The 218,178-nt window shown below is 43.1% G+C and overlaps 3 protein-coding genes and 20 non-coding genes across 24 annotated transcripts; 11 read left to right on the forward strand and 12 right to left on the reverse strand.

Moving 5' to 3' along the window:
• Positions 1-1,095: 1,095 nt before the first annotated feature.
• On the reverse strand, positions 1,096-212,545 carry LOC127582894 (ADP-ribosylation factor-like protein 5B). Of its 2 annotated transcripts, XR_007958182.1 has the most exons (7): positions 212,147-212,510; positions 197,164-197,224; positions 194,918-195,065; positions 191,341-191,424; positions 189,530-189,681; positions 182,502-188,156; positions 1,096-1,105 (listed from the first exon to the last, which is right to left on the reverse strand). XR_007958182.1 is itself a non-coding variant. In XM_052038534.1 (6 exons), the coding sequence occupies exons 1-6, from the start codon at positions 212,190-212,192 to the stop codon at positions 188,108-188,110; spliced, it is 540 nt and encodes a 179-aa protein (XP_051894494.1). In that variant the 5' UTR covers positions 212,193-212,545; the 3' UTR covers positions 182,375-188,107. The 2 variants fall into 2 exon arrangements, 1 of the variants encoding a protein (XP_051894494.1); XM_052038534.1 differs by lacking the exon at positions 1,096-1,105 and having other exon boundaries at positions 182,375-188,156; positions 212,147-212,545.
• trnac-gca (transfer RNA cysteine (anticodon GCA)) lies at positions 49,242-49,313 on the reverse strand. Its single transcript has one exon. It is a non-coding gene; the product is annotated as a tRNA-Cys (tRNA).
• Positions 74,229-74,300, reverse strand: trnac-gca (transfer RNA cysteine (anticodon GCA)). The gene has a single exon. It is a non-coding gene; the product is annotated as a tRNA-Cys (tRNA).
• On the forward strand, positions 77,931-87,051 carry swi5 (SWI5 homologous recombination repair protein). Its single transcript, XM_052038536.1, has 5 exons — positions 77,931-78,120; positions 79,089-79,137; positions 79,652-79,767; positions 82,963-83,057; positions 86,083-87,051. The coding sequence occupies exons 1-5, from the start codon at positions 77,975-77,977 to the stop codon at positions 86,145-86,147; spliced, it is 471 nt and encodes a 156-aa protein (XP_051894496.1). The 5' UTR covers positions 77,931-77,974; the 3' UTR covers positions 86,148-87,051.
• On the forward strand, positions 87,852-87,923 carry trnac-gca (transfer RNA cysteine (anticodon GCA)). The gene has a single exon. It is a non-coding gene; the product is annotated as a tRNA-Cys (tRNA).
• trnac-gca (transfer RNA cysteine (anticodon GCA)) lies at positions 90,369-90,440 on the forward strand. The gene has a single exon. It is a non-coding gene; the product is annotated as a tRNA-Cys (tRNA).
• On the forward strand, positions 92,785-92,856 carry trnac-gca (transfer RNA cysteine (anticodon GCA)). The gene has a single exon. It is a non-coding gene; the product is annotated as a tRNA-Cys (tRNA).
• On the forward strand, positions 96,365-96,436 carry trnac-gca (transfer RNA cysteine (anticodon GCA)). The gene has a single exon. It is a non-coding gene; the product is annotated as a tRNA-Cys (tRNA).
• trnac-gca (transfer RNA cysteine (anticodon GCA)) lies at positions 98,794-98,865 on the forward strand. The gene has a single exon. It is a non-coding gene; the product is annotated as a tRNA-Cys (tRNA).
• Positions 102,750-102,821, forward strand: trnac-gca (transfer RNA cysteine (anticodon GCA)). Its single transcript has one exon. It is a non-coding gene; the product is annotated as a tRNA-Cys (tRNA).
• On the forward strand, positions 105,754-180,719 carry LOC127582806 (dickkopf-related protein 3-like). The gene is made up of 5 exons (XM_052038372.1): positions 105,754-105,793; positions 173,833-174,002; positions 175,620-175,794; positions 177,803-177,998; positions 180,642-180,719. The coding sequence occupies exons 1-5, from the start codon at positions 105,754-105,756 to the stop codon at positions 180,703-180,705; spliced, it is 645 nt and encodes a 214-aa protein (XP_051894332.1). The 3' UTR covers positions 180,706-180,719.
• trnac-gca (transfer RNA cysteine (anticodon GCA)) lies at positions 109,331-109,402 on the reverse strand. The gene has a single exon. It is a non-coding gene; the product is annotated as a tRNA-Cys (tRNA).
• On the reverse strand, positions 110,549-110,620 carry trnac-gca (transfer RNA cysteine (anticodon GCA)). Its single transcript has one exon. It is a non-coding gene; the product is annotated as a tRNA-Cys (tRNA).
• trnac-gca (transfer RNA cysteine (anticodon GCA)) lies at positions 112,339-112,410 on the forward strand. The gene has a single exon. It is a non-coding gene; the product is annotated as a tRNA-Cys (tRNA).
• Positions 115,325-115,396, reverse strand: trnac-gca (transfer RNA cysteine (anticodon GCA)). The gene has a single exon. It is a non-coding gene; the product is annotated as a tRNA-Cys (tRNA).
• Positions 125,186-125,257, reverse strand: trnac-gca (transfer RNA cysteine (anticodon GCA)). The gene has a single exon. It is a non-coding gene; the product is annotated as a tRNA-Cys (tRNA).
• Positions 126,942-127,013, reverse strand: trnac-gca (transfer RNA cysteine (anticodon GCA)). Its single transcript has one exon. It is a non-coding gene; the product is annotated as a tRNA-Cys (tRNA).
• trnac-gca (transfer RNA cysteine (anticodon GCA)) lies at positions 128,733-128,804 on the reverse strand. The gene has a single exon. It is a non-coding gene; the product is annotated as a tRNA-Cys (tRNA).
• On the reverse strand, positions 134,150-134,221 carry trnac-gca (transfer RNA cysteine (anticodon GCA)). Its single transcript has one exon. It is a non-coding gene; the product is annotated as a tRNA-Cys (tRNA).
• trnac-gca (transfer RNA cysteine (anticodon GCA)) lies at positions 136,720-136,791 on the reverse strand. Its single transcript has one exon. It is a non-coding gene; the product is annotated as a tRNA-Cys (tRNA).
• On the reverse strand, positions 138,111-138,182 carry trnac-gca (transfer RNA cysteine (anticodon GCA)). Its single transcript has one exon. It is a non-coding gene; the product is annotated as a tRNA-Cys (tRNA).
• On the forward strand, positions 147,433-147,504 carry trnac-gca (transfer RNA cysteine (anticodon GCA)). The gene has a single exon. It is a non-coding gene; the product is annotated as a tRNA-Cys (tRNA).
• Positions 161,410-161,481, forward strand: trnac-gca (transfer RNA cysteine (anticodon GCA)). Its single transcript has one exon. It is a non-coding gene; the product is annotated as a tRNA-Cys (tRNA).
• Positions 212,546-218,178: the final 5,633 nt, after the last annotated feature.

Consider the following 218,178-nt stretch of genomic DNA (forward strand, 5'->3'; position numbering starts at 1 on the left):
AATGAGGTGACCAGAACCAAACACAATACTCCAAGTGTGGTCTAACCAGAGTTCTATAGAGCTGCAACATTACCTTGCAGCTCTTGAACTCAATACCCCGACTAATGAAGGCCAACACACCATACACCTTCTTAACATGCTAGCCATTACCTATACTAATCCCATTTCCCACCTCGTGGTCATTAGTTTTCTATACCACGGCATTTCAAGTGCTCATCTAAATACCTTTTAAATGTTGAGAGAGTACTTGCCTCCAACAACCACTCAGACAGTGGATTCCAAGTTTCAAACACCTACTGTATCAAAATTTTCTTCCTGAAATCCTCTCCGAACCACCTACCCCTTACCTTAGACTGTGACCTCCAGTCATAGACACCACAGCTAAGCAGAAGTATTTGTCATTTCCTGCCCCATCTATGCCCTGTGCTGTAAAGTACGTTTCTATGAAGTAACCCGAGTTAAAATGAGGAATCTGAGGAGAAGAGGGTGGGGCTGGGAGGGTGGACATGAGGCGGTGGACACACATTCAACAGTGGACTTGAAAAGGAGTTGGGTGAATTCTTGAACCAGGAAATATTTCAGGGATATGGGAAAAAGAGTGCAGCAGAGGGACAAACCAGATTGCTCTTCAAAAGAACCTGCAGAGTCTTAGTGGGTTTAATAGCCTCTGTGCTGTAATATTCCATGATTCACTGATTGTACTGCAGAGAGCTATCAAGGGAAGGTACATTGTTCACCACTACATTCTGCTGTATCAATCATGATCATTCACAGAGCCAAGGATAAAAGCAGCCTACACTCTTGCGGATATTAAGCTCCAAATTTCACATTATTAACTGATTTAAATTTCACAGCTGCCTTGGTGGGATTTGAACTCTGGTCTCTGGTTGTAAATCCAGGCCTCTGGATAACCAGTCTAATAATTTCCATCAAAAGGCGATGAAAGAAATGGAATATCTGCACTGTAACACAAACTACAGGAACAACGCCTCATATTCCATCTGGATAGACTACAGCCTAATAGTATGACCACTGAATTTTCCAAATTCAGGTAACCCTCGCCTCTCCCAACCCCCAGCCCCTGTCCACTCTCTCCTTCCGATCTCTTTTCAGTCCCTCTGTTATTGTACCCTTTCCCAAAACCTCCTCCAGCTCCCGTCACCGATTTCCATCTCCCTCCCCCTCCCGGTTCTCCCTTGGCTCTCCCTACACATTTCACCCACTGGCTCTCCCTTCCATTTCCATCTGGTCCTGGTTTCGTCTGCCATTCACCTCGCCTCCAATGGTTCCCTTATCACCTCCTTTACAATCAATTGCAGCACTTCCAGCCTTTGTGTTCATGCTTATCACCCTCTAGCACCTGTCAAAGATAACGTACATCAGCCAGCTAACCTCCCAGATCATCACTGGGATGTGGAAGGAAACCAGAGCACCTGAGGGAAACCCATGTGGACAGAACTCCAGACAGCGCCCAACTCAGGACTGAAACTGTGCTGCTGGAGCTGTCAGTTGGCAGCTCTATCCCTTTTGCCACCTTTGCCCTTCACCATCTTTAAGCTGTCTACGTACTTTTCAAGGACCATGTACTGATTACAACTTAGTAAACAGCTAACCAGACACCCAACTTCGTAGCTGATGCTCTTTGCAAATTCTATCATGATAGAGCAAGAGACTTATAACGACACAAGGAAGGGAACTTTTCATTGATTTGAGAACGCTGAACCGTTGCTGTGAGCTGTACAGAAAATTATGGTTTGAGTTTCAACAAAAGGATAAAGTCTTCACTGCTTTGTGGAAATCAGGAAGATTTGCAAAAACTGAACTGCTAGGATTATTCTCATTCTCTTAACAGCATTTCCAATCTTATTTTAGGTTCATTTCCACTAGTCTTGTACACAAATATCAGCTTATTGTACACAAACATTGCTGTCTTCCAACACTGTGCATTGAATGAACCTGTTCGGTCGCTCTCGCCATTTTATTAATGGAAAATAAAATCTGTCTTTTTATTGCTTAAATTTGTTCCCTAAAAACAGACTGGTCCATTACCTGACCAGGTAGCACTAAATTCCAAAAAGATTTTTAAAATATTTTTTTAAGGATCCACAAACGAAATGTCCTGATTCAACAACTACAAAATGAAATATCTATGCCCTGAATTTTTTATACTATAAGTTTGTCAAAGTCATGGATTCTCTTAGGAGATTTAATTCTATGTAATATGTCCCAGTTGCCTTATCATTATAGAATAGGATTCTCAACCAGAAAATCATGGATCCAAATGGTACTACTGAGAATTGTTTCCAAGTCAAAACACGTCATGTAGCAGAGATGGGTTTTATTAATTTATGTGGAGATGACTGGGAAAAAGTTAATGAAATATCCTTGTGTCTATCTCTGCATTGACTGGCTTATGATTCTCAGACAAATAAATGTGCTTGCTGACTTGTTTCAGCTCCCAAATAAGTAACCGCTGTTTTAAAATTCTCTTTGACTTCAAGTCTTTCCACTGCTTTCTCCTCATTGTCTCGTAGATTCTTACAAACCTAAAACTCTCCAAGATATCTGACAATGTAAAAAAATGTAGATGCTGGAAATCTGAAATAAAAACAGAACATACTGGAAACACTCGGCAGGTCAGGCAGCATCTGTGGTGAGAAAAACAGTTAACGCTTCAGGTCCTGGTGGAAGTCTTTCCCAGTTCTGATGAAGAGTCAAGGACCTGAAACATTGACTGTTTCTCTCTCCACAGGTGCTGCCTTACTTTTGGCGTGTTCCCAGCATTTTATATCCACGATATCTGAAATATCCCTGATTTTCTTTCCATGGCACGATCTACCTTGTTGTGACCTTGCACCTTATTGCACTGCACTTTCTCTGTAGCTGTGACACTTCTCTCTATACTGTTATTGTTTCTACCTGTACTACCTCAATGCACTCTGTACTAACCCAATGTAACTGCACTGTATAATGAACTGACCTGTACAATCGGTATGCAAGACAAGTTTTTCACTGTACCTCGGTACAAGTGACAATAATAAATCAATACCAATACCAAGTAGTCTCTCCAGCTCAGGAATTCCCTCCCTAAACATCTCTGCCTCTTTCCCTCCCCATACCAAACTTTCCTTGTGTTTGGTGTAATTGTTCTACACCGACTGCTATCAAGTCTATGTTGTATGAGAATTTATGTGGCTTCATGCTTCATTTATAGTATCACACTCCTTCATTTAGCATAGTAAAGTGAACTAAGACACATCACAAGACTGACAATGTGACCAGTTAAGACCGAGGTGAGGAGGTTTGTAAATCTTTGCAATTCCCTACCCCTGAAAGCTATGGAAGCTGGGCGTGGAATACATCGATTGGCTTTGGAACATTATGGGCATCAGAGGAAATGGGAATTAGGCAGCAAGGTGAACGTGAGGTCAGAAGCAGCCCACCATCCAGAAGGCTCCAGGGGCTGTATGGCCCAATCCTGCTCCTGTTTCTTATTCCTTCCAGATGCTTTTTAAAATCTCTGTCTCTGACTAACAGCTTTTGTCATTTTTTACAAACCCACTGATTCCCACAGTTACCTTGACTACACCTCTTCCCACCCTGTCAATTGTAAAGATGTTGTCCCCTACTCTCAGTTTCTCTGCCTCTGCCGCATCTGTTCCCATGATGAGGCTTTCCATTCCAGGACATGTCCTCTTTTTTCAGTAAACAGGGTTTCCCTTCCACCACCAACAATGCAGCCCTCACCCATATCCTGATGAAGGGTCCCCGCCTGAAACGTCAACTGTCTAATTCCCTCCAGTAGATGCTGCCTGACCTGCTGAGTTCCTCCAGAACTTTTTGTGCATTGCACCTTGTGTCTCATCCATATCTCCTCCATTTCCCATATGTCTGCCCTCACCCCATCTCACCCCCTGACATAACAGAGACAGGGTTCCCCTCGTCCTCACCTACCACCCCACGAGCCTCCGCATCCAACACATCATTCTCCGCAACTTCCACCACCTCCAACGGGATCCCACCACCAGGCACATCTTCCCCTCACCCCTTCTCTGTGCTTTCCGCAGGGACCGCTCTCTCCGTGACTCCCTTGTCTACTTGTCCCTCCCCACAGATGAACCTCTGGCACGTATCCCTGCAACCATGCAAAGTGTTCTACCTGCCCCTACACCTCTTCCCTCACCACCAATCAGGGCCCCAGACAGTCCTTCCAGGTGAGGCACCTCTTCACCTGTGAATCCAAGGGTGTCACTTATTGCATCTGGTGCAGCCTCCTCTACATCGGTGAGACCCGACACAGATTGGGTGACCGCTTCATCGAGCACCTTCATTCCGCCCGCCACATCAGCCAGGACCTCCCGGTGGCCACCCACTTGAATTCCACATCCTACTCCCATACTGACATGTCTGTCCACGGCCTCCTCTACTGCCACGTTGAGGCCAGACGCAGGTTGGAGGAGCAACACCTCATATTCTGCCTTCGTAGTCTCCAACCTGATGGCCTCAACATTGATTTCTCTAACTTTCAGTAACCCCTCCCGTCTGTTCCCCCCCTTCCTGCCCCTTTCCCTCATTCCTGAGGTCCCTTCACCCCTTCTTTTTCTCCTTCTCGCCCTCATGACTTGCCCACTACCTCCCTCCTATTCCCCACCTCCTTCCCTTTATTCCATGGTCTGCTGTCCACTCCTACCCGATTCCTTCTTCTTCAGCCCTTTACCTCTTCCACCTGACATCTCTCAGCTTCTTACATCTCTCCCTTTCATCCCTCCTCCTCCCACCTAACTTCTCCCTCTCACCTGCACTCACCTATCACCTGCCAGCCTGTGCTCCTCCCCTTCCCCCTGACCTTCTTATTCTGGCTTCTGCACTCTTCCCTTCCAGTCCAGATGAAGGGTCTCGACCTAAAACATCAACTGTTTATTTCCCTCCGTGGATGCTGCCTGACCTGCTGAGTTCCTCCAGCATTTTGTGTGTGTTGTTCCGGATTCCCGCATCTGCGGAATCTCTTGTGTGTCTGGCTTTTGTCTCCTTATTGAATTTGGTGTTAAATTTTGCTTCCCTACATTTAAATTAGGAATCATAGCCCCATTTCCAACTCATTGGCTGACAGAACTGGCAATAAATCATCTTGCTTAAGATAAGCACAGAAACAGGCCCTTCGGCCCACCACATCCATACCAACCTTTGTGCCCGTCTACACTAATCCCATTTGCCCGCATTAGGACCATATCCTTGAATGCCTTGCCTATGTAAGTGTCTGTTGAAATGTCCCTTAAACATAGTAATTGTATCTGATTCAACGATCTCCTCTGGCAGCACATTCCAGATATCAACCACTCTCTGTGTAAAAAATTTACCCCTCAGATCCCCTTTAGAAGCCCTACCTCTCACCTTAAACCCATGCCCTGTTGTTTTTGATAGCCCTGCCATGGGAGAAGGATTCTGACTCTACCCTATCTACGCCTCTCATAATTTTAAACAATTCGATCAAATCGTCCCTCAACCTCCTTCGCTCCAATAAAAACAAGCCCAGCCTATTCAATCTCTCCCCATAACTAAAGTCCTCCAATCCAGGCAACATCTTGGTGAATCTCCAGCGCAATCACATCCTTCCTATAGTGACCAAAACTGCAGCAAGTACAGCCCAACCGTTTGTTTATAAGGTTGCAACATAATGTCCCAACTTTTATATTCTATGCTCCATGATTTTTATTACACACGAAATCAGTTTTCTGCAGGTTAGATTGTGGGAGTAATCATCTCCAGATCAATTAGCTGGGAAATTAGCTTAGCAACATTCATTCCCGACTCCCCTCAATGTTTGCCCAGTGTCAGTGAATGACATCATCATGTACAGAGTGGTCATTTCTGCTGTTACTAAACTGAGATAAGATATCTTTATTAGTCACATGTACATTGAAACACACAGTGAAATGCATTTGTTGCGTAGAGTTTTCTGGGGGCAGCCCGCAAGTGTCACCACGCTTCCAGCGCCAACATAGCATGCCCACAACTTCCTAACCCATACGTCTTTGGAATGTGGGAGGAAACCGGAGCACCCAGAGTAAATCCACACAGTCACGGGGAGAACATACAAACTCCTTACAGACAGTGGCTGAATTGAACCCAGGTCACTGGCGCTGTAATAGCATTATGCTAACTGCTACACTACCATGCCTGCCCGAACTAAATTGCTGCATTGTGGTGTGCTTCAACCTTTGTTTATTCGGCATTAAAAAAAATCATGTTGCAGCAGTACAAAACTTGGGTTAGGCCACACTTGGAGTATTGTGTGCAGTTTTGGAAGGATTTGGAGGCTTTGGAGAGGGAGTCAAAAAGGGTCACCATCATGGTGCCTGGCTAAGAGATGATGATGATATATCTTTATTGGTCACATGTACATCAAAACACAGTGAAGTGCATCTTTTGTGTAGAGTGTTCTGGGGGCAGCCCACAAGTGTCGCCACGCTTCCGGTGCCAACATAGCATGCCCACAACTTCCTAACCCGTACATCTTTGGAAAATATTAACTATTAGGAGAGGTTGGACATACTTGGATTGTTTTCTCTGAAGCATCACGGGAAGACCTAATAGAAGTATATGGAATTATGAGAGGCATGGATAGGGAGATAGTTAGAGTCTACATCCCAGGGTGGAAATGTCAAGTACTAGAGGGTGTAGATTTAGGATGAGAGGGGGAATGTTTAAACGAGATTTGCAAGGCTGGTGTCTTGAACGCACTCTCAGGGGAGGTGGTGGAAGCAGATACAACAGAAATGGATAAAAGAGACATTTAGACAGGCACGTGAACAGGCAGGGGATGGAGGGATATGGACCATGTGCAGGTAGATAGGATTGGTTTAAATTGGCATCGTGGTCAGCACATACATGGTGGGCCGAATGGCCTGTTCCTGTGCTGTACTGTTCTACGGAATCAAATCAATGCAGCAGATTGGAAAATGGATGTGAATTAAAAGGCCCCAATGTGACATTTATCCTTAACTCTTAGCCCACGTCAAACTTGTTTCTAATTGCTCAATATATACACAGAGCCATTACTCATCCCCTTGATGACTGTGGGCAGCATCTCTATATCATGCACTTTAACGCAAGTTGCTATTAAGTTATCTGTAAGTTTATTTAATGATATTGGAAGTGAAGAACGAAGCAGAGAAATAATAGCACATTTTTTAACAGAGTTAACTTCCAAAGAAACCCATACTGGACAAGCCTCTTGATTGATTCGCGGGAAGTGTAGACAGAGTCCATGGAGGGGAGGCTGGTTTCCATGATAGACTGACAGAGGAGTCGGGAACCAGAGGGCATAGATTTAAGATGTTGGAGAAGGATTAGGAGACAGTTGAGTAAAAATTATTTCACTGAAGGAGTGGTGGAGTTTGGAAGTCACTGCCTGAAAGGGTGTTGGAGTCAGAAACTCTCACCGCATTTTATAATGACGCATTTGAATGAACACTTGAAGGGATGTGATCTGCAGGGCTGTAGACCAGGAGCTGGGAAGGAAATTAACCTGAAATTGTTGTTTGGCCAGCAGGAACTCAGTGAGACAAATAACTTTCTTCTCCTACAATTGTATCTAGCAATTTCAGGTAAGTATATCTTGTAATGAAAATGATAATAACATTCAGTTTGAGCTTCAGTGAAATTGCCTTGTAGCCATTTGGTTGGGAGTTATGTAAAAAGAATCAAGAAAAAAACTTGCATTTATAACATTATGACCTCAGGATGTTTCAAAACCCTTTGCAGCCAATTAATTATTTCCCGAGCATAGCCACCAGCATACTGTAAGGAGATGTGCTCATCATACTTTAAAAAGGATATAGAAATATGGAGATCATGCAGAAAAGATGTAAAAGGATGGTACCAGGACTGAGAGATTACAGCTCTTGGGAAACATCGAGCAGGTGATGCCTCTTGTCCTGGTCACGACAGGCAGTGGTCACTAAAATTATAAGTGTGTTGGATGGAAGAGAAGGGGAAAGATCATTGGGCAGGCAAGATATTCATGCACACAAATTCGAATAAAATCACTGCTGTGCTACTGAACAGGGTGAACCCAGGAGTAGTTTTGTGCACAGTTCTGGCTGTCTGGGAAATTCATCTCCTTGGTTTTCCAGAGTATTTTCATTCCCCTTATTGCTTTTTCTCTGCCCTAAAGATCCTTCAAATGACATTGACAGTAGTGAAACACAGAGATATTGTCCTCAATGAAATTTCAATCCCAACAACACTGTTGTGTGAACCTCCCAGCTGAAAGTCTTGCTCATGTGACTTTCACAGTGTTAGGGTGACCCACAATTTCAAAAAAATGTTTAGAGCATTTTCTGGGCCAGTCATTTAGGAACTCTTCCAGGTCTCAAGGGGAACATTAATCCAGGGAGCTGGACCATGCTTTTATGTGGGTTCACCACAGCAATATTGTATGACATACAAGGCCCAAGGAGCTCTGTGCAATAGATGGGACCTACACCTGGCTTGTGGGGCTAACCCAAGGAAAGAGATGTCAAATGGGCCGGGGAAGTGATGGAAGGTGGTTTATGTATTCGTATTGGTTTATTATTGTCACATGTACCGAGGTACAGTGAAAAACTGGTCTTGCATACTGATCGTACAGATCAATTCATTACACAGTGCAGTTACACTGAGTTAGTACAGAGTGCATTGATGTAGTACAGGTAAAAAAACAGTACAGAGTAAAGTGTCACAGCTGCAGAGAATGTGTAGTGCAGGTGTGAAAGTCAATAACCCTTGCATTCCCAGTAATCTAATTCCCAGTAGACCCCCAAGCTTGCTCTGCCATTCAATAAGGCATGGCTGATCTACCTTAACCTGAACACGGTCTTCCTGGTCATCAATCCATACCTCTTGACTCCCTTATTGTTCAAATATCTGTCAATCTCACCCTTGAATATGTTCAATGTCTCCGCCTCAACAGCTCTCTGGGGCAGAGGATCCCAAAATTCATCATCTTCTGAGAGAAGAAATTCCTCCTCATCTCCATCTTGAATGGGCAGGCACTTATTCTGAAACAACACTCCCAGAGTTCTAGGTAACCTCATGAGGGAACAGATCCCTTCAGCATCCACCTAGTCAGTCTCCCTCAGAACCTCTCGCTCTTGTAAACTCCAATGAGCATTGGCCCAACCTGCCCAACTTTTCTTCATATGTCAACCCCTTCATTTCAGGAATCAACTCATTCAACCTTTCCTGCATGCCTCCAATGAGGGCACATTTTTCCTTAAATATGGAGAAGAGAATTCAGGGGAGGAGATCAGTGCTGATGGAAATGAGCTGTAGCTAATCCTCTTGAGAGGAACCTTAGAATACAAAGGCCAAGGGCCAGATGAATAACACAGAAGCAGGTCAAAACTGTCTTATTAAGACTTGCATCTACGCAAGAGCACAGCTGAAATATACACAAGTGGCATTAAAACATGTGTTTCATGCAACTTGAGACTGCTGCACATGTCCAACATTCTCTGGGCGTATGCTCATCATACCCATAGTCAATTGAGTATAAGCTATGTGACCCACACTCAAAGGGCTCAATTGTGCTTAGCAATCAAATTTTCTTTTACATAGCGCCCTTAATTTTGTGTTCCAGAAAACATCTATGGAGGGTCAGGAAGCATCTATGGAGGGAAACAGACAGTTGACGTTTAGGGTCAAGACCCTTCATCTGGACTGAAAGATAGAGGGGAGATAGCCGGTATAAAAAGGTGGAGGGAAGAGGTGGATCAAGCTAATAGGCAGGCATGGTAGTGTAGCGGTTAGCGTAATGCTATTACAGCGCCAGCGACCCCGGTTCAATTCCCGCTGCTGCCTGTAAGGAGTTTGTACGTTCTCCCCGGGTCTGCGTGGGTTTCCTCCAGGCGCTCCAATTTCCTCCCACATTCCAAAGACGTACGGGTTAGGAAGTTGTGGACGTGCTATGTTGGCAGCGGAAGCGTGGCGACACTTGCGGGCTGCCCCCAGAACACTCTACGCAAAAGATGCACTTCACTGTGTGTTTCGATGTAAATGTCACTAATAAAGAAATCTTGTCTTATTTTGAGGTTAAGAGGCTGAGAGGTGATAGGTGGAGGCAACAAAGGGCTGCAGGATGATGGAATCTGATGGGAGAGGAAGGTGGAACATGGAACCAGATAAGGGAGGTGGGGGGGATCTGTCGTGAGTAACCCAGAACAGATAAAAGGCAACATTCATTTCCTCAGTGTTGCTAGAATGTAGAAATTGTTACTATGGGAAATGGTTGAAGCAAGTTTCAAAATGAGACCAAAGGGTGAGGGAAATAGAAAACTATGTCGAAAGGCTGAGATAAGGTAGCTGGAAGGGAAAGTTTAAAAACCAACAAAAGCTCACTGGGTTAAATAGACTGTTTCTGTGAAGTTTATTGAATAGTTCTTTAAAAACTACACCTAATTTAATGTTGGAGTGCCTAAATAGGTCTTACTGCCTGGAATCAATAAGATTCTATTTCCCAGAACGAACACTCCTCAGAAAGACGAATTTCTGCAGAATATTTATGATTTTACTAAAAACACTAATCAATGCAACTTTTTTCCACTTGTTTTTGATGTTGCCACACCTTATGACAAGGGGATTAACTAACAGCTGAGCACGACAATAACAAGTGGTTTCTGTTCATGCTACTAGGAAGGAATTAAAAACTGGATTACTTTCTTAGAATCTAAATGACCACTCAAAACCACTCAGTTTTTTTAGAAATGGTTTATGAGATTATCCAAACCAGTTAAATCCCTGTGGCTACAGTCCCAGCTCTTCATATGTGTACTTTCTCTTGACATTTACTGAGATTTGCAACTGTTGTCATACATCACGGAACATAACATCTACCCAACAGAGAAAAATCAAAGGCCATTTTTAAGCCACATCAATTCATTAACTATACCAACAATACATCAAAACATCAGCACGTAAAACACTGTGGCTCTGGGTTTTGGTGTCAGGCAATGGTGCAGTCATGCCCTTCAAAATCTGTTCATCATTGCAGGATAGATTGAGCTTCACCGACATGGAATGAAGCCAAGAGCTTTCAGCTTGTGCTTTCTTAACCCTCATTGTTAAAATACAGCATAACGGTTGGCAAAACTGGCCCACTCAATAATCCTTCTCTCATCCCCACATCTCCAACCTCTCTCCAAGGAGACCTTGATGTCTTTTCGACTTCACTCATTATAACTCAATGTCTCATCTTATCGTCTCTGATTCAAAATCGGTTCCTCAGGATTCCAACTCCCCTAATTCCTTGAATATTCTCTTTCTATTAGAACCCATACTGTCTGAATACTCTAAATTGACATTGTTTTACCATTACATTGTGATTTATAGGGTCACCTTTAACTGGAGATGGGTTTGGAGAGATGCAAGGTGCAAGACAGGAAGAAACACCACCCTATCTCACCTCCCCCATCGCCCTTTCTCCTAAACACATCTCCCTCCCAATTCTACCTTTCACCTCACAACTTCGATGGAAAATCAGTACCTGGAAAAATATAGGAAAAAATTCTCATTCGGAAGACCCTCTTCCAATTATTGTGTGCACATGGCATGTCACCAAAGCAGTAATAAAATGAAGCAGCTTCTTGTCAAGGGGCATGGCTGGGTCATGCTCGGAGGAGGGGTATCCTTTGCCCAAATTGAGATTATTTTATAAATTAAAAATTTCCACAGCCCGATTTTTCGTTTCATGATATGTAGGAATACAACAGATATGTTATTTATATATAGTGAATCTTTTAAGAAATAGTTTGATAGGAAATTTTGTTTTTTCAAAAAGAATTAACAAAATCACTTGATGTTAACAATCAGGTACAGTAAACAACTAGAAGGATAAAGATGGCTTGCAAGAATGTTTGAATGCAGAAGGGCTTGAGTAGAAGACTAGAAATGTCATGTTCCAATGACATAGGACAGTGGTGTGACCCCCACCTGGAATATTGTGTGTAGGTCTGGTCTCCCTACCTGAGGAAGAATCGAGGGAGTGGGGCAAAGCTTCACCAGATTGATTCCTGGTTCATTGTATGAAAAGAGGTTTAGCAGACTAACCCTACACTCTCTAGAGTCTAAAAGAATGGGATTATTGCAGTGAAACATACGGTATTCCTTCAGAGCTTGACAGGGTAGATGTGAAATTAATATTTCCTCTGGCTAGAGTCATGGGTCACAGTCCATAAATAGGGTGGTGTTTCTTCCTGTCTTGCACCTTGCATCTCTCCAAACCCATAAATAAACCATCAGCCACTCAGGACAGAGATGAGAAGAAACTTCTTCACCCAGCTGGTAGTGAATGTTTGGGATTCTCTACCCATCATGAGGTTCAGTCACTGAGTATACGCAAGACAGAGATGAAGGATTTTTAGATACTAAGGGGACGTGGGGTTAGTGTAAGAAAGTTGGTGTAAAGGATCAGTCATCGTCTTATTGAAACGGCAGAGGAGGCTCAAAGGGCTGAATGGCCTACTCCTGCTTCAATTTCTTACGTTCTTAATTGCACTTCCCACCCAATCCTACTATTGCTCTTCCCTCTGTTCCACAATTGCTCTCCTTCCCAATCTACCTCTCCACTCCTAATATCCCATCCCATTCCACTGCACAAATCGTACTTCCATCCCTCCACCCCCAACTGGTTCGGTTCAAGTCCTGACCTTTCAACTTCCGGCCCTTGTTAGAATAAATTGAGGAATTTTCCAGCCTCAGTGGGAATTCAGGCTCATGACGAACTGGAACGACAGGCGAGATGAGGCCTGAAGCAGATCAGCCATGATCATATTAAATGGTGGGGCAGGCTTGAGGAGCCGAGTAGCTTATTCCTGCTCCTATTTTCTTGTGTTCTTTTGAAATCTCCTTCAAGACCAAAGGGCAGAAGCAAAGACAAAAACCACTGGAACTGGATCCTGGCCTGAATTGTACAAGACCGCACTTGGAGTATTGTGTATAGTTTTGGCCGCCCTGTTATAGGAGAGACACCATTAAAATGGAAAGAGTGCAGAGAACGTTTATAAAATAAGAACTTTATTAGTCACACGTACATCAAAACACGCAGTGAAATGCACCTTTGCATAGAGTGTTCTGGGGGGCAGCCTGCAAGTGTCGCCACGCTTCTGGCACCAATGTAGCATGCCCACGACTTCCTAACCCGTACGTCTTTGGAATGTGGGAGGAAACCAGAGCATCCAGAGGAAACCCATGCAGACAAGGGGAGAACGTACAAACTCCTTACAGACAGTGGCCGGAATTGAACCTAGGTCGCTGGCGCTGTAATAGCGTCACGCTAACTGGAGGGTGTTGCTAGGACTTAAGGGCCTGAGTTACAGGGAGAGGTTGGGCAGGGTAGGACTTTATTCCTTGGAACGCAAGAGATTGAGGGGCCACCTTATAAAAATGTATAAAATCATGAGGGTCATTGGGTGAATGTACACAGTCTTTTTGCTAGGGAAGGGGAACTAATAACTAGAGGGGATCGGTTTAAGATGAGAGGTGAAAGATTTAAAAGGGACCCAAGGGGCAACTTTTTCACACAGAGGGTGGTGCGTATATGGAATGAGCTGCCAGAGGAAGTGGGTGAGGCAGGTACAATAACATTTAAAAGACATTTGGATAAGTACATGGATAGGAGGGGTTTAGAGGAATATGGGCCAAAAACAGGCAAATGGGACTAGCTTCGTGGGCACCATGGTGAGTGTGAATAGCAGATATTAGTTAAAATGAGAACCAGTCTTCAGGAAATAAATTCTGTTCACAATTTAACTTTAACTGATACTTTAAGGTTATTGAAACCAGTCATTGGGTGCGGGACATTCTGATTCTGTCCCACCGAAACTACGCAGGGGAAGACAATAGATGAATGTTCATGTTAATTAGTGGTCACTGGAAACTTCATCTTCAGGATGAGATCAGGGAAGGCAGTAAGTGGCCATCTCCTGTATTAACTCATTGTTAAAGGCATATCCCTGCCACTTAACGTACAGTTCAGGACAAGTTTGTTTTGTCACTTAATATTCTGGCTAGTTGTATATTCAGGGAGCCATCCCTCAACACTGTAACAAAAGGGTATATTTTGGGTGCTCAGAAGCTTTCAGAACAGACGCCAGTACTGAATATTCAAAGCAGTTCTGCTAGTTGGGATGTGCTACCATTGTAAATATGTAATTCTGCAAAGTTACCTGCCTACATTCAAAATGTTAAAGTAGGTGATTATAGCCATTGAAACTGTAGTTAATCGTTTACTGTTATCTTTGTCTTTAAACACTATAAAAACATTGTGTCAGGAGAGTAAGGTTCTTTTAGACTCTCTGTCCAGAAAATCTGCTGTGTAAAGGTTTGCACTGTTTTATTGTTGTATATAGTTTGTTTTTTTACGATGAATAAAGTCTATTTTGGATTAAAAAAATAAAGACTTCTATATCTCCCAGTTGCAGATTCTGTGCAGCTCAGTTGAGTCGGTCACAACAGTCAGCATGGCTGGGTTGGGCCGAAGGGCCTGTTTCCATGCTGCATTACTCTATCCTCTAAGATTAGGTTTGGGGAGGGTGGATGTTGTTAGCTACAACACTAGCCAGGCCAATGAACTTCATTGAAGTCTAGTGGATCAATCCTAGTCCACTTGGTCTACAAAAACCCCTAAATGTACCTTGGTCTTCATGTATTTTTCACCATAATTCAGCCCACAAAGGCCTCCAAAGGTTTTACTTCCATTGTGGTGCTGATGATGTGAGGGCATGTACCACCAGACCTAAGGACAGCTTCTACCCCACTGTGATAAGACTATTGAACGGCTCCCTTATACAATGAGATGGACTATGACCTCGCAATCTACCTTGTTGTGACCTTGCACCTTATTGCACTGCACTTTCTCTGTAGCTGTGACACCTTACTCTGTACTGTTACTGTTTTTACCTGTACTACATCAATGCACTCTGTACTAACCCGATGTAACTGCACTGTGTAATGAATTGACCCGTATGATCAGTATGCAAGACAAGTTTTTCACTGTACCTCGGTACAAGTGACAATAATAAACCAATACCAATACCAATACATTTCCCTGTGAAGTAGGCCCCTTCTGCGCCAGCTTTTAACAGAGGTAAAATGGATGCAGGGCCCACTATACCATCTGGAGGGCAACCTGTGAGCCTCCACCATACATTCTCTCCCTACACCAATCTCAACAGGTCAAGAAGTTTAATTCTTTTCCTTTGATTAAAACTTTCTTCTGTACCACAGTTTTATACTCACAATGAAAATTTACTACCATTCATCCCTGTTTGTCAAATCCTTTCCAATCAGGATGTTTAAAAAGGAATATTATGAATAAGAAATGCAGCCTTATTGCAGAAAGTGAATATTCAGGAATTTAAGGGCCCCACAATACTGAGGTGTGGATATGCCCCTGGGCTGGAATCTCACTGTGTCAGAAAAGGCCCATTAAGGCAGTACTAAGTGGTAGGTCCAAACCTCTCAACAACTTTTTGTGAAGTCCCACAATAACAATATTTAAAAGACATTTGCACAGGTTCGTGGGTAGGAAAGGTTTAGAGGGATATGGGCCAAATGCAGTCAAACGGGACAAGCAAAGATGGGCATCTTGGTTGGCATGGACGAGTTGGGCCAAGGGGCCTGTTTCCGTGCCGTATTACTCTATGACTCTATAACAGTGGAATTCAGTCGTGCATGTCATCAATGGAACAGGTTGCACATTGCTGAGGGTGATGAAAAGCTGCTATCTCTACCAGTGTAGTTAGTCAACTGCAGGTTACTGGAGGACCAGGCTTGGGCATTGAGGGATTCCAATCATTGGGAGGGGCTTTGCTGCAGCACTGGGATCATCAGGATTTTGGAGCATTGGTGTCTGAGGGAGAGGGGCAAACACACGATCAGCCCTCGAGGTTGACCAGAAGGAGGTGCTCCATTGGGCCAGGGTCTGGGGCTGGTACAACATTGTTGGTTCAGCTTCAAATAGAACTTTGGCCTTGAAGTCAGGGGAGAGAACACAGCTTAAAGGAGGACCCACCTGGAAGTCAATCCCCTCAGCAGACTCTGTAACAGGCAGGCATAGTAGTGTAGCGGTTAGCGTAACGCTTTACAGTGCCAGCGACCCGGGTTCAATTCCGGCTGCTGTCTGTAAGGGGTTTGTATGTTCTCCCTGTGTCTGTGTGGGTTTCCTCCGGGTGCTCCGGTTTCCTTCCACATTCTAAAGACGTACGGGTTAGGAAGTTGTGCGCATGCTATGTTGGCGCCAGAAGCGTGGCGACACTTGCGGGCTTCCCCCAGAACACTCTACGCAAAAGATGCATTTCACTGTGTGTTTTGATGTACATGTGACTAATAAAGATATCTTATTAAATAAAACAGTGCACCAGGTGAGGTCAGGGTTCCTTTAACCGATCCCAAAGCTGGCCTCAACTCCCCAAAGGATGGATTCAGATCAAATCTACAACCATGTATGAGGTGCACATCAAAGGCCTGGTGACAATGTTTTAGGTAAATCCACTTGCTTTGCATACAAAATGTTTGCGTTGCACAAGAGTGTTTCCAACTGTATTCTCGACACTGACAATACCTCAGTTCTTCAAAATGAGCCTTTTCAGTTCTCAGTCCAACTTAAAATGGTCTGGTGTGCTTGCTTTATTGGAGATCCTGTGTGAGTGGGTTGGGTTTAAATATCTCATCTCATCCATTTTCTTTAAGCTTTAGTGGTGCATTTTCATGCTGTGGTCTCTAAGACATGAGAGGTGCTGGGGGTGGGTGCAAATCGCTACTTGATGAGTGAAGTGCAGCAAGACTTACTTCAGCATTCTCAAAGTAACAAAGCAAGCTTCAATTTGGACGGGGCTAATCTAATCTCTCTTTCTATCACAGGATAAAAGGAAAGATGTTAGAAAGAGAGGAATTGAATCTGAGGGAAAAGCACCTTATACAAAATAGAATAAAATAAACGCTAATGAAAGAACAGACACAATCTGTGAGGCTGAAAGAGATTTCCTGATGTGACTGAGTAATGCCCTTTGACGGTCAAGCCTTCTTTACCAAAGTATCTGCAATGTTTAAATGGAGCCTCTGACTTCAATTTACAGTTCCTGACAAATAATAAATAAGTCTACATCCCAGGCCCTTTCTGCAGATTCCATTAAACAAAGATATAAAGGACATTCAACCGCACACTGCCAAATACCTATGTTGCTTACATGGCTGTATAATGTTTGCAGTACCACAGTTCTGTTTTCAGGTTTACAAGCTGACATCAGCAGCCAATGACCAGGGATTTCTGCTTAACCCTCCCCTTAGTAGAACTGTGGAGTGATACAGCAGGCCCTTCAGCCCATTGTCTCTGTGTCAGCTCACTGGTTCAGCTATTCAGTTAATCGCTGTAGCTCTATATATTTTCCCTCATGCATGTTTATTCAATTGCCTTGGTTGCTGCTGAGTTTGCTTCCATTGCCTTTTCAGGCAGCACGTTCCAGACCACACTTGTTGCATGGTTATTTTTTCAATGTCTCCCCTCTTCTATTTTGGTCCCTGATCCTCAAACCCTCTACCTTCCGATTAACAAGTCCTCTACTGTAGCAATCAGTTCTTTCTTAGAACATAGCACAGGAACAGCACAGAAAGAGGCCCTTCGACCCACTATGTTGTGCCAAACTAATTAAGCTAATGATGTCTAATCACACTAATCCCTTCTGCCTGCACAGGGTCCATATCCCTCCATTCTCTGCATATTCATGTGCCCATCTAAGAGCCTCTTAAGTGCCTCCACCACCCCTGGCAGCGCATTATAGGTACCCACCACTATCCGTGTTAAAAACACTTGCCCCACACATCACCTTTGAACTTTCCCCCTCTCACCTTAAATGCATGTCCTCTAATATTGGACATTTAGACCCTGGGAGGAAGATAGCGGCTGTCTACTCTAGAGCAACACAAAAGGCGCTGGAGGAAATCAGCAGGTCAGGCAGCATCTATGGTGGGAAATGGACAATCAATGCTTCGGGTCGACTCCCTTCACCTGGACAGATTTGGCCCCAGCTGTCTACTCTACCCATGCCTCTCATCATTTCATGAACAAATTCTTGCATCCTCTATAAATATCATCCATGATTTTGAACTCCACTGTTAAAGCTCCTCCTAACGTCTGCTTTCAGGAGAACAACCTTTGCTTCTCCAAACTTGCCTAATAACTCACTTGCAGCCATACCTAATAAATCTTCTCAAGGTGATGGGAAGAATTTTAATTCCGTCTCTTTGCTTCATTCTGCCACCTTATAATGCTGCCTTGCAGCTCTTGAGCAGAGACTAAGTCCTCGTGAAGCCACTGACTGTCCCCAGTGATGTACTGGCAGGAAGACCAGGGCTTTCCTTAAAGCTGATTCAGCTTCCCAGTACAGTATGTTGTGGTTAAGTGCGAGTGTCAGTCAGTTTGTGCTGTTGGTTTGTACGTGGACACTTGGCTGTGTAGCAGTTAGCATAACACTATTACAGCACCAGTGACCAAGGTTCAATTCCCGCTGCTGTCTGTAAGGAATTTGTACGTTCTCTCCGGGTGCTCCGGTTTCCTCCCATATTCCAAAAATGTACAAGTTAGGAGATGTGGGCATGCTATGTTGGCGCCGGAAGAGTGGCAACATTTGCGGGCTGCTCCCAGCACATTCTCAGTAATGCAAAAAGATGCATTTCACTGTGTGTTTCGATGTACATGTGACTATTAAATAAATATCTTATCTTATATAGACAAACGGATAGAGACAAATCGAGGACAGTGGCTCAGTTTGCATTAGTCATTTTATGTTCTTTCAGAGTTCAATGCATGTAGTGTAGTGGTTAGCGTAACACTATTACAGTGCCAGCAACCCGGGTTCAATTTCTGGCTGCTGTCTGTAAGGAGTTTGTACGTCCTCCCTGTGTCTGCGTGGGTTTCCTCCAGGTGCTCCGTTTTCCTCCCACATTCCAAAGACGTACGGATTAGGAAGTTGTGGGCGTGCTATGTTGGCGCCAGAAGCATGGCGACACTTATGGGCTGCCCTCAGAACACTCTACGCAAAAAGATGCAATTCACTGTGTGTTTCGATGTACATGTGAGTAATAAAGATATCCTAAAACTTCAGATCATAACCACAGCCCCCATTTTCTTAAATGCAGGATGCAATTATAGGATGTGAAATCATGCACCACCAGGCTCAAGGACAGCTTCTACCCTGTTGTAAGCATCTTGAACAGACCTCTTGTACATTAAAGATGAAGTCCTGACCTCACAATCTACCTCATCATGATCCTTGCACCTTATTGTCTACCTGAACTGCACTTTCTCTGTAACTGTAACACTAAATTCTGCATTTTGTTATTGTTTTCCCCTTGTACTACCTCCATGTATATATGTTTTGAAATGATCTGTATGGATGGCTTGCAAAACTAAGTTTTTCACTGTATCTTGGTACACATGACAATAATAAACCATTACCAATTCCAAGGATTGTTACAGTATGGAAAGAGGCAATTCAGCCCATTAAAATTGTGTTAACTCTTTGTATTACAATCCAGTCAGTCCTACCACCGACACTGCCCCTCCCATCCCACCTCACCATCCTTTCCCAAAAGCTCTGAAAATTACTTTTACATCCAAATATTTATTCAGTTCCCTTTTGAAAACTGCAGTTGAATCTGTATCAGTCTGAAATGCAAGCAGAACATTCCAAATCACAGTTCCTTGCTGCAGGAAAAATCTGTTCTTCACATCACCCCTTCATCCCTGGCCAATCTCTTTGACCCTGCCTCCCCTGTCGTTAACCCCTCTGCAAATGGGAACAGCTTGCCTCCATCAACTCTCCTCTCAACCTTCTCTCTTCCCAACCTTCTCTCCTCCAAGGAGTACAATAAGGAGTACAACCTTCTATCCTCCAAGGAGTACAACACCTTCTGTTTTAAGTTGCATATTACCTCTCCTCCAAATATGCAACTCAATAGATTGGTGATCAAATATCATTGGATGTATTAAATTATTGAAACTGCAGAGAGTTGTGGACACAGCCCAGCACATCACGGAAGCCAGTCTCCCTTCCATGGACTCTGTCTATACCTCTCGATGTCTTGGTGAAGCAGCCAGCATAATCAAAGACCCCACCCACCCGGGTCATTCTCTCTTCTCTCATCTCCCATCAGGCAGAAGATACAGGAGCCTGAGGGCACGTACCACCAAGCTCAAGGACAACTTCTATCCTGCTGTGATAAGACTATTGAACGGTTTCCTTACACGATGAGATGGACTCTTGACCTCACAATCTACCTTGTAATGACCTTGCACCTTATTGTCTACCTGTAATGCACTTCCTTGTAGCTGTGACACTTTACTCTGTATTCTGTCATTATTTTTACCCTATGCTACCTCAATGCACTGTGTAATGAATTGACCTGTACGATTGGTATGCAAGACAAGTTTTTCACTGTACCTTGGTACAATTGACAATAATAAACCAATACCAGTACCAATTATTGACAAAAGAGCTGCGGACAGAATGAGGAAGTGATCTGGAAAGCAAAGGGTGATTGAACTAGGATCCAAAGACATTTTCTAAAGCCAAGTACAGTAAAACTCCGATAGTCTGCTATCATTTGATAATTCCAATGGTTTGGAACCTGCTCAATGGGTTATGTTTTCTATGCTCCCTTTAAACTCAACGGGGCCCTATCTCCTACATTCCCTTCAAACTCAGCAGGGCCCTATTTCCCCCGCTTCCTTTAAACTCACTGGGGTTCCATCTCCCCTTAAACTCACAAAGTTTATTGGAAAATTTATTTTTAGTGTGTAACATCTAAAAAAATTGAATTAAAATGCATTGGGGGTAGTAATAGGAAGAGCATCCAATAGTCCAGAAAGTCTGGTACCACAAAAGTCCTGTGGGTGCCAGGTAATCAGAGTTTTTCTGCACTTGAAAAAAAAACAAATGGGGAAAAGGGCAGGCAGGGGGACTAAATTTCGAATGCTTAAAAATCAAGCAAAGACATATCATGCTGAATAGTTTGTTTCTGTCTTTAATGTTCTGAGATAGGGACAAATGCATGGTTTGTGTAAATGGAATTGCCTTTCCCGATTGATCTAATCAATACGCTTGTAGTTTTGTTGGTGCATGAAATAAATTTCTGTCAGGCCAAATAATGTTAATTCCTGGTTAAGCTACTGGCCAGAGGAACAACAGGCTGTCAAAACATATGTATTTGATAAATACTCCAACAACCTCAGAGTGTTTGATAGACTGTGAGATGGATGTTAAGTATCATATTTGGCTTGCAAGTAGCACTCCATGTCAAGCGGAATGTAAACTGACAGATACAGCTCAAAAAATGTGTTCTGGGATATTGTGTTTCACTTTGCTCTGAATCTGATATGCTTCATAAATCTCACAGTGCAGGATCCTTGCCACACTGAGCTTGTTCACTTGACAACAGAGCCCAAAAGTTTAGTTTCAGCTGCTGACCGCACATCAAGACACTTGCACAGGCAAATCAAGAACTGTGTGTCCTGTACTGCCAAGTATTGACTTCTTTGCAGGATGTGGCCTGAAATCAGGTACATTTCCTGGTCAGTTTGGAGGTTGGCAGAGGACCTGACAAATTCACAGTCAACCACATCTTTTCCGACTCTCATAAAATATCCTCAGTCATTAACCATAGTTAATCTGGATTCAACGGTAACATTGCAGTAGGGCTCTCTGGCTGTCTAAATTGGCAAATCTCCTGCATAGGATGGCAGAGAGAAGGAAAAATGCCAAGCGAAAAGTTAGGTTGTTATATTGAGTTGTAATATAGGGTGTAAATTTACCCTTAATCACAGATGCCAAATTGAAATGCAGTTACATCTGCACATGGTACACCATGTCCGAAATTTGGTTCTATTTACTTTCATGGAACAAGCTGGGTAATCGCAAGAGTATTTGATGAAATACTATTGTGCCCATTTTGTTCCCATCCCTGACACCTAGGCTCTTAACTAGAAAAGAGAAAGACTTTCCATAGAACCTCTCATGCTTTACAGTTAATAAACTACTTCTGAAGTATATTTATCATTGTAAAACAGAAACTGCTGCAGCTGATTTGTCCACAGCAAGTTTCCATACATAGTCATAGACTCATACAGCATGAAACAGGCCCTTCAGCCCACTTGAGTCCATGCCAACCATCAAGCACCCATTTACACTATTCCTATACTAATCCCATTTTATTCTCCCCACATTCCCATCAACTGCTGCAGATTCTACCTCTCATCTACACACTAGGGGCAATTTACAGTGGCCAATTAACCTATCGACCTGCACGTCTTTTGGATGTGGGAGGAAACTGGAGCACCCCGAGGAAACCGACCTGATCACAGCGAGAATGTGCAAGCTCCACACAGAAAGCGCTGAAGGTCAGAACTGAACCTGGATCATTGGAACTCTGAGACTGCAGCTCTGTGCCACCTGTACAGAGCAACGTGTTACTGTATAACCAGACAAAAGCCTATAAATTCTGTCCGATTACAGGTGTGCTGTAGAGCTGTTGTGCAAGCACCTCTGATTGTGTCAGTCATGGGCTTCCATGCTGTGTCATAGAATCAGAACAGTACAGCACAATACAGGCCCTTTGGCCCACAATGTTGTGCCGACCTTTAAACCTCACCTAAGACTATCTAACCCCCTTCCTCCCACATATCCCTCTATTTTAAACTCCTCCATATGCTTATCTAGTAATCTCTTGAACTTAACCGATGTACCTGCCTCCACCACCACCCCATGCAGCGCATTCCATGCCCCAACCACTTTCTGGGTAAAAAACCTCCCTCTGATATCTCACTTGAACTTCCCACCCATTACTTTAAAACCATGCCCTCTTGTATTGAGCATTGGTGCCCTGGGAAAGAGGCGCTGGCTGTCCACTCTATCTATTCATCTTAATATTTTGTACACCTCTATCATGTCTCCTCTCATCCTCCTTCTCTCCAAAGAGTAAAGTCCTAGCTCCCTTAGTCTCTCCTCATAATGCATACTCTCTAAACCAGGCAGCACATACATTCCTTTGCACTCCACAAAACGAGGGAGTGGTGAGAACGTGGAACTCGTTACTGGCAATAACCAGCGAGGCATTTAAGGAGAATCTGCATAAACACATTAAGGAGAAAGGAATAGGAGTTAGTATAAAATCGAAATGCCAGAGGAACTGAGTGGGTCAGACAGCATCTGTGGAGGGAAACGGACAGTCGGCGTTTCAGGTCAAAACCCTTCATCTGGGCCGAATGATAGAGGTGAGGTAGCCAGTACAGAGAGGTGGAAGGAAGGGGTGGAGCAAGAGTGGGCAGGTGACAGGTGAATCCAGGTGAGGGAGGGGTGACAGAAGCTGGGAGGTGATAGGTGGAGGTGACAAAGGGCTGAAGATGATGGAATCTGATAGGAGAGGAAGGTGGAGCCTGGGACCAGATAAGGGAGGTGGGGAGGGCAGATGGGAACAGTGGGGAGGGGAACCAGTGGAAGGAACGTGTGGGTGACGGGCAGTTGGAGTGTGTGCAGGAGGGGATTGAAACAGGGTGAGTGCAGGGGGAAATGGGTAGATCAGGAGGAGAGAGAAAAGGGATAGGAGGGAGCAGTTTACCTGAAACTGGACTCATTGTCGTTCCAGTTTCCAGCATCTGCAGTCTCTTGTGTCTCTGAAGATTGATTGTAAGTTGACATGAGCAAGGATGGGAGGGGCCTCATTTGAGTAAAGACATTTTGAATTGAATGGCTTCCTTCTGTAGTGTAAATTCAATGTGACATTCTGACCAGTTGACTCAATTACTTGTTTCAATGAGTTCTGCAATCTAAACACTCATGAATACAGAAGTTTCTTTTGAATTTCCGGTTGGATTTATTACAGACCATTTATTGCCTTGAGTTTTGTTCTCTGCTCGTAGCTGGAAACATTTTCTGTCTAATCTGTCAAACTCCTTTATTATCAAAGACAACAGTTATGTCACCCTTCAGAGTTGCATTTACTAGAGAAAACAAATACAGCCTGTGCAATCCTCCCTTATAGTTATAACCTCTCTGTTCTGGTTTCATTCTGGTGAATCTTCCTGGCAATCTTCTATCCTGATGTGATAAGACTATTGAACAGTTCCCTTATACAATGAGATGGACTCTTGACCTCACAAACTACCTTGTTATGACCTTGCACCTTACTGTCTACCTGCAATGCACTTCTCTGTAGCTGTGACACTTTACTCTGTATTCTGTTATTATTTTTACCCTGTACTATGTAATGAATTGATCTGTACGATCGGTATGCAAGACAAGTTTTTCACTGTAACTCGGTACAAGTGACAATAATAAACCAATACCAATACCAACCTCCCCAGTGCCGACAGGTCTTCGTTTTAAACCAGAGACTAATCTGTGCTCCAAGAGCGGAGGATGAAAGTTTCTACATATGTTTGCCATAACTTCTCTGCCTTTCAGTTTAATCTGTCTAGAAAGAGACCTCGTGCTTGGTTTTGCTCTTTTCTTAATGACCATATTAAACCGCAGAGTTTTGTTTAATGATTTGTGAATGTTAATCCCTGGGTCTTTTTGTTGTTCTGGTTTATTCAGGCATTATCCGAGCAATTAGCTGATACACGGGTCTATTGGCAGCAGAGATCCATAGTCAACAGAGGAAAAAATAGCCAGTTTCCCAGTAAATTACCCTGTTGAAAGCCACCTGGTGTGAGTGTGTTACGGATCAGATTTATCACGATACTCTTTCTTGCTTGAATATTATTTGGGAAGTCACTGAAACCTTAAATGAAAATCAAAAAACTGTAAGATGCCGGAACTTTGAAACAAAAACAGAGAATGCTTGAAACACTCAGCATTGCTGGAGGGGGAAACAGAGTTAGTAAAGATAAAAGATACCAAACATACTGGAGCAACAAACAAACCGCTGGAGGAACTCAGCAGGTCAGGCAGCATCCATGGAGGGAAATAAACAGTCGACATTTCGGGCCGAGACCCTTCAACAGGACTCTGCCCAAAATGTCAACTGTTTATTTCCCTCATGGATGCTGCCTGACCTGCTGAATTCCTCCAGCACATTTTGTGTATTGCTCCAGATTCCAGCATCTTGTGTCTCAGTTGATATTTCAGGTCAAGACCCATCATCTGGACTGAAAGATAGAGGGGAGATAGCCAGTATAAAGAGGAGAGGGGAAGGGGTGAATCACTTCCAGCATAAATATGGAATCTGGAACAAATAAACAGAACGCTTGAAGAACTCAATGAGTCAAGCAGCATCTGTGGAGGCAAAATTTAATGGAAACAGGTTTAACGCTTCAAGCCAAAGACTCTTCCTCACACCTGAAACATTAACACTGAGGCCTTAAAGTCATCTCTGCCTCACTGACTTCTGGATTGAGGAATGTCGATATCCATCAGGATATGGGGTTAGTGCAGGGAAGTGAGAGGCCACATTAAGTGGCATTGGTGCTTTGTGTATAGAATGTATTCACTTGATGACTCTACGAATGTACTGACATGACAACACTATGACTATATAGACTAGATTATATAGATTGGAAGGTTAAAACGGTTCTGTATGTTATCAAACATTCCAACAAACTGAGTTGGACACTGCCCAGGCAGCATGAACATCAAGTTCTCAAACTTTCCCCATTTTTCTTTTCCCTCTCCTGCTGATCCATCCGGCCCCCATCACCCTATCTCTTTCCCCTGCCCCACCCTCTCCATCCGCCCAACACACACACACACACTGGTTCCCCTCCTCAGCTCCCTCCCATTATTCCACGCTCCACCGTCCTCTCCTATCAGATTCTATCCTATTCAGCACTTTGTTGCTTCCAGCTATCACGTCGCAGCTTCTGACATCATTCCCACTCTCCCCTCCCCCATCTGCCTATCACCCCCCCCCCTTACCTGGATCCACGTATCACCTGCCAGCTCTTGCTCCAACGCTTCCCCCCACCTCTTTACACTGGCTCTCTCCCCACTTCCTTCGTCCAACTGAAGGGTCTCGACTCGAAACGTCCTGTCCACTTCCGTCCATAGGTACCGCCGGACCCACTGAGTTCCTCCAGCACTTTGTGCGTTGTTGGTTGCATCATGGTCTGGTACGGCAATTCGAATGCACAGGAACTTAAAAGACTGTAGAGAGTAGTGGACTCAGCCCGATACATTCCAGGCACATCCCTCCACATCACTGGTAGTATCTACATGAGGTGCTGCCTCAAGAAAGCAACATCTATCATCAGAGATCCCCACCATCTGGGCCATGCCATCTTCTAGCAGCTACCATTGGGCAGGAGGTACAGAAGCCTGAAGTCTCACACCTACTTTCAAGAACAGCTACTTCCCTTCAATCATTCGGTTCTCTTAAAATATATTTGGTTAGATCCATGGATAGGAAGGGTTTAGAGGGGATATGGGCCAAATGCAGCCAAATGGGACTAGGTCAGGTAGGCAACTTGGTCAGCATGGATAAGTTGGGGTAAAGAGCCTTTATCCACGCTGTATAATTCTATAACCCTGTGAATGTGGAAGAATTGAAAACATGTTTCATTTCCTTAAGAAATCAACACTCAGGCAACACAGCACATTGTTTGGCATCTTATCCACTAACCTAAACATTCATTTACATCACTAATGATCCACACGTGCAGTATGTACTGTCTACAAAATGCACTGTGGTGACTCACCAAGGCTTGTTCAACATCACCTCCCAAACCCCATCTCAACCATCTAGAAGATGCACAAGAGAGCCAACATCTCCCAAGTTCCCATCCAAGCAGTGCACCATCCTGATTTGGAAACATGTTGCATTTCCCTAACCATTTCTCCAGAACTTCTGGACAGAATGCTTTCTATGGTGCATCAAAAAAAATTGGTGAGGGTCAAAGGGGACATGCCAAATTTCTTTAGCCTCCTGAGGAAGTAGAGGCGCTGGTGAGCTTTCTTGGTCGTGGCGTCTATGTGGTTGGACTAGGACAGTCTATTGGTGATGTTCACTACTAGGAACTTATAGCTCTCAACCCTCTCAACCAAGGACAACTTCTATCCCGCTGTAATAAGACTATTGAATGGCCCCCTAGTATGATAAGATGGACTCTTGACCTCACAATCTACATTGTTATTGGTCTTGCACCTTATTATCTGCCTGCACTGCACTTTCTCTGTAACTGTAACACTTCATTCTGTATTCCGTTATTGTTTTCCCTTGTACTACCTCAAGGCATCGATGTGATGAAATGATCTGTATGGATGGCATGCGAAACAAAGTTTTTCACTGTACCTTGGTTCACATGACAAGGACAAACCAATTCAATTCAATTAAATAAAAATGAACTCAGTGATAATATCATGTTCACAGAGAGATAAATATAAAAGAACTGTGGCTGTGTCTACAGCTTGATAGAAATTTACTTGTACCTTGCAGGGTTGGTGGTTCTCCAGAACTGCCCTGAACTTTAAAGATTTAAAGGTTAAATGTTCAAGGTTAAAGCCTGCTTCAAAGATAGAGAAGAATCACAGAAAGGCAAGGAAAATTGTAGCATATACAGTAAAGCTCAGATAATCTGGCAGTTTGTGACTTTGGTGGTGCTGGACTGGCAGATTTTCTGGATTGTTGCATGACACTCTGATGTGTACCACAACATACCTTAAATTCATTTTTTTTTGCATGTGAGACTGTATTAAGGTAACTTTTCCGGTGAACCTGCTAAGTTTGAAGGGTGTGCAGGAACCAGGACCTTAGTGGGTTTCAGGGGAGGGTGGGAAACATCACTTGTGAGCCAAATGCCAAATCATCGGGATTTCCAAATAAGTGGATGGTGGATTATGGAATCACAGCAGAGTAGGATTATATGTGGATTATAGTTGTTTTACCATAATTTCAACCACATAGCTTGTGTCATTCGAGTGAGATGTAATTGAAGAGCGCAATTAGTCTCGAAACACCAAGACCACTTCCTTGCACCCATCACACATGCCAACATGTGGAAGCCACTGGATGCAGAGCAGAGATATTATTTGGAGTGGATACGCAAGAGACTGCAGTGCTAGAATCTGGAGCAACAAACAATGTGCTGGGAGAACTCAGCAGGTCGAGCAACATCTGTGGGAGGAAAGGAATTGTCGATGTTTTGGTTTGAGACTCTGTGCATTGAAAGCTGTGTACAAGCTGGAGAAACCACGTGTGCTTCACTGGAAGATGGAGTCTTAGCAGGAGATGGATTTCCTACTTGATTACAAAGAGGTAGGCCTAACCCAACGTAGCAAGGAAACCGTTTCTGAAATCAACCGTGGAATCTTCTCACATGGACCAGATATTCCCAATGTCCCAGGTAAGGCCTTCTGCTGCATCTAAGGGAGCTGATGATTCAGAATCCTCAGCCGGATGTCCACCTCCAAAGCCACAATACCTCATTGAAGATGAGTGGTGCTTTGTTCCACATCTTGTTTGCTCTCTGATTGTGGCCTGCTACTTAAGGCAGCAGTCCCCATTGAGAGCTAACTCATTAATAAAACAGGAGGTCACAGTTGAAGCACAGCTCATGAAGTCCCCAGATACTCCTTATGCACCATGTGAGTGAGAAGATGGCTCCTCCATGACCTGCACACTTCTCCAGTGTATTTTAATGCCACTATTATTGAAAACTTCTGCTTAATTGAGATATTGGGGTTGGGGGTGGGCAGGACCTCTTTGATTGGATGGGAGATTACATGATGAAAGCTCCAGAAATACATCTAACCAGTCTTGCTAGCTCTGAGATAAATCTTGATAAATATCAGCTGAATCATGCTGTATCCAAACCTTTCAATAAAGATCTATTTAGATTCCTTATTCCAAAAGTGCACAGATCATTCCACGTTCACTGCTGCCAAGCTTAGATTACAAAGTTTAGATTCACAGACTGCGGTTGTCATGGATAAATTGCCGATTCTTCTTATTTCAGTAAACTGCAATGCCTATTAAAAAGATCATTAGTCTGAAAATCAGAGCAGTGACAATGACTGTTGCACTGGCTTCCTCTCCCTAATGATGTTGTCTGATGGACCCGTAGGGCATTCGAGACCTTTTAGTTCTGTAGAACATTATAAAAACCAATAATCCTTATCAGTCTTTTCCACAGGTTTTGCCAAACGGTACAATGAGAGAAATAAAATTAGCTGCTGATGTGTTGAGTGCGGGAGTATGTATATGTGCCTATTGTGTGTGTGTGTCAGTTTGTGTGTTCAGCGAGAGTGCGTATTTGTGGGGAGAATGTTATTGTGTGTGGGACAGGGGAGAGTGTGTTTGTGTACACATAGGGAAAAGGTGTGTGTGTGTGTGTGTGTGTGTGTGTGTGTGTGTGTGTGTGTGTGTGTGTGTGTGTATGTGTGTGTAGAACATAGAACATAGAATGTTGTGCCGACATTTTATCCTGCTCTAAGATCTAGCTAACCCTTCCCTCCCACATAGCCCCCCATTTCTCTATCATTCAAGTGTCTAAGAGTCTCTTAAATGTCCTTAATGTATCTGCCCCACAACCTCTGCAGGCAGAGCGTTCCACACACCCACCACTCTCTGCGTAAAAACCTACTCCTTATACCTTCCTCCAGTCACCTTAAAATTATGTCCCCTCATGTTAGCCAGTATGTATATGCATATGTATGTGGAGAGAATGTGAGTGCATGTTGTGTGTGTCTGCATACATGCGCATCCACAGCCAAATTGGATGTGAATTTAACTTTTTCACTTCTGATTTACATTAACGTGGAGACACACCTCTCCAAAGCAGTCACATTTAAATACCCACCCACGTCACTCATTGAGCATATTGTAAATGGGAATGATGTTTATTCAATCTGCATTTTATTTCAAGGTTTGCACTAAATCTCTGATAGTACAAGCCTGCAGTACTGATGCTTGGTGCTGAAATCCTTAACCACATTTCCTCGCGCTTTTAGGATATCTTTATTACTCACATGTACATTGAAACACACAGTGAAATGCACCTTTTGCATAGAATGTTCTAGGGGCAGCCCGCAAGTGTCGCCACGCTTCTGGCGCCAACATAGCATGCCCACAACTTCCTAACCCGTACGTCTTGGAATGTGGGAGGAAACTGGAGCACCCGGAGAAAACCCACACAGACACAAGGAGAACATACAAACTCCTTACAGACAGTGGCCGGAATTGAACCCAGGTCACTGGTGCTGTAATAGCGTCATGCTAACCGCTACACTACCGTGCCTGCCTCGGTATGAGATGGGTCTGGCAGGTAAAGTAAGGTTAAGGAAAATCCCAAGAGGTTCTATCGCTACATAATGAGTAAAAGGGTGGCCAGGGAGTGAGCAGGTCCCTGTAGGGATCAGCAGGGCCGCCTGTGTCTTGAGCTGCAGTAGATGGGTGGGATTTTTAACAAATATTTCTCCTCAGTGTTTACTGAGGAGAAAATCATGGTTGCTCAAGAGATAAGGCCTCTACTGTTCCACTGCTCCTTCAAGTCAGTAGTGACAGAAAGTCACATTGCACTGGGCCTGTCAAAAGACACATACATTTTCTATGGGATCCTTAACATCGCGAGGCTTCTTCCTTGGCGAGAGGATATAGAACCAGGGGCATGAGGTCATGATGTATGAATATAAGAAATACAAACAGCAGTAGTTCATTCAGCCCTCAATAAGATCGTGGCTGATCTTTTAACTCAACTGCACATTTCTGCCCCAGCCCTATGGCTCTTGATCCCCTTAACATCTGATAATCAATGATCTCTGTCTTGAATCCACTCAGCAACAGAGCCTCCACAACACTCTACCCTCTGGGTGAAAGAAATGTTTTCTCACCTCTTGAGCTGAATGACAGTCCCCTAATTTCAAGACTGTGCCCCTGGATCTGGACACCCAAGGAAACAAAGACATTATCCCTGCATCTCTTCCGACATGCTCATCAAGAATTTTGTACATTTCAATAAGGTCACCTCTTATTCTTCAAAACTCAAATTGGCCCAGTTTACTTAATCTCTAGCACAACACACACAAAGTTCTGGAGGTCAGGCAGCATCCATGGAGGGAAATAAACAGTCGACGTTTTGGGCTGAGACCCTTCATCAGGACTGGAAAGGAAGATGGTAGGAGCCAGAATAAGAAGGTGGGGGAGGGGGGAGGAGTGCATGCAGGCAGGTGACAGGTGAGTTCAGGTGAGGGGGGAAGGTAGGAGGGTGGGGGTGGGGGAGCAAGGAGAAGTAAGAAGCTGAGAGGTGATAGGTAGAAGAGGAAAAGAGCTGAAGAAGAAGAAATCTGGTAGGAGAGGGCAGTGGACCATGGAATAGAAGGAGGTGAGGAATAGATGGGCAGGTCATGAGATCGGGGGCAGGGATGGGCAGGTCATCTCTCCTCGTCCAATAAATCTCTCCTCGTCCAACAAATCCATCATTTCAGAATCACTCTGATGAACTTTTGCCAGGATATCCTTCCTTAGGTAGAGAGGCCTGACCTGTAAACAATATTCCGAATCCATTCTAACTAGTGCCTTATATAACGGGAGCAAGACATCTTTCATTCGGCATGTTGACTCTGCCAAATCCCATTATTTTCCAATTGCCCTTAGCAATATTCCAGCATTTACGCTACTGCCGATGTCAGGCTAACTGACCTATATTTCTCTGTATTCTTACTCTCTACATCGTTAAATAATGGGGTATGTCTGCTACCTTCTAATCAGTGGAATTGGAATTGGTTTATTATTGTCACGTGTACAGAAATACAGTGAAAAGCTTTCGTTTGCTTGCCATCCTGACAGATCATTCCATATATAGGTACATTGAGGTAGTAAAAAGGAAAACAGAATGCAGAATATAGAGTTACAGTTACAGAGGGACATGCCGAATTTCCTTAGCCTCCTGAGGAAGTGGAGGCATTGGTGTGTTTGAGAAACAAAGGACTGCAGATGCTAGAATCTAGATGAAAAACACGACGACGCTGGAGGAACTCAGCAGGCCAGGCAGCATCCATGGAGAAAAGCAGTCCTGACCCGAAACATTGACCGCCTGCTTTTCTCCACGGATGCTGCCTGGCCTGCTGAGTTCCTCTAGCATCATCGTGTTTTTCATTGTTGTGACTTCTTGGCCATAGCATTTACATGGCTGGACCAGAGCAAATTGATGGTGATATTCCAGAATATTCCAATGGGCGCTATTCCAGAATCTATGGAGTTTGGGAAGAGAACATCCAGTCCGTCCATGAACTCCAGATCCACCTCCTCCAAAGCTCTTGGTTGCATATCATAGGATCCTGGGGATTTATCACCTCTCAGTCCCAATGCTCATTTCTTTTACTGATGTTAATCTCTTCCATCCTCTGTCTCACACTGAACCCACGGTTCTCCATTGCGTCCAGGAGGCTTTCTGCGTCTTGTGAAGACAGACGCAAAATATGTGTTTAATTTCTCTGCCATTTCCTTATTCCCCAATATAATTTCTCCTGGGTCAGCTGGTACTCACGTTACACAAGAACATAAGAAAATGAGAGCAGGTGTAGGCCACTCGGCCCCTCAAACCTGCCCCTTCATTCTAGATGATCATGGCTGATCTGACCAAGGCCTCATTTCCGTCCTGTGCCAGTTCCTGATCTTTCAAAAATGTATCTATTTCAAATATTCCCAGTGATCCTGCCTCCACAATCCCCTGAGATAGTGGATTCTAGAGATTCACCAAACCCTGCAAGAAGTTCCCATATACTCCAGTTTTAAATGACCACCCCTTAATCTTGTAACTTCAGTTAATCTTTTCCTTTGTACATATCTATTAGAACTTTTATAGTCTGTTATTATGTTTCACGCTAGACTGAATTCACATTCTATTTTCCTTTCCTTAATTATGCCTTGGTCCTCCTTTGCTGAGTTCTGAAATGTTCCCTATCCTCGGGTTACTGTTTTTTATTTGACAACATTATGAGCCTTTTCCTCTGATTGATCACTCTCGTTAACTTTTTGTGTTAGTTCTGGCTGAACCTCTTTTCCCACTTGCTTGTGTGTCTTATGAAGAGATATAGTTGTAAACTATGTATTAATTCTGTAAATGAAAGCCATTGCTTCTTCACCTTCACACCTTTTAATGTTGTTTCTCAATCTACCATTACTGCCTCATGCCTCATGCCTTCATAATTTGCTTTATTCACTTTTAAGACCCAGGTGTTGGATTGAAATAAATCATTTTAAATTTCTGTATAAAATTCTATTCTGTTATCTAATTCTATTCTATTAGATTAATATTAATTATGTTCTATTATCTAAATCTCTATTCCCTACAAGTTCCTTAACTACACTGGATCATGTTAACCCTTTCTCATTACACAATACTATATTTAGAAAAGCCAGGTTCCTTAACACACTAATCTAGAAAACCACCTCTGACACACTGCACTAATTCCTTCTCCCTACCATTGTTGCTAACTTGGTTTGCCCCAGTCTACATGTAGTTTAAAGTTAGTATTGGTATTGGTATTGGTTTATTATTGTCACTTGTACCAAGGTACAAACCGAACATACTGGTCAATTCATTACACAGTGCAGTTACATTGAGTTAGTACAAAGTGCATTGATGTAGTACAGGTAAAAACAGTAACAGTACAGAGTAAAGTGTCACAGCTACAGAAAAAGTGCAGTGCAATAAGGTGCAAGGTCACAACAAGGTAGATCGTGAGGTCAGAGTCCATCTCATTTTATAAAGGAACCGTTCAATAGTCTTATCACAGTGGGGTAGAAGCGTTTGTTCTAGGCACCTCTAATTTCCTCATTTCCTCATTTATACTAAAAACCTCACATTGCAATCACTGTTTGGGCACCTATATTCAAGTCCCACCAATATTTTCAACCTCCATGCTGTTTCTTTGCTCAACCCAAACTAATTCTACTTCTTGGTTTTATGACCTATGTCCCTTTCTCTTCACTGACTTTATCCCATTATTTATTAATCGGAGCTACCCCACCTCCTTTTCCACTTTCCCTGTCTCCTCTAAAAGTTAGCTTTCCTGGAATATTTACTCTCGTTGTTTGTCACTTTGCAAACACATCTCTGTAAATACTATTAGATTGTTCTCATTTATTTCTGTTTGTGCCATTAATTCATTTATCTTGTTACGAATGCTGTGTATTTAGATAAAGAGCTTTCAATTTTGCCTTTTTACCATTTTCCCCTGTCTGACTCTTATTCTCGTATATAAGTGTGCACTGACCCTTCTTTTAAATTTATTTTTTTTTAATTCTACTTTTTTTACAGCGTGCTAACAGGCCCTTCCGGCCCAACGAGTCCGCGCCGTCCGTTTTAAACCCATGTTAACCTACCCATACATCTTTGGAACGTGGGAGGAAACCAGAGCACCCGGAGGAAACCCACGCAGACACGGGAGAACGTACAAACTCCTTACAGACAGTGACAGGAATCGAACCCCGATCGCTGGCGCTGTAATAGCATCATGATAACCGCTACACTACCGACAGTCTGGTTATTATTTTCCATTTTACTATCCCCCACTACTGTTTTGTCTTTAACTTTCTAAACATACCCTCACCAGAATCAGCCCCCAACCCCCTACTATTTAATTCAAAGCCTTATCCTGATTCATTGCCACGTTCTAAACTGGGCATTTGGATGCAAAATTGTAAGCTGATGCTCCAACTGTGCACCGAGAGGGCCACGTCCTTCAAACTTGACTCCACCTGCTCTCTCCTTGGCACAAATTTGAAAGAAGAGCGGAAGAATTCTTCCCATTTCCTGCTCGCCTTGAACAGCTTCTCTGGTCATTACCTGATCATTGTACCTCGGTACAAGTGACAATAATAAACCAATACCATTATTACATTGCTGCTTATAGGAGTTTGCAGAATAAACACTGGCTGCTATTTTTCTCAAATTACAGCATTGATTATATATTGCATGCACTTCATTTGGATATCATAATACTATGCATTATATAACGGCAAGTCTGTCCTTCCTTCCTTCAAATAATTCCCATACTAGCAAAAGCAGCAAGGACTCAATGGGCTGAATGGTCTCCTTCTCTACTGTAACAATCCAAGGAAACTTATCCATCTACTTTGTAAATTATGTGACAGAATTTCCACATTTTAATTACACACTGGGTAAAAAAATTTCTCCTGAATTCCTCATTGAATTAATTAATGACAATCTCAATCTTATGGCTTTTGGTATTGAACTGAAGAATTATTCACTCAGCTAAGTGCCTGCTTTGTATACATGTAAAGGAAGGCTTGCTTAGAACAGTAACACAGCCTGGGAATCAGTATATTTCTTGATACAAGCAACTGAACAAGAAAATGTAATGTCTTTGGCTTGGAAAACAAATAAAATCACAAGAAGATTTTGCAAATGTAGTCCCAGAGCATGAAGGAACAAGATATCCCGTGTTTGTTGAAGAGTAACCTGTACCAGAAAGGCTGCTTTAATCTTGAGCATGTTTGGCTCCAGGCCAGTCATCTCTTCTAAGTTAATCACTTAATGAATGGAACAAATCCTTCCAGCTTCCAGCGTTATCTTGACAAGCATATCAGAGAATAAGTGAAGACTTCACAGGTGAACTTGTACAACAAATGGAAAGGTTTCTTTGCAGTGTTATTTAAGGACAACGCTTTGACACGGCTTAAAGCGTTTCTGATCTGAGAACGAGGACAAATTGACCTGAACTAGCTCCTACATGAAGCCTATCTGACAACTCTTATAGGGGTTACTTTAAGCTGCAGCCAACATGATGGGCCAGAGCAACAGGAAACAGTACAACTGCTGATCCCATATTTAAGCAGTGCAGGGTGGTGCAGTGTCGCACTGGTAGAGCTACTACCTCATAGCTCCAGTGGCCCAGGTTCAATCCTGACCTCTGGTGCTGTCTGTGTGGAGTTTTCATGTTCTCCCTGTGATCCCCGATGTTCTAGTTTCCTCCCACATCCCAAAGATGGTTGGTAGGTTAATTGCCCAGTGTAAATTGCCCCCAGTGTAGTGGTGACTGATAGAATCAAATGGGAGCTTAAGGGGAATGAGGGAAAAATGGGACTCATGTAGAATGAGCATGAATGGGTGTGATGTTTGGCATGGACTCGATGGGCTGATTTCCATGCTGTAACTCCATGACTCTAATTGCCTGCCCCACTCCCAATCTCTGTCAGCACTGTCTCAGCCCCTGGGTCCCAGTTCCTTGATGACCCCCTTTTAAAATATTTTTTAAATTTTTTTTACAGCGTGGTAACAGGCCCTTGCAGCCCAACGAGTCTGCGCCGCCCATTTTAAACCCATATTAACCTACCTGTACGTCTTTGGAATGTGGGAGGAAACCGGAGCACCCGGAGGAAACCCACGCAGACACGGGAGAACGTACAAGCTCCTTACAGACAGTGACAGGAATCGAACCCCGATCGCTGGCGCTGTAATAGCGTCGCGCTAACCGCTACGCTACCGTGCAACCCAATATTAATTTAATTAAATTAATACAAGTTTAATTACTACTTGCCTTCTGAGGTTAAATTCACCATTGTGGCTGGGAGCTCGTTAAGGACAGGATGGGTCAGGAATGGAACGAGAAGAAACTGTGGATAAATCTTTGCTCCTCCATTTGCCAAGTTGGAAGGCAAGGTGCTGTTCCTCAAGCTTGCATGGCATTCCATCAGCTGGAACACAGTATGGGAAACAGACCCAGTGAGTTTATTGGGAGTGCAGGAAACAGACCCAGTGAGCCAGTTGCTGAACCATCAAATTATCTGCATAATCATATAACAGATTATCAAAGATCTACTATAAACCATCTCATTCTCAGACTCTAAACATTTTCAATTGATCTCCAACTCCAAATGTTCTCTGGAAAGGGAAGGTCCCAGTACACTCTGTGTGAAGAAGTACTTCCTGTTATCACCTCTGAGAGCCTGCCCTCTAATTTTAAGGTGAGGCTTTCTTTGTGTTGCACTGTCCATAGCAGATGGTCCAATCACAAAAGCAACCCTCCATCATCATCCTCTGTCTCCTATGGTCAAGTCAATTTGTCAACTTGCCTTGGATCCCATGGACTCTAACCTTTTGGACTAGCCTACCATGTGGGAGCTTGTCAAAGGGCTTGCTGAAACCCATGTAGATTACATCAACCGCACTGCCGTCAGCAATAGATTTAGTTACTTCTTCAAAAATCTCAATCAAAGTAGCTCGCAAGCTGTAGCAGATTTACCAGGATGTTGCCTGGGATGGAATGTCTCAGGAGAGACTGGATAGGCTGGGTTTGTTTTCCTTGGAGGGAAGAGGCTGAGGGGATCTGATATGGTACACAAAATTATGAGGGGCATAGGTGTGGTGGATAGTACAAAACATTTCCCCAAATTAGACTTCGAAATACACTTCAACATGCAGTGGAAACCGATCTTTTTTTCTCAGTAACAGTAGAATGGATTTTAGTTCCTCACAGGATGGTTGTCATTACCTTGTCTGTTAATGCTGAACACTGAATTAATCTAAAGGAGCATTGGTTTGGAACCTAAGCTAGTGAGTTGCAGCTAAATGCTTTTCTTCAACGCATGTTGAAATATAACAACATTCAGAAGAAAACCAATGTCCTTGCCTTCTCTGATAGGCAGCGTCTGGGAGTTTCAGGAGTAAGATTGCACAAGGTCTGAGTGGAACAGAGTTCAGATGTCAATCCAACTGTGACTCTTCCTGTGAATGCTATTTTACCATTTCCAACCTAATCACAAAAGAAACACAGATGAGGAAGGTCAGTGGCACTGTAAACTTGCTTCACTCACTCCCCCAGCTAACTGTCAGCTGACTTCCAGTTTGTGTCTACAATAACTATCCAGGAGCTCACTGCCGACACTGACCCATTCTGGTAATTAATGGTATTCATTATCAGCAGTTACATTTCCTGTCATGGTCCTCCTCAACCCTTCTATAAAGGAGGACTTGTATTTTGTTATCACCTCAGTGCAGTTTTTGGTCTCAGTATTCAGTTGTACCTCTACTCAGTACTTCTCCATTCTGCAAACCAATATCTGAGTTACAGAGAGAAGTCCAGTTTTACTAACCATATCGAACATGCATTGACATTTGAACTTTGTTGACAAAAGTCTTTCTCTCCTCAGAACAGTCCATTAGGGATTTCTTTGACCAAATATTTTCGGAATCAGAATCAGGTTTATTATTACTGACATACTGTATGTCATGAAATTTGTTGTTTTGTGGCAGCAGTACAGTGCAAGACGTAAAAATTACCATAAGTTACAGAAATAAATAGTGCAAAAGAGGAATAACGAGGTAGTGTTCATGGACCGTTCAGAAATCTGATGGCTGAGGGGAAGAAGCTGTTCCTGAAACATTGAGTGTGGGTCTTCAGGCTCCTGTACCTCCTCTCCAATGGTAGTAACGTGAAGGAGGTATGTCCTGGATGGTGAGGGTCCTTAATGATGGATGCTGCCTTCTTGAGTCACCACTTCTTGAAGATGTCTTCGATGGCGGGGAGGGTTGTGACTGTGATGGAGCTGGCTGAGTCTACAAGCCTCTGCAGCCTCTTTTGATCCTGCGCATTGGAGCCTCCATACCAGGCGGTGATGCAACCAGTCAGAATGCTCTCCATTGCACGTCTGTAGAAATTTGCAAGAAATTTTGAGCGCTGGTGATTTCATTTTCTAAACTGGTTTCTCCAGATAACATGGAAATGTGGAAAGGAGGTGAAGTTATAATGCAAAGAACAAACTGCTGGAGGAACTCAGCAGGTCAGGCAGCATCTTTGGAGGAAAACGGACAGTCGACGTTTCAGGTCGAGACCCTTCATCTGGACTGAAAGCTAGGAGGGAGATAGCCAGCACAAAAAGGTGAAGGGAAGGGACAGAGCAAGAGCTAGCAAGCTGTAGGTGGATCCAGGTGAGGGGGAGTGATAGGCAGATGGAGGAGGGAAGTGTGGGAATAGTAACAGAAGCTGGGAGGTGATAGGTGGAGGTGACAAAGGGTTGTAGATGATGGAATCTGAAAGGAGAGGAAGGTGGAATTATAATGTTTGTAGAGTGAAGGAGAGATTCAACATCGAGTGTGAAATATTTACTCAGTTTTTATTCTCTTACAGGGCAGCACCTAAGGGTTCTTCCATTGAAGACTGGCCAGTTCTTAAAGATACAATAAATCCTTTGTACTTGTCACTCTGTTGAACTATCTTTCCCTTCTGAAATATTTGTTATAAAATGTATTCACTTTTGACATAACAATGCTTTGTGTGACTGGCACCTTTGTTTTAATATCTGCTCATAAAGGCACACTCATGCTCTCCAGAAGACTGGAATTGTGGCATCTTTTTAACCTAATTTTGATTTCATCAATCTCAATCCTACTTCTAACAAGTTGGGGACACAAACTACATTGAATTTGAAACAACTGGAAGGACATTGGGAATTACACTGTGAGGGATTCCTCTTATCTATTGGATAAGCAACAGAAACCTTGTTTACTTGGGCATCCAGTGATCTTCTGTTGTTGTTACACCAGGACGGAGAAGGAACACATCTGCCTGCATTGCAAATTTCATTTATAGTGGTCCACTCTTGTGAAAATGTGGTGCAGTATGTTGAAAGATTGAGGCTGAGCTAAGTCGATGAGGTAGTGTTGATGGACCGTGGCCTGGTCCGCCCCTACGGTGAATCTCATTGGTGGGGCTGTAGTCCCCTTTGCAACTCATGTGGCAGCTTACAGAATGGCAAATCACTTAATGAATGGACTCCAGTAATGGAGGCAGTGCTGAAGACTCAGAGCCAGAAAGAAGTCCCCTGAAGCCATAACATGAAGTAAACACAAGAAAAGAACAATGAGCCCGACTCCTATCATTGAGATGACTCTTCATAAACATCCAGTGTTTCTTAGTGATCTCCAGGCTGAGAAACGATAAGCAAAAGGGTGAGCAGTTTTATTCATTGGGCTGTTGCTCTCAAGGTGACGCTGCTCAAGAACAATGGGACTAGCAAAGATGTTGGCCAAAGGAACAGACCTCAAAAGGGAAGCAGAGATAAGGCCTGCAAGTCAAAGAGGAAGCTGTGGAGAGCAGAGGCACTGAGAATATGAGTGTACGTTGAAGTACAGAGAGCAAGGAAAGAGTATGCATGTTTCACCGGAAGTGTTTCACCCATGGTGATAAGACTATTGAACGGTTCCCTTATACAATGAGATGGACTCTTGACCTCACAATCTACCTTGTTTGACCTTGCACCTTATTGTCAGCCTGCAATGCACTTCCCTGTAGCTGTGACACTTTACTCTGTATTCTGTTATTGTTTTTTCCCTGTACTGCCTCAATGCACTCTGTACTAACTCAATATATCTGCACTGTGTAATGAATTGACCTGTATGAACGGTATGCAAGACAAGTTTTTCACTGTACCTCAGTACAAATGACAATAATAAACCAATACCAAATTGCCCAAGAGATAAAGAATAGAAGATATAAAGCAGTATGTAACTGATGTGGATGAGAGGATCAGTTCCCAAGGTAATGTGAGATCCAGGCATGAGAAGCTTTCCAAATAATAAGGGACCTACAATGTATCTGGAGTGTTTTTGTAAATATGATGTATATATAATATTCTTGAAATGTAACCAAATTTAATGATTACATTTTTAGATGTAACTTATGAATGTAAAATTGTTGACTTACTGATGTGAGTTCTTGACCCCAAGGGATTGCCTAGAAGAAGATATAAATCTCTAGTGTAAAATGATTTATCTGGGTATGCAGCTTTGTTTACTTTTTATTGTTTCAAGGGGAAGTAGTGTGGTGTCTATCAGGAAACCGCTAATGAAAGTGATAATTAAGGTTAATGAATTGCTGCACCTTAAGAGACCACGTTATATGGCATATTTTGTGATGTTGCATGTATCATGCTTGGAGTTCAGCTGAAGATGAACTGCAACAATAAAAAGTTGTGTTCACCTGATGCTCCGTGTCTAAGTGAGTTCACAAGTAAAAGATATTCTGCTCTGCAGCAGCTCAGAACTCACAGTACACAACAGAAAACAGCCGATCTTCTGTCAAATCCTCATCCACCCCAATTCGGGTAATGTTTTCCTACTTTACAGAAATTGACTTTAATAAAAATGGGGAGAGATGTGAAGGGGATTCCAACTCATTACAGTCCATCACCGAAGGTTAACACCTCCCTGTGTGTGAGCACGTGAATGTTGAGCATGTACCCGAGTACATGTGAGAATTGTCTGTGAAAGTGTGCAAAAATTGCATGTGGGTGTTTGAATATAAAAAGTGCATGCCTACAGAACAACAAACTGACAAGTGCAAGGGTGAATGTGCCTGTAGGTGTACAAATGAGTATTTGCTTTGGTAAGTGTGCGGCATTTTTGTTTTTTTTGCGGTATATTTACAATTCTTTCTTGAGTACTCTCTACATCAATTATTTGGTAACTCATACAGAGATGAAATTGATTCTTTCGTAACTCAGTTGTACAGTGAACTGACAGTACCTGCAGCTGATGAATAATTTCAATCGCATTATATCATCCCACTTGCAATGGTGGGTGAGATGGATTTAGACTGATGACCACTTGTACTGCAGTTATATCTTCCACAAATCACCAACAGCCTGTGCATGTCAATGCTTGAATCAGTAGGGAGTTGCCAGCTCATGGATTTAAAGGATAATGGCAGATAAAGTCAGTTTTACAAGCGTGAAACCTTTCCATAATTTAATTCTGCAGACACCAGCAGCTGTTACGCTTCCAGTTGGCTCATTTCAAAGCATTTTCTACAGTTCACACCCTGACAAGTTCTTGAAGACTTGTTTCACAGGGAGAAAACGTTCAGTGATATTGTGCTTGTCAGCTTGAGAGGCGCTAGAGCGGGGGACTGGGCCACTTTGGCTTAGGTTCTTGGCACAAATTCTTGCCTCAGGCATGTGGATGGAGGGAAACATTTTGCAACTCAAAGAATGGTAGAATTGTTTTGACATGGAAGCCGGGTTATTCAGCTCATCAATCCAAGCTGGTTTCTTGTTGAGCAACCTCATGGGTCCCATTCCCCTGCTCTTTCCCCACAGCCCTGCACATTATTCCCTCTAACCTATTCCCTCTCAAAGGCTCTGATGGATTCTGATATCATATCATAGAGTCAGACCACAGAAGCAGGCCCTTCCACTCACCCTGCTGACCTTCAAGCTCCCATTTGCACCAATCCTACACTAATTCCATTTTTATTCTCCCTACATTCCCATTAACTCTGCCCAGATCCCACCACTCAGCTGAAGACTACAATTTACACGGACCAATTAACTTACCAACCTGCTCGCCTGGGGGAAACCACATGGTCACAAGGAGAACGTGCAAATTCCACGCAGACAGCGCCAGAGATCAGGACCGAACCCAGGTGGCTGAGGCTGTGAGGTCGTGGATCTACCAGCTGCACCACTGTTTCTGCCCTGATGTCCACCATCCTAACACGTAATGATGATGATGATACATCTTTATTGGTCACATGCACATCGAAACACACAGTGAAATGCATCTTTTGCGTAGAGTGTTCTGGGGGCAGCCCGCAAGTGTCGCCACACTTCCGGCGCCAAAATAGCATGCCCACAACTTCCTAACCCGTACGTCTTTGGAATGTGGGAGGAAACCAGAGCACCCTGAGGAAACCCACGCAGATGCAGGGACAACATACAAACTCCTTACAGACAGCGGCGGGAATTGAACCCGGGTCGCTGGCACTGTAATAGCATTATGCTAACCGCTACACTACCGTGCCTACCTACTGAATTCCAGATCATAACTACTCTGTTGTCCTCTTGTGTCTTTTACCCCAAATTTTAAACTTGTGCCCCTAGTCTATATTCTCCCTTTTAATAGGAACAGCTTCCATCTAGTTACCCCCCTAATCCTGTCATGATCTTGTATCAAATCTCCCTCGACCTTCTTTATTCCAAGTAGAACAGCCCCAGCTCCTCTAGACTAATGTTCCAGGTGAACACCCTCATCCCAGGAACCACTCTGGTACAGCACTCTTTCTAGGACATTCACAACTTTCTTAAAGTGGACAGAATTGGATGAAAACTCTAATTGTGGTCTAACCAGTGCTTTCTAGTCTTATGTTGAGTGAGCTGGAGCTTTTCTGTCTGGAGAGAAGGAGGATGAGAGGTGACTTGATAGAGGTGTACAAGATGATGAGAGGCACAGATCAAGTGGACAGTCAGGGACTTTTTCCCAGTGCAACAATGACTAACGTGAGAGGACATAATTTTAAGGTGATTGGAGGAAGATATAAGGGGGATGTCAGAGGTAAGTTTTTTACACAGAGAGTGGTGGGTGTGTGGAACGCACTGCCGGCAGAGGTTGTGGGGCCAGTTATATTAGGGACATATAAGAAACTCTTAGATAGACACATGAATGATAGAAAAATAGGGGGCTATGTGGGAGAGAAGGGTTAGATAGATCTTAGAGCAGGATAAAATGTCGGCACAACATTGTGGGCCGAAGGGCCTGTATTGTGCTGTAGTGTTCTATGTTCTGTGTTCTAGTGCTCATAGAGCCATAGAGTCATAAGGACAGAAACAGGCCCTTCAGCCCAATTCATCCATGCTGACCAATGTGCCTATCTAAGCTAGTCCCATTTGCCTGCACTTGGCCCATGTCCCTCTTTCCTATCCATGCACTTGTTTAAATGTCCTTTAAACATTGGAACTGTACCCCCCTCTACCACTTCCTCTGGCAGCTAATTCCATATACGCATCACCCTCTGTATGGAAAAACTTGCCCTTCGGGTCCCCAATAAATTTTTTCCCTCTCACCTTAACTTGTGCCCTCTAGTTTTAGACTCACCTACCCTGGGGAAAAGACTGTGACCGTCTACTTTATCCATGCCCCTCATGATTTTATAAACCTCTATAATGTCACCCCTCAGCCTTTTATGCTCCAGGAAAAACCGCCACAAACTATCCAGTCTCTCCTTGTAATAATTTCTTCATTTATGAATTCCAGGACTTGGGGCTCCCTCTGAGAAATCATGCCCAGCAAGAGCCCATATTAGAAGCTCCAGTGTGAACAGAATGTTTCAAGCTTTCTGTCTTGCTGCTTGTGGGTGCAGTGAGGTGAAGGGAATGGAGTGAGATTGCCCAGCTAGGAATGTAAAGTCAGAAAATTGTCCACATATATAGAAAAACTGGCAAATCTATAGAAAATTTCTCAAACCTCAAGATATCCCAAAGCACTCTATAGCCAATGAAACACCTTTGAAGTGTAGTCATTGTTGTAAGAACAGAAATATAACAGTTATATTGTGCACAGCAAGGTTCCACAAACAATGGATGTGATGTTGTTTGAAGCATAAATTGGTCAGGACATCTGAAATAATTCTTCTACCCTTCCTTAAAGATGGTAGCATGATGACTTTCCTATTTACCTCTTGTGGAAGAACAACCACAACTTAATATCACTTTGGAAAGTCAACAGTGCAGCATTTTGTTCAAACTCCACCAGAGTGTCAGCCAGGGTTTTGGTGCTTTCATTTCTATTTTGGGACCGATACCAACAACCTTCTGACTCAGAGGCAGGAGTGTTACCCACTGAGCCACAGTACTGATGTATCACCCTCTTACCTGTGCCACCCATCCATCTCAGAAGATTATTAGGGCAGGCACGGTAGTGTAGCAGTTAGCATGACGCTATTACAGCACCAGTGACCCGGGTTCAATTCCCGCTGCTCTCTGTAAGGAGTTTGTTTGTTCTCCCCATGTCTGCATGGGTTTCCTCCGGGTGCTCCGGTTTCCTCCCACATTCCAAAGAAGTACGGGTTAGGAAGTTGTGTGCATGCTTTATTGGCGCCGGAAGCGTGGCGACACTTGCGGGCTGCCCCCAGAACACTGTGCACAAAGATGCATTTCACTGTGTGTTTCGATGTACATGTGACAAATAAAGATATCTTATTATCTCTTCCCACACCCGTGTGACAGTTTCTGTGCCCCTAATGAGCTATTTTGTGAGCTTACACAATTAGTAAATTTTGTGATGAATCGAATCAGATGAGAATAAAAATTAAGAATCAGATAGACCCTCCAAACTCTTTCCACATGAGCCCCAGAATTCAAATAAAGGCCAGCTATTTCACTTCCAATGCAGTTTAAGATGTTTTGGAGGGATAGTAAAAGGCCGGTCTCCATGATGTTCTAAAATGACTCAATGCTTTTTAATTTGTGGTGGGGGTGAGGTGTTTTTAAGTTAACCTTGCTTGGAAAGGATCCTGGGAAAATATAGTACAGCTGAACCTGCTATAAATCAACCCAGCAACCCAAGGAAGCTCCGATTCTACAAGCATTTGTTCAACAAGCCAGTTTCATATTCATAGGGTTATAGAGCCCAGACCACCCCTTTGGCCCACCATATCTGTGCTGACAACTAAGTATCCTTTTAAACTAATCCCATTTACCCGCACTTGGGCCACAGCCCGCTATGCCTTGGTGATTCAAGTACTTGTCCAGATGCTTCCTATATGATGTGGGAGCAGCTGCCTCCACCACCTTGTCAGGCAGTGGGTATTGGGTTGCAACCACGATCGAGGTGAAAGAAAATCTTCCCCAGATCCACTCTAAACCTCTTACACCAAGCTCAAGGACAGCTTCTATCCGGGTGTTATAAGGCCCTTGAACAGACCTCTTGAATGTTAAAAATTAACTCATCTTTCCAATCTCCCTCATCATGGCCCTTGCACCTTACTGTCTGCCTGCACTTCACTTTCTCTGTAACTGTAACACTATACTCTGCATTCTGTTATTGCTTTTCCCTTCTACTACCTCACACAACTTATGTTTGAAATGATCTGAATGGATGGCTTGTAAAAATGAAATTTTTCCACTGTATCTCAGTACACGTGACATTCTCTCTTCTCTCCTCTCCCATCGGGTAGAAGATACAGGAGCCAGAGGGCACGTACCACCAGGCTCAAGGACAGGTTCTATCCCACGGTGATAAGACTGTTGAAACGTTCCCTTATACAATGAGATGAACTCTGAACTCACAATCTACCTTGTTGTGACCTTGCACCTTATTGTCTACCTGCACTGCACTTCCTCCGTAGCTGTAACACTGTACCCTGTATTCTGTTATTGTTTTTAACCTGTACTACCTCAATGCACTCTGTACTAACTCAATGTAACTGCACTGTGTAATGAATTGACCTGTACGATCGGTATGCAAGACAAGTTTTTCACTGTACCTCGATACAAGTGACAATAATAAACCAATACCAATAATGAACCAAAACCACTTTAATCTATGCACTCTAGTCTTAGACACCGCTGCCATGGGGAAAGAAATGTTACTATCTATCTTATTTATGCCTGCCATAATTTTGTAGACCTCTATTAGGTTCTCCCCTCAGCCTCCTCTCTCCAAGGAAAACTAACTCAATATCCAGTCTCTCCTCATAACTGAAACTGTATCCAGGCAATATCCTGGTGATTCTCTCCTCTGCACCCTCTCCAGTGCAATCACATCCTTCCTATAGTTCAGCCAACAGAACTGCGCACAATATTCCAGCTGTAGCCCGACTAATGTTTTAAAAAGATGCACCAAGACCTCCCTATACTTGTAAGTTCTGGCTAATGAAGGCAAGCATCTCATTTGCCTTCTTTACCACACTCTCTACTTGTGTCACCAGCTGATGAAATCTTCTCCTGCTTAATATCCAAAGACTCACAGAGCTGCAGTACATTCAGCTGGAGTTGAAACAGCTTTTAAAAGGACCACTGGTAGTCACTAAAGAGCACATTGTGACAGAAGCAAGGGAATGGACAATGAGCACAATGTCACAGAGTTGGTACGAGGGTAGCACTGCCCGCTCCTGCTCAGCCTTTGAAACTCCAACTGCTGGGAGTGCACCATTTGACACAGTAAACAATCCTCCAAACCAGTCCAGATGAAGGGTCTTGACTCAAACGCCGACTGTTTGTTTCCCTCCACAGATGGTGCCTGACCCATTGAGTTCCTCCAGCAACTCATTTTTTAATCCTCCAGTGCCATAGCATTGAGGGATGTTACCAGTAAAGTTTGGGTCGACTCTCACTGATGTCTGAAACTAAAGTGGAGGCTTTCTGCTAACTGAAAGGTAATGGTGATTATCCACTTCACCGTAGCACTTAATTCATGGGAATCTGAACATCACTGTGAAACTAAAGCTCTTTTGTTCTCAAGTCTTCCGTCGTTACTACAAGGCCCAGTCACAGTGCTTGTTTAGCCAAGTGTTTTTGTTGACTTCAGGTGAGATACAATTAAATAGGAGCAGGAGGAGGCCATTCAGCCCCTCAAGCCTGCCCACCATCGTGGCTTACCTGCCCCAGGCCTCATCTCTTCATTGCCAGTTCTTCATAGCCCTCAATTCCCTGATCTTCCAAAAATATATCTGCCTCCTCTTTAAATACCCCCCAATGATCCACCCTCCACAGCCCTCTGGGGCAGAGAATTTCAGAGATTTCACCTTCTGCAAGAAGTTCCTATGCACCTGTATTGTGGAGGGTCGTGGCTGTCACGTGACAGCACCGCCCACTACCTGGTCGGAAGTCAAACCACTGCCAATCAAGGTTTGGCCCCGTCCCACCCATCAGCGCACACCTGACCATTGGCTCCTGTAAGTACCTTTGTACTTGGCACTGAGCCATTGGCCCCCTATAAATTACCTAGGCTGGACCCCCCAGCCCTCCAGCCCTATAAAGGGTGCCACGTGTGCTCGGCTCCCCCTCTTTGCCATCTTTGAGGGACCACCCTGCTTTACTCCAGGCCGAGTACCATGGAACGACACTGGAGAAATCGTTGGTGAGGTGTGCACTGTTAAAGGGTTGGGAGCATTTTAGTTAGTGTCCCTAGTAGCATAGACCTGTGCCTGCACTGAGTCAAGGGGCGGCGGGTATCGTATTGTTTTTCCCTGATTGTATGTACCTAGTTCATTGTATATGTGTGTGTCTATTTTATCCCCGGTGCCATTTTCCCACGCTCGCTATAAACCGTGCGCGTGTGTGTGTTATTCCCGTTACCATCTTCCCATGCTCGTCTTTTGTAAATAAATCATTTACTGCCAGACTGTGTTCAGAGTCCTTGCTTTTGACACCCATCGAATCTGTTTTCTCACTCACAACAGCACCTCAGATTTAAATGACTGCTCCCACATCTTGTATGTCCCCCATTCAATATCTCTCACTAGTGCAAACATCCCAACATCTACCCTGTCATGCCCCCTCAGGATCTTGTATTTCAATAAGATCACCCATCATTCTTCTAATCTCCATAGAACGTTGATCTAATTTCTTTAACTGCTCGTGGTAGTGTAGCGGTTAGCGTAATGCTTTACAGCACCAGCGACCGGGGTTCAATTCCGGCCGCTGTCTGTAAGGATTTTGTACGTTCTCCCAGTGTCTGCATGGGTTTCCTCCGGGTGCTCTGGTTTCCTCCCACATTCCAAAAGACGTACGGGTTAGGAAGTTGTGGGCATGTTATGTTGGTGCCAGAAGCGTGGTAACACTTGCGGGTTGCCCCCAGAACACTTTACGCAAAAGATGCATTTCACTGTGTGTTTCAATGTACATGTGACTGATAAAGATATCTTGTCTTTTCTTACAGGACAACCCTTTCATCCCAGGAATTAGCCAAGTGAGTCTCTCTTGGACTGCCTCCAATGTCAGTGTATCCTTTGTTAAGTAAGGGAAATAAAACGGTGCACAGTACTCCAGCAATAGTCTTTGTGACACGGCCATGTGAAACGTCCTGATCCAGCTAATGTCATTACATTATATGCAGCCATGGTGGGGAACTTGAATTAGGTCACAGGCCAGCAATGATCTTATGAATGGCAGTACCAGCTGGAGAGATTGAAGAGCCTGCTTCTGCTCCTATGTGTTAAAAAACAAAGAAGGAAGACAAGAGTTTTATTTCATGAATTATATAGTCTCTGCGGGTGGTCTGTCTCCATAATGATGTGTGGGTAAGCAACACATGAGCCCAGTTGTCTTGGGAAGGTACTTAGAGAGCAGTGCTGAGGATTGCCTGCCTAGCAGATTGGATTAAATTACACGAAACATAAAGATCTCACTGAGCACATTGAAATGCTCGCTTAGCCATACTCTCTAACACTGTGGGCTTGAAAGCTTTTTTTTAAAACCAAATGTCATAAACTGGGAAAGAGAAATAATTGGAATCATGCATGTAAAAGCACAGAAAGAGGGGACACCTGGATTTGAACCAGGGACATCTTGATCTGCAGTCAAATGCTCTACCGCTGAGCTATACCCCCACACTTATGAGGAAAATCATTGCAGATTCAATAAAACTTGGATAATCTGGCACTTTCAAGACTGTGATGATACTAGACTGACAGATTTTCTAGACCATTGGATGTTGGTATTGGTATTGGTTTATTATTGTCACGTACTGAGGTTCACTGAAAAACGTGTCTTGCATACTGTTTTATACAGATCAATTCATTACACAGTGCATTGCAGTAATACAGAGTGCATTGAGGTAGTACAGGGTAAAAACAATAACAATACAGAATAAAGTGTCACAGCTACAGGGAAGTGTATTGCAGGTAGACAATAAGGTGCAAGGTCAAATAATAGATTGAGGTCAAGAGTCCATCTCATTGTATAAGGGAACCATTCAATAGTCTTATCACAGTGGGGTAGAAGCTGTCCTTAAGTCTGGTGGTATGTGCCCTCAGGCTCCTGTATCTTCTGCCTGATGGGAGAGGAGAGAACAGAGAAAGTACCTCTCCCTGCAAGTGGATCCTCGACTTCCTTATCAGGAGACCACAGTCAGTGCAGATCAGTGGTAACATCTCCTCTTTTGCACTATTTACTTATTTTTGTAACTTATAGTAATTTTTATGTCTTTACATTTTGCACTGTACTGCTGTCACAAAACAACACATTTCACGACCTATGCCAGTGATAATAAACCTGATTCTGATTCTGTGCAGTTACAGAGCAGTAGTGAAATAGAGAATTAAAATAGCAAAAGCAAAATGCTGAACAAAGTTGAAAAAAAATGCTCAGAAAACAGAGCAGGTCAGACAGCATCTTCTGGCGTGATCCTGAACTTCTGCATGGTTGTCATTTTAATTAAGGTGGAGACAAAAGAGACCGCAGATGCTAGAAATCTGGAGCAACGCACAATGCTGGAGGAACTCCGCAGGTCAGGCTGCATCCATGGAGGGAAATGAACAGTCAACGTTTCAGGTCGAGACCCTTCATCTGGACTGGAAAGGAAGAGGGGAGATTTACTCTGTACTGACACTTTACTCTGCACTCTGTTATTGTTTTTACCCTGTACTACCTCAGTACACTCTGTACTAACTCAATGTATGTGCACTGTGTAATGAATTGATCTGTACGTACGGTATGCAAGACGAGTTTTTCATTGTACCTCGGTACAAGTGACAATAGTAAACCAATACCAGAACTAAAAAAACATGGAGGGGGGTGGGGGAAACGCGGTGGAGCAAGAGCTGGCAGCTGATTGGTGGATCCAGGTGAGGGGAAGTAATAGGTAGGTGAGGGAGGGGGGAGAGTGGGAATGGCGGCAGAAGCTGGGAGGTGACAGGTAGAAGTGACAAAGGGCCAAAGAAGATGGAATCTGATGGGAGAGGACCAGGGAATAAAGTCATTTTAATTTGTCATTTTAATTAGTAATGGACAACAGAAACTTTATTGGTAACCTCCCTCCATCCACATGGTAGTGGATGCTGGGGTTAACTAATCTGATGATAGGTTATTGATCCAAAACATTAACTGTTTCTCTCCCCACAGATGCTGTCTGACCTGCTGAGTATTTGTCGCATTTTCTGTTTGGTTTCACATTTCCAGCCTCTGCAGTATTTTGCTTTTGCCATTTTAATTGGATGTTCCATTCCTACTCTGCTCCCTGTAACTTTGGCCTCCTCGGCTTTTCCAATAAAACACAATGGAGCTTTCACTAGCAGCACCTCATCTTTCACACACAGCCTTCTGGACTCACCCACGAGCTCAAATAATTTCAGATCTAAACCACTGCTTCCGTTTTTATGAACAGCAGCTGTTGGTGAAAGGCCTTGCCATTTCTATTTACACTTCCCCTGTGCCTATCATTTCTTGTCTCATTATCATTCCACATGTCTCATCACCATCACTCGGTTGTTCATTCTCTGCTTTTCACAGATCTTCCCTCCGTCCTGTCCTCTCCTCCCCATTTTCTCTACATCATCAATTTAAATCTGTTGCCAATTGCCATGAAAGTTGCTCATCCTGAAATGTTAACCATATCCCTCTCTAAGTATTCCAGTATTTTCTGTTTTTATTGCAATAATTAATGATTTATAATGAACATAATTTGCTTTATAATCTCCCTAATCCTGTTTTATTGCATTCACTTATCGTAATCAGCACAGCGAACACACTGCATGCTTTATCTTTTCAGTGATCTGCTCCATATTCCACACATTTTATGCTTTTCAGTTTCCCTATTTTTGCAACTTACCTATTTTATTTTGATCCAATTCTGATGAAAGATTATTAGCCAGAAACGTTAACTCTGTTTCTCTTCTCAACAGATGCTGCCTGACCTGAGTATTTGCAGCAAATTATATTTTTCCTTCATTGTACTTTGATATTCAGTGTAGTGTGCGGAAAGGCAGTGGTGTCAACTCCAGTTCTGTCAGTCTTCATGATGTGGCAGATAAATTAGCAATGGCATTGGTAATGTGGTTCCAACTGTGCTTTACTTGTTAGTAGTTAAAGATTGTTATAGCATGTACAAATGAAATAATGTAACTCATCGTAAACCAAAGCCAATAGTTCTTTAATTCTGGCACATTTATGATTTCTATTTTCCCACAGTTGATATCCTAGAGGGGTTACAGCTTGGAATGAGGCAATTTGGACCATCGAATCCAATGCTGGCTCTACTCAGCAGCTACCCAATTAGTTCCAACCCCTGACCTTCACCAGAAGTAGCTCCTAAGCTCTGGAATTTCTTCCCTAAATCCTTCTATCGTTACATGTCTTCTTCCTTTCTAATATATTCATAGAATCACAGAATGGTTACGGCAGGGAAGGAGGCCAGTCTGCCCATCAAGTATGTACCAGCTCTTTATAAAGGCAAACCAACCAGTCTCATTCCCCTGCTGTTTCCCTAGAGCCCTGTACAAGTCCTTCTTTTCTGTTATTTATGTCGTTCCCTTTTGAAAACTCCAACTGAGTCTGCACATTCCTAGCCTTAGTCACCTGCTATGTTAAAACTTCTTTCCTCATATCACTTTTAGCTCTTTTGCCACTCACCTTCGTTCTGTGTTCTCTAATTCTTCACCTTTCCACCAATGGGGACATTTTCTTTGTATATGTTCTGTCTGCATTCTTCATGGTTCTAAGTACCCAACAGACCTCCTCATAACTTTTGTGTTCCAAGACAGCAGGACAGATACATGGACTGGAAAGGTTTAGAACGTTATGGGCCAAACGCTGGCAAATGGGACTAGCTTGGATGGGGCATCTTGGTCGGCACTCTGTACTAACTCCTCAATGCACTCTGTACTAACTCAATTTAACTGCATTGTGTTATGAATTGATCTGTACGATCGGTATGCAAGACAAGTTTTTCACTGTACCTCGGTACAAGTGACAATAATAAACCAATACCAATACCATGGACATTTTGGGCCGAAGGGCCTGTTTCCATGCTGTCTTATTCTATGAAATCTATGAACAACCATTGTTTCTCCAGTTCATCCATGTAACTAAAATCCCCTCTCCCTGGAATCATTTTGGTAAATCTCTTCTGCTCTCTTTCCAAAGTGCTTACATCTTTCCTGAAGTGTGGTGCCTAGTCTGGACAAAATTCTCCAGGAGTAGCCAAACCAGTGCTTAATAAGGATTTACCACAAACCTTATTGCTCTTGTATTCAATGTCTCTATTTATAAAACCCAATATCCTAAAGGGCTTTTTAATTTCTTTCTCAACCTGCCCTGCCACTTTCAATAAACTGCATATACACTGATTTATTTATATATTGTAGATGGTGGGGAGAACTGTATCTCTGCCAGTTCCATCATGGGTACAGCTCTCCCCACCATCGAGGACATCGACAAGAGGTGACGTCTCAGGAAGGCGACTCCATCATCAGGGATCCACACCATCCAGGCCATGCCCTCTTCTCCATGCTACCATCAGGCTGGAGGCACAGGAGCCTGAAGACCCACACCTCAAGGTTCAACAACTGCTTCTTCCCTAATGCCATCAGGTTCTTGAACCCACCTGAAAAACCCTAACATACCTTGGACAATATTTCTTTTACTCTCTGTCAACTTGCACCAGTGTCATTATGTTTATTTTGTTATTTTTGTCCACGCGCAAGTTATGTTTATGTTAATTTGAATTTATGTTAACTTATGGTTGTCATGTTTGCGATGCACTGTGCTGCAAAAAGCTCATCTTCATGGTATTTATACCCAGTGAATGTATGCCTATGACAACAAACTTGAACTTATATCTCTGCCACTGAGCCCCATTTAGAATTGTTCCCTTTGGTTTCAATACCTCTTCTCATTCTTCCTAACAAAATGCAAAACTTCCTACGTCTCAGTATTAAATTCCATCTGCCACCAGCTTGCCCATATCCCCTTGAGATCTATTACTCTTCTCCTCACAGTCTACTACATGTCCGGCTTTACATCTACCTCTATGGTAAGGCTTGCGCTGAAGTGTTCTTATGTGACAGTGTTTATTAACACTCTTGTGAAGAAGCTTGAACTGTTTTATAAATATGTATAAATGCACAGTGTTATATATAAGATATCTTTATTAGTCACACGTACATTGAAACACACAGTGAAATGTATCTTTGTGTCGAATGTTCTGGGGACAGCCCGCAAGTGTCGCCACGCTTCCGACACCAACATAGCATGCCCACAATTTCCTAACCTGTACATCTTTGGAATGTGGGAGGATACCAGAGCACCCAGAGGAAACCCACACAGTCACGGGGAGAATGTACAAACTCCTTACAGACAGCGGTCGGAATTGAACCCGGGTCGCTGGCGCTGTAATGTTGTTGTTGGGAGTGACCAATTCAGGCAAACCTGCTGTGTATGCAGAGGCATGCCCAAGATGTAGGGGCAGGGGAGGAGGGAGATGGTAAGCAAGGGCACACAATAATTAACAAAAAGAAACATATATAAAAAGTGAATAAAACATGAAATTATGGACAAATATATGAACAGTGTGGCTACAACAACAGGCCAGAGACTGGGTGTCCTGTACCTAGTGATTAACTCCCTGACACCCCAGAGCCTTTCCCCCATCCACAAGGGACTAGCCAGGAATACTGTCCACTTGCCCGGATGAATGCAGCGCCAACAATTCTCAAGAAGTTCAAAACTAATGGAGGACCAAGCTGACCAGTTGACTGGCTCCTCATCTACCACCCTAAACATTCATTCCTTCCAACAATGGTGCACAGTGGCCACAGTATGTAGCATCTACAAAATGCACTGTCAATACTCACCTAGGTTGCTCTAGCAGCACCTCCGAAACCCGTAACCCCTGTCATTTTGGAAAACAAGGGCAGCAGGTGCATGCGAACACCACCACTGTAGAATCTCCTCCAATTTGCACACTAGTCTGATTTGGAAACATATCGCCATTATTTCATAGCTGCAGGGTCGAAATCCTGGACCTCCCTCCCCAGTACTGTGGGAGCACCATCAGCAGAAAGACCACAGAAGTTCAAGAAGGCAGCTCACCACCACCTTCTCAAGGGCAATTAGGGATGGGCACACATACCACTGCAAAAGCCGACAAATTTGAAGTTCTGCCCATCTCCAAGGATTCAACTCAAAGAAACTGTAGCAAAAAAAGACAGATTCTTTTACCACCTAATGAAGAATTCTTGAAGTGCCATTGTGACATAATAGCAAAATAACCGTTATGTGCACAGCACCGTCAGTATAGTGACACTACACCAAGCTGCTTCAAATGACTGCCGCCAAAACAAAACACGTCACAGAGGAGACGTTAGAACAGTTGACCAGAAACGTGGGGTCACAGGGGTAGACTTTAAGAGCGAGCAAGAGAGGCTCAGGGAGGAAATTCCAAGTTAAAGGTCGAGAGATCTGAAGGCAAGGCCTCCAGTTGTGGTGTGATTGAAGTCAGAATTTTCCTCAGAAATGCTTCCATTTCCTTTCTATTTGTTCATTGATTTGGATCTGGGCGTCACTGGCAAGGTCAGCCTTTATTTGCCTTCCTTATTGCCTTTGAGGAGGTGGTGCGGAGTTATCTTCTTGAACAGCTGTTGTGCATCCAGTGAAGGTGCTCCTGCAGTGCTGTTGGGAGGGAGTTCCAGGATTTACACCCAGGAATGGTGTGCACCTTCTAGGCACTGGTGCTGGTGTTCCCATGTGCCTGCTGACCTTGTCCTTTTCGGTGGTGGAGATCACAAGTTTGGGAAATGGTGTTGGAGCAGCTGAAGCAAATAACTTCAATGCATCTTGTAGATGGTACACATTGCAGCAAACGGTGGTGGATGGAGCAAGTGCTTACAATATCTTCGGCAGAAGTGTGGTCAGAAATCCTATTAAGGAAGGCTTCTGTGAATGACAAAAATATGGCTTAGAAAAGCTTTGATAAAATTCTAGAGACACAAGAGACTGCAGATGCTGGAATCTGGAGCAACACACAAAATGCTGGAGGAACTCAGCAGGTCAGGCAGCATCTGTTGGGGGGGGGGGGGAATGGACAGTCGACGTTTCGGGTCGAGACCCTTCATCAGGACTGGAAAGAAAGAAGTGAGATAGCCGGCATAAAAAGGTGAAGGAGTGGAGCAAGAGCTGGGAGCTGATAGGTGGGTCCAGGTGAGGGGTTGATAGGCAGGTGAGGTAAGGAGGAGAGTGGGAATGATGTCAGAAGCTGGGCGATGATAGGTGGAAGTGACAAAGGGCTGAAGATGTTGGAATCTGATAGGAGAGGATTATGCTCCACCATCCTCTCTTTCTTCCAGTCCAAATGAAGGGCCTTGACCCGAAACGTTGACTGTCCACTTCCCTCCATAGATGCTGCCCATTGAGTTCCTCCAGTATTTTGAGAAAATCCTAGGCTCTTTTATTAACCATACTGTCAGCTGTGGCTTAACAGTTGCTTCCGCAGTAGACAGCCATGGATTCAGGACCCACTGTAAAGACTGTAGCATAGGTTTCAGGCCAGCACTCTGCTGTAGTATTGAGAAAAATGACGACCGTGCAAATGAACCAAGAGCCTGTCTCTCTGCTAGTTGTAAAAGATCCCCACCGAGCTCATCTGACTTATCAGGGAAATGGCTCTCCCTGCTGCTTTGGCTAACATTTACCTCGCAATCCAAACCACTAGAGCTAGTTATCCGTTCATTGCTGTTTGTGGGAACTTGCTGTGTGCCAGCTGGCTAGTGTGTTTTCTAACCTACAACAGTGACAACACTGTAAAATATTTCATTGACTATAAAATGCTTTGTAATATCTTGAAGTATGAAAGGCACTTACATAATTTCTCTTACAGCTGTTATTCAACAGGAGTATTTAACATTTGTCTTTATTTTCCCAAAGATATAAAAGGGCTGATGTGAAATAATTAAGAATTACAGACCTGACAGCAAGTTTCAAGAACTAGCTTCATTACAGCTCTAATTTAGAGATTTAAGAGGCATAATTTTTTATTCTGGAATTTGTCTCCACGAGCTAGATTGGCACATTAGTGCAATGCTGGCAGAGAACTGTTTTGTCAAAGATGTTGTACTTTGCAGGAGTAATTAAGCCTCGTCTTCCTCATAGATGCCATGAATGGTTCTGAGCAAGGCAGCAAGGTTTTGTAGCCAACCCTCTCCCTCAAACAACATTACTGAAAATAGCTTAATTGATTATGTCATGTTTGCTGTTTCTGTGACCTTGCTGTGAGTGAGTTGGCTGTCAATATGCCTATACAACATTGAAAAGCTCTTCATTTAATGAGGGTACATTTGTGTTGTTCTGAATATTTGCTTAGGCTCTATACAAGTTTCTCTCACACAATATCATGACTTAGAAATATACAGTACTCCTTCATTGTTGCTGGGACCAAATCCTGCAAATCCTCATAGAACAACCCTTGAGAATACCTTGTAAATACTCAGCAGGTTAGGCAGCAACTGTGGATACAGCAACAATGTTTTAGGTCAATGATAGTTCATCAGGGTCTAGAACAGTCCCAGATGGCAGTTCACCACTTTCTCAAGGGCACTTGAGATAAGATAAGATATCTTTATTAGTCATGTGTACATTGAAACACACAGTGAAATGCATCTTTTGCATAGAGTGTTCTGGGGGCAGCCCGCAAGTGTCGCCACGCTTCCAACGCCAACATAGCATGTCCACAACTCCTAACCTTTACATCTTTGGAATGTGGGAGGAAACCGGAGGATCCGGAGGAAACCCATGCAGACATGGAGAGAATGTACAAACTCCTTACAGACAGCGGCCGGAATTGAACCCAGGTCGCTGGTGCTGTAATAGCATTACTCTAACCACTACACTACCGTGCCTGCCCGATTAATGCTGCCCAATTAATGGGCAATTAATGCTAGCTTTCCTGAACAAGTGATACATCTCGTCTCTGTCCTGAGATTCCCACCATCACAGGAGCCAGTCTTCAATCAATTCACTTTACACCGTGTGATATCGAGAAGTGGCTGAAAGCGGTGGATCCAGTAAAGTCTACAGGGCCAGACGACTTCCCAGTTTATAGTGAAGACTTGCACTCCAAAACCAGCTGCATCTCTGCACGGTAGTTAGGGCAGGCACGGTAGTGTAGCAGTTAGCGTAACACTTTACAGCGCCAGCGACCCAGTTTCAATTCTGGCTGCTGTCTGTAAGGAGTTTGTACATTCTCCCTGTGTCTGCGTGGGTTTCCTCCGGGTGCTCCGGTTTTCTTCCACATTCCAAAGATGTACCGGGTTAGGAAGTTGTGAGCATGATAAGTTGGCACCAGAAGCGTGGCGACACTTGCGGGCTGACCCCGGAACACTTTATGCAAAAAAGGTGCATTTCACTGTGTGTTTCAATGTACATGTGACTAATAAAGAAATCTTAAATCTTAAAAACCTTATAGTGACAACACTGACATCTATCTAACAATGTGGAAAGTTGCCCAGGTGTGTTCTGTTTATAGACATATCCAATCTGGTAATTACCGTCTAATCAGTCTACTCTCAATCATCAGCAAGATGAGGCAAACTGTTGTTGGATCTGGAGATGAAGGTTCTTTGGAAGTCAAGAATGAGGCACAAATCTTATGGTTGCAGCCGTTTTATTAGGTTTTCATCATAGCACAGGTCAGACAGGGTCAGCCTGACACCAGCCATAGCACAGGTCAGACAGGGTCAGCCTGCACCAGCCAGCAAGGCAGAGAAGTAACAAAGGAACTGTAATGAGGAGTAACTGGACTGTAACTGGAACATGCTTCCCTTTTATACAGCAAAACCGGTCAGACCGGTCCCAGATAAGAAACCTGGAGCAGTGACTGTCACACTTCAGCTTTGCAGACAAAGAAACTACAGAAATATAGAACCAAATATACTACAAGTTACTGAAAGTTTACAGACAAACAGGTGATTATACAAACCTATAAGCAAGTGTAAAGAAAGCTAAAACTACAAGGAAAAACAACAATCTGGACCCTCATCCAACACTGTCATCAATAGTGCAATCAAGTGACACACCAACAAATTTCTTACTGATGCCCAGTTTGGGTTTTACTGGGACCACTCGGCTCCAGAGCTCATCAAAGCCTTGGTCCAAGCATTGAATTCCAGATGTGAGGTAAGAGTGGCCACCCTTGATATCTTGACCAAGTGTGGGATACAGGGGGTCCTCATGAATTGAAGTCAATGGTCATCAAAGGGTAAACACCCCAGTGCCTGGAGTTATACCTGGCCCAAAGGAAGGTGATTGTGGTTGTTGGAAGTCAATCATCTCAGCCTCAGGAGATCACTGCAGGGGTTGCTCAGGGCAGTGTCCCAGGCCTGACCAGCTTCAGCTGCTTCATCAATGATCTTCCTTCCATCACAAGGTCAGAAATGGGGATGTTCACTGAGGATTCACAACTCCTCAGCAAATGAAGCAGCCCATGTCTACAGGAAGCAACACTGAGTCAGCAGTCAGGCCTGGGCTGATAAGTGGCAAGTAATGTTTGCTCCACAAAAGGTGTTTAGCAATGACCACCTCATTGATCATCTATGCTTGGCAGTCAATGGTATTACCATTGATAAGCCCCATTCAGTTGACCAGAAATTCAATTGGACCAGTCACATACGTACCATGGCTACAGGATCAGGTCAGAGGCAGATATCCAATGGCATGTGACTCACCTCCTGACATCCCAAGGCCTTTCCGCTATTTACAAGTACAAATCGAGTGCATAATGGAATACCCTCCACTGGACTGATTGAGAGCTCAATGCCATCCAGGAAAAAAACAGCCCAGTTGATTGTCACCCCACCAGCCAACCTAATCATTCATACCCTCCACCAGTGGCACAAAGTGTGCACCATCTACAAAGTGCACTGCAGTTACTCAGCCAGGCTATTCCAATAGCATCTCATAAACCCACAACCTTTACCACCAAGAAGTCTGTGATAAGCAGATGTATGGGACCACCATCACTTGTAGATTCCCCTCCAAGTCACACACACCACCCTGACTTGGAGATATGTTATCAGTCCTTCATCACTGCTGGATCCAGATCCTGGAATCCTCTACCCAACGGCACTGTGGGAGCATGTTCACCAGAGGACCACAGTGATTTAAGAAGGTGGCTCACCACCACTTTTTCAAGGGCAGTAAGGAATGGGCAATAAGTGCTGGCCTTGCCAATGATGTCCAGTTCTCAAAAATAAATTCCTTTTATGTTACATGTTAATAAATGTTTCTTCTTTTTCTTTTTACTGTCCAGCACAGGGATCTCGGGTGTCTCAATCTCAAGTTGAGAGAATTGGTAAAAGAACCAGAGAGGAAATGAAGATAAATTTTGATAAATTGAATAGGATATATGGTTGAAAAGGGGAAAAAATGCAAGGCTATGAAGCAAGTTTCCATTCATTTATTTTATTCATACATGGTATCTAGGCATTACTTTGAATTTATTTTTGAGAACTGGACATCATTGGCAAGGCCAGCACTTATCGCCCATTCCTTATCAACCATCACAAGGTTCCCAGCACAATGTTATACTAGGTGGTTCTGAGTTTGTCTTTGTTTTCATACAGCCAACGGATCAGTTATTGCAGGAAGCTGCGATTGCACATGGGTTCGGGGAGGGTGCTTTATCCGAGCCTGACGAAGAATTAAAGAAATAAACAGGGCCTGAAGGTTCTGGTTTATAAACCCAGCTTCAGAACTCATACTTAAAGGAAAAGAACTGAAAATCAGACAAGCTATTGGAAAATTGATGAGAGAAGCCACAGTTGGAATACTCTGCAGAGTTCTGGTCACCATGTTAAATAGATGTAGAGTCACACGTAAAGGTTTATAAGAATAGCATTAGAGCAGAGGCCTGTGATCAGTGGTGTGACCAGGGATCAATCTGGGTCCCCTGTTGTTTGTCACCTATATTAACAATTTGGACGAGAATGTAGGTGGCACGATTAATAAGTTTAGAGATGACAACAAAGTTTGTGGTGTGGTGTAGAGTGAAGAAAGTTGTCTAAGTTTACAATAGGATCTAGATCAACTGGGAAAGAGAGCAAAGGAATGACAGATGGAATTTAACATGGACAAGTGATGCATTTTGGGAAGTTAAAGCAGTGCAGGACATGCACAGTGAATGACATGGTCCTGGGGAGTGTTGTAGAGCAGAGAAACTTAGGGATACAAGAACATCGTTCCCTGAAAGTGGCCTGCAGACAAGGTGGTGAAGAAGGCGTTTGGTGCGTTTGCCTTCAGTGGACGGTGCATTGAGTACAAGAGTTGGGATGTCATGTTACAGCTGTACGGGATGTTGGTGAGACAGTATGTGGAATATTGTGTGCAGTTCTGGTCACCGTACTATAGAAAGGATGTGACTAAGCTAGAGAGAATGCAGAAAAGATTCACAAGGATGTTGTCAGGACTAGAGGGCTTGAGTTATAAGGAGAGACTGGATAAGCTGGGACTGTTTTCCCTGGAGTGAAAGAGGCTGAGGGGTGACATTATCAAAGTTTATAAAGTCATGAGGGGGCATAAATAAGATGGACGGTCACAGTCTTTCTCCCACGGTAGGGGAGTCTATAACGAGAGGGCACAGGTTCAAGATAAGAGAGGAAAGATTTAATGGGGACCTGAGAGGTAAGTTTTTCACACAGAGGGTGATGGGTATATGGAACGAGCTGCCAGAGGAAGTGGTAAAGGCAAGTACAACTTTTTAACAACAGTCAGACAGATTCATGGATAGGAAAGGTTTGGAAGGATATGGACCAAATGCAGGAAAATGGGACTAGCTCCGGAAGGTACCTTGGTCAGCATGGACAAGTTGGGCTGAAGGGCCTGTTTCTGTGCTGTATAACTTTATGTTTCTGTGACTTACACCCCATCAGGGAGATCTGAATGCGGTGGAGAGAACTTAGGGGTCACCTGAACAAGATGAAAGAATTTTACAGGTGGGCACAGAGAAAATTGATTATAAATATAGTTATAAATACAAATAATTATAAACAATTTTCTCTGTGATTTCTCTAAAATTATGATTTTCTAACAGTGAATTCAAGGAGAGATTCCTTACTAGGAGAGTGCTTAAGATTAGCATGAATGTATTTATAAAGAAACTCATTAAATAGATGAAGGAGAATTGCAGATAAAATTGGATGAAGAGGGGTCAGTGGGGGCTCATGTGGAAAACAAACACATGCCTGGTCCAGTTGGATCAATGGCCTGTTTCCCTGCTACACGTTGTTTCTAAATTTGTGGAAATTTAGAATTTGAAATAAAAATGGAAAAAAACTGTGGAGAGAGAATTAGAGTTAACATTTCAGATCAAAGACTTTTCAGCAGAGGGGATCTGATCAGGGCAGGATGCTGGGGGTAACTGCCTTCATCTTCTGCAGGAAAGGGTCTTGGGATCTCCCACATACACCTGAGACACTTCTAAAAGAGAGCAGCACCTCCGTCAGTGGAACATTTGCTCAGTTTTGCCTCCCCAGTGGCTCAATATTCCCTCAGTAATGCATCAGCCAAGAATTTTGACAATTTAGTTTCTGGACTTTAACCCATCACGTCCTGACTCAGGAGGCAAGAACTCCACTAACTAAGTTACAGCTGAGACAAGTGAGCTCATATTTTGAAAAGGCTGCAGGAACTGATGGTGGGGTCAAGCTAGAGAATACCTTACAACATTGCCTATTCGTGGCAGACCCTGTGAGCAAGAAGTTACCAGGGACGTACAAGTTTTGAAGCTCCAGTGTTAGATACACGTGCACAACATTTAAAAGAGACGGGTACATGGATAGGAAAGATTTAGAGGGATGTGGGCCATAAACAGACCAATGGGAATGGCTTAGGTGGGGATCTAGGTTGGCATGGTTAAGTTGGGCTGAAGGGCCTGCTTCCGTGCTGTATGACTATGATTCTCTGTCTGTTAATTATTTTAATGTTGGTAAAGGTTTTTGTTTTGGTTGGAAATATGAGAAAGTATAGAGATATGAAAAGTTCATGTAATGTTTTCCAAATCTGTAAGGAAAAGTCCAATTTGTTAAATCTCTGCAAAATAATTAGTAACCTCACACCATTCAAGATGACATTGAGTTCTGGAAGCTCAAAACAATCATTCTGTAAATAGTGGCAAGAACAAACTAACTGCTAATTTTGTTATTACTGTTTTAGCTCTTCGTAGTTTTTTCCCCTATAAATTTTAACATAGAGGATTTCATTTCTGCACAAATCCTTTAGTTTAAACTACAGAAACTGGGTAGAATTGGCACAATCAGCTTTTAAAATCACCTAAGTGGGTATGTCCGATATTCATTTTGCCAGGGTGTCCCACGACCTTTTACCTTGATACAATATATTCCAATTACAGCCTGCCCAAAAACTGGCCAAACTTCCTGGTTACCACTGAGTGGCAGCCTGTGTTCACTGGTGCTCTCAAATTATGCTCATGTTCGGAGGGAAAACATAACCAGTGGAGACACAAGAGACTGCAGATGCTGAAATCTGGAGCAACAATCTACTGGAGGAACTCAGCGGGTTGAGCAGCATCCGTGGGGGTGGAAGGATCTGTCCTGATGCAGGGTGTAAACTCAAAACATCGACCATTCCATTTCCTCCACAGATGCTACATAACCAGTAGACCTGTTTGAAATCTTCAAACAAGAAATTCTTTTGACAGTTCTGGGTTGAGAGATGACTATTTTACTGAATGTTTGAAGCTATGTCACCCAGCTACAGAGAAAGCACATTTATCAGAGAGTTCCACAGTGTATTATGTGTGGCTTATGGCACCTGAGTCAACCAAGGCCCTTGCAATCTGCACAGAGATATCTGACAATGTATTCTAATATCCATCCCCTATTCTACTGCTAAGCTCCATTCCCTATTTGCATCAATTACTTCAAAGGCAAAGAAATTGAGCTGAGAAATGTGAAGTCAGGAAAGGTCATGGCATCAGAGATGAAGGCAATTGTTTTCAATTGTGCTGTTAGAAATCCTGTCACTTCTCCTACAGAGAGGCCAACTTTAAAGGAGCCTTCCTCCTCTCTTCATTTTGACTAGTTTGTCTCCATGTCTGGTTCAATTTCACTGCCATCTCTTTCTCTAATGATTCATTTTTACCAACACATCTCTTTGTGCAGGGCTATCTCCAGTTCCTCCTACTTACATGAATTCCAAGCTCTCGTTTTAACCTTTCCGTTTTGCATCTAACCACTATGACTGATGTATCTGTGATACCCACCTGTTCTGTCAAAGATTCATCTATAGATGCACAGATAGGTTGATAATCACAATATAACAAGTCGGTGTGAGTGAAATACTTCAAGCGTTGCCCAGGAGATTCTGCAGATGTTGGAATCTGGAGCAACACACACGAAATACTGGAGGAACTCAGCAGGTCAGGCAGCATCTATGGAGGGAAATGAACAGTCAACATTTCGGGTCAAGACCCTTCATCAATGAAATTCCTTGCTCACAAGAAGCTCACAGAGTAAACAGCATACATGGCAATAATAAATACAACAACAAGCACAAAACAACAGAATGGTGTGGAGATTGTAGTGCAATCTGAACTAATGCAAACAGAAATGCTAAAGTGACAATAACAGAATAACCGAGAGAGGTGGAACTAAGAGTCTGAGAACGTGGTAGGACCGCCGGGAAGGGGATGTGAAAGGGGTGATTGGTTCAGGAGTCTGATAGCAGTGGGAAGAAGCTGTTCTCAAGTCTGGATGTCTGGTTCCTGCAGATTGAAGGGCAACAAATATGATTCCACTATTTAAGAAATGGAGGAAGAGAAAATGGGGGAACGACTGACCTGTTAGCCTGAAGTCAGTAGGAGGGAAAATGCCAGAACCTATAATGATGTAATAACAAACGCTTAGAAAAGAGTTCCGATGAAGAGTCATTGATCTTAAATGTTGATTCTGTTTTTCTCCTCATTGATGCTGCCCGACTTCCTGACTTTCCCCAGTATTTCTTTTTGTTTTTACTTGGAAAGAATAATAGGATTAGCTGAGTCATTATGGAGTTATGAAAAGGAATAATGTTTGAGGATGTGACTAATAGAATAGACGAGGGGAAATCTGTGAATGCAGTGTACTTAGATTTTCATTAGGGTTTCATTAAGATCCCACAATGGAACATGGAATTGGGAAATAAGGGGTGGGCTGTTTGGAATGAAACGAGGAGAAAATTCTTCACTCAGAGACTGTTGAATCTTTGGATTCATCCCATTCCCTGGTATGAACTGAGAATTGATTTAAGAAGGCATCATCCATCATCGAAGATCCCCACCATCTGGGCCATGCCATCTTCTCACAGCTACCATCGGGCAGGAGGTACAGAAGCCTGAAGTCCCACACCACCAGGTTCAAGAACAGTTACTTCCCTTCAACTATTCAGTTCTTGAACACTTCTCTTTAACCAACGGAGTGCCAGACTGCATCAGCCTGTCACTCACCACTTAGAGGTCACACATCTGACCATCAAGAGCATCCATTACCAACCGTCCACTTTTGGTTTGGAACCGTGTGTGCTAAGGTAGTTGGCTACTGAACAAAAGTGATTTATTCAGCACACTGATCCAACACAAACCTGAGCTAGCAGAAGGTGCTAATATAAACGCAAGTTCACTTCTTTTAAAAACAGAGATTTTTCAAATTAAATGCACTATAGTGATGTATGATATCATAAACATTTTTCATTTGGTATTTCCTTCTTCTATATAAATAGGAACATCAGAAACAAGAGTAGGAGTAGGCTAAATGGTCCTTGTTCCTGCTCTGCCACTCAAGATCATATCTGATCTTTTATCTAAGTACCACTTTCTTGCACTAACCCGATATCCATTGGTTTCCTTAATATCCCAAAATCTATCGACCTCTGTCTCAGCGATTAAGCCTCCATAACTCTCTTGAGCAAAGAATTCCCAAAATCCTCTCCACCTGGGTGAAGCTTTGTCTTACCACTGATGTAAATGGCCAACCCCCTATTTTAAGGCTTTGGTTCTAGACACCCTACCCAAGAGAAACATGAACCCTGCATCTGCCCTGTCAAGCCTCATAAGAATTTTGTCTATTTCAATAAGACGACCTCTCATTTTCCTAAAGTCAAGAGTACATCAGCCGAGTTTTCTTAACCTCTCCTCGTGGGTCAAAGCCAATCTCCCAAAAATCGATCCCGTGTACCTTTGCTGCACTCCCTCTAGTGCAAGTATATGCTTCCTTAGATAGTGATCCCAGATCTGAACCCTGTACTGGACAATCCAGTTAAACCGTGGGGACCTAATAATCCAGAAAACGTGAGTTCAGAAACTATCCTGACAGTGTGCGAATCAAGTGAAAATAGCTGATTCAATTAAACTCAGCTGTTTCACAAATGTAATAACAACAGAAAATTCTGGAAATATTCAGCAGCTCATGCAGTGGCTGTGGGGAGAGAAACTGTTTCAGGGTTGATGACTTTCCATTAGAACTGAGGAAAGTAAGATCAGGTAGAAGTTACAGGAGCCTGAGGGCACGTACCACCAGGCTTAAGGACAGCTTCTACCCCACTGTGATAAGACTATTGAATGGTTCCCTTATACGATGAGATTGACTCTGACCTCACGATCTACCTTGCTGTGACCTTGCACCTTATTGCACTGCACTTTCTCTGTACCTGTGACACTTTACTCTGTACTGTTATTGTTTTTACCTGTACTACCTCAATGCACTCTGTACTAACTCAACGTAATTGCACTGTGTAATGAATTGACCTGTGCGAACAGTATGCAAGACAAGTTTTTCACTGTACCTCGGTACAAGTGACAATAATAAACCAATACCAATAGAAAATGAAAAGGAGTGGAGAGAAGTTGGGGAATAGATGCGAGAGGACTCGTTTCCAGTTTTTATCACTTGTATTTTAGCATTTGCAGTTTTATGCTTTTCGATTACAGTTCCACAGATGTCCTTTTTGGGGGGAGGAAGACTATTTTTTCTTTGTTTCCATCTGGTCAAGTCGAGTTTATTGTCATATGTACGGGTACAATGAAAAACGTACTTGCAGCAGCATTACAGGCACATAGCATTAGAGGCACAGCATTCAGAAGAAAAACATAAATTATACAAGAAAGAATACAATTAGAACCAAAAAAATAAACAAAGTTCACTGAAGTGCGAAGTGGTCATCATGTTACTACACTGAGGTAGTGATTAGGGTTGTGCAGGTTGGTTCAAGAACCAAAATGGTTGAAGGGAAGTAGCTGCCACTCGAACCCAGATTGGAGGCATTCAGGAGTTTCCTTTCTGAAGCAGAATACCATGCAGACTGTGCATGGCAGAAGTAGAAAAGGGAGAAGAAATCGTCTGTAATGACTGCCAATAAGTTCATGTGGTCAGTAGCCTGGGACAGCTCTTAGGCTGTTTTTTGGTCATTTCTCTGGAGGACACAACATCAAGGAGAAATAACTGCTTCTTCCCCACCAAAGGCCATGGACTTTTTCCCCTCAATATGCTCTAACTGGTTTCTCTGATCTTCATTAATTTGTAAATTGCAGTTGCTTGTGTTAGTTTGTCTTTGAATAGCATCAGAGTGTTACCATGTTAATCTCCAGATAATGAAGCATAACGTAAAACTTTACAGCCTGTAATAACTACAATGATTTAGAATTTTGAAGCATATCTTCAGGAACTTTACATGGAACATAGAACAGCACAGCACAGAACAGGCCCTTCAGCCCACAATGTTGTGCCAACATATCTATTCCCTCCTGCCTACAGAATGCTCATATCCCTCTATTTTCCTCTCATTCATGTGCCCATCCAAGCCCCTCTTAAAAGCCCCCAATGAATTTGCCTCCACCACCCTATCAGGCAACACATTCCAGGCATCCACCACTCTGAGTAAAAAATGTACCCCTCACGTCTCTTCTGAACCTACCCCCTCTCACCTTAAATGCATGCCCTCTGGTATTGGATCGCTCAGTAATGGGAAAAAGATATTGCTTGTGCACCCTATCTATGCCCCTCATAATTTTATACAACCTTAGTGATGGTTTTGCACACGTTGAGTGGAGTTGGCTTATTTCCTTTCACTAAACAGCCAAGTTTGTCCTAAGAAACAAAGCTGATTTGTACAGTATTACATCTTGCTTAGATCGAGTTAGTAGTTCAATATTGTTCTTTGGAGCATCGTAAGGTGAAGGAATACCTGACATTCCTTTAACCAGCAACGGCCAATAAATGTATCTGGCATAGCCAGAGAATAATTTGCAGGATAACAAACAAGTAACAGCACGGTAGTGTAGTGGTTAGTGTAACGCTATTACAGCGCTAGTGACCTGGGTTCAATTCCGGCTGCTGTCTGTAAGGAGTTTGTACGTTCTCCCCGTGTCTGCGTGGGTTTCCTCTGGGTGCTCCGGTTTCCTCCCACATTCCAAAGACATACGGGTTAGGAAGTTGTGGGCATGCTGTGTTGGCACCGGAAATGTGGCGACACTTGCGGGCTGCCCCCAGAACACTCTACGCAAAAGATGCATTTCACTGTGTGTTTCGATGTACATGTGACTAATAAAGAAATCTTATCTTATCTTAAAGTGGACGACCAGCATCTGCTTATTGAACTCCTCTCATTTTATTTAGCTTTGCCTTGATTTTATAACATTTTCCATCCTGGAACAAACAATATTGAGGTGAGAATGGATACGGGGAGAGTGGGTGTAAATATCATTCACTTTCATGTATTTTTCTCTCCCACATTTGGTTAATGGAATGACCACCTGGCTCAAGGACAGCTTCTATCCCACTGTTATGAGACCATTGAATGGTTCCCTAGTACGATAAGCTGGACTCTAGACCTCACAATCTACCTCATTGTGACCTTGCACTTTATTGTCTGCCTGCACTGCACTTTCTCTGTAGCTATTACACTTTATTCTACATTGTTTTACCTTGTATTACCTCAATGCACTGTGTAATGAATTGATCTGTATGAATGGTTTGCAAGACAAGTTTTTCACTGTACCTTGGTACACGTAACAATAATAAACCAATTTATCGACCAGCAGCAATGTGTTTGAAACCATGACAACCCACTGGACTGAATTTTGTACAAATGGTAAGCTGTTTTCATTTACGAGATTGAGAATGCTGCATTTACTTGATGGTGCTCTCAGGAAGTGAAAGACCAACCCAGGTTATAGGCCAAGATTGAGGCCTTCTTCGGTCTCACTGGAGGTCAGAAGGCTGGCAGTTCAGCAGCTGAGGAACTCCTCCGATCCACCCATCTTCTGCTCAGAAATGATAATGAGTATGGGCAGCTACACAGGTCAATGACTGATCTGTGATCTAACTACAAATACCCACCACTTCCCTAAATGCTTTACTATCTGTGGTTAACAGACTGTCCAACCTCAGATTTAAAATTAACAACAGATTCAGCAAGAATCTGTTAGAACATAAAACAGTACAGCACAGGAATAGGCCCTTCAGCCCACCATATTGTGCCAAATTCATTAAACTAATGACGCCTAATTAAACTAATCCCTTCTGCCTGCACATGGTCCATATCCCTCCATTCTCTGCAAAGACGCGTTGTGGAAGGGAGTTTTGAACTTGGAAACATCTTTTCATGTAGAGGAGTTTCCGAACTTCCAACCTAATGTTCCGTCTCTAATGTACAAGCCCCAGACCCAACTGGTCATTGCCTGGAAATACTTCCAAATACTTTACCAGCTCATTTTAACACCTTGATAACTTTGAGCAAATCACATACAAACACAGCACACGTACTGTACCTCTCAAGCCTGCTCCACCATTCAATAAGATCACGGCTGATCCGATTGTAACCTCAGTGCTGTATTCTAATCTGCTCACGGTATCCTTTCACTCCCTTGCTCATCAAGAATCCATCCACCTCTGCCTCAAAAATATTCAAATACCCAGCTCCTCACCACCCTCTGAGGAAGAGAGATCCAAAGACTCACAACCCTCCAAGAGAAAAAAAAAGTCATCTCTGCCTTAAATGGCTGACTCCTTATTTTTAAGTATTGTCCCCCAGTTTTAGATCCCCCATACAAGGAAACATTCCCCTCCACACCCACCACTATTGCAACCATGATTTGTGTATATTAATTAAATTTTTAGAGTCCAGACATCAGTAGAGTAACGATGCCTCATTCCCTCCTACATGCTTCTCTCCTTCCCAAGGTGTAGTACCCAGAACCAGACCCAGTGCCATTAATTCTGAGCCAAACCCAATCAACGATGTGGTATAACTTGGGAAACAAAGGAACAAGCTGGCAAGACCAAACACAGATTAGGTGACCGTTTCGCAGAACAGCTGCGCTCCATCCGCAACCGCAATCTGCATCTCCCCGTTGCCAGTCACTTCAACTCCCCCTCCCACACTATCACAGATATGTCAGTCCTCAGCCTCCTCCACTGCCAGGAGAATTCCAAGCGCAAAGTGGAGGGACAGCTCCTCACTTTCCATCTTGGAACCTTGCAGCCTAATGGCGCGAACATTGAATTCTCCCACTTTAGGTAATCCCCACATCCCTCCTGCCCCCCCCCCCCCCAAACCACCCCAACCATGCCTCTTCTTTTCTTCCCTATGTCTCTTTTTCCTACCCCCTCTTTTTTTTCTCCTTACCTTTCACCCATCCTCTGGTGGATCTGCTCTCCCCTCCTCCCCTGCACCTATCACTATCTCTTACCTGCATCTACCTATCGACACCTTGTGCCCTCCCCACCTCCCCTCTTTTGTCCACCTATCACTGCTCTGCTTTTCCCTCCTATGTATTGGGCTTCCCCTTTTCCTAACTTCAGTCCTGAAGAAGGGTCCTGACCCGAAACACTGACCGCCTGCTTTTCTCCTGGCCTGCTGAGTTCCTCCAGCGTCATAGTGTTATAACTTAGTGGAAAAGCATCTGTGTCCATCTCAAGTGGTGTCTGGTACAAATCCACATGCCAGCTTTGCAATGAAGCCATTAATTTATTGTTCCTGTTGCTTATATTGTTTGGTGTCTACAGTTCAATCACACTTTTTATTTTCAAGCTGCAAATAAAGGTGTGGATTAGATGTGATACTGTTCCCAAGTACACCAGCTCCCCCTGCAGTATTAGAGAAACAAAGGACTGCAGATGCTGGAATATCTAGATAAAAAACATGATGATGCTGGAGGAGCTCAGCAGGCCAGGCAGCATCCGTGGAGAAAAGCAGGCGGTCAACGTTTTGGGTCAGGATCCTTCTTCAGGACTGAAGATAGGAAAAGGGGAAGCCCAATATATAGGAGGGAAAAGTGATAGGTGGACAAAAGAGGGGAGGTGGGATGGGCAAAAGGTGGTGATAGTATTAGACTTATCTATGCTATTTAATTATATTGGTGCAATATTTCATATACTTGTACAAAAATCATTGATGGCATGACGTTAAAAAAGCGAACATGAAGATTGTCTTTGATTACGTTGTGTATACTTGAAGAGCAGAGGACACAACTCTACAAGTCTGTTACAGTGGAAGCATTTCTGGTTAAAATTCAAAAGACTTTTCTCCGATTCTCTTCATCAAATTATTTTAAAAATGGGTTCCTGAAGCTTGCTGACAAGATGTTCTATAGTTCTTCGAAAAACGACAAAAAAAGATGCTGGAAGTCTGAAATAAAAGCTGAAAATGCTGGAAACACTCGGCAGGTCAGGCAGCATCTGTGGAGTGATGCAGGGTTTCTTCCCAAAATGTCTACAACTCCTTTCCCTCCACAGATGCTGCTCGACCCACTGAGTTCCTCCAGCAGATTGTTTGTTGCTCTGGATTCCAGCATCTGCAGTCTCTTGTGGCTCCTCTACTTGTTCATCCCTTGTCATATGTCCTTCCACTAAGAAAAACGGAATCTGGCTATGCAATTACCATTTGAAAATTATTGGGCCAGGCTGTGTTGACTGCTGCCCAGAATCAGCATTCCCAGTCTCTGCAAGTCTGCACTACCCTGGACCAGATGTATTGAAGAACTTATAACACAAATTATACCAAACAAGAAACAAATAAAAATGGCAGGGTAAACTCTTAATCAGCACCATCACTTGACTATTTAGCAAATCAGAATTACCTCTCTGGACCACATTTGAATTTCAGTCTGAATTACCCCAGATGCTACTGTAATCTATCAGTGTGATTTATACAAATCCATTGCATATGGGATTGATATGGTAATTGAGAATACAACAAAAGCTGTAGGGGAGCAACATACTTAAGTAAAAGCACCCTGTTAAATCTATACATTGAATTGAGGGTACACAGCAGCAGCGCGTCTGAACCAAAGCCAATAAGGAGCTTTTGAGTGGGGAGTGCAGAACAAATTTGCAAGAATGGTGCCTGGACTCCAAGGTATAAAGTGCAGAGGAGAGCACACAAACATGAGTTGTACTCCCTAGAAGATTAATGTGATTCACTCAAAGTTTCCACTTCTAGTGCCATAAAGATATCTTGCCACACAGTCAAATGCTCCAGAAGTAAACAACACCATCACCCTTAGGCCAACTTTAAAGGCAATTGCACAAAGGTAGTTGAGGATAGCACAAAATTCATGCACTGCCCCGTGTCTGCGTGGGTTTCCTCCGGGTGCTCCGGTTTCCTCCCACATTCCAAAGACGTATGGGTTAGGAAGTTGTGGGCATGCTATGTTGGTGCCGGAAGCGTGGCGACACTTGCGGGCTGCCCCCAGAACACTCTACGCAACAGATGCATTTCACTTTGTGTTTCGATGTACATGTGACTAATAAAGATATCTTATAAATATCAACCAGAGATGGCCCCGTATTCACGGTGAAGTGCTCCAATCCCTTTAGATCCCTGCAAGCTAGATCAAACTTTGTTTTTGCCATACTGTGCTGTCAATATAATAAATAAATATCCAGCAAACAAAAGTTACAGGGGATGAAGTGTGCTTAACAACCTGTCAAATCAAATGTTCAAGTTGCACCTTACATAGCTGAACTGCAGCCAATAACCTGCAGCATCAATAAGGACAATGTGTTGCCAGCCTCACCGGAGTGTGACCTGAAACTTAAACGCGTGTACCTAGACTTGAACAAGGGGTAGGATAAGCAGACAAATGCTGCACTACTGATATGATACGTGATATGATATCTTTATTAGTCACATGTACATCGAAACACACAGTGAAATGCATCTGTTGCATGGAGTGTTCTGGGGGCAGCCTGCAAGTGTCGCCACGTTTCTGGCGCCAACATAGCATACCCACAACTTCCTAACCCGTACGTCTTTGGAATATGGGAGGAAACTGGAGGAAACCCACGCAGACACAATCTCTAACGCTTAGAGCGTACCTGTGATATAATAAAGCATACAGAAGGCAAAGGATGTAAGAAGAGGGTGATTACTCTTACACTGCTGTTTAGACCTCAGCTTGAGTTCTGTGTACAGTTCTGGCCATCACATTACAGGAAACAAGCCATTGTATTGGAGAATGGATAAATGAAGATGTTGCCAGAACTGGAAAATCTTAGCTACAAGGAAAGACTGGATAAACCAGGGTTTTATTCTTTGGAACAGAGGAGGTTTTAAGATTGGTGGCACTTGTCCAGTGGGTTGAAGTGTCTACTCTCGTGTGTTCACATTGCTGAAGCAACAGGTGGACTGGGTTCACTGCTGCTCAGTAGACCATGAGGTTAGTGAAATGTCAAAGTCAAGTTTATTGTCATCTGCACAAATACATGTCTGCACAGGTGCATTGAAAAGCTTACTTGCAGCAGCATCACAGGCACACAGCATCAGATACACAACATTCATAAGAAACACATAAATTAAACATAAATTACACAAAATTATACAAGAAAGAACACAATTAGAACAAAAAAACAGTCCATTGTAGTGCAGTGTTCAAAGTGGTCATAATGTTGCTATACTGAGGTAGCGATTAGGGTTCTGCAGGTTGGTTCAAGAACCGAATTGTTTAAGGGAAGTAGCTGTTCTAGAACCTGCTGGTACAAGACTTCAGGCTTCTGTGCCTCCTGCCCGATGGTAGCTGAGAGAAGATGGCATGGCCCAGATGGTGGGGATCTTTGACAGTGAGGTTCGAAAACTTTTCCTCAGGATCATTTGAAGTTGGTGATGGATTTCATCATCTCTGAGAGATAAACGGAGCTTGTAGGAGGTCAGGCAATGTATTGGAGCAGAGGAGATGCGGCAGAGGGTTAGTTGAATGAGGAGCATGATGTATAAAATCCATACATTAGCTTGCATAACGGAAGCAACTCATGGATTCGAAGAATATATTACTGCCAGCGCACAATCAGGTGTTCTACAATGACTCACTGTCCAAACAAATGAGTAGAAAGAGGAAGTGAAGCATTAATTAAGCACTCAATTTTTCACAGCCATTTGCTTTATAGTTTGTACTTAGCTAAATCTTTCATTCTCTTCAAATAAAACCATAAATCTGCCCAACTACTTTCTACGTCATTGCTGTGGTCACTTTGGGGAAATATAAATTTTGAAGGGGGCACCCGGATTTGAACCAGGGACCTCTTGATCTGCAGTCAAATGCTCTACCACTGAGCTATACCCCCAGGTGGAAAAATTTGCAATTGAAATCCTGATCAATAGTAGTTTGTTCTTCCAAGTTATCAATTCATACAAAAGTAGGTAATTGCAAAACTTTGATACAGTAAATTCTGACAACTTGTGCAGAAAGGAATAGATTTGCTTATAGCTAGCTCTCTCTAGTGGGACAAACTTGCACTGCATATCATGAACACTATGCATGGGTAACCAATACCCCTGGTGTTTAATTCCTGACTTGATTTGACAATTTACAATCAGCAAGATCCTGGTTCTGATGCAGAGTCCCAACCCGAAATGTAGATCATTTCCTGACCTCCATCGATGCTGCTTGACCCACTGAGTTCCTCCAGTAGTTTGTCCTTTGCTCCAGATTCCAGCATCTACAATCTCTGGTGTCAACAATGTAATAATGATCAGGTAACAAGTCAGATTGTTAGACGTGCTGACCGGCACGTTGTCTTAATAATTGGCATTTCAGTTCTCTTCACGTTGGAGCATGATCTTCTGACTACTTATCTGTCCTTCACCTGCTGGCTGGTCCCTCACTTTGTTCTTGAACCAACCAGCCCAACCCTAATCACTACCGTTTAGCAACACTACGACCACTTTAATCACTTTGCAATAAAATGGACTTTGTTTTTATTTGTTCTAATTGTGTTCTTTCTTGTAAAAATTGTGCATAATTTATGTTTAATTTATGTTTTTCTTGTGAATGCTGCTTATCTGATGCTATGTGCCTGTGATGCTGCTGCAAGTAAGTTTTTCATTGCACCTGTGCACACAGGTACTTGTGCATGCGACAATAAATTCGATTTTGACTTACTAGTCCCTCAACCATTCACTCACTGCTTTCCCTGCCAGCTGCCCCCTCTCCTGCTCACTGGTGCCTAACGCATACATAATGTCATAGAGATAGAAACAGGCCCTTCAGCCCACCACGTCCATGCTAACTAATGCACCCGCCTATACTAATCCCATTTCCCTGCATTGGGTCCATAGCCTTTTATGCCTTGGTTCTTCTACCACTTACCCTCTCAATCACACCACTTGCCACCTCTTGACCGCCATCCTCCCATTCACTGCATCCCAGCCCCTTGCCCTGCTTGTAGATCCCTCACCTATTCACCAATTCCTCTCCCACTCGCCGGTCACCCTCCCACTCAGTCACTCTGCTCATCAGGCCACAAGGAGTGAGGGATCTCCCAGCTTTGCATCGGTGGAGTCCTCTGCTGACAAAAATCCAGGCTCTGCTGAACTTTTGTGGTGCAGTTGGATTCCAGAGTGCCAGAAGGCTAAGTTTTAGTAAAACTCCAGGAGGAACCACCGTCACTGACTCAACAGGGACTCGGGTGGGGTTGTGGGGAACTACATTTTATACATCAGAGCCATTGATAGATACAGCATGGAAACAGGCCCTTCAGCCCCCATCCATGCCAACCATCAACCACCCATTTACACTAATCCCACATTACTCTTTTTTTATTCTCCCCACATTCTTGTCAACTGCCCCCAGATTCCACAAATCACCCACACACTGGGGGCAATTTACAGTGGCCAACTAATCCACCAACCCACATACCTTTGGGATGTAGGAGGAAACCAGAGCACTCAGTGGATATCCACGCAGTCACAGGGAGAACATGCAAACTCCACACAGACAACACGCAAGGATTCCGATAGTGTAGTGGTTAACGTAACGCTATTACAGCGCTAGCAACCCGGGTTCAACTCCCACCGCTGTCTGTAAGGAGTTTGTACGTTCTCCCCGTGTCTGCGTGGGTTTCCTCCGGGTGCTCCGGTTTCCTCCCACATTCCAAAGACGTACGGGTTAGGAAGCTGTGGGCATGCTATGTTGGTGCTGGAAGCGTGGCGACACTTGCGGGCTGTCCCCAGAACACTACGTGAAAGACGTATTTCACTGTGTCTTTCGATGTACATGTGACTAATAAAGATATCTTATCTATTATCTTATCTATGGCACTCAACTAGCCACACCACTTTTACGTAGAACAGTACAGTAAAAGGCCCCTCGACACACGATATTGTGCTGAGTTAATTGTTAATGACACTGAATCCCTTCTGCCTGCAAAAGAATAATCAACTTTCTTGATGAATTTTCTTGACCACATCCTAATAGGTTAATACTTTTGGCAGAACCAGGAGAATCTAACGTTCATCTGGGGGGTTGTGTTCATCAGGGGGATCTGTGTTTGCCAGAAGACAAAAGCAGGTAAAACGAGCATTATCCTCCACTTCCCACCCATCCCTCAAGTGCCTTACCTGTCTAATGTGGGATGGAGATGCTCCAAATGAGGAACCACATCCAGGAGGAGGAGATAACATGTCAACAAAGATCAGTCTTCCAGTTTCCACCTCGAACCCCATCTCTGTTTCTCTCTCCATAGAAGCTGCCTGACCTACTGAACGTTTCCAGCGTTTTTCTGTTTTTACTGCTTCGGTCAGAATAAGTGCAATGGTAGAACTCAGCGAAGTAATTTACATTCCTTATCAATAAAGGAAATGCACAAAAATGTGTTGCCTGCCAAGTTGAGAAAACAAGTTTTTGGGAGAGGTGCCTTTAATGAGGTCTTCATCAGCTGGGCACATGATCTCCCAATGAGACCAGCACAGCCTGGGGTTTGCAAGGGGGGAGATTGTTGAACTTCAGGAGGTCACCAGGCTCAAGAACACTTTGGACTTAATGAGATACAGTGAACTCGTCACAGCTGGGGTTAGAAGTCAATGAGTGACCAGTTGGACATTACAGTCCAGCGTGTTTGCATTTTAAAGTATTAGTCAGGACACCAGGGAGATATCCCCTGCCTTCTTTGAGATAATGCCAAGGGATGTTTTGCATCTAGATGAAATGGCAGTGGGGATCTTGATTTAACATCTCGTCCAAAAGACGGTGCCTCCTCTCACGCTGCAGTTCAGTGTAGCCCTGGAGTATTGGCTTCAGCTTCAGTCTAGGTTTTTATAGGCATGTTGGAAAAAAACATGATTTTCCCAAAAGACTAATGATGAAAGGTCATCGGCTTGAATTACTAACTCTATTGCTTCCTCTCTGTGGGATGGTGGAGTATTTTACAGGTTCAGTAACTGGGTTCACAATCAAGTACCCTGGAGCACTGATCTGCAGATGGGAATTTGAATGCCATTATGTCAGCTGGGGAATTTATATTTTTAAAAAATCTGTATGCTTTTAAAAAGTTAATCTCAATAACCATGAAATTATAAAGTCACAAAATCCCTCTTGGTTTATGGAAAATGTGATGGCCATACCTACACGTGACTCGGACCAAGTAATTCTCAGGTGAAGGGCATTAGAGAAAAAGAAACAATGCTGCCAGATCTGCTGAGTTTGTCCTACACTTTCAGCTTAATTTCACATTCCAAGAATCTGCTGGATTTTGCATCAAGAATCTTGCACCCAATTTTTTTCAAGTTCCAAGGCAAAAAAACCACCAAACGAGCCGCAACTGACAGTAAAGTCAATGTGGGGTGGGACATCTCACCGCCTGCAGAACATTTATTGCCGAAAAGTGATGCACAGATGCATTAAACGCCAGATTTTAAACCCAAGTCCATAGCTCAACAAATGTAGCAAATCCCCCACGGTGCGTCTGATTGGCTGCTGTCTGTCACATGTACGGAAGTTGCTGCAGGCGGGAGAAGCGCCATGGCCGAGGAGCCCAGGTCGGGGCCGCCGTTGGCGGCGGTGGATGTGGTTTCTCCCTCCTCCGGGGGTCCGGCGCCGGCATTGCCCCGTATTCCCACTCTCACTCCCACAGTCGGCGGGGTGGCTGTAGGCCGCTCCCTCAGGAGGTCGGTCACACTCCGGGCTTGTAAACGTGGGAGGGGAGTGTAATACAAAGAGGGGACAACTCGGTGGCAAAATAAAGGGACGCTTATTGGGGAATGCAATGGGCGTTCTCGCAGATATTTTAAAACATCCTGGATAATTCCTTTCGAGGAACTGTTATTGACAAATGGAAGTTGCATTGAAGGTCTTTGCGAAAAAGTTACGTCTGGGTAAGAAACATAATTGGCGGCAGAATAAAGAAGTGGCTTCTCATCTCACTCCTTTACCCAGAGAATATGCCACTCGTGTGACAAGTTGAGAACGACACTCCGTTTCAAAATGTTCCTCTTGTCCACTCTGCTTCTCCTGCCAGTCATCTTAAGTCTCTATGTTTCAGGCCCGGGACACCTCATTAGAACTGGGAAAGGGGTTAAAAAAAATGTAATTTTGAGCTACAGACAAGTTAAAGCAGGAACTTTGTCACTGCGATCATCATCATTGAATGGGGTTTCAAGTAGAGAGCAGAAATCTTCAGGCATTTTTAAATAAGAAAAGATATCTTTATTAGTCACGTACATCAAAACACACAGTGAAATGCATCTTTGCATGGGGGCAGCCCGCAAGTGTAGCCACACTTCCGGCGCCAACATAGCATGCCCACAACTTCCTAACCCATTTGTCTTTGGAATGTGGGAGGAAACCAGAGCACCAGAGGAAACCCACGCAGACTCGGGGAGGACGTACAAACTCCTTACATAGACAGTGGCCAGAATTGAACCTGGGTCACTGGCACTGTAATAGCATTACGCTAACTGCTACACTACCATACCTACCCACACTACTGTGAGGAAGAGTTGGGTGTTTTCTTGTGGTAGGGAAATGTGAAATCTTTCTGGGTGGATGAGCCAAGATGTTTAAAAAGAAAACTTAATGGACCAAGTCTAAGTATTTTAGTAGAGGTCATCTCTAATGTTTTTCTTCTTATTCACAGGACACCTGTTGGGCCATCCAAAAAGTTACATGCAAGCTTTAAATCACCAGTGAGTATCCAAACACCTTCTCAAGAGGGTCTGCAGACAGTTTTGCAAAGATGGGTCAAAGAAATCAAAACAAAAATGGAAAGCACTGGAAATACTCAGAAGCTAAGGCCACATCTGTGGGAGTCAACATTTCAGACTGACGAAGGGTCTCCACCCTGAAACGTTAACTGTTTCTCTTCCCACAGATGCTGCCTGACCTGCTGAATATTTCCAGCATTTTTTTTGTTTTAGGTTTGATCTGCAGGTTTTTTATTTTCATTAGGAAATCAAGTTCTTGTCTATTTGCTCGTACAATCATTTTTGAAAATGAGAAACTACTTTCCTTTTACTCTTTTAACTGTGAGATACTGTACTTTAGACTGAATCTACTGTTTATTAACACTCTTTAAGATAAAAGCAGAAAATGCTGGAAACACTCATCAGGTCAGGCAGCATCTGTAGAGAAAGAAATAGTTCATGTTTCGGGTCCAAGCCCCTTCATCACTGCTCTCACTGACTTCTCTCCCACCTACAGTCACTGTCAACCCACCGGAGCACGGAGCTCAGTGCCGCCGATCTTCAGATTGAACTCGGAGATCTGAAGAAGAAATCTGAAGATCTCGACCGCCAGATTGCTGAACTGATCTCAGAGTAAGTTTGTTGTTTGCCTTGATTGTGCAAAATTTTGACAAGCAGTCAATCAAAATCTAAATAAATGCAGAAACCTGCTAATTATGAGTAAAACAAAGTACTGGAAACACTCAGTGGGTCAGGCAGCATCTTTGGAGAGAGAAACAGGGTTAACGTTTCAGCTGGATGACCTTTCATCATGTCCCCGAACTGGGTGACATTCTAGACCATTACAGAAAGCAGTTAAGAGTCCACAACTGGCTCAGCCAAGACTTTCATTAAGAAAGATCAAATGCAAAGTTGATTTTGGTATTGGTTTATTATTGTCACTTGCATACCATTCGTACAGATCAATTCATTACACAGTGCATTGAGGTAGTACAGGGTAAAAACAAGGTAGATTGTGAGGTCAAGAGTCCATCTCATCGTATAAGGTAACTGTTCAATTGTCACCATGGGATAGAAGCTGTCCTTGAGCCTGGTGGTACGTGCCCTCAGGCTCCTGTATCTTCTGCCTGATGGGAGAGAAAAGAGAATGACCCAGGTGGGTGGGGTCTTTAATTATGCTGGCTGCTTCACCAAGGCAGCGAGAGGTATAGACCGAGTCCATGGAGGGGAGGCTGGTATCCATGATGTGCTGATCTGTGTCCACAGCTCTCTGCAGTTTCTTCCAGTCTTGGGCAGAGCAGTTGCCACGCCAAGCCGTGATGCATCTAGATAGGATGCTTTTTATGGTGCATCGATAAAAGTTGGTGAGTATCAAAGGGGACATGCCAAATTTTCTTTAGCCTCCTGAGGAAGTAGAGGCACTGGTGAGAGGCAGATTTCTCACTCCACAGATGCTGCCTGCTCGCTGATTATTTCCAGCATTTTCTGTTTTATCATAGACTTGTAGCATCTGCAGAGTTTTGCTTTAGAAATTTTGAAAGTGGGTTATTAGCAATCATAGTTCCCTTTCTACTGTGCTTTCTGTCAAATTACTTTAGAATTTTGTTGAGTCCTCTTTCTAAAAAAAGTTTATTCTCTAAGTCAGGGATCTGAATACTATATCTTTATCCTCTGACGCATGTAATATTTTATACAGGGAATGAATGCTTTGCTTGCTGAGCATTCCAGAGGAAGGTTTGGGACCCTCGTACTCATTCCCATCCTGGCAGCTGAGGTAGTTAAATCCTAATAGATAAATGAATTTCAATTTTAGAAAAAATAGTCCTAGTAATGAAGAACAGAGAGTTGTGTAAAGCAAAACAATCTAAACTACAGGAAGGAGATGGAGAGCCTAGTGGCATGATGTCCAGACAACAGCCTTTCCCTCAGTGTCAGCAAAACAAAAGAACTGATCATTAACATCAGGCAGTGGGGCGGAGTACACGCCTCTGTATGTATCAGTGGTGCTGAGGTGGAGATGATTGAGAGTTCCTAGGTGTAAATATCAGAAAACAATTGTCCACGTGGATGCTATGGCCAAGAAAACACACCAATGCCTCTACCTCCTTAGAAGGCTAAAGAAGTCCAGCATGTCCTTGATGACTGTTGCCAATTCTTACAGATGCACCATAGAAAGTATCTGTCAGAATGCATCACAGCTTGGTATAGCAACTGCTCTGCCCAAGGCCAAAGAAACTGCAGAGAGTTGTGAACACAGCCCAGTCCATCACGCAAACCAACCTCCCCTCCATTGACTCCGTCTACACTTCCCGCTGCCTTGGGAAAACAGCCAGCATATGCAAAGACCCCACCCATCCCGGTCATCCTCTCTCCTCCCCCCTCCCATCGGGCAGAAGATACAAAAGCTTGAGCACACGTACCACCAGGCTCAAGGACAGCTTCTACCCTGCTGCTATAAGACTCTTGAATGGACCTCTTATATGTTAAAGGTGAACTCTTGATCTGTCAGTCTACCTCGTAATAGCCCTTGCAATTTATTTGTCTGCCTGCAGTGCACTTTCTCTGTAACTGTAACACTACATTCTGCATTCTGCTTTTCCTTCTGTACTACCTTGATGTACTTAAGTTTGGAATGGTCTGTCTGGGTGGCATACAAGCCAAAGCTTTTCAGTAAGTGCAGAATGCCACCCCTCATTACCTCTGTCCATCACTGTTCTGGATGGGATGGACACACACAGCCTTAAATCTGTTGTTTTCATTGCTATTTCAGCATCCATTGATACAGGATTTCCGATCAGCTGAACCTTCCCCTTTACCAAAGAAAAAGCCCTATGCATACATCTTCGGCTGTATAAAGAACCAACTTCTAAATTACCAGTTTAACAATCTCCCTCGCCAGCTCTGGCTGAAATATGACCCATATCCATAGAAATATGATTGACTCTAACTTGCCCTCTGGAATGGCAAAGCAATCCATTCAAGAGATGGACAGTGATTTTTTTTTCAATTTAATATTCATTCAAGGGATGTGGGCTTCGCAGGCCGAGTTGGCATTTAATTGCCCGTCCCCAGTTGCCCTTGAGAAGGTGGTGGTGAGCTGCCTTCTTGAACCATTTGCAGTCCTTATGGTGTGGGTGTACCCACGATGCTGGTAGGGAGGGAGTTCGAGGATTCTGTCCTAGCGATGGTGAAGGAACGGCGATATATGTTCTAGTCAGGATGGTGCGTGACTGGGAGGGCAACTTCCAGGGGGTGGTGTCCCCGTGCTTATGCTGCCCTTGTCCTTCTAGCTGGTAGAGGTGGTGGGTTTGGAAGGTGCTGTCTAAGGAATTGCGGTGAGTTGCTGCAGTGCATCATGTAGATGGTGCAAACCGGTGCTACCGTGCGTTGGTGGTGGAGTGCGTGAATGGTTGTGGACGGGGTGCCCATTTAGCGGGCTGCTATGTCCTGTATGGTGTCGAGCTTCTTGAGTGTTGTTAAAGCTGCCCTCATCCAGGCGAGTGGAGAATGTTCCGTCACACTCCTGACTTGAGCCTTGTAGATGGTGGACAGGCTTTGGACAAGTGAGTTACTCACTGCAGGATTCCTAGCCTCTGACCTGCCCTTGTAGCCACGTTGTGTATCTGGCTATTCCAGCTAGCCGTCTGGAGAGATCGATTTGCATGTGAGCAAATTTTAAAACATTATCTTGGTTCACCAGTGTTCAAAATGTTTACCCACCCTCCCTCCCCCCCCCCCCCCCAACAAAAAAGGTTATGATGTGAAGGTGCCTCTGCATTGTTTGCTAAAAGATGTGACTATATCACCAGTATATTTCTTTGGTTGTAGAGGGTATACTCTCGAAGAGCTCGACCAGCACATTGACCAGCTCCACGAGTACAATGACATCAAGGATGTGGGCCAGATTCTGCTGGGAAAACTGGGTAAGAACTCGTTATGGTCTGTTGAAAATGAAGGAGCAGACGATACAGCATCCAAAACACGAGGAGTAGTGGATCTTAACCCACACCCCCACCCCCCCAAATAACCAGCTCCTCTGTAATAGGATCATGATCTTGGCCTTGATTCATCTTTCTTGCCCAATTGATTTATAGAATCGTAGAACTGAATGACACAGAAAAGGGCCCTTTCTGCCCATCTCGTTCATGCCAACCCTGATGCCTATCTACAGTAGTCCCACTTGCCTGCGGTAAACGCCTTTTAAATGTTGTAATTGTATCGATGTATCTGCCTCTAATACCTCCCCTGGCAGCTCGTTCCAGATAACCACCACCCTGTGTGGAAAAACTTAGCTATCCTTTAAGTTTCTCCCCTCTCACCTTAAACCTGTGCCCTCTAGTTCTAGGTTCCCCTGCGATGGGAAAGGGACTCTATCTATCCTGAATTAACCTCTCATAATTTTATAAACTTTTGTAAGGTTGCCCCTCAACCTCCTACGTTACAGGGAGAATAAACCCAGCCTGTCTGATCTCTCCTTGTAACTTCAGCCCTTCATTCCCGGCAACATCCTGGTGAATCACTTCTTCACTCTGTTGCTACCAGACCTGTACACAATACTCCCAAGTGCAGTCTGACTGATGTTTTGTACAGCAGCAATGTAATTAGAATTGGCTTATTATTGTCACTTACTGAGGTACAGTGAAAAACTTGTCCTGCATGCCGTTCATACAGACCAATTCATTACACTGTGCACTGAGGTAGTGCAAGGTAAAACAATAACAGAATGCAGAATAAAGCGTAACAGCTACAGAGAGAGTGCAATGCAGGCAGACAATAAGGTGCAAGGTTATAATGAGTTCGAAGTGATTCACCAGGATGTCCCAACTCTTATATTCAGCCTATGAAGGCAAATATATCAAATGTCTTCTCCACTACCCATGTCACCACTTTCAACGTACTATGGACTTGCACCTCAAGCTCTGTCCATACATCAATGCTTCTGAGATCCCTGCCATGTACTCCATATGTCCTACCAGAATTTGACTTCCCAAGTTACCTTACCTCACACCTGTCTGGATTAAATTCCATCCTGCTGATCTCTACCCACTGTATCCTTGGACAATTTTCTTCGCCATCTGTGACTCCACCGATTTTCGCGTTGTCTTCAAACTTACTGATTAGACCACCTACATTCTCATGTAAGTTATTTTGCTACCAACAACAGCATCAGTCCCTGCGGTATACCACTTGTTACAGATTTCCAGTCAGAAAAACAATCATCCACCACAACCCTCTGCCTCCTATTGTCAAGCCAGTTTTGGATGCAGTTTTCCAACGTGCCTCAGATCCGTTTATACTCCCACAATGTCTAATTATCCCTACCTTCAATATGCAGTGCAGCTTCCATAGTAGAGAACTGTAAAAGTCCACTAACATCTCCCAGAAGGATTTCCTCCTCATTTCCCATCTTAAATACACACTCTCTTGTTCTGGAGCTGTCCCCTTGTAGTAGATTCCCCCGTAGGAAGAAAGACCATCCACCCTGTAAAGCCCGCTCTGAATCATTCTTGTTTTGATAAGAATTTTACTGTATGTAATTCTGGTCACTCCATTATAGGAAGGATGTGGAAGCTTTGGAAAGTGTTCAGAAGAGGTTTAACTGGATTAGAGGGTATGAGGTCTGAGGAGAAGTTGGACAAACTCGTGTTGTTTTCTCTGGAGTATCAGAGGCGGACGGAGACCTGATGGAAGTTTACAAAGTTATGAGAGGCATAGATAGGGTAGACAGTCAGAATCTTTATCCCAGGGTAGAAATGTCAAATACTGGAGGACGTGCATTTAAGGTGAGAGGGGGAATATTTAAAGGAGATGTGGAGGGCACGTGTTTTTTACTGGAGAGTGATGGGTACCTAGAACATGCTGCCAGGGATGGTGGGGACTGCAGATATGATAGAGATGTTTAAGAAGCTTTCAGATAGACACATGGATATGAAGGGAATGGAGGGATATGGATCGTGTACAAGCAGAAGAGATTTAGTTTAATTTAGCATTGTGTTCGGCACAGACGTTGTGGCTGAAGGGCCTGTTCTGTGTTGTACTGTTCTGTTTTCTAAGCTCCCCTCTCATTCTTCAGAACATCAATAAAGATCTTTCTTGTTCTCTACCTCCCAAAGTCCATTGGAGCCAATACAGTCAGTAGACCTGTGACAGAGTAGAAGCCATGAGAGGTTAAATAGCAAAAGAGATAATGCCACATGCATGCTTGGTAACCCTTTGGCGAAATGGCTCGAGATAATTATCTAGGTTAAATGCATTGCATTAGTCATGTCTTATTGGTTTCTACGTGAACTGGAGTTAGTGACACCAGAATTAAGATGGGTTTGTTCTCTGAATTTACCTCATGAGCCCCAGTATATAGAATAGCAAACTGTTTTCAAAAAGAAGTGTTCCGTTTAGAACTTAAGAACATAAGAAATAGGAGCAGGAGTAGGCCATCTGGCCCGTTGAGCCTGTTCTGCCATTCAATAAGATCATGGCTGATCTGGCTGTGGACTCAGGTCCACCTTCCTGCCTTTTCCCCATAACCCTTAATTCCCCTACGATACAAACATCAATCTAACTGTCTCTTAAATATATTTAATGAGGTAGCCTCTACTGCTTCCCTGGGCAGAGAATTCCACAGATTCACTACTCTCTGGGAAAAGCAGTTCCTCCTCACCTCCGTCCTAAGTCTATTCCCCCAACTCTTGAGGTTATGTCCCCTAGTTCTAGTCTCACCTACCAGTGGAAACAACTTTCCTGCCTCTATCTTATCTATCCCTTTAATGATTGTATATGTTTCTATAAGATCCCCTCTCAAGTTTCTGCGAGATAACCTTCTCAAAGCACCTCAGAGTAATTGTTTGCATGGTGTAGCTTCACATAAATCACAACTGCTGGGGTTGTTACTGCTGCTGACATCTCTGCCTTACTGAGCCAGCTCACTGTAATGATTTTCCTTTGTTACAGCATTGGTCAGAGGAGTCACCATCAAGGATCTGTACAGTGAATTTGGACTGGAGTTGGACGACTAGACTGTAGCAAGACGCAGCTCCACGCAGTGTGGAGGTGGAGGGGAGGTGCCCTTCTCCTGCTGTTTTGGTCACTGTGTTGCTCCTATCAATAATGGGGAGCAGGGAGAAGAACAGTTAATCAAATCCCAGAGGCCCCTACAATATTGGTGGGACGGGGGCAGGTTTGGAGCTTGGTGTAATGATCCAAATCACAGTGGAATTTGAATAAAATCAGTCCAGTGGCAGACCAGCAATCATAGATTTTGTGGAGCAGTTGCCAAGGCAGCCACAAATACTTGGTGTATAGTGTACATTAAGTAATACTTATACTTAGTGTTCACCTCTGAACCCTCAGCCCCTTGTTTACAGGGAGTGATCCCTGTCGTGTTACCAGGAGAACTCCCCATTGTTCAGCACCTGTACACAGTCCGTCCATTCTGAGCAGGATGGATCAGAGGGTGTGGCGCAATTACTTTATTTAGAAATGACTTCCAGTTGGAGACATCGGTTGATTTATAGTCCTTTGTTCCAGGCACAGGTTTTAGCGTCAGTTTAGAAATGGAATTAACCATTAAATTTCTGTGTTCCGCGTCCTGTCACAGGGGCATCACCCTGAGTTCAGCCCGCTCTGGCTAGATTTCCTCACATGTCATGGCTTTTGCGAAGGTTTGGGTGGGGTGATGGGAGGACGGAACTCTAACAGACTTCTTGTAGACCCGAATTGGTGGATGTTGTGGTGTTGTCCTGTAAACTCTGGCCAGAGTACAGAGCTCAGCAAAGGGCAGGAATTAAACCTGCACTTGATGCTCAAAGTTGACAGGACATCGAGTGAGCAAGTTGTGCCAATTTATGAGCCAGTTCTTCCATATGTTATTGAATGTAGAGGAGCAAAATTGATCAATTAAAAAAATGTTCATTTTTCCTTGTATTTTGCCTCATTTATCACATTAGATTTGATTCTTAATTTTATTTCTCACTTCCATTTTATTGACAGGTCTGCTGACAAGCTGCATTCTGTCAAAAACGAGTAGATTTTCAGAAAAACAACTTGTCCCAGAAACACCAATTTTACAAACCAACTCTTGACAGATGGAAACACCTGATCACTGACTGTCACTCTGTTTACCAGCAGTGTGAATTAAAACAAATCAAAGATTTGAGGATGGGGTGGTGGTGATCTGGGAAAGAAGCAGGGTGTTGCTTTCTGCTTAAGAGGTTCAAGTATCGAGTCAGGGCATTGACTTGAGAACATTTTTTTTGCAGAGGGAGGACAGCGGAACTTCCTGAAACTTGACCTGTTAGAAAGCTCCCCACTTAAACTCATTCCTCTGGTCTACTGATGGCACAAGATGGTTTGCAGCTTCATTTCGGGCAAGAGTAAAACCTTTCTTTCCTGTCCCAATAGTATCTGGGAGCATAGCTCAGTGTAAGTGTTTGTGGATCAGGGGGTCCCGATCTGAAACTTGGACGTCCACACACTGACCTTTCAATTATTAGAAAGAATGAAGATTAAACACACCTCCTCCTCTGCATGTCTGTAATAATCAAGATCAACATCAGCAACATTCTGGTAGCATTGTTGAAAGATCAGACTTTTTAAAAAGCAATTCCCAGTAAATTCTTGGAAATATTCCAACTTTTATAAATGATCTCTCTAAATCTATCATAGTGTTCATTCCTCTGGTAGATTTTATTCTGAAGTACGAGCAAGTTGAAGTGTGTGTTGGGGGTATAGCTCAGTGGTAGAGCATTTGACTGCAGATCAAGAGGTCCCCAGTTCAAATCTGGGTGCCCCCTTTCTGACCATCATGTTATTCCACACGAGGAAAGTTCAATTTCCTCATCTTCCATAATTATGGAAATCCTACAAAGGAAATATTGCAGATATCAGATAGATTCAGGCAGCTTCTGTCAACGGGCAAACATAATTATTGAGGAGCAGCTGGAGGCCAGTTGGAGTATGGTTGTGTCATAAACAATGTGGTTTTTATAATTGTGGCCTCAGCATAACATTCCTGCCCTCTCCCCATACTCCTTGACTCCATGCAGTTTAAATGTTCCTCAAGCTCCACATTGGATATATTGAATTATTCATTTCTGCAGCTGGCTGGGACAGAGAATTCAGAACATTCACGATTACCTGAGAAGAAATTCTTCCTTATCTCCATCTGAAATGGACAACCATATTTTGAAACTATGATCCCTTGTTCTGGATACCACCACTAGGGGGAAACATCTCAATATCCTCCTTGTTAGTGACCTTCAAAATTTCTCTATGTTTCAATAAGAACATTTCTCATTCTTCTATACTCCCGTGAGCATGGGTCCAACCTGCTCCACCTTGTTTCGTACGTCACCTCTTCCATCCCAGCAGTCAACCTTGTGAATCTTCTCTGCACAGGCTCCAATGTGAACACATCCTCTGTTACGCATGGAGACCAAGAATGTGCACAGCACTCGAGGTGCAGGCTCACCTGTGCCCTGTAAAGCTACATCAAAGCTTTCTAACTGTTATACTCCGTACCCTGTACAATAAAGGCCAACATTCCATTAGCCTTCCAGACATGCTGGTGTTCCTCAACATTCTTTCATCAGAAGCAGTCAGTAATACTTATTTTTCAGTTGAGACACACGAGACTGCAGACGCTGCAATCTGGAGCAACATACAATCTGCTGGAGGAAGTTTGAGGGCCGAGCAGCATTTCTGAGGCAGCGGGAAGTGGGGTGCGAAGCAATTGTTGAAGTTCCAGGTGGAAACCTTGCATCTGATTTGGCCCATGATATAAATTGTATACTGTAGCTTAGTGGCAGAGCATTTGACTGCAGATCAAATGATCCCCAGTTGAAATCTGGATACCCCTTTGCTGACCCTTATGTTATCTCAAGGATTAAAATTTACATTTCAGGCAACAATTTTGCATTAGATTTCTTCAACTACATCGTGTTATTTTTTTGGGAGAATTTTGCATTACATTTCTTGCAACAATTTCGTGTTTTGTTTTGCAACAATTTCCTGTTATATTTTGTGTAAGAATTTTGCATTACATTTTGTGAAACAGAGGTGACCTGGTGGAAAAGAGAAAAATTAATTAACAAGATTTGTTAATTAACAGGACTAAAACTGCACACAATATTCCAAACGTAGCCTGTCCAGTGTTTTATACAAATTGTGACATGACTTCCCAACTTTTATATTCAATGCCCCAACCAGTGAAGGCAAGCATGTGGTACTCATTCTTCACCACCCGTTTCACCTGTCTTGTCACTTCCAAGGAGCTTTGGACCGTGTCACGTTAATTAAGAGAGTCATGATGATGTTCAGGCAGAATTTATGGAAGTGATACATGGAAACAGGCAAACTGCAGACAACGACCAGAGGGCCAGTCGGAAATAAAATGCAGGTTTCCCAATTCAGTAATGATCTCCTGTGAACACATTGAACTTTAGCTCGGTCACCGGATGCTGTGTGTCGATGTACAGGCAATTCGTACTGGTGTAGTGTTATTCTCTCTTTCAAAGTGTGCATAAAAGGCATTGAGCTCGTCAGGGAGTGAACCATCACTGCCGTTTATGCTGTTAAGTTTCGTCTTATAGGATGTAACGGAGTGTATACCGTAGCAGCTGTCATGCATTAAAATAAATCAAGGATTTCGGAAGGGGATGGTGGCAATCAGAGAACAGAAAAAGATGTCGGCTCTTGCTTCCTGCTGAAGAGGATAAAATATTATGTCAGTGAATTGACTTGACATTTTTTGCAGTTGTAGCATGAAATATCAATACTTCCCACCAGAGGGAGAACAGCGGAACTTCCCTGAAACTTCACCTGTTAAAAATCCCCCACTTAAACTCATTCCTCTGGTCTACTGATGGCACAAGATGGTTTGCAGCTTCATTTCGGACAAGAGTAAAACCTTTCTCTCCTTCCCTAATGGTATCTGGGAGCATAGCTCAGTGTAAGTGTTTGACTGTGGATCAACGGGTCCCGATCTGAAACTTGGACGTCCACACACTGACCTTTCGATTATTAGAAAGAATGAAGATTAAACACACCTCGTCCTCTGCATGTCTGTAATAATCAGGATCAACATCAGCAACATTCTGGTAGCATTGTTGAAAGATCAGACTTTCCAGTAAATTTTTGGAAATATTCCAACTTTTATAAATGATCTCTCCAAATCTATCATAGTGTTCATTCCTCTGGTAGATTTCATTGCGAAGTACGAGCAAGTTGAAGTGTGTGTTGGGGGTATAGCTCAGTGGTAGAGCATTTGACTGCAGATCAAGAGGTCCCCAGTTCAAATCTGGGTGCCCCCTTTCTGACCATCATGTTATTCCACACGAGGAAGATTCAATTTCCTCATCTTCCATAATTATGGAAATCCTAAAAAGGAAATATTGCAGATATCAGATAGATTCAGGCAGCTTCTGTCAATGGGAAAACATAATTATTGAGAGCAGGTCGAGGCGAGTTGGAGTATGGTTCTGTCGTAAACAATGTGGCGTTTATAATTGTGGCCTCAGCATAACATTCCTGCCCTCTCCCATTACTCCTTGACTCCATGCAGTTTATATGTTCCTCAAGCTCCACATTGGATATGTTCAATTATGCAACCCTGCAGCTTGCTGGGACAGAGAATTCCTAAGATTCACGATTACCTGAGTGAAGAAATTCTTCCTTATCTCCACCTGAAATGGATAACCATATTTTGAAACTATGATCCCTTGTTCTGGATACCCCCACTAGGGAGAAACATCTCAATATCCTCCTTGTCGGTCACCTTCAGAACTTCTATGTTTCAATAAGATCATTTCTCATTCTTCTATACTCCCGTGAGCATGGGTCCAACCTGCTACCCCTCGTTTCGTATGTCACCCCTTCCATCCCAGCAGACAACCTTGTGAACCTTATCTGCACTGGCTCCAATGTGAACACATCCTCTGTTACGCATAGAGACCAAGAATGTGCACAGCACTCGAGGTGCAGGCTCACCTGCGCCCTGTAAAGCTACATCAAGTTTTCTAACTGTTATACTCCGTACCCTGTCAAATAAAGGCCAACATTCCATTAGCCTTCCGGACATGCTGGTGTTCCTCAATATTCTTTCATCAGAAGCAGTCAGTCATAGTTATTTTTCAGTTGAGACACACGAGACTGCAGACGCTGCAATCTGGAGAAACGTACAATCTGCTGGAGGAAGTTGGAGGGCCGAGCAGCATTTCTGCGGCAGCGGGAAGAGGGGTGCGAAGCAATTGTTGAAGTTCCAGGTGGAAACCCTGCATCTGATTTGGTCCATGATATTAATGTTATACAGTAGCTTAGTGGCAGAGCATTTGACTGCAGATCAAATGGTCCCCAGTTGAAATCTGGATACCCCCTTGCTGACCCTTATGTTATCTAAGGATTAAAATTTACGTATCTTGCAACAATTTCACATTACATTTCAGGCAACAATTTTGCGTTAGATTTCTTGCAACTACATCGTGTTATTTTTTTGCTGGAATTTTGTATTACATTTCTTGCAACAATTTTGTGTTTTGTTTTGCAAACAATTTCATGTTACATTTCTTGCACAATATTGTGTGAATTTTTTTGCAACTATTTTGCATTAAGATTATTGCAACAATTTCATCTTATATTTTGTGTAACAGTGACCTGGTGTAAAGGAGAAAAATTAATTAACAGGTTTTGTTAATTAACCATGACCAGAACTGCACACAATATTCCAAATGTGGCCTCCCCAATGGTTTATCCAATTTGCAACATGACTTCCCAGCTTTTATACTCATTGCCCCAAATGATGAGGCAAACATGTGGTCCCCCTTGATATAATCTTCTGCGAACACATTGAATTTTAGCTCGGTCACCGGATGCTGTCTGTCGGTGTTACAGGCCAATTCGTTCAGGTGTAGCGTTATTCTCCCTTTCAAAGTGTGCATAAAAGGCATTGAGCTCATCGGGGAGTGAACCATCACTGCCGTTTATGCTGTTAGGTTTCACCTTATAGGATGTAATGGAGTGTATAATGTAACAGCTGTCATGCATTAAGACAAATCAAGGATTTCGGAAGGGGATGGTTGTAATCAGAGAACAGAAGAAGATGTCGGCTCTTGCTTCCTGCTGAAGAGGATAAAATATTATGTCAGTGAATTGACGACATTTTTTTTGCAGTTGTAGCATGAAATATCAATACTTCCCACCAGAGGGAGGACAGCGGAACTTCCCTGAAACTTCACCGGTTAGAAAGTTTCCCCACTTCAACTCATTCCTCTGGTCTACTGATGGTTTTCAGCTTCATTTCAGACAAGAGTAAAACTTTTCTCTCCTGTCCCAATGGTATCTTGGAGCATAGCTTAGTGTAAGTGTTTGACTGTGGATCAAGGGGTCCTGATCTGAAGCCTGGACCTCCACACACTGACCTTTCGATTATTAGAAAGAATGAAAATTAAACACACCTCGTCTCTGCATGTCTGGTAATAATCAGGATCAGCATCAGCAACATTCTAGTGGCATTGTTGAACGATTAGACTTTTTAAAAAGCAATTCCCTGTAAATTTTTGAAATATTCCAACTTTTTTAAATGATCTGTCTAAAATCCTTCATAGTGTTCATTCCTCTGGTAGATTTCATTGCGAAGTACGAGCAAGTTGAAGTGTGTGTTGGGGTATAGCTCAGTGGTAGAGCATTTGACTGCAGATCAAGAGGTCCCCAGTTCAAATCTGGGTGCCCCCTTTCTGACCATCATGTAATTCCACACAAGGAAGATTCAATTTCCTCATCTTCCATAATTATGGAAATCCTACAAAGGAAATATTGCAGATATCAGATAGATTCAGGCAGCTTCTGTTAATGGAAAAACATAATTATTGAGAGCAGGTCGAGGCGAGTTGGAGTACGGTTCTGTCGTAAACAATGTGGCTTTTATAATTGTGGCCTCAGCATAACATTCCTGCCCTCTCCCATTACTCGTTGACTCCATGCAGTTTATATGTTCCTCAAGCTCCACATTGGATATATTGAATCATTCAGCTTTGCAGCTGGCTGGGACAGAGAATTCCTAAGATTCACGATTACCTGAGAGAAGAAATTCTTCCTTATCTCCATCTGAAATGGACAACCATATTTTGAAACTATGATCCCTTGTTCTGGATACCACCACTAGGGAGAAATATCTCAATATCCTGCTTGTCGGTCACCTTCAGAACTTCTCTATGTTTCAATAAGATCATTTCTCATTCTTCTATACTCCCGTGAGCATGGGTCCAACCTGCTCCACCTTGTTTCATACGTCACCTCTTCCATCCCAGCAGACAACCTTGTGAACCTTATCTGCACTGGCTCCAATGTGAACACATCCTCTGTTACACATGGAGACCAAGAATGTGCACAGCACTCGAGATGCAGTCTCACCTGCGCCCTGTAAAGCTACATCAAAGTTTTCTAACTGTTATACTCCGTACCCTGTTCAATAAAGGCCAACATTCCATTAGCCTTCCGGACATGCTGGTGTTCCTCAAAATTCTTTCATCAGAAGCAGTCAGTAATAGTTATTTTTCAGTTGAGACACACGAGACTGCAGACGCTGCAATCTGGAGAAACGTACAATCTGCTGGAGGAAGTTGGAGGGCCGAGCAGCATTTCTGCGGCAGCGGGAAGTGGGGTGGGAAGCAATTGTTGAAGTTCCACGTGGAAACCCTGCATCTGATTTGATCCATGATATTAATGGTACACAGTAGCTTAGTGGCAGAGCATTTGACTGCAGATCAAATGGTCCCCAGTTGAAATCTGGATACCCCCTTGCTGACCCTTATGTTATCTCAAGGATTAAAATTTACATTGATTGCAACAATTTCAGATTACATTTCTGGCAACAATTTTGCGTTAAATTCCTTGCAACTACATCGTGTTTTTTTTTGCTAGAATTTTGCATTACATTTCTTAACAACAATTTCGTGTTTAGTTCTGCAACAATTTCATGTTACATTTCTTGCCACAATATTGTGTTAATTTCTTTGCAACAATTTCATGTTATATTTTGTGTAACTGGTGACCTGGTGTAAAAGAGAAAAATTAATTAACAGGGTTTGTTAATTAACTGGACCAGAAGTGCACACAATATTCCAAATGTGACCTACCCAATGCTTTATACAATTTACAACATGACTTCCCAGCTTTTATACTCATTGCCCCAACTGATAAAGGCAAACAAGTGGTTATCCTCCTTTTCCTCTCTTTCCACTTGTCTCGCCGCTTTGAAGGAGCTTGGGAAAGTGTCGCATTAATTAAGAGATGCACGATGATGTTCAGACAGAAATTAAGGAAGTGAGAGAGAGAAAGAGGTAAACTACAGAAATGAACAGAGGACCGGAATGAAATAAAACAGAATTTGCCCAATTCAGTAAAATCTCAAAATATTTTTAATGAACTTAGATGATACATTGAATTTAGCTCTGATAGAAATTTATTTTGTAATCTGAAAGAGAGTACATTCTTGTATTGTCTGCAATATAAGGCAATATCTGCCTATCAGCTGAGCGTGGAATAAAAGTATTTTGGATCCCCTGTATTCTGGGGGCAGGCGGAGGTGATTGGATTTCTTCACTCGATCCTGCTGATGAATTTATTAAGCAGCTTCCGATCTGTTGACGACTTTCTGGAGTTTATGTCCTGATTAATAATAAGAATATTAACCTGTCCGTGTGACGCTGTAATATTGATGTCAGTTATACTGGGTGAATCTATTTTGCTTTCTGCCTGTCTTCTGACAATGTGAGAGAACACGTTCCAGATCCAGTTCAGCAGAGTGCGGAGGTAACGTACATCATTCTGTTCGCTGTAGCTCAAGTTCCTGTTCCAAACACCAAGCAGGCACAACTGATATACAACGCTGCTGGTCGCTGAGGTTAGTAGTTCTTGCAAACAATTTTGTGTTAGTTTATTGCAAACAATTCCATATTACTTTTTTGCAAATGTATTGGGTTACTTTTTTTGAAAAAATGTCACTACATTCCTTGCAATAGTTTTGCATTACGTTTTTGTAACAATTTCATGTACACTTCTTGCAAACAATTTCAATGTTTTTTTGCAACAGCTTCATGTCACATTTCTTGCAAAAATTTTGTAGTAGCTTTTTTGCAACAATTTTGCATGACATTCCTTACAACAATTTCCTGTTGTATTTTGTGTAAGAATTCTGCATTACGTTTGGTGTAACAGGTGACCTGGTGTAAAAGAGAAAAAATTAATTAACATGACTTGTTAATTAACAAGACTGGAACTGCACACAATATTCCAAACGTAGCCTGTCCAGTGTTTTATACAAATTGTGACATGACTTCCCAACTTTTATATTCAATGCCCCAACCAGTGAAGGCAAGCATTTGGTCACCCTTGATAATAATCTTCTGCGAACACTTTGAATTTTAGCTCGGTCACCGGATGCTGTGTGTCAGTGTATAGGCAATTCGTAATGCTGTAGTGTTGTTCTCCCTTTCAAAGTGTGCATAAAAGGCATTGAACTCGTTGGGGAGGGGAACCATCACTGCCGTTTATGCTGTTTAGGATTCACCTTATAGGATGTAACAGAGTGTATACCGTAACAGCTGTCATGCATTAAAACAAATCAAGGATTTCGGAAGGGGATGGTGGTAATCAGAGAACAGAAAAAGATGTCGGCTGTTGTTTCCTGCTGAAGCGGATAAAATATTATGTCAGTGAATTGACTTGACATTTCTTTTATATTGTAGCATGAAATATCAACACTTCCCACCAGAGGGAGAACAGCGGAACTTCCCTGAGACTTCACCTGTTGGAAAGCTCCCCCACTTAAACTCATTCCTCTGGTCTACTGATGGCACAAGATGGTTTGCAGCTTCATTTCGGGTAAGAGTAAAACCGTTCTCTCCCATCCCAATGGTATCTGGGAGCATAGCTTAGTGTAAGTGTTTGACTGTGGATCAAGGGGTCCCGATCTGAAACTTGGACGTCCATACACCGACCTTTCGATTATTAGAAAGAACGAAGATTAAACACACCTCCTCCTCTGCATGTCTGTAATAATCAGGATCAACATCAGCAACATTCTGGTAGCATTGTTGAAAGATCAGATTTTTTAAACAGCAATTCCCTGTAAATTCTTGGAAATATTCCAACTTTTATAAATGATCTCTCTAAATCCATCATAGTGTTCATTCCTCTGGTAGATTTTATTCCAAAGTACGAGCAAGTTGAAGTGTGTGCTGGGGGTATAGCTCAATGGTAGAGCATTTGACTGCAGATCAAGAGGTCCCCAGTTCAAATCTGGGTGCCCCCTTTCTGACCATCATGTTATTCCACAGGAGGAAAGTTCAATTTCCTCATCTTCCATAATTATGGAAATCCGAAAAAGGAATATTGCAGATATCAGCTAGATTCAGGCAGCTTCTGTGAATGGACAAACATAATTAATGAGGAGCAGCTGGAGGCCAGTTGGAGTATGGTTCTGTCGTAAACAATGTGGCTTTTATAATTGTGGCCTCAGCATAACATTACTACCCTCTCCCCATACTCCTTGACTCCATGCGGTTTCAATATTCCTCAGGCTCCACATTAGACATATTGAATTATTCCTCTGCAGCTGGCTGGGACAGAGAATTCTGAAGATTCATAATTACCTGAGAGAAGAAATTCTTCCTTATCTCCATCTGAAATGGAAAACCATATTTTGAAAATATGATCCCTTGTTCTGGATATCCCCACAAGGGGGAAACATCTCAATATCCTCCTTGTCGGTCACCTTCAGAACTTCTCTATGTTTCAATAAGATCATTTCTCATTCTTCTATACTCCCGTGAGCATGGGTCCAACTTGCTCCACCTTGTTTCGTACGTCACCTCTTCCATCCAACAGTCAAACCTTGTGAACCTTCTCTGCACAGGCTCCAATGTGAACACATCCTCTGTTACATATGGAGACGAAGAATGTGCACAGCACTCGAGATGCAGGCTCACCTGCGCCCTGTAAAGCTACATCAAAGCTTTCTAACTATTATACTCCATACCCTGTATAACGAAGGCCAACATTCCATTAGCCTTCCAGACATGCTGGTGTTCCTCAATATTCTTTCACCAGAAGCAGTCAGTAATAGTTATTTTTCAGTTGAGACACACGAGACTGCAATCGCTGCAATCTGGAACAACTTACAATCTGCTGGAGGAAGTTGGAGGGCCGAGCAGCATTTCTGCGGTAGCGGGAAGTGGGGTGGGAAGCAATTGTTGAAGTTCCAGGTGGAAACCCTGCATCTGATTTGGTCCATGACATTAATGGTATGCAGTAGCATAGTGGCAGAGCACTTGACTGCAGATCAAATGGTCCCCAGTTGAAATCTGGATACCCCCTTGCTGACCCTTATGTTACCTCGAGGATTAAAATTTACATGTCTAGCAACAATTTCACATTACATTTCTGGCAACAACTTTGCATTAAATTTCTTGCAACTACGTCCTGTTATCTTTTTGCGAGAATTTTACATTACATTTCTTACAACAATTTTGTGTTGTGTTTTGCAACAATTTCATGTTACTTCTCTTGCCACAATATTGTGTGAATTTTTTGCAACAATTTTGCATTAAAATTATTGCAACAATTTCATCTTATATTTTGTGTAATAGGTGACCTGGTGTAAAAGAGAAAACTTAATTAACAGGTTTTGTTAATTAACAGGACCAGAACTGCGCACAGTATTCCAAATGTGGCCTCCCCAATGTTTTATCCAATTTGCAACATGACTTCCCAGCTTTTATACTCATTGCCCCAAATGATGAAGGCAAAGCTGTGGTCCCCCTTGATAATAATCTTCTGAGAACACATTGAATTTTAGCTCGGTCACCGGACGCTGTGTGTCAGTGTACAGGCAATTCGTTCGGGTGTAGCGTTATTCTCCCTTTCAAAGTGTGCATAAAAGGCATTGAGCTCATCAGGGAGTGAACCATCACTGCCGTTTATGCTGTTAGGTTTCACCTTATAGGATGTAATGGAGTGTATAACGTAACAGCTGTCATGCATTCAGACAAATCAAGGATTTCGGAAGAGGATGGTGGTAATCAGAGAACAGAAAAAGATGTCAACTGTTGCTTCTTGCTGAAGAGGATAAAGTATTATGTCAGTGAATTGACTTGACATTTCTTTTATGTTGTAGCATGAAATATCAATACTTCCCACCAGAGGGAGGACAGCGGAATTTCCCTGAAACTTCACCTGTTAGAAAACTCCCCCACTTAAATTCATTCCTCTGGTCTACTGATGGCACAAGATGGTTTGCAGCTTCATTTCGGACAAGAGTAAACTTTTCTCTCCTGTCCCAATGGTAACCTGGGAGCATAGCTCAGTGTAAGTGTTTGACCTTGGATCAAAGAGGCCCGATCTGAAACGTGGACCTCCACACACCGACCTTTGGATTATTAGAAAGAATGAAGATTAATCACACCTCGTCCTCTGCAGGTCTCTAATGATCAGGATCAACATCAGCAACATTCTGGTAGCATTGTTGAAAGATCAGACTTTTTAAAAAGCAATTCTCTGTAAATTCTTGGAAATATTCCAACTTTTTTAAATGATCTGTCTAAATCCTTCATAGCGTTCATTCCTCTGGTAGAATTTATTCTGAAGTACGAGCAAGTTGAAGTGTGTGTTGGGGGTATAGCTCAGTGGTAGAGCATTTGACTGCAGATCAAGAGGTCCCCAGTTCAAATCTGGGTGCCCCCTTTCTGACCATCATGTTATTCCACACGAGGAAGATTCAATTTCCTCATCTTCCATCATTATGGAAATCCTAAAAAGGAAATATTGCAGATATCAGATAGATTCAGGCAGCTTCTGTCAACGGGCAAACCTAATTATTGAGGAGCAGGTGGAGCCAATTGGAGTACGGTTCTGTCGTAAACAATGTGGTTTTTATAATTGTGGCCTCAGCATAACATTCCTGCCCTCTCCCCATACTCCTTGACTCCATGTAGCTTAAATGTGCCTCAATCCCCACATTGGACATATTGAATGATGTATCTCTGCAGATCACTGGGATAGAGAAGTCCTAAGATTCACGATTGCCTGAGAGAAGAAACTCTTCCTTATCTCCATCTGAAATGGATAACCTTATTTTGAAACTATGATCCATTGTTCTGTATACCCCCACTAGGGAGAAACATCTCAATATCCTTCTTGTCGGTCACCTTCAAAACTTCTCTATGTTTCAATAAGATCATTTCTCATTCTTCTATACTCCCGAGAGCATTGGTCCAACCTGCTCCACCTTGTTTTGTACGTTACCCCTTCCATCCCAGCAGACAATCCTGTGAACCTTCTCTGCACAGGCTCCAATGTGAACATATACTCTGTTACGCATGGAGACGAGCGGTGTGCACAGCACTCGAGGTGCAGGCTCACCTGCGCCCTGTAAAGCTACATCAAATCTTTCTAACCTGTTATACTCCTACTCTGTCCAAGAAGGCCAACACTCAATTAGCCTTCCAGACATGCTGGTGTTCCTCAACATTCTTTCATCAGAAGCAGTCAGTAATAGTTATTTTTCAGTTGAGACACACGAGACTGCAGACGCTGCAATCTGGAGCAACGTACAATCTGCTGGAGGAAGTTGGAGGGCCGAGCAGCATTTCTGCGGCAGCGGGAAGTGGGGTGGGAAGCAATTGTTGAAGTTCCAGGTGGAAACCCTGCATCTGATTGGGTCCATGATATTAATGGTATACAGTAGCTTAGTGGCAGAGCATTTGACTGCAGATCAAATGGTCCCCAGTTGAAATCTGGATACCCCCTTGCTGACCCTTATGTTACCTCAAGGATTAAAATTTACATTTCTTGCAACAATTTCAGATTACATTTCAGGCAACAATTTTGCGTTAGATTTCTTGCAACTACATCGTGTTATTTTTTGCTAGAATTTTGCATTACATTTCTTGCAACAATTTTGTGTTCTGGTTTGCAACAATTTCATGTTACATGTCTTGCCACAATATTGTGTTAATTTTTTGCAACAATTTTGCATTAAAATTATTGGAACAATTTCATGTTATATTTTGTGTAACAGGTGATCTGGTGTAAAAGAGAAAAATTAATTAACCGGGTTCGTTAATTAACAGGACCAGAACTGCACACAACATTCCAAATGTGGCCTACCCAATCTTTTATACAATTTACAACATGACTTCCCAGCTTTTATACTCATTGCCCCAACTGATGAAGGCAAACATGTGGTTATCCTCCTTTTCCGCTCTTTCCACCTGTCTCGTCGCTTTGAAGGAGCTTGGGAAAGTGTGGCATTAATTAAGAGATTCACGATGATGTTCAGACAGAAATTAAGGAAGTGAGAGAGAGAAAGAGGTAAACTACAGAAATGAACAGAGGACCGGAATGAAATAAAACAGAATTTGCCGAATTCAGTAAAATCTCAAAATATTTTTGATGAACTTAGGCAAATACATTGAATTTTAGCTCTGAGAGAAATTTATTTTGTAATCTGAAACTGAGTACGTTCTTGTATTGTCTGCAATATAAGACAATATCTGCCTATCTGCTGGAGCGTGGAGTGGAAGCAGAGGCGACCTGGAATAAAAGTATTTTGGATCCCCTGCTTTTTGGGGGTCGGTGGTGATTGGATTTCTTCACTCGATCCTGCTGATGAATTTCTTAAGCAGCTTCCAAAGCTGTTGACTTGACTTTCTGGAGTTTATGTCCTGATTAATAATAATAATACTAACCCGTCCATGTGACGTTGTAACGTTGATGTTAGTTATACTGGGCCAATCTATTTTCTTTCTGCCTATCTTCTGACAATGTGAGAGAACACGTCCCAGATTCAGTTCAGCAGAGTGCGGAGGTAACGTAACATCATTCTGTTCGCTGTAGCTCAAGTTCCTGTTCCAAACACTAAGCAGCACAACTGATATAGAACGCTGCTGGTCGCTGAGTTTAATAGTTCATTTTTTCAGATTATATTTTGTGTAACAATTTAGAGTTACATTTCGGGCAACAATTTTGTGTTTCAAATTCACGTTAGAATTTTTACAACAATTTCATGTTACTTTCTTTGGAAAAGTTTCGCGTTACTTTTATGCAACAATCTCAAATTACATCTCTTGCAACAATTTTGTGTTAGTTTTTTGCAACGATTTCATATTACATTTTTTGCGATTATATTGGTTTGCATTTTTTGAAACAATGTCACTACATTCCTTGCAATAGTTTTAAATTACTTTTTTGCAACAATTTCACGTTACACTTCTTGCAACAATTTCATGTTTTTTTGCAACAGCTTCATGTCACATTTCTTGCACAAATTTTGTATTAGTTTTTTGCAACAATTTTGCATTTCATTCCTTGCAACAATTTCTTGTTGTATTTTGTGTAAGAATTTTCATTACATTTTGTGTAACAGAGGTGACCTGGTGTATAAGAGAAAAATTAATTAACATGATTTGTCAATGAACAGGACTGGAACTGCACACAATATTCCAAATGTAGCCTGTCCAATGTTTTATACAAATTGTGACATGACATCCCAACTTTTATATTCAATGCCCCAACCAGTGAAGGCAACCATGTGGTACTCATTCTTCACCACCCGTTTCACCTTTCTTGCCACTTCCAAGGAGCTTTGGACCGTGTCACGTTAATTAAGAGAGTCATGATGATGTTCGGGGAGAATTTAGGGAAGTAATAGATCTAAAGAGGCAAACTACAGACAATGACCAGAGGGCCAGACTGAAATAAAATGCAGGCTTCCCAATTCAGTAATAATCTTCTGTGAACACATTGAATTGTAGTTCGGTCACTGGATGCTGTGTGTTGGTGTACAGGCAATTCGTACTGGTGTAGCGTTATTCTCCCTTTCAAAGTGTGCATAAAAGGCATTGAGCTCGTCGGGGAGTGAACCATCACTGCCATTTATGCTGTTTGGTTTCGCCTTATAGGATGTAACGGAGTGTATAGCGTAACAGCTGTCATGCATTAAAACAAATCAAGGATTTCGGAAGAGGATGGTGGTAATCAGAGAACAGAAAAAGATGTCGGCTGTTGCTTCCTGCTGAAGAGGATAAAATATTATGTCAGTGAATTGACTTGACATTTCTTTTATGTTGTAGCATGAAATATCAATACTTCCCACCAGAGGGAGGTAAGCGGTACTTCCCTGAGACTTCACCTGTTAGAAAGCTCCCCCACTTAAACTCATTCCTCTGGTCTACTGGTGGCACAAGATGGTTTGCAGCTTCATTTCGGACAAGAGTAAAACTTTTCTCTCCTGTCCAAATGGTATCTGGGAGCATAGCTCAGTGTAAATGTTTGATTGTGGATCAAGGGATCCCGATCTGAAATTTGGACGTCCACACTCCGACCTTTCGATTTGTTAGAAAGAATGAAGATTAAACACACCTCGTCCTCTGCATGTCTGTAGTAATCTGGATCAACATCAGCAACATTCTGGTAGCATTGTTGAAAGATCAGATTTTTTTAAAAGCAATTCCCAGTAAATTCTTGGAAATATTCCAACTTTTATAAATGATCTCTCTAAATCCTTCATAGTGTTCATTCCTCTGGTAGATTTTATTCCAAATTATGAGCCAGTTGAACTGTGTGTTGGGGGTATAGCTCAGTGGCAGAGCATTTGACTGCAGATCAAGAGGTCCCCAGTTCAAATCTGGGTGCCCCCTTTCTGACCATCATGTTATTCCACACGAGGAAAATTCAATTTCCTCATCTTCCATAATTATGGAAATCCTACAAAGGAAATATTGCAGATATCAGATAGATTCAGGCAGCTTCTGTCAACGGGCAAACATAATTATTGAGGAGCAGCTGGAGGCCAGTTGGAGTATGGTTCTGTCGTAAACAATGTGGCTTTTATAATTGTGGCCTCAGCATAACATTCCTGCCCTCTCCCCATACTCCTTGACTCCATGAAGTTTAAATGTTCCTCGGGCTCCACATTGGACATATTGAATTATTCATCTCTGCAGCTCGCTGGGACAGAGAATTCAAAAGATTCACAACTGCCTGAGAGAAGCAATTTCTTTTCTCAATTGGAAATGAGGAACCATAATTTGAAACTATGATCCCGTGTTCTGTATAGCTCCACTAGGAGGAAGCAAATCTCTATCCCCCTTGGAACAATTTGAACAATTTCACGTTTCATTTCTTGCAGCAACTTTGCATTACCTTTTTTGCAACAATTTCATGTTCCATTACTTGCAATAGTTCGTGTGTTGCATTTTTTGCAAATATTTCACTTTTTTTACAACAATTTCACATTACATTTCTTGCAACAATTTCACTTCACTTTTTTTGTTACAATTTCATGTTATAATTCGGGCAACAATTTTGTGTTACTTTTTTGCAACAATTTCATGTTACATTTCAGGCAACAATTTTGCATTACTATTTTTGCAACAATTTTGTGTTACATTTCTTGCAACAGTTTAGTGTTACTTTTTTTTACAATTTCACATTACGTTTTGGGCAACAATTTCACGTTACATTTTTTGGAACAATTTTACATTGTTCTGTCTCAACTTAAAAATAAATTTCTCCTTGATCTAAATTTCTATGTGTTTCTGGAAGTCATTTACTCCTTCAGAAGTATATTTTAATTATTACAGCAGCACACAAACTGTCCCAGCAGGGAAGGATATTTTAATGGAAGAGAAAAGGGAGGGGTGGCAAATCCCAATGGCCAGTGCTGATACAAACAGATTGATAGATTTCTTTCTCAAATCTGTTTTATTGATGCAATCATGAAGAAGGCACGCCTGTGGCTCTACTTCATTAGGAGTTTGAGGAGATTTGGTATGTCACCAAAGACTCAGAAATATCTATAGATTTACGGTGGAGAGCATTCTAACTGGTTGCATCACCACCTGGTATGGAGGCTCCAATGTGCAGGATCAAAAGAGGCTGCAGAGGGTTGTAGACTCAGCCAGCTCCATCACAGCCACAACCCTCCCCACAAACAACAAATTTCACGATGAAAGTCAGTGCTAATAAACCCAATTCTGATTCTGATTCTGACACCAGGTTGCCTCTGATTCCACACCACTCTCCAGTCATTGGACCGCTACTGGTGGAAGCTGAACCACCAGAATGTTTCAAGGATGAGTCAAAATGATTGGAATGTATTCCGTCTTCTTTTAAAAATAAAGTTTTCCCTGATTTAAAGTTCAAGGTGTTCCTGGGAGTCGATTACTCATTCACACATGTATTGAAATTATTACTGAATTGGGCAAACTGTTTTATTTCAGACAGGCTCTCTGTTAATTACAACACACACATACTTCTCTCTATCACTTCCCTATCACTTCTTAATGGACTCTCTTAAAGAACATGACCAAGACTCTCTAAATGGGTGTTCTCTCTCTCTCTCTCTCTTTCTCTGTCTGTCCGTCTCTCTCTCACTTTCTCTCTCTATCTCTCTCTCTCACTGTCTCTCACTCTAACTCTCTCTCACTCTATCTCTCTCACTCTCCATCTCTCTCTCTCTTTCTCTCACTCTTTCTCTCATTCTCTCTCTCCCTCTCTCACTCTCTCTCTCTCTCTCTCTCTCTCTCTCTCTCTCTCTCTCTCTCTCTCTGTCTCGGCATCTGATGTCCTTTGCTTCCTGCAGACAGCAAACTACATTTCTGACACAAAAGCAGCCATGATCTGACAGAGTGGTGCACCAGGCTCCAGGGTGCAACAACCTCTCTTCATCCTGCGTCTTATGGTTTTACAGTCTTTTTTTCTGACCTTTGGTGAACTTTCTCTAAGACAATGTCCTCATTTACAGTTTCCTACAATGCCTGATCCATAACTGTTACTTAAGGTTACATTCGTCTGTGTTCCTATTGGTGGTTCTGTCACATTTAATATCAGCTCATCCTCCACTCTGAGGGACTGCGTCGGTAGGAGAGGTACAGTGCACAGTGGCTGCACTGTGTACCACCGCAAAATGCACTGCTGGTACTCATCCAGGCTACTCCAACCCCCAAAACCGCCATCTCTACCACCAAGAATGAGAATCTGTGTTGCATTGGGGAAGGGAATGTTAGAACATAGCATATTATAGCCCACAATGTTGTGCGGACATTTTATTCTGCTCTAAGATCTCTCTAACCCTTCCCTCCCACATAGCCCCCCATTTCTCTATCATTCATGTGGCTATGAGTCTTTTAAATGTCCCTAATGTGTCTGACCCCACAATCCCTGCAGACAGTGCGTTCCACACACCCACCACTCTCTGTGTAAAAAACTTACCCCTGACATCCCCCTTATACCTTCCTCCAATCACCTTAAAATTATACCCCCTCGTGTTAGCCATTGTTGCCCTGGGAAAAAGTCTCTGACTGTCCACTCGATCTATGCCTCTTATCATCTTGTACACCTCTATCAAGTCACCTCTCATCCTCCTTCTCTCCAAAGAGGAAAGCCCGAGCTCACTCAACCTATCCTCATAAGACATGCTCTCCAATCCAGGCAGCATCCTGGTAAATCTCCTCTGCACCCTCTCTAAAGCTTCCACATCCTTCCTATAATGAGGCGACCAGAACTGAACACAATACTCCAAGTGTGGTCTGACCAGAGTTCTTTACGTTCCTCAGGTTGCTGATCTACATGGTGGACATTGGCAGCGTGGATTACCGCAGAATGCCAGGTAACCCCAGGTTAAGCAAAACTGCAGAAACGCCGTTGCCCGGCGTTTGGTACAGACCAGAAGATCCACCGCACTTTCCACATCTTGTATGTTCCTCAGCTTCTCCATATGAAACTTTGGGATAAGTATTGTACTACTGCTGAAAATATTCCTGATCATATTATTGTCAGACTTGCAGCTCATTCCCATCTGAATTAGGTTAGATTGATGTCATATACACCAGAGTGCAATGAAATTCCTTGTGTGCAATGAAGGACATAAATGCCATATGCTGGGGTATTTTTTCCTGATAATCATGATCCCGATGGAAAAAAAACATCAAGCTGAAATATGAACCATCTCTCCAGACGCTGTCTGACCTGTTGAGCATTTCCAACATCTATTATCATCCATTTTTGGATTTCAAAGGCAGAGGTATTGAATTTTAATCCTTTGAGATAACATTACGGTTAGCAAGGGGGATCCAGATTTGAACTGGGAACCATTTGATCTGCAGCCATATGCTCTACCACTGAGCCATACCCCCAACAGTTGCTACTATTTCAAAATAAAGTTCAGAAACTGTTCAGAAACTTCAATTTCAAAATAAACTTCAAAATTAAACATTCTGTAGGATAGAACAGGATAAGCAATTATAAATGTTGGCTTGTAAAAGTTGGAGAGTTTTCAATAAATTACCAACAATTGCTTTAAGAACTTTCAGAACTTCTCAATCGTGCCATCAATACCACCATCTGAATTTAAGCCATTGATATCATCAACAGGAATGATGCAGGGTTTTCACTCGAAACTTTGACAATTCCTTCCCACCCCATCCCACACCCCCTGCAGATGCTGCTTGACCCAATGAATTTCTCCAGCAGGTTGTTTGTTGGTCCAGATTGCAGCGTCTGCAGTCTCTGGTGTGTCTCAACTGAAAAATAACTATTAGTTACTGACTCTGATGAAAGAACGTTGAGGGATACCAGTATGTCTGGAAGGTGAATGGAATGTTGGCTTTTATTGCACAAAGTATGGAGTATAAAAGTTTTGTTGTAGCTTTACAAGGCACCGGTGAGCCTGCACCTGGAGTGCTGTGCACGTTCTTGGTCTCCATGTGTAACAGAGGATGTGTTCACATTGGAGCCAGTGCAGAGAAGGTTCACAAGGTTGACTGCTAGAATGGAAGAGGTGACATATGAAGAAAGGTGGAGCACATTGGACCCATGCTCACAGGAGTATAGAAGAATGAGAAATGATCTTATTGAAACACAGAAAAGTTCTAAGGGTGACTGTCAAGGAAGATTAAAAAAATATTGGAATATTGTGTGAAGTTCTGTCCCTCTTAATTAACAAACCAAATGCAAAATTGTTACACAAAATTGTTGCAAAGAAAGTAATGGGAATTTGTTACATGAAATATAACATGAAGATTTTAACAAATTAAACAGAAATTTCACATGAAATTGTTGCAAGAAATGTAACAAGAAATTGTTGGTGAAAAAAGTGACACAAGATTGTTTCAGGAACTGTAACCCAAAATTCTTGCAAAAATAACAAAAATTCTTGCAAGAAATGAAAGCAAAATTGTTGCAAAAAAGTAACACAAAATGGTTACAAAAAATGTAACATAAAATTTGTTCAAAAAACGTAACACAAAATTGTTGCAAGAAAAGTAACACTAAATTGTTGCAAAAATATAACATGAAATTATTGCAAAAAAGTAATTCAAGTTGTTGCAAGAAATGTAACAAGAAATTGTTGGGAAAAAAGTAGCACAAAATTGTAGCCTGAGGTGTAATGTGAAATTGTTGCTAATAAAAGTAACTAATAATTGTTGTAAGAAATGTAGTGCGAAATTGTTGCGAGAAGTGTAATGCAAAATTGTTGCAAAAATGTTATGTGAACTTGTTGCAAAAACGTAAAGCAAAATTGTTGTAAAAATGCAAAATTGTTGCAAAAAAGTAATGCAAAATTGTTGCAAAAAATGTAAGAGAAATTTTTGCAAAAAACAAGTAATGTGAAATTGCTGCTGAAGAAGTAACACCAAATTGTTCCACGAAACGTAATGCGAAATTGCTGCAAGAAATGTAATGCAAAGATACTGCAAGAAATTGTTGCAAGAAATGGAAAGTGAAATTGTTGGAAAAAAGTAATGTGAATTTGTTTCAAGAACTGTAACAGGAAATTCTTGCAAAACAGTAACAAGAAATTGTAGCATGAAAGCGAAATTGTTGCAAAAAATGCAATGAGAAATTGTTTCAAGAATTGTAACAGGAAATTCTTGCAAAAAAGTAACAAGAAATTGTTGCATGTAAGTGAAATTGTGAAAAATGTAATGCAAAATTGTTGCAAGAAAAGTAATGTAAAATTGTTGCAAGGAAAGTAACATAATTGTTGCAAAAATGTAATATGAAATTGTGGCAAAAAAGTAAAGTGAAATTGTTTCAAGACAACATAAAATTGTTGCAATAAACTAACACAAAATTGTTGCAGAAAAAGTAACATGAGATTGTTACTAATAATGTAACATGAAACTTTTGCAAAAAAGTAACGCAAAATTGTTGCAAAAAAAGTAACGCAAATTTTTGATTCACCTGCACCTCCCTTAATATCATCTACTGCATTCGGTGCTCCAAGTGTGGCCCCCTCTACATTGGTGAGACCAAATGCAGACTAGATAACAGCTTCACAGAACACCTGCACTCTGTCTGTAACCACCATCTGCATCTCCCCATTGCCAGTCACTTCAACTCCCCCCTCCCACACTATCACTGATATGTCAGTCCTCAGCCTCCTCCGCTGCCAGGAGAATTCCAAGTGCAAACTGGAGGAACAGCACCTCATTTTCCACCTTTGAACCTTGCAGCCTAACGGCATGAACATTAAATTCTCCATGTTAAGTAATCCCCACACCCCTTCCCCACACCCCACCAATCATGCTTCTTTTTTTCCCTTTCCTAGTCTATCTCTCTTTTCACTACCCACTTTTCTTTCTCTCCTTACCTTTGACCCATCCCCTGGTGGATCTGCTCTCCCCTCCTCCCCCGCACCTGCCTATCGCTATCTTTTACCTGCATCTACCTATCGCCACCTCGTGCCCCCCTGTCTCCCCTCTTTTGTCCACCTATCACTGCTCTGCTTTTCCCTCCTACATATTGGGCTTCCCCTTTTCCTATCTTCAGTCCCAAAGAAGGATCTTGACCTGAAATGTTGACCGCCTGCTTTTCTCCACGGATGCTGCCTGGCCTGCTGAGTTCCTCCAGCATCATCGTGTTTTTCATCTAGATTCCAGCATCTGCAGTCCTTTGTTTCTCAACGCAAATGTTTTGCCTGGTATGTAACATGAAATTGTAGTAAAAAAAGATAAAGAAATGAAAACGATTCTTGATAATCCTGATGAAAAAATCATCAACCTGAAGTATTAGCTGTCTTTTCAGAGGCTATCTGATCTATTGAGCATATCCAACATCTATTACCATTTATTTTTGGATTTCTATGATTACCAAATGTGGAGGTGTTGAATTTTAATCCTTTGAGATAACATAAGGGTCAACGAGGGGGCACCCAGATTTGAACTGGGGACCATTTGATCTGCAGTCAAATGCTCTACCACTGAGCTATACCCCCAATGCATGCTACAACTATCTTGTACTTTAAAATAATATGTTCTGTAGGATGAAATGCTCTGAGCAATTATAAATGGATGCTTGTAAAAGTTGGAGCATTTTCAAGAATTTACCAAGAATTACTTTAAAAGCTTTCTGATCTTCTCAATGATGGCCCAATACCACCAGCTGAATTTATACCTTTAATATCATTGACTGGAATGAGGCAGGGTTTTGACCCAAAACATCGACAATTCCTTCCTCCCCTCAGATGCAGCTCAACCTGCTGAGTTCCTCCAGCAGATTGTTTGTTGCTCCAGATTGCAGCATCTGCAGTGTCTAGTGTCTCAACTGAAAAATAACTATTACTGACTGCTTCTGATGAAAGATTGTTGAGGAACACCAGCATGTCTGGAAGGCTAATGGAACATTGGCCTTTATAGCACAGGGTACAGAGTATAACATTTAGAAAGCTTTGATGTAGCTTTACAGGGTGCTGGTGAGCCTGCACCTCAAGTGCTGTGCACATTCTTGGTCTCCATATGTAACAGATGATGTGTTCACATTGGAGCCAGTGCAGAGAAGGTTCACAAGGTTGACTGCTGGGATGGAAGAGGTGACATATGAAACAAGGTGGAACAGGTTGGACCCATGCTCATGGGAGTATAGAAGAATGAGAAATGATCTTATTGAAACGCAGAAAAGTTCTGAAGGTGACCAACAAGGAGGATATTGAGATATTTCCCCCTAGTGGGGGGTATCCAGAACAAGGGATCATAGTTTCAAAATATGGTTGTCCATTTCAGATGGCGATAAGGAAGAACTTCTTCTCTCAGGTAATTGTGAATCTTAGGAATTCTCTGTCCCAGTGAGCTGCAGAGATGCATCATTCAATATATCCAATGTGTGGACTGTGGGACATTTGAACTGCACAGAATCGAGGGATATGATGAGGGGGCAGGAATGTAATGCTGAGGCCACAGTTATAAAAGCCACATTCTTTACGACAGAACCACACTCCAACTGGCCTCCACCTGCTCTCTTCACTACTTATGTTTCTCTCTTGAGAGATGATGCTGACTATATCGAATATCTGCAATATTTCCCCTTTAGATTTTATTCCCACTTAGTCGAATTTTCCTCCTTTGCGATAACATAAGGGTCAGCAAGGGGGCACCCAGATTTGAACTGGGGACCACTTGATCTGCAGTCAAATGCTCTACCACTGAGCTATACCCCCAATGCACACTTCAACTTGCTTGTACTTCAGAATAAAATCTTCCAGAGGAATGAAGACTATGATGGATTTAGGAAGATCATGTATGAAAGTTGGAGTATTTCCAAGAAGTTTCTTGATTCCAAGATTTCAAGAAGGAATTGCTTAAAAAAATCTGATCTTTCAACAATGCTGCCAGAATGTTGATGCTGAATATTACAGACGTGCTGAGGGGAGACACAAGAGACGGCAGATGCTGGAACCTGGAGCAACACACAATCTGCTGGAGGAACTCAGCGGGCTGAGCAGCCTCTGTGGGCGGAAAGGAATCGCTGACATTTCTGATCGCGACCCTTGAGGTGTGTTTAACCTTCATTATTTCTTATAATATAAAGGTCAGTGTGTTCTGGTTCAGGTTTCAGATGGGAGCCTCTTTATCCACAGTCTAATGCGTACACTAAGCTATACTCCAAGATATCATTATTTACTTCATGTAACGTTAACCATTCATTTCTTTTTTTGTGGAATATATCCTTCCATTGCTTTAACCTTCACTTATTGAACTGCCACAGGCTCATCGACAGAAGTGCAGTGTAATATTTACACACATATTGGTGGAATGGTATGCTATTTTGTCCACGATGAAACCAAAATGGATGCCCAAGTGGAGAGCCAAGTAGTTTCTTCCAGCACAACTAACGTCAACATTACAGTGTCACACAGAGCCATCGTTGATATAAACACCAACAAGTGAAGGCGATGGGGTCAGAAGCTGGCTGAGAAATTGATCAGCAGGATTGATGTGAAGAAATCTGGTCACCACCCCCCAAACATGCTGGAAAATTTGCAAACACTTTCACACCGGGTCACCTCCGCCTCCTGTTGGTGGGAGTTGAACCCCAGGATGGAGTCATAGAGTCAAAGATCAATACAGCATGGATACAGGCCCTTCAGCCCAACAAGTCCATGCCAACCACATTGTCTACCTAGCTAGTCCCAATTTCCTGTGTTTGCCCCCATATCCCTCCAGGCCCCTCCCCTCCATGTACCTATTCCAAGTGTTTCCTAACTGATACTATTGAACCTGCCTCAACCACTTCCGCTAGAAGCTCATTCCATATACTCACCACCGTTTGCATGAAAACGTTGCCCCTCAGGTCCATTTTAAATCTTTCCCCTCTCACCCTAAACCTATGCCTCCTAGTTTTGGACTCCCCTACCCTGGGGAAAAGACTGTTATCATCCGCCTTATCTATGCCTCTCAAATTTTTAAACATTTCTATAAGGTCACGCCTCATTCTCCTACATTTCAAGGAGAACTTCTCCCTATAACTCAGGCCCTCTAGTCCTGGCAATATCCTCGTAAATCTTTCCTGCTCTCATTCCAGTTTAACCATGTCTTTCCTATAACAGAGTGACCAAAACTGACCAAAATAATTCAAAAGGAGATGAACCAAAATGATTGGAATGTATTCTGTCTCCGTTTAAACATAAATTTCACCCCAATCAACTTTCTTTTATCAAAATCATAGTTATTGACAGTGATTTTTCAATGGATGGTATTAATGGCTTGAATTCAGATGGTGCTATTGATGGTATTATTGAAAGACCAAAAAGTTTTTTTAAAGCAATTTCTGGTAGATAATACTCCAATTTATACAAGGCATCTTTCACAATCACTCATGGGATTTTATACTACAAAGCATTTTATTCTGAAGTGCAATTGAGCTATAGTAGGTACTGGGGGTATAGCTCAGTGGTAGAGCATTTGACTGCAGATCAAATGGTCCCCAGTTCAAATCTGGGTGCCCCCTTGCTGACCCTTATGTTATCTCAAAGGATGAAAATTCAACACCTCCACCTTTGGTAATCACAGAAATACAAAAATGAATGGTAATAGACGTTGCGTGTGCTCAGCAGGTCAGGCAGCACCTGAAAGGCAATTAATATTTCAGTTGGTGTTTTTTCATCAGAATCGTAACTATTAAGAAAAATACCCCAGCATATGGGGTTTATAGTCTAGTCAGAAATAATTTCAGCAATGGTACGAAACTTATCCCAAAGTTTTGTATAGAGGAAGCGAGGAATTTGCAAGATGTGAAAAGTGCAGTTGATCTTCTGGTCTGTCCCAATCCCTAGGCAGTGGTATTTCTGCTGTTTTGCTTAACCTGAAGTTAAAGTAATTGGCACTGTTGATGTCTACTATATAGGTAACCAACCTGAGAAATTTGAATAACATTCCTGTCCCCAAACTATACATAAACTATATATAAATGTATAATTTATGTATGATTTATATTCTGTGTGTTGTCTGTACCTACATGCTTGTGATGCTGCTGCAAGCAAATTTTTCATTGTACCTGTACCTCACTGCACTTGTGCATAGAACACAGAACATAGAACACTACAGCACAGTACAGGCTCTTCGGCCCACAATGTTGTGCCAACATTTTATCCTCCTCTAAGATCTATCTAACCCTTACCTCCCACATAGCCTGCTATTTTTCTATCATTCATGAGTCTATCTAAGAGTCTCTTAAATTTCCCTAATGTATCTGCCCCCACAACCTCTGCTGGCAGTGTGTTCCATGCACCCACCACTTTCTGTGTAAAAAACTTACCCCTGACATCCCCTCCAATCACCTTAAAATTATGTCCCCTCGTGTTAGCCATTGTCGCCCTGGGAAAAAGTCTCTGACTGTCCACTCAATCTATGCCTCTTATCATCTTGTACACCTCTATCAAGTCACCTTCTTTCCAAAGAGAAAAGCCCTAGCTCGCTCAACCTATCCTCATAGGACATGATCCCCAATCCAGGCAACGTCCTGGTAAATCTCCTCTGCATCCTCTCTAAAGCTTCCACCCTTTCTATAATGAGGCGACCAGAACTGAACACAATACTCAAAGTGTGGTCTGACCAGAGTTCTGTAGAACTGCAACATCACCTCGCGGCTCTTGAACTCAATACTTCAACTAATGAAGGCCAACACTCCATATGCCTCCTTAACAACCCTATCAACCTGTGTGGCAACCTTGAGGGATCTTTGGATGTGGACCCCAAGATCCCTCTGTTCCTCCACACTGCTAAGAGTCCTGCCATTAACCCTGTATTCTGCCTTCGAATTCGATCTCCCGAAGTGTATCACTTATTGCACACAGCAATAAACTTACATTGACATGACTTGACTTGAACTAAACAGATTGTCCGTGATCTAAAGTTTAATATGTCCCTGGAAGTTGATTACTCATTCTCAAATCTATAAAAATCATTAATGAATTGGGAGACTCTGTTTTATTGATGCAATCATGAAGAAGGCATGCCAGCGGCTCTACCTCATTAGGAGTTTGAGGAGGTTCAGAATGTCATCAAAGACTCTTACAAATTTCTATTGATGTACAAAAAAAGGAATAACGAGGTCGTGTTCATGGGTTCATGGACTGTTCAGAACTCTGGTGGCGGAGGGGAAGAAGTTGTTCCTGAGTTATTGAGTTTGGGTCTTCAGGTTCCTGTACCTCCACCCCAATGGTAATAATGAGAAGAGGGCATGTCCTGGATGGGGAGGGTCCTTAGTGACGGATGCCGCCTTCTTGATGCACCGCCTCTTGAAGATGTCCTTGATGGTGGGGAGGGTTGTATCCATGATGGAGGTGGCTAAGTCTACAGCCTCCGTACCAGGTGGAGAGCATCCTGACCGGTTGCATCACAGCCTGGTATGGAGGCTCCAATACACAGGATCACAAGAGGCTGTAGACTTAGCCATCAGGGAGACCCATTGTTTATCTCTTTCTCTCTCTCACCTTTCTAATTTCTCTCTAAGCATCATCAGGACTCTTTTAATTAATGTGACAGAAATCGCTCTAGATGGGCATAGAAATCTGAAAGAAACTTCAAATGCTGGAGTGCTGACTTGTTGATTTCCTCCAGCATTTTGTGTGCTGCTTCAGATGCGGGACCTCTGAAATAAAATTCAGAATCAGATTTATTATCACTGACACATGACGTGAAATTTGTTGCTTTGCCAACATTTCAGGTTGAAATCCTGCATTACGACTGCTCGACCACTGTTGTAACCTGAGGACGACCTGTAATTCCAGATTTCCAACTTCTGCTTTTGGTGGGATCTTCACTGGTCCTGATGCAGGGTTTCCACCTGAAACAGCAACAGTTCCTTTCCTCCCACAGATGTTTCTCGACCTGCTAAGTTCCTCCAGCAGATTATTTGTTCCTCCAGTAGACACAACCTTAATCAGGAGACTGTAGCAACACTATGACCACTTTGCACTAAAATGGACTTTTGTTCTAATTGTGTTCTTTCTCGTAAAATTGTGTATAATTTATGTTTTTCTTGTGAATGCTGCTTATATGATGCTCTGTGCCTGTGATGCTGCTGCAAGTAAGTTTTTCATTGCACCTGTGCACACATGGACTTGTGCATGTGACAATAAACTCGACTTTGACTTTGAGATTGTTCGTTGCTGCAGATTCCAGCATCTGCAGTCTCTTGTGTCTCCAATAACTGTGGTCAATTTAAATGAGCACAAAGCTGGTGTGGAAGGAGAGTAACGACTGCAACCCAGAGGGCTTTAAGTGTGTCCTTTACCCATCACACAAAAGATGACAATGGTTGGAAGGAACCTACAGAGGGTCATTCCCATTGTTCAGAACACAACCTGGCCTGCAATGCAGGAAGAAAGAGATAATCAGGTGTTGAATGTGTAATGTAAATAAGGGGGCACCTGGATTTGAACCAGGGACCTCTTGATCTGCAGTCAAATGCTCTACCGCTGAGCTATACCCCCATCTCACTCCTTATCCATTCAGCCATCATTTCATGCAGCAGGGAGTGACCAATGACTTCCACACAGCTCTGATTTATCTAGGACCCACTTCCCAGCTGGATGGGATCTTCACACACATACCAGAGCAAACCTCGGCCTCATTCCCAGCATCTCCAATGTCAGCTTGGGGAAGAGAGCCAATCACAGACCTGAAATACAAACCATGTTTCTTCCTTGCCCTGACCTGATTTCTGTGAACAGATCCTCCCCAGGTTACGAACACCTGCCAGTACGTACGAACAAGGACTCGGGAGACCAGGGGGATGGATTGGCCCATTGCAGGCACCTTCTGCCATGGAGGGACTTGGATGCATTTTCGACTTGCAAACTGTTTGGGTCACAAACAGTTCTCAGGAACAGAGCCTGGGGAACAACCTATAAGTCCAGATTTCTGTCATCTGGGAGGAAGGTCTGGAGCTCTGCGGCTGGAATTCAAACCCACTGGCGGTGGGGAGGACGGAATCAGTGCACAGATGGGGGTGGGAGCTTTCCACAGCAGGTCTGAAATCTCCCACATCTCTGGCTGAACGGCCTCGCTTGATGCTCGGACTGTTCCACTGTGTTCATCAGCTGAGACTCACCGTGAGCTCCGTGACCATTGAAACAAGAGTGGAAAATGATGGAAAAGCTCATGCAGCACCTGATAAGATAAGATTTCTTTATTAGTCACATGTACATCAAACACAGTGAAATGCATATTTTTTGCGTAGAGTGTTCTGGGGGCAGCCCCCAAGTGTCGCCATGCTTCTGGTGCCAACATAGCACGCCCACAACTTCCTAACCCGTACGTCTTTGGAACGTGGGAGGAAACCGGAGCACCCGGAGGAAACCCACGCAGACACGGGGAGAACGTACAAACTCCTTACAGTCAGCGGCCAGAATTGAACCTGGGTCACTGGCGCTGTAATAGCGTTACACTGACCGTTACACTACCGTGCCTGTGCAAAGAGAAACGACCAAAGACCCAGTGACCCTTTGTCGGAACAGAAGCCAGCTCTTTCTCTTTCCACAGATGCTGCCTGACCTGCTGAGGTTTCGCCAGCATTTTCTGGTTTGGTTTCAGATTTTGAGCATCTGAGGGTTTTTTGTTTTCCATTCACTATTGAGTCTTGTGCCATACTGATTTGCAAAAGTATTGCCGGTCCCTCATCATTGCTGGGCCTACAACTGGCACATCATTCCCAGCAGCTCTGCGGGAGCACCTTCAGCAGAAGGACTCACTGTTCGATGAAGGCAGCTCACCACCACCTTCTCAAGGGGTGATTAGGGATGGACAACAAACACTGACCTTGGCAGTGACCCATGTCACCGAACTTCTCCAGATGTTACTGTTGAAAGTATCCTAACTGGCTGCATCATGGTCTGGGACGGCAATTCAAATGCACAGGAATGTAAGAAGCTGCAGAGAGTAGTGGACTCTGCCCAATACTTCATGGGAACATCCCTCCCCACCATGGGTAGTGTCTACAGGAGGCGTTGCCTCAAGAAGGCAACATCCATCATCAAAGATCCCCACAATCTGGGCTATGCCATCTTCTCGCAGCTCCCATCAGGCAGGAGGTACAGAAGCCTGAAGCCCCACACCACCAGGTTCAAGAACAGCTACCTCCCTTCAAACATTCGGTTCTTGAACCAACCGGCACAGCCCTAATCACTACAGTTTAGCAACACTATGGCCACTTTGATCACTTCGCACAAAAATAGACTTCTTTTTTTGTTCTTTCTTGTAAAAATTGTGTATAATTTATGTTTAATTTATGTTTTTCTTGTGAATGCTGCTTAAATGATGCTCTGTGCCTGTGATGCTGCTGCAAGGAAGTACTTGTGCATGTGACGATAATCTCGACTTCGACTTCACCCCATATCCTGAAAAGTTAATGTACAAAAGAAGTCACTAGTCGCCTCAAACCGCCCGACTGTCACAGACTGGAGGGTGTAATCCAGTTCAATTCATTATGGAGGGAATGCCACATTGCCAGAGGAGTCGCCTTCTGGTTGAGATGAATGTTTGCAATGCAATTTATCCATAGAACATATAGAACATAGAACAGTACAGCACAGAACAGGCCCTTCGGCCCACAACGTTGTGCCGACATAGCTATTCCCTCCTACCTACAGAATGCCCATGTCCCTCCATTTTCCTCTCTTTCATGTGCCCCTCTTAAAAGCCCCCAATGAATTTGCCTCCACCACCCTATCAGGCAACGCATTCCAGGCATCCACCACTCTCTCAGTAAAAAACGTACCCCTCACGTCTCATCTGAATCTACTCCCTCTCACCTTAAATGCATGCCCTCTGGTATTGGAGCGCTCAATAATGGGAAAAAGATATTGCTTGTCAACCCTATCTATGCCCTTCATAATTTTATACACTTCCAACAGATCACCCCTCAGCCTCCACCGCTCCAGAGAAAAGAACACAAATTTGTCCAGCCTCTCCTGATAGCACATGCCTTCCAATAATAACAATGAAGAGTTATTTCCATTGATAAGGAGGATTGCAGACCTAGAACACTGGCAGACTCGATAACTGATTCCACATCCCACTACCATACTGACATGTCTGTCCATGGTCACCTTCTGTATGCAGAGCATCACTGCCTCCTCTGTGGCCTCCTTTGGGGGATAGGTGATTTCTAATGAGAAGCTTTTACACAGGGTTTAGACCCTCAATGTTGAGTGACAGAAGGACTTTTTTTATGTTTCAAAAATAAACTTTATTCATAATAAAAAAATATACAAAGGAAGAAACAGTGCAAAACTTTTACATTCATGGTCATTTCATTCAGTAATGTTAACATTTATTTAAACCATTACCACCCTGGGTGATGCACCCTTTCATTATTTGAGGGGCTTCCCCACCCAACTCAGCCCCTCTGTGTGCGGTAGTGGAAGGAGTCCAGACTGTGGTCCTTCCCCACAGAGCCTTTGCATTGGCTGCCCTGAGCTTCAGTGCATCCCTCAGCACGTACTCCTGCAGCCTGAAGTGTGCCAGTCAGCAGCGTTCCCTCACAGACATCTTGCTGTGCTGGGAGACCAAGTTTCGGGCAGACCAAAGGGCGTCCTTCACCGAGGTGATGACCTTCCAACAGCATCTGCTGTCTGTCTCGGTGCAAGTCCCCAGAAACAGCCCATAGATCGGAGAGTCCTCTGTCATGCAGCTGCTGGGGATGAACCGGAACATGGACCCTTGCATCCGTCTCCGCACCCTCTGAGCAAATCCACAGTGGGCAAAGAGGTGGGTGACCGTCTCCTCCCCACTGCAGCCATTCTGAGGGCAGCGTGCATTGGGGATGATGTGTCATCTGTACAGGAAGGATCCTACTTGAGGGTCCCTCTCACTGCCAGCCAAACGAGGTCTTGGTGCTTGTTGGTGAGTTCTGGCGACGAGGCGTTCTGTCAGATGGTTTGGACAGTTTACTCAGGGAACCATCCCACAGTATCCATGGAGTCCCTGTCCTGCAGTGTCTGCAGGACATTCCGTGCTGACCACTGCCTGAATGGCTTATGGTCAAAGGTGTTTACTTGGAAGAACTCCTCCACAAAGGACAGGTAGTGTGGCAACGTCCAGCTGAATGGGACGTTGCGCGGCAACGGGGCCAGACCTACCCTCCGCAACACCGGGGACAGGTAAAACCTCAGCACGTAGTGACACTTGGTGCCCAGGTACACTGGGTCCACGCACAGCCTGATGCAGCCACACATGGTGGTGGTCATCATGACGAGGGCAACGTTGGGTACACTTTTGCCCCCATTCTCTGGGGACTTGTGCATCGTGACCCATTGGCCTCGCTCCATCATGGACCCCCAGATAAACTGGAAGTTGTCCCAGGTGATTATCGAGGTAGAGGAGCGAGGAACAGGCCACACTTGCGCCAAGTACAGCTGCCCTGAGAGCACATCTCACCAAGTTCTTCCCAGTTATTGGCAGAGAACCCCGGTTCCACAAACCCAATTTTTGTTTGACCTTCCCAATCCACTCCAGCCAATTCCTGTAACACATTGGCCCCTCCGAACCAGATCCCCAGCAACTTCAGGTAGTCCGACCTGACAGTGAAGGGGATGTTGGATCATTCGGGCCAATTACTGAAGAGCACGGCCTCGCTCTTCCTGCGGTTGACTCTGGCCCCCGATGCCAACTCAAGCTGGTCACAGATGCTGATCGATCTGTGAACTGACCTTGGGTCCGAGCAGAAGACGGCGACATCGTCCATGTACAGGGAGGTTTTTGACCTGTGTGCCTCCACTGCCTGACAATGTCGTCCCTCTTACGCTCTCGTCCTTCCTGATGGATTCAACTAAGGGTTCAGTGCAGCACATAAACAAGACAGGGGAGAGTGGACAACCCTGCCTGACCCCAGACTTGATGGGGAAACTCTCTGTCTCCCACCTGTTGATTTGGACTGTACTATGGATATCTGTGTAGAGCAGTTGGATCCAATTTCTGATTCCTTCCCCAAAACCCATTTTGGAGAGCACGTCCAACATGTACGTGTGTGATATCCTGTTGAAGGCCTTCTCTTGGTCCAAGCTGACCAGGCAGCGATCCACCCCTCTGTCCTGCACATAGGTGATGGTATCCCTGAGCAGTGCAAGGCTGTCAAAGATTTTCCTGCCAGGTACAGCACAGGTTTGGTCCGGTGGATCACCTGTCTCAGAGCAGGCACTGGTCTTGGACAGGATCTGATAATACACATTCAACAGTGAAATGGGTCTCCAATTCCTGATGTCCTCTCTCTCCGCCTTCTGCTTGTTGACGAGGGTAATGATGCCCTTCCTCATGGAGTCTGACATGCTGCCAGCCAGAAGCATAGTGTCATACACTTCCAGCAGGTCTGGGCCCATCCAGTCCCACTGCATTCCTTAATGTGCTTAATGATCCAATGCCCCACCCTTGATCTCCCTGGGTTCCAACTTTTTCTGAAGCCCTTCGAGGTCTGTGTGGCTGGGGGTGCTGCAGTCCCTGGCTTCACCACCAGAGGCCAGCCTTGCATCACTTCCTGGGCCCTCTGAGTCTCTCTCTCACCTGACAAGATCTGTTTATGGAGGATGTCTCCCTACTTTTCCAACTCCTGCCTCCAGCTCAGCTTTGAAATGTTCCAAGGTGCTTGTCAATGTGAAAAAAACAACAGGTATGTTGTAGAATTTCTAGTTGGCCCAGATGGTTTATGCCAGTTTTCAAGCTTCACACAAGATGCCCAACTGCATTTAAACCAATTACTGCAGTCTTTTTTTTTACCATTTAGTTAACAATTTGACATTTTAATGCCTCTATGTTTTTGTCCTCAACTCTCCATGTGTGCTGAGTTCCACATTCTCCTTCAGACTTTGGGTAAATTTCTTCTGAATTTCCTTTGGGATTTGTTGATGACTGTCTTATATTAATGACTCCTGTTAGATTTCTCCCATAGATGGGAACATCTTTTTTTATTTTCACCTTTTGAAAGCCCAATGATACTGTCTCAGAACTCGATAAGAGAAACGGTGGGGGGGTTGACAGGCTTGTGAAAGAATGTGAGTTACAGGGAAGTGAATGGGGATTGATGGGATTGCTCTGAGAACTGAGATAGATTCGATGGGATGAATGGCCTCCTATGTCATAATATAGTGAAGGGATATCTGGATACAAACCTGTGACCATTTCATCTGCGGTTAAATGCTCTGTCAGTGAGGCACACCCTACTCAAAAAGGGTTCCATTTTGAATGTAACAGTTATACAATGCAGGAGATAAGGTGGTTAAGAAGGCTTATGGAATGCTTGCTTTCAATAATCGAGGTATTGAGTACAGGAGTCAAGAAGTTATGATACAGCTCTATGGAACCCTGGTAAAGCCGCAGTTAGAGTATTGCGTGCAGTTCTGGTCACCTCACTATGGGAAGGATGTCAAGGCTTTAGAGAGGGTGCAGAGGAGGTTTACAAGGATGCTGCCTGGATTAGAGGGCATGTGCTATCTGGAGAGGCTGGACAAACTTGGGCTCTTTTCTCTGGAGCAGCAGAGGCTGAGGGGTGATCTGTTGGAAGTGTATAAAATTATGAGGGGCATAGATAGGGTGGACAAGCAATATCTTTTTCCCATTATTGAGTGCTCCAATACCAGAGGGCGTGCATTTAAGGTGAGAGGGGGTAGGTTCAGAACAGACTTGAGGGGTACGTTTTTTACTGAGAGAGTGGTGGATGCCTGGAATGCGTTGCCTGATAGGGTGGTGGAGGCAAATTCATTGGGGGCCTTTAAGAAGGGCTTGGATGGGCACATGAATGAGAGGAAAATGGAGGGATATGAGCATTCTGTAGGTAGGAGGGATTAGCTATGTCGGCACAACGTTGTGGGCCGAAGGGCCTGTTCTGTGCTGTACTTTCTATGTTCTATGTTTCATGTTCTATAACAGGAATTTGCCTAAATACGGGTCCTCCCCAGGTTACAAAAGGTTTGTATCCTGAACAGTTTGCAAGTCAGAAATGTGGTTGCCCGGCAACATATTTAAATAAAAACATAGACCAAACAAGGACAACATGTAGCAAGGTGGGCAACCAGAGCCATTCAGATTTCTCTGCAAGATGCAATGATATCACCGTGGACTGAGTTCCCACCCTGCAGAAGCTGCTTGCAGCCCCGCAGCAGCCGGTAAATCCATCCCCATCCATCCCGCCCGTCTCCCAAACACTCACTTGTATGTATTGGTATTGGTTTATTATTGTCACTTGTACCGAGGTACAGTGAAAAACTTGTCTTGCATACCAATTGTACAGGTCGATTCATTACACTGTGCTGTTACATTGAATTAGTACAGAGTGCATTGAGACAGTACAGATGAAAACAATAACAGTACAGAGTAAAGTGTCACAGCTACAGAGAAAGTGCAGTGCAATAAGGTGCAAGGTCACAACAAGGTAGATCATGAGGTCAGAGTCCATCTCGTCGTATAAGGGAACTGCTCAATAGTCTTATCACTGTGGATTAGAAGCTGTCCTTGAGCCTGGTGGTATGTGCTCTCAGGCTCCTGTATGAACTCTCGACCTCAGAGGGCTGTAGACTTTCAGTTATTGAATTAATTCAAAGCGGATGGATTTCTGGATATAAAGGAAAGACAGGGCTATGGGGAAAGTGCGGCAACGTGAAGCTGAAGTGGAATATCGGCTGTGATCTTGATGAAGGGGGGGAGAAGGCTCAAAGGGTTGGATGGCTCCTGCTTCTAGTTGAATTGACCCATTGTGAAGGGGATATTTGGTTCATCAGCTCCATACCAGCTCCCAACAAGTCAATCCATCGGTCCCATTTCCCCCTACTTGTTTCCATTTAACTCTCCATCAACTCCCCTTTGATCCCTTTTGCCACTTACCCACTCTAAGGGGTAGGTTATAGCTGTCGCTTGACCCACCAGCACATCTTTGCAGTGTGGGAGGAAACTGGAGCATCCGGCAGGAATCCCATACATTGCTGGAGCCAATGTGCCAACTCCACGCAGATGGCACCCAAGGTCAGATCTGAAACAGTGAGACGTCCAGGTTTAATATTTCATTCCAGCTATTTCCTTCTGCAACAGAAGAGTAGAATATCTATTCATAAATGAGGGCTTTTGCTCTATATTGGTTCATTGAACAAGCAAATTACAAGCCCCAAAACCCATCACACATAGAGCAAGAACAAGCTTGGAAATGGTAAATTGGTAAATTTTGGTAAGTTGGTCAATTGAGCTATTTCCTTCTGCAACAGAAGAGTAGAATATCTATTCATAAATGAGGGCTTTTGCTCTATGTTGGTTCATTGAACAAGCAAATTACAAGCCCTAAAACCCATCACACATAGAGCAAGAACAAGCTTGGAAATGGTAAATTGGTAAATTTTGGTAAGTTGGTCAATTGGTTTATTATTGTCAAATGTACTGAGGTACAGTGAAAAACTTTGCTTTGCGTGTCATCCATGCAGATCATTTCATTACAAAGGGAAAACAGTAACAAAATGCAGAATAAAGTGTGTTACAGTTACAGAGAAAGTGCAGTGCAGACAGAAAATAAGGTGCAACGGCCACGATGAGGTAGATTGTGAGGTCAAGAGTCCATCTTATCGTACTAGGGAACTGTTCAATAGTCTTATAACAGCGGGATAGAAGCTGTCCTTGAGCCCGGTGGTATGTGCTTTCAGGCCTTTCTATCTTCTGCCCCATGGAAGGGGGGAGAAGAGAGAATGTCCGGGGTGGGTGGGGTCTTTGATTATGTTGGCTGCTTTACCGAGGCAGTGGGAAGTGTAGACAGAATCCGTGGAGGGGAGGCCAGTTTCCGTGACACATTGAGCTGTGTCTGCAAATTAGTTTCTTGCGGTCATGGGCAGAACAGTTGCCGTACCAAACTGCAATGGTCCCGGATAGGATGCTTTCTACGGCGCATCAATAAAAATTGGTGAGGGTCAAAGGGGATGTGCAAAATTTCTTTAGCCTCCTGAGGAAGTACAGGCACTGGGATTGAGCTATAGCATATTTAATTCAGAATTAACTTTGCAACCTTCCTTGGAAGAAAGAATAGATCATCACCTTCAGAAGGGAAAAGCAGAGGACAGCTCGAATTCGAAACAAGTATTTTTTGATCTCAAGTCAACTTGGTATTGGTATTGGTTTATTATTGTCACTTGTAACGAGGTACAGTGAAAAACTTGTCTTGCATACCGATCGTACAGGTCAATTCATTACACGGTACAGTTACATTGAGTTAGGGTGCATTGAGGTAGTACAGGTAAAAACAATAACAGTACAGAGTAAAGTGTCACAGCTACAGAGAAAGTGCCACAGCTACAGAGAAAGTGCAGTGCAATAAGGTGCAAGTTCACAACAAGGTAGATCATGAGGTCAGAGTCCATTTCATCAGAATCAGGTTTATTATCACTGACTTATGACATGAAGTTTGTAGTTTTGCGGCAGCAGTACAGTGCAAACACAAAATCTATAAATTACAAAAATAAATAAATAGTGCAAAACCAAAAGGAATATTGAGGTAGTGTTCGTGCATGCCCTCTGAGCTGCTCCACTTCATGCTGAGTGTCAAGCCAAGAGCCTGGGAGATCAGCAGAAAGAGCTCCAGATCTTGACACAACTTCTGACTACATCCCTTAACTGACATTAAGGCATTAAACTGACGATTTTACTGCTTTTAGATTGTGGGAGCTTTCCGTGCACATCCTCCTTATTGCTACCAAATGTTGCAGCAAATTTTGGTGAGGAGTGATTACGACAAGGAGCAAGGATGGACTGGGAAACATTTATTTGTGAAACTTAACATGAGTGGAGGAGGCACCTGGATGTAAAGGGCCATGCACACCCCACCACTGAACTATTGCCCATAAATTGTGGGTGCTCTCATAGGAAGGAACCTGTTAACAGATTTAGATGTGAAAAATAAGCAGCACATCAGGTCAGTCTAATCTGAAGCAAAGATCTCTGGACATGTCACCAATTGCAGTTCTACCGGACTACACCACCGTATGTCAGTAAGCAAGTCATGAGACTGGAAGTCATAAGATGCAGGGGAAACAATTTCAGCTTATCACACAGTCTCAGACTCCCTTTAACTAAGGTGCATTAATGCAATCTAACATCAAAACACTTATACAGTCAATTTATCTTTGTTGTTGCCTGAGGTGGCACTGTTCAGCTTCCAGATGGTTGCCATCAACACACTTGTTTGTGACCAAGAGCAAGGATTGACCAGAAAGCACAAACTACATTAAATGACCTTTCTTTGTGGAAGATAAACTGGGTTAAGGGGGCACCTGGAATTGAACCAGGGACCTCTTGATCTGCAGTCAAATGCTCTACCGCTGAGCTATACCCCCCTGACAGAGATGCCTGAATTGGGACATACTAAGATGGATTGAAACCAGTTCAAGTTCTCCATACAATCGACACACGCATCTCTTAATTAGAATCCCCTTCCAGCCAGGAGAGTTTATCGTGACAAGTCATTATCAATTGATGCTCTCATCACGCCTACTAACAGGACATGCCCCGTAATCTCAGGCTCTGAATAACAGAGTTTCTTCATCAGTTCTGTACTATTTGTTTACTTCTATGGGCTTTGATCTCTGCACCATTTTATTTGGAAATACTAAATACACATCCGCGTGTTTGGCTGAAGAGCTTCATTGTGGAGCAGACCTTCCCAAGCCTCTGTTCAATTCCAACTTCCTCTTGGCCAGGACATGACTGCAAGGAGGAGAAGTTGTTTTCTGCTGGGGCTCAGACCTTTGGGAACCTTGGGTCAAAATCTGGCACTGAGCCAGTGTGTTAGAGAGTCCACCTCATCTGCCCCCACCCTGACCTTTGACAACACACAAGATGCTGGAGGATCTTGCTGCTGACCTTTGACATGTCCTCAACAAAAGTATTCTATCGAAAGCATCATAATTTCAAAAACCTGTTTTGGGTTTCTTCCTTGGACTCTTGTTGCTCCAACATCACAAACCCCTCCTTGTCTTTGGAAACAAGTGTAGAGTATCCAACCCTTGCAACTTTTCAATTGTGCAGTGACATTAGTGAGTGATCCATGGCCTAATTCTATATCCCACAACACCACTGCCTAGCAAAAATTCATTAATTTGAGTTTTCAAATAAACACCTAATTTAATGTCTGTATTGTTCACTGGATAACCACCTGCCCTTCAGGTGGAGATTGCATGGATTAAGATCCAAAAGGCAACATGAATAATCATTGAGGTGGCCCTTGGATTTGAACAGAGGCCATTTACTCTGCAGAAGAATGTGCTTCTATTGAACTAGATTCACTCACAACTACAGCAACACTAAGAGGAAGCAATGTGTTAACATTCCAACGTAGGGGAATAAAAGGAGCATGCCAATTTGAACTAAAGATCTCTGGAGGTGTAGTGAATTGGCAGGAGGTACAGAAGCCTGAAGTCCCACAGCAGAGGGTTCAAGAACAGCTACTTCCGTTCAACCATTCAGTTCTTGAACCAACCTGCACAACCCTAATCACTAGAGTTTAGCAACTTTGATCGCTTTGCACTAAAATGAACTTTTTCTTGTTCTAGTTGTGTTCTTTCTTGTAAAAATTGTGTATACTTTATTTTTAATTTATGTTTTTCTTGTGAATGCTGTTTATATGATGCTATGTACCTGTGATGCTGCTGCAAGTAAGTTTCTCATTGCACCTGTGCACACGTGCACTTGTGCAGATGACAATAAACTCGACTTTAACTTTGAAGTGCTTTTCCACTGAGGTACATCCTTCACTTAGGGGATCGAACCATGAGATTGGAAATCATAAGGTGCAGGACAAACAATTTCAACTTTCCACACAGTCCTGGTCTCTTGCCCTTTCATTGGGATGCATTAATCCATAAGCTGATTTAAAGCACTTAAATGGTCAAAATCTGCAGCACATTGTCATCTACAGCAGTCCTGAAGGTTGATATATAGAGAAGAGTTTGGTAAATAACAATTGTTCCAAGAAGCAAGGCTTGACTAGGGAGTGTAAACTGGATTAAAAATACTAAGCTAAGGGGGCACCCGGATTTGAACCAGGGACCTCTTGATCTGCAGTCAAATGCTCTACCACTGAGCTATACCCCCATACAGTAAAGCATAAATTTGCAGATTTTAAAATGAAGTAAAAACAGTTCTAGCTTTGCACAAATTTCTACCCTTTCATCTTAATGGAGGCTGATTTCCCACCAGAAAGGTTCTTTCCCCACTCCCCGAGATCCCTATTCCATCAAATTATTCAATATCAAATAACACTCTCATCATTGCTGGTGAAAAGATGGTTCCCTAGTACCTCAGCATCTGACTAAGACTAACAGAGTCACTTCATAAATTCTGTGCTACGTATTTATTTCCAAAGAGACCTTGAGATGTGCACTATTTTATTCTGAAATGCTAAATATACATCCACCTGTCTGTCTGTACTGCTCCATTAATGTTTCAGAGTCCCTGGGCTCTATGTTCCAGGTCATTACCAGGTTTGAACCAGGGGGTTTTGGCCCAGCCCTTGAAATGTTCTTCATTGTGGGAGACTCCACAGAAATAGATCTCCTATCAAAGGATCATAATGTCAAAATCCTGATTTACATTTCCTCCTTGGTTTCCATGCTGGGGTGGGAATATTCGGGATCACACATCTCTCCTTGTTTTTAGTAACATGGAAACAAGAGTAGGGTATTCTAGTCCAGAAGTTCCTGAATCACTGCATAGTTTGAGCACAATGGTTTCTGCTATATCAGAATCTGGTTTATTATCACTGACATATGTTGTGAAATTTGTTGTTTTGCAGCAGCAGTACAGTGCAAGACATAAAGATTACTATTCGTTACAAAAATAGATAAATAGTGCAAAAAAGGACTAATGAGGTAGAGTTTGTGGGTTCATGGACCATTCAGAAATCTGATGGCAGAGGGGAAGAAGTTGTTCACAATCAATTCCTTGGTCTTGCTGACGTTGAGTGCGAGGTTGTTGTTCCGACACCTCTCAACCAGCTGATCTATCTTACTCCTGTACCTAGCAGTTAGCATAACGCTATTACAGCGCCAGTGACCGGGGTTCAATTCCCGCTGCTGCCTGTAAGGAGTTTGTAAGTTCTCCCCGTGTGTCTGCGTGGGTTTCCTCTGGGTGCTCCGGTTTCCTCCCACATTCCAAAGGTGTACAGGTTCGGAGCTGTGGGCATGCTATGTTGGCGCCGGAGGAGTGGCAACGCTTGCGGGCTGCCCCCAGCACATTCTCAGTAATGCAGAAAAGGATGCATTTCACTCTGTGTTTCAATGTACATGTGACTAATAAATATCTATCTATCCTCATCGCCTTCTGAGATTCTGCCAACAACAGTGGTGCCATCGGCGAATTTATAGATGGCGTTTGAGCTGTGCCTAGCTCAGTCATGATTGTAGAGAGAGTGGAGCAGTGGGCTAAGCACGCATCCTTGAGGTGCACCTGTGTTGATTGTCAGTGAGGAGGGACCCATCGCCCCTTTCTTCCTTAAGAATTTGTTTGTCTTTACCTTAAATACACCCAAAGACACCATTTCCCTTCTTCACTACCGTTTGAGGAAGTGATTTCCAAAGACTCTCGATTTCCTGAGATGCAGAGGTTCCCCTCATCTCTCTCTTAAATGGGCAACCCATTATTTTTAACAGGTGACCCCTACTTCTAGATTCTTCCACAATGGGAAATATCCACCCTATCAAAATCACCTCAGGATCTTAAATTGACCTGAACGCAATATACTGGCTACCCCCTTTCAGATTGTGGGGGAGGCTTCTAGCAGGGACATTTATTTGTGAAGTATAATGCAAATTGAGGGGGTATCCGGACTTGAACTGGAGACCTCTTGATCTGCAGTCAAATGCTCTACCACTGAGCTATACCCCCACATGGGAAGGTGAAAGCTTGATTAACAAGATGGAGCAGAAGCAATTTAGGTTTTCTCCACAATCAAGACATGTCATGTCGAGTTCATTGTCATAAGCTCAAGTTCGGTGAGGTACAGGTACAATGAAAACTTGCAGCAGCATCACAGGCATGTAGGTACAGACAACACACAGAATATAATTTATACATAAATTATATATGAAATTATACCATACAGTGCAAAAAAAGAAGGTGCAAAAGCAAGACTTTAGTGCAAAGAAAAACAAAGATACAATCAAAGACAAGTCCCTGGCAGTGCAAGAGGTGGTCCGTAGTATTCCGTTGCTGAGGTAGGGTTAGGGTTGTGCAGGTCGGTTCAAGAACCTGACGGTTGCAGGAAAGTAGCTGTTCCTGAACCTGGATGAAAAACGCAATGAAGGTCCTGACCCAAAACATTGACTGCCTGCTGTTCTCCACGGATGCTGCCTGGCCTGCTGAGTTCCTCCAGCATCATTGTGTTTTTCATCTAGATTCCAGCATCTGCAGTCCTTTGTTTCTCTAGTTCCTGATCCTGGTGGTGTGGGATTTCAGGCTTCTGTACCTCCTGCCTGATGATAGCAGCGAGAAGAGGGCATGACTGGATGGTGGGGATCCTTGGTGATAGATACCTCCTGTAGATGCTGGTAATGATGGGGAAGGCCCGTGATGGACCGGGCTGTGTCCACGACTCTCGTCAGCCTCTTGCATTCCTGTGCTTTGGAATTGCTGTACCAGGCCATGATGCAACCAGTCAGGATACTTTCAACAGTGCATCTATGGAAGTTTGTTAGAGTATTTGGTGACATGCTGAACCTCCTTAAGATTCTAAGAAAGTAGAGGCACTGGTGTGACTTCTTCCTGATTGCGGCAATGTGCTGGGCCCAGGACAGGTCATCCCATATGTTAACGCCCAGGAATTTGAAACTGCTAACTCTCTCCACCTCTGACCCAACCATGAGAACTGGCATGTGGTCTCCTGACTTCCCCTTTCTTTTACGATATTTTTTATTAAATCCATGAAAAAAATACAGAGTACATGCATCAAAAAAGAGAGTAAGAATACTGTTGAAAACATTGTGTTAAATCATATTTAGGATTACAATACTCTAGATTAATAATCACATGTAATAGTTAATAAAGGAAAAATTGGAATATTTTATTATAAAAAAAATCTACTCCCACTACCAAAAACCGAAGCTGTTTAATAAAAAAAAGGAAAAACCCTTGAAATGTAACTATGTCAGCCAATATCTGTATTTTAGTCACCAAATCAAAGGTTTTGAAAATAATTCAAAAAAGGTCCCCACAGGGTTTGTAAGTCTAAGTTAGGTTCAAGAATTGAACAACGGATCGTCTCCAGATTCAGGTGTGACATCACATCCCATAACCACTGAGCATGAGTGGGCGGAGTAACTTCCTTCCATTTAAGCAGCACAGCTCTCCCGGCTATAAGAGAAATAAAAGCCAGAATGTGTAGATCAGAAGCCTTCAAAGTTATATCTTTTTCTCCAATGATCCCAAATAATGCAGTCAAAGGATTAAGTTTAAAATTTATTTTAAAAAGTACAGAAAAAGTTTGAAACACCTCTGTCCAATATTTTTTAAGACTCTGACATGTCCAGAACATGTGAATTAAAGAAGCCTCTCCATTATTGCATTTGTCACAGTAAGGAGATATATTGGAATAAAAATGGGATAGTTTATCTTTAGACAAGTGAGCTCTATGGACCACTTTAAATTGAAGGAGAGAGTGATGAGCACATAATGACGAAGTATTAACCAATTTAAAAATTTCATTCCAAGTTTCCTCCGAAATTGACATCTGCAAATCTTGTTCCCAAGCGTTTTTAGTTTTATCTAGTGGCACCTTACTCATTCCTAGTAACCTGTCATAAATATTAGATATTGAGCCATTGTGAAAAGGTTTCAAATTAAAGATTACATCTAATAAATATTTATCAGAACTCATAGGAAAAGAATGTAATTGAGATCGAAGAAAATCTCTAATCTGTAAATATCAGAAAAAATTAGTTTTGGGTAAATTATACTTGGTAGACAATTGTTCATACAAAGAAAGGTTTCCTCCAACAAACAGATCCTGAAAACAAGTAATACCTAATTTGTCCCACTCTTTAAAAACTACATCAGTCACAGAAGGTTTAAAAAAATAATTAGAGAAAGAAAAACTCAGTTAAACCAAAATATTTTCTAAATTGTAACCAAATCCTCAAAGCGTGTTTAACTACTAAATTATCTGTTAGTTTATTTAATGATAAAGGAAGTGAAGAACCAAGCAGAGAAATAATAGAAATTTTTTTTAACAGAGTTAGCTTCCGAAGAAACCCATACTGGACAAGCCTCCTGATTAATGTAACTTAACCAAAACGTAAGATTTCGTATATTGACTGCCCAGTAATAAAACCTAAAGTTAGATAAGGCTAAACCTCCGTTCTTTTTATCCTTCTGAAGGTGAACTTTACTTAGTCTAAGATGTTTATTATTCCATATGTAGGAAGATATAATTGAATCAAGAGAGTCAAAGAAAGACTTAGGAATAAAAACAGGTAAAGCCTGAAATAGATATATAAATTTAGGTAAAATATTCATTTTAATAGCATTAATTTGGCCAATCAATGATATAGAAAGGGGTGACCAACTTGATAAAACCCTTTTCACATAATGCAGTAAGGTGAAAAATTTTTATTTAAATAAATGTTTATAATTTTTAGTAATTGACACCCCCAGATAGGTAAAATGATTTCTTACAGTTTTAAAAGGAATGTTAATATCAAATGTACCAGATTATTCAAAGGAAAAAGTTCACTCTTGTGTAAATTCAACTTGTATCCTGAAAAATAACTAAAGCAAGATAGAAAAGAAAGCATAGGAGGTAACGAGGCTTCAATATTAGATATAAAAAGTAGTAAATCATCAGCATATAACGAAACTTTATCCCCTTTCTGAAGTCAATGATTAGTTCCTTGGATTTGTTGACATTAACCAGGGGAGGTAGTTGAAGCAGACACAATAGCAATGTTTAAGAGGCATTTAGACAGACACATGAACAGGCAAGGAACAGAGGGATACACATCATGTGCAGGCAGATGGGATTAGTTAGATTGACATCATGGTCGGCACAGATGTGGTGGGCTGAAGGGTCTGTTCCTGTGCTGTTCTTACTGATACCACCTGAGTTAAGGTTGTTCCTTTCTACTACGTTTATTCCATTCATTATTAGCAGTGTTACCCTGTCTACTTTTCATTTTACCTGTCTGTACTGAAAGAAAAGAACCCTAGAATACTTAATTCACTTTGCAGCCACGTTTCTGTAATTGCTATTAGATCATACCATAATACTTTGTAATGCTTCACCTACCTCGTTGTAAATACAACACACATTCAGATAAAGAACCTTTAATGTCATCTTTTTACCATTTTTCTCTATTCTACCTCTAACCGGAGATGTTTCCCTTTGTTTGTTTGCTCGACCTCACCATTACCCATTTTTCTTCACTGCACTGTATCAAACAGTTTTTCACAGACCTGCAGCCTAAGATGTATTTTGAAATGTTTTGTGCTTCAGGATTGAATGAAAACATTGAGACCAAGCTGAAAGCAGGGCAGAGAAAAGTAAAATGGGTGATCTCAGTTCAGGAGAAAGTTAGACAAATATTAGCTGAACTGCTTTTAGAAAAGACTTGAATCTCCCATCAAGTTGTTTAATTATTACTGATTATCATAATGACAGATCAGCAACAGGGTAATTGCAGGTAGATTTACTTAAGATCCACAATTTAAAGATTAGTGAGTGGACCAACAGATTTAAATTGGGAAAGCACCTAATTTAAAGTCAAATACTTTTCCACTGAGCTATTGTGCCAAAAGCTGGATGAATTCCCAGAGTTTGATGAGACGTTCAGCAGGTAGCTATTAATGCAAGGGAGGAGATTAAGATATTTAAGATATTTTTTTATTACTCACATGTACATCGAAATGCTCAGTGAAATGTGTCTTTTTGCATTACTGACTTTGTGCTGCGGGCAGCCCGCATGTGTCGCCACACTTCGAGCGCCAACATAGCATGCCCACAGCTCCTAACTCGTACGTCTTTGGAATGTGGGAGGAAACCGGAGCACCCGGAGGAAACCCAAGCAGACATGGGGAGAATGTACAAACTCCTTACAGACAGTGGCCGGAATTGAACCCGGGTTGCTGGCACTGTAATAGCGTTACGCTAACCGCGATACTACTGTGCCAATCCTGCTGGGACTCTGACAGAAACTTTCAAATCTTCTCTGGTTACAGAAGAGGTGCTAGATAACTGGAGCACAGCCAGTGTGGTAGCCTTAACCAAGGAGGGCAACAGGGTCACGGGCCAGTGAATCTAACAACAGGGGTATGGAGATTGTTGGGGAAAAAACTAGGAAACGGATTAATGAACTTGGAGAGGCAAAGGTTAACCAAGGATAGAAACATGGTTTTGTTAAGGGGAATTCCTGTCTCACTAATTTGATTGAATTTTTTGAAGAAGTTAAAAAATATGTCAATGAGCGTAGTGTAATTGATGTTGTTCACATGGATTTTAGAAAGGCTTTTGACATTGCTTCAAAATTCTCATGGGATTCAGCACAATTTTGCTAACTCAGTCCAAAATTGACTTGGTGACGGAGGCAGAGGGTGGTGGTGGAGGTTTGTTTGTCCAAAGCCTGTGACTGATGGTGTACCATAGAGATTGGTGGTGTTTGTCGCATGCTTTAATTATCTGGATGCAAGTATAGGTGGTATCAGTAGTAAGTTCATCGACGACATGAACGTTGGTTGGTAGTCTTTGGCCATAGAACAGTATCGATCAGTTGGGCAGAGCGGGAGGAATTTAATCCTGAAAAATGTGAGGTGATGCAGTTTGGTGGTGCTGACCAGGCTTGGGGACACACAATGAACAGTAGGGCCCTGGGGAGGACAAGGAGCAGAGGGACCTCTGATCTTGATGAATAGCAAAGGTTCTGCTGGGTCCGGTCCAACTTATAATTACTATAACAGAAGAAAATGCTGGAAAAACTTAGCAGGTCAGGCTGCATCTGTGGAGAGGGAAATGGTTAATGTTTCATGTTCAGGATCTACGACTAATTATGGTCACCAGAAAGCATTATGCTAACCGCTACATGTGACCCCTAGTTCTAGATTCTTCCACAAAGGGAAATGTCCACCCTATCAAAATCCCCTCAGGATCTTAAATTGACCTGAATGCAATATACTGGCTACCCCCTTTCAGATTGTGGGGGAGGCTTCTAGCAGGGACATTTATTTGTGAAGTATAATGCAAATTGAGGGGGTATCCGGACTTGAACCAGAGACCTCTTGATCTGCAGTCAAATGCTCTACCACTGAGCTATACCCCCACATGGGAAGGTGAAAGCTTGATTAACTTAAGATGGAGCAGAAGCAATTTAGGTTTCCTCCACAATTAAGTCATGTCATGTCGAGTTCATTGTCAAAAGCTCAAGTTCGGTGAGGTACAGGTACAATGAAAACTTGCAGCAGCATCACAGGCACGTAGGTACAGACAACACACAGAATATAAATTACACATAAATTATATATAAAATTATACCATACAGTGCAAACACAAAAGAATGTGACTTTAGTGCAAAAAAAAACAAAGATACAATCAAAGACAAGTCCATGGCAGTGCACGAGGTGGTCCGTAGTGTTCCGTTGCTGAGGTAGGGTTAGGGTTGTGCAGGTTGGTTCAAGAATCTGACGGTTTCAGGAAAGTAGTTGTTCCTGAACCTGGATGAAAAACACGATGGAGGTCCTGTCCGGAAACATTGACCGCCTGCTGTTCTCCACGGATGCTGCCTGGCCTGCTGAGTTCCTCCAGAAGGACTGCAGCAGTTCAAGAAAGTGGCTCACCACTACCTTCTCAAAGGCAATTAGGAGTGAATGATAAATGCTGGCCTTTTCACTGATGTCCAGATCCTGAAAAAAATGAATATATAACTAAAAGGCAACAAGAAAAGCTTCTCCACCCAGTTCATGAAACTAAAGTCTCTCACTACTGGAATGATTCTGAACGATCTACTCCTGCTCATATTTCTTATGTTCTTTGGTGATCTCAATTCAAGAAAATATTAGACAAATACTCACAAAATTGCTTTAGAAGAGACTACATTGTGGAAAAGTATTAATTATTTCTGGCTATTATCACAGAATCAATGTGAATACTTTAAAGACTGGTGAGCAGGTACCCAGATTTGAACCAGGCATCTCTTGAACTACAATCAAATGCTCTACTATTGAGCTATTGCTCATAGATAATATGTGACCACCTAATGGCCATTATTAGCAATGGTGCAGGCTAAAGGCACCAGAACTGGTAGCATTTTAATTTGTTTAGTTGGTCAGCCAATGTCTCTAGTAATCCAGTAATTGTCATTTGGGGAGCAGCTGGATTTGAATCAACAATCGCTGGAACCAATCTACAGCAGAGTGTCCAATTCCTTTACATGCTAATGTTCTCCTTGTGCTCTACAACCAACTTTTCTCTCAAAGACTGGATTGCAATCTCCCTGTCTGCAACCCTCACCCAAAGTCACCTCCAACCACACAGAACCAATGTCCTCCCATCAGCTGATTGTCCTGTCAAGACACCCTCTAAATGCCCCGCCTGTCCCCTCTCACTGATCCTTGGCAGCCACCTTTCACCCTGATCATCCTTCCAAACCCATCCCCCAGTACTGGTCCATCAAAGTTAACATTGTCTCTCTTTCCATGGATGCTGACTGAACTGCTGAGTGTTTCCAGCACTTGCTGTTTTTATTTCTGCTTATTAGATCTGCAATTTAAAAATTTTCTTTTGCTGACTAAGGTCCTGAAGTGTCTTAGGATGGATGCGGAGAGGATGTCTCCACATGTAGGAGAATCTAAAGCTCGGGCTCACTGTTTTATAATAAGGGGGCACTTGCCCCTGAAACACAGATGAGGCAGAATATCTCTCTGTGTGTCATGAGTTTTTGGGACCCTCTTCCTCAAAGGGCAATGGAAGCAGAGTCTTTGATTATTTTTAAGGTGGAGGTTGATAAGCAAGGGGATGAATGGTTAGCATGTGTAGATGGTAATCTAGAGTTGAGGTTTTAATCGCGATCTGTTTAATTGTTGGAGCAGGTTTGAGGGGCCAACTGATTTACTCCTGATCCTAATTCATACGGGCTGTGAGGAATTTCAGTAGATATGCAGTAGCTGGGATGTTAGCTCCAGCAATCACAACCATCTCTCTTTATGTGAGGAGGGACTTCAGCCATTGTAGTGTTTTCTCCTTGATGTTCAGTGCCTTCATTTTACCAGGGCTCCCTGGTGCCATGCCCAGTCAAGCATTGTCTTGATCTCAAGGACAGTCTCTCTTGCCTCACCTCTGGAACTTGCCTGGGGCAAGGCTGTGATAAGGTCTAAGGCTGAGCGATCATGATAAAACCTAAAATGTTCTTTGGTAAGCAGGTTATTAGTGAATAGGTGTAATGTTGGTGAGAACCTCCATCATTTTGCTGATGATTGAATGTAGACCAATTGGGCTGTAATTAGCCAGATAGGATTTGTTTTGCTTTTTGTACTTTCTCAAGCTTTTGGCCTGTTGATCTGCAAGTCACTGGGTTTACCACAGAACTATCACCCAAGGCACATCGTTATATAGGTTACTTCAGAATGGAACAAGAATATCAGACGAATCTGAAAGGCAGAACAGAGAAAAGTAAAACAGGTGATGTCAAAATTTTAGACAGATTTTAGCTGAACTGCTTTAAGAAGTCTTAATATGGAACTAGATTGTGCATGCAAACTATTACTAGTTATTATAATCACAGATTGGGGAGGGAGGAAAATCTGGATAACATAAAGATTGACAAGGGGGCACCCAGACTTGAACTGGGGACCTCTTGATCTGCAGTCAAATGCTCTACCACTGAGCTATACCCCCTAGACTGTTGGCCATTTGTAGCTGCAATGCAGGATAAAAACAATACCAGCAGCATTTTAACTTGGGGTACTTGACCAGCCAGTTTCTCTATTAATCCAATAATTGTTGTTTTGGGAACAGCTGGCTTTGAATCAATAACCCCTCGATCTGCAGCAAAATACTCCAGCAGAGCACCCAATACCTTCACATGCTGATGTTTCTGTAAGCTCCACACTAACATTTCTCTCAGAGACTAGATAGTGATCTCTCCGCCTTCAGCCCTTGCCCAGAACCATTCTTAACCACCAATTTAACAATCCAGTGTCTCAACCGATATTCCTATCAGATCATTGTCTTTATATCCTGACTCCCTAACCACCCTGCCACCCCTCTCTCCCTGATCTTCAGCAGCTAAATTTCATCCTGATCACCCTTCCAAACCCCGCCCTGACCCTTCTCTTACCAATACCAGTCTTTTAACTTACTCAGAATTGTTACCAAACAAAGAAGATTATTGGGCCCCTGTGTGAGTAATCTATGTGGTATCCCTTCTCACAGACGTTCAGTTCTTTTTCCATTCAAGTACATATCAAGTCCCCTTTTAGTACATGTTCCCTTTTCTCCCCTTGGTTGTGCATTCCAAACTCTAACTGTTCATTGAGATTTTTCCTCTCACTTTTGGTTCATTTGACATCCACCTTCATTCTATTTCCTGTGGTTCTTGACCCTCCAACAACAAGGAACACTTTCTGTTCATCTGAAAGAAGTGAGAAATACTTAGCAGGTCAGGCAGCATCTGTGGAGAGAGAAAGTTAATTTTTCAGATCGATGACCTTTCGTCAGAACTTCTGTGTTGAATTTCTTTCAATATAATTTGTTGTTCAACATCACCAAGGTTAAATCTAGTTCTCCCTACCAATGACACTGTGAGAGCCTTCATTAGAACAACTGCAGTGGTTTAAGAAGGCAGCTCACCATCACCTTCTCGAGGGCAATTGGGGATTAATAATAAAAGCCAGTCATGCTAGTCACACCTTGATGCTAAAAAATGAATGAATAAATTAAAGGGAACAATCTCAGCTTTTCCAACTTACCCTCATCTCTGGGATGATTTCAGAAACTTTTTCTTTGCACCGTTTCTTCAGGTCTTTCCAACTAACATAATATCACTGAATCTGCCTTTTCCTCGTTGCGTGTTGTGAGAACTTGCTCTTCACTGACTCCAGATCATTACATTAAGTCAAGCATTTGTTCAGTAGTGACCATGACCAGTAACGTGAAATGCCTTCAGAAGGAAAATTTAATTGGGAACCCTTGCATACAAGTGATGAATCAAATTGAGGGGGCACCTGGATTTGAACCAGGGACAGTTTGATCTGCAGTCAAATGCTCTACCACTGAGCTATACCCCCATGTGCCAACTGGCCATGATGCAAGCTTCAGGTGCAGTAGAAACACTTGCCACACAACCCCTGCCCTCTCCTCCCCTCTATTTGGGCACCACAGTAGTGTAGCGGTTAGCATAACGCTATTACAGCACCAGTGACCCGAGTTCAATTCCGGCCGCTGTCTCTAAGGAGTCTGTACATTCTCCCGGTAACTGCGTGGATTTCCTCCGGGTGCTCCAGTGTCCTCCCATATTCCAAAGGCGTACGGGTTAGGAAGTTGTGGCTGTGCTATGTTGGCGCCAGAACTGTGACGACACTTGCAGGGTGCCCTCAGAACATTCCACGCAAAAGATGCACTTCACTGTGTTTAGATGTACACATGACTAATAAAGATCTTAATCTTCACAATTCCAGCCAAAAGGTGGATCTTCTCTCCCCTCCTCCCCCGCACCTGCCCATCGCTATCTCTTACCTGCATCTACCTATCACCACCTTGTGCCCACCCCGCCTCCCCTATTTTGTCCACCTATCACTGCTCTGCTTTTCCCTCCCATATATTGGGCTTCCTCTTTTCCTATCTTCGGTCCTGAAGAAGGGTCCTGACCCGAAACGTTGGCTGCCTGTTTTTCTCCACGGATGCTGCCCGGCCTACTGAGCTCCTCCAACATCATCGTGTAACTGTTAGCTTTAAAATGCACCTTCACCGGTCCTTGCTTATACTGAAGCCAGGCTTTTCCTTAACAGTTGGTAAGACTGGTGATACATTTTCTACAAATACAATGGATTGGGTAGATGTGGAGTTGATGTAACCCCTAACTGGTGTGTCTAGAACGAGAGCTCACAGACTCAAGATGAGGAGTCAGCCAGTCACGACAGGGAGGAGAAATTTCTCTACGCGCAGGTTGGTGAATCTTTGGAATTCTCTACCTGAGAGAACGGTGGAAGCTCAGCTGCTGAGTCTCCACAAAGCTGTGTACAGATTTTGTCCCTTTATTTAAGGAAGGATATATCAGCATTGGAGGCAGTCCGAAAGTAAGTCGCTCGACTAATTCCTGGGAAGAGAGGAGAAAGAAGATAGATCTGTATTTTTTAAAGGTGAGGTGATCTTATTGAAACAGAAAAGGTCCTGAGGGGGTAAGACAGGATAGAAATTCGGATTGTTCTAATGGTGGGAGAGTCTCAAACAAGGGGACATGGTTGCAAGATTAGCGGCTGGTCATTTAAAACTGAGGTGCGTAGGAATTTCTTCTCTCAGAGGATGATGAATCTCTGGAACTCTCTGCCCCAGAGTGTTCTGGAGGCTAGATCATTGGAGCTATTTGAAGAGGTAGATAAACTTTTGAAAGATCAAGGAATTGAGGGTTACGGGGAACTGGCACAGAAGAGGAGTTGAAGCCAGCATAGATCAGCCATGATCATATTGAATGGTGGAGCAGGTCTGAGGGGCCAAGTACTCACTCCTGATCCTGTTTTCTTGGTTACTGTGCATATTAAGTTTAAAGGTCAATAGGTTTTTGGATATTAAGGGAAATGAGGTATGTGCCGTTAGTGCAGAAGAATTGGAATTGGTTTATTATTGTCACATGTACTGATGGTACAGTGAAAAACTTGTCTTGCATACCATTCATACAAATCAATTCATTACACAGTGCATTGAGGTAGCACAAGGTAAAACATACAGAATGCAGAGTAAAGTGTCGCAGCTACAGAGAAAGTGCACTGCAGGTAGACAATAAGGTGCAAGGTCATAATGAGGTAAATGTTGCTGAGGTAGATAAAGATCAGTATATTCTTTATCAATTTGGATGCTATGGCAAACACAAGGGGCTGAATGGCCAACATTTGCTCTTATTTCAATCTGTTCATCAAGGCTTTTGAGTGTGTCACCACCTTGTGGGACGCCATGATAGTGTAAGCTGCTGGGAAATGAAAGATGGAAACACTCATCGGATCAGGAAAGACGTGCAGAGGTTGATGATCATTCAATACATTTGGATTTATTTTCTCAGAGGGTTAAGGAGGTTCTGCATCCGAACACTCTAATAAACTTCCACAGACATACTGTTGAAAGTATCCTGACTGGTTGCATCATGGTCTGGTACGGCAATTTGAATGCACAAGAAGCTGCAGAGAGTAGTGGACTCTGCCCAGTACATCACGGGCACATCCCTCCCCACCATCGGTAGTATCTACATGAGGTGCTGCCTGAACAAGGCAACATCATCAAAGATCCCCACCATCCAGGCCATGCCATCTTCTTGCAGTTATCATCGGGCAGGAGGTACAGAAGCCTGAAGTCCCACAAAACCAGGTTCAAGAACAGCTACATCCCTTCAACCATTCAGTTCTTGAACCAACCTGCACAACCCTAATCACTACCTCAGTATAGCAACACTATGACCACTTTGAGCACTTTGCACTGCAATGGACTTTGTGTTTTTTGATCTAATTGTGTTTTTGCTTGTATAATTTATGTTTAATTTATGTGTTTCTTGTGAATGTTGTGTATCTGATGCTCTGTGCCTGTGATGCTACTGCACGTAAGTTTTTCACTGCACCTGTGCACACGTGGACTTGTGCAGATGACAATAAACTCGACTTTTCTCCCATTTTCAGAACTCTCATTCCATCTGGATCGCTCCTTCTGTCATCTGGTAATGTTGTAATGCAATGGGCGTTTAGAATTGGGATGGTGCTGCCTATTAGGGTGTGGGAGATGAATAAAATGGAAGACTTCAAAAGTGACCTGGCTAAATACTTGGAGAAAATATTGCGGGAATTCAAAGAAAGATCAGAAGAGAAGGATAAACTGCATTGCCCTTCAGATGGAGAATTCAATATTGAGTCCAGAAGGCTGCAACATGCCCAGAGGGAAGATGAGGTGTTGTTCTTCAAACTTGCTCTGTGCCTTGTTGTAACAATGTAGAGGGCATAGCCAGATAATTCAGAGTGAGTGGAGGATGGCGAATTAAAGTAGCAGGCATCCAGAAGTTCAGAGACACAAGAGACTGCAGATGCTGGGATCTGCAGCAAAGAACAAACTGCTGGAGGAACCCATCTTGAGACTGTGAACCCTTGTCCTAGACCCCCCCAGCCAATGGATACATCAACTCCACATCTACCCAAACCATTGTATTTGTCAAAAATGCATCACTAATCTTATCGTCGCACAGTGAAAGTGGAGCCACAGGTGGTGAAGAAGGCTTCTGGCACGCTGACCTTCATCAGTCAGGGCATTGAGTAGAAAAGTTGGGAGGTCATGGTGTAGTTGTACCGGATGCTGGTGAGGCTGCACTTAGAGTATTGTGTCACCCTGCTATAAGAAAGATGTTATTAAACTGGAAAGATTTACAAGGATGTTGCCAGGACTACAGGGACTGAGTTATTGGGAGAAGGAGGTTGGACAGGCTTGGACTTTATTCCTTGGAGCATAGGAGACTGAAAGATGATCCTATAGAGGTGTATAAAATCATGAGGGGCATAGATAGGGTGAATGCACAGTCTTTTTCCCAGAGTTTGGGAATCAAGAACTATAGGTTTAAGGTAAGGGGGGAAAGATTTAATAGGAACTTGAGGGGCAACTTTTTTACACAAAGGGTGATACGTATGTGGAATGAGCTGCCAGAGGATGTGGTTGAGGAGGGCACAATGACAAACTTTGAAAGACAGTTGGACAGGTACATGGATAGGAAAAGTTTAGAAGGTCCACAATCAGAGCAGCTATGATCTTATTGAAAGATAGAACAGGCTCAAGGGTCATATAGCCAACTCCTGCTCTGAAAGTGAAAACGGAGCAGGTTGAAGAAACTCAGTGGGTCAGGCAGCATCTGTGGAGAGAGAAGCAGAGTTGCTCTTTCTGGCCAATGACCTTTCATCAGAACTCTATTTTCTTGATGGACTCCCAAAGTGTGAGTGGCCCAAGTCTCTGTGAGATGTGGGCTGATCGAGGGGCCAGAGTTAACAGCATGAGGTCCAGAACATGCAAAGAGAACCCAGTCAATGAAGGGACCCATGATAAACTATTTCCATCAGGCTGACCTTTGAAGAATGAGACTGAGAGATGCTGATAGCTAGACATTAATGCCAGATGTGACTTTGCTGTCTCATTCTGAACCCTGCATTTTTCTGTGTGAATGGTGAAGGTGAGAGACCATATCCAAAGTGGCAGTGTAGGAAATGTGCTCTGCGTGACATCATTTGGAATAATGTGTTCAGTTTTGGTCACCCTGCTATAGGAAAGATACCATTAAGCTGGAAAGAGTGCAGAAAAGATTTACGAGGACTCAAGGGATTGAGTTATAAAGAGAGGTTGAACTGGCTATGATTTTATTCATTGGAGTGTAGGAGAATGAGGGGTGATCTTATAGAGATGTATAAATCATGAGGGGTAGAGATAAGGTGAATGCACTTTTTTTCCCCAGGGTTGGGGAATCAAGAACGAGAAAGTATATGTTTAAGGTGAGAGGGGAAAGATTTAATAGGAACCTGAGGGACAACTCTGTCACCCAGAGGGTGGTCCGTGTATGGAATGAGCTGCCAAATGAAGTGGTTGAGGCAGATACACTACTTAAAAGGCACTTGGACAGGTAGATGGACAGGAAAGGTTTCGAGAGATATGGGCCAAACAAGGGCAAACGGGACCAGCTGAGGTGGGCACCTTGGTTGGCATGGACCAGTTGGACTGAATGATTTGTTTCCGTGCTCTACAACTGTGTAACTCTGTGACTCTATCTGTTCTTTCACTGATGCTAGGCAGTCAAACTTAGACGACTTGCACAGGGAACCCAGGCTGATTACCCTGCTATCTTTTAAACCAATTTCTTTGCATCATTTTGTTGTTTTAGGCTCATCGCTGTATTTATTGTTGTGTTTATTATTAGCATGTACACTGTTTACTCTGTGAGCTTCGCACGAGCAAGGAATTTCATTGCACCCTGGTGTATAGGACAACATACTAAATTAAATCCGCTTCCACCAAGAAGCTTTCACTTCCGCAACCAACCCTGGGAAAACTAACTTTATGCATGATTTGTGCACGAAAAATGTGTGCAAATTGATCCGATTTCTCAAATAAGAAATATTCTTTATTCTTATTATGGTTGCTTCTTCAGCATGCACGGTAGTATAGTGGTTAGCGTAACGCTTTTACAGTGCCAGCGACCTGGGTTCAATTCCGGCCACTGCTTGTAAGGAGTTTGTATGTTCTCCCCGTGTCTGCGTGGGTTTCCTCCAGGTGCTCTGATTTCCTCCCACATTCCAAAAACATACGGGTTAGGAAGTTGTGGGCATGCTATGTTGGTGCTGGAAGAGTGGCGACACTTGCGGGCTGCCCCCAGAACACTCTACACAAAAAGATGCATTTCACTGGGTGTTTTGATGTGCATGTGACTAATAAAGATACCTTAAACAGGATAAGAAGCATTTGCACCTTCTTGCTTCCATCAGCAAGTGCAGTCCTCATTTGCAACTAGTGTTTAACCTATTCCCACCTCTTAATAATTAACAATCCAAAGCACTTGAGCCCACAAACCTGATTCAATTCCAGAGGATTACGCAGTTTAATGGGAATTACTGTTTGCTTGCCTCTTGCCAACTGCTTCCAAAGAACTGCTTTGACCAGACACAAGGTGCTGCTCTGAGCACTCTGCAGGGATCCAAACCACACGTCTGTAACGTGGCTGCTGTGTCAAAGTGGAGTTATTAATCTGGCTGGGGAGTCTCGACCACGGGTCACAGTTTCAGAATAAGGAGCCAGCCATCTAGCACTGAGGTTAGGAGAAATTAGGTCAATCTTTAGAATTCTCTATCCCGGACAGTTGTAGAAACTCAGTTGTTCACTGAAGTTGTACAGCATGGGAAACAGGCCTTTTGGCCCAACTCGTCAATACCGACCAAGTTACTTGCCTGAGCTAGTCCCATTTGCTTATATTTGGCCCACATCCCTCTAAACTGACAGACTTGGGACTCCAGACCCCCCAGGGAGTGAGTGCAGCAGCTGAAAGCTCATGGAACATCTATGGTTTCAAGTTTCTGGGCGACAACATCTCAGAGGACCTACCTTGGGCCCAACACATTGATGCAATCATGAAGAAGGCACACCAGTGGCTCTACTTCACTAGGAGTTTGAGGAGATTTGGTATGTCACTGAAGTCTCTTGCAAATTTCTACGGATGTACTGTGGAGAGCATTCTGACTGGTTGCATCACCGCCTGGTACGGAGGCTCCAATGCACAGGATCGAAAGAGGCTGCAGAAGGTTGTAAACTCAGCCAGCTCCATCAAAGGCACAGCCCTCCCCACCATCGAGGACATCTTCAAGAGGTAGTGCCTCAAGAAGGCAGCATCCATCATTAAGGACCCTCACCACCCAGGACGTGTTCTCTTCACGTTACTACCATTGGGGAGGAGGTACAGGAGCCTGAAGACCCACACTCAACGTTTCAGGAACAGCTTTTTCCCCTCCCCCATCAGATTTTTGAATGGTCCTTGAACCCATGAACACTAGCTCCTTATTCCTCTTTTGCACTATTTACTTATTTTTGTAACTGAGCGTAATTTTTGTCTTTATATCCTGTACTGTACTGCTGCCGCAAAGCAACAAATTTCACGACATATGTCAGTGATAATAAACCTGATTCTGATTCTGAAACCTTTCCTATTCATGCACCTGTCTAAGCATCTTTCAACTGCCATAATTGTACCCGCCTCTACCACTTCCTCTGGCAGCTTGTGAGAGAAGGTTGCCCCTCAGGTCCATTTTAAATCTTTACCCTCTCACCTTAATGCCCCCTAGTTTTGGACTCCCCTACCCTGGGGAAAAGGCTGTGACCATCCACCTTATCCATGCCCCTCATGATTTTATAAACCTCTATAAGGTCACCCCTCATCCTCTTACACTCCAGGGAGATAAGTTTTAGCCTATCCAGTCTCTCCTTAGAACTTAAACAGAGATTGAAAGATTTCTGGCTATTAATGGGATCAGGGCTATGGGGATAGCGCAGGAAAACGGTGCTGAGGTCAATGATCAACCATGAACTTGATGCCTCCTCTTGCTCTTAATTAGGTTCATAAATCATGGATACAGGCCCTTCAGCCCACTGAGTTCATGCTGAAAATCATGCCCCCATTTATGCTAATTCCACTTTTATTTCCCCACATTCCTCTCAACTCTTCTCTTCCCCCCCCCCCCCCCCCCACCGATTCTACCACTCACCAACACACTAGGAGCAATTTACAGTGGCCAATTAAACTACCGACCCACGTGCCTTCAGAATCCTCAAGAGGTATTTAAATTGAAAAATGTTTGCCCCCGTACTAAATCAGCACCCAGCAAAGATCCCTTCAACTCTGTATAAGAAATGAAGAGTTTGCTGAGTGTTGCAAAAAGTACCTAGAAATACTCCAGACAAGTGTTGGCAACTGCTGTGATTACTGAGTTATGTAGAGAGGTTGAGCAGGTTCGGACTTTTCTCATTGGAGCTCAGGAGAATGAGGGGTGATCTTGTAAAATCCTGAGGTGTATAGACAGGGTGAAGGCACTCAGCCTTTTTCCCAGGGTTGGGGAATCAAGAACTAGGGGGCATAGCGCATTGCTGGCATTTATTGTCCATCCCTATTTGCAGTTCAGAGTCAACCACATTCTTGGAGTCAAAACTGAAAATGGGGAAACTCTCAGCTGGTCGGGATGCATCTATGGAAAGAGAAACAGAGTTAACTTTTCAGGTCTGAAACCCTTCATTAGAACTGGGAAAGAGAGATGAAATAAAAGATAATTTTAAGTTGCTGAGAAGGTGGTGGGAGGAAAGAACAAGTGAAAGGGAATATTGGATCTGGTGTCATACACAGGGCAGACCAGGAAAGGGCAGCAGGTTTACTTCCCTGAAAGGCACCAGTGAACCAGGTGGGTTTTTGCAACAATCCAGTAGCGTTGTGCTAAGATTTGTTTTGATCCTTATCGCCATCTGAGATTCTACCAACAACAGTGGTGTCGTCGGCAAATTTATAGATGGTGTTTGAGCTGTGCTTAGCCACACAGTCATGAGTGTAGAGAGAGTAGAGCAGTGGGCTAAGCACGCATCCTTGAGGTGCACCTGTGTTGATCGTCAGTGAGGAGGAGACATTATTGTCAATCCAAACTGACTGTGGTCTCCCGATAAGGAAGTCAAGGATCCAGTTGCAGAGGGAGATACAGAGGCCCAGGTTTTGAAACCTGTTGATTAGTACTGAGGGGATGATGGTGTTGAACGCCGAGCTGTAATCGATAAGCAGCAGCCTGACGTATGTCTTGTGGTTGTCTCGGTGCCGCAAAGCCAAGTGGAGAGCCAGTGAGATTGAGTCTGCTGTAGACCTGTTGTGGTGGTAGGTGAATTGAAGCGGGCGATAGCTTACCCTGCTCTTCTTGGGCACTGGAATGATTGCTGCCCTTTTGAAGCAGGTGGGAACCTCACACCACAGCAGTGAGAGGTTGAAGATGTCCTTGAGCACTCCAGCCAGTTGGTCAGCACAGGTTTTCAGTACCCGACCAGGTACACCATCAGGGCCCGAGGCCTTGGGAGGGTTCACCCTCTTGGTGTTCGGACATCGGCCTCTGAGACAGAGATCACAGGGTCATCGGATGCTGTGGGGATTTGCTGTAGTGTTATTCTCCCTTTCAAAGCGTGCATAAGAGGTGTTGAGCTCATTGGGGAGTGAAGCATCATATGCTGTTAGGTTTCGCCTTATAGGAAGTAACGGGATGCAAACCCCGCCACATCTGTCGTGCATCTGATTGTGTCTCTAGCTTCAATTGGAATTGCCTTTTCACTCTCATGATGGCCTTCCATAGGTCGCACCTGGACTTCTTGGAGGGTTCTGGATCGCTGGTCTTGAACGCAACAGATCTAGCCCTCAGCAGACTGCGAATCTCCTGGTTCATCCAGGGCTTCTAGTTTTGGGAAAACTTTTTGATTATACTAACTGAAGTGAGAGAGGTAGATAACTCTATCATCTAACACATTAAGAGGACACACTGACCTGCAGTCAAATGCTTCACCACTGACTTACACGTTCGGATAATTAGGCTGATGTTTGATTGGAATATTTGCTTCATTTTCAAAAAGGGTGCCTACTCCTGCTCTTTTGTGTAATGGAACATTGAAGAAATGTCTCAAGTGCTACAGCGGAGATGAGTTTTCACACCCAGGATACTTAGTCAATTGTTTCCATAGACCTAGTCTGAACTCTTGATTATTCTTGGATTTTCCACTCTGGATGTGTAGTTCTAACTATAGTCAGTAGGGGGTATAGCTCAGTGGTAGAGCATTTGACTGCAGATCAAGAGGTCTCTGGTTCAAATCCAGGTGCCCCCTTCCTAACATTTTACATCAATTCTTTGACTGTCACCTAGAATTATTTTAGCGCAGGAGGAGGCCATTTAGCCCATCTTGTCCATGCTAACTCTGGAGAGTAATCCAACGAGTCCCATTTCTTGTTCTATCCCTGAGGCCCAACAATTCAATTTTCCTTAAGTGCCTTTCCTTTCAAAATCATTGTTCAGCTCTACTTCACCCCCCCCCCCCCCCATGTGGGCATGTGGGCAGCCTGTTCCAGGTCACTGGCTCTGGCTATTGTAAAAAAAAGTTAGGGTTAGGTAACCTTTCTATAAGTTATACACAATAACCTTTCATTTCCTTGTTTGTTAAGAATCTAGAATCAAAAACCCATCAATCTTTGCCTTAAAAATATTCAAAAACTCTGCCTCCACCATCCTTTGAGGAAGAGAGTGACAAAGGCTCACTGCTATCTGAGAGAAATAAATTACATCATCTCCGTCTTACTTGGGCAACCCCTTATTTCCCTTATGTTTAAATAGTGACCCCCTAGTTCTAGGTTCTCCAAGAGAAAACGTCCTCTCCACATCCATCCTATCAAGGATCCGCAAGATCTTACATATTTCAGTCAAGTTACCTCTCACTCATATGAACTCGGATATAATCTTAGCCTATGCAACCTTTCTACAAAAGATACCTCAACCATTGCACATATTGGTCTAGTAAACCTTCTCTGAACTGCCTCCAACTTGTTAACATCCTTCCTTAGATAAGGAGACCAATACTGTACACAGTACTCCTGATGTAGTCTTACCAGTGCCCTGTATAACTTAAGCATAATCTTTCCACTTTTGCATTCAATTCCCCTAGCAATAAGCAATGTTCAGATAGTTTTCTAAATTACTTCCAGTACCTGCGTACTAGCCTTTTGTGAATCACACACTCAGACATTCCACCCCTTCTGCGTCTCAGAACTCTGCAATCTCTCACCATTCAGATCTTTTTTACTTTTCCTATCAAAGTGCCAGTTTCACATTTTCTCACATTGCACTCCAAATGGCAGATCTTTGCCAACCAATTTACCTCTTCAAGTTCCTGTCAATTTCTTTCCTGCTTATTGTTTCTAAAATCTGACTTGTTACTGACCAGCTCACGGTTACTAGCAATGTCCTTATTGAACAAGCAGAATGATCGGAAGTCTTCAGCGATGGATGTTGTGTAACACTATTACAGCGCCAGTGACCCAGCTTCAAATCCGGCCACTGTCTGTAAGGAGTTTGTACATTCTCCCCATGTCTGAGTGAGTTTCCTCCGGGTGCTCCGATTTCCTCCCACATTCCAAAGACATACGGGTTAGGAAGTTGTGGGCATGCTGTGTTGGCACTGGAAGCGTGGTGACACTTGCGGGCTGCCCCCAGAACACTACGCAAAAAGATGCATTTCACTGTATGTTTCGATGTACATGTGACTAATAAAGATATCTTATTTTATCTTAAATGCTGGCTTTGCAGCGATAGCCACCATCCTAGAAAATGAATAAGTGAAAAAGATGTCAATTTATAGTGAATGATGTTATGGATACAGGGTTGGAATATCTGGATCACCAGAGGCACTGGAACAAGGGAAAACTTCTTGATATTGTTATTAAATGGTAGTGATATTGGATTATGAGCTAACATTCCTTTGGTTTGCAATGGACTATGCTTATTAAGGTCTTTCCCCTTTGTCTTAGAACATAGAACACTACAGCACAGTACAGGCCCTTCGGCCCACATTGTTGTGCCGACATTTTATCCTGCTCTAAGATCTATCTAACCCTTCCCTCCCACATGGCTCCCTATTTACTATGCCATCCGGGCCATGCCATCTTCTCGTAGCTACCATCGGGCAGGAGGTACAGAAGCCTGAAGTCCCACACCACCAGGTTCAGGAACAGCTACTTCCCTTCAACCATTTGATTCTTGAACCAACCGGCACAACCCTAATCAGTACAGTTTGGCAACAATGTGACTACTTCGATCACTTTGCACTAAAATAGACTTTGTTTTTTTTTTCGTTCTAATTGTGTTCTTGTAATTGTGTTCTTTCTTGTAAAAATTGTGAAGAATTAATGTTTAATTTATGTTTTTCTTGTGAATGCTGCTTATCCGATGCTCTGTGCCTGTGATGCTGCTGCAAGTAAGTTTTTCATTGCACCTGTGCACACGTGTACTTGTGCATATGGCAATGAATTTGAATTTGACTTTGGACTATGTAAAAAATATCTTTAATAAGAACTGTCTGTCACAACAATGGTTTCTCAGTTCGCTGGAGTCACAAGTAGATACGGTGGTGAAGAAAGTGTTTGGCACACTGCCTTCATCACTCGGGGCACTGAGTATGTTGGGAAGTTATGTTGTAGTTATGTAAGATGTTGGTGAGGCAGCACTTGGAGTATTGTGTACGCTTTTGGTCACCCTGTTATAGGAAAGATGTTATTAAACTAGAAAGAATGCAGAAAAGACTTACCAGGACGTTGCCTGGACTTGGGGGCCTGACTTACAAGGAGAGAGGTTGCATAGACTAGGCCTTTATTCCCTGGAGTGTAGGAGGTTGAGGGGTGACCTGATAGGGGTATATAAGATCACGAGGGGCAGTCTGTTCCTCCAGCAGACTGTTTGTTGCTCCGGATTCCAGCATTTGCAGTGCCTTGTGTCTCCACATCTTACCTTATTGCTCTAAAGCATTGGATACTTTGCTCAAAGAACATGTAGGACAAGAGAGTATTCTCTTTATGATAGCCCTGTGTGCTCTGTCTGCCAGAATTGTATAGAAGAGAAAGGAAACACTAACATCCCCTGCTCAAAGCTGTTCATAGTCAATGAAGTGGACGGTGAAATATAGGAAACTCAGCAGCTCAGCAAGCACCTACTTGCAGCGATGTGCCTATCACCTGACCATCTGTTGTTGTAGATGCTGGTTAAACCAAAAAATCTTGGCATTGCAATGGAGTCACTATCCGTTGAGAGTTGAGTCGAGCTTATTGTCATGTGCACAGGTACGGTGAGGTACAGGTACAATGAAAAACTTGCAGCAGCATCACAGGCACGTAAGTACAGACAACACACAGATCATAAATTATACATTAAATATACATAATTACATGGAGAACTATACATAACTACCTAGAGTATTGTGTTCAGTTTTGGCCACCCTGCTATAGGAAAGTTGTTATTACTGGAAAGAGTGCAGAAAAGATTTACAAGGATGTTGGCAGGACTTGAGGGACTGAGGTACAGGGAGAGGATGGACAGGCTGGGACTTTATTCCTTGGAACGTAGGAGACTGAGAAGTGCATACATTCATGAGGGGCATTGACAGGGTGAATGCACTCAGTCTTTTTCCCAGGGTTGGGGAATCAAGAACTAGAGATCATAGGTTTAAGGTGAGAGGGGAGAGATTTAATAGGAACTTGAGGGGCAACTTTTTTACACAGAGGGTGGTATGTATGTGGAATGAGCTGCCAGAGGAAGTGGTTGAGGCAGTTACAATAACAACTTTTGAAAGACAGTTGGACAGGTACATGGATAGGAAAGATTTAGAAGGTTATGGGCCAAATGCTGGCAAATGGGGCTAGCTTGGATGGGCATCTTGGTTGGCATGAACTAGTTGGGCCGAAGGCCCTGTTTCTGTGCTAAATTATGTAAGATAGTGAAAAAAATAGTGCCATGGTGTCCCACTGCCTGGGAGATTAGACAGGGCTTTGGTTCATTCAATCTGACTTGAAAGGTGCACCTAAAACAATAAGGCATCCTGTCAGTACTGCGCCAGAATAGCAGGCCAGCTTTGTAGTCTCTGGAGTGAGAACTGAATCCACAGACCTCTGACTCAGGGTGAAATTCTCTAGCAACAAAGGAAAAGCAGATGTACAGTGCAAGATCCTGTTCTTATCTACACACCGCCATTAATTTGCACAAATGACTGCACTTGAGAGCCACACTAATTTTGTCAACATAATTAGTTTGTTTTAGGATAAATATTAGCCACGTCAGGAATTGAAAATGGACTTAAGCTGCTCCCCGGAACACGTTTGTCAGATGACGCTGTATATTTCTTCCGAGTGCATGAAGAGTCATGGAGTCATACAGCGCGGAAACAGGCCATTCGGCCCACCAAACACATGCTGACCAGTAGACACCCTTCTGTACTAATCCCAGATTCCAGCACTTGGCCTGTAGCCACTTTATAGGATGCTTGACTTGATCCGAATTATGTCTGATGCCATATGTGAAGGTAGAGTCCTTCTGTCACAAGTTGATTAGGGAGGAACTTAAACAACTTGCCAAATTAAGGATGCAAATCTGGTTTTAATGTGGTGTTATCTGACATTTTAGTCGCCGGTCACATACGGCCAACTGCGGGTCCAGATAAGGACAAAATATCTGTTTAGTAAAATAAGTCTGCAAACGACATTAGAGAACATTCGACAACTATTAGAGAACTATTCAACATTAGAGAAACAAAGGACTGCAGATGCTGGAATCTATATGAAAAACACTATGATGCTGGAGGAACTCAGGCTTTTCTCCACGGATGCTGCCTGGCCTGCTGAGTTCCTCCAGCATCATAGTGTTTTTTCACTCAACATTAGACCTCAGTATTCAATATTTCACATGTATACTTGCAAAATGTAATCTTTTTTGTTCTTGTTGATAAAACAATAAGAGAAACAGAGTTGAAGGTTTCCTTTGATCTTGTTGGTGTTTTATCTAGCTGCAGAATAGCAGTAGTTGTTCAGTAATACACACAGGAGAGGGATGTTGCCTATACTGTATGTTTATACTTAGGTAGTTTCATTGGATTTTGCCATTTGTTATCTTGCACAGTTTTGCCCATGCCAATTCTTTGAAAGGGTTAACTCATTATTCCCCATCCCCCAATTTGTCCACAGCCCTGCAAGTGTTTCCTTCCCTACATCCATGTGGCCAGTAGTTGCATTGCACGGATCTAGTCAGTCACTTGTCTCGGACAAGGTCGCTGAGACATAACTCACTTTATTGTCAATATACGCAGAGTGTTGACATGAATAACAGTAGGTTGGATTATAATGCAGTTTGATTGAAAGGTTTATGTGATGGTATGTTGGTGTGTTTGGTCTGTTGTATGGCTGTGGTTTCACCAAGAACAAACTCTGATTGTGGGCTGAAGCCTGGTTTTGCCTCCTTGCATTTGGTTCGGGTGTGGAGAGGAACCGAGGAGGTTTGGGTCACTTCAGTACTGCTACCCAATGAAAATGTCAGCCTTATCCACTAAAATCTCTTATGTGGGATGAAGGGGTCAGTCAGTAGCTGAATGGTAGACAATCTGACTGAGATTAAGAGGTTTCCAGTTCAAATCCAAGCTCCTCCTTTGAGAATTTTTGCCCATTGGAAGGACGGTTGTTGATTCAAAGGGTCCAACGTCTCTGGAGCTGTAGAAGCACTAAAGTGTGAGGGAAAAGTGTCATTGGCACAAATTTACATCAGGGAAGAGTGGAACATGTCATTGGTATTGGTTTATTGTTGCCACGTGCACTGAGATACAGTGAAAAGCTTTTGTTTTGTGTGCCATCCATATTATATCATGCCACACATAATTATGTCAAGGTAGTAAAAAGAAAACAGAATGCAGAATATAGTGTTACAGTTACAGAGAAAGTGTAGTGCAGGTAGACAAATAAAATGTAAGGGCCACGACGAGGTAGATCGGAAGTTCAAGGGTGCATGTTTTAGCAAATGAGAGGTCCATTCAAGTGTCTGATAACAGCGAGATAGAAGCTGTCCTTGAGCCTGTTGTATGTGCTCTCAAGCTTTTGTATCTTCTGCCTGATGGGAGAGGGGAGAAGAGAGAATGACTGAGGTGGGAGGGGTCCTTGGTTATGTTAACTAGCTTTCCCCAGGCAGCGGGAAGTGTCGACAGAGTCAGTGGAGGGGAGGCTGGTTTGCGTGATGGACTGGGCTACGTTCACGACTCTCAGCAGTTGTCCATTTTAGCAAGTGACTTCCAGCATGTCCTCAAAGCTTCTTTGAAAAAAATGTAACATCTTCACTGACTCCAAGCAATCTCTGGCCCTAGACCACTTAGAGGCACCGAGTCTCTCAGTCAGGAGCAGATGGATGCTGAACGTGAGTGGTACGACGACCCCAAACACACCCATCCGCCAACAGCAGAGTCACTGGCTCTGTGATCTGCTCATTAGTCACCTCAGAACCAACAGAAATGTAATGATAACTAGTCGATCTTGACTCTGTGAGACTGCTGAAGAAGAATTTCATTGAGGCAAACAATTCTTACAGGCATAGAATGAGGTTATTCAGCCTGTTAGGACTTGCCAGCTCCTGATGGAGAAACCCCATCAACTCTGCTCTTCTGTTTTTCTCCCAGAGGCCTGCAAATTTTACTCTCTCAAGTGCCTTTCAATTCCCTCTGAAAGATGCAACTGATGCAAGTTTCCACCATCCCCTAACACACAACTGGAACAGCTTGGTGTAAGAAGAAGATTCTCACGTTCTCCTTGAATTGTTTGCCCAAAAATTTTAAATCTGTCCTTCCTGACCCATGAACAATCTGCTAATGGGGACAGCTTCTCCCTACTTACCCTGACTAATCCAGTCAGGTACCTCACACACCCTTTTTTGCACCATCCTTCTCCAATCTCCCACTGTAGCTCATCTCCCTCAACCCAGCTAATACAGGAATTGTTCAAACCAACAATCCCTTCCAGCAACAAACAATCTGCTGGAGGAACTCAGTGGGCCAAGCAGTGTGTGTGGAGGAAAGAACTGTCAACATTTTGGGTTGAAGCCCTGCATCAGGTTTTGACCCAAATGCTGACAATCCTTCCCCTCTCGCAGAGACTGCTTGCCGCACAGATTTCCTCCAGCAGATCGTGTGCTGCTCCAGATTCCAGCATCTTGCAGCCTCTTGTGTCTCCAATTCCTTCCAGCAGTTGTGATGTCTGGTGGCTAACACAACATTGCAGCAAATCTTTCCATGATGTAATGCCAAGTAGCTCAAAACTCTGTGAGGTAAACTTCAGCTAAGGAGTACAGCTTTGCTAAACTCCTCTGTGTGTGCGGTAGCGAGAAATGTCTTTGGGTTTTCTGTTTTAATCTGCAGATTGGAATCTTCAAATCCTCTTGTGATTCTGTCTCCGTCAAAATGAACATGATAAAGGATGAGGCTCAATGTGATTGGGAAGGCAAAGTATTGTGTTCTGTGCCAATCAAATGAGTGAAATAGGGAGCAAGGAGCGACTGTGGAAAGTTACCCTGAGGCTATCCAGTATTAGCATGTCTTTGATTTGCATTGCATCCATTTATCTCAACCGCCTGTCATAAGATAAGATAAGATACCTTTATTAGTCACATGTACATTGAAACACACAGTGAAATGCATCTTTTGTGTAGAGTGCTCTGGGGGCAGCCCGCAAGTGTCGCCACACTTTCTGGCGCCAACATAGCGTGCCACAACTTCCCAACCAGTACGTCTTTGGAAACCTTCCAAAGCGGTGTCTGTGAGGGAGGAAACCGGAGCACCCGGAGGAAACCCACACAGACACGGGGAGAACGTACAAGCTCCTTACAGACAGTGGCCGGAATTGAACTCGGGTCACTGTAATAGCGTTACGCTAACCGCTACACTACCGTGCCTGCCCATGTTATTTCATGCTACTGTGTATTTGACATTTTTCCTCCCTTACTTCTAACCATTAGAACTTTGTTCTAATCTTGGGACATACACGTTCCTCATTTTGCATCTGCTCCAACCTCCCAGCTTTTGAGTCAGAGAAGCCTCCATTTGTTTCATTCCCCCTCCCCCACCCATGCCTCTTTCTCTCTACCTGCCTGTCTTGCTTCTCTCATACCTTGCTTCTCTCAGGGTAAAATTCCCAGCAGGATCTTCCCCTTCCCCATCTCTGAACCCCACCTCAAACCTCCCACCCCTCTTAACCGTAGCCTTCCTCCGGCAGCCTTTTGCACATCATTGGACACTTTCCTTGTGCCAATAGTGACGACTGGACATTCAGTGTCAGAGACCCCACCTCCCTCTCCTCTATAAAGAGTCTTGTTAAAACCATGCTGTAACCAAGCTGTAGGCTACCTCTCTCAATGTTTCTTTCTTTTACTTGGCATCTACTTTTTCCTTATCACTTCCAAAGAACTGTACTTTACTCTGAGTACTTTGGAGCATCATGGAGTTGGGAAAGGCACTTACAGAAGTGCCTGATTTTGTAAAACATGTTGTGCTATTTATAATAATTGAAAGCAGTAAATAACTGCGTGGTGCCTCCAGTCTTCCTTCTGTCCTCTTTTAAATCTTAATTTCCCTTCAGTCTGTTAACTTTATTTTCCACCTTCCCCCTCTTCTGTTGTAGTCAAGCACACATCTTCAAGGTGGTACAGTGATATCCCCCTTGATGCTGGGATCGCTGCCTAATTATTCCTACAAGCTTTTGCCTCTTAAAACAAACAGCCAGAGATTGAAGTGTTTGAGCAGCTGTTTCCTTTGCTAAATATTTGCAGCTACAGCTAATTTCCTCTCTCGTGATTCTTAATGGCTTTTGGAAAAGAAACAAAGATTTCTAGTGAGGGGCTTGGTGTGGTCTGAGCACTGTGGACTGGAGTGGCTATGTGGCTAATGCTGTATCATTAAGGTGAGGGGTTTAAGTTTCCCTCAAGAGACTTGGGCAGAAAAATCTTGGCTGACAATCCAGTGTGGCACTGAGGGAAACTCTGCGGTGTTGAAGGTGCTGTCCTTCAGATGAGTACATTGCTTTGTCTTTCAGCTAGATAAAAAAGGTGCCAAAGAACCAGCAGGGTAGATAACCCCGAAGTCCTAGCAAGTGTTCATTACTGAAACATCAGATTAACTGATCATCCCTCATTACTCTTTGTGGGATCTTGCTATGTCTGAATTGCCTATTGTTTTTGCGACAGTGTCTTCAATTCAGAATAATTTCATTGGCTGCAAGATGTTTCAGGAATGTGCGGAAGGTGCTACATAAATGTAAGTCCTTTTCTCGAAATTCCATAGACTTGTAACGTGACGTTTGTAGTGTCCGACCAATCACTGAACATTGCATGACCAAGAATTAGGGAGCTGGAACATCTGCTTGATTGCACAAGACCGATACTCAATTCAGGGAACAGGGACAGATGGAAGAAAACTAGGAATTCAATATAGTGGCACATTGAACAAAATAACAGACTTCTGCTGAGAGGGAAGTTTTCGTCCTGTTGTGTCAAAGGAACATAATTTGCTTCACAACCAATGTCTGAAGTAGTTTAATGGTGTGCATTGCTCACTCAGTGTACAGGGGTTGGAAGGTCACTGAGATAACAATCAGGAACGAGACCCCTGGCTAACTTTAACTCTCTCCAACCTAAGACGTCAGAGGCTAATGAAGCATGTAAACCACAATTGCTGATTGAGATCTGTAGACTTTTCAACAAAACTTTACAGCCCTCCAGCTGTGTGTCTTGCATTACATTACAACACCTCGGTGTCTCCGGCCGGCAGACCAGGACAGCATAGGAAAGCTCCTGAGGCAGAAAGACTGGTATCTGGGATGAGCCTCCAACCAGGTCCTTTTCGTAGAAACATATAGTGCCGTAGAAATTCACAGAACAGGACTAGACCATTCAGCCCATCCTGCCCTTGCTGACTTTAGGTTAGACCCACCTCCCAACTCTATAGAGTCATAGAGTCATACAGCACGGAAACAGGCCCTTCAGCCCAATTGATCCATGCCGACCAAGATGCCCATCCTAGCTAGTCCCATTTGCCAGTATTTGACCCATAACCTTCTAAAGCTTTCCTATCCATGTACTTGTCCAACTCTTTTAAAAGTTGTTATTGCAGACTTAAATGCTTCCTTAAAAATACATACATATTTTGATCGATATTTTCACGACAACAACGTTAAGAATAACTACAATGGAGCTTGCATATCTCTGAACAGCATCAGGTACAGCAAATGACAATGCCACCTCCACTATGCTTTACAACCTAAAAAACCTCTAATCATCACAGTGTGATGACGTTTCACTTCCTGAAATCAATTACCTTACAGCAGGAAACAGCCTTAGCGGCACATGTGTCTTAAGAATCAGAAGGAGCACCACTTGCCAATTCTTCAGCACAAAAACTAATCTGAGAGTCATACAGCACAGAAACAGGACCTTTGGCCCATCTAGTCTATGCTGACCATCAAGCACCCATTTACACTAACCCTACAACAATCTAATTTTATTCTCCCCATATTCTCGGCAACTTCCCCCAAATTTTACCACTCACTTACCCACTAGAGGGAAATTAGTGGCCAATTAACCGATCAACGTGCAGATCTTTAGGGTGTCAGAGGAAATTGGAGCTCCCAGACAAAAGTTGGGATAAGATATTTATTTATTAGTCACATGTACATAGAAACACACAGTGAAATGCGTCTTTTTTGCGTTACTGAGAACGTGCTGGGGGCAGCCTGCAAGTGTCGCCGCTCTTTGAAGTCCTGCAGGACACAGCTCAAGTGTTCATCCAGGTCCTTAGTCATAGACTCGTAGAGAGATACAGCATGGAAACAGGCCCTTCGGCCCAAAGTGTCTACTCTGACCATTGTCCCATTCTCCCCTAACTCATAAGGTAAGATAAGCTATCTTTATTAGTCACATCGAACCACGCAGTGAAATGCATCTTTACATGGAATGTTCTGGGGGGCAGCCCCAGTGTCGCAAGTGTCGCCACGCTTCCAGCGCCAACGTAGCATGCCCACAACTTCCTAACCCGTACGTCTTTGGAATGTGGGAGGAAACCGGAGCACCCGGAGGAAACCCACCCAGTCACAGGAAGAACGTACAAACTCCTTACAGAGAGCAGCCGGAATTGAGCCTGGGTTGCTGGTGCTCTAATAGCGTTACGCTAACCGCTAAACTACTGTGCCTGCCTTCACACTACCATGCCTGACCACAATCCCAAGAACTACCCCGCAGATTCTACCACTCAGCTGCACACTAGGGGCAATTTACAGTGGCCAGTTAACCAACCAACCCGCAAATCTTTGGGATGTGGGAGGAAACCAGAGCATCCAGGGGAAGCCCACACGATCACGGGGAAGAACGTGCAAACTCCACACAGGCAGCACCTGAGGTCAGGAATGAACCCATGTGTCTGGAGCTGTGAGGCACCACTCTGCCAATTGTAAATATAAATGTAAGGACAGTCTCTGCCTCCACTACCCTCTCAGGCACTGAGTTCCAGAGCCCACAACTCTTTGAGTAAATAAAGACAAAGGGTTAGGCCGCATCTGTCACCTGTGTTTTCAGCATTTTCTGTTTTCATTTTAGATTTCCAGCATCTGCAGCTTTATTGAATTTTGCTTACTCTTGAGTAAAAACGTTTGTCATCAACAAGTAAGGAAGTATAAAACTTTGGTCGGGCCACATTTGGAGTACTGTGTGCAGTTCGGGTCACCACACTACAGGAAGGATGTGGAGGCTTTGGAGAAGGTGCAGGAGAGGTTCACCAGGATGTTGCCTGGATTAGAGAGTCCTTCTCATAGAATCATATAGGGCTGTAGGAATTCACAACAAACTTCAATTCTTTTCTTTGGAGCATTGGAGGCTGAGGAATGACCTGATAGAAGTATATACTATTATTAGAGGCATAGATAACATAGAGTCTTTTTCCCAGGGTAGAAACATCAGATACTAGAGGGCATAGCTTTAAGGTGAGAGGGGCTGTTTAAAAAAGGCAACTTAAAATAAGATATTTTATTAGTCATATGTACATCAAAACACACAATGAAATGCACCTTTTGCGTAGAGTGTTCTGGGGGCAGCCCACAAGTGTCGCCACGCTTCCAGCGCCAACATAGCATGCCCACAACTTCCTAACCCGTATGTCTTTGGAATGTGAGAGGAAACCAGAGCACCTGGAGGAAACCCACGCAGACACGGGGAGAACATACAAACTTCTTACAGACAGCAACCGGAATGAGCCCGGGTTGCTGGCGCTGTAATAGTGTTACGCTAACCGCTACACTACCATGCTTTTTTACACAGAGAGTGGTAGGTGCCTGGACCACACTGCCAGGGGAAGTGGTGGAAACAGATATGATAGCAAGGTTTAAGAGGGATTGGACAGGCACATGAACAGGCAGGGAATGGAGAGATATAGATTCTACCACTGTAGGTGACTGGTAGAATCCTTGTGGAGTCAATGGGCAGGCAGATGGGATTAGTTAGATTGGCATCATGGTCGACACAGACACCATGGGATGAAGGGCCAGATCTTGTGCTGTAACTTCCCTCCCATCCCACTGATTAACTTGAAACTCTGCTGTTTTATTTTTATTGTCTCTGCAAAGGGAAGCAAAGCCCTTCTATTCACCCTCATAATTAAATACACCTCAATCAAATTTCATTCTACACTGCTCCAAAGAAAACAACCCCTGGACAGCCTCTCCGCAGAGTTAGAATTCTCCAGCTGTGGCTACATCTTCATAAATCTCCTCTGCTGTAGTGTGAGCTGACCAGAGCTGTACACAGTGCTCTGCCTGTGGCCTGACTTGAGTCTTATACAGTCTAAGCACATGTTATACATCCTATTGTTCTATGACCTAGTTTCAACCTGCCATGACACCAATAGGCTATTCTTGATCATTTCCAAGGTCTCTGTGAAGCTAACCAGACCACTGGGGTCCCTGAGATACCCTGGTCTGCAATCGTGCAGCAAGATCGAGGCCTGGTTCTCATTATGGATGGGTGCACAGTGACCAAGATCAACATTAAGCTCCATGAACCACAACCAGTCCCCAAGAATGCTGTTGTCTGGATTAGAAAACGGGCAAGTATACTGATTCCTCAGATGGCAGGACTGACATACAAGGAGAGATTGGGCTGGTTAGGTCTATATTCACTGGAGATTAGAAGACTGAGAGGAGAATGCAAAGGAACCTATAAAATTCTAACAGCACAAGTGAGGTGGTGTGCTCCTTCTGCTATTTCTGCTGGGCTTCTCGATGACCCAGATTAGCTTGTGCACTTACAAAGTCTGAGAATCATACAGCAGTCATAAACATGTCCTTTGGCTCACTAAGTCTGTGTTGACCATCAATCACCCATTCACACCAATCCTACATTAATGCCATTTTATTCTCCCCACATTCCCATTGACTCCACAAAACATTCTTCCACTCACCTACACAGCAGGTGCGATTGACAGCGGCCAATTAACCTACTGACCCACACGTCTTTGGGGTGTGGGAGGAAACTGTCAGAAACCCACACGGTCACAGGGAGAACATAAAAATTCTACACAGACAGCACCCGAGGTCAGGTTGAACCTGGGACGCTGGCGCAGTGAGGCAGCAGTGCTGTTAGTCGCACCACTCTGCCACCCAATAATCTCTTATTTCTTCTTTCTTTGGACTGAGGATGACTTACTTTCTGTGGCATCATAGATGGCTGATGAGATCAATGTGGGAACGATGGATTCTTCCACAGATGGGTTAGGAGGTCCCTGATTGGGGTGGGGAGGGATGGGTGAGTAGTTTGTAAGTAGTATCCTTCTGTTCTTCATGCTGGGCTTCTGTGTGCTCCCAATGCATGGACTCAAAGTTCTAAACACTATCCTGAATACTCCTTCCCCATTTTGAACAACTCTGGGCCAGGGAGTCAATTGGAAGTCATTGCACTTTTTCAAGGAGGCTTTGAGAATACCAATTCATCTTTTCCTGGCTCTGCCTGATAATCTCCTCTTGTTGCAGAGAACCATTAGGGGTTACATCTCCGCAAACAGTGCTGTAATACTGTGTACTCCATTCACCAGGGATCTAATCACAACAGCCTGGCACACAGCAACTCAGTTGGTGCTTTGAACTTTGGCAATGAGATTGTAATTGTACCTACTGTTTATATAAACAGCAATGGGGGTATAGCTCAGTGGTAGAGCATTTGACTGCAGATCAAGAGGTCTCTGGTTCAAATCCAGGTGCCCCCTCATTTCCCACATATTTTATCAATTAAATGGAAACTGGAGAAGGCTATTTGACCCTTCAGACCTATTCCACCATCCACTTCAGTGCCCCATTCCTCCTTTCTTCCTATAACCATTGATTCTTTTAGCATCAACAAATATATCTACCTCCTCCTTAAAAACATCTAATGGTATGATCTCCACTGCTTTTAGTGGTAGAAAATTCCACAGGTTCGTCACCTGAAGAAATTTCACCTGTTCTTGGTTCCAAATGGCATACTCCAAATCCTGCATCTGTGACAACCCATTTCCAGATCCTTCAGGTACCACCTACCTTACATCTAATCCTTCTTTTGCTTTTAGAATTGTATAGGTTCCTATGAGTTCCCCTCTCAGTCTTCTAAACTCCAGTGAATATAGCCCTAACTGACCCTTCCTCCTTAGGAGACTAATCTCTCCTTGTATGTCAGTCCTGCCATCCTAGGAATCAGTCTACTAACCCATCGTGTATTCCCTCGATAGCAAATCATCCTTCCTCAGATAAGGAGACCAAAACTGGAACAGAACTCCAGGTGGGGTCTCATCAAGACCCTGTATAGATGCAGCAAGACATCCTTGTTCTTGTACTCAGTATCACAACAAAGGCCAATGAACAATTTGTGTCCTAATAACCTGCTGCATTTAAACATTTGCAAGGCTGTCCAGGTCTTGTGGGATCTCGCTCTTTCCCAAACAGCATTCAGATAATCTGTCTTTGTTTTCAGAACCAAAGTGGATAACCTCATATTTATCCATGTTATGCTGATCAGCCATGCATTTTCTCCATTCATGAATTCTGTCATGGCACTTTTAAATTAAATTTTAAAAAATTTTTTAAATTTTTATTTACAGCGTGGTAACAGGCCCTTCTGGCCCAACGAGTCCGCGCTGCCCATTTTAACCCAAATTTACCTACCTGTATGTCTTTTTAGAAAGTGGGAGGGAAACCGGAGGACCCGGAGGAAACCCACGCAGACACGGGAGAACGTACAAACTCCTTACAGACAGCGACGGGAATCGAACCCCGATCGCTGGTGCTGTAATAGCGTCGCGCTAACCGCTACGCTACTGTGCCGGAGAAATATATCTCCACTTAATGGTTCAATACATAGAACAGTAGGCACAGGAACAGGCCTTTGGCCCACAATGTTGTGCCGAACTAATTAAACTAGTAATTAAGTGCTTAACTAAACTAATCCCTTCTGCCTACACAATGTCCATATCCCTCCATTCTCTGCACATTCAAGTGCCTGTCCAAGAGCCTCTTGAGCCCTTCTACCATATCTGCCTCCACCACCACCCCTGGCAGCACATTCCAGGCACCCACCACCCTCTGTAAAAATAAAACTTGCCCCGCACATCTCCTTTGAACTTACCTCCTCTCATCTTAAATACATGCCCTCTAGCATTAGTCATTACAACCCTGGGAAAAAGATACTGGCTGTCTATTCTACCTGTGCCTCTCAAAATCTTATAAACTGTTATCAGGTCTCCCCTCAGCCTCTGCCATTCCAGGGACAACAACTCCAGTTTGTCCAACCTCTCCTTATAGCACATGCCCTCAAATCCAGGCAGCATCCTGGTGAACCTCTTCTGCACCCTCTCCAAAGCCTCCACATCCTCTCAATAATGGGGTGACCAGAATTGAACACAATCCTCCAGATGCAGCCTAACTAGAGTTTTATAAAGCTGCAACATAACTTCCCGACTCTCGAACCAGTGCCTCAACTAATAAAGGCAAGCGTGCCGCTCACCTTCTTTACCATCTCCTCGTTCTTCTTCTCTTTCCCTGATCACAACCCGCATGATCCCAGAGGGCAGGTTTGTACATTACTGTTCCACAATGCAGCTGCTCTTTGGCATTTGTGATGAGCTGACAGAAGTCTCAAAATAAGAATTGAAAACATTGAAAAATACTCGGGTCAGGCAGTGGAGAAAGAAGCAGAGTGAATACTTCCAGGCTAATGATTAGAAGACATTTTATAAAACAGGTGAACTTGAATTGGGGAATAAAGGAAACCTCTAGGTTTGAACCTATGATTTCTTACTCTGTAGTCAAATGCTCTACCACTGAACTATATCTTTACTAGATGTTTGCATTGTAAATTGTAATCTAATGAGTCAAACTGACTGAAGGATTTATTGTAAATATTTCCACTCAGTGAAGATATACTCATCGTACTATGAAAGTATATTGCAGAGAAGGAGGCTTCACAGCCCATTGTGTTCATACTGGTGTAAAATGGACTTTGGAGACGCCAGAGACCGCAGATGCTGGGATCTGAGCAGAAGACAAGCTGCTGGAGGAACTCAGCGGGTCAGGCAGCATCTGTGGAGGCAAAGGGATAGTTGACATTTCGGGCCAAGTCCCTGCATCAGGACTGATAGTGTAGAGGGGGGATAGCCGGTATAAAGAGGTAAGAGGAGGGGTGAGGCAGGAGCTGTCAAGCGATAGGTGGATCCAGGTGAGGAGAGGTTGACGGACAGATGGGAGTCCGGTGGGGGAGGGAGGGGTGGAGATAGTGACAGAGGCTGGGAGGTGATTGGTGAAGACAACAAAAGGCTGTGGACGATGGAATCTGATAAGGAGGGAAGGTGATGAGGGACCGAATGGGTTGAGTGTGTGGGTGATTGGCAGATGGGATAGGTGGAGCAAGGGAAAGGAATGGACTTCCGGTTAATTTCACATTATGGCCCTGCAGTTTGCCTCAACCGTTTATCCGGGCACTTTTTAAACCTGATGAGGCCTCTGCCTCCCCCATTCAGACAATTTATTTCAACAATTTAAATTCCAGCTGGAGATTCAGGACCTAATAATGGTAGAGAGTTCCAGTGGGTGTCAGCATGCCCTCTGGGCACTCCAGTTTCCTCGCACATCCCAAATATTTGTGGCTTGTTAAGTTAGTTGGCACTGTAAATTGCCACTAATGTGGAGATAGATTGGTGGAATAATCTGAAGGAGCGGGGAATAGGGGAGGATGGGAATGTGGGAAAAATAAAATTAGATTCGTGCAAATGGTTGGCACAGACTCGATGGGCTGAAGGGCCTGGTTCTGTGCCGTATCTCTCTTTGACACCATGCAAACTAGAAGTTCAGATGGTATAAGGGGAAGTGGATCCATAAGCAGCTCAGTGGGGGAAATCTGAGGGGAATTGTTAGCAGCAGCTTTAGTGACTGGAAACTCTGTACAGGTTCACTGCTGGGTCCTTTGCTTCTTGCAGTTTATATAAATGATTTGAGTTTAAGTGTCAAGCCATGGCTAAGTAGTTTGCAGACAATACCAACAATCACAGTTTGGTTAGAAGTGAGGAAGGAAGTTCTAGGCTGCAGAAAGATACCAATAGTTTGGTCAGGTAGGTAAAGAATTGGCAAATGGAATTTTTTTTTAAATATTGATTTTCTGGGACCTACAGATTGCTGAAAGGTTGGCATTGTACCTGTACCTGACCGTCCTTGTGCATATGACAAGAAACTCGACTTGACTCAACCCGACATTTATTGCCCACCCCTAACTGTTGCTGAGAAGGTAACAATGAACCACTTTCTTTGAACTGCCGCTGACCTTCTGGTGAGATGTTCCCACGGTGTTCTAGGAAAGTAAGTTCCATGATTTAGATCCAACGATGGTGGAGGGATGGCGATATACCTTCAAGTCAGGAAGCAGTGCAACTTTGAGGGGAACCTCAGGTGGTGGTGTTTCCAATCACCTGCTGCCTTGGTCTTTTTTATTGGTAGTAGTCGTGGGTTTGGGAGGTGCTGTCAGATTAACCAGGGCGAGTAACTGGTGGGTCTTGTAGACGGTGCACTGCAGCCCCTGAAGACAGAGGAAATGAATGTTCAGGGCAGGGGATAGTGTACCAATCAAGTGGGTAGTTTTGTCCTGTATGGGGCGGCATGGTTGTGTAGCGGTTAGCATAACACTATTACAACTCCAGCGATTGGGGTACAATTCCCGCCGCTGTCTGTAAAGAGTTTGTACATTCTCCCCGTGACTGCGTGGGTTTCCTTCGGGTGCTCCGGTTTCCTCCCACATTCCAAAGGCATATGGGTTAGTAGGTTAACATGGGTGTAGTTGGGCGGCGTGGGCTCGTTGGGCCGGAAGGGCCTGTTACCGTGCTGTATAAATAAAGTTCTAAAGGTGTCGAGCTAGGTGAGAGTTGTTGATATTGCATTCATCCAGGTAAGTGGAGGGTATTTCATCACACTCCTGACTTGTGCCTCACATAATGGAAAGGTCTTGGGATGTGAGGAGGTGAGCCGCTCACCACAGGATACATTCCTGTCCTCTGACTTGCTCTTGACACATGGCATTTATGTGGCTGATCCAGATGAGTGTTCAGTCAGTGGTGACTCCCAGCACATGGATAGTGGGGACATGGTGAGGGTAATGTCACTGAATGTCAAGAGTAGGTGGTTCGATTCTCTCTGTTGGAGATGGTTACTGCCTGGGATTTCTGAGGTGTGACTGTTCCTTGCCACTTATTAGTCCATGTCTGAATGTGGCCCACTTCTGATCTTCTGATGGAAGGAAGGTCATTGATGAAGCAGATGGTTGGGACTAGGGCACTGCCCAGAGAAGTGTGAAGCAACACACTGGGGAAGGAAACAAGGCAAGGGAATGCACAATAATGATAGGATACTAAAGAGTGTAGCGGGACAGAGGGACCTTGCAGTACATCCCTGGGAGGAGGTACTCAGCAAAATTGTGTACAGATAGCACTAGAGAGGGTGCGGAGGGGATTCACAAGGATATTAGAGCTGGAGATTTATGATTGTAAGGAGATACTGAGTCAGCTGACAGTGTGTTCTTTGAGATGAAAGAGGTTGGAAGGAGATTTAATGGAGGGATAAGATTATGGAAGACAGAGACAAGATGAACAGAAAGGACCTACTTTCCCCAGCAGGGCAATTAATAAATGGGAGGCATTGATATCAGTAAGATTAAAGGGGAATTGAAGAAAAACTTTGGGGGGGGGAGGAGGGGCAGTGGGGTCAGGAGTTCACTGCCTGATAGAGAGTAGAGACAGAAATCCTCATCACACTAAACAAGTCCCTGGATGAGCCCTTGAAGAGACGTAACCTATTAACAACATTTAAAAGGTACTCAGACAGGTACATGGATAGGAAAGGTTTAGAGGGATATGGGCCAAATGCAGGCAAATGGAACTAGCTTAGATGGGAATCTTGGTTAGCATGGACCAGTTTGGGCCAAAGGGTCTGTTTCCGTGCTGTATGACTCTATGACTATGACCTGAGAGCTGGGATGCAGGGAGACCCTATTGGATTCATTGTTTTGGCAGCCATGGACACAATAGGCCAGTTGCCGCCTTCTGTGCTATAAGTCTCCTTGATGGTCTGAATCATTGAGCAGAACTTTCCTTTCACTGTCTGACCAATCGGTCACCCACAGAAAGTACATTTCTTTGGGAAGCTGGGACAACTCTGGAGGCCGGATCTCACATCCTGAGGGAACAAACAGCTGAAAAAGAAGAACATTAAGAGCTATGGATAAAATCCCAAAGAAAAGTTGACCATGGATCTGGGACATCCTGGCACATCTTCAGGTGGCAGGCACAGTAGAGACACTTTTGAATATATTATGGGAGCTTGTTCGTATGTACAGGTGTCCTAAATTGGGTGTTTGCGACCTGGGATTGGCCTGTACTGATGGAGCAGACATTTCTGAACTGACGGTTCTATCCAAACCTCAGAAACACCAAACTCTGTTCCCATCCCATCCTCTCCTCTCATGGGTCTCTTTACTCTTTTCCAGTTTCTCCATCCAGCAGCTTTTTCCAGCAATCTTAAACCTCTGGATCTCCCTCAGTTCTCTCATGACCTGCAATCTATAAACATTTAAAGCTCTATAGACTCACTACAGTCTCTGGCACATTTCAGCTGTTATGGGGAATTGTTTGCTGCTGAGCCTTTGGACCTAGATGCTTCAGTGTTGTGTAAACCTACCCAAATTAAATGAACACATTTTGCTGAAATCAGTCACTTTATTCCAACTAAAATCAGAGAATACCATCCTGTTAATCAGGAATGTAGTGGAGATTATACGGCATTGTCTTCAGGGCTGTTGATATTAAGCTTAGCAGGAGTTTAGTAAATGCATATGTTAAGCCCTCTGGCAAACGCAAGTATTAAGAATGATAGAAAAAAGTTGGCAAACACAGTTTATTTGCAGACTATTAGTCCTCGTGTTAAGATCATCAAATCCGGATGTTAAAATTGGGGCGGCACTGTGAGCAACGTTTGTGCAAATATTGTTAAGCAGACGAGGAGGAGACAGAGAGATACCGTGGTATCTGTCCTTAGAATTACTTAAGTTTACCCTGTGTTTGCTGTTCCTGTCTGCACTTACCCAATTAGATTAATCTGGATCATTGCAATTAGTTAGCAGTACTAACTTACAATATTGCATCCAAAGAATTGGAACAAATCCTGGTCTTTGCCTCATTATTTAATCTGTTAACTGGATAACTATTGCCAGGACACAAGATCTATCTTTGATGTATGAATCAAACCTATTTAAATGAAATATGACATATATAGAAATATGCTGCTTATTTCTCAATGTTGTGGGAGATGTTCTTCCAGTTGAAGGTGTTCTGGACTACACTGTGGCTCCCACACATGCTTTGGGAATGTAAAACTACAACGTGTGTTTCTGCTCACTGTGTTCCATTCAGACAACGCAACAACTGAAAACAGCATTCCTAAAACTTCCCAACAATGCCATAGCTTTAAGGTGAGAGAGGGAAAGTTCAAAGGGGATGTGCAGGGTAAGTCTTTTACACGAAGGGTGGTGGGTGCCTAGAACATGACAGTGGGAGCAGATACGATAGTGGCGTTCAAGAGGCTTTTAGACAGGCATTTGAATATGCAGGAAATGGAGGGATATGGATCATGTGCAGGCAGAAGGGATTAGTTTAACTTGGCATCATGCTTTGCACAAACATCGTGGGCCGAAGGGCCTGTTCCTATGGTGTACTCTTCTATGTTCTATAACAGCAACTTGCATGTAAATGGCCAGGGAAGAGTGAGGCTAAGGAGAGACGAGAATTTTAAAATCTGTGCTTCGGAATCGATTTTCCTTCCTCGTCTAGACACTGATTTCTCCTGCCTTCCTACCTATGAGGCTGTTGGCAGCTCTTTAGTATACTATCTGTGCTGATGCATTGAAGGCAGTGTTGTATTTCGTCATTGACCTTTGCCTTCACTGAGAGCTGGATCTCCTGAATGAGAAGCGGACAACTTTTTCCAGGGTTTCACCCGACACAGCCTTTATTTGATTGAGGAAAAGGATATTTGAGGATCAAGACCTCAGAATTCACCCAAAGCTCCTGGTCTACCAGGTAGCAGTGCTTCCTGCTCTCCTGTATGCTCCTGACACCTAGACTACCTCTCAAAACACTGCAAAGATACCACCAATGCTGTTTCTGCAAGATCCTCCAAGTTCATTGGAAGTAATGTCCTCTCCCTGGCCAGCATCTCCAGCATTGAGGCTGTAATTGAGCACTGGGGCGGCACGGTGGCATAGCGGTTAGTGTAATGCTATTACAGCTCCAGTGACCTGCGTTCAATTCCCGCTGCTGCCTATAAGGAGTTTGTACGTTCTCCCCATGTCTGTGTGGGTTTCCTCCGGGTGCTCCGGTTTCCTCCCACATTCCAAAGATGCACAGGTTAGGAGTTGTGGGCATGCTATGTTGGTGCCGGAAGCGTGGCGACACATGAGGTCAAAGACCCTTCATTGATTGTTTTAAGCCTTAACTCACGCAGCAGAGAGACCTTATCTGACAAAGTCATGTCACATAGACTGTGAATAACCACTAATTTCAAAGAAATATACTTAGAACAATCAATTTCCAATGTTATTTTGTATATTGAAACAAGATTAACTAGTAATCTCAGAGCAAGGGATCCTCTCATGATCACAGTATGATAGAATTTGAGTGGTACAGATTTCACTTAGAAACTAGACTGTCAGTTTTAAGTAAAGCAAATTTATTCAGGAATAAGGAGCAGACTGGCTTAAGGTGGGTAAGGAAATTAAATTTCAAGGGCTGAGTAAAACTACCTTCAATACCCAGGACAGGACTAGAATTCTACATTTGCTTTGTGGAGAAAAATATCGAATACTTTCCTAAATAAAAATAGGAACAAATAATCTACAATTGAATGTGTTACTGAACAAAGTCTCGCCAAACTACCTTCATTCAGTGGGAGTGCAAACTGTTGGGTCTGCCAACCTTTCATACAATTTTGTGCAGTAGATTTCACTGAGGAATAAAAGCAGTGAAATCATATGTGGCTGATTAATGTAAAAACTAAACTAGTTAAAAGTTTTAAAGAATTAGACAAAAAGAAAAGTTGCCAAAAAACATAAGTAGCATTGAGGACTATAAGTTTTAGGAACTTTAGGCAGTTGATTAACAAAAAGAAAAAAAATGGAGAAGGTGGAATGTGAGAGCAAACGAGCAAAAAGAAATTGACAAAGACTTGAAGGTCAAACGCTGATAAAGGGAAGAGTAGTGAAAATATATCTGGGACTCTGAGAGGCAGGTGCAGGAGAACTTACAATGGAATTAACTTAGAATTATTTAAAGATCAGAGAACTGAGGGATATGGGGATCTGGCAAAGAAGGGGAGTTGCGACCAAGAGTAGATCAACCATGATCACATTGTCTGATGGGGCTGGCCTACACCTGCTCCTATGTGTTCTTGTATATAAAAGACACAATAAATGTTTTGGAGAAAGTGAACACCCAAAGGTTTAATGACAGGGAGGAACTTAAGGAATTATCATTATTGAAGAGAAAGTTTGGGTTAAGTAAAAGGGACTAACCCCAACAATTATCCTCGATCTGACAGCCTGCATCCAGGGCTTGTAAAAGTGGGGACTGAAAAGACCAGAAGTGTTAGTGATCTAAATTCCTGTTCTAAAACAGTTCCAGTAGTTTGGAAGTTAGAAAATGCAGTGCCATTGCTTTAGAAACGATTGAGAGAAGTGCAGTTAACCTGGTTCAGTTGTCAGGAAAAAGCTGGAATCCATTTCTAAGCACACAATGACGAGACACCAGAAAAGTCACAGCACAAGCAGGCAGAGTTAGCTTGGTTTTGCAAAAGGGAAAACGTGTTTGACAATTTTAAGAGATATTTTTGAGGATGTAACTAGCGGGACAATTAAGAGGCAGCCAGTGAACGCAGTGTACCCAAGTTTCAGAAAGACCTTTAATAAGGCATCACACACAAGGTTGTTACGTCAAGTCAGACCTTGTGGGTTGGGATGGATGTAGAGGAAGAAAGGTCAGAAAGCCAAGAGCAGGAATAAATAGGTCCTTTTCAAGTGGACAGACTGCTGAGTACCACATAGATCAGTGCTGGGGTCTCAGCTATTTATAACACATGTGAACAACTTAGATGAAATACAGCCACGTTGCCTTGGGAGCAGCTGTTTTGTAACATCTGCCAATCTTTGACTTTGTCTCCCTAGTGCAGATCCAAATGCATTGAGACCAGGCGATGTTATTTTGGTTTATCAAGCTATCAGGCAAATCACCTCAGCTTCTGTCTGATAAATGGGAATGGCACCTTTGTGAGTATGCAGGCTGTCCCTGGGTTACGAACGCCCGACTTATGGACATGCCTACATATCTCCCTCTCCCTCTCTCCCCCCTCCCCCTCCGCTCTCTCTCCCCCTCCCTCCCTTTCACCCTCTCTCCCCCCTCCCTCCCTCTCCCCATTCCCTCCCTCTCCCTCCTTCGATCCCACTGTTACAAGACTCTTGAATAGAACTCTCATACAATAAAGATGAACTCTTGATCTCTCAATCTATCTCATCATGGCCCTTGCACTTTATTTGTCTCCCCACCCTGCACCTTCCCTGTAACTGTAACACTATATTCTGCATTCTGTTTTCTTTCCTTTTGTACTACCTCGACGTACTGATGGATGGAATGATCTGTCTGAATGGCACTCAAACACAAGCTTTTCACTGTATCTCGGTACATGTGACAACAGTAAACCAATTTCCGTAACTTCACTTCCCATCAAATGATACCTTTTGCGCCTTCTTAATACCACCTGTCTCGTGCCCATTGTCCAACTTTGAGCTCTATTCGATGGACACTTGTCTGATAACTGAATCTATGCCAGCGTCTGGGGTGATTGGTGGTGAAGGATCTGTATGTCCTTGTCTCTGGGTGTAGATATTCTCAGAGGTACGTCTTAACGGAAATTATATACAACGTTCCCAAATGCCTTACACATAACCTCCTGGGTAGTACCTGAGGGCATTTCATGAGGTTAAATATTTTTTAGGTGTAGTACAGTTGTAGCTTACTATAAAACAAATATAATAAAATAAAATAATAAAAAATAAAATAAAATAGTAAATAATAAACACATGAATAAAATTTGGTATGTAAAATGCACCATTACAGAATTTCTCCTGTCTAATTCCTAGTGATGTTCCCTGTACCCTAAGAAGAGTGTGGACCACTCTGCAAATCCCCTGGGCTAGAGTTTGAGAAGAATATTGTGTTCAGTTCTGGTCACCTCATTATAGGAAGGATGTGGAAGCTTTAGAGAAGGTGCAGAGGAGATTTACTAGGCAGTTCTGGTCGCCTCATTATAGGAAGGATGTGGAAGCTTTAGAGAGGGTGCAGAGGAGATTTACCAGGATGCTGCCTGGATTGGAGAGCATGTCTTATGAGGATAGGTTGAGCGAGCTAGGGCTTTTCTCTTTGGAGCGAAGGAGGAGGAGAGGAGACGATAGAGGTTTACAAGATGAGGCATAGATCGAGTGGACAGTCAGAGACGTTTTCCCAGGGTGACAATGACTAACATGAGGGGACATAATTTTAAGGTGATTGGAGAAAGGTATAAGGGGGATGTAGGGGTAAGTTTTTTACATAAAGAGTGGTGGGTGTGTGGAACGCATTGCCCACAGATGTTGTGGGGGCAGATACATTAGGGACATTTAAGAGACTCTTAGATAGACAGATGAATGATAGAAAAATAGGGGGCTATGTGGGAGGGAAGGGTTAGATAGATCTTAGAACAGGATAAAATGTTGGCACAACATTGTGGGCCGAAGGGCCTGTACTGTGCTGTAGTGTTCTATGTTCTATTACAATCAGATCAGCCGTGATATTACTTGGTGGAGCAGGCTTGAAGAGCGAGTGGCCTATTCCTGCTCCTCGTTTGTATATTAGGTCTCACTTCACATTGCCCCACATATAATGTTCATCAAATAGTTCCCCAGTTCCAGCTTTTGAATCTGCTTCCGCTACTGTCTCAGGCAATGTGTTTCACTTCGCTGCGTACAACAGAATTCCCCTTCCCTTTACTTCTGGTTCCTTGTGAATTGAGTCCTCTGGCTATCTCACACTGTGAAGAATTTCTCCCTACATATCCCATCAAAACTCATTAAATTATTGTAGCCTTTATATTATAAATTAAACCTTATTATTCAGTGACCATGGAAAAGCACAGTGTACCACGTTAGACCGGTATACGTCATAGAACAGTACAGCACAGTACAGGCCCTTCAGCCCACGATGGTGTGCCGACCTATATGAATACCTCTTCCACGATCACCTAAGCCTTCCCTCCTGCACAGCCCATATCCCTCCATTTTTCTTACCTTCGTGTGCCTATCTAAGAGCCTTTTAAACGTCAGTTCATTGCCTTCTGACCCCTCACTTTCAGCAGGGTGATAATTGCAGTTAATGAGGTGACATTTTTCTCCTGTGAATTTACAGAGACTGCACAGTTTGAGCTGGCTGAGGGCTGTAGTTGTTGTCAGCAAAGAATGGAGCTGCTAATATTCATTTGTCTCTGCAAACAAGTAGGGGGCAGGGGTTAGGATGGTGGGATGGGGGCTGCTTTGGTGTTTATAAACCATGAATAATGGCAAAGCCCACACACACACACACACACACACACACTTTCTCTCTCCCCCCCCCCCCTCTCTCTCTCTCTCTCTCTCTCTCTCTCTCTCTCCCCCCTCTCTATCTCTCTCCCCCCCCCTTTTTTCTCTCTCTCTCTCTGCAAATCTGATTGGAAGTTTGGTGTAGAGAATTTGTTTGTGTGTGTTGTTGATTCAGTGTCAGTTGGGTGGTACATCTCATTAATTTTAAGCTGTTAACCACTAATTGTCCCTCCTTCCCATTATCTGAACAAACAATTTAATTGGCCAAAGATTAATCGGAAGCCTTAAAAAGCCAGAGCACAGAAGCTTCAAAAACCTTAAGGGTCTTCACCCACAGCACAACGTGCGATCCCTGATTAGCAACCCTTTGTCTGCTGATTTTGTTATTTTTCAGCTATGTGTGAGACTGTAAAACTGATCACATTTTCCCTGTGTTTCTTGGGGTTTGTACCTGCCGTAAGCAGCTACATCTGGGCCTGGATGTTGTCGCTTCCTTACAAAGGGTCTCAAGAGATCTCAGCCAAGAGGAACGCAGAACCTCAGCCAAGTGACCTGGAGAGTGCTGTGAGTACGTGGGAGAGGCTGTGGATGACTTCAAAAATAGATTTATTGGCATTTATCACTATTCATTGCTTTTAGACATTCCAAAGTGCTTTACAGTCATTTTATAAAAGCATAGTCACTATTGTAAATCAAGAATCACTGCTTGGGAATCATTTAGCTTAGACTTTTGCAGCTTCTGATCTCTCTTCTCCCCCCTCCCATTGGGCAGAAGATACAAAAGCTTAAAAGCACCAGGCTCAAAAACAGCTTCTATCCCACTGTTATAAGACTATTCAATGGTCCCCTTGTACGATAAGATGGACTCTTGACCTCACAATCTACGTCGTCATGGCCCTTGCACCTTATTGTCTGCCTGCACTGCACTTTCTCTGTAACTGTAACACTTTATTCTGCATTGCCTTTCCCTTGTACTACCTCGATGGTACTGATGTGATGAAATGATCCGTATGGATGGCATGCAAAACAAAGTTTTTCACTGTACCTCAGTACATGTGACAATAATAAACCAATTTACCAATTTTATTAGTAACTCCAAGATGATTCTGTCTTCTCAACCCTGTATTATTTCCAATTGTGCTCTTCCCTTGACTAAACAGTGGAGGGATTGGATGATTGAATCAATAAATTTGTTTATAAATCAAAGCAACTTTAAGAGACCTTAAAGAAAGTGCAGGAACAATCATTCCCCAAGTTCATTGCGTCAAATTCTATCCTATTAGATGCTTAAAAATACAGGACATTAAATTGTTAACTCTGCTTTTTATCTAGAAAGCAAATCTCAGGCATGGAATGAGTGCCTATAAATAAGTCCCTGAATATTTAACCAAGAGTTAATGTAAAACTCAGTTGATTCTGGAAGAAAATTCTGGAAGAAAGTGAGAAAAATGTGAGCAAATGTTTTTAATTTAAAGTTTTCCAGAGAGTAACTTGAATGATTTGTGACTAGTTCTTGCCAGGATTCAAGAATGAGGGACTGAAGCAGGGATGGAGAGGACAGGGCAAGCCACAGTGACTCATGTTAGGGGTGAGACAACAGTAGATTGATAGACTGCCTAAAAGAGACCTCCTAAAAGAGGCCAAGTCACCTTATTGATCTAGGCTTGAACCAGACAGGTCAGTTTATGTGGACTGGGCTTGTCAGTGGAATTGTCACTAACCTGGTTTTTAGGATGTTACAGCTGATTTAGTCGAAAGCTTTACATTTCCCAAAAAGATATATATCGGAGAAGTCTCATTAAGCTAAATGATTTCATATTAAAATAAAGCGACTTCTGCCAGCTCAGTTCTCAGTTCACAGTAGTGTAGTGGTTAGTGTAATGCTTTACAGTGCCAGCGACCCAGGTTCAATTCCAGCCACTGTCTTGTATGTTCACCCCATGTCTGCATGAGTTTCCTCCAGGTGCTCCAGTTTCCTCCCACATTCCAAAGACGTACGGGTTAGGAAGTTGTGGGCATGCTATGTTGGCACGCTATGTTGGCACCAGAAGCGTGGCAACACTTGCGGGCTGCCCCCAGAACACTACGCAAAAGATGCATTTCACTGTGCTCAGCTGATTAGAAATAAGCCTTTAAATAATATTTATATTTGGTTATTTTTCTTTGCATTATTTTCTTTAGACACTCTGTGAACATGACCAAGCTTGTGACATGGGATTTTTTTGTGACAAACATTTTGGACGGTGTGTCCCTTTAAGGCACCAAGGTCATTTCTGCCGGCAGGATAGTCAATGCTCCCAGGGTCTGAGCTGCATGTTTGGCAAGTGCCACCTCACTGTTCCCGACAGACATGAAGGTAAGAACACAGTGACAATTGGAAGCCACTTGTACACAGATAGAGGAGGATAAGATTACAAATGTGGAACTGTGTGATCAAACATTAAAACAGATCTTTTAATCGGAAGCTTGTTTTAAGTCAAACCATTTCCATCAAGAGCTCAGCTGATTCTTATCTCAGGAGGTTGAATTTTTTAAATGGCAAGAGGTATCCACTGCAAGTCCTTCAGCCCGGTTTCCTGTGGTGTGACTCATTGTCTGAGCATTTACTGCAGGTTACAGTGGACAGCGATGACACTTAGATGAGCACTGTGGCTCTGAAAGCTACAGGCCAATGCTGGAGAATGGAATTAGTATCGGTGGGTCCTTGATGGCTGGTATGGGCATGGTGGGCCTGTATCTATGCTGTTTGACTCTAAAGATGGAAGTAAACCCCATGACTTCACCACCCCACCCTCTCACCAATTGCTGCAGAATAAAGTAGTTAAATACAGTCGCTCTTGATTTGATTAACATGAAGTGAGCGTTCAGGGACATTTTACACAACAGAATCCCAAATCTTCAATTGTCCAGATCACTACCACAGCAACCTACACACAAGGAAAGTGCTCAGACCAAATATCAACATTCTCCCTTGTCCTGTGTGGAGTATTTCCCTTTGCTGGTTCTCCGACAGAACCTGGTCTTGCTGGGGCTTGGAGCAGGATACTGACTGGGGGAATATTTGAACAAGGAGTGTTCCTTTTCACTCTGTTTATTGTGCAGAGCAGTCGGCTTCAGACCCCCCCCCCCCCCCCCCCCCCCCCCCCCCCCCCAAATACTTCAGAGGTGTCTTTGGAGTTCAGGATAGGTGGAGTTTATTGCGTAGGCCGTTTGACGGTGGGGTGGGGGGGGGCGATGGGAGGTTATAGAGACATGGGGTTATACAGCACAGAAACAGGCCCTTCAACCCAACTCATCCACGCCAACCGAGATGTCAATCCAAGCTAGGTCCATTTACCTGTATTTGGCCCAGAACCTTCTAAACCTTTCCTATCTCTGTACCTGTCCAAATGTCTTTTAAGCATCATAATTGTACCAGCCTTTACAGCTTCCTCTGGCATCTCATTCTATATACCCACCATGCTCTGTGTGGAGAAAGTTTCCCCTCTCACTTTGTCCTCTGGTTTGAGACTCCCCTGCCCTGGGGAAAAAGACAGTTACCATCCACCTGACCTACACCCCTCATGATTTTGTATTCCATTATATACCATTATTAAGCATCCATTATTTCTTTCCCTTTTTTCCCTTGAGACCACCCACTTGCATTAGGGGAGGCATCCCAGAGGCATGTATGTTCTTTGGGCATCAGACTTAACCAAAGTGGGGGTTGGATTCCAAACTCTGTTCCCTCATAAACCACACAACCTGCTCGCTCGCCTTGCTTAAAAGCCAGATTTTCTTCCATCCTTAGTATTTTGTTCCAAAAAAAAAGTGGGTGAAATACATTTTTTTTCATTGCACACCCTGGCTTACCTACTTGCATAGCTTGCAGCACTGAACCAGATCGATCATTAATTCCTGACAACTCCATGCAATACCTCACTATTGACAACACTAAAATGTGAATTTGAGGAACTGGGCAGGGGAAAAGAACCAGGTCTGATCCCAACTGCACTTGCCACGCTTTCCCACAGGAGACACAAGAGACTGCAGATGCTGGAATCTGGAGCAGCACACAAAGCACTGGAGGAACTCAGCGGGTCAGGCAGCATCTGTGAAGGGAAATGGACAATCGACGTTTTTGGTCTCGACCCAAAACGTCGACTGTCCATTTCTCTCCACAGATTGTGCCTGACCCGTTGAGTTCCTCCAGCCTTTTTGTGCTGCTCTTTCTCGCAGGAGTTGATGAGAGATCGCAGTCAGGAATCCTTACCCTTTGTCCTTCTCGATGGGCATTGAGGCAGCCCTACAGTCAACCTGTGATACTGCTTCAACTAGTCCAGCAGGTTGAATACATTAAGCCATTAATGCTTACATTGCTACAGGGGCACGCTGTAAACGGGATGAAGATTGTGGCGTCTCCATGTGTTGTGCCAGGCATCACGGGGAGATGATTTGCAAGAAGAAGTTGTCCTTGGGAATGGATTGCTATGTACCTGACGGAGGGCTGGCCTACAGCATTAACCAGCTCTGCCCCTGTGATGAAGGGCTCGTTTGCAGAAACAACAGGATGACAAGAGAGTAAGTACAACCTACAACAAGCTTGTGGAAGGATGACACACCAGTCCGAAACTGGAGCAGGCAACGAGGCTCCTCAGCAGAGCTGAGGGATGGTTTGGGTTGAGGTAATAGGAACGCTGGTATCCAGCAGGTGGTAGGCTTGGTTTTCCAATCGGCTGAGGGGTCTCGCATCCAAATTAAATATACAGTAATTGCATTGGGCCAATCTATCCCATCCAGTGGTTTATGGAGGATGACGAGTGGTCTAAATAGGAAATGAGGAATCCATTCCCTCTACTGAAGTTGAGGCAAATATTTCACTTCCACATAAAGGGAACATTATAAAATAAAAGTGAAGCAATAGCAGACTATTCAAACCCTTGTGTCTACTTTGCCATTCAATAAGATCATAGCTAATATTTATACCTTAGCACCAGTTTCCTGCAGTAACCTTCTATTTCCTTCGTATCTAAAAACTTATTGATCTGTCTTGAGTACGTTCAGCCACTGAGTCTCCACAGCACTGAGGGGAAGAGAATTCCAAAGGTTCCTTTTCACCTTTGACCTGAATGGCCAATCCTTTGGGAATGTGACACCCCACCCCGCCCCCGTCCCCCCCACCACCCCACGCCCACGCCCCATCACCACAGCTGGAATAAAAAAATCAGCTCCACATCTATCCTGTCAATCACTGTAAGAATCTCAACAAGATTGTCCCAGAGAGCATACCCTTAGGTTACCATCCCTGTAGTTTCTGCAAAGGTTCCTGTGGATTGCAGGGTAGAAAATGTGACCCTACTGTTTAGAGGAAAGAGAGAGAAATCAGGACATTATCAGTCTTTTAGTCTAACATCAGCAATTGGGAAAACACCAACATTTTAATAAAGGATGCAATATGAAGACACTTAGAAAATAATATGATTGAGCACAGTCAACATGGATTTATGAAAGGGAGATGGCATTTGACAAATCTGTTCTTTTGGGATTGATCTAGTAGAGCAGATGAGGGAAAACTTGAGGAGGTGAAGTATTTGGATTTTGAGAACACTTTTGGTAAGGTCCCACACAATTGGGGTAATTATACTAGTGTGGGTTAAGAGGTGGTTAACAAAGAGAAAACAAAGTGGGGATAGACAGATCCTTCTTAGACTGGCAAGTTGTGTGTACTGGGGTACTGCAGTGATTGGTGCTTGGACCTCAACTATTAACAATCTATATCAATGATTTGGCTGAAGCGATCAAATGTAATAGGCTTGGTCGTCATGCAAATGTACATGGCAACGTAATTGGTGCCGAGGTGCATGTGGACAAGCTGAGCGAGTGAGCAACAACATGGTAAGTGGAGCACAATATGGAAAAATGTGAGGTCATGATTGGGAAATGTGATGCTCCAAGGGATCTAGGTGTCCTTGTGCATAAATCAATGACAGCTTGCACAGAAGAGCAGTAAAAAATTTGGAAGGCAAATAGTATTTTGGCCTTTATTTCTGGAGAACTTGAGTACAAGAGTAGAGACACCTTGCTCCAATCATACAGGGCCCTGGTGAGACTGCATCTGGAATATTGTATGCAGGTCTGGTCTCCTTATAGCAAGAATATCCTTTTTTTTCAAATGGTAGAGGGAATGCAGTGAGGATGTTGCCAGAACACAATGGTTTGAGTTATGGAGAGAGGTTAAGCAGGTTGGGACTTCTTTCACTGGAGCGTAGGAGAATGAAGGGTGACCTTGTAGAGGTGTATAAAATCATGAGGGGCATAGACAGGGTGAATGCGCTCAGTCTTTTTCCCAGGGTTGGGGAATCCAGAACCAGAGGGCATAGGTTTAAGGGGCGAGATTTATAGGAACCTGAGGGGCAACTTTTTTACCCAGAATTGTCAGTATATGGCGTGAGCTGCCAGAGGAAGTGGTTGAGGCAGGTACATTGACAGGTACTTGGATAGGAAAGGTTAAGAGGGATATGATCTAAACATAGGCAGATGGGACTGGCTTAGATGGGAATCTTGGTTGGCTTGGGCCAAAGGGCCTGTTTCCCTGCTGTACAACTCCATGACTTTTGGAGTCTGAGCAGAGATTGAGTGGGCTGGGCCTCCATTTGCCAGAGTTTAGAAGAACAAGTGATGTTTTCCAGGTCTCCATCCATGTATATAGACAATGGATTAGTTTAATTCCTCTGCCATTTCCTTATTTCTTCTGTCCTGCAAGGAGCTCTCAGTAACTTAAGCAAGTTTTCCTTTTTACTTTTTTCTCACTATTCTTACACTCTACTTCCCTTTATTATCAATGTCATGAGAGCATAAAAGCAAAATATTTTGTAACTAGTCATTTAATCGGTATGCTGAGAATGATTCATTGCACATTCACTCCTCAGTTCCATCCTCTTCCAAGTGAACGCATTGCAAAATTAAGCCAGGCACTTAAGTTGTAGAAGGGGAATCCCTTTATCCTCATATTTTCCCATCCGCATCTCAACTAGGGAAACATAACACTTTAGTTTGGCAACTTAAGACATCTTCCTGCTTGGTATGGTTTTAGAGCTGGTGTATTTTCCCTACATTAATGACTTACAATCCTTTGCTTGTTATGGTACAGTAACATTTGCAAAACATTGTCTACCTTAGAATTGTCAAAATATCAATTTGAATTGGTTTTTTTTTTATTTATAGGAAAGAATTTGATTACTGGGGACACACCAACAGCTGGCAATGTCTGAGCCCTACCTTGCCCTGACCCAGAGCACTGACTGCATAGAGTTGTATATATTTTTATGTTGTAAATACTTGATGTAATTTAATCCTATTAAATAGAACAGTTCAAATGATTCACTGTAAATAATGCTCTGTTAATGAATGAATTAAAATTTTGTACAGTGTTGATTCCCATTGGTTATTCTTGTGTAAGCAAATCTCTGGAGACACAATTTTCCCAGTGCTTCAACAGCAGTTTACCATTTTTTGCTGGGATATTTTATGTATAAACATTTCAGGACAACAAACCTCACTTGAGATGAAGCACAGTAAATGGAGCAAGTGTGGAAGCTGTTTCCAAAACCTTTCACCGGTTTGACAGTGGCACAGCAAGTAGCAGTGTTGCCTCAAAAATCCAGTGACCCAGGTTCAATCCTGATCTCTGGTACTGTGTGGAGTTTGCACAATCTTCCTGGGATTATGTGGGTTTCCTCCCACATTCCAAAGACATGTTGGTAAATTAGCCAGTGTAAATAGCCTGTAGCATGTAGGTGGGTGGTTATATCTGGGGGTAGTTAATGAGAATGTGGGAGAATAAAATGGGTTTTGAGCCACTGGGGACATGGTGGGCAGGAAGACCTGTTTGTGCTGTTTGACCAATCACCTCCCTCCATCCATTGGTCATTAATAGGAATGTACTGCCATTAGTCCACAGCCACCAACAGGATGATCAATTATTAGAAATTTCTGTAGATCACAGCAACAAGTGGCAGGAGACTGAACCAGCTAAGATGAGCCAGGCATTATTCTGATACGCAGACATTATACAAGGCAAATTAGTAACAATATTGATCAACAGGTGAGGACAAATGTGCAGGAGTACACTGGGGAACAAGGCAGGCTAATGGTGTTTAAGGTGGGGTTTAAAGCTAGAAAGCAGACCTGCACTCACCCATTGATCAGTGCTGGGCACTTGGGACAAGGTTGCTCACCTGAACTGGAAGGCAAGCAAATAAAAGCAGAAAATGCTGGAAATACCCTGCAGATAAGGCAACATTTGTGGGGAGAGAAGTGAGGTTAACATTTCATGAACAGACATCAAACTAAAACATTAAGGCTGCTCTGCTCTCCACAGATGTGCTGAGCTGATAAGGGAGAGCTTCCAGCATTTTATTATAATTTTAGATTTAGAGTCAGAGTCACACAGCAAGGAAACAGGCCCTTCAGCCCCACCGATCCATGTGAACCAAGATTGCCATCTAAGCTAGTCCCATGTGACTGCATTTGGCCCATATCCCTCTAAAGATCATGTGGATAGTCAGAGGCTTTTTCCCAGGGCTGATATGGTTGCCACAAGAGGACACAGGTTTAAGGTGCTGGGGAGTAGGTAGAGAGGAGATGTCAGGGGTAAGTTTTTTTTTACTCAGAGTGGTGAGTGTGTGGAATGGGCTGCTGGCAATGGTGGGGGAGACAGATACGATAGGGTCTTTTAAGAGACTTTTGGATAGGTACATGGAGCTGAGAAAAATAGAGGGCTATGGGTAAGCCTAGTAATTTCTAAGATAGGGACATGTTCAGCACAGCTTTGTGGGCCAAAGGGCCTGAATTGTGCTGTAGGTTTTCTATGTTTCTAAACCTTTCATACCTGTCCAATTATCTTTTGAATATTAATTTTGCTTTATGAAAGTATTGTTCACACACACCAACAAAAACATGGTTAAAAAAATCACAAAAGTTTATTTAAAACACATGCTGTATCACATGTCCTTGGAATGAAAAATGTTTCATATGTATTTCCAATATACAGTTTGAGCAGAGTGCAACAACGTTGTCAGTAACATGAACTTTTCAATACTGGCTCATTTCCTCACTTTTGAGGTGAGTCCCCTGTTAAATATTAATACTTAAATAGATTAAAAACTAAAGAAAAAATGATGAAGCTGACAACTGAGTGCCTGCTGCCAGAGGCAGCAAATAAAGCTACATGATCAGAGGTCTCAATATACCAAAAGACAATAAGCGTGTTTACAGAAATGGTCTGTCTTTCAGGAACCAGGGAGGAAAACACATGATAACAAATATACAGACAGTACAGTCTCCATTGAGATTAAGTTCACAGTTGGTGGAGGTAGAGTGTTTCCAAGAAATCTGTTGGGTCGATTTGACCTAAAAAAAGACTCCTGAAATCTTAAAAACTTCATTTACACTTAAAAATCTAAAGGAGCATTGTTTGAACCACTGTCCCATAGAGACAACCATTTGACAGTGATTTGGTTCAGGGAGATGTGCATAATACAAGCTGATAAGAGGTCCCTGAAGGTATTGCACCATTCTGTTGGCATCTCAATGAATAAATCACACCACTGTGACAGGTTGGTTTACACTTCAGCACCAGGTAATCCCATGGAAATTACTGGATTCCAACAGCATTTCATTACAATTTACATTTCGAAAAGATATATCCTCGAAGTTGATAAAATTGCTAAGGCAGATTAAATGTCGATAAGAACCACGATTTCCCTTTCTCGCAAGGATATCAATCCCACCCAACTTGTCAAATCCACTATGAAAGTAGTAACTTAAAATGAGTGCATTCCGGTAACTTAAAGGTATACATAATCGTCTCACTAATCGACCGAAGCACCTCTATCTACGCAGCACTTAAACGGTTTAAAAGCTTGGAAAGAGTTTACTATTGTTTGCACTAAGAATTGCCCAACAACCATTCACAATATGCCTGAAGATTTGCCCTTCTGAATAACCTAAGAGAAATGCAAACACAGCAGAAATTGATGATCAAAATGAAATTGTAACCGTTTCTCCACAGATACTAAATGACATGCTGAACATTGTCAGTATTTTTCATTTAATATGAGTAATTTAGCACATCCATAAATTGACCAAATTAGCATGTTTACTGCAGCCCATGTCCCATAGAATTTCAAGGAAAAATTGTAGGGGGTAGTATCTCATACAAGCTCCAGCCCAGAACAAAGGACCTTGACCAGAACAGGAGTCTTTCATGTACTGGTCATCTCCATGCAGGCAGCCATCCTGGATAGCTGCCCAAAGATATTTACTGGTCTTATATGCCTAGATGGTAGAGCTCTGTGTTTAATGGGCCTGTGTATCAGAATTGGATCAGGGATGGGTGGAAAGGAGGCATCTCCTGCGATGAGCTGACTACTAACTGCAAGTTCAACACTTTGCAGCCCTTCCTCAATCCATGTGTGGAAGATGTTCAGCCTTCCCAGGAATTCCAGAGAGGAAAAAAAATCACACAGATCTGGTCTTACCTCAAACTCAGGCACAATTGCATTTCCACCAAATAACCATAGACAATACTCTTAGCTAAACCAACAGGACACAACCTATTCCTAGGTTTAACAAACCCTCAAAACCCACCAGGAGACACTTCAAGGTGTACCATTTCTCAAATCAGGTGACAGCAGGAAACCGAACATGGCAAAGCATTTCTCACACAAGCACCAAACAATCAAAACTCATAGGAACTGTGTCCATACTACTTAATGATGGCTGCATACCCAAATGTATAATGACTTCAAGAATATACAATCTGTCCAGCAACAGTCCCTTACATTAAAATCACTGGGCCTCAGAGGGTCAAACTGGCAAGAAACCTTTCTGCTTCAGCAACTAGCAATGAAGGAGGGAAGGCAGACAAAGAAACAATTATCTTTGATTTAACTCCTTAAGACCTTACCATCAACCACCTCCAGTAAACCCACTAAAACAACACTTACCCCTAGAACCACCAATATTCTGCTAAACATCCATTTATGGAGATTTTAAGGAACTATCAAAAATTCAGGAAGCCACAAGCCTGAGTGTCAAGATGTAGATGTTAGGTGGACAGCCACTCAAGGTGTGGTGTGAGGAGAAACATAATAGTTGGGAGCATGTAACAAAACCTAACCTACCAATGTTAAACAGGGATTAACACAAATTCTTGAATACTGACTGCTCTGGTAATGAAACTACTTACTGCCTGCAGCAGTTTATTGAATGAAACCATGCTAGTTTCCTCTGCCCATTCTTGGCAAGACCTCACCAATTAGAATACCCTGTGCCCTCTTCATTTCCAAGTCCCTAATTCCCTTCCAATGAGGACCAATTCTCAGGCTCTATTCCAAGTGTTCAAGCCGTGTTGACAGATCGATCATTTGCGCACAGGACATAAAACTTACACCAATCTTCATTGTCAATGACAAATTCCAGACACAGCCACCAATCTAAAAGGGTGGAATCTTGGCAATGCATAAAGACATGAAGCAGAGTCCAGAGACTGAGCTTGACCTTGCCTGATGAATTCTGGACAGAGATTAGAGGGAGTGGGAGGCAGAGAGGGAAGGTTCCTGCCCTTTGGAACTGTGCCCACTCAGTGGTGCCATGCCTCATTAAACCACTAAAGGAACCACTATCACCACTAAATCCTCAACTCAATGGTCAAGTTGGTAATTTGCATTTAAAAGGCAACAGCAATATTTAAATTTGAAAATTCAGATGGATGCAAATTGAGATGAGGTAGAATCAGAATTATCCTGATGATTCAATATACTTAAAAGGAGAGGGGTGGCTTAGTGAATCTACTTTAGTTACAAGATGGGGCTAAACCAGTTTCAATGACATTCGCATGAAGCTCAGAACACTTGCAACAGATGCCATATGGTCCTGGAATTCAATTGCAGTCACAGCCTTCTAACTGAGCCTCATACACCCCCAGGCCACGAGTTGCAACTGAGCGATGTAGTGTTTCGCTCCAAAATCTGCACTTGTAATTCCTATTTAAGCACCCATCCAAGTCTAGACATTGTAAGCAACCCACTATTTATAGAGAGGCTCTACATTTAAAGAACCACAGTAACTTCTCTACCGGAAATGTGTCTAAGCTCTTTGATTTGATTTCAAACTTGGGAGTCCTGCAGGCTCCAGCATTCAAACCATTACGTTAAACCCACTGCAGACTGCAAATATGGACAGATCCTAGTACTGCAATTTAGCATTATCCTAATGAGCTGACGATACCAAGTGCAATACTTCTGAAACCCCACTCAAAATTCAACCAAGGATTAAGAAGTATAATTGAATCAGATGAGCTTTATGGGCCAATTTGCAAGCTATAAGCATACCCTGCAAGTCCTGCCACCCCTCCATGATGAATACACAAGTTTCTGGGGGACAGGGGAGGGGGAAGAGGAGGAAACATGGTTTACAGACACATCACGAGGGTCAAAAATTCTCATGCGAGGATGAAAGATGGCAGTAGGGTTACAGTGGAGTAATGCTAATTTTCCACCTTTGCAATGGACCAGAACTGTTGTGAAGTCAGATGCCTGTATAAATATTGGGTTTGCAGATGAAAATAGCAGAATGCTAAAAGTTTGGGGAAGTGTTCTTTTTGTTTACCCATCAAGCAGAGACGCACAAAATCACAGGCCTAGAGGAAAACAAATGGAAACATCAGCCATAAGCTAACAGTTCATCTGTTAAGGTCCTACAGTCAGTCTGGTAGTGAACGAACAGCAAAACCATAATGCGGAGCAGCGTCCAATTCTGCACAGGAAGGCTGATATGTCCATTCTATCACTGAGGTACTGGATCACTTGACAGCATTGCTGGAGTTTTCTGAACAGTTCATTATTACAACTGGAGGATAAACAAAAATGTTCAAATCCAATTGTAGTGTATGCAATTAAAATGTCTAAACTGAAACCAATATCAGCTTTACAAGACCAATCAGATCCATTACTTTACAGTGTTTTAAGCCCCACTCCCCTTGCCCATGTTGTTTGAAAAAAATCACATTGTAAAATTTCTCACTGCTGACTTCACAAGGCACTGAATCCAAAGCCAAGAGCACCACAATTTGTTCCCTTATTTTTGGTGCTTGAGATATGAAGGGAGCCCACAAGCATCTCCAAAGGATTAGCACATTAGGCAGGAAGACTCTAGGTCAAATAGGACAGGAGTTAGGAGTTACCACTCTCAGCACATGAAGGAGCTATGGATTTGGTGCCATAGCTACACTGAAGTAGTTTCCTTTCATTTCCACCCTTCAAAGTTGGAATTTGGGCACTGGTAATGGAATGAATAACCTACACAGGACAACATGGTTACCTTTTCTCAAGTGGATTTCAAGCTGTTGTCAATTTAAATAGGAAACATTCAGATTGTAGCTGATCCTTCCAGTAAATTTGTTTTTCAAATCTCTCTGGCTAATGGCTCCCATTGCTAGATTACTTAACTCCAAACTAACCTCAATGTTATTCCCATGCATGGGCTTACAGTTAGAAAGCACCAAACAGAAATCCTGACATGAAACCTTGGCTACCAGACCTATTAGACAGGTAGCATTAGGGTATGATTTAATTGTGACTAACAGTAACTGGTTCTGCTGGGGTGCTTTACTCAAGGAATGGGAGAAACATGGAGCTTAATGCAACATGTTCTGTAGATGTAAGGATGCATAAATTGAAAATCTACCATCCCACACCAGCCTCCCCCACCCCACCATAGTCGAAAGAGGTACATGCATGGTAGCCTGCCCCAAGTGTTTTTACTATTAGTAAGCCACTAAAGAGTTCAGCAATTCATGCCTCTATCCTTCTAACTTTGAGGTTCCTTTTACACAAGAAAAATTGAGCCAAAGTACCATGCTGTACACTGGGATAGTTTCGTAGAACCTACTGACATTAGCTTTGAACTCAGGAGGAAAAAAAATATAAAAGTATCAAAGCTTCTTTTTAGAAGCTTCAAAGCTCTATTTATTAAAGCCCTAAAACAGACTAATACTGATCAGTGATCTAATGATATGCCATTCGATAGAATAAAACTGTAGCAAATTAAACAAGGAGCAAGACTGTTCCTGAGGTTCAAAAGGATTAAATACTCTTGGCAGTCAGGTTGGGAGTAAAATGCATATCCCAAGGTTCAGGCAACACACAAGTCCTTGTCCCTCCACTTAGGGTGTGAGCACAATCACCAAACCAACTCAGTGTACATGTTGCTCGAGTACTCGAAGTTACCCTGGAAACTCTGGAGCACTGCAGACTGCAAGCAGCTTTACCCTTTCACTTTACTGTCCTTGACTGTATGGTTCCACAGTTAGTGTTAGGTTTCCTGGAGAATTGAATTAATTTGTTCTGAAACTTGGACTGCAAGAGGTTAAAACCCAGCACATTCGCACAGGGCCATTTTGCCATTATTCTTTCCAGCGACTTTCGTCCACCAGGATGGTTGTCCTTCAGCTTCTGTGCCAACAGCTCTGAATAGAAAGGGTTCTCTGTGCGTCAGAATTCAAGTGGCCCAGCTTGGGGCCACCTTCCAGTGTTTTAAGAACTGTCTTCTAAGAACAAGGCACAGAGCCAATGCACCTGGTTACAGATGAGTCAATTCCTTCCAAAACCTTTTTTGCTTGCAAGTACCTATTTTGCTGCTGTTTTCATCGTCATCCATTCCAGCCCTTGACCCAACCTGAAAGTGTAAGAAATCATGTAAGCACAAATATATCAAACATAGCAGCCAGACCCGAAAATACATCGCTAGTCAGTCATCATTGCTGGGTCGAAATCCTGGACCTCCCTGCACAACAGCACTGCAAAAGGACGTTCAGCAGGACTGCAGCAGATGAAGGTGGTTCACCACCTTTTCAAGGGCAGTTAGATGTGGGCAATAATTGCTGGCCTTGCCTACAATGTTCAGTTCCCAAACAATGAACATTAAAACAAAAGCCCAGCAATGCACTGATATTCCACAAGGAATAACAAAATATTAAAAACTATTTTTACTGTTTGGGTAGAAGGCAATTCATTGTCTGTCCCTTAATTTTTTTTAACCTAAGTAACAAAAAATTGTATATTGTAAAACTCAAGTTGCCTGCACTGAAATAATTAAGATTTTGCTATGAGATGGTAATCGTCGTTAAAACTAATAAAAGTTTATCACTCAGGCTCTCATGGAGTCATACAGCATAGAAACAGGCCCTTTGGCCCAACTCGCCCACACCAACTGCGTTGCCCAGCGAGCTAGTCCCACCAGCCCACATTTGGCCCATAGCCCTCTAAACCTCTCCTGTCCATGTACTTATCTAGATGACTTTTAAATGTTGCTAATGTGCCCGCCTCAACCACTCTTTCTGGCAGCTCTTTCCAAATACACAACACCCTTTGCATGAAGAAGCTGCCCCTGACGTCCCTTTTAGATCTCTCACCTCTGATCTTAAACCTATGCCCTCTTGTTTTTTTAGTACCCTCTCCCTGGGAAAAAGACTGTGCTTTCACCCTGTCTATGCCTTGAGTCTCTCGATCATGTACACAGAATGTTATCTAAATTTAAGTTCAGCTTGAATATCTGGCAGCCAAATCTTCCCACAAATAAGTAATTTTAGTCTTGATCTTTGTCAGCAACAGAAGTAAGACTCAATATACCAGACTGATTTCAAAGCATCTCTTTTGGATGCTACACGCTTTTAAAGCAATTATTTGCTAATTCTGTTACTCAGTAACCCAGCACCTGTCTCGGTAACTGAAGGTTTAATGCAACTTCAGCCCTGTTTTAAAGCTGGGCTGTTGGAGAAGCTAAGTTTTAATTTATTAGGAAGATTTAATTGAGCAAATTCTCTTTTTAACTGATTTAATAACCTTTCTCAACAGATGAGAGGCTAAATTCTTTAATGGTAGATAGCTCTATTACAGGATTCTAATGGAACAAGTTCAAACATTAAAATGGATTTTACAGACCTCCTTTAAAATGTTAATTGTCCAGCCACAGCCAAAGCCAGATTGAGATGAAAAATAAAACATCCTTCACCATAATCAGGGGGAAACCCAGCCCATTGTAATACTAACCCTTCGCCTGTGAGTGCACAACAGGCCTGTATGTGCCATGGATGATCTTTGATGGACGTTAGCGTTAGAAACTTGGAAATTTCAGCTGCTGACATAGAGTTCTTCATGTCTTGTTTATTGGCAAACACCAGCACAGCCGCCTTCCGTAGGTCCTGCAAGTGAGAACAACTTATTGTTACAAGCCTTACAGAACAAAGCAATACCATAAAGAGCATTCCATCACGAACACTGGAAAATTGAGCTGACCAAACCTGGTATGCTTCTGTATTCCAGTGCCAGTACTCAAACCCCTTGAATGCAATCAACAAACTAACCCAATTACACCTACGGGACAGCACTGTGGTACAGCTGCTGCCTCACTGCTCCAGCGATCCGGGTTCAATCCTGACCTCTCGTGCTTGAGTAGTTTCCATGTTCTCCCGTGACCATGTGGATTTGCTCCTGGTGCTGTGGTTTGCTCCCACATTAAACAGACATGCAGCTTGGTAGGTTAATTCACTGTTGTTAACTGCCCGTAGTGTGGAGGTAGGGTGTAGAATCTGGAATAGTTAATAGGAATGTGGGGGGAATAAAATGGGGTAACTGCAGATGAGTAAAAATGGGGTACTTGATCAGCACAGACTCCATTGGGCTGATGGGTCTGTTTACATGCTATGTAACTCACGACTCTAATTCTGAACAGTGTCAAAATTGTAAGCAAGATGAAAAGGTAAAGATTGGGGGATTAAAGGTGCAAGAAATAAGACATTTAGTGTAATTTAAAAGATACACTATAAACTAACAGCTACAATATGCATTGCATTAATATGCGATGCATATTGTAGATGTTAATGTACAGTAGGTGTCATTCACAGTTGTAGGTTTATTTTTCCTCAGTTTCCCTCCTTGTTTCTTCATGCGGAGATAAGCCACGCAATGCATCAGATCCTGGTCCGATTAGATTTTCTCCAATCATGTATATATAGCAAATGTCCCTCATCGGTCTCTGCCATATCAAAGCACTATTGCAAGCATGCAATGAGAATCCTCCCTGACTGACATGCCTGCTGTTTAGAATATTCAATCTTTTCCTGTTTATTGTCTGTTAAGGAGCACTATTTAACCCAAGGCAAATGGAGCACCAGTGGAAGACATCAACTAACCAAATACTTGATTTTAAGAAGCATCTTAAACAAAATCAGAGGTAAAGAGGCTTGGGGTGGGAGCCCCAGAACTTGGGTCTTGGAAGCTGTGCAAGTTGTTTCCACTGCTGAAGCAAAATTGAAGACATGCAAAATGACAGAACTGAAGCAGAGATATCCTGGAGGTTTGTAGGGCTTGGACAGTTACAGAAATGTGAAGAGGTGAAAGGAAAATAGGACAAGGTATTTTTTTCTTTTAAGAGAAATGAAGCATTGTTGGACCAGGAGCTGGAACAAAAGGGGCTAAGGTTAATGTGGCAAGACGCAAGATACAGAAATGTGAAGAGGTGAAAGGAAAATAGGACAAGGTATTTTTTCTTTTAAGAGAAATGAAGCATTGTTGGACCAGGAGCTGGAACAAAAGGGGCTAAGGTTAATGTGGCAAGACGCAAGTCAAGATATGAGTCACAATGCTGTTAGACAAGCAGTTCCAAAATTTTGACGTACCAAAGAGAAATGAAAACTTTTTTTTGCATAGTGGAAAAAGGTGGCGGGCTAGACTCGAGTGAACAAGTGGACAGGTGTTTCAGTGGATGAGCTGATGTAACAGATTGAAAGCTCTTGGTGTAAACTCCCCTTTTCTCATGCATTTCACAACTTGCATGGTTTCATTTCAGCAATAAGTTGTACCTCGTGTGCCAGCATTTTGTAGAGTTCTTCTTTTGTAAGTGTGAGCCGCTCTCTATCTGTGCTGTCCACAACTAGGATCACGAACTGAAAATAAGAACAAATATACACATAATTACATCTGCTGACCAGTTTTGTTCACACTTAGCTTCTCATATACTCTATTGTTACTTTTTTTTTACAGCTAATGAGAAATTAACACTATTCAAGTCAAAATCAGGTATGGATTTTTAAGTAACATGCACTAAATTATTTGCACAACATCTCTTTGGAAAAGCTAGTAGATTTTGGACATGCTGTTTGAGCTAGTCTCCAAAGTAAAGTACAGATGGCGATGTGGTGTGAGCATCTACAGGTGATGAATTAAGAGTACCACTGTTTTACCAAGTGTATTGTTCTGGTCAAAACAAGCCAACTGCCAGTACTTACTGCAAATACATTTAATAAATAGCCTGCAATAGGAATATGACTGAATTAAATAGGGATTTCATCTTTTGATCTATTTCATGACCTCAATGCTATTCTGATGACTTAGTGCAGAGGAGCTAGGTAATGAAGTTTTCATCTCATTATACTATTTCTAGTCTGGGGTTGCAGAGCTAATGAGAAAACTGGCAGATGCAATCAATCAGTTAAGCTTCCAACCTTAAATGGACCTGGTAGCTTCAGGAAAGCGAACCAACAGAATTGATTGCTATGCATACACTACAGTGCAAGAACAGTGCCAGCAAAGATCAGATATTGCCAACTTCAGTCAGAGGGGAGGTTAGTGTAAAATCTGAACTGATCACTACAGCAGTTGGCTTCTCCAATTTATTTTACAGCACAAGGCCAGAAACCTGAAAGAGCAGTTGACTGGACACAAATACTGACAAAGGGTCTTCAGCCTAAAATGTTAACTGTTTCCTTTGCCACAGACACTGCCTGACCTGCTGAGTATTTCCAGCATTTTCTGTTCTTTATATTACAAATCTGACCTCAATGGTCACTACTAACAACATTTGTGATAGTGCAGCCTAAAAAGCAAGGCACAGCTCCAGCAGAGTGCTTTCAGATCCTTTTATATGTTACAGGTGACCCTTGCGTTATGTTCAGAGAAAATTATCCATATCATGATTTTCTATAACACAAAATAGTGTCATCTGTGTATGCATCAAGAAATGCAAGTTGAAAAATAAAATTTGTATTTACTTTTTTCCCCCCCACATCAATTCTGTAAGACTGAAATTTATTCTCTCTCGAATTTTTGGGCAGTGATTTGTGAATTCTGTAAGGACCAAGGGCCTTAACACAAGGGTCGCCTATATTACAATCCCTCATCAGCATCTTTAGGTCATTTCAAAATAATGAAGGTTTGTATAATAGGAAGAGACTGCCTTCATATAGAGGGTGAGTGACCAGAAGAATAGATCTAAGATTTTTGCCAAGAGACAGGGGAGAGGTGAAGATCTCTTTCAGACAGTTGGATATGATCTGGAGATGTTCTGTCTGAAAGGGTGATGGAAGATTCAACAGCAGCTTTCAAAAGGCAATTGATCAACATGTTAAGATCAAAAATAGGCAAAGCTATTGAGAAAGTGCAAGGTATGTGATTAGCTGCTCTTTCAAAGAACTAGAACACAAAAAAATCTGTGGCCTCCTACATTGCACAATTCCAGGATATAAAATGGAAATAAGAGTAAAAGATATTGGTTCAGAAATAGTGTTATCACAAGTAGTAGCTGGATATACAACACTGAAGTCTCAGCACCCTGTACTCACTTCACCATGATCAACCCTTCAATGAGGTGCCCCCCAGACTTCCAACGACAACCAGGTCTCCAAGAAGAGAAAGTCTTTACTTGATGGCTACCACCTTTTTCATGAATGGGCAATGAAATTAGATGGAGGGATAAGGATAAGCTTGTGGGGAGCTGAAACACTGGCACAGACCTGTTGTACTACATGGCCTGTTCTGTGCTTTTTGGTGGATGCTCCGATATAGAAATTGAATGAGCTTTTGCGTTTTGCTAATTTTGTTTTAAGTTATAAAACTGCTGGGGTGGAAAATGGTTGTAGCATTAGTTCCTTTAGATGCAAGTATTTGAAACAAAAATAGCCGTGTAAAAGTAACTTAGATGTTATACTTCCTCAGCTTGGGTCAGGAAAAAGTGACTGCTGAGTTGACTCTGCACATTTGCTTTGTTAAATTCACGAAAGAGGAATTATTCTCTGCTGTGGCCAACTCCTAAGTTGCTGATATAAGCACACTGCTATTTTAATGATTAAACCACCTTGATAGAACTAAATGGATTTTTGGGTATTATTCCTGAAAACACTATCCCTGGCAGTAGATCAAGATTCTGACCCCTTTATGGTCAATGCCTGTGAATGTAATGACAGTTGAACGACAGTGTAAAGACCAGAAGCCAGCTTGTGAACATGCAGAGTTAGAATGAAAACTTGCCCTTAGTAGGGAGCAATGTAGACTTACCAAAGTGATAATGAAGGTACACGACTTACCATCGTGAAGACTGGTTGCAGAGAGTAAATTATAAAAGCAAAACCTTCAAAGTATCTTAGGGCTACTTGTGAAATCAATTCCAAATGGGTAGCAATGGATAAAAATAGAATTGTGTTTATACCAGTTCCTCATAGAATGCTTGATTTTGTACTTATGATCTAATATATGAATTCGACTGCTGAATCCCAAAGCACAGTAGGTTTTTCTTGGCTATCGTAAGAAAAAGTGGTCAGCAAATATGACGAGAGCAGCAGCAAGGTGCACACCTCAAGTCTCTGGAGGTCATAGCTTTGCCTCAATACTTCCACTCAGAATCAACATACAGCACTATAAAAAATTGTTTCTGGCAACACTCCGCCATCGACTTAGTTGATTAGTCAGAGGTGCCACTGCCAAGTAACTTGAGCATTGAGAAGGCAAATACAATAAAAATAACAAGCAGGCACTGCCGAGGACCAAAACAACCCACATCCTGTCCTCCTTGGTTGCGCAGATAAGAAAGGGGTGGGGTCGGGGAAGGTGACAAAAAGATGGAAGGAACGATTATGATACTCAAGGGGAAGAGGTGCTTGTAGTTAAAGTCAAAGTTGAGTTTATTGTCAAATGCAGAAGTACATGTGTGCACAGGTGCAATGAAAAACTTACTTGCAGCAGCATCACAGGCATAAAGTAACAGATAAGCAGCATTCACAACCATGCCTTTGTTTAAGCTTTCTATATAATGCAGGTTATCTATTGGATTCTCATGTGAAGTATGCCATTTGCCTACAATAGTAACCCAATCAGACACATGGGCCAGTCACAAGAACTGCTCTCCCCCACACAATTTAAGGTTAAACTTCTATTTACCCTCAAATTCTTTAACCATCAAAATACCACAGATTGTTCCTTTAGCCTTTTGCTTTTACAATGCAAATTTACTCCATGCAACCAGTCTCCTTGGTTTAACCAGTATCATTTTGGTTAATCAACATGGCCTCTTGCCACGGGCAAGATTTCATTGCTGAGGCACAATGGGATCTAACTAGTTTCTTATAATTACCATACTTTGGACCCACATCTAGAGTGTTAGCATACCTCTGTGTTTGTGTAGTATGTACTCCAAGTTGAACGCAGCATGTCCTGCCCACCAATGTCCCACATTAAAAAATGAGTGTTCTTTACAACTATTTCTTCCACGTTACTGCCGATTGTGGGTGACGTGTGGACCACCTCATTCATCAGGCTGTGAGGGAATCAAGCAGGCAATTAGATTTGCAGACTGATGCCATCAGTTACATCCCGACTGGAAAACACGGGAGACTAAAATTCAGTTCTTTACACCTGAGAGACTGGATCACATTCAGCCTAAAGATTATACAATTCCACAGCAAATAATTACAACCTGATTGTCTGGCAGAGCAGTAGTAACTGGTACTAAAATTCTTAATGAATGCCAGTGCTGCTCAAGAATTATTCCTTACTGAACGGCCTGAAAATTCTGGTACTATTCCTTCACTGACCAAAGCAAAAATAAAAAGCCATTTAATTCTTCAAGTGGCACTCCAAACTAAATTAATAATCAAAATAACCTCACAGGAAGATCCAAGAAAATGTGACAAGGACCCAGTGATGTATCAAACTAATGAGGTTATAAATTTGGCCACCTGGATGAAGGACCAAAATTATGAGCCATTAAGAATCACGATGTACATATTTAACCTCAAGTGGAATGAAATACAGAAAAATACTGAAAATATTCAGGTCAGGCAACATCTGTGGAGAAAATAACCAGCCAGTCAACAGTTCAGGTCAATGTGTTCTGATGAAAAGTGATCAACCTGAAACTTTTAGCTGTTTTTCTCTCTGCAGATGCTGCCTGATCTGCTGAGTACTTGTAACATTTTGGGGGTTTTATTTCAGCTTCCAAACATCTGGAGTATTTTTCTGGATTCCAGTTGAGTGAATTGTAGCATCAGCCAGGAAAACAATAGTATACCAGCACACACTCCAGATACCCAGCTAAATGTAAACTTTCAAAGCAAATTCATTATACTTAACTGCCAATTTAGAGACCCTGTAAAATCGTCTAAAGATGTCATGTCAATATTTGAATGTTATAAGCATTGGCCAAGGCAAACAGAAGAGTAAACAGCAAAGCACTTAACTGATCAATTTAGTCCCTATTGATCTCCAGTGACAATGATTTTAACCATACCATCTAGCTGCACTGCAGAACTTCTGCATGATTAATCCCTATGAATTAATCACTCAAGTACCATTCCTCAAACAATCCAGAGTTCTCAGCTAATGGGTTCCAACACCACCACTGGAAGTGGGGTATCTAAATCCTGTTAATTAATCTGGTAGTGGTCTAGTACCAGTAATGGTGACTATGAAATTGCCAGATTATGGCAAAAAGCACTTCTGGTTTACTTCAGAAGGAAATATACCATCCTTGGCCATCATGCTAATATGACAGCTGATTCAAAGCAATGTGATTAACTCTTAAATACCCTCTAACATTGCTTAAGGCGAGTGATGGCTACACCCCGTGAGAACATGGGAAGTTGAGGGGTGACCTGATAGACATAAAATTATAAGCACACAGTCATGATAGGGATATCAAAAACAAGAGGGCATAGGTTTAACAAACACAAAATGCTGGAGGAACTCAGATCAGGCAGCATCTAAGGAGGGAGATGAACAGTCAACGTTTCTGGCCGAGACCCTCCATCAGGACTGGAAGGGAAGAGGGTAGAAACCAGAACAAACAGGTAGAGGGAGGGGGAGGAGCAGGAGCTAGATTTAAGGTAAGAGAAAGGAGCTTTAAGGGGGATTTGTGGGCTTCCCCCCCCAAAAAAAACAGTGGTTGATATCTGGAACTCTCCTCCAGTAGCAGTGGAGTCAGATATAATCACTGTTTGAGACATTTAGACAGGCACTTAAATAGTCAAGGAGCAGAAGGATACAGACCTAATATGGACAAATGGAATAGTGTAGATGGGCAGAAAGGACATGGACTGAAGGGACTGGTTCTGTGCTGTACATCTCTGCCTCTATAAAAACGAGATCCTGAGATAGAGCATACAGGAAGAACTCCTGAATTCAAAAGATCAGATTTCAGAAAAGCAGCCCTGGTTTCTGGCACAAATACATGACGCTCTTGAATTTTTTGGTAGACTACACCCAACCTATTAAAGTGCAAAAAGCATGTATAAAATCTGGGCCCAGAGATTTTCCATTGGAATCTACTTGCAGATAAGTGATAATATCCCAGTTTAGAGCATACAAAGATACCAAAGTGGCTATCGAGAGAAAGATAAATGCATGAATGTACTTACAACTGATAAAGGATGGTTGTTTTCCCTGCATTATCTAGCCCAACGATGATAACTTTGTGCTCTGGTGAAACAAAAACACACCCACCATGGTTAAACTCAATGTGCCAAAATCCTTGACCCAACATAACAGTACAACTTCTAATTCACCTCAGATTCTAAAAATGACAAACATCCTGGACGAGCAAAAACTTTCCCTAGTAAGTCAAAATTTCTAGGAACATTTAGCTTGTTCATTTAGAACAATCTGAGGAAGGGTCACCAACCCCAAACACTGACTGGTTTCTCAATGCTGCTTTACCGGCATTGCTTCAGATTCCAGCATCTGCAGTTTTATTTGTTTCCAAGAACATTTTGCACTCTGTCCACATGTTTAATTTTAATTTAATTTTTAAATTTTATTTACAGCGTGGTAACAGGCCCCTCTGGCCCAATGAGTCCACGCCACCCATTTTAAACCCCAAATTAACCTAGCCGTACGTCTTTAGAATGTGGGAGGAAACCGGAGCACCTGGCAGAAACCCACGCAGACACGGGAGAATGTACAAACTCCTTGCAGACAGCTACGGGAATTGAACCCCGATTGCTGGCACTAATAGCGTTGTGCTAACTGCTACGCTACCATGCCGCACAGGCACAGATATTCAGGCAGAGATATTCTTAGTGAACATTTCTTCCCCCCACCCCCACCCCACAACTGTTACTTTATCTCCTCAACCCCACCTGGAGTGCTCTCGTGCCGTGAAAGGCATGACCTAAATGCAGCAGTTCTTTCCTTGCAAATGCCCCAATAGGACAAATCACCAGAAATAAAAGTGCTGTTTTTGTTGTTTGCCAACTGTACTGTGAACCCAAAAAGTAAAGTACGTGTCTGTGGTTAGCAACCGCCTGAATAATTAGCAGTTACATCTACATTCTAATCACCGAGCTGAACTAGTTTACCAAAACAAGCAGCTGAATTGAAACTGCTTAGGGTCCCCACTGCCTGAATTAACAGAGAGGAAAACCTGTAACATAGGGCATCTACTTAGTAGATTTCGGGTTTCTTAATTTACAAGTCAGTGATAAAGGTGCTGCTTGTGATGAACTTATTAAAGGTTGTTGCACCATTTTGCAGAACAGAGTCAAGATAAGAACGTGCATTTGTACGAATCATTGGTGAGGCCTCACTTGGAGTATTCTGTACAGTTTTAGTCGTCCTATTTTAGAAAAGACGTGGTTAAACTGGAAAGAGTGCAGAGAAGATTTACAAAGATGTTGCCAGGACTAGGCGGCCTGAGTTATCGGGAGACTTTGGCCAGTCTAGGTCTTTATTCCTTGGAACGTAGGAGAATGAGGGGCGACCTTATAGAAGTGTTTAAAATTATGGCAGGCATAGATAAAGTGTATGGTAACAATCTTTTCCCCAGGGTAGGAGAGTCCAAAGCTAGGGGAAAAGATTTAAAAAGGGACCTGAGGGGCAACTCCCCCCACCCCCCCCCCCCCCCCACAGAGGGTGGTAAGTATATGGAACAAGCTGCCAGAGGAAATGGTTGAGGCAGGTACAATTTAAGCAGCGCTTGGAATAGGTACATGGAGATGCAGGGATATGGACTGAACGCAGGAAACTGGGACTAGTTGGATGGGCACCACAGATGGCATGGACTGGTTGGGCTGAAGGGCCTGTATCCATGCTGAACTGTATTGCTCTATATGGGATTTGCTTGACAAAGCCAGGCCTGGGCTTCAAAGAGTGAACGAATATGGCATCACTGACCCAAGCTATCACCTCGTTTTGTAGACATTTTCTTTGAGCAGTGTTGCAAACAGAACAGATAGCCAGGAGATTTTTCCTCACCTACCGATGCCAGTTAATGTTTCAGAGAAATTTCCATCCAAAACCTTGCCTGGTATTTTGTTTTTGGAGCACAGATTACAGCTGTAGCCGTGTCAGTGGAAAGTTGCTGGGTAGCAGATGCTACAATCAATGCCTGCTGCTACAGCAGTTTCCTTTCCCTCACGTTGCACAAATCAGTCTATTGTCGCAGACACACCGCACTGCAATTACAGGATTCAATGGAGTGCATCACTGAACTTATTGAAATTAAAGGTTGTCGCACCATTTGCAGAATATAATCAAGTGTGTGCAGACCCTGCTCCTTTACATGAACATATTAATATTCATAATTATTAGTTTGACACCTCATTACCCTGCAGTCTACTGGATCATCCAAGCAGCCCCCAAACCTTCAAAATTCATAGATCTCATTTAATTACTGCATTGTGCATTAATTATGCATTATTATTGCACAAGCTACCCTCGAAACATAGTAAACACAATTTTGAGCATCCCTTCTCATTCTTTTCTTCACCTCCTTCCACCACTTGTGAACAACACAGTGGAAACTATTTCAGGAACAGAATGAAGATAGAAGCCAATGCCCCAGAGCTACAGGCTGTGTTTGGACTTGTCTCAAGTTAAACTGGAGCTAAATTAAATGTTTTTCTTTGTCAGGAATCATATGTAAATGTACAATGGATTAAGTAATGAGTTTTAACCTGATAATTAAAAATCGCTGCAAAAAAATTGGGCTTACTATGAAGCCACAGGGTATATAAATAGAAGCTGTGCTTAGGAATGTTCTAAACAAGTCTGGAACAACACAGCCCAAGCAGCATGGGATACAACTATAACAGATGCAATTATATGATAGCTATAGCTCAAAAGGCATAAGTTTCCTCTTGGTCAGACTGGGTTGGTTTAAGATCAATTCTAGAGACCAGTGTACAATCTAAACTGCTGCCCCTGTACAGGACTGAGTAAATTTCAGCTTTTAGGACATAGGCGTTGCTGACAAGTGCCTCAAAAAGTGATGGTGAGCCTTTTCTTCTTAAATAAAAACACAGTGCTGGTGTGTAGGGGGCTCTAGGATTTAGACCCAGCAATGAAGGAACAGTGATATATTCCCAAGTCTGAAAGGTATGCAACTAGGAGGGGAATTTGCAGGTTACCATTACATGCTGTCCTCGTCCTTTTCGGCCGCAGTGGTCATAATTTGGGAGGTGTTTTCAGAGTAGTTTAGGTGAGTAAATACAGTGTAGCCACAGTGCAAAGTGTTGGACAAAATGAATGATTAGGGTGGTGAATGGAAGCCAGTCAAGTGGGCTACCTTGTCTTGGATGGTATCAAACTGCTTTTTGATGAACTGTTAAACCAAAGGCTCTACTCTCCTAAGGCCAAGAAAACACACTGTAATATTTAAAACAGGCTAGTTTCCAAAACGTCAAGACCAACAATCACCCACAACTAATACTGCCACATTGCTGTTTGTGAGAGCTTGCTGTGTGCAAAGTGGCTGTTAAGTCTCCTGCATTACAATAGCAGTAAGACTTCAAAAAAGCACAACCAGCTTTAAGGACCACATAGTGCCAAGTGCCCTGATTACCTCCCACATCCCAAAGGACCTGCTTAAGTGACAAATGTAAAGAAGCAAAAGAGGAATAATGGACAGGAGAGCTCTGGGGAATATGGGGAATGGGATGATGGTTTATTCAGCCAAGAGCTGTCTGGGACCCAAAGGGCTGAATGGTAAAGTCACAAAAAGTTAGTGCTTTGGGACATCCTCAGATCATGAACCTGTGCTAACGAAATGCAGACTTAACTCACAACTCGCTTTCTACTTTAAAAGAGTGCACTAAGTAGTGCAAAGGTATTAACTGCAAAATACCCCAAATTAAGTGAGGCAGCAGCACCACGGATACAAAATTCAGAACTTGAGAGACAGAGGTCATGACTTGGTTTAATGTTTGCAGGGGGCTGTGCGTTTTGCTTATGTTAAAGTCACACAGCCATCTGTCACCACAACCCTACTGCGTAATGTGGAAACCACGGAGCCAGTGTCCTGACGTGCAGCTCTGTGACACCATTTGAGGATTCCACTTCACTCTTCATGTGAAAGGAGGCTGTTGGCATTCAAATTGCAGCTGTCAGCATTACAGAGACACCTCAAACAAAACCCAAATAGTAACAGCTGCGAGCCTTCATCACACAAACAATACGTAGCTCGAACAGAGCTCAAATACATCTTCTTAAACCTCTTTGGGCTCTCACACAACGAAACCCCCAGAAACACAACTCTTTACCGAAAAGTGCCATTACAAGGTTTCCTGTTCAAAAATGCCAGTCCAGGGCCATGATAACATCCCCCTCTCCCAGCGATAGGAAAACAGGTGCAGAACAAAGAATTGAGATCTACAATTACAATGCAGCTTCAGTCTCCAAAAATTCAGTGCGATAACAAGGAAATGTTTCCTTATTTAGAGTTGTCTTTATGATGAGGTTCACATTTTCAGGTTCAGATTAGTGTAAATTCACAAAATATTATCAAAGGATTCCTGAGCACACTCAATCCTCATCCAAACCAGGTTAGCAGGTCATTGATCGCATTTAATTGCGGGATTGTTGAATGCCACATTTGCCCATAAAACAATAGTACTCCACTGGCAGTTAAATGTTTAGGGTGAAGTGAAAACAGGAGGTTCCAAAGAACAAAACATTCTATCTTTTCTTTCTCAATCAGTTCAGTTCCACCAGCTGTGAGATATGGAACTGAGCTATGCAAACCCCAAGCACCCAAGTGCAAACAGCATTCTGTGCAAAGTTCACTCATCTCATTATGGATACAATAGGAAAGAAACTGAGTATATAGAGGAGCAATTCGGAGACGGGTTCAAATCCTAGCAGGGAAGCTACGGAATTTGAATTTAAGGAATGAAGTAAATCTGAAATTTAAAAAGTTGGAATCAGTAATGGTGACCATGAAACTACCAAATTGTTGTAAAGATTAATGTTTCATCTGTACCGTCTGGACAGTGTGTGGTTTGTGGTTGTCTCATCTTCCCTCTGAAATGGCCCAGCAAGTCCATCAGCTCAGGAGGCTATTAGGCTGACTTCACCAGTGATGTTCAGGAAGGCACCAAGAGCTAAATTGGGGTGCCCCCGGAAAAGGCGAGTTGGGAAGCCAAGGCTCTCTTCCATTAGCACAAAATGGCAATGACACCACGATCCACCCTGAAGTTACTGGTGCGATTAGATTGCAAGCCCCCAGTGTTTGTCCCTAGACAGTGCTCATGGAACAAACCCAAGGTGCCAGGAGGGGAGAATATCTTTCATTCCAAAGCTCGCGAGATCCCACTCAGCAAATTACAGCAATGAAACTATTCATCAAAGCAAAACAATGCAGAGACTTAAAAAAGATTGTTCAATTACCAACAGGTGCAAAATAATAGTCCAGTGAAGACAAAGGCGTCTGTATGCGAAAGAAATCAGGATATCTTAAAAGATGTGCAACTCTTTAGGAATTCAATCACTGTCAAAGAAAGAATTGGTTAGGATCATTCAGTTCCTCAGAGGTTTTACTGCTAGGCAAATAGCACCTCTTAATATACTAATGCTGTACACAAGAGGTCGTGAACCAATTGTTAGGCGGGGGGGGAAGAGAGAAAAAAAAACGTGTTTAGTCTTAATACCAGCCATCTATCAGACCTTGAAGCTAAAGATTAAACAACCTCATTCTGCAGATTACAAAGATTCTTCTCCTCAGGATTAACAGCCAATTCCAAATCCACACAGCCAAGTTTCCCTGGGTCCCACGCCCCCCGAAACAGGTTTATGATTACAAATTGATAGTTCATAGAGCATAGAACAGTACAGCACGGAACAGGCCCTTCAGCCCACAATGTTGTGCCAACATAGCTAATTCCTCCTACTCACAGAATGCCCATATCCCTCCATTTTCCTCTCATTCATGTGCCCATCCAAGCCCCTCGAGGGTTTGCCTCCACCACCCTATGAGGCAACATATTCCAGGCATCCACCACTGAGTAAACGAAACTTACCCTTCATGTCTCTTCTGAATCTACCCCCCTCACCTTAAATGCATGCCCTCTGGTATTGGATCACTCAACAAATGGGAAAAAGATATTGCTTGGCCACCCTATGCCCCTCAATTTTATACACTTAGGGTATAAGTATAAGCAATCTTTTATACAACCAATCTCTACTTAACTGCTGATCTCTCAACTATCACCCTCCAGACCCAAACCCAACAAGCCCTTTGACAAAAGTAAAATCACCTTTAGCCCAATAACACTAACCACGAAGGAAACTGGCAGCACAATTTGACAGCAGTTTGTGCTAAGCAGGTAGCTGACGCCAATACAAAACTGACTGCCAAGAAAGGACTGATTTATTGCAACTCATGGGATAGCTGCAAATAATGCTGTACGCTGAAGGTCAGAGAGATCTCTTCACAACTTTCCACTTCAGACAGATTTATGCTGAATTTGAGAAAACCTCCTGAAGCCAGTTGAATCTCTGAGGCATTCACTAACTAGAATGGTTTCAATCCCAGCCTCCCATCATCCATTCTCCAAACACTGACTCTCATATAGCACCCTGCACGTAAAGCTAGATGTTTGGCATAGGTGCTGGATCCCTCAATTACTTCATCTCTCACATCTTTAGTCTCTTACAATCCTACAGCTCACATATATGATCTCAGCATCTTGCACTCCCAGTCTCCAACAACTATATAAAAAACAAGGCTGCAAACAGCCCTGTGCTCCACAATCCAGTCAGCCACATCCGAGTATCCATTTCAGGGAGAAAACCAGTGCAAATTTTAACCCACTTTCACTTGTCAGGAAATTCAGAGCATTTAGAATTCAAGTAGTCCATCCCCAGCAAGACGAGGTGCAGATTTAAGAGAACTCCAATTTGTATAGGTAATAAAATAAAAACCATAAAAATGATCCAGGCTCAAGTTAAAGTGCAAATTTGCATCCAATTCTCAGCTGGATATTCCATTTGTGATAACTTATCCCTCACTACTGCAAGTGATCCCTATAACATGAGTCTTGCAAAGTAACACTGGATTCACTAAACCACAGGGGCCAGGAAAGCCCAGTAACATACAGGTGACCAAACTACTGGCCTTGGAAAGCCAGTTTATATTGATGGCCCTAGTTTCTGAAACTGACAGCGCTGGCAGTGGTGGGGAGGCTAACCGAAGGCACGAGCACCCATAGATCCAAATATCAATTCCTACTCAAGCACTATTATTCGGAGGAGGAAACACGGGCAGCAGGACATTGGGTCATTCTTCTGCGGCACTGCTTGAAAAGCAACTTAACCATCCAAGCCAGAAAGCTAACAAATAGCACGAGGAATACAGCTGTATGGTATGATTGATTCTTCAAATGTACTTTATTAATGAACAAGCATTTTGGGATATCCTGAGATTGTGAATTTGCAAGCGTTTCTTCCTGGTCACTGCTACAATGAATTAAATTCAATGTGGGGTGCAGAAGGAGGAAACCAAAGTTGTACAAAAAGCCTCAACCCCCAATATTTATGATTACTGATTCATATAATAGTAAAGATGGAGTAGTTGCAGCTTAGCTGAATCCCATGGCATTGCGATTAAAAGCAAAATGCCTTTTAAGATTTTGTCCTACACAATTAACAAGGAAGTATTTTCAAAGTGTAGTCACTGACATAATGTATAAATGTGGCAGAAAATTTCTGCCTTCTATTCACTCCAGATTACAGAGTGAATGACACCTAGCTTATGCATCAAAAGTTGAAAGCTGAGCTGGCTGAACGTGTGTAAAGAATTTAGTTCAACCCAATTCCTTTATGCAGATCACAGCATATGTAATCTTCCTCCCCTTCACCCTCTTACAACCAACTGTAAAAATATAAATTACAATTGTCATTTCAATATGATCTAGTTTTAGAAATTACACCAAAATTCATGGCATGATTTTGCTTCTAGCAGGCTTCATGTCCAATCACTCCTCTGTGCTTTAGTATTTGATCATATTCACTTCAAAGTTTGCCACATAACCAGGCCAAGATTATTTTTGGAATTTTACAAGCAGAATATTCTTGCTTACTGATGCACTTCAACAGGTGCAGTAGTGGGGATATACTAGATCAGAAAAAGACAAAGGATCTCACTAACTCGTTCTTTTGTCAGGTGCCAACAGCCCAACCGCATACTCCCAGAACATTCATTCACATTCTGTCTTTCACACCGGGTGGGAACCCCCAGCACCAATTTGGCTTGAAATCACAAAAGGTATAAACTGCAGATTTGCAACAGGTAGAATATATTTGTGATCAAGGGATAAATGCTCTCACACAAGTGAGCAAATTTAAACTGAATCTGAAATTTCAACTTTAAATCTTGTCCATCAGTCATTTTGTTTCCATCGCCTATACAAACTGAGTTAAATCTATACCTCATGTCATGCTAGATATAGGTTATTTCAAAACTAGTGGTACAGGTTAGTGTACTAACCCTGTAGATTATTGCAGATATCATAAATTATAAATCTCACCCTGGCAATCATTGTGAATTTTACTTGAAATCTGACACTGCATGCTAGCAGCAATGGAAGATCCTGTTACAATTTGGTCCAAAACATTTGTATGCTCCACCATGGTAAGTCAACAAATGCATTATCAGAAATCAGAGCAACATTCCTTAAACCTGATTTACATCAGAACATGTAATCCCTCTGTATAAGCACCACTAGATATGTAACATAGGTCCAAAGTAATTGTTGAAAGAACACTAGACAAACCAAAATAATACATTATCAAAAGTCATGAAACAAGATTCAGATACTATCTGCAACTGATTTAGGTTTATTTCCCTTTCCTGTTCACTGCACATGACCGGTACCACAAAGTTCACACTTCACTAATTGTGCAATTTATTCCATTGCAAAGGATTGCTACCCAAAGGCAGCTGCAGAGCAAGTACCCAAATACAAAACCAGTTAGTTGACAATCCGAAGAACTGTACAGATTTGCAAAGGCGGCAAAATGGGACAATTACATCATGATATACTGCTATAACAAATAGGACCTGTTTGATGAGTCAATCATTTGTGATTTACACCAAGATATACACACTTCAGTCAAACCAGATGACATCAAACTGGAACTAATCAGAGTAACAAATGGAGATGTAATTTTTTTTCTACTTGTTTCACACCCAACCACTGACGACAGAATGCAAATCAATAGTAACTTTCATTTGTACAGTAAAACATCCCAGTACATACTACAGGAGCGATCAGGAGACAGTCAAGGCTGGCCTAACAAGTCAAGCTTATTGTCATGTCCACAAGTACAGTGAGGTACAGGTAAAATGGAAAAACTTGCTCACAGTAGCATCACAGCTTATGACAAGAGTAAGGCATCAGCTTGTCTTCAACTCCTTTTAAGAACAAAGTCGCTCACTGATGTTTAATCCAGTTCCCTCTAAAGTCTGTTGGGAGAATCCACAGGCTCACTGAACAGCTAGCAGGCTAGCCTGGCCCCACATTTTCTTCACATGACTGTGGGGGTATTACAGCCAACTCCATTCACCCCATAAAACTATGCTTTATTCTCATTACCAAAGCAGCAATTAAGAGAGAAAAATGCTTTTTCACCTTTCACAAGTTCAGTATTTCTGACGCTCAATCAACTTTAAAAAAAAGTCAGCTATACCTCAAATATTCAAACACAGAACAGTACAGCACAGGAACAGGCCCTTCAGCCCACCATTTCTGCATCAACCCTAATGCCAAATTAAACTAACCCCATCTGCCTGCACAATCCATATCCCTCCATTCCCTGCATGTTCATGTGCCTAAAAGCCTCTTAGATGTCATCATTGTATCTGCTTCCACCACCCCTCTTGGAAGCATGTTCCTGGCACCTATCACTTAAAGAAATTACCTGGCACATCTTTAAACTCCACTGCCACCCCCCCCCCCCCCCCCCCCAAAGCTATGCCCTCTAGTATTTGACATTTTCCACCCTGGGAAAACGACTATCTATGCCTTCCAATTTTAAAAACTTCTAGCAGGTTTCCCTTGGTCTCTGATGTTTCAGAGGAAACAATTCAAGTTTGTCCAACCTCTCCTTATAACTAAATACAGCCTCAAGTCTGAAGTTTCATGTCCCTTCACAGAGACTTCAACTTCCCAATGCAGTCCCAAGGTCGGTTGTCAATATCAGCTGCTACAGTGAAAGATGCCCTCAGGTCAGCTGAAACACACCAGTAATCCAGAATAATGTGCTGTCCATGACCAGGTGCTGCAAACTGGCACGTTCAAAGGTCCAAGACTAATGTGGCCAATGTGCGTACCGCAGACTCTTCCATGGATGACAGTCAGCAGCCAAATGGGCAGACAACAAGAGACTGCAGATGCTGCAATCTAGAGCAATAAACAGTATAGTGGAGGAACTCAGCAGGTCGAGCAGCATCTGTTGGAGGAAAGGAATTGTCGACATTTCAGGTTGAAACCCTGCATCAGGACAGAGTGGAGAGGCAAGGTGGCCAGTATAAAGAGAAGGGGAGTGGTGAGAAAGGTGATTGGTGGGCTGATGAGGGGTGAAAGATTGCAGACAGGTTGTGCCAGGTAGGGAAGGGGAGCAGGGTGGGGTAAAGTTGGGAGACAGTGGCAGGTAAATGATAGATGGAGGCAGACAAACAGCTGAGACAAATGGAGTGAGGTGGGGGGAAGGAGAGAGAAGGTTGGAGACAGCTGCTGGAGGGAGATAAGCAGGAACACAAAGGGCAGCCAGTGCTGGACTCTGATAAGTGGAGGTGAGAATGAGAACCATTGGGGGAGAGGTGTATGGCAGGTGGAACCAGAACCAGATGGGGAAGGGAAGCCAGTGGGTGAACCATGTGGGGATAAAGATGGGTGACGGGAAGCTTGGGGGGGGGGGGGGGGAACAAAAATGGGATGACTGGAAGACAGGAAGGAGAGAGAGGAAGGGCAAGTGGGCAGATTGAGAGGTAGTGAGCTCTTTGTACCAGATATAGGGCTTGTTTATGCTTCTGACACACACACAGGTTCTCAATAGCACTCTGAACGCACTTCTTCCCACAGCAGAGCCAGGAATCGAGTGCCTGTTTTAGCAGACTGGTGATGGCCATGCAAACCATGTGGCTAGTCCAATGCAGTATGATACCAATTGACCAAAGGCTAACAAGCCATGTACAAAGCGGGGCTCAAGTCTCCAGAAGGGGAGATCCCAACCCAGGAGCTCACTTCTCCTCCAGGGATGTTGGAGGCACAGTATCGCTGGTGACAACAGAATGGGTTGTAAACTGCTCCATACTTACAATGTGAACATTCAGGCAGCTGTACACACAGCCCACAAGCAGAGGATGCAAATACTGTTTATGAATTTCTGTCTCACTCTGTTCAACAACTTGACATTTCAGAGTAGTTGGTTGAGATACAGCAAGTGTCGGTTTTATTTTCATATCAGGAGTTCAAGCCACACTGCAGGGTGTACATCACAAGCAGCCCACTGACACAGTACCAAGGGAGTACAGCACTCAGCTTCTTCCCCAAAGTCCTCAGCAGAGACATTGAACCAAAAGCCTATCACCTGGGTGTGAAAGATTCAGCAGCATTACTTCAAGGAAGAGCAGGGCAGTGGCCAACTTATGGGATGCTATGCACAAACAGCTACCATTCTCCACATCAGAATAGCATTTTATTGACAGTGAGGCTCTTCTGAGCTGCAAAATTTCTGGTCACTTTCTCCTCCAAATTACGAACTTTCCACTTTAACTCTGGGAATTAACTCTATTCTGCTTCATAGATTTCAAAACACTCAAGTAACAACCGCCCCACACTGCTCCCTGGGTTTCAGAAATTAGCACACTGGTTAATGCCATTTTGCTACCTTTCAACACACCATCAGTTCTGAACAGTGAGCAATCCTTTGTAGATTTAGATTGCAGTGTAAACCAGAGCTCTACAAGAGAAAGAACTTAAAGTCTGAACTTAAGGTGCTTTGTTTCAGCATCTACTGGACACCTTTTAATGGTCCAATTTAATTTGTTACATAATGTGTGAATTTAGCTGAGAACATGCTAGGTAAACATTTGAGAACAGAATAGAAAGACTATGCTGGACCGCTGAGGGAAAAGGCTCCGCTGGAGCATGAAGACTAGCTTTAAATTCTTCCATTGATCTAGCCTCCACAATTCTCTGGGGCAGTGTTCCAAAGATTCACCACCCTCAGAAGAATGCCTGCACACCTCAGTTTTAAAAGACTGCCCCCTTTCTTGTAACTCTGTCCCTTTGTTTGAGACACTCCACCATGTCATGCCACTTTCATATCTTATAGGTTTCAACCAGATCACCACTGTTCCTAGACTCCAAAGAACACAGGCCCAACTTTTTCAGCTGTTCATGGTTGGACAACCTTCTCATCCCAAAAATTAGGCTAGTGAATCTCTTCTGGACTGTCTCCAACACTAGTTTGTCCTTCCACAAGGGGACCAAAACAGTACAACTTAAACTGAGGCTCTGCCTGCTCTCGCAGGTCAACAAAGCACTATTTTGAAGAGAAAAAGATTTATCCCCAGTACTTTAGCCAGTATTTATGCCATGACAAACTATCTACAATTGATTATCTGGCCATCACCACATTCCTGCTTGTGAGAACATGCATGCAAAACGGCTGACGACATTGGTTATATTATAAAGAGACTACACTTCAAAAATTACTCCATTACTGCAAAGCACTTAAGAAGGATAAGTACTAAAAAATGCAAGCCTTTTTTCCTAGGTGAAGCAAACACTCAAATTATAAAAAAGATTCCGTTGTACAGTTGATACAGTTTTGACCTTTCAACTTCCTAACACTGACCATTTAGAGTCCAATGTCCAAAAGTTTCTACTGTCAAACTCTGATAATCAGGCATTAGCCTGTTCAAAAATCCTGATGGTCTGGCATTCAGCTCACTCATTAATGTGAAATGATGCCGGGTTTCCAAAGTACAAGCAGGATGTGCTGCCAAAGCCGGGGTGGTCTGGATCAACAGGGAATGTGGGAGGTTTGCAGCCAGAACCAAGGTCCGAAGTGCTTGTGCATTTCCCACTGCCTTTATAGTGACCAGGTTCACTGGAAAATTTAGGTTACTGCTATGCAACATGTGCTTATTTTTTTATTTCACACCTTTTCTACACGAGTTAAAAAACAACTGCTAGAGGAACTCCCCGAGAGCATCTGCAGAGGCAGAAGGATGGTCGATGTTTCATGTCAGGACACCCCCATCAGACTGCAAACAAAAATGTTTGAATATTAATAGGAGTAACATCTGAAAGTTCAGAAACACTAAGTTTTACTGTACTTCATGGAACTTACAAATGGAAACATCTATAAAGTAACATCCATGGCTTTATAGATCTATCACAAGCAAATAGAAATTTAAAATTACTAATCTCCTTAGCAACTCTGCAAGGTTTAATGCGCATATTAGAACTGCTTTACAATTGCAACAGGTACCAGATTTTAGTTAAATGAATGAATTGGTTTTATACAAACATTTCACCTCCTCCCAGTAACCAATATTCCATAGGCAAATCAACTTTGGTCCAATTACATCACAATGGTAAATCCTTCCCTGTGAACATCATCAGTAACCTAGAACCCTGAATTAGCATCCAATGCCTAGGGCTGCCCAACTAAACACTTCAACCAGGTCTGCATCAAAGCTTACTTACAAAATTCTCCAATTCATTTCTGAAGGGCCCCAGAACTCAAATGTGAAGTGTTTCTCTTTCAGGTAAACCTTCCACAGTTATATAATTATTAATCATAAATACAAGCTTGTGATTCTGGAAAACAGAATGCTCTTGTAACACAAGGTCCAAAACACAAAGCTACGAAATCCTGATCCAATATTAGGTTACATTAAGAGACAAAAAGATTGCACCATGTTTCTGAATTCAGCAACAAAAGTCTCATTCAAGTGTTTGAAATAGATAAAGACATCAGGAATTGATTTTACTCAGGATTCTTACCAATCATGTAGGGACACTCAAGTCCCATTTCCACTGGATCACCTCAGTCTCCACATTCTAACTCGCAGAGAGTCATAACTCTACAACTGTACAACTTTATTTGCAGATAGAAATCAGTTTTAAAATTACATTCCAAGCAATGAGATACCATTTCAAAAGTGCTCATGAACACAATTACAAGAAATCCTAAATCTGCACCATAGAGACACGGTGGACAAAGTTTAAATATGCACAAACCAGCAGAAAAGATGTAATTTTTCACTATGTCTGAACGGTTGGTGCCTGAAGAAGCTGTCACTACCAAGGGAGAAAATGCTACTTGGTACTACTTTATTGTTAAGAGCCTGGAAGAGTCTCCAGACACCTCAAGTTGCAGATTTTACTGGAATTCGAGAACTCACGAGGGAGCCCTTTATCCCAGCACTAAAGAACCGCAAGTGCTTGTGAAGACAGGCGCAACCCCAACCGGTTCAGACAGTCGCAACTTGCCTGACCTGACCTCCCGGGCGCGCACTCGCACCACCCCCCCCTCCCCCCAAACCTCTCCCCGGGCGCGCACTCGCACCCCCCCCCCCCACCCCCGGGCGCGCACTCGCACCCCCCTCCCCCCCCCCACAGCCTCCCCGGGCGCGCACTCGCACCCCCCCCCCCACAACCTCCCCGGACGCGCACTCGAACCCCCCCCCCCCAGACCGACACCGGATGATGTTGCCTGCTGTCCGGCGTTGCTGTAATCGGGGCCCGAGTCTCTCCCTTCCACCCCGGCCGGGGCCCGGACTTCTCTTCTCCCCCTCGCCCCCACCAGCCGGGGACCGGGTCTTGTCTCCCCCCCCCCCCACCGGCCGGGGACCGGGTCTTGTCTCCCCCCCCCCCCCACCGGCCGGGGACCGGGTATTGTCTCCCCCCCCCCCCCACCGGCCGGGGACCGGGTCTTGTCTCCCCCCCCCCCCCACCGGCCGGGGACCGGGTCTTGTCTCCCCCCCCCCACCGGCCGGGGACCGGGTCTCTCCCTCTCTCCCCCCCCCCCCCCAACCGGCCGGCGACCAGGTCTATTTCCCCCGGGGCCCGGGTCTCTCTCCCCCTCCCCCCCCCGGGGCCCGGGCCTTACCTTGGTTACAGAAGAGCCCCATCAGCTTGGCCAGGAACATCCCCATCTTCCTGCGGCCCCTCCGAGGCTCCTGTCGGATCCACTCAGACCCAAACAACCGCGGGCCCTCGATCACCCGACTGCTCACTCCGCGGCCTGCTCCACCACCAATCCACGGGGTCTGTTTCCACCCGCCGCAGGGTCGAGGGCGTCAGGGGGCGGCCGCGGTGTCCAACGAAACCCGGGGGTCGAGGAACAGAAACTCCAGGGGCAGAAAACCTCCGGATCGCCGGGAAATGATAAATAACCGCGGGCTTTTTCTTTCAGAAGGAGTCCGCCTGTGAAATTTAACCGGACACCGAGGCCCCGACGAACCGAACGCAGATTACTCCTCACACGCCCACCTGGCGGGGACTGCCCGCAACTCCTGCCGTCCCCTCTATTTATACCCTCTTCCCCTTTCTGCGCATGCACCGCGCTACACCTACCAATGAAAATCAGCAACGGCCCGCTCGTCACTCACCGACTCGCCCCCTTCGAAGCTCATTGGCCGCCGTTTATGAATATTTATACAAGGCAATGAATATTCATCATTATTGTGAAGGGAGTTCAGACTCTTGACCACTGAATGTTTGTGCTGAAGGGAAAATAATTGATAGAACTGTCTTGTCGGTGGAGGGCCATAAATAGAGAAATAAATTGTTTTGTTTTAAGAATATTAACATCTTCCTGTTTCTAAAATAAAGTATGTATCTTTGGTAAACCATTGAGTAAATTCCTGCTTGGTGTTCACACTTGCTTGCACACTTTTACTAGTAAACTTACACGATTAAATCAAAACATTTCACTTAGTATCCAGCTTTTGTGTATTCCAAGGTAATAAGATGACAAGAAACTTTTCCCATTGCATAAGTATCTAAAACTAGAGGACATAGGTTTAGGGCAAGGGGTAAGAGGTTTAGAGGGAATCTGAGGAAGAAGCTTTGCACCCAGTTTGAAATTGCAACTCGTTGCCCACATGCATGGGGGAGCCAGGCACACTCACAACATTTAAAAAATATCTAGTCAAGCACTTGAATTGCCAGTGTATGGAAGGCTACTAGTCTTAGTAGTTGTAAGATTGGAAAATCTATGGTACAATGAATATTTTATTCATTCAAAGTATCTAAATTTGGCATGTCTCCTTTCACTCTCACCAATTTTTATCGATGCACCATAGAAAGCATCTTATCTGGACACATCACTGCTTGGTGTGGCAAATGCTCTGCCTGTGACTGTAAGAAACTGCGGAGAGTTGTGGACACAGCTCAGCGCATCACGGAAACCAGCCTCCCCTCCGTGGACTCTGTCTACACTACTCGCTGCCTCGGTAAAGCAGCCAACATAATCAAAGACCCCACCCACCCTGGCAATTCTCTCTTCTCCCCTCCCATTGGGCAGAAGATACAAAAGCCTGAAAAAACACACCACCAGGCTTAAGGACAGCTTCTACACCGCTGTTATAAGACAATTGAACGGTTCCCTAGTACGATAAGATGGACTCTTCACCTCACAATCTACCTCGTTGTGACCTTGCACCTTATTGTCTGCCTGCACTGCACTTTCTCTGTAACTGTAACACTTTATTCTGCATTCTGTTATTATTGTTTTACCTTGTACTACCTCAATTCAGTGTAATGAATTGATCTGTATGAACGGTATGCAAGACAAGTTTTTCACTGTACCTTAGTACACGTGACAATAATAAACCAATTTACCAATTTTTAAATTATAGTTACTAAACATTTACTAAGATAAGGCTTTGCATCTAGTACAGTAAGTTAGATGCCAGCATTGATAACTATTTGACCAATTGGATTAATATGGTGTTTTTAACATAGTTCATAGTCAGTTCACAGGAACACAATTGGATACCAATTGACATATAGACAATAAAGAAATATTTCAACTGGCGATCAAATGTTTGATCAAAGAGATTGATGCGAGGGAGTTGCTTAATGGAGGAGAGCGTGGCGGAGAGACAGACACGTGATCCAGGTTAACAATTACTTAAATGGGATGTTATAAAGTAAAAGGAAAATCAACATTGTTTCTTTTGCTCCAAAGAGCAAAGGGGGTATGTTAGGCTGAAGGGATTTTAATGAACAGTCCAGTTTATCAAAGATGGGATTGAAGGAAAGTATGGGAAGGTAGACCAATCAGCCTTCTCTGCTCCAAGGAGAATAAGGCTTTTTTTCTTGTCTCTCTACGTAGCCCTGCATCTCTGTACCATTCCAGTAGATCCCCTCTTCAAGTTCTCTGAGGCCATGACAGCGTTAAAATTGCTTTAAAATGCCTTAAAATTCAGAAAATTGCAATGTTGGCAGCTGTTCTAGTCCAAGAGTGCACCATTTGCTTGTCTTATAGAAGATTGTCAGAATGATAAAATCCACAAAAATTGCCAACTCACATTATGCTATTTCTTTCAAGCCTTAGTGATTTACAGACAGTCCCTACAGGTATTGCTTTCACTCTGCTTAAGGCTCTCTCACACCTGGATGAAGTCATTGTTGGATGTGACATGGCAAACTGGTTTATTATCAGGTTTTCCCCTGCTTCAGGAAAGGTGTAAGCAGAGACTTGTCTGTTCCTACTTCTATTTTTGGTCAGTACTGTGATTACTTTCATATCAGGAGATTTCAAATTAACTTCCCTATCTTAACGGAACCACAAAATAAATGTGTGCCATTCAGGTTGCCCTGTTACAGGAAGGATGTGGAGGCGTTGCAAAGGTTGCAGAAGAAGTTCACCAGAATGCTGCCTGAGTTAGAAGGTATGAGCTTTAAGGAGAGGTTGGAGAAACTTGGGTTGTTTTTTTCTCGAGCATCAGAGGCTGAGGAGAGACCTGATAGGAGTTTATAAAACTATGTGACGCATCAATAGGGTGAACAGACAGAATCTTTTTCCCAGGGTAGAAATGTCAAGTATTAGAGGACATGCATTTAAGGTGAGAGGGGAAATGTTTAAAGGAGATGTGTGGGGCAGGATTTTTTTACACAGAGGGTGGTGGGTGCCTGGAAAGAGCTGTTCCTACTTCTATTTATAGTCAGTACTGTCATTCTTGTGAATACTTTCATATCAGGAGATTTCAAATTAACTCCCCTATCTTAACAGAACCACAAAATAAACGTGTGCCATTCACGTGCCTATCTAAAAGCCTCTCAAACTCCGCTATCATATCTGCTTGACATTTCCACCCTGGGAGAAAGATTCTGCCTGTCTACGCTATTGATGCCTCACAGTGGAGTGATATGGCTCACGTACAAGCAGAAGAGATTTAGTTTAATTCGGTATTTTGTTCGGCACAGACATCGTGGGCTGAAGGGCCTGTTCCTGTGCTGTACTGTTCTGTGATCTTAACGCAGATGAATAAATGCCTCTGAGCTCGTACATTCATAAATGAGTTCTGACATTTCCACATCATTTAAACCCTAAGTCTACCTTGACCTCGTTCAGAAAATTATTCCATGTGGAAATAACATTCTGTGTGACTACGGTTCTGCTGGAAGCTAAAGGGAAGAACCAGGTTGCATTTAAACAAGACAGTTCAAGACCTCAGGATGTGACAAGGGGTTTGACAGTCAAGGAAGCACAACAAAACACAGTCACTGTGATAGCACAGGACAAACAGCACCTAATGTGTGCAAAGCTAGCTCTGACCAACAGCAATGACATGCATGACTGGACTATTAATTGATCCCCAGGATCCCCCGGGATAAGTCTCTGTTCTTCATTGAGTAGTGTCATGGGGTCTTTCACATTTACCTAGGAGGGCAGGTTGTATCTCATGTTATCCTCTCAGATAAACAAAAGCATCTTCAAACAAAGCAGCTCTCCATCAGCGCTGGAGTCCTGACCTGGCCTTAACTACTTTTGGTTTGAATTGATTTTTACAGTTCTCCAGATCTTGGAAGAGGGACATTTTAAAACCAGCAGATATTACCCAATTAGTCACCTTCAGTTCCAATGGCTGTCTACTGGAGTACAATCCAACGACACTCACACATATCTGTTGATATCAGATGAATTTAGAACTGAACTAAGTTGCAATGCTCTCCATGGTTCAACAGCCCACTGACATACAGTGGCCTGCAAAAATTTGGGCACCCCTGTTCAAAATTTCTGTTACTGTGAATAGCTAAACGAGTGAAAGATGACCTGATTTCCAAAAGATATAAAGTTAACAATGACACATTTCTTTAATATTTTAAGCAAGATTACTTTTTTTATTTCCATCTTCTACAGTTTCAAAATAACAAAAAAAAGGGCCCAGAGCAAAAGTTTTTTTCTCCAAACTTTCCTGCATCCTCACCACAAAATTCAGCATCAGATGTTTGCAAAGGAACATCTAAACAAGCCTGATGCATTTTGGAAACAAGTCCTGTGGACTGATGAAGATAAAATAGAACTTTTTGGCTGCAATGAGCAAAGGTATGTTTGGAGAAAAAAGGGTGCAGAATTTCATGAAAAGAACTCCTCTCCAACTGTTAAGCATGGGGGTGAATCGATCATGCTTTGGGTTTGTGCTGCAGCCAGTGGCACAGGGAACATTTCACTGGTAGAGGGAAGAATGAATTCAATTAAATACCAGCAAATTCTGGAAGCAAACATCACACCGTCTGTAAAAAAGCTGAAGATGAAAAGAGGATGGCTTCTACAACAGGATAATAATCCTAAACACACCTCAAAATCCACAATGGACTACCTCAAAAAGAACAAGCTGAAGGTTTTGCCATGGCCCTTACAGTCCCCCGACCTAAACATCATCGAAAATCTGTGGATCGACCTCAAAAGAGCAGTGCATGCAAGACAGCCCAAGAATCTCACAGAACTAGAAGTCTTTTGCAAGAAAGAATGGGTGAAAATCCCCCAAACAAGAATTGAAAGACTCTTAGCTGGCTACAGAAAGCGTTTACAAGCTGTGATACTTGCCAAAGGGGGTGTTACTAAGTACTGACCATGCAGGGTGCCCAAACTTTTGCTTTGGGCCCTTTTCCTTTTTTGTTACTTTGAAATTGTAAAAGATGGAAATAAAAAAGTAATCTTGCTTAAAATATTAAAGAAATATGTCATCTCTAACGTTATGCCTTTTGGAAATCAGGTCATCTTTTACTCACTTAGCTATTCACAGTAACAGAAATTTTGAACAGGGGTGCCCAAATTTTTGCATGCCACTGTACACCACTCTTGTTTCTCTGGTACAGGACACATTTTATTTTGGTGAATATCCATAGGGGTGTCCAAGATCTGGAAAAAAGGTTCTATCAAGAATCATGCTCTTCACTGAAAGAAGACAAAAAGCATCTGTAGAATGACGTGTGAAGATTGGAAGAAGAGGCAGAACCTTTACATGCACTCTAGAGTTTCCACCAGTGGGAGACTCTTGAACATAGATAAGGGGCCGATCATTATAAACCGAGGAACTTCTCACAGAGGATGGTGAATCTCAGAAATTCTCTTCCTTGGAAGGTTGTGGAGGCTAGATCAATGGAGGTACTTAAAGAGGGGGAGGGGTAGATATATTTTTGACATATCCAGGAATTGAGGGCTATGGGATCTGGCCCAGAGCAAGAGTTGAGGTCTGGGGTAGATTAGCTATAATCATATTGAATGGCAGGCTCTTGTTCCTATTTCCTTGTGTTCTGTATTCCCAAACAGTGATGACTGAGGTTAAGTGTTCATCACACAGTATCGGTATCAGATGACTCACAGGAATAAGAAAATATAAACCACATCCAAAAACTTGCTTGACGTTTCTATTAGTTTCTGTTTCCTTTTTGAGGTGGAATTCACCTGTGGCCTTGAGCTGCCGTCTCCCTGCTGCAGTCATGTGAATGTGATATGCTGAGTGATTGTACTATGCCATGGCACACATCTTTAATCCCATTACTTTGGCACCTTGGTTTGATGTAGGTTCCAAGAGCCTGGGGACAGTATGCTAGTTTACTGTCTTTGTTCAATCTCAATCCATTCATGAGTGTAGGTTTTTCTGGCATAATAATGGACTAATAATG

This window comes from Pristis pectinata, chromosome 25 (genome assembly GCF_009764475.1).
Source record: "Pristis pectinata isolate sPriPec2 chromosome 25, sPriPec2.1.pri, whole genome shotgun sequence".
NCBI classification, from domain to species: Eukaryota; Metazoa; Chordata; class Chondrichthyes; order Rhinopristiformes; family Pristidae; genus Pristis; species Pristis pectinata.

What these genes read in the sequence shown, in the direction of transcription:
- swi5 (XM_052038536.1), top strand. Translation starts at nt 77,975, where the DNA reads ATGGCCGAGGAGCCCAGGTCGGGGCCGCCGTTGGCGGCGGTGGATGTG. An exon ending in ATGCAAGCTTTAAATCACCA is followed by an intron (nt 79,138 to 79,651) that starts GTGAGTATCCAA and finishes TCCCACCTACAG; the next exon opens with TCACTGTCAACCCACCGGAG. An exon ending in GATTCTGCTGGGAAAACTGG is followed by an intron (nt 83,058 to 86,082) that starts GTAAGAACTCGT and finishes CCTTTGTTACAG; the next exon opens with CATTGGTCAGAGGAGTCACC.
- LOC127582806 (XM_052038372.1), top strand. Translation starts at nt 105,754, where the DNA reads ATGGTGGACATTGGCAGCGTGGATTACCGCAGAATGCCAG. An exon ending in CAAGTGACCTGGAGAGTGCT is followed by an intron (nt 174,003 to 175,619) that starts GTGAGTACGTGG and finishes TATTTTCTTTAG; the next exon opens with ACACTCTGTGAACATGACCA. An exon ending in AACAACAGGATGACAAGAGA is followed by an intron (nt 177,999 to 180,641) that starts GTAAGTACAACC and finishes TTTTATTTATAG; the next exon opens with GAAAGAATTTGATTACTGGG.
- LOC127582894 (XM_052038534.1), bottom strand. Translation starts at nt 212,192, where the DNA reads ATGGGGATGTTCCTGGCCAAGCTGATGGGGCTCTTCTGTAACCAAG. An exon ending in ACAACCATCCTTTATCAGTT is followed by an intron (nt 195,066 to 197,163) that starts GTAAGTACATTC and finishes ATTCCCTCACAG; the next exon opens with CCTGATGAATGAGGTGGTCC. An exon ending in ACAAAATGCTGGCACACGAG is followed by an intron (nt 189,682 to 191,340) that starts GTACAACTTATT and finishes TCTCACTTGCAG; the next exon opens with GACCTACGGAAGGCGGCTGT.